Source organism: Pyrgilauda ruficollis, unplaced genomic scaffold, assembly GCF_017590135.1.
Source record: "Pyrgilauda ruficollis isolate IOZ18807 unplaced genomic scaffold, ASM1759013v1 scaffold10, whole genome shotgun sequence".
Taxonomy (NCBI): Eukaryota; Metazoa; Chordata; class Aves; order Passeriformes; family Passeridae; genus Pyrgilauda; species Pyrgilauda ruficollis.
Window position 1 is genome coordinate 4,980,831 of NW_024508101.1, and position 288,358 is coordinate 5,269,188.

Genomic DNA, 288,358 nt, shown 5'->3' on the forward strand with positions numbered 1-288,358 from the left:
GAGCAATTCTAGCCTTAAAGCTTTTCTTCCAACAACCAAAAAGTGCCAAAAACAAGCAAGCATAGCTAAGCATTTCATCTTGGAAGCAGCTTATTGAATTAATAAGACAAGTCAATTAATGTAATGCTCTGTTGCTTCAGGATAAAACATGAAAAGGAAAAATATGGAGCTGTTTACTGTAGTGAGATCAAGCAACCATGAAGTCTGCAAAGTTAAAGTTGTTAATTTCTCTAAAACCTAAGGAAATGATCAGCACAGCTATTGTATAGACTCACTCTATATGTAAGTCTTGAGTGAGATGTGGATCTTCTGCTGTCCAGACAGGGTTTTAATACCAATTTCCTCCTGCTAGGAGTCTGGTTTGCCTCTCTGCTGCATAAGCTTGAAACTGAATTGCCGGCTCATTCACACTGGCAAACATTGGAACAGCCTGCCAGGGAACTGCTGGAATCACCAGCTCTGGAAGTGCATCATCCCTGGATGTGACACTCAGGGACATGGTTTAGTGGTGGGTCTGGCAGTGTTGGGTGAATGGTTGGACTTGATGATTGTAGAGGCCTCTTCCAACCCTAATGATTCTGTGATTCTCTATGGATTATGTTTGATGGGCTCCCCTGAGCCCATCTGAGGGTTTTCCAGTGCTAACTGCTGAGGGAAGGTACCTCGGAGGTGTGCAGGGTGTTTTCAACAGCATTTCTGCATTGTAGAGCAGAGAAGAAAACCAAGAGCTGCAAGTAGAAACTCTCTGTATTTCAGCAGAGCAGCCTGTGTTTAAATCACGGCAAGGTCTTGATAAATTGAAAGTTAAGGCTGGTAATCTTTGCTTTCAGGTCAGTTCCTCAGTTCTCATTTAACTTAATGCTAGGCTTGTATGTGCTCAGAAATCCTGACTGCAGGTGTCTGAAAAAGTGTCTGAGAAGGATGGAGTCAATTAATGGTGAACAGCTGGTTTTCCTGTGTAATAGATCCTTTCTTCCCAGAAATCCTCATTATGCAAACTTTGGGTTTGATTTGAAAAAAATTATAATAATCCTGATCAAGAACTTTACCAGTTGTGAAATCCTATTTTTCAAGTCTTCTGCCCAAACCACTGCCTTTGATTGCGAAGGACTAATTAGATCAATTTGAACAGGCTGCTGGGGGTTGAGGAGGACTACAGAAATGCCTGGCTGTCGGTAGGGATGAGTGCCTCAGTTATTCAGGCACAAGATGACTTTCATGACTGACAGCAATTTGGGAAGAGCAACTTTCTCATGGCCATTCTGGTAAAATTCTGTTGGGTGTGAAGGGCAGCAGGTGAAAGGGAGACAGCAACACACTGACCAGTTCTACACTCATTTCTGTGAGGTTGGATTTTGGGGCTCCTTTCCAATTTTCAAGGCTTCAAATGGTAGAGCTGCAGAAGGTGCTTAAAGGTGGAGCTGCTGTAGTCTGCAAGAAGGTATTAAAGGAAGATCATGAGGACTAGAAATCAATGACAACTCTGTGGTAAACCAGTTTTACTTATAGTGCTAAACCATTCTAGCAGCTTTAGGCTGCTCTTTCTAATTTTGCCACCAGGTCTTCAACAGCACTGACTGTAAGAAATCTTTTCACTCTTATTTTCCTTTGCAGCTTTTTTCCATGCTGGAAAAAGGGATGTATTGTGGTCCCACTGGAAGTTTTTTTTTGTAGATTGCTGCTGGATGCACAGTGGAGATGATAGTGTTGAGAAAAGCCATTGTGACATTTTTAACTCCAGGATCTCACAGATCATGTGCAATGAGCAGTCACAAAAGTCAACATTAAATTAGTATGGAGGGGAAAAAATATTTTTAAGTCAGCAGTGGGGCTACAAAGCAACATTATGAACCAGCAAACACTGTGAGTCAGACCCAGTGATGAGGGAAACTGAGGTACCTGCAGAAAGCAGGTATTGACCCTTACTATCCAGTTTTTTGGGGTGAATTCTGGAACTTCAGCTTAGAAAATCCTCCTAGGCAGCAGGTACAATGTGTGTGGGTAGTGGGTAACTCTCTCCTGTTTTGATCCTGTCCCATTTGTTCTCCTTGCCTTGCTGGGCATTGGTGAAATTTTTTTGCCATGCTCTCCTTGAGGTCAGTGCCTAAATGATAAAGACTAGCAAAAATACAAAACAATCTACATGCATTTTAATTTGTCCAATATATGAATACCTGGAGTATCATTTCAGAGTTGGCTGTTTCAATTTTTGTTGCCCAAGGCTGGTAATGACTGTAACAAGGCACTGCTGGAAGGAGCATTTTAAGGTGGGAGTCCCAGATTAAATGGATACAACATCTGTAAGGGAAAATGGTACACTGTTTTGAAAACTGCATTCAATTCTGCTCAAATCAGAGAAATAGACACAGGTTACATGAGCTAGAGCTGTAAACAAATCAAAGGGGTCTGATGAAAATAAAAAGAAAAATTGATATAAAAAAGGTGTTTCAGTTATGGGAGAAGATTGGAATACTTTTTATAATCCAACAGTGAAGCAAATGATGAGATGAGTTTTGCTAAATAAAACCAACAAGCTCTTATCCCCTGTCTTGTTTTCTGTGCCAAGTAAAAGAACAGGCTTCTGTGTAAGCAAAATATAATTTTTTTCTGCCTCAGACAGAGTAGAGATGAGGTGAATGGAAGATAGGCTATAATAACATTTAGGAATCAGGTGCTGAGAGAGTATAAAAGCTAACTGAGAATGTGATATCCTTATAATAATCACATCTCAGCACAGATGAGCAGAAAATATCACTTCAGGCTTGTAAGAGTCTTACAGCTCTGGGTGCCAGAATTTCCCTGTCCTTGCGTTTACAAGTCTTCTCTCTCCTATTTCAGATGAGGTGAAAGCAGTTCTAGGACATATCAACAACTGCTATGAATTGTTTTGCTTTGTTTTCCATCCAGTCACTGTTCTCTTTTGAGACTGTAAGTGTTTGGGAGTCAAAGTCAGAAGAAAATGAAGCCAGATGAGTGAAGTGCTCGTGGAAGCTGCCTCTGGCAGGTGCACATCCAGATGTGATATTTCTTTGTTGCACTGGCTGCTGCTACTTAGCTGATGTGTCTTTGAGAGTCTGGTGGCCAAACAGGATGGGGAGATATAGCCAAGCTGCTGAGGAAAAACACTGCAGCCTGGTTGTTCCTCTGGAGCAGCTTTGAACACACATGCCACCAAACCCTGCTCAAAGAACAGGTCATTCAGCTGAGGTGGAAATGCCTTCCTCAGTAGGAAAGCTTCATTTGGGCTGCAGTGCCGTGTTGTGAAGACAGAAGTGCTGTTATCACACACACTCATCAGTCAAATCCAGACCAGACTAAGAGCAGGGGAAGTTGATGGAATACAAATCTGCTTACTGTGGGTCCAGTGCTGAATGATAAATTTGCCTGTGGCAGAATTAAAGGAAAGCTGCAGAGTGCCTGGAGGTAGCACTGCAAGGCAGTGACGTCTTTGTGACAGGTCTCCCTCCCTGCTTACGTTCATTACTGAGATTTAAGTGGGTCTCAGTGTGACCTATCAGTTCCTATTGGAGAAGTAAAGCTGGTGGAAGATTTGCTTAAGGGCTTGAATTCAAGCTCCAAGTGTATTTTTTATTTTAAGACATTTTTAGCTGATCTTCAGCATTAATTCAGTACTGAGGTTCTTCAGGTTGCAAAATGCTTGAAAGGCTGTTTAATTTCAAAATTACTTTCAGGGAGTATTCTCTTCAATCAGAGAAGGACACAGAGACCATTGTCTTTAGACTGTAACATTTCCTAAGTGCTTCTCTGCTCTATATCAGTGTCTGTGAGACACCAGGAGGGCTTTAGGGACTTTGGGTCAGATCTGTAAAAACTCTGGACCATTCTACATGGGACATCATGAAGGCTCTACTAATCTAGATAGCAGAGTCTATCAGAGAGAAAATGTAATTGAAAGAGGGGGAAAAGCTCAGAAAAAGCATTGGCACAGGCTTCCCAGAGATGTGGTGGAACCACTACCCCTGGAAATGCTCCAAAACCATGCAGATGTGGTGCTCAAAGACATGGTTTAGTGCTGGACTTGACAGTTCTGGGTTAATGACTGGACTTAATGATCTTAGAGGTCCTCTCCAAACTCAAAGATTGCATGCCTTGGATCTCACACTGTGCATTTCACAGCGGCTTGGCCAGTTCTTCACTGTCCATTTCAAGTCCAAAAAAAGCCTGGTCAAGTCAATAGTGATAAATTTCCCTCCTGCAGAGGCTTAAACTGGTGGCAAGCCCCCAACAGTTGGTGTGCTGAGCTCTCAGATCTGGTCAAGGCAGAGGAGACCTTGGGAAAAGCAACAAACAGAACAGGTTCAGGGGAGGTGAGGAGCTGACACTTAACTCCTCTGCTGCAAATCAAGTGGCAGCAGCACCTGCTTTGTACCCAGGGCACACCTGAGAGGGATCCTGTGGCCCTGAGCTGGGGATTGCTGGTCTGGGCAGGGAAATACAGGGAGCTGCTGGCACAGATTGGCATCTCACCTTCCAAAGTACACAGGAAAAAGGAAAAGAGTGAAGATCACATAAATCACTGCTGCTGTGGGGGACAGCTCCCTGAAAGGGTCTCTTCTTTAGTCCGTGGGGCAGTAGTGGTGATAAAAGGCTAATAGAGATGGATGAATGTAATTGAGTGATGTGAAAGAGAGGGGATGGGATGAAATGAAAGTGAAATGAAATAGGAAATGAAGAGGAATGGCAGGTGGGAGGAAGAAATTACATATTCCCCTGAGCAATATTTTAGGTTATGGGTAGTTTGCTTTGTATCTAGATGGGCCCCTAGCCCTCACTTCTAACTGAATCAAGAACAGCAATCTGAGAAATAAAACAGATGAGAAATAATGGGAAACAGGTTAGTAACTTGATGCTCAAACATGTGTTTTCTGGTCAGACAAATTTGGTCATATTGCTTCATGGTGGGGGAAAAAAAAAAAAACCCAGCCATGAGTGTTGGATGACAAGATGCCATATCCAGGTCTTTTATGTGGGAAAGGCCTCTGCACATTTCTGAATTAGGAATTAGAGGTACAAGTCACACAAAGGTAAAAGTTTTAGCAAAGATCTGGAAAATGTGCCCACACAGGAATATTTGTCAAAAATAAGGGTTTTTTCCATGACTTAGCTGCTGTGCACAGTATCCTCTCCCATGGCAGTGGTGCTCACACTCCCAGGTGAGACCAAGTTATTTGTGCTCCTCATTGGCTAGTTCACCATTTTTCTGGTGGAAGGCAATGTGGGCTTTCTCCCCTCAAAGTCAGCTTTTACATGAAAACCATTCTCTCATATGGATGTCTCCAAAAAAACCGTGAAGTCCAAAAGAAGAACTGTTGGTCATTTTTTTCAGCCTGACAGGGTTAAGCAGGACCATTTTCCATCTCTGCTCTCATCTGAAAGGCTCAGAGCAGCTTCTACTATGGAGCCATGAAACCAAAGTAAGGCAGGACTGTGTCCCTGTGGAGCAAAAGTTGTTGGAGTAGACCTGGGGGTGATCTTCCAAGCATCAGCAGTAAGAAAATCCCAGCTGAAGGAAGATGCACAAGCTCTGGTCATTTTGTGCTGGCACATGATTGTCCACACTTTCCTGCAGGTCCCCTAATTCTGCTCTCTGTGACTCAAGCTCAAAGCCTGGGTCTGCTCTCAGCAAGATTTCACTCATGTGAATCACAGATGAACCATCCTCAGTGATGACCTGAAAGCCAGGAGCCCTCAGCTCTACTGCCAGGTCTGCTGCAGGTTTTTAGCTTCACCTTGGGCAAGTCTCAGCTCTTCTGAGTTTCAGTTTCCTGCCTGCAAAGCAGAGGATTCAGTTCCTTTCCTCAGAGCAGCATGGTTTTATAAAGTACAAATATTTGTGAAGTTAAGTGCTTTGACTGTGTGAGCCTCTGAGAGAAGAAACCATAAATATGTGTCAGGCCTATGATCTGAATTCAAACCAGTGAACTAGAAAAAGTGTTGACAGCCTGAAACCAACTGCCCTGTACACACATCTCCTTCTGCCTACCTGAAAGATTATTTGTGGAATGTGTTTCTATTTTTCTCTGACAAAAAAATAGAATACCAAGCAAAGAAGCATGACCCAGTTCTTTGTCAGGCAAGCTCTAAACCCTGCTTACTGGGATGTGACTGAGGTATTGATAAAAGAGAAGCTCATTTTAGGCCACAGTATTCATCCTGCCCTTGAGGAAGAAACAAAGCCTGCCACCTTCAGATGAAATGGATTTGACTTGCTTCAGATGAAATTTGACTTGCTTTCCAAGTCAAAGTATGTTTATCTCCTCCACAACTTCTCTATGATCTGTAATTATATTTGGAGCAGCCAGTGAAATAGGTGAGTGGCAAATGAGGAGAGTCAGGAATGTAACTAATCATTTTATAACAGGAAAACATCCAAGCAGTACACCACTGACAGTACCTGCAAACTCTGCTAATAGTCAATCAATAGGTCTGATAAAAGCATCACTCATCACAAACTGCTTCACCTTCAGCAATCTTTCATGGTCCTTTCTCTGTCTAGTGCCAAACATGGGTGCACATCATGCTGTTCCTGATGCTGGTCATAGGAATGGACTTCCTTCAAGGTTTTGCTTTGGGGTTTTTTTATATAGCATATAGTATATTCAAAACAATGTCAAGTCATACCACACTGAGCTTTTTATTACCAGAGATTTTTGGACAGAAGTACATAATCTAAGTTTTCTGAATTAATAGGCAGATGGTAGCTAATTTTTTTTTTTTTGGTTTTTTTTTCCAACTTGTACATTTTAGATTTACAGAACTTGATTTCACACATCTGAAGAAACACTGACATAAATCTAAATTTATCTTTGATGCATTTACAAATATTCTTTTTCTTTTTATTTTTTTCATTTCCTGAAGTGTCTCTGTCTAGACTTCTGCCAAAAAGCAGAAACTTTCATTTTCTCCTCTATTAACATAAATACCTTTTAACATTATGCAGAGAATGGCATGACTGTCAGTTTCCCATGAGGATATGTGGACCATTCCATCCACCACAGAAACACATCTGCTCTCCATCGGCCAGGATAAGTAGCTCTGACATCTTCCTGCTACACACTGTGCTACTGTGAATATCCCTGAAATGCAGAATTTTTTTGACTCTAGGCTTCTTGAATTCTTTTTTATTATTTTCAGCTTGGTACCCTGAAACAATGAAGGTTAGTTGCATCTGACTCTTAATTGGACTTCACGTTCTATCAGTCATTATTTTTGCAAAGGCCTTAATTGCCCTCTAAAACATTTTAATTAAAACAGCAATTTCTCGATGCCGCACTTCACGAGCAGATTTTTGCGGCAACTTCAAAGAGACGCAGATGTTTACTGAATTTGGTGGGGTGGCATTTGAGGCTGCCTACTGGCAAAGAAAAATTCATAAACATCTCAAAGAAACTTTCCTGTGGTAATGACAACATTTCCTTCTGACATTTTAGCAAGTCTAATATTTCCCAATCTCAACAGGCATATTTCCTAGGCACGGCACAGCATTATCTGCTCACAGGATAAGCCATGGCAGCAGCTCTGCTGTGGGGTAAAAACCTGCCAGTGGTGACACCTTGGGCTTTGGCAAAGGGTACCAGAGGCCACACGTGGCTTTGTTTGTGGGGCTTCTCTAACGGGGTATCAGCAGACTGGGAATAAGGAAACCAAAGTTCCGTTTCTGCTGGATTTTCCACAGCTCCCCAGTGTGATTGTGGGAGGCTGTGTTTAGCTTTGTGTGCCTCAGTTCCAGATGTTAAAAGGCTGGTAACATGTCCTGGCTTTGGGTGCATTTACCTGCTGGTCTATCTCCTAGTGCACCAAGGGGTGCTTGAGGGGGTCTTGGAGTTTATAAAGAGCTGTTTCAGTAAAATTCAGAAATGCTAGGGGTTTACTTTGGAGGAGTTTCTCTTTACTAGCGGCAGCTGAGCTTGGAGCTGACCTTATAATCCATTTGGGGGTAGGTGTTCCCCTCTGAACTGAGATGATGGTACTGGACACATGGCCATGGCAGCCTACATCTAAAATACAGAGTAGGGTCCAGGTATCTTCTGTGGTTTGGGCAGGGGGCTGTCCCCAGAAAATACCCAGCCTGTCCAGCTGAGCCATCAAGGAGGTTGGTCTCCATGTGCAAGGATCACCATCACTCACAAGTGATGGTGAGGCTCACGCTCATTTCTGTGCACAGAACCAAAATTCTTAATGCTGGAAATGACCTCTAAAATCATCAAGTCCAACTGTCAACCTCACACTGCCATCTTCACCACTAAACCATGTCCCCAAGTGCCACATTGAGGCCTTTTCTGGACCATTCCAGAGACAGTGATTCTACCATTTTCTGGGTCGTCTGTTTCTTCCCTGCGTACTCTTCACTCATATTTTTGAAGGGGAATATTAGAAGTATTTGGAAACAGCTTATCCATTCCCACTGTGAGCACTGGGAAAAGATCAGCATGGAAAGCCAGCATGGAATGTGGCGTGACACGTCAGGTAGCTGCTTTAATCTACACTGTAATTACAGTGACAATTTCTGCCTCTTGAAGCATCGGGATTGAAGTGGTTACCCTGAAGGAGAAAGAAGCTCAGTGGGAGAATTTCAACCAAATCTAGGATGGGAAGTGCAGCACTTCCTCTGCATTGGATTAGAAGTGATCAGCATGGCCAAAGGCATCCTGTGAGAGACAGGTAAGCAGGCTGAAAAGAAATTGGAAATATTTAAGGAATGAAGCTGGACTGAACAGAACTAGTTTTACAATTCCCTATTCCTCCTTGATTTGGTAGCATTAGGCAGACTGAAGGGTAGATTGTGCAGACTTATGCGTGACAGCAAGACACTTTTCCACACCAATAAACCCCCTGAAATTAATTGGACCGCTCACAAAAGTGCCTGGGAATGTGAACTAGGCTCGCACATTGCAGCCCTCAGATTTGATCTTTCTTCAGCAATGCCAGGGCCAGACTGCCTGGTGAACAGCTACAGCTCAGCCAGAAATGGCAGTTCAGCAGTGACTGGGTCAAGGTCTCTGTGGACACATCCTTGCTGAGGAGCATCTCAGCTCACCACAGCAAGAAACAGACTGAAAATAAACTGAAGGGAACTATTCTGAAAGTGAAGGGATCAGCCACAAGTTTGTGCTTGCCACAAACTGCTGGGCATTTGCTATTGCCATGGAATTGCTTATTGTGAATGCTTTTAGCTGGTGGCAAATGCTCTAATGAGAATTAGCCTGGCCTGCAATGAGGGAAACTTAAATTTAGGTAGTTCTTCCATGTGTGCTGTAGCACACAGCCAGGTGTCCACAGAGGCATGCTTAAGCTGAGGTGCCTGTTCACCAATTGCAAATGGGCTCCTGAAACACCAAACCATATGAAAAACTCCCCTCACATGCCAGTCTGGAAAGAAGTAGCTTTGTTGTTGTTTCAAAGAATTAGTGAGCCAACAATGCAAAGCTTTGGAGGTGGTTACTGGGTTTTTACTGGAGTCTCTAGGAGCTATACAAAGTCTGAAGACATTGTACGTACAGTACATCTTTAATAAGAAGGGAGCTCACAGTCTACCAAACTCTGCCAAATAAACTTTTAATACATACTGTACTTCACTCAGTAGTTGTCCATCTCTTCTTCATGGAATATCTAACAGCTCTAAAAATATTTTCTTGGAGGAGGATAGAATTATCATTGTTATATATCAATCAAGTATGGTTAATGAAGCAAAGCCAGCATGCTAGTATTGCACAAGGGGAAAAGCCTCCAGAACACAAAGTGGAACAACAAATGCCCTCAGAATTCTGCCAAAGGGAACAGGAAGCTCTGGATGCTGCATCGGTAGGATTCGTGTAGCTCTTAGGCGTCCTTGTACCACAGCAGGTTTGCTTTGCCTCTTCACTGCCACATTTCTCTCTCAAACAGGTAGGGAACTTCCAGACCATTGCAAAAAAGGAAAAAAAAATACAGCAGCTGCAGCAAAGTGTGGTACTATTCAATTTCTTGAAGAGTGAGGCTTTTATTTCAAAATATCATATATTAATATATATATATTTCTATATATATATATACTTTAACTGGTATAAAGTAAATTGTAGATCCAAACTTATACTGTTGCCTGTACTTTGCAATCTCAGAAACTTTAGCAAAGGAACCACTTTCTTCATTTTTTATTTTCAGCTGTCAAAAATCAGGGCCGTTATTTCCACCGAATCCTTTCTTTCACAGAGTAAAGCCACTGTTGTTTTCTGGTAAACAGTCAAAGTGCAAATAAGAAATCCATTTGGCTTGTAAATGCTGAGATGGTTTTAAACTTTCAATACTTTGTCCTCATAAATCAGCAGGGCTTTCACTGTCTCCGTGCAGACGTGGGCGCTCTGTTAAGTCCTTGGGTGGATCTGCAGTGAGAAAATGGGAAAGAGTCAGTTATGCATAATATGTTAGTTTTTAAATATAGTCTTTTGGAAAAGAAAGACCCAGGCTCTGTGGGATACAGCTGATTGATATAGCTGAGTTTGAATGCAATACTAGAGGGGTGTGTGTCTTTTAGCGCTGCAGGGGTGTAAAAATATGCAAGAGACAGATCCTGAGCAAGATCCTGCCTCTGCCTTGAGAGATTTTAAATGTGCATTAACCACCTGGGCTGGTGGTGCTGGACATCACAGAATGTCTTGGTTTGGCAGGGATACCTTTCACTACCCACGTTGCTCCAAGCTCCATCCAACCTGGCCTTGGACACTTCCAGGGGTGAGGCAGCCACAGCTTCTCTGGGCACCCTGTGCCAGGGCCTCACCACCCTTACAGGGAAGAATTCATTCCTAATATCCAATGTAAACCTCCTGTCTGTCAGTCTGAAGGATTGTCCCTGGTGCTGTCCCCTAATGCCCTTATAAAGAGTCTCTCTCCATCTTCCTTGTAGGAGCCCTTCAAGCAAGAAGGACAAGCCAGGATAGCTTTGGGCCTGGGGCTGTGCTCACCCTCCCCTTCCCAGAGTGATTCCAGTGACATCCGCTGGACAAGACAGCCATAAAAATGGTAGACATCAGTTTAAACCAGTTCAAACCAAGGGATTAAATTAACATTGAAACTGCTCCAAAAATTGAAAGACAATATTTCCTTCCAGTGTTTGTCACCTGCCTGACCGTCAATAGAAAACAAATCAATTTAAGGAAGCTGTGAGCTTTAAAACTTTGGCTTTAAAAACTTAATTAGTGAGTTACACTAAAGGGCTAAACACAGAAATAAATGCATGAAAAGGAAGCAATGAAGAATATGCTGGTAAAGACTTCACTGAGTCTGTTGTCCACCTCTTTCTGACACTGATCAATATTAATCACATGTGAGACCCAACTGAAGATATGCACTAGCATTAGAAAATGATATATGGTATATATTGAAAATGGTATATATTGTCCATGATATATATCCATGTATTCATAAAGAAATAAATAAATAAATATATAAAACATACACATATGCAATATGTGTGATTTACTGTGGGTGTACTAATGGGTATCTTAATCCCAAGAGTCATAAATGGGAATGTTTTCCTTGGCAGGACAGCAGCTAACGTAAATGTATTTAGTGTAAGGAAAAGCCTTCATTAAAACAGTTTACAGTTTACAGCCTATGGAGACTGGCTGTAGCCTTCTGCCTAATCACCACAGAGAGAGCTGGAATGATGACTGATTTGTCTTATTTCTTCTGCTTTCTTAACTTTAACTACCCAAATTAGACACACATGGCCCAGTCTTGGAACCTGGATTGTGGTCAGGGCGGATTACATTGTAATCTTGTTCTCTGCTGCTGTCTGGAAAAATGGCAAAACAAAGAAAAAAAGTGAAAAAAAAAAAGCCTGTTTCGGGATCTGATTGCTTCCATTATTTTATATTTATGTTGCTAGAGTTGACACAGTGGTACGGATTGGAGCAAAGTTCCAGGGACTAAGAAGTAGAATTTCTTCTCAGAAAATGCAAGAGACAGTTGCTGAGCACATCATGTCACGTTGCCTTTGTCAATTGGGTTCTGTAATGATATTTTAAAGCAACAAAGCAAAATTCTACTGGAAGCAGCACCATAAGGTACTCCCCTCACAAGCTAATTAAAATAACTCCTGTGGGTAAATGAAGAAATATTTTTTCAGTTATGAGCACTCACTCTGCAAGTATTTAATTCAAATGAAATACAATAATGCATACTGAATAGATTGGACCATACATCTGCATATTAATGAAGCTCCTAAATTTCTAGCAATCACTTCTATCGCCTTAAACTAGTTTATATGATGAGGACTGGGGGAGTTAAGAGAAGGACAGCTTCACTGAGGAAAGAAAATGCAATTCCTCAATTATATAACTTGTAGACAGATTGCAGAAGGGCTGAATTATTGTATAAGATACTTCATGTTGCTTCTCAGTTCTTCTACATCACTTTCTTCCATTTTAACCCCCAACTTTCCTCACTGGAAAGGACACGTAGCGAGTTTGTGGTCTGGGATTTTTAATTTCACTGCAAGGCACGTTTATTAGCAAACAGCCTTCCAGTGGTGCTGCAGGGGAAGAGATCAGTGTGGGCACAGAGAGATTTGCAGAACAGCACCATGGAAAGAAACTGAGTCAGGGAACCCCAGTTCCCTCAATCCTTCCTCCTTTTCTCTGGGAGGTGACAAAGAGATCATATGGATCTTGTTTTTGGGGGCCACTTACTGCTTCCTACAAAGAAAACCTCCTAAGGTTTTCTCAGTAGGTCTCCTGATCATTTAATGTGTTGGTGTGGCAGAAGGCTCTGCTCCAGAAATGAGGGCTGGAATTCAAATAATTCATCCCGGGGTAGGTCCTATGGAGGGAAAGAAAGGATTCAGGTGCCAGGGGGATTAATTAGGGTAAAATCTCCTCCTTCAACAGGAGGCCTAGAAGACATGAAAAATGACTGGTGTTAGGATTGGAGAGAAAGTAAAAAGTCAGGAAATTACAACACTGTGCTGCACATTCCTGTGAATTAGCAGCTGGACATGAGTATGTAGAATTTCTTATCAAACAGGAAAAAAAATCTTGAAAAGTTGCTCTTTTTAATTTAGCAGGTTTCAAAAGCCATTTTCCAATTCACAGAAAACTGAAAATCTATATATTTAAAAAAGCATTTTGAGTTGACAACCATGTAATTTTCTCAGAAAAAAATTCAATTGTGATATGAAAATTAGTTAATTAAAATTTTTGAATACAGGTGTAGGTGACAGTTTAAAGACAATGATTGTGAAACAATCACACAATGCAAGAGAAAAGCTAGAGTCTACTTCTGAGAAACACTTTTATTCCCAAGGTAATCTCATAGTGGCAGTTTAGGCAGCTCATTCACATCCTCTCTCTGCCTTTTCCTGCCCAGTGTGGTGAAAGCTGTTTTCACCTCTTGGCCTGTGCTACCTGAACCTGCAGCATCTCAAGAGCCTGGCACTAATGAGATCATGGGGTGGAGCTGCTCTGAAGTGAGACCTGCAGTGCAAACAGAGAGCTGAGTCCTCTGCTGCAAAGCACTTGTACAGCTGCTAATCCAGATGTGGCCAGGAACAGCCAGGAATGTATCCAGGAATGGATACAGGATCCAGCAGACCCCTCTGAGCTAATGTTCTTCCCTTTAGCCACCAGAAAGGGACTCAGTGATGTGCATTAGGGGTATTTTGAGGTGACAGTCTCTGTAGGAAAGTGACCTGGCCATTCAGCAGCTCCAACCTGCTGATTACCAAGCCTGGACCCAGCTGACCAGCCTGATCCATCTGAATTTTCACCCAGTTATGGCCAGAAGCACTGGGTGATCAGGACAGTGGTCTTTAGGACTTTTACAGCAGGCATGATGATGGAAAAGACATGGGTGAGCAGTCATTAGTGATTCCCTTTCCTGTTAAGACCTCCTGGGTGCAGACAGAAAGGAGACTTACTCTGGTGGTCTTGATTTTATTGCCAGTTGCACACATCCATCCAGAATTATCAGGCAATGTCTTACATTCCTCTCCTTCTAGGCAGGGCTCCATCTCGCACCACCATTTCCCAATCACTATAGAAGCTAAAAGAGAAAAGACAACGTTCACAACTATGTTACAATGACCAAATCTAATTAAATGATATCTCAAGGGTCTAACACTACAGTTAAAAGGCAGAGTGCCCATTCAACTGGAGTTCAGCTGTAAGGATTTCATATTTAATTACTTGTTTGGCATCCTATATTGCCTAAGACAGTGCACTGCTTGCCACAGCCTCCTCACACAGGAGATCTTGTCTGCTCCCATGATGTGGCTGCAGGGAATGCTGTGATGGCAGCAGTTCTGCTGCAGACTAAAGGAGCATCCATCCTAACAGCCCCTCTCCCTCAGTGCCCATCTGATTTTCACAGACGTGTACAAGAACAAGGCAAGTCTGAAGAGATTGTCCTCAGAATATTCTCCAGGTCTTCAGGACTTCTGGTTCAGTGTACTCCACATAAAATTATGTCTGCTTTGCTTTCAGGACCTACAGCTGGATTTTTTTTTTACTACAAATCTGTCCAGAATTATTTGAACCCATGGAGAATTTTGGCTTTCCCCATATGCCATCACAGGGAGCACCACAACTAGAAACAAAGGGTAAGGTAACCCTGAAGAGCAGCAGAAGCTGTTTGTTGAAACACAATTATTAATTTTATAGAAACCATATTATCTCTAAAAGTAACTTTTAATTTCCAAATATTTAACACTGTAAATAATAGCAGTGTTTGGACCCAGTTGTTTGAATTTAATTGGCACATATGTTTACAACCTTGAATGTACCTTAATGAAGTTTCTTGCCTGGGAATTGGTATCGGACTATATCCTTAGCTGTATCTTAATGACATTTTTTGTCTGGGGATTTTGATAAACTTTAGCTAACCTTGCAAGTGTGACGAGCTGGCTCATGAGTGGCTCTTTCTGTGGCTTGCTTTCTCTGGCAAGAATTAATTTCATGGTTGCACTCAGGAAGCCTGTCAAAGCTTTCTGCACAGTCACTAAAAGAGAGATGCTTAACCCATTCATATCATACCTCACAAAATACCTTTGAAGCAGCTGTCTACCTTATACATATATAAATTAATATATATACACATCAGCTGACTGCCATTCAGATTTGGAAAATGCCCTGTTGTGCATGCATTGATTTCAGGACATTACAGAGCTTATAATTAAATTCTTGAATATAAAATTGAATAGTTCAGTTTGAGGGGCCCTACAATGATCATATAGCTCTCAGTGTTGTCTTTCCTGGTTCTTCCCACAGCTTATATCTGATTTTTATCATATAATATATCATGTCTCCATATATACAAGACACAAAAAAGCCTTTTACACCTGTGCTGGCAAGGCAGTTTAATGATGCTGTTCACACACCTGTTCCAGAAGGGTATCATTAATGCTGCTAACAGCAGAGAAAAAAGATCTCTCTCTTTGCTATGCATGAAAAGGCAAGAGAGCTGAATCTGTCTCTAATAATAGACTGTGCAGTGGGCAAACTGAAAAACCATATCCTGCTAAATACTGGCCTTCACAGCAATCATCGGAGCAGAGCATCCTCAGGATGCGTGAGAAGAATCCTGTGACACGGAATCAAAAGTGATGATCATGATTATTTACTAGGAGCAGTACTGTAGCATTAAATAACCACAGAGAAGGATCCTACAGTGCAAGGTACTAAAACCCACAACCTGAACGCCCTGGCCTGGAGAGTTTACCATGTAAAACAGAGATTTGAGGTGAATCCAGACTGAGAGGCAGCCTGGAGAAGCAATGCTGCTCATAGCAATTTAAATGATCTCACTACTTTTTAATGTTGTTAAATACAGCCCAAGCATTCAGATCTTGACCTTGAAGAATAATCAAATGCAAAGTCAGTGCAGAACTTGAATGGCAACGGACTCATGTAGTGATGTATTGGTTTTGGTATATAGATACATGTTATTATTGATTTATGATCACAGTGCAATTACAGCCAAGTGCCCATCAGTGAGCACCTTCACCCGGACTGAAGACCAGGCTCCTTTTATAACAGGGGAAACTAATAGGAGAAATTTGCAGATGAAAAGCTCCTCTTTGCTTCTAATTTGTATGCAGGCAAAATCCTTTGTAAGTCTGAAGCACTTCAAAGCTCACTGTGGTCTAGTCCTCAGCCCCTTACCATGGCAGGGGCATCCAAAACCCAAAAAAATTACTTTCTTTGAATCTTGTGTTTATAGGTTTTCTCTTCTATTAAGAGCCCTTTTATCCTTAGTACCAGTTGTCTTTCTTGGGTACTGCTGATCCTTTGAGTTCTCCGTGATTTCAAAGTTTTACACCTCCAGCTCTGTTCAAAGAGGGAGGAAAACCCTTTAAAATGGATCACAGATTGCAGCATTTGAGATTGGGCCCACCTGTAGGATGGAGCTTCTCTATGTTTAGGTTATGTCACTTCGAGATGAGCTGAAGCAGTTGGTCAAATTGCTCAAATTAAGATGCTCCCCCCCCAGGATGGTTTTTATTCAAGAACTCCCAGATCCAGAGGAACCTGAGCTTCTCAGCGAGCCAAACCACTCATCCTGGGTGAGAATTAGAGATCCCTGTTAATCACCAGGCAGCACAGGCTGTGAGTGCTCACATCATGCTGAATTAGGCACCTGCAGCATTCTGGAGTGCTTCTCTTTGTGCTCTTCTCCCTGTCTGGGGAATACACGAAGCACAGGAGCTTCTCCATGCAAGGCAGAATTGACTGAAACAGATCCCTCTGCCATGGGGAAAGGAAAAGGACATGAACAGAAGAGTTTTGACTGCTCCTGTTTTGCTTGTGTTTTGTTTCAATGCTTTTTTTTTTTTTTCATTTTATTTTTCTTCTCATCACCTTCTAGGTTAAATAAGGGATTGTTTATATCTCAACTATTTTCTAGAAAAATAGTTAATATAAATAGAAAGTTAAATATTCTTTTTAAAGAATATTTAACTCTTAACATGTCACCAATGGAGCTGGGGAAAAAAGGCAACTTTATTCAGGAAATTCTCGAGGTTTATTTTTCAGCCTAAATCACGCTTTTCTAAAATCTTTGTTTGCAAAGCCATGGAATAATTTTTATCAAAATATTTAACTTTTGATGTATTTAGTCTGCATGGATTAATACACACAAAAAGCATTTGGTTGAAATGGCATTTGCAAATCATGGGCTCCAAACAAATAAACTACAAATAAGAAATCTGAAGATGAGATAGAATACAGGGGAAAAGCAATAGAATAGCTTATATTTTCTCATGTTTACACAATTTTATTGCATTTTAAAATACAATTGTTCCCAAACATAATGCACAAAGCCTTAGGTGGCTGCAGGGCACTGCCAGATGAGCTTGGATTCAGTGGGATTCTGCCTTCAAAGTTCACGAGAACCTTTGGAGGTTGCACAAGGGTAGTGACCGTGCTCTGATTTGCTCCTGTGCATCATCTGGAGCACAAAGTTTTGATGCATGAAGGCAGCTGGCTGGGGAAAAGTTTCCCCTTGAATTTCAGCATCAAAGTATTCTATTAAGGAGCAGTGGAAATGCGGTGAACACCTTCATATACCTTCACCTAAAAGATCAAATCAACATGGAAACATTAATTGTTCAATCATCCTCCTCTTGAGTCAAACAAAGTTTGGAAAAAATACACAATCCAATTGATTAAAGATGCCTGTTGAAACTCCTGAATTTATTACGTTTCACATTTCTCAGTCTTCAAGTTCTTGCATTAAACTGAAGCTACTCAGTTCCTCAAAACCATTTCACAGGTGATTAACAGGACATGGAGAGAGAAAATGTGCACACACAGCCCAGACACTCACAGGCAATTGCTACTGTCGTTTTTACTACTCCTGTCTGTAGAGAAAATGCAAATTCTTTCTGTTTTGTTTTGCAGATAAAATTCTCCTTAACTTTTCTGCATCTATATTTAGGAAATGGCTTTAACAATATGACAGAGTCTATATGGCAAAAAGTATAAAGACATTATATTTAACAATGTAACAATAAGACCATCCTCACAGAGCAACAGATAACTTTAATTCATGTTTATGGAATACCCTGAAATATGAAAACAGAGCAAAGTATCATCATGCATTTTTCAACAGTTTAAAGGGAACATGCTATGTATTAAAATGTTCCAAGATTGCTTCTGCAGTTGCCATTATAAAGCCACAGCAGCTCTCATTTTGCCTGTGATAAAGTGGGCACGTTTTGTTTATATAGAAATAGAATACAAAGGAATGCAGATAGTAGATTGTGGTTCCTCCTGGTCATGGGTATCATGTTACTGCAAGGAATAAGAAGCTCATTTTCAAAGCCAGTATGACACTCATTGCAGGATGGGAAAGTTTTCCCTGTAAGTACAGAGCATCCCGTTTTAATCTCGTTTCCACCAGTGAAGATTGATATAAATAAAATTTAAATAGAGAACACGTTTCACAGATGTCAGAAGTGAAAAAGACTTTGTCAGCTTAATGAAAAGATATCAATTTTCTCCACTTTATTCAATATATTGTGAGTCATTTTCTAAATGGATTAGATTAAAGGAAAGTTCAAACTCCCTGTGAGAGATTCTTGCACTGATGGAGATTTTGGCAATAGCAACAGCACAGAGGTGGGTAAAAATCTTTCAAGTAGTTTGTCTTTTTTTTTTTTTTTTTTCAGAAAAGATGTAAACTAGAATGGGAAAAACTGTAACCCTGTGCTCACCTATTCCTTATACAACAAAATCTCAGAGAATTGAATGAGACATGCAGTTTCTCTTAGTTTATTGGGATGTCATGGGGAGCAGAATGAATTACAGGGGTGGGAACACACTTTCTGGGAGGATAAGAAAACTGGACTGAAAGAAAGTGTCATCTGAAGGGTTATGTATTTCATAAACAGACTGAGATAGCAGCCACTCTGGGAGCCGTAGAGAAGAAATCTGATAAGTTATAGAATACCAATCCAAAACAAAAGATTTCAGGTTGAATATTGCTATCTGGGAGAAAAGCAGGATGTTTCCTACAGGGAGTCCAAACTATCAAACTCTCTGCTTTAATTCAATCTTACTCAATTTTAGAAGTATCAGTCTAATGCTCCTGCAGTGCAATGCTTCACAGACTTTGATAACAGACCTCTCATAGCTCTGGGAAAATGGACATTTCTCCTGTTTAAAATACAAGCACAGTGCAATCAGTCTAGCAAGTGGTGTCTCACAACTCTAATTGCCTCAAATTCAGTCTTGCTGAGTTAATTTAATATTTTTTAATTGCAGTAAGCATTAAAAAGACATCAGCATCCTAAACTTATTCTTTTTCTTTTTTTTTTTTTTGAACATGCTGATCTTTGTGATATTCCCATTCAGTTTAAAAAGTGTTCTATCAATTCACTGATAGAATTGAAGAATTGAAGTTTTAATTTTTTTTTCCATTCAGAATTCCTGATTCTCCATTGCAAAATATTCAGCAGCTAGAATAAGATATTTAAGAGTAAGAGATAAGTAAGAGTGTGTTGCATGTCTGAACAATGCTGTGGGCTGCACCATTAAATATGAAAGGGCAGATTAGATGCAAAGAATCCATGAACAATTTCCTTTTAAAATCTGCATAAGCCAGCAAATAAGGGTGCTAATTTGACAGCATGGGAAGACTCACTAGTAAAAAACCACTTACATTGCCATCTCCTAGCAGCCAACACACTGCTATTAAATTAGGAAATTAGGAAAAAATGACATCAACATGTTTTGTGCTTCCCTTGTAACAATGTGACCAACAGAGGTGGTGGTGGCTAATGGCCTGAGGAGCAGAAACTCTCAAGGTTTGTTTAATCCCATCTTTGATTCTCACTTTCTCTATTCCTACAGGTAAATCATCTCCTTGCAATACCAGTTTGCCATTTGCAATTTTATTTACTTAGAGGATGAGTTATTCTTGCTGTGTTTCCTTGGATGTTGCCCTCTGTCTGTTCTGCCCTGCTGAACTTTAACACTGAATTGCAGCAGTTTGGGAGTGACATTTTTTCTCCAATTGTACAACTGGAAGAATGGGTTTCTCAGTTACCATGAAAATAAACTGTAACATTAAAATTACGTGAAGTGCTGCCAGAAAGTCCTTAAGCACATTCCTGCCTTTCAGCTGAATGGAGATGGTCTGTTAAGGAGCAAATTTCACACAAAAAAGCTTCGATTTTGCCAAGGAATTTCTTGCCCCCAATGCTGTTCAGGTTGGGAGCATCAACTGCTGCAGCTTTGTCATTTTTCCATGTCCTTTTCTTTGCACCTCTGGAAAAAACTGCTGCTTGGACATGTGGCCGAGGGGCTTCCATAGCTGAAGTGGGACCAGGATTCCTCATGGGCAGCACCTTCATGGCAAGTCAATGTGCATCTTCACTTCCCTGAGTCCAGGGACAGCAGCCACGTCCTCTGGGCACCTGTAAAGTGTGCCCAGCTGTCCAGAGGTAAAACACTGATTTCTTAGCTAGGCACACACATAAAGCACCCAGAGTTTAAGGAGAACTGTAGAATTTGCATAACCATTTGCTGAGTTGGGAAGTCTCAGCAGCAATGACAAGGAAAAAAAATCAAAATGTTCCTCAGCCACTCACGGTTCAACTAGTGAGATCTTTTCCAAGTCTGGGATTTTAGGAAATACAAAAATGAAGCCAGCAAGAAGCTGTCAGCTGGGAGGCCTCTTGTGGCACTCCTTCAGGAGATGCCAGCGGGTCCCAGGCCAGTTGTGCTGGCAGCTGGCTCTCAACCCTGTTCCCATTTGATAATCCTGCACTCAAAACGTGTGGTAGGCTTTTTTAAGCTGTAATTATTCCACATTCCACTGAACTCAGACATGATTAAAGCTTGACACTTTTACTCTGAAAGTCATGGATCATAGTTGATATTCTAACAGAAGCCTCAGCACATTATCTATCAGTAAACTTGATTTCTGCAAAGGAAAGGCAGAGCAAGCCTCAACAAAACAGATTTTTGCAGATATCTGTGGCAGAGAGAAAGGACATGAAATGATAAAATAAATCATGTATGATAAACTTGTCTCCCCAAAAGTGCATAGTTATTCTATGACCTTCCAGAGTGCTAGAACACACTCATATTTTTTCTTGGAATTTCCTAAATTGTTGCAAGCAACATACATCCAAGGCAAGCATCAAGATGCCAACTTTGTTCCTAGTTTTAGGTGTGTGAGTTTATTGGTGATTGGCATGACATAACCTCTCTGCAAAGTGAGTGGGGCATTTGAGAGCAGCCTGCTGGCATTAATGAGTGCTAATGAGGCTGATGAGAACATGAAATCCAGCATTCAGGGAGCTGATGGGAATGCAGGTGACTGAGGACCCCCTCCCAACCTGTCTGGGGTTCTTTCGTAGGTTAGGGAATATTGCTGCTATTTATTGCTAAAGTTTGGAACTGAATCCACTCTTCCCTACAGAACAGGCTGACAGCAGGCTGCTAAAGTATTTGTGCAATGAAGCAATGTTATTTATACCCTCTTTGAATGGCTTCAGATAACCCAGTGAGAGTTTAATCTTATTGTTCTGTATTTAATGAAATGCCAATGAAATGCAACATATTTATACATATTTGGAAAGACAATAAGAAACTACCTATAAATATGCACAGACATGTTTCTGACCAGAGCTGAGGACTGGTGTGCCATCAAAGAATTATCTTTCCATGCAATGGTAATTTTTCAGGAATAATAATTCATTAATAAAGTAAAATGAGCAAGCTGAAATGCACAGAGAGAAGTGCCAGGCAGTGAGATGAAGATTAGGTGGGTGCACGAAGGTTTGTGGGTGGCACTGGAGTTCTAGTCCTCCAGTGGCTGCTGGGACCCTAAATCACACACACACACACATATATATATATATGTATATATGTAAATCAACAATCTGTGTTTAGTGTGTGATCCAACAGTTACTGGAGAAGCAGGGGAAAAAACCCTCAGTTTTTGCAGAATTCAGCCCAAATCTGGTGTCTGTAAAAGCTGCCATTTGCTCAAACATGAGCTCCTGTGCTGCTGGTGTTGGGTTTGGGGATGTGGAAGGGAAAAGCTGCGAAATGGGCTCGGGAGGGTGAAAGTCTATTGTGAAATTTTGACTGAATGAGGTGCCAGAATCACAGCCTAGCAGCAAAGCACTCTATGAAAGAACACTGAAAATGAATAAATTATATAACTGTAATGCATTTATAAGGCATAACAAAGCATGCATAATATATTGGAGGGTTATCAGCTATGAAGTTAAATTCTGGTGTACCACTTGGGTATAAATTGTGTTTTACCAAACACACATTACCAGAGAAACTCTTGTTAACAGAGAAGATTCCTGTAAATATAAATATATATAGAAAATTCCTCCATCAAATCTACAGAAATTAATAGGGTATAATGTGATTACGTGTCATTAGCCAATGAAAAGCACCTTTTTTTGTTAGGTTGTTTGGTTGTTTTTGGGGTTTTTTTTGTGTATGTTTTCCAGTGAAAAATGATTTTTGTCTTGGCTTTCTTTTTGAAATGCAAGCTATTATATTGTCCCTGTCTTCCTCTGTGAAAAATACTAAGTACTCTGTGTTTTAAAAGCCCTGCACAGGGTGCCCAGAGCAGCTGTGGCTGCCCCTGGATCCCTGGAAGTGTCCAAGGCCAGGATGGACAGAGCTTGGAGCACCCTGGGAGAGTGGAAGATATCCCTGCCCATGGCAGGGGGTGGAGTGAGATGGGCTTTAAAGGTCCCCTCCAAACCAAACCAAACCAAACCATTCTATGATTCTATATTTCTCTTAAAATCTGGACGTCAAAGAGTTTTTGGGAAAAGAGACTGCTAAGAGGTGTGAAGTACATGAAGCCATCTGCTATTGTCCCCTTAAAAAGGATGGAAAGAGGAAAATAATCAGACCTGGAAGATTCCTGGAGCAAAATCCCAGGGCAGGGTGGGAGCAGCCCTTTGCTGGTGTCTGTACCCACCAGATATTTCAGTCCAGCTACAGAAATTTGTTTATTCAGCTCTCCACCAACCCAAGCCCACCCTGCACGGGGTCAGGTGCTCTCATTGCAGGGATGATTCCAAGTGAAAGGAAAACCAAGGGAGGTTTTATTGTTCTGATGATGGCACTCTGAACTTGCTGCTGGTGTTTGCTGCTTTATGCACAGTGGTACTGGAAAGCAGAGCCTACAAAATTCCTGAGGAAGTGGATTAGTTAACTTGCAATTATCCCTGCTGGGAAAAGACAATAAGGTCCAAATTCTCTTCCATGAACTGGGAATTGCTGTGGAATTAATAACACACCTTTAGAGCACCATATCTCTACAGTCCAGAAGAGCACATTTTAAAATCTGTGTGTTTTCAAAGGTCAAGTTAAATGAGCCAGCTGGAACTACACAAGGTAATTACTGATTTATTAAAGGTGTTGTATTCATTCAGCTATCTTTGTTCTGTGATGTAAGACAAGTCTAATTTTGTTTCAGAGATTAAAGGAACATTTGTTTTTTGTAAACAAATCCCTAGCTGCTATTACAAATTACATCATGCATAATCTTGACATGATAGATTGGGAGATATTTCAGTGCAACAATGCCAGTGCAACTGGAACAAGAACTGTGAGAATGAACAAAAATTGATGAATTGAGTACATGATATTTTGTATTTCATATCATAGGTTGATTACTGCTTCAATATGCATGGAATAAGAAAAGTAACTCAATTATAAAAGCTTATCAGCAAGACTCACAAACAGTGAAATTCAAGTCTGGATATTAAACTGACCTTAACTGACAAGCTTTCCTTTGAAATTATGTCTTCCTTCAGTGCTCATAATGCTTATTTACTCTGAGACTTTTACAGAGCTGAGAACTCTTTTAATGGGCACTTGAAATTTCATGGCCATGCTGCTATTGGCACAGCTCATGTCTTTTTGCCTCTGTTCAATTTAACTCTGTGTTGTATTATTTTAAAAGATTAAAACTCACTACCATTCACAGTGATATTTTTCCTCTCTTTTTTTTTACCCTGGAAGAGACCCTGGATTTCACTTCTTCTAGGTAACTCTTTGCTATTAATAATTTATGCAATGACCTTACCCTGTTGACCTTAGAGTGAATAATCCCCAATTTATACAAAGATCCTTATTTCCATTGTAATGCACAAGATGTGCTCCTGAAAAATTAAGAGGGGGGGAAGAACTGTGAGCCTCAGACACCAGGTACTCCAGGAATCTCGTGCCCACTCTGCTCAGGTGATTCTCAGCTATGAAGCCCTAAGCTCTGTTCTCATCATTACAAAAGGGAGTTTGTTTTTCACAAACATCTGTCCTTGTTCTACTTGATCTCATTAATGCTCATACAAAATGAATGTACGTGCAGCCTGAGCGTGTCCAGCGCAAGCTCTTCGCAATTAGGAGCACGAATTAGTGGAAAAGGTTTTGCAGAATGTGTTCAGCTTTGCCAGTTGCAAAATGTATGCAAGCAGGAGCCCTGTAAAGACAAATAGCTAAACAAAGACACTGGGAATTGCTATAGTTACCAGAAAAGGGAATAGAAAGCTTTAGATGAAATTTTATTATTTTATATTTTTTTTATCTTTACAATACTCCCTTCCTGCATAATTTTAAAGCACTTTAAAACAGAACAAGGTTGAAATAGCTGGGTTTTCTTTAGAAATATTGATCTTCAAGAATACCTGATCAAATAGGAAAGATAATTGCCTAGTGAGCCTCCTAATTCTGGGCATTATGATGGAGCCCTTGGACTTCATATTTATAATTTTCTGCTTTAACAGTAATCATCAACAGAAGAGAAGGTAGATGAATGAAACAGGTCAGTGGAAAAGTGCTGGGAAAGTTATTAAGACTGGTTGTGTGCAACTGATCTGAGCTGTCATTGCTCAGAGAGCTGAGCCCATCTCTGCAAGTGCTCTGGGTTTATCAACCATCACCTCAGACACTCTGAGGCCTGACAACAGGAGCATCTCCTGCTCCATCCTGCATGACCACAAACTGACTGAACCAAACTGTCATGGGATCCACGTGCCCACCTGGGGAGGCTCCTCAAACACAGCACAATGAAGAAAGAAGCACAGGGTGAAGGGGTTCATCACCAGACATCTCTTTCTATTTAATCAATTTAATTATCCATTACCTACATTCTGCAGAAGCACTTCTGTCCTGGCACCTGCCATTTATAATGTGCAATGTCACTGACAGCCAGACATCACACAGAGAATGGAACCCAAAAATGGGAATGTCCACAAAGTGACTCTTACCCACCAGCACTGCAAAACTGAGAACTCCAATAGGAGGCTTTCTTCCATCCAGAAAATAATTCCCAGAAAAGTTTACCCAGAGAAGTTTCTGCTATTCTTCTGCTGCCTTTTTGAATATAATTTTATTTTTTCCATTTCATTTCAGGTAAGAAGTCCCTTTGCACTGCTCAGGCTGATCTGCCACACTCTCAGGGTTGATATTCCTTCCAGCACTACTTACAGTATCTGACTTCTCATTTGATCAATCGATCTGTGCGAGTGATTTCTCCTTTCACTTGCTTCACCTGCCTCTCCTTAGCACCACTCCTTCCCCTTCTGTCAGTGATTCAGTCTCCACACCTGTGATCCCAAGGCTGAGGCTGGAAACTGATGGCTCCCCCAAAAAACACTGAGCACAGCTAAAGGAATGGTCCCATACTTGAATGCCACATTTAGTACAAATGTTGTTATCTCACTTTGACCTTTAGGTGCTGATTTTATGTTTTTTGCTGCTACTTAGACAAATTTCTTCAATCCCAGACTTTGTGATGACAGGCAGCTGAAAAGACTTTCTCACAAAAAGCAATCATCAGAGTTCTTTAATTTAGCTTTCAATGAAGGCAGAATATAATAATTTATTATGAGCGCTTTTTGCATGGGCTTCCTCAAATATTTATAAATTCATCTAAATAATTAATACAGGAGTTTTAATAAACTGTTCCTATTCACAAAAGGAATGTAATTTGCAGAAAGGACAGTTCAGGTGCTAGGAAACATGGGTAGACCACATAAATTAAAAATAATGGTTTGCATCAAAAGTTTGTATGACCTTTTTACAAGTTGTCTAAGGTTGTGTTCCTGGGATGAAAAAATGGTCTATTGATCTGGATAAGCTGTGCACTACACAGGGTATTTTAGGGAGGGAAAAAGAGCAACTTTCTATTAACTTGGGGATTGTCAAGATCTAAGTTTATCCAAAGAAACAAAATATATTATGTTAACTATGACAGCATAAGTCTCATTTTCTTTCCCGTTTTCTTTTTTTTTTTTTTTTTTTATGCTTGACTTCTGCCCTACGACCTCACAGCACCACAAAAAAACCAAAAAGGATTATTACATTCCATCCTTTAACTTATAAGTAATGGCTGTTGCTGGCCCAAGGCAGGTCTCTCAGTATGTGTGGGGGATGCACCTTACAGCACCACAAAAAAAAAAAAAAAGGGATTATTACATTCCATCCTTTAACAGATAAGTAATGGCTGTTGCTGGCCCAAGGCAGGTCTCTCAGTATGTGTGGGGGATGTGCCTTTCATCCTGGCATCATTTATCCTCTTCAAGGTCACCTTTAAACTTCGCATGCTGAGTGCAAGGGGCTGGACTCAGCCCTTTGTGAAGCAGGTCCACCAGCTCCTCCTGTTCTGGCTCTCCCTTATTCCCTTCTCCCTCTCAGATACCAACTGCTTTCATGCTCCAGGCAGCACCAACTCAGTCACATGAACACGAACTTTTCACACAGAAATAGGAGGAGGAAAGAAGGCAGACTTTTCCCCCCTCACCTCATCTGTGTAAGCACTAAAAACCCCCCCACACCACCACATTTAGAAAGGCAATCACAGCTATTTCAAATACCAAACAAACCCAAGCTTATCTTGTAACTTCTGCTACTTAAAACTCAGGGGTGCTATGTTCTGCAAACACCTCCTCTTTGCATAAAGCACCAGCAATCTCCAGCTCCAGCCCTGGAGAGAGCACTGGCAACTAAACCAAGGCACATAGCAGGGAAGGAGAGCAAAGTATGCAAATTTCACTGGGCACACTATAATTACTAATTCATAGCAGAACTGATCACAGTATTTCACGCTTATCCCATGTAATTCAGTCACAGCAGTATTCATTTTACTATTAATTTTAATAGGATAATTACCTTTATAAAGAAGAAAGAAACTACTGTTAGAGGGTCAGATCCTCAGGTGGGGAAGATATGGTGATTTATGCTAGCTTGATGAATTTTGTAATCTTCCTTTTCCCTTCCTTTGAAAGGAATTCAGTAATTGACTAGTTGCCAGACTTACCAAGATAATCTATGCTAAATGAAGCAAAATAAGAAGAAATGGGGAAGCAAAAAGGTGCAAACATTTAATGGTAAAATTTACATATCTGCATTTCAGTGTTTATGTGTGTGCCTGCCTGGCAGACACACACACAGAGACACAGACAGTTAATTCCCAAAAGAGCCAGTTCCCAGTTCATTCCCAAACAGTCAGTTCCCAGTTCATTCCAAAACAGCCAGTTCCCAGCTCACTGCCAAACCAGCCAGTTCATTCCCAAACAGCCAGTTCATTCCCAAAACAGCCAGTTCCCAGTTCATTCCCCAAGCAGCCAGTTCCCAGTTCATTCCCATTCTGTCTGGCAGCAGAAACAGTTCCCATAGTGACACACAGTGCTGAATTTATAATGCTTTGTGTCCAGATTCTCCTCTGCAAAATGGCAACAAGGTTGGGATTCCAAGAACATCCTGTTTGAATATTAGCAGACAGAAGGGTTTAGAGTATGAGCTGTATTAAAGACCTACAAAATAAGGAGCAGCCAGCTATATTATTATCTCAAGAATTGAGAGAGATATGCAAATCACTTAAAAATTTTGCTCTTGGTCACCAGAAAGTTTTGACAGGAATACTTCATAACCTGCAGCTGCCATAGTTCATGTATTTTTGAGAATAAGCTTAGACCTCACCCCCCTGCCACTTGCTGCCCTCAAAGAGATTCTGTCTTTTCTCCTGTTTTTCCAGACAATTTTGTTTCCTTGTCCTTTGTCTTCATTATCCTGGGTCATAGTAGAATGCCTAATCTGCCTTTAGTCTGGAATGGTGTGTCAGAGAGGAAGCAGAAGTTAGAACTTGCCACCAGGAGCTGCGGGGCAGCTTCTGCATCTGCCTCTGGCCATTAAGCATCTTCAGGTGCTGTAATTTAGATACTTCAAGGTGCTGCATTATATTATAATGAATTGCTTTATGAATTACTACTGAGATTAATTGAATTTATGGCTCCATCCTGGAGAATGTGTCCTCTTGTTGTGATTAAGATAATGCATTGCTTGAAACAGAAGTTAAAACACATGTCAATTTTGTCAGTCAGCAGTGCTGTCATTTAAGTTTTTTACCTCCAAAAAAAAAAAAAAATAGGAAAGAATTTCAAGATAATTGTTTCCTTTCTCTCTGCTAGGGTTTTAAACTCGAGTATTTTATTTCAGGGTTCTGTTTAAATTGAAACTACTGCAGCATTATATGCAAAGAGAAACCAATCTCAGAGGGGGAAAAAAAGAAGAACCAAATATAGATTAAAAAGCTGCCTCTCCAAAGGTTTTGAAATATGAGAAGCCTGGCTCTGCATGTAAGATTAATGACAGCTACGTGTGTGATGAATAGTTCAGCTCAAATCAGGGGAAGTTTTTGCCCTAAGTATCTGCTGTTCCAAATGCTGAAACCCTGATATCACCCAGCCCTGCAGCAGCAGCACTCTGCATCCCGACTGTCCTGCTCTGCACAGACAGGTGAACAACAGAGAGAAATAACACCTATGCTTATAATCAACTCACATCACTTCATTACAAAAAACATAATTTCTCTCCCTGGATATCTCTTTTTCATTATTTTTATATGTGGTAATACATCAGCTTTGTTGGCTTATTAAGAAAAGGCAGATAGCGGCAGTGGTGGCAGAGGCTTTGCTCACATCGTGGCTCATGAATGGAGCTATTCTTGTACTTTAAATTGTCACTATTTTCCTAAAGAATAGACAAAATGAATATTCAGTTACTGTGCATTCAGGGCCTCCATTTGTGGCCAGGGAGCATTCAAGGCTTTAGTTCTGTGTTGGGAGCTCATGGGGAGATCTTCAGTTCTGCCTCGCAGGGAACAGCAGCCCTGGACAGGGAAATGCAGAAGAGCTTCTGCAAGGAAGAGTCTTTAGTGGCTGATGTGCTTCAAGATTTTCTATTTTAATATAAATGAATAATTCAAACACTATCAGATTTTTTCTACTAAAAAGCAGGTGGAAATAGTTAAATCAGGACAGCTTTTGGCCTCCAAAGGCTTCTGTAGTAATGGGGAGGCTCATCCTGCAGCCAAGTTCGTCTCTCATCATACCAGAGCATCTTCCTGTGCCTTTTCAACACTACTACTGCAAGGATCTCAAAGCACTTTTCAGGCCCTACATTGACATTGTGAAATCCTGCCAAGGTAGAAGGGAAAGCATATTCTCATCCTTGGATCACTGTGGATTGTACAAGCTGCTCTGCAGGACATGGGGGAAAATGGTAAAAATATCCCTGATCCTTCAGTGAAAATATTGGGTTGTATTTGTGTTCTCTGCCAGAGAGAGAAGCAATCCTTCCCATTTTCTGTGGGCAGTGGAATAGAAAGGAGCTCATGAGTTCCTGAAGAAAGGCCATAAGCTTTTATCCTGTTAAGAATAATACTAAAAAAGTCTGACCCCACAGAAATCTCTTAATGTACACATGTACATTTCTTATTACTGTTTGGGAGGAAATTCTTCAAAAGCTAACAAGTTATATAAATATACTTTTTACACTCATTGTATTTGGTCCTAATTTCAAATGGAATAAATATGAGAAAATGAATTGTATACATAGTGCTCTTTTGGTTTAAATTGTAATTTTTAATTTAGAAAACCACAGAGGGCAAGTTGTTTAGGTGGCCAAACACAGATTTTAGGTAACTCACTGGAAGCCCTCAGTCTTTGAAAGGGAGTTCTAGAAGACCATTTTGCACTAAGGGGAGAGAGGGAGGAGCATGCTGTGTCTGCAGCTTCAGCAGTGCAGCAGAGCTGTGTTTGTGCTCCTCAGCAGCCTGCAGCACCCACCAAAGCATCACTCAGCATCATGCCAAACGGCTCCCCTGATGTAGACCTGGAAAAACTACACAGGATGGGAAAGAAGAACATCTAGACAAAGCTGTGAAAAGGATTACACACCAATATATATCTACATCTACATATCTACTTCTGTGTTTTCTTTTTTCCAGGGTGCTGAAAGGGATGGGCAACAGGGACACACCTTTACAGCATCCTCCCCTCATGCAGAGATGCTGGGAGATATCAAATCCCTGCAGCATTTCAACAAGAGCCTGCTAAACTCTAGTGAAGCAAGAGAGTCAGATCAGCACAAAGCCAATAGAACTGTCTATTTAATATCCCTAAGGGGTTGCCTGGCACTGGTCTCTCAGCAGACCACACTGCATTACATTTGTATTCTGCAAGGGGACAGTAACAAATGGAACCATCAGAAAGGGCCATGGATGCCTCCTCTGTCATTTTAAGGAAAACTAGAACTGTAAGAAGTCAGCCACACTGTGTGCAAAGGAGGGTCTAAATGTACTGGAGTAAGATTGAAGAGTTGACATTTAAATTGCAAGGCTGACATTTTTCTGCATTTTTACATGCATGCTCTCATGGCTCTGTGGGTAGATGGAGGGTAGGAATGGGGAGGTGATGCCATCACCTCCTGAAGATGGCTTGCAAAGGCAAAAAGAGAAATTGTTATTTATGGCAGTGCAGAACCTATCTTTCTAAAATGCTTGTCATTCAGGACAAAGATGGGGAAATCTTGTTTTGCTGGAACTCTTGGAAAATATGTGCAAATACATAGCAAGGTTTCACACCTATTTCCAGTGATGCCATATATTGTCCTTTCCATTGTCAACTGTTGTACAGTCTTCTTGCAGCCGTATTTAGTTCTGCTGGACATGGGATAATGGCAAAATTGCTTCCAGAAACTGAAGCTTCCCTTCAGCTCCCCTTCAGCAGAGTCCACAGGTCTTACACCTGCCAGCACTGATGTTTTGAAAAACTCCAAAGTGCCACCAAAACACTCTCTAGACTGAATGACAAGACAAGAGTTGAAAACAGTTTATGCATAGAGTCAATGCACTGAGTTTGAACAGTCATGCAAAGAAAATATTATTGCCTGAAACTCCCAAAACTACCTTGCAAAACCTCCGAAGAGCTGTATGTTTTTGGCAGGTTACTGTTTTTCTTTCTTTTGGGTTTTGGGGCATTGTTGTTGTGTGGAGATTTTGGATCACAACTAGAGTTACTGCCTGGTACAACTTAGTACTGCAAACAGCACGCACAAAAAAAATCCTACTTTCCAAAATGTCTTGTCTGACTATTTCTCAGGAAAGCAAGGGGTGAGCAGTGGATAACTTTCTGGGGATAAAAATGGTGCAAATACGCTTCTGGATTTAGGGATCAGTAGAAAACCTCACAGCTCCAATCCTGATCCTTTTACAAACACATCAGAGAATAGAGAGTGCAGCAACAATTGCAGTGCCCATCCTAACAATGATGTGAATTGCATATTACCACAGGCAGACTTCTGCCAAGGCTCAGCTATAAAAACCTCCAGCACTTCTCAAAAAACAAAAACTCACTGCCCTGATTGAACTAGAAGGTGATGACTGCAAATATGCTTTACAAATGTGCATGACAAATAAGGGTAGAATTGAACATCAAATCCACCAACATTTCATAACTCAGAACTTCTTCCCAACCAGAAATGCAATCTGTTAGCTTGCTAATTTTGATCCTGTCTTTTTCTATCTTCTTTGTTTTAGTGGTGAGTAGATCTGATTGAGAATTAGTTTGCTCCATTTAATCCTAATTCATGTGTGTCTCTGAGACTTCCTACCTTGTCTGCCTGTCCTGCTGTGGGTACCTAAAATGCAATAATCTACGGTTCACAAAGTTTTTATGATGACAACAAGTCAGAGAAGGAGTTTCAACTGCACCAAACTATCCTTGTAATCAACCTTAACATAAATGTTGTCTCATTATGCAGCTCTCTTCTCCAGCAGGGCAGAGTTGTTCCTGTAGAGATTTCCATGGCTGTGGGCAGCAGTTTTTCCAGCCTACCATGTGTGTTAGCTTTCATCTGCACCAGTAGATCATGGAAGAAGGAACAAAGATAATGTGTTAGTCTGGAAGCAAAGCACGAGGGATATCACAGACAGATTAATCTGGCGCCTCAAAGACAGCATAATTCATTTGGATGAAAAGGGGATTCTCCTCAGTGAGACAGAGAAAAATCTCCTTTTATCTTTTTCTTGGCAGAAGAGTGAAACACGAGGAGAAGGTCCTGATGGGAAATGGGAATGCCATTATAGCTGCTGACACCCTCCTGGCCAGGGGCACTCAATTAGCCCCATGTCCAATTTCCTCTTTGGCCACTGGCTTCCATGGGCGCCTGTGCTTTGTGTTCAGTCCCTAAATACACAACAGGCACAACATCCTCTCTTCTGGTCTTCTCTTCACATCACCTCTGCCAGTGATGTGATGGACACCAGTGGAATAGCCAAAACAGGAGAATTTCAGCCTCTCTGTGGAGCTGGGACTGCAAACCTTCCACAATTCCTGCTGGTCTGTAACACAGACAAACAAATCTTCCCTCTGCAAAGGTGAAGTCCAGGCCAGTGATGGTCACAGGACATCACTGCAGGTGGTACAGCTTCAGCACTGTCAAACTCTGCCCTCCAGCCTTCCCTTGGAAAATATATTATTGTAAGCACAGGTAATTTCTTGTAACTGTCAAGAGGCTTTATTTTTGCCTTCTTTGCTGTGATGAATTCCCTGTTAACCAGAATAATGTGACAAGGAATAATTGTCAAAGAGGTAAATTCATACTCAGCTCTTTTGATGATTTGCAGTTTTTGAATTTGCACAGGCAGCAAGCAATGTTTTTTTAAATATATAGGACTTGAATAAAAACAAATGTGGTCCCAGTACAATACCCATTATACACATTTTATAATAGAAAGAGTTGTGGACAGATGTAGATCAAGATTTCAGAGCGAGGATCACTCACTGTCACTCTATTTTGAGGTGGGTAACTTGCCACTCCCTGAAGATACTTGGTTTTCAGAACAAGTATGGGTCAACTCTCTTAGAAAATGAGACTTCTATGAAGGTCTGTTCATTTGGTGCACCATTATGCTCCACTTCATAAAACCTCAAGTAGACTCCTCTCAACTCTAACTGCTATTTCTGCTGTGAAGATGAGCAAAAGGGGCTATACTCATTTCTCATCAGGAACCTGAATCAGCACTCCTGGAAAACTCCCATTAGCTTGAATGTGAATTGCCTCATGCCAATACAAAGTTATAAATATGGAGCAGCACCACTGGCACAGAACTGACACTGTTGTAAAATATTCAGGTGTGATCACCTTGGCCTGTTTTATTCTGAGTGCTGCTCCAGTAATACAGCTTCTGAGGCCCACCAAAATTTGCAGTAATTCCCTAATTTGCATCAGAGGTCTATCCTCCATTCCATGGCTGCTTAATGTCCCTGTAATTCCACAGGGCAGTGACACTGGGCACGTGGCTTTGGCATGGGGCCACCTGAACCATGGTGTTCCCTCTGCAGCATTTTATTAGCTAAAGGCCAGGTGATGGAAAGAGTGCTCAAAGAGGTGTAAAAATAATAATAGCACTGAGATATTGATTTAAGGGACTGGGTTTAGATTACAGCAGGATAAGCAATACTGAAATTCAACAGCAAGTTAAAAAAGGTATCTAAAATATTACTATAGAGGGAAATGTGAGACAGAGGGAGTAAAAAACTTAGGTTGGAGAGGAGAACAAAATGTATTATCAGCACAAGGAGTCCAGCAAGAAAGTGCAACACTTCAGCTTGACACCAGCCTTTGGCAAAGACAATTGTTTACATTGGTGCTTTTCAGGCAGGAAAATAAGAGAAATGAGCAACTTGCCCAAACAAGCTGGGATAAGAACCAAGAAGAAAGCCAAGACCAAGGCTACAGTCTTCATTTCTGCTGGCTGCAGCACCGCCTTTCCCTGGAAAAGGAAATTATATTGAGAGGCACTGGCCTGAGAACCCTCCCCTGAAAACACTCAGGGTGTGCATGGCTGGAGATGGGAATAGACACTGGAGAGATCCTCCAGGGAAACAAAGACCAAAGGGGCAGCTAAGCCAAAACACACTGCGTCATTAAATCATGTTTCTTTCTTGAAGGGATGAAGATTAATCAAAACAGAACTAAAAGTGAGTCTTTGATAAAATGTTTAAGTGGCCACTCTTGAACTACAAATTATTTGCATCAACTAGAAGATGAAACATTAGTTTTCCATTATGCTGCAGGAAATAGCAGCTTGCTAAATAACTCTTTTAACTTTCCTCTGGCACCTATTGATTATATCCAATAGAAATTAAGAGTAGAAGGCAATTAAGTTCAAAATTTAATGGTGTTCTGCTCCTGTTAATTTACTGCCTGACCTGATCAATACATTACACTGGATAACAATCTATTCCACTGAGGCTTGGTTTCTCCAATGTCCCTTCCGCTAAAATTACAGTAATGACAAACAACTAAATTTTCAGCAAATAATACTCAACCCCCCCACCCCCCCCCAAAAAAAAAAAAACATAAAAATAATTAAAAATTGGATTATTCACTGTAGTTGTGAAAACAACAGCTTAAAACTAAATTGTCTTTTACAGCACAGAGCTTGGACTTCATGAAAATATTAGATAAGCTACAACCTCAGCCAACAGAACCCTCTGGAAATTGAAATCTCAAGCAAGTTTTAAATATCTCACATACACAGCAGTACAAAAAAACCCCCCTTAATCTAGAAGGCAAAATTGAAGTGGGAAATTAAAGATCAATGGTAGTGAAAGCAACAATATTGTGCTGTTGTTGTTCTTTTTTCTACATAATAGTTTAGGTCTCCAGGTGAATACACACAGCACAGACTTTATGTATAACCAGCTCCATCAAAACCTACAAGCACAAAGTTAATTTGCATTAGGTTGCTGGGTTTTTTTGGTCCTTTCTCCAAAACCTTGTAAGCACTTTTTAAAATAAATGAACTGTTTCCTAAAGGAAACAAGGACATGGTGACATTTCTCACCTCCTTCTGTTCTCAGAGGTGGCACCTGCTGGGTCCCTCGGTGCCACCCAACCTTGGGTGGTCTTGGAGACCACAGAGATGCTCCAGCAATCCTGTCCTGCAGGCAGAGTCCTTGGGGTGGACAATCCAGGAGCACACGGTGGCCAGCAGGCCAGCATTTCTCTCTCTGGAGCATTTCTCTGGAGAGGCATCTCCTACCAGAGAATCCCCGTGGGACTGACTCTCCCCGTGTGTGTCTGAGGGCTCTCACTCTTGCCTGTACAACTGGCTGAATTGCATCACTGTTTTTGGCAAAATTCAACATGTCAGCATAAAGTCAAAACAAAACATGATGAGGTTTTCTGAAAATATCCTCTTTGCTGATCAGCTGCATCCCTACTGGTATTCAGTGTGTAGCCAGCACACCATTAATCACTATGAAACATTTTCATTTATTTTGACACCAAAGAGAAATTGGAAGGAAGGATATTTTTGGATGGGAATGAAAAGCAGGCTGTAGGAATATCTCCTTTTACCTCAGTGCTTCCCCAGACTTACTGTCAACCACGACCCTGTGGAACTGCTCCCCGTGCTCTGTTCTTATCTCATCCTTCACAGGTACAGTAACACTGATCTGAACATTGTGCATCTTTAATCTATTTATTGTACATTCTTTCAGGTTTCAAAAATAAGAAAACAAATCCAAATATTTGAGGTTATTTACTGCATCCAGTATTATCTACACAGCAAGTCTGCTGACACTGCAGTGTGGCTTCTCTTCACTCCTGTCCTGCCCACAGCCCAATTTTTCTTCTCACTACATGAAGCCTCTGCTCCTACCCTTGCTGGATGCCTGCCTTGTTTTGCAGCATAAAATAGTAGATTGTTTTTTTGTTTTTTTTTTGCTAGATTTCAGAGTGCAAATATAGCCCTCTTGGTCTCTGCAAAACTCCTGGGAAGAACCTCTCAACATCTGTGGTGTTGTTTTCTTAGTGAAAAAACCCCAAACCAAAATAATACGGTAATAATTCCAGGCACCTGTCGTTTTTAGCTGAAAAATTATATAGGAAGCAGCAGCATCTGCATTCTTTGACCTATTGTACCGTGTCATAAAGTGAGCAAATACAAGGGCAGACATAACCAAAAGATGTTGTACAAGCAGGACACTACACCAACATGGCTGATTTGTATTCCACAACAAGATACATGGAGCAAGACCTAATATTTCAGGAAAAGCTGGCAGAACAAGTGCATGATCCATACCCTGAGCACAGGGATACTGCAGTAAGCCTTGCCCATAATTCTGCCCAAAACCTGTGGACTCAGCAGAACCAGGAAGGGCTCTGGCTGGCCCTCCTGCTGCTTCTGACCTGGCAGCACTGCTGATGTCCCTGGCTACACATTTCCTCTGGGTCCCTCACTATCAGACACTCATATTTAGGAAGGGAAAGTAAAAAATGTAAGAATACCAGAGCAAAAATGTAACAGAATTCAAGAAAATAACATGAATACTTCCTAAAATGGCATAGGTTCCCAGCAAAAGCACAGAGCTGAACTCACAGTGGTGGTGAAGATGCAGGTCATTAAGATGCAGGTGATCCTTACAGGGTTTCTCTACTAATGATGCTGTATTGAAATTGAAAGAGCACATTTATCACTTTGCACTTTTAACAGCATTTAGTAATAGAGACCAGTGCATTATATTTGCTTCTTATCTCATACTATGCAAAGCAGAGCCCAGCAAATGCTTCACAGCTAGCAATTTATTTGATTTAGGACTGTATTTTGTGTCCATGAACAATCTGCTAGTTGAGTGTGGTGATTACACTTTGGTTATTTTAGAACTATTTGGTGAAAAAAAAAGTGAAACAGGGGACAGTTTGCTCTCTAGCTACTGCAGTAACATTTCAGTCATGCACCACTGAGAGTTTATTAGCTGGCTTGAAACCCTCCAGTCTAAACCAGCAAATTTATTCCTGGAACACTGCTTCCTCACAGGTCACCATCAGTATGGATTAGACCTGAGACCTGGAGGTTGTTTAGAGAAATGAATTTATATGGCTGTTTCTATTAGTTTAATAGTAATCCAACAATAAATTATTCTAATCCCATTTTTGTTTTAAAATGCCAGACTATTTTTCTTTCCAAACACAGACAGGAAAGGAAAAAAAATCTGAAAAAACCCAACTAATTAAAGAACGTTAGATCAGCAGGGCAAAGTTCCTTACAAGGTTTAATATATGAAAAAATTCACAGATAATTTTTTTCTCTATACAGAATATACTTATTTTAAGAATTAGCCTGCAATATTTTTGTCATTTCTGCCCTAGACTTCAACACTGAGTCAGAGCAGCATTTTCACACCGCCTCTACTGCCCTTTGTGGGGCTGGGCTTCCTTTCTCTCTGATGCCCAGGAAAAAGCCACGCTTGGTGCAGGCTGGGAGGAGGGAAAGGCAGCCTGGAAATTTACCCTTGGGCTGCCCAGACTCTGCTCAGCCAGAACAGCCCGGGGGTGCCAAAGCAGCCCGGGGGTACCAAACCAGCCCCGAGGAGCTGCTCCCATCAGACCAGGGCTGGGCTCAGTCGGTGCAGAGCAGTGGGAATCTGCCAACACTAACTTCCTAAAGGTTAATACTTACAACTACATTTTGGCTGATATTTCCAAAGCTGCCTAGAGGGAATGGATGCCCAGTGCCCATTAATTTTAATAGGAGCTGGGCAGGCACAGTCCTTGTGAGGGTAGGACTATTTCAGCCTATTACTGGTGGTGACATGAGGTTTGATATTGCAGGAGCCTGATTACCTGCTGGGAGCACTGAAGCTAATGCAGCTCCTGTATTTTGGCTGGAAAATTGAATATGCAAAATGCATGAAGTGTGTGGCTATGCTTACCATAAATAATGAGTTTAAAATGAGAGTGGTTCAGATGGAAAGGGTCTAACCCAAATGAGTGCTCCTGATGATTTGAGAAATACACTGATAGGATTCAGGATTTCACTGAAGACCTGTGAATAAGGGTTGTTACATTCAGAGCTCAAGCTTCTTGTCAATTTATTCCTTCTATTAGGAATTGTATCAGCTTTCAAAAGGTGCCATGAAACACTAAACCACAGACCTGCGTGATTTGCAATTAGGTTTGAATTTTAGGAATTTCAAAACCTCCCCCATTCATTCTATTTATCCAGCCTGACTACACAAAACACATTTAGACCACATCTATTGTAATCACAGATCATTTCTGATCACAGTTTCCATCAGGCCATGTGTTAATGAGCAGCTCAGCTGGGAAAACTGCAAACTCAAATGGATACATTTTGCTAGAATCCCCACTTGTGGACACCAGGGATCATTGGTAGAGTGCAAGCCAGGTAGCAAAGCCATAATTTACTTGATTTGTGTTTGCAAATGCTGTGGGGTCTTTTTTCTGCAATGATCACACAGAATTTACAAGGGCTGTTTCAGAGGAGTAGTAGAAAAGGATTCTGCAATGCTGCCTCATTATTGCTCATCCAGGGAAGTCCAGGATTGCCATCTCTGACAAACAGAATAGATTAAAAATACCTAAGTCAATGTTTACAATGGAGAATTAATTGGTTCCACTGCTAAAGCTGATTTATCAGCAGGTTATTGCAAATAAATGAATAAGAGACACCAATGTTGGTCAACCAAACAATAAAAAATGATTGTATCAAATAAAGCCAAACTGTAACTAAAGACATCAAGAGGGGTTTTTTTGGCCTCTAACATAAAAATGAATTTTATGAGTCTGCTGTACAGCATTTTGTCTTGGCTTTTATGTCTGTGATCCACCTATTGCTCACCAGTATGCTGCTGTGTTATTTGATCAAATAATACCAATTACTTTGCATTTTGTGGGTGAGACAAAAGACACTGGAAGTATTCAAAACCAGCTGTCATCCCTGGTGGGAAGCTGGTGTCAACCCCCTCTTAGAGCTAGTAGTACTCTTCTAATTTCCAAGCTGCATTTAATGATGGGGAGTTTATATCAATTAAACCCCCACTGCTTTTTTAGTCTTTCTCTGCCCAAAAGGATAATGATTTTCTGCTCTGCTGCCCTGCTCCTGTGCTCTGTGGTGTAAAGCAGTGGTCACTGTCCTGCTGCCCATCCTGCTCAGAGCAAGAGGTACTTGTGTCCTTGGAAAACCAATATATATACATATATATTATTATATTTATATTATATATTGGATATACAGGTGTTCACTGCACTAATGAACTTGGGGTTTTATATATCACAGGTGCTCTTGTTTTAAAAAGTGTTCATCCAGTTGGCAATTTTCAAGAGGAGGAAAGGAAACTTCTAAAGGAAATAGAGTTCATTTGTTATTTGCATAACTATATTACACACAACCACATTTGATGGTATTTCGTGGAGGAGTCTGGAGAAAAAGGAGAGGGCATTTTGTAATAAGAAAACCAATAGAGAGAGTTGTTTTCTACTCTCATTTGAGTTAATGGGAGATTTGCCTTTGTCCTCAGTTAAGACAGTGTCATTTGCTTCTCCATTTCATTCCTGAGTGATGGTTTGTGCTGATGTTTCACCTTACTGTTCCTGAGTTCTGGGCACATTTGGAGGATAAAAAACCCGTACTGACCATGCACATGCATCTTGAAAACTCTGCTGTATGGCTGCTACCCAGGAATTGTAATCAAAAGGAAATGATTACACAAACCCACATATTAAAAGCAATCCATCTGCCTGCAAAATAGTTTTTATGTACTAATGCCATAGGGCAGAACGCTTAAATTGTGGAGCACAGCTCCTCTCCCCACCACTGTCTTTTGCATGATGGTTTCAAAAGGGAGAGGCAGCACTTTTGAAATAATATCGAAATTTGCCATCCTCCATCTTGCTTAACCTTGAGCAGTTATTGTGACAAACTGAATGGTCTTTGAAAACAGCTCCCAAAGAGTAATAATGCTTTCCTTCATACACAGGATTAGTAAACTGCTCTTTGACACCTGCATATGGAGACCTGTTCCAAACTCTGAAGGCTGTTTGCATGCTGAGTGGCACACTTCCTCAGCAAAAAGTCTAAGATTTGATAGAAATCCCTTTGATTCCTAAACTTAAGACAATTCTGCAATATTAATGCATAAAAATCTCTCAAAGCAAACTACAGACTGACAGACTGCTGAGGGGCTTGGGTCCTACAGTAACCTGGCTGTATTCTGAGAGGAGGAACTGTAAATGTGTCTCTCATCAATTGTATGGATAATTGATCCTCTGAAATCAATTAAACACTTGTTGATTTGCCTGCTTCCAGATGCAGTTGCCAGATTAATTCACATAGTTCAACACAACAGACAGTCTCAGTGCTAAATTAGTGACTGCTATCTGAACTCTCTTCATCAGTAAAAGGATAAATGATGTGTTTGCTTCCTTCAAAGATCTGGTCACTGCCTCTTTAAAATTTCAGTGTGTAATAGCTTCAAGTTCTTGTTTATTAATTTAAAGAGAGCTCACTGTGGAGGAGCATTTTTCATTCTTACTTAATCATCCACTTCTTTTGTGTTCAAACCCTAATCCTACAGACCACAATCAAGTCTTGTGAACTAGCTCCATGTTTATAGATGGAAGGTAGCTTTGAAAGAAAATAAAAAGAGGCTTCCTGCCCTGCAATACTCCAATCAGGTATTTTCTATAGTGTATCAGAGACACCTGTAGGCATGCAGCATTTCACAGTGCACCAAAACCACAGCATCTGATGCAGAAAAGATGTGTGGTGTGAGTTTATGCAGAATTAGCCACTTAATAATATGGTCTTCCCTGGCAGAGATGAACTATCATGAGAATTCCTTTCAGGATTTGGTGTCAGAGCATACAGCACAGATGCTAACCCAACCCTAATGTTTCCCTAAGCTCCCCTTGGCCATGGATTAGCTGGACCCTGGTCCAACACATTCCCTGAGGACTGTGAGCAAGGATTAACAGCCAGTCACCATCCTGTTCATTTTCCTAAACCCTACAAACTGTGCCCTCATTTGGCACAAAGCAGAAATTCTCTCAGGATTTCAAGAGCCAGTTTACACCAGCTGAAAATCTGGGTGTCAAATCACTTCCTGAGAGCATTTTGGATGCTGCACTTGGGCTGTGCATGTGGACTCTGCCACACAAGGGAAAGATGAAGCCAGTGCTTGTTTAAAGGCAGGGTGTAAAGGTTTCACCCTCCTGCTCCTAAGATGTCCCACATCCTCCATCAGCTGGATCACCTCTCCACACAGGTGCAGTAAATGGTAGCAGAACTCTTTCTGCTCCTGCCATGCAGGGCAGATCCACATCAGACTGTACCTTCTGATGTTTGGAAATCTCTCCCACAGCACTGCTGGGTGAAGGGTTGTTGTGAGAAGCCTTCCTTAGCACTGCTGCAGCTGTTTTTGCCCCTAGATCTGCCATCTGTGTACTTGCACATGGGTCCCAGGGGGCTGAGTCTCCTGTTCTAGGCTCACCAAAGCAGTGAAACTCCTTGTCCTGGTTTTCTCTGTGCTCCCCAGGCAGCCTGACCAGTCCTCAACCTGAACCCATGGTCCTGCCTGTGGCTTCACCCCTGCAAGGGAATTCTCTCTAGGCTCTCTTTTCCCTTCCAGCTCGTGCCTCTTTTCCCCGTGGTGCCAGGCACACACTGGCACGGCTGGCTGCCCTCCCTGCCTCCAACCCCTCTTCCCAGGCTCTTCCAGTGCTGTGATTAACACTTAATGCCATCTATCAGAGGAGAAATCCCCTACTGTTTTTCCATTTAGCCTCTAGTGGGTTTATTGCAAGTATTTGAGCGAAAGGTTACTTTCCTCTGTATGGAGGTGAAGTAATTACAGGTTCCTGTGTGTCTTCACACTGCTCCAGAGCCATGCCATTCCCTAATTTCACCATGGGGATGCTGTTTGTGCACCTTGGTTGGCTGTGAGGGCTCTGCTCCCTCTGAAATCTGCCAGCTGGAACCTGGGAAAGCGACCACCCCTCACACAATGAAGACAGTGCCATGACTTACAGCTTTTTTTACCCCTCTGAAGTAGAAAAAGAATTTTTTTTCCTGCTGAAATTGGGATTTAAGTGAGCTCTCTGTACTTCATCAGGGGTGGATTAGTCAGCTGTTCTATGAGCTTGTTATTAAAAAGGGTGGTTGCTTTGCTGTGCAGGAAACCACAACGTCCCTGGAAAAAGAAAGAAATATAAAACATACGTGGGGAGACAAATGATAACTGCAAGAGGTCCTCACACAAACCCACAGTCAGAGGCTCTCATTAGCTGCACCATCCTCTCACCAGGAAGACAGGAGCATCCATTCCCCTTTCCCCAGCTCCTGCATGCAGCAGGAACAGCACAGCCCTGGCTGGGAGGTGGGGGAGCACCTACCTGGGAAGCCCTGAGTGCAGCCTGGCTCAGCTGAGCTCCTTGAATGTCCTGCCTGTGTGCACCTGAGCCACATAAAACCATCCCTGTGTGTCTGAGCAGCTCTGGGTGCTGTAAGGCACCACCCATGGCAGGGTGGCTCTGCAGCGTGTGCACAGAAATACACATATACACACACACATACATACATACATATCTGCATAGATATGGCTCCATATGCCCACACAGAGATTTGTTTGCACATCCACTTGCTCAGGGAGAAGCAGAGCCTCTCTGCTCTCCCCAGGCTGCTCACTGATGCTCTGGGTTCAGGAGATGAGGCTGTGCCCTGACACAAAATCTCACCCAGCACTGGCAGGGTCAGGCACACACCTCCCCTCTGCTCCCTTCAGCCTCTGCCCTGCAATGGGAAGGCAAATTGGTAATGAGAGCCTCTGTGCCTGGGTAAATGAATTAATTACTCTGCATGGCTGCTGCCAGCTTTGCTTTTGCTCCCTCTGAAGTCAGCACCTCTCAGGATCTGGCTGTGATTTCAGAGTGGCTGCAAGGGCGTTTCAAGAAGACAAGATCTGGACAAAACAAAAGCCTAAAGTATTTCAGTGAAGTTAAGACTTCTCTCCCCCCTTCTCCTATTTTTTTAAAAGCATATGAGATATTCTGTGACTTTTTCTGAACTTGCTAAATGGATGTCAATGGGGAAGAGAGACATTTTTTTCCTCCTTACAAATGAAGCAATCTGAATTCACCAAATAAAAATAAATATGAGCTTACTGCTTGGTTCCAGTGGTGCTGCAGAAGGACAGGGCTATAGATTTTCCCAGGAGTGTGGAATAATTCACCAAGGCTGCTCGTTATTCATATAGACAGTGAATTAATAATATGGGACCCTGAGATCTCTTCTTATCTAGGCCGAAGCACAGCTAGAGGGATGAGAAGCTGACTCCTTGGATTTCAAAAAGCATTTTTCCCTCTTTCTTCAAGAAATAAGAATTGATTGAAAGTATTTTCACAGAGTGGGAAAAAAAAAAAGGCTTTCTGGTGATACCACCTAAAGTACACATTAGATAAATAGAAAACTATTGGCTTTGTGACTGTGAACTGTTCTCACTTGATGTAAGCGCTGATAGATACAGGATTATCTCTAACAAAGCATTTACTAAGGACCTGACCCAAAGTCAATAGGAGTCTTTCATTTGACTCTACAAGGCTTGAATCCTGCTTTCACTGCAGGCAGAGCCAGGAAGTGTCTGTGCACCCATTCCCACCTCTCAGCTGCTGCAAGCTGGGGCAGCCCCAGAGCTGTGGGAGGATGCTGAGGCTGAGCACCAGCACAGACTGCACCTCTGTCCTGAAGGAACACTCCTGAACTACGGATGCTTGCTCCACAATTGGTGTCTTATCCATAATTTAAAAATAAAAATAAATGAACTGATGTCAACAGGGTGGCTGCACTTACTGTCTGCCCAGGGAGAGACAGACCAGTTGGGACCTTTTTGTTTGTGGGTCCTGGGTGGGAGAAAGCAGGGCAAACACAGCAAATGGAATGTGTGCTGTGAATGCTGTCCTCTCTCTGCTCCAACTATTGCACATGTAAAAATAAGGATGAGCAGCACGTCTGGGGAGGTGTGAGGTGCTAGCCCAGAGAGGATTAAAGGTCAGGCTGCTCCCACTGGTCAGAAACCTCAATTTTGGCTTGGTAGCGCTGCCCTGATGAAGTGTGATGTAAATTCACAGGACCACATGGTGGCTAGTGATCCTCAGACTAACAGAAATCTGAAGTATGTACATGTGTGCTAATATTTCAGACCCTGTGGAATGATCTGAAACTTGAGGTGATACAAAATCAATCTGATTCTGAAGAATAAAAATACTGGCTTGATTTTATTTTTCTGTATCAGTGAATGACTTGTCTTTCCCCTGATGCATGACTGGTATAAAACAGGACAAGAGCAAACCATGGAGACTAAACCACTAATCCTGCTGCCTGAGAGTTAATGCTTCAAATCCTGTGTTGCAGAAAGCGTGGAATGGGTTCACCTCACATGTCTGCAGAGGCCTTTCTTACAGGTGCAATTTAGAGGGAGAGATACTGCTAAGAATTTTAGTAGCACCTTCCTTTTTGCTCATTGGTTTTCTCCAGTGTTAAACCCACCTCATTTCCTAAAAGCACTGAAAATATGCACAACCTGCATGAAAGTTCCTTTGTGGCTGATTTCAAAAGCCAGTGCAGGTGCTTTTCTGTTATTCCATACTCTGTGGTCCAACAAATTTCACAGATAATTATGCAAGAAATATGAGGTTGCCTGTGAAAGAGTTTAAAATAGCCTGGAAGAAGATTGAAGGGAAGGGAACAGAAAAATGAAACATTAAAAAATATGTGTGTCTGAGAGCACTGACTGTAACACAGTAAACTCCAGTATAGATGAACAAATTATATATTATTCACAAGCCTTGAAGAACACACAAACATAACCACCTACTGACTGTACAGGATGCTTCAATACCACTTTAAAAGGATATGGTACAAACCATGATATCCCCAGTATAAAAGTGGCAGTATTACAATTACAAGTATCTTTTTTTTTTACAGTAATGATATGACAAAGGAATGAAACCTCAGCTCACAGGAGAAATTGCACCAGTGACAGCAATTTCTGCTGAGGCACCTGAGGGCCTTCATGTGCCCACGGGAAATGCTGGGCATTGCTTTCCCCAGAAAAAGGGACTTGCTCTGGAGAGGTATTTGGGCAAATGAAGAAAATAATAATATCCATGGCAGAGAGCTGAGCAGCCTGATGCCCATGGTATATGCTGTGGCCAAGTGGCAGGCAAGATAAATTGTAGAGAGGAAAGGGAGCATTTCAAACCATCCTTCAAACCAAAAAGACCTTGAAGTAGTGAAGGGAATCATGAACGTAAATGTGCAACAAAATAGGCAAAGAAACAGAAACTGGTGTCTGTGTTTCATGGCAAGGTTTGGCTTTTGTTTTGCTCCCACTGTTGCTACTGCACAATTCACTGGTGATGGAGGCAGCTTTTAGGACAGAGTCTATTGAATGAGCCACAAAGAATCATTTATGACTTCTGAGGCTGCCATGGCCTGGCCTCACCATACTTTAATAAGATGAGACCCCAAAGAAAAAGTTTGCTGGACCTGGCAGGAAGTGATGCTTGGGACTACACATCAACTTCATGCCCTTCACAGTACAAACAACCTTAGCCTGAATTTTGTTCTATGCAGGGAGGACTGCATAACAGCCCTGAGTACTGGGATGGTGTGCTACCCATGATCAGATCTCACAACAAAAGGGACAAAGGACCATTCATCAGCCCTGACATTTATTAAAAATGTTAAGATGGCTCCTACAAATAATTGTGTTCTCTGAAAGAGAAAACAAAGCCAGCTCTCCACACAGCCCAGCTGTGTCCCAGAGCAATAGCTGGTAGGAGTAGAAGGCAATGCAATCTTTCCTCTGCAACATGGACTCAAACTGCCAAAGCAGCAGCCTTGATGAGGTGTTCTCTGATGAAATTTAACTGGGAAGCACCAAAAGCTTGATCCCAATACCATTAAGTCACGGTGTGGCAGGGCAACACTGAGGTTCAGCCTGCTTTATACACACTAATACGTAGCCATGGGGTGGAGATGGCACAAGGTGATCATCAGCCAACAGCCAAACTGCTCACAGGGGTCTCCCAGTCCTTGCCACCTCTCAGAAGTTATGTCTTTGTTTGGGTGTGAATATATGGGTTCACCTGAACACCTGGGGATATTTAGGACTCAAGCAAGATTTCTTAGTGACACATTATGGCTTGAAATTATATACATTTACACACTGTAAATAAAACCCAGTGTGAGATTAACTGGCCTGAAACCTTTCAATATGGTTAACAAAGAAGGTAGAAAGTTGCAGGTGACCTTTTGAAATGTTCTCATGCACAAAATAAACAGCAAATCCCAAATCTTTGTGTGAGTTTAAGCACTGACGTCAGTGGGACTCCCATGGGAAGTTTTGGGAGTTTGTCTTTACAAGAACAGAACCACCAAATTGGTAAAAGTTTTGACTTAAACCAGGTCAGTATGTCAAAAGCCACAAAGCAAAGTCTGGGATAAAACAAAGGCCGAAGCAAATGTCCCTTGGATTAATTTTTACCAGCAGCATATTGGGCTTTTGAACTGTTCTCCAACCATCTACAAAAGCAGCTATGGGCTGGCTACAACCAAACTTGAAAGGGGAAGACATTCCTTTGTAGTTCACGTTTGCTGGCTTTGAAGTCACAGTGAGTCTTACCAGTGACTTCAATGGGACTTGCCTTACACTTTCATATTAGCCATTGTTTTATCCTAACGCCTTTCAAAATTCCAGACAATAACATTTCTCTTTATTGTAATCCTGACAGAGCAATTAGGCTCCAGTCCACACCTGCACCTGACTTTTTTCTTCACACAGCACTCTTTGAGCTTCTCTTCTCTGAACAGAGTTATGAGGGCTGAATTAATGGTGTCTCTGTGCTTTATCTGCTGCCTCTGTATTTCATGACCTGATGAAGAACATGAAATTCTTCAAGGCTTGTACAGATGATCTTTGGTTACAACCAGCTGTAGTTTTCACCTACAGTTTTATGAGTGTGCTTAGCAGAAAAAGAAAAGCTTCTTTTTATCAGGGTAATTAGGCAATAACAGAATGACAGGTTGTGGACTAAAGCATAATCATTCACAGGTGCATTCATAGCATGGTTTTAATCATGAGTTCAGAAGCTGAATTGCACTCCCAGTGTAACAAGCTATGAAATACTGCTTCATAATTTAAAAATTTGAATGTGTTTTTTAAATAATAAAACATTTCCTTTCATATCTTTAATATATAAACCAGATATCCACATGCCAGAAATACCTGCTGAGGAAACACGAGGTTCTCATTCCTCTAAGGCAGCCCCTAATCTTTCACCTTCTTGTCAAATCTGCAAGAATGATCTTTGTCTGCACAATATTCCATTCCACAACACCCACCAATATTCCTGTCTAACTACAACTCCTGTCTGAGCTACACTGGACCACTCCCTGCTCCATTCTAATGCCTTGGCAGCCTGATATTGAGGAAAGGTACCCAGAAGAGAACATTTTTCCCAGTATTTGCTGGCAGAGCTCCCCACTCTCGCCTGGGGTGAAGCTGATTGCCAAACACAGACCCAAAGAGGAAACTGTGGGTGCTCCCAAAACTGGCAGAGACACCATTACCCATGGGATTCCAGCATGGAAAGAGTGAGGAGAGCCCAGCACAGAGCCTACAGTGCTGCACAAAACCATCCTGTGGCTCTCTGAAGCACCTGTGGGCTCTACAAACAACACAACGTTCACCAAAAAGAACAGCGAGGGATTTTAACAAGATACTCCATTCCACAAAGCTGCTGCACTGAGGGATTCTGCAGCACAGAGCAGCTTGTTTGGGAAGGGTAACTAATGGGATTAGTACCACTTACTCCCCATCTTCTTATGAGATTTGTATTTTGCTAAGCACTTCCCAGCCGTGGCTCTCTCCCTGACTGCTGTGTGATTTCACCTTGCAGTGCTGGCAGGGGAGCTCAAGAGGAAAACACCCTGTGGAGCTAAACCTCATATGAAACCCAGACACAAATAACAGAGTGCTTTTCTTTCAGAAAAAAAAAAATTAAAAAACCAAATCCCCATGACAAGCAACAGCAGCAGTGATTTTAAAAGACAAAGATTTTTTTCCTGCTTTCTGTAATGTTTGTTTCAGGACTAGAATACAAAATTCATTTATTTATGTTATCTTGCCATTGACTTTCCAAATGACTAATTAAATCAAAATGAAGAGCAGTTGTCCTTTGAAATATTTATGAATCAAAACTAATGTGGCACCGAAGCGGCCCCATGAAGTGACTCAAGGGATAATTTTATCCAGGTATTTATCAATAATAAATCCCTCATACTCATCAAAGCATCCATACTGGGCAATATTCTTACAGTTTTCAGGTAAATCTTAACATCATCCATGTGCACAGAACTATGCACTGAAGTAGCAAGAAAGTGGTCTAAATATATACTTATAGATTTTTCTATTTCATTAAATAAAGAACACAACAAAATTCCTATGCACAATCTGTGGACTTACAGCTTTCTAGCTGTAATGGATGGTACACAAACAGAAACATATACACAGGAGGAGCTACTTGCCATCAACACAGGAAGGTCTGTTTCTTGTAGTCCCAGCCACTTTCCCAGGTAGACAGGAGCATTTTACTGTTTGTGATCTTTCCTCAATTCGATTCTTATTACAGCATCTGTGTGCTGCTATAACTTCACACGTTCCTCCTTCTGGCAAAAAAAAAAAAAAAGAAAAAAGGAAAAAAAAAAAGAAAAAGAGAATATTGACACTCTGATTAGGAAGAGCAGCAGTGGCTAATCAAAGCACCCAGGCGTGCTCCTGTCTGTGCCTCTGCCCAGCTTCTGTACAGATGGGATTACAGTTTTATTTCTGTCTTTTTGTGTGCTCCCAAACAAGCCAGGTACTATTACACTACATTTTTAACAGAAAATGTAGATAAGTTCCCTTGCCTTTCTTATATTAGAAGTCTCTGTGACACCCACATAATTTTTGGCCTAAAAGTAATGTTGTCGATGTCTGGGCCTGAAGAAATATAGGTAAAATACTACAGAAAATGTGCAGCCACTGTTGGCTGGTTTTATGCTTGTAATATAGGAGGCCTCTCCCCTAATATTTTTTCATACAAGGACAGAGACTAAGGGAATCCATCTAGAAATAAGATTTTTCTCCAAATATTTGATTCTGTGCTAGTACTCAGCCCTTAGGGAATGACAGTCTCCCCAGACTACAGGGTGGCTCAACAGCACTTCCCTTTGCTCCCCCACTCACTAGATTATCAGATTTAAGGCAGGAAACATTTCCATTGTGAGTGAGATCATCAGGTTTATTTTATCTCCTCCCTAATTGCTCTTTCTGAGCATTTGCAATAGTTTTATTAGAAGGAGAGCACAGGGGAGTGATCAACAGATCCACGGTGGCTTTGGACTTATGAAGGCTTGGTGTTTGTGCCATATGCTGAGCACAGAAATGAAGTGCCAGGTGTGCCATTCCCCTTCACCTCTGCTCTGCAAGGAGACAAACACCACGGTGGGCTAATGCCCTGCCCAGGTAATTTCTCCATTCCTCAGTTCAGATTGCATTCAGCTCACAATCACTGACTGTTTAATGGTGTCAGGCTGTTCCCCACAGATACCTGACTGCTTTCTGAAATTGCAGCACAAATTTGGCAGGGTTTGCTTCAGCTTAGTACAAAACCTCATGTGCTGCCCACTGAAGGGCAGGATGTGTGAGATTTTCTAGAAGAGCTTTATTTCTTCATGCCATTAAGAATTGCTAAGTGCATGCTGCTTTTACTACAGCATAAACCACATTACTCCTATCTTTGGATTTCACTCTTTTTGAAAGAATATTGAGAGCTTTTGACACTGTGTGCTGTGTGGCCAGGTAGGAGAATAAGAAGTGTGGAGATGCTGATCCACATCTGGCTGTCAACAAGGGGTTTTGGTAGAGGTCTGGCAGTCCAGTGGCATTTCCCTTCCAGGAGTGAATCCTGGGGTTTCTACAAATGTGGCATTTTTAATGAAGCACTGGGCAGATAGGCAGGAAGGATTCTGCCTTGCCTGATGTTGGTAATATGGGGGAGTTTGCAAGCATGAGATGAACTCTGTAGTAAACACTGAAGTCATCTGGAGAGACATGCTGCTGCACCTCTTAGTTATTAGGTGTGTTTGGGCTGCTGACACAAGCTTTGTGAAAGCCAATAGGTGTCAAAAAAAGAGAGATCCCAACAATTCAGAGAGCCATCCTCTGACAAATGGGCTTTGGAGTGTATCTCAGGAGGAAGAGGAATTGTGATAATCAACTCAGCCCCAAATGCTTGCATTTTCTATGAAGTAATCCTTCACACAAACTCCCTGTTCCCCTATCCAAATCATATTGAAAGCAATGAAAAGATTCTCATTGGTTTAATCCATCTTATGGTCATGCCCTAGGAGAAGAGAGATTTGTGATTATATTGATTGCAACTTCAACAATAAAGATAATGTACACAGTAATAAGCATTTCTAATTTTAGACTACACAGACTGTGTGGTAAATATTTGTGCATAACCTAAATGTTTAATTTTCTGTATAAATTTGCTGTATGAGTACTAAGAACCACATGACCTAGTCTTGCTTATTTGGTTATCTATTCAAAATAATGGGTTGTGGTGGAAAAGCTTTATAACACCTTTTAATTGTTATGTGGAAGCTCAAGTTGCTGGAGCAGTAATGAATTTAGCTCAAATTCTGTAGTTGTTTAGGAGGGGCAAAACATAATGACACTATAAAAGCAATGAAAAACCATTTTTTTAAACTGCTAGAACATTAAATACATTAATTGGAAGTTTTATCTACATAGTCTATAAAAGTATGCAAATATTAATAATTATAATAATAGAAAGACCCCTTCCAGTGCTGATAGAGAAGAAAAAACTCCACCTCACATGGAGAAAATTCTGGAGGTTATACAGCCTGTTTTCCTGAAAAATCTGTTCAGTGGGATCAGAAATTTGCATTAAAGCATGTTTAGTCTACGGTAACATTGCATGCAATGTGTTTTCTTGTATGGATTTTACCAACCATGCATGTACATGTGAGACTTTTAAAAATCCAGATACAAAATGGCAATAGAGACAGATATAAATGGGCACAGTGAGAATAGGAAAAAAAAAACTAATTGAAAAAGCATACTCCTTACTACATCATTCACAGAAACATATATACCATGAATATACTGAGGGTGGGAGGTTCTATTTAAATCTACTTCAGCTGCATAAATGAGGAAATTAATTGAGTGGGGAGAGAAACACAAATCCATCTTCAGTTTCCACTGAAAACCACTCAATGTGTTCAGATGGATATGTGAAATACCTTTGCATTCTGTGATTTTTATTTTTTATTTCCAACATCTTTTGGGGGAGGGAGGGGGCTGGAGAGCACCAAAAATACTCTATTTCAATATGTGATGAATTTCCTGAGCCATTTTTTTTCCCTTAATGGTTCACCTGGATTATGGGAAGATTGGGCAAGATATTACATGGCTGGGAGTTCTGAAAAAAAATGGGAATTATTGACTTGATAGGCTGTGAGTGCAGCAAAAGTTTGAATCCTTGTCATAAACCCCACAAATGTCTCTGTTTTTTGAAGTTTATGGTCTATTGAGCTACAGTAGCTTCTGGCTTTGATTCCACAACAATAGTCTCATCCAACTCATTCAAGTCAATAGGGGATTTGCCATTGAATTTAAAAGGAGAGGAAAGGGGCCTAAAAATCCTCAAAGTAAATGTCTTCTGAATGTTATGTTGACAGTTACATTTCATGAAGTGGCTGTTTTATCCACCTGCCTTTTTTTTTTTTTTAAATAATTTCTTTCTGCACCAAGAAAACCAGAAGATCAGAAATGGAATTGGAACTTGCAGACCAGGAAGAGCATTGATCTTCCTTCAAGAAGCTTCAGAGGTGAATGAAAATATCCTGTTCTGACTTATACCTTCTTCACACCAAACATCAGCAGGATTTGATAGTGAGAACAGCTGATCCTTTCTGAGCACTCAGTTCACAGGAGGGCTCAGCTTTGCATGGAGGAAATGTGACCAAAGCCAGAGGGACAGAACTGCCTGCCAGGGAGGATCCTGGCATGTAGAAGATGGCAACTCTCTGTGTCATTGCAACTCTGCCCATATTCCCCAGCCTTCCAGAAACCCTTGTTCTGCACCAACTTCAAACAGAAAACTGTAGAATTAATGGATCATTCTTGCTGTAAAACAGAGACAACTGTGTGTTACCCCTGCAAATGGTTTTGTTCTAATTGGAGGACACTAACTCCTGAAATAATGCTCATTTTTGTCTCTGTTATAAAGCCACCTTGAGTTTACACACAACAGAGTGAAATATTTTATCATCTGTATGAGTCTGCTGTGGGAGGCTGTGATTTAAAATGTCTAATCACCTATAAGGTCTGAGTGCATGCCTGGCAGAAGCCAAAAAGCCATCTTCTAGTCATCTCTGTTTTTTATACCTCCAGCTAGGAGGTAATAATAAAAGCATATTTTGCACTTCAAAATTATAACTTGCCTCTGCATTCCAGCCAAGCCTGAACTTATCAGTAAACAAACATAAAAAAGGCAAACAGCACTACTGATTTGTGTTATACATTGTGGAAGTCATTAACTATGACTCAGGTAGCAAAACTTATACGTTCTCTCTTTGACAGTGATGACAATTTAATAGTATTTGACTCTGCTGAGTTACATGGAGTGTCCTGCAGCAATGAGAGTGGTTGTTTATCAAAATGATAAACATGTTTTCATTTCCTCCTTGGCTGCATGTATGTGATCAGAAGTCTAAGGCCATCAAGAATTCACTTATTCTGGCCACCAGACAGACATTAAGCTATTCAGGACCATCTGTGCTTGAAATGAGTTCCACTTAATGGACCTTCCTAGGGCAGGTCAATCATAATGAATGCATGTGTGCATGAATGCATGAGCAGAGCAGAGCTTTGGTGAGACTTCTTGGGCTGTTTGGCACTGGCAGAGCCTGCTGACAGATAAGATGTGCCTTTCTTCTCAGGGTCACACACCCAGTGATTTTAGAATTCAGATCCTCTGTTACATTTGCTTCTAGCTCATTGCAAATGCACCTCACAGCCTAATCCAGAGGAAGGTTGTTGTAAGAATCTGCTCCTGCTACTTGCAAAAAAATAATGGTGCCCAAAACACATCATGGGCTTTGCTGGCCAAATTCTGCCTCTGTTACACCACTGGTGAATCACCAGTGGGAATATGAGCAAAAGAAATCATATGGACCAATTTTATCAACATTTCCAGACAGTTCATTAGGACTATAGCTGGTTTGTGGTAGCTCTATTTATTTGTAACAGCTTCAAGTATCCAGTCTTAGTGCCAGTGCTATCATCCTGCTAAGGTCGGAGACCCATATGTTATTCTGAAAATGCTTAAGTATGTGCAGATGCTGCTGCTAGATCTAGGAGAACAGAGGAAATTTAGGAGAGAATTTAAGTTCTATAGACTCCAAGCAGATGTTTAACAACATGACAGCAAAAATTCTTCAGACACTTGTAGACTTGCTGAAAAATTGCTCCCAGAAACAAATGGATATAAAAATTTGCACACTCTCCACCCCATGTCTTTATACAACAAAGGAAAGAAAGGAAAAAGAACCCTGTGACAGCCATTTTTTTTTTTTTTTTACATTTACTATAAAGAATTCAGGTTTGGGGGCTGCAGTTTAAAGAGTTTTCAGTTTGAATAAGCTTTGGAAACTTCCCAGGTGTAATTAATAGATTCATAAGCTTTAATCAAAATGTTTATGCCAGCTAATGTGCCAGAACTGCAGACTACACTGTGCACAGGGGAAAATACTATACTTTACTTTAAGAAATAATAAGCCACTACTATGGAACTTAGAAAGCAGCATTTTTGCTTCTGACAGGAATATGTAACAGATGGAAAAACAAAGTCCCATGCTATACCATGAGCCACTTCACAAGTGAACAAATAAAAGACTCCTCATAGTCACAGAGCAATTACACTCCAATTTTTCTTTTACATACAATCCTCTGACATTGTGTATCTGATCCAGAAGGAAAAGGATCAAGCTTATAGGATGCATTTCAGAGCAATCAGAGAAGGCTTAGGGTTTTCACTCATTTTCACAAGGTCAAGGTTAACTTGACCATCAATGAAGTCACAAAACAGCTGAACTTGGCTCATAAACCTGATGTAACAAAGGCACCATCAAAAAATTGACCTAAGTATAACCCATCAGCATTACTCCTTACTTAACCACTTTCCATTATGATAACAGACACAAATAAACTGATGAGTTATTCTTTAGACGTGGAATTACCATAACCATGAGAATTTGGAATGTTCCACACATGCTCTGCAAGTCCCCTCATATACAGTAGATTTTTTTTTTAGTCCAGTGGATCAGAATAAACTGCACTGGTCTGTTCCCTAAATTACTATTTATATTTTGATTAATATTCAGTATTTTGTTGTTCATTATGCAAGATCTATATTATAATTTTCATTTTGGGAAGATTCCATGCAACAGCAGCAACATAAGTGACTCCCACTGTGGGTCATTAAATTTTGGGTTGGGATATTATTTTCTCAAATGCTGCTGCTGCTGTGAAAGGGTTCTGGAGACACAGAGTACCCCCTCAAGAAACTGCTGCTTCTCTACAGCAAAACAGAACAAGAAGACCATGGCTAGTGAATGAAATTTGTTTTCCCTTGGAAATGCACCTCGTGTTAAACTTTAAAACCCTACAGAGATTCTTCTGATGTCCAGGTCACTTAAAGAGCACTCCTGGAGGTCCCAGCTCTGAGAGCCCACAGGACAGAGCCCATGGGATGCTGCAACATTCCTGCAGGTTGAGGCCCCAGTTCCTGTGTGATGGCACGACATTCCCATTTTGAGCAAGGCAAATAATGAGATTGTCTTGCTTTCTGCTGGCTCATGGTCAGAATTTGGAGAAGAGCTGCTGGACCAAGCAAGTCAGGTACCTGTGAAAATCCATTTCACACTCAGCCAAAGGTCTGATAGATTCTGGAGTGAGAATTCCTGCGCTAAGAGGGGCAATGTGCATTCTCACAGGCATCTCTGGTTATTTATCTTAGAAACTCTTAAGTTTCTGAGAGTAATCTTGACAGATAAGGCCGTTTTCATGAAATAAAACTTTTCTGCAAAAATGAAAACCAAAAGAACTTCTAGAGGAAAATAAAATCTTTAAAATATTTTGTTCAGCAGAATGTCAATATTTCAATTTAATATTAACTTTTTTTTTCCATTTGTATTTTATTTCCCATTCAGTATAATAGGGGAAGCAGGGATATGCAAAGCTTTAATTAGCACAAGGATTTGTAGTCTTTTTCAATTTTCTGCTAATGCTCTTTGCCATCAGCCACAGGAGGCTTCTATCTGAGAGAGTAACAGATTCTTATACTTACACCCAGAACAGATTAGACTCTGATCCTCACAAACTGGTTTATTCACAGAAATTAAAAATACGTATTTTCTGTAAAGGAGAAATGGTATGGATTCTGCTCTTGAACTCACAAGGAAAACCCAGAGCACACCAGCATGTGAGCTGTGCTTGGATCTTGGGCTGGCTTATGGATTTCCATATCAAACCAATACACACACCAGAGAATAGGTTTTTCTACTAAAGAGCCTTGCAAATTGATCTCCTGAGAAATTTGCGCAGGACCTTATTCTTATACATATAAAAAAATAATTTAAAAAGCCTCTTACAGATGAATCAAAGTGAAAATGGTCTCCAGAACAACAAGGCAGGCTTCTAGCAGCTCCTGCCTCTGGCACACTGCAGCTCCAAAGGCAGAGGAATAACCAGCAAGGCTGGGAAGGCGAGGCGGCGACAGGGCAAGGCTGGCTGGAGAGGAATGATGATGAGGAATCTGCTCCCAATTTTATTTAAGCAAGCTTATGAGTAGTTTTAATTAGCATTTTTCATGCCTGTGTAAAATATACTCCCAAAAGGACAGAATCTATGAGAAAATCCCACCTCTTGTGCATGGAGCTGTCCCTGCCAGGGCCACAGCCACTCCCCACAGGACTGGTTGCTTTTTTGTCACAGGGAATTGTGATAAGGACTATCAGCACTCCTGTATTGATGAACTACAAAACCCAGACGTGTAACTCACGAGGCAGGCAAGAATTCAATGTTCTCTTAGTGGGGATCTTCAGTCTTTTAATGAGATTTTTTTTTACTTCAAAGGGAGGCCGACTTACAGCAACTTTGAGAAATGGAGGTTAGAAATTAGAAGTCTTGGTGGAATTTACAGCTCTGGAATGCCATTGAGAGACGTGTGTGAAGAGGCAGGACTTAATTCAGAAAGAGAAGAATGTTACTTTTGAGAAATAACTGAAGTTCCATATCAAAAAGTAATAAGCATTATGACTTTAAATTTCATTGACTTTCAGTGAGATATGACACTCCTAGAAGTCTATATCACTTGTAAATAGGATGTCTTGGTCTAAATGATGTATGCCAGTAAGGCTGAGCATAAAATCTTGTAAGTACCTTTAAAAAAAAATTCATGCTCTTAGTCACTTGGGTGGTTTGGAAAATTTAATATTTGATATGTCAGAGAGGATAAAAAACACGAATTTGGACAAAATAGATGTAATGTGCCTGCATTGAAGCAGTGCTCCTCCTATAAGTTAAATTGCAGGCAGCAGTATAAACTAGAGATTAAAAAGACCTGCTGTGCTGTTCTGATCATTGCTTTGCAGCTGCACAATTCTTGCCCAGAACAAATTTTCTAGGTATCAAAGCTGTGGAGAAATGCAGATCTCTGCTGCTGAACAGAAATGGGCATTTCCAATACTGACATCTCTAGTTCCTTGCCAGAGAAGAGTGAAAATCCAAAGTGGAATTAGGCCTGAAAATACCCTCACAATAAAATTTGAGTGAATCACAGAACATTGTTCTTGGAACCTCACAATGTTGTTCTAAATGCTGCCAGCAAAAGACATCCAAAGAATCAGTGTTAAGTTTCAGGAAAAACACACAATGAAAAAGACAGGACTATTCTCTTTTTGGATGGCATAATTAAGTTGATAAGAAATAAGTAATTCAGTCACAGCTGCTGATGAGAAATGAATACAGAAATGTGCATGAGAAGTGGTTACTAAGAAAGGATTTAGAAATTATTCTATGTCAACTATGCAAGTACAGCTTGGTCCTGACAGTGTCTCACTTATGCCCAACAGGCTTTCCCCAAGCACCAAATCTCTAAAACTGCCTAATACATTTATTGAATACCTTCATCTCCAAACTTCTCCAAACTGGAAAACCATCTTAATTTTCTCTTCAGCCTTAAAAGAGACTCAAAAGTTCTTATTATGCTCATGATGCGTCCTTTGAATTTTTCATATGGTACATGAAAATGTCACACTTTCAGGATTTAAAAAAAAATATTTATAAAACAATCCACCGATTACAAAGCAGCTCCTGAAAAACCAACTTTCTAACTCAGGCTTTGAGTCATCACAAAATGATTCAAGGATCTTAAATCCTTGTGGAAAAGCAAAACAATATTGCTCTATAAAGTTCATCTTTTGATGTGATGGTTGCAGATAAATTCATCCCCAGATAATTTTATCCACTAAGGTGATTAGCCTATGGAGAGCCTATGATGTGTTTACTGAGCACAGTGGCATAGTTTATGGTAATGCTCTTGTCATGCTTTATAAATGTGTGAGATGCTTTTATGAAGTAGTTAGATAAGGAGTGGTGAAAGTAATGTGATCCATAAAGAATGCACAGTGATGAAGAGCTGGGATTGCACAGATACTACAGACAGACTGATAGAGAGAATTATAACCAGTGCAGTGGCTGCATTAATCTTCCAGTGAGTGGCAATAAATAAAGTAATAGGAAGGAATGGGTCTAAACAAATTTGGCCAATGTGTAAAACTGAGAAGTCAGTGTGGGATCAAAGTGTTTTTAATGGGATCTCTTATGGATGAATTGACTAGCCATGGTGGCAACAACATTTTCATCTATGGGGTTGACCACGTCCTACAAGATCCATGAGAAGGAACACAAAGACTGCAAGTTACAGCATGTGCAAGCCAAAGTCACTGTAAGGAGCTGTGTGTGATGAGCAGCAGCAGTAAATCCCGTCCTCTGCAGCAGCTGAGCAATGCCAAGCAATCACTTCCCAGGCATTTTTCAGAGGACAACTGTGCCCATTATCCCACCCCATATATTTCTAGAATTATTCATACCGTGACCGCCAGCAGCTGGTCCTGCATTTGAGCAAAAAACCATTCCTTTGCCAGGAACTGGCTGCACAGTGGAGCAGAAGGACAAGGGACAGGATCAAAGGCTCAGAAGCAATCAGTTGTTTTAGCATGGAAAGCATTTTACACTGCATTCATTATCCGTAGCAGAAGAACCTGGTAGTCTCCAGCCTAAGGAATTTGCAGCACACTCATTTCTGAACCTTATTTAGCTTCAAGCACAGTCAAGCACTTCAGTAAATGTTAGGAACTGGGTATGTGAGCAGCAATATTTTAACTTTCAGGCTACTATACTTCAGTTATGAATTAACAAGTCAAAGAATTCTCCCTCAAAATAACATATTTTAACTTTCAGGGTACTCTACTGTGGTTATGAATTAACAAGTTTAAAAATTCCCTCTCACAATGATCTATTCCCTCCAGACTGAAGCATGATTGAGCTGTTTTACTTCTGGTCAGGACCAAACTATGGCTGAGGAAGAGGAGGAAGCAGAGGATGAAGTGGACTCAGACCGTATTTTTCTCAAAATTGACCTCATCTGCAGTCACTTCTGTGGGAAGCCTCAGTGGGAGGGCAGTTGCCTCCTCCTCACTGAGGGTACTCTACTGTGGTTATGAATTAGCAAGTTTAAAAGGAGAGGACAATGGCAATATTTTATTTAATGATAGCTTTTGGGACCTCTTATTTTTTTCATTTGGTTTTGTTCTGGTGAAGTTCATCTCAAACAAAGCAAGTCTGACTGATTTCCTTTTTCCATAGTACTTTAATCACTTCCCAAACCTCTGTTCTCCTACATTTTTCCACAGTCACTATCCTGAGCTGCTTTTTTTTTGCACGAGTCTCTGTGTTTGGATGTCTTTCTCCTCCCTGTTTCTGTTGATGAGCAATATTTTATTTCCTGCCACCATGATTTGCTCTGTCTTTCCACTCCAGCTCTCTGCATACAATTGTAACCCTGATTTATTCTGGTTCTCCACTCTCTCTCTCTCTCCCCCTCTTTACCTTTTTTTAAAAACTGCATTGAATGTTTCTCTCTCTGACAATTTCTTTCTCTTTTCTCTGGAAGCTCCTGATGAACAACACAATGCAGTGCTGCCTCCTAATAATTGATCACCTGGCTGCTGTTCAGATTTGTACTGCTCCTTTGAATACATGTGCAATCCAGTGCACTCTGTTCCTTTATAATGTGAATAAAAAGGGCTGCATACTCCAGTGGAAATACGGGAAGTCTAGTGAGCAAATAATTTCCTAATTTGAAAGCAACATGTGACATTACAACATTGGCTTGAAATGAATATTAGTTTATTTTTTAATAGTTAAACAGTAGCTGTATGCAGGGAGCTCTGCAGTTAGTGGAACCTAAGAGGCCAGGCAGAAAACACATTTATTCTTCTCTCCCCTGTTTACTCTTGGTGATGATCAGGATTCATCCAAACACTATCTAAGAGAATTTGGAATGCAATTTTTCAATTAAAAGTTGCTTTTTAAACAGATTTATTTAAAAACGAAAATATTTTTGATGAAAAACATTGACATTTCACAGGCCAATGTCAATAAATTTCAACTCAAGATAAAATCCCTGTCTCAGCGTGTGTTATAATTCACATAACTCAACTGCTTTTAGTCATTTCCTATGTAGCACTGCAGCCAATAGACTATACCACACTCACATCATCACCAGAAAGGGGAAAATGTCATGAAAGCTGACGTCCAGACAAAGAAGGAAGTAAGGAATTATTTTAGCTATGTCTCTTACGGTCACAAAGAAACCATTTTGCATTAAGATAAAAAAGAAATTCAACTTTTGCTCCAAAATAATCCAAGTGATCTATTCCAGGGAAATTATGCAAAAAGAAAAAAGATACATGCACGTGTCCTGTGCAGGTGCTGCAGCTTCCTGAGGAGAAGCAGCCCCCCTGATGTGCTGCTAATTCTGTGATTCTGTGCTAATTCCAGCACTGCCTCCAAAGTGTCCCTCTTCCCTTGGCTTTAGACTTGTCCTGATTCATGTCCAGCTTGGTCCACTTTTGAGCTAGCTGGAAAAACCCCATTTCACTCAAACCCCAAGGTTTTGCTTCAGAGAGCTCAGGTTTAAGGGCTCATGAGGATCCAGCTCCAGGTGAGCCCCACCAGAGAAACGACCCCAGTGCTCTGACCCCTCAGTTCAGCTGCTGCATTTCCATCCACTCTTAAAAGTTTTGGACAATGTTGGCTATAAACTGGGCTTTCATTAGGGAAAAAAAAGAAGAAAAAAAAGAGAAAGGCCTGTAAACTGAAATAAGACAGCTCTGCCAACTCTCCTTAATGGTGTGGTGGTTAATTAGAAGCAGAAGAGGTCATCTTGCCCAATTCTTTCCCAATATCAAAATGTTGCCCTCCACACACTCATGAGCATCTTGCCCAATTTATTTTCTCATTATTTAAGCAATTGGACTTCTGCTGGTACAACAGGGGATTCTTTGAAGATGCCATTCTAGTGTTTAATGGGATCTGCCATTGGGCTGAGCAGAAAAAGAATGTTCTGTTTTCTTTTGCTCAGTTTTCCTCATTAACACTAATTGTGATGCTATGACCAACTGAACACAGCTATTCCCTGTTCCACATTTACAGATGTCAGATATGTTTCAGATGGTCATCACATCCCCCATCATCATTATCACCACTTAGACAAGCTGTGCCTTTGCTGCTTCACTTCACCTTTCTTCAAGAGCCTGTCCCCATCACCTTACTGATGTCCACCGCTCTTCTCAGCATCACTGACATCACTGATGTTTTTAAAATTCCACTATATAACAATTACATTATTATTAAAAGTGATAGAAATGCTGTGCTGTAAATTGGATGAGTATTATTATCTCCATTCAAGAGAGAAAATCTGCCCTATTTTCCCAATCCAGCATTTATCTCTAGTCAGCTCTTCAGTACTATTAACTAAAACACAGACAACCAGCACAAGTTAATAAAGTTTCAAGAATATTTGATCACCAGTGTATAAACTACCAGATACATTGGTATTTATTACTGCCTGGGCACGTCAGCACTGTGGAGATGGACAATGAATAAAAAACAGGGTGTAGAAAGAGAGGCAGATGCTCTGTAATAGAATCCAACAAAAATAGAAAGCCAACAGTCTGAGATGGGAGAGGAATGCCATATCTAATTGAAATGGTGCTCTGTGCTTCCCAGCAGTGTTCTCAACAAGGAAAGACACTATTACCTCCTGCTCTAGGAGAAAATGCCATCACTTTCCTATTTTTTCCATCCCCATTGTAGTAGCTGGCAATTTTCCAGCATTACTGCTTGAATACTTCTTTTCCCCACGTATATTAGTTCACTTTTCCCCCCTAGATACACTCACATTATTTCCTGGGCCTTCAGATTTTTCTGATCCTTTGTATTATGAGCCTTGTACTTCAGTGATACGTGTTGTAACACATATTTTACTGTCACTGGTAAACTGGCAGAGGCCCCGTTTCCTGTGGATAAAGCCATCCCCAAATGTTTCTTTTAAAACCTAAAAGATGCTTTTTTGCTTGGCAGAAAACTAAACTAGCACTTGCAATAGCCATGGCCCTAAATGGAGTAAAAGGAAGAGATTTTCAAGCCCAACCTACCAAGTTATCCAGCACTGCAAACGTGGGTTCCCTCTTGCTCCAGTGGGAATTGTTCCCTCTTGCTCTCCTATCAAACTGCTCACTAACAAAGAAGGAATTTAACCCTGCAGCCAGAGAAACCACTGGCCTTCCACTGAACAAACAAAAATGTAATATCAGCAATACCTTTAAGGCAGCCTTGGTTGACAAACAGGTGCTCCCTCTGTAAGACAGTTTTCTTATTGATCTGTGCTAACGTCTTGCAGAAGTGAACAATCTCATTGCCATGTCAAAGGCTAACCATCTGTGAACAAGTAATGCAGCCAGAAAATCCTTGTTGCTACAATAATAGCTTTAGGACGTGGGTTTTGTTTCAATCACCACAAAAAGAAACCCTCAGGAAACTTCACAGAAATTCTTTTCCTGATAAGTTAACGTACCTAGAAAAATACTCTTGCTTACATAAATTTCATCTAAATAAATTACAATAATTTACATACTATTGAGTGAGTAAGGTTACTAAAATAATTTGAAAGTTCATTTTTTTCCCTTCTCCTCCATTGATATTGCAATCACCTCACAGTCTCACGCATCACAGCCCTTCTCTTATTTAAAAATCATAATTCTCTCTGTGGGACAAATCACCTCTTCAATACCTGAATATATATGTTAATACTTTCAGGATCAGATTTTTTTTTCCACATCAATAAACAGAATTCAGCCATGCTGGAACCACAATTTTAGACTAAAAGACCATTCTAAGAGATGGAGGTGCAAGCACAGTGTCCTACTGAGAGACAGAATAGTGAATTAATGATTCTGGAACAAAAATCTAATGGCAGGACTTTCTGAGACCAGGAGACAATCTTGTGAGAAACTTTCTAATCCAGTGAGATAGCATCAGGTCCTAAATAATTGTCATGTCAGAGAATATTGAGGTCCCCTGGCATAAATTTTGACTAAGGATTTTATAACCTGACTGTTCCCTTAGAAATGTGAACCAGGAGCTCCCTTATATCAAGGTAATGAATTATTATTATTGCCATCATCATCACTAATTACTGCCTTTGATAAGTTACTGGACATTCTTGAGTCTAAGTGTCAAATGCATAGCTTTATCACTGAAAAAAATCTAGATTTCTGGCTAGATCTGGAAGGCCTTAACTTTGTCCTCCTGCTCACTGGTTATGCCCAAGGAACAGCTTCATGGAATACCAGCAGGGTGGCATCCAGAAACAACCATGGTTCCCAAATGCTGATGGGGACCTGGTTTCACTACAGCAGTCTCAGGTCTGTCATCCCTGGCAGATGTAGGTAAGCTGTCTGAGGGCTCTGTTATCTTTGTGCATAAATATCCCACCTGGGCACTTGTGGGCTCCTCCCCACTATCCCTGTTTTATTGACTTGTTTCAGCTGAAAATTTGCACAAATTGAAGTATTGGTTGCAATTATTTTATAATAGAATTGTTCAGAATTGTCAATTATTAGTCTGGATAAAGAAAGTATCAACAGGAAATAGGAACCACAGCACTGTCAGTAATTCAGTGAAGTCATGGTTCTCTGTTCTTCGGTTTTTTCAACCCAAAACATCAGAGACAACAGACTGGAACTTCTTGATGTATATTTGCATATTTGTTTACTTTTCAAACTAATTAGCTTTTAAAGTATTACCAGGAGCTGAACAAATGTACCGTATAGCTCCAAAAACAATACAAGAGCAACTGTTTGCATTGGAATGAATTTACTTTGCTGGTACCATGGATGTGTCAGCCCAGTGAACACTTAATGTTGAACATTAATTATACAAACAAAAGAAATGGCACAAAGCTGTTGTCTCTGTCAGTTTTCTTCCAGGACTCAGCCATGTTTATATTGGAGGTTTTGTGTCCTAAAGAAATTCCTGACTGCTTCAAACAGGATGATGATTCAGATGATTGAAAATATGCACTGATCAATGCCCGAGACAAACAAGCTCTCAGCTGCTGTTCCTCACTCACTGACCCTCACTCAGTTAGAAATTCTTTTTATTCTGCTGTGAATTTCATCAGCTGGTCATCAGCATGATGGACTGATGGTGGCTCTGCTACCTCTGGCCAGTTTCTGACACACAGCTTCCCAGTCAACTGCTCATGGGTTTATGGCTTTGCTTCTGTTCCTCAGGACAGGGAGAATAAGCACTTGGGCATCAGAACAAAGTGAAAAAAAAAAGAGAAGTGCAAAACTGCACTGAAACTTCTTGGAGAAATTTAGATTCAAAGTGAACATTTGGACTAAATTTAGGTTTAAGCTAACCACCCCACCCCTCCCGATAGTTTTGGCTGTCAATTTAAAAAATCTAAACCAATAATGAAGCCAATTAATATCTGTTAACAGAACTCAATAAATAGAAATATAAAGTGAATGGAAGAGGACAAAAAAAAACCAAAAAAAACCAAAAAAAAACACCCCAAACTGCAACTTGTTGATACCCAACAGTAAAAAATAAATTTTAATTTGATAGTGAACTAATGTCAGTTAGGAACAAAATTTAAATGTTTCTAACCAACATAAGAGTGAATTTTTGAAGAAGAATATTACTGGGAGTGATGAACAAGAGAGGTGGTTGGAATGATGAATAATGAGAGGTGTCAGGAAAATACAAATTTTCACTGTGTCTTCCAATGTCAAATCCAGGAGTTAAGACAGAACATTAAGTTGAAGATTCAAAAAAATAATGGAAAAAATCTCACACAAGGCACATGAGCTGAAAGTTTTCCAAGAGCTCGCAAAGCAGTTAGAAAAGCAAATTCTTTTAGGGGTTATTAAACACAAACCCTGCATCACAAACTGCTGAAAACTGGAAAGGTCTAGAGGGAAATTCTCCTTGTTGGTTTATCACTCCTGTGCTCTGCCTTAGCATGTGCTGCAACTGCTACTGGAAACAAGATTGGATTCCTGACCTGACCCAGTATGGCTGTTTTTAAATTCCCAGAGATGGTCCCAACGTCCCAGAGGTCATTCTTCAAGTCATCTGAAAATAGTAACCCACTGTAAAGTATCACCAAGCTATTTAGGACACATATTCCTAACATAAATCATATATTGGGACTTTCATATCCCTTTGCAGGTCTTGCATTTCCTTTTTTTTCCCTGCTCTTATCCAGGGCAAATCTCCATCTCCTGTATTCTCTTTATATTCAAATCACATCAGCTTTGACGTTCCTTCTCCAACCCGTGCTATGAAATGCCATCACAAGCAGCACCCTAAACTTTTATTTATTTCCTCACCATCTGACAGCCTGCCTTGCAGAGCCTTGTCCAGAGCCACTGCTACAGGACAGAACAAGGCAGGAAATGTCAAAGTTGTCATGCACATTCCCCAGCTCTTTGATTTCTGCTGCCAGCCACACCTTCTCCAAAACTTCTTTGTTCTTGGGCTTCAAGCTAAGGATGAATCTCCCACTTGCCTGAGAAATCCTCAGATTTCCAAATGTCCCAGATTCACTGCTAAATGGCCCTTAAACATGTACAAACCTGGAACACAAATACTGCCAAACTAGATCAGAAGAGTTGTCCATCATCTCTTCTGCACTCTGTGTGACAGATGAAACACACAGGGCTTCAAAGGAACATTAAAGGAGCCCATAAATGGGACAACTGCAATATAAGCTGGCTACACACGTATTTTCTGGGAAATGGGAACTCCTATTCCTTTGGAAGCTTTTTTTAATCCTAGAGAAATTCATAATGTTCAAATGATCCAGAAAAATACACATATTATTATATACCCATATTATTACATGCCCCTATTACTACTGGTGTGCCATACCTTTCACATACATTATGAACTGTATCAATAAATACTTTAAACCTGGTTCCCTGCATCAATTTTACAAATTTCTGGGGTATCTGCATTCATTCATCAAAAGGACTGCAAATATAACAGTTATTCTGTATTCCATTTTGTGCCTCTTCGGAAGTTTTTCTCTATTGTATATGGTCACCTATGTGTCAATTTTTGCTCATATAAAGCTATTTCCTTGTCTCTCAAACACACCATATGGCTCCTATTTTAGATTTCACTGGTGCTTGAAAATTGATGATAAAAGGTGCAATGTGAATCTGTCAGTAGACACATCTTAAATCCTCATAATGACATTCAAGAGTTCAGTATTCAATACAATATTTTCCATTTTTATCCTGCTGTGCAGGAGCAAGCATTTCAGTAGTCACCAGTTTGGGCACACCTATTTCACCCTGACATTGACATTTTTTTTCCCAATAACCAATGTTTTTGCAATAAATCACCCTCTGCAGTTTCACCAGATAGGTGATTTTCCCTCACCACTCCAAGGGCAGGAGGTGGCTCACCCCTGGGACTCCTCTAGCTCTGCTTTCAAATCATTCTCCATTTTCTTGCTATCCTCTTGGGCCTCAGCTCCTTTTGTGCTGCTCTGCAGTCTCTGCTCATCCCTAGGAACAATTCAGCACATGTTCCCCTGGGTGCTCTTGTCTCTTTACCGTTTACATGCTGACAACATCACCTTCCCTCGTTCCTCCCTTCCAGGATCCCTCACAGATCCATTATTCATTTCCAGAGCACAGCCTTGTGAACCATGTCGCAGGTTCAATTCACAGTGTTGTGAACCAGATGTTCTGCTCAGGAGAAAAAATTGGGGCTTTGAATCCAGTGGTTAGGATTTAATTAGAGCCCTGTGCTGAGGGACATGCACAAGGACTGCCTGTAGCCCAGATATGATCCTGTAAGTGGCCCCTTGAAGAGGCACATCTCCCTCCATTGAATACAAAGGCAGAATAATGCCCCAAGGCTAAAATTATCCTTAGTGATTTTCTTTCTGTGTAAACATTTGTTTTGTTTTTCCTGCTTTTATCAACTTTTTTCAGATCATGTGCACTTACACTACTACCTTTTCACCTAGTTTTCATCTCACCATGTGGGAGTCTTTGGTATGTTCTCTATCACCCCAGATTGTAGTTTTTGGTATGTTCTCTATCACCCAAGATTGCAGTTTTTGGTATGCTCTCTCTCACCCAAGATTGTATCAGTCTGTCTAAATCAAATCTCTACATATGCTTCATAAAATTTTTTTATTCCCCACTTCTCCAGAGGTGCCAGATAACTGCCCAAACATTTTGTACATCTAACTCACGGTAAACGTCATCTTTGTACAAATTAATTAGCATTAAAAATATGACATAACTATAACAAACATTCTTGCACATGTTTGGAAGTGCTTTAAAAGAGTGCTAGCACACTAAAGGCATTACTGATGGTAGTTCCATTATTTGCACACACATCCCCACATGTACACACAGTTACACGAGCATTATTTAAGTTCACTTTGTCTTGGCTCCCTAAAGATAAGGAGATTTTAATTTTAATCTTGGTTTGCATGCAGTGAGAGAGAATTTTAGATTACAGCAGGGGCCATGAACTACATGCACTTTTTAGCAGTGGCTGTGCACATCAGCATGTGAAAATTCTGGATGCACATGCCCAGGGTGGGCAATTGTGCACATCAGCATCCATCCATGTCTGCAACTGTGCTGAGCATGCCAGACTTTGGTCTGTGTGCAGATATAAAGTGTTTTCCATGTTATAGGCACAGGGCCTATTACAGAAAATCATTCATTTCAGATGAGCAGTACATTCTTCTGCATTTTTTCCAATCATTAAAATATGTTTCATATATTTTTAGCTCAGTTCATTAAAGGCACACACAAACTTACCCACATATCTGTAATTCCACTAGGCTACTCCTAGCAGTTTTGTTCAGTAACAATAAACTGTGTACAGCAGACTTTGTGTTTTACTACTACTGCCATGAGCTTTGCAAACTTAATTGCCAGAGTGACAATATTTCAGACAGAGCTGTGAATTGAGGCTGCTGTTGGAAGGCTGTGTGTCACAGCTGAGGTGGTGGAGGGCAGACACTGGATTTAAGCTGTTTTGTGTGCAAGTGTTACAATTTTATTCATGGAAAGCCTATTTTTGTGGATGCCAGCCGTGTCTGCAAGGTGTTGGAAGCCACTAAAGGATGTGTCAAGGTCTTTCTGCCACCCCGCCTGATCCTTGATGGCAATCACCAAAGAGCAACTGGAGAAAAGGCAGAACGTTATCGCCCTTGTGAACAGCTTTTAAAACCTGCTTTAGACTGTGGGTAAGAGATGCTGATTCCCTTTCTCAAATATGGCAACAGGTTAATGACCTTATACTTGAATTCTTTTCACAAACAAGCTTCTGTCCACTGGGATTTTTCCTTGGATTGCAGAGGGTCACACCCAGCTCAGTTTAACTGAACAGCAACACCAATAAACACCCGCAGCTCAACTCATCTTCGGCTTCTCCAGCTCAGAATAAGGGTTGCAGATTAAGGGAGGAGGCTTTTCTTCACCTTACACCCACTATTATCAAAATAATTATTGCACGTCTAAACATAATTCACAAGAAAAGCAAAAGGAAAAAGTCTTCTCTTTGTTAATACAGTAGAATCAATAACAATAATTAACTAATGAGATGATAATAACATAGAGAAGTGGAATTGAGGAAAAATGTAAAGCTGAAGTACAAACATTGGAGCATCAGGAATTTGAATGAAATAGACATTAGTACTGTGGCTCACTTTGAATTTCCACAGCTATTATAACAAAATCCACTAAAGCACCTTTGTAAGAAGCTTCACAGGAATTAACATAGCTGAGAAGAAACCTATCTCATAAGGACAGCTCAAGAGTGCAAGAGTTGACAGGAGATTAGGTCCCTGTATGGCACGTAAAATCTCAAGGCAAAATCCTGGTTCCACAGAAGAAACTGGCAAAAATGGACAGGGTTTCACACTGTCTGCTTCATTATTCAAACTGAAAACTGCTTTGTTTATGGGATGTGGACTGCATGAAATTTGAGTTGCCTTCATTTTATCTCTGCAGCCTATCTCTAGACTATGGTGAAGGATTCCAACCTCTGAATAAAAGAGGATAAGTGCAATTTAAAAGTTAATTTTGTTGACTGGCTCCTCTCCCCCCTGCTCTGGGCTGTACGTGTTTCAATTATTAGGACATCATGAAAAACTCTCTGAAGTTTATCCACCACACCCCCAGAAATCCAGATGTTTCTTAGTTAATTTTGTCACACAGAAATATCTTTCTGTATGTGTTAACCTCCAGGGTTAGGTGGGTTTATTGTTTACATTTTCTAGCAAAATTGTTCAAAGAAGAGAAACAAAGGATGAATTTAAATATTCAAAGAAACACATCAACACCCCTTACTGTGGAAGGGATCCAGACAAAAAAAGCTACTCTAATAAGGGCAGTGTTGTGTGGTTTTTCTAAGAAAATTCATAGGCATCAGGTATAAAATGTTGAAACCCTTGGTTCTACGTGATCTATTTATATAGTTGGACAGAATTATCCAACTATAATTCCAAAGGTTCTTTTGAGTAACATCAGGAACACCAGAAACATTTCTCTTTAGACCTCTCACATCTAATTTTCATTACAAACAATGTTGTGTAAACATGTAGGGTTTACAATTGGAGAATTGTACTCATCCCTACACAAAGAACTCCATCACATCTCTCAGGGCCACAAGTGGTGATCAGTCTTTGGAAAAAGCACTTTTAGCAGTTGGATACCACACTAACCCAACACTAACTGCTCTATGAACAGCTCTATCACCTCTCCCTAGTGATCTATTGTGGACAAGATAGCGCAAAGAAACTCCCTGTTCTATGCTTAAATTCAGTGTATTTGCTTCAAGGAGAGGGTCTTTGGCTGGCTGGAGTCAGTTTTCTACCTGGGTGAGTTAATAAATAATAGTGCATCAATTTATTTGAAATTTATTTGAGAAAGATTATTGCTACAATAAGAATTGCTGGAAGTTACTTGGCAGCTTTTTTTTATTTTTGGAAAGGATACAGACTTTCAGAAAGTGTTTGATTCTTGGATTCCTGCACTTAAGCTTGGATGACAGATTTTTCCCCTTTATTTTTTTACTACAAGAGTTGGGCAGTAATGCAAAATGTTTTAAAAAAACTGGATATTTTTTAGTTGTTTCCACTGCTTGCCAGATATAGAAATTGACTTTCAAAGCTCATGTAGAACATGCCCAAAAATACTCTTTGTTAAAGTCATCATTATATTGCAACCAAGAGTAACAAGAACCTCTTGCAGGGCTCCCCATTTATTTTCAGCCCAGATGAAGATCTCTGCCTCACTGAAGGATGCCCTGCATCACCTGGAAGGTGTCCTGCAAACTCCAAAGGTCTCTGCAGGACCTTTCCCTGCCAGGGTGGGACCCTCTTTAGCTGTTTGTGTTTTCCATTAGGGCTGAGCTGCTTCCATCAAGCAATTCCACTGCTTCCCAATGCCCAAAAACTCCCTGTGAGCACCTTCTGAAAATGTCCAGGGGGGCAAGAGATGTTCATCAAAATACAGAGATCCTTAATGGCAGCATTGGCACAACTAGTACAGTCCCATTCCCAGCAACTCCATCACATTATCCTGTATAATCACCAATTAGCTATCTTTCATCCATCAGCATAATTTCCAGGGTGTCAGCCACTGTAGAGCCTATTCACCAAATAAAATCAGAATCAGCCCTTTTGTTTGTGGTTGGATTTTTCTGGTGTGTTTTATTCTTTTTTCCCAGATGGACACAACATTTGGGTATCAAATGGGGGTATTTGGGTATTCTTCCCATGATGGGTGGCAATCCCATTTGCTGACTATGCCTCTCATTACTTATTTGCTGTTTTCTTGCTGTTCCTCTAATAATTTTTCAATCTTTGCACTATCCTACAATTGCTTCTGAATCTGGTGTTTTCTAAAGTCTTTGTCCCTACAAAATCCAGACAATACTACAAGTAGCTGCTATAAATGCAAACTAAAATACCTATAAATAAATAAATAGAATAAAAACGTATCTAAATACTAACAAAAATCCCAGCTGTTCTAAAGCTGAGGAAACCCATTTCCAGTCACCAAACAACAATTACTATTATGACTTTCATGCAACAGTAGGCAGTATTATGTTTGCTCAAAAGACCAAGTAATAGATAATAAAAGGGTCATCAATTAATGTTAAATTACATTATCTATTTTCATCTATAAAATCAGAGACTGAGTGTGACTTCACTCCTACAACACACTTTGAAAAAGGCAAATAAAGGAGAATGAGAGAAATGTTATGAATTGACTTTGAAGCAGAGCATATGCTGTACTTAAATGGAGATTATAATGTCAGTTAAGGATGTATTTGCACATACTCAGAGTGAATATCTCCAAAATCTCTGTGCATGTCTACAAGCACATACTCAGTCTTAAACATATATACCCATAAAGGTTCAGCTGGCTCAGAATTTAAAATTCAGTTGTGTTTTCCTCAGGAGTCTCTGACTATCTTGAAAGATATGTGCAGTTAGCAGATAGCTGGAGGTACATTCCCACAACTGCTCTGCCTTTACCTGCTGTTATTTTCAGAACACAAGAGGAAAGTGAGTGATGTCTTCTACTCTCCATCTAAAAGCACCACAAGCACTCAGTAAGTGTTTTAAACCATCTTTGCCTGAATAAGTTTCTTAATGTCATCTGGCATATTCTGACATTTGCTAGCTATTTGCAAGTTAGGTTAAAAAAATACATATACAGATCATTTTCTAAAATGAAATGTCACACTTTGGTGATAACCCAAGGAATCCTGATTTCACATACATCCAGATAGTAGAACTGATCTATTGTGGTAATTAAGTTTATCAGAGTAAATAAATGACTTCATTATTTTTCTGTTTTCTACTTTTTGAAAATACCAAAATTAAAATCCTGAAATGAAAGCATAACAGATGTGGATCATCACAGCTATTATTGTTTGATCTGTCTACTTGATCTGGCTTTAATATTTTTAAATTTGGTTTCCAAAACTAACATTGCCATAAACTAAACGCATCAACTCCTGAAAAACAATTCCCTTTTCTAACACTATTTGGCATTTCTCTTATTTATTGGTGTCTTTTAGGCCTTTGTCTTAGTGTGTCAATATACATAAAACTTAGGCAGCTTATTTGGTTGTCACATATTATCTACATGGCTTTATCAATATTTTTGAGCATCTGCTGCCTGGCAGCAGTGTTCTGTGCATTAGATCATGCAAAGCTTTTCACTGCAGGGAGATATTTGAGCTCAGGTGTAAACTTTTGTATGTTAGCCTTCAAACCAGTGTGAAATGAGTGCCCCTTTCCTGGCCATAATGGGTATATTTGTGCAACTCTTAAATATCTAGACTGAATTCTTCTTATTTTCCTGGTTTGGATGCCATGGAAAATTCAGACTAAGCACACATTAATACTTGCACTCCTGGCACAGGTTGTGATTTTCCTTTTTTCAGTCTGTTGCACAGTCCTGAGTCATGATTGCCTATTCCTGGTCTTCAGTTCTCTTGTTTCTCTGTTTGATCAAAGCCCAGCTGTGTCATCTACAAACTGATTATGACATTCACATGCAGGAAATACTGTTTTTCAAAGATATTTTGGATAAAGTAATCATTTTCAGTGATGCAAAGACTCTGCCTGCCTCAGTGTTCCAGTCTAATCTTTGATCTTGCTGCTCCATGTGTGTGCTATTATACAATTACCACCCATGTAATTCTCATGTATTTATACAAATACTCCCTCTTTCCCTCAGGAAAACACATATTTGCACAAGTTCCCTCTGTAGAAGCAGCACTGCTTTGTGTGCTACCCCCCTACCATCTCCTCTGATGTTTAGACATGATCAATAATAGAGAAATTGCATCCATCTCCTGCCTGCATGTCTGGGGCTAAGGAGCAGACACACACACAGCTCTCAGCCTTAAAGGCCTCATTATGCATAATTACAAGGCATATTTCCTTGTATTACAATAAATAAAGGGATCCATATTTACACTGTTATGCTATCAGGGTGGATAAAATCCTGCAGCCTCACTAAGAAGATAAACTCAATGGGATTTCTACTCAGTAAGAACTAAAAACATGAAGAATTTGTCAGATATTATTAAGAGATTATTATTCTGGATTACAGATGAAGTGCATTATATTACCCATTGTTTGCAATCCCAGCATATTTTACATTTTATTATATAGTCATATTACACTGCAAACTCTTTAGAAGTTCCTATTTAGCAGCTCTTACCTCTTTCAGATGGGAGCAATTGGATTCAGGCTGTGTGAAAATCTTGGAGGTGTTATTAAGGATATAAAGAATTTGAGGGGTTTTTGGAACAAATTAATTCCTTGTCTTTGCTTACCATATAGGCAAATGCTTACTTTTGTTTTCATTTCCTGAGGCAGGCTCCAAAAATATATTAATTACTTAGGAGTAAGATAATACTTATCCCAGCCTTTGCATGTTTTAGAACAGCAAAAGAAAGAGGTGCCAAGGAAACCCTTGCACATCCATGTACAGAGGTACATGGGCGCAGATAAATAGAGGCACTGCTATCTAAAATCTTCAGTTAGCTGGAAAATTCATCCTTCAGCCCTAAATCACTCCTGAAATCTGGAGACATCAGATTTCAGATTAATATTTTATATTACATCTTAAAGGCTCTTCACTACAAGAAGTAAAATAATTGTAATTAAATTCTCAGCAGATTACAAGGCATCTCCAGCACACAGTGCAAAGGAGGGATTGGGTCTTTGTGGTGCACCACTCACTGTGTGCTGGAGAAGTGGATTTTGCTTTTTGAAGGATATTTGCCTCCAGCATAATACCAATAATGGAAATAATATCACATCATATAAAGTTGAAGCTTTTATTCTCTGTAGAACTGAGGAATGATGAGAGAAGTACTCTGGGAATTTTACCCTTTAGATTAAATATTTGAGTCATGAGTGTCTGAGACAATCAGTTTCAGTTCTGAAATTACCTTGCTATCTCAAGCATAGGAAGAAGAAAAGATACTTTCTGTATTACAATTAAGACATGGAAAATCTTATTTTTAACAAGATTTTATGCTTAACACAAGAGAAGAAAGTTTTTAAAAATAGTGCTGAGCCTTGATGTCAGCTTTTCCAGCATAAGCTGAACTCAGCCTGTGAGTTCATGGAACGGTCTGGTCCTCCCTGCAGCCCACTCCACAGACAGTCCTCTCTAGACAGTCTCTATCCCAGAGAGTTTGCCAAGGTTTGTTCCCAGAAAATTATACAAATAAGCCCGGACCACACATACAAAGTAACACTTCCATAACAAAGAAAAAAAATGTAAGTTAGAATTTTCTCCACCATGCAGATTTGCTCATGGACCACACATACAAAGCAACACTTCCATAACAAAGAAAAAAAAAATGTAAGTTAGAATTTTCTCCACCATGCAGATTTGCTCTGTAAAGCTTTTATGAAGTTTCTGTCTTCAGAAACTACTGTCTAAACTGAATTCATTATAGATGTAGAGATGATCAAGAAGGAGGGGTTACAGATGTTTGCAGATCTAACACTATTTGTTCAGGGACACTTTAGCAAGTAGGGAAAGCAGCATGAGATAAATGTGTGTGAGCACACCTGTATTCAGAGGACTGTGTCATATGTATTTTCTTCTCTGTAAAGAAACCATTGGATTGTGTTCCAAAGAAGTGCCATGATCTCTCTGTATTTAAATACTTTTCTACATAAAGAGATTGGCATTTTGAGTAAAAATGGAACAGGACAGAAGGGATTTGACAGGTTGAGAGGGGCAGGATCAGTTCATGTCTTCAGTTCATTGACTTCTGCCTCAGTAAATATGCTTATTCAACAGAGTTTACAAGGCTCAGCACTGAAACAGCTGGATGAAATCCTGTGACCTTTGCTACACAGGAGAATGGAATTCTAGAGGCACTTTCTGACCTTAAACATCTTTGAGACAATGGAATAACTATAAAAAAGGAGAAATTTCATACATCTTTGAAACGCTGATTCTGTGGACTTTCAAAGAATTAATTCTATGTATTCCCTTTTTTAGCTTATTTCCTTTTCCCCCATTGTTCATCTACACTCGAGATAATATCTAAAATCCAGTGTAATTATATTGCCACCTCATTCACTAATGTATAAAACAAGAAAAAAACTCCAAAATACCATCAACTGTGCACATTAAAATGGAATAGCAGAGACCACTTACTATGAAAAACTGGAGAGGTGTTCAACATTTTTGGCACAGCTGGGAAAAAATCTTTTTTTTCCACAGTCTCACCAGAGTTACATGTATGAAATGTTGGTGTAGGCACACAGTAGTGCCAAAGGGTGATGATTTCACAGCTCAGCTCCAGGCACAATGCACTGAAAAGGCCTAAAAAGGCAAATAAAAATACCCCAAAGGCCTTCAGAGCTACAAGGAGATGGTGTGAGCTTATGGAAGGTACAATATCCATGGAGCTCTCCAAGGTGCTGTCTGCAGGGTCACAAGGAAAAATCTATAGTCATGAACAAATGCAGGAACCTGACTGTTATTTGTATAAATTATTCTTCTTCAAAAGAACTGTTTGGAAAAGGTTGTAAATAGAAAAAGCAGAGAATTGCAGTCGGAGAAGCAATAAAATATGTGTCACTTGGGGACTGGGCTGTTCTGTGCTGAGACTGAAGGTGTGGAGCATTCTCCAAAGGCTCTGCAAGAGGAAAGAATTTCCACTCACACAATTAAGCAAACTCCAAGAAAGAGAACCTTAAATCTAGTGGAACCTGAACAGAGACTAATACAGCTTGACAGAAAAAATCTAAGTGATTAGAGGAGTAGCCTAGTGCTCTTTAGAGGCATAATGAGCTTAGGTAGGAAGGCCAAAGACTTTCATGCAGCACTTCTTTTCAGCCACTGGTTGATTGGAATTATGCAAATAGAGGAATGTGTAAACTTGATTTATATACAGACCTCAAGTAATGAATAAATAAATTGGACCCATCCTAGTACAGTTAGTGGAAAGAAAATAAAGTTTCTGACTTCAAGATAGCAATTTTTACTTAATTCTTTTTAACAGAAAGCAAGCTACAGGTAATAATTTCAGTACTACTAGGCTTCAGTACATGGTTAAATTATTTTAATTTTTAAAATCATTTTCCAGAACTAGGTACAGTCTAAGTTGAAATTTGGGTAATTGTGGATCAAGAGAGTTGCTGCCAAATTTGATCCAGATCTGTACTGTTAGGTGCTGCCAGGAGTTTTAAGAGATCTCTGCTTTGGAGTTTGGTCATTTTGCTCATAAAAGCTAATTACCAAGAAGTCTACAGCTTTCACTGCTGGTGAGAAACACATGTACAGCTTCAAAAGTTCTGTTTGAGGAACAAGCTTCCAGAACAGGACTGGAGTGCAGGGGAAATAGCTCTCCAGAATATCCCAGCATTTTCCACATTCCTTCTGAGTTTACTTTTCACATACATTTATTTATCAGGGATTTACTTGCATGAATTTCAGCTTAAAGCTCTCAGTACCTTACAGAACTTTTCCCTGTTATTCTGTGCCATCTTAATTCTTTTGCAGGTGCTGTATGACAAAGAGAACTGTCCAAACAAGTCCAACAATACAAAATCTGTTTTTCTAGACCACTTTCCTGCTATTAACTGCCATGTCTGAGCTACTGTAGATGTAGTTAAAAAGAAAAGAGAGAGAGAAGTAACGTTTTTATGGTTTCCCTAATATTTAATTATATTTCTGAATTGGATGAGAAGCAGGGAAATTACTAAGGATTTATTTTTCTTTCAAGTATTTTCCATCTAGTTTTATATATTTTAGATATTCTCAAACAAATGCATGCCATAGGCAAAAAAAAAAAAAAAAAAAAAAAGAGAGAGAGACAAGAAAAGGAGAAGAAAAGGTGAATGCTTTGCTTAAGTACAAAGTGCACAGGTCACTTATAGATGATTACAAGTTAATAAAAATTTGGATTTTATAATGTTGTTGAAAGTTCTGGGTGTCTGAATTAGCCTCACTGTGGGCAGCTTGCTTAGGCAGGATTAAACACCAATTAGTTCTATGGCAGTGGGAAGTGCTGCTTTTAGCAGACAAACAGAGTAAAGCATATATGCATAATATATGAGGACAGAGGAAATTCCACATCTCATTTTGCATGTGAACAGTTTAACTGAAATCTTCAGTACAAATATAAAAGACAATAAAATTATGAGCAATTCCTGCTGGATCTGATCTCCCACCCAAGCAGAGAAAGGGAGACACTGTGGGGAACAGCTGCACAAAACACCCCACAACGGGTCCCTGACAAGCAAAAAAAGCTGATAGCTCTCCCTGCTCTCCCCAGCTGTGTGGAACGATCCAGTTGTGTGTGAAAAGCTACTGAGTTTTGGAAGCAAAGATCAAACAGCCAAGCTTCATAAAATCATGTCAACCATGTCAGCAGGCGTGATTTATCTGAACGGGGAAGCTCTGTAACTCTGAGTTTCACTGTGTGTTAACACACAATGACATTAGGGCCTGATGTGGATATTTGAGAGGCTCTCTTTTTGTCTGGGTAGAGACAAATGTATCTCAGTGTTGAGCCAATTATTCACAAAGACACCAGGGGACTCACATCAACAACTAGTTAAGCTTCCAAGTTTGCCAGTGAAAGCGGAAGATGCACGTCAGCTGTTTGTCTACAAATATTCAGCAATTATCCAGATACCAACACACCCAGTAGTACTCAGTAGTCATGGCAACCTGCTTTTGCCTTATTTGAAATTGAAGATCAAAGTGTTATTTGACTGGAGTAGAGTATGCCATTTTTTAATTCATTATTGATTTAGGAACAAGATTTTTAAACTTCTGTCCTATGCAGTGAAGATGTCATTATGAGTATTCCATCCTGCCTGGACTGTTCCCACTTTGCTACTCTCAATTCTCTATTTATATGTCATTTTCATTTTTCCTTTGGATCTGATGGAAATGTACTAATGAACTGGGCCCTTCCACCTGTCAACCCTTAGTTTTCCTTCCACATCAATCAACAATGACAGCTATAATGATTTAAATAATATTATAAAAGCTGGGTCCTGTGAAAAACACAGCATTGCTTTAAGTTTGGCTGAAACAAAAACAGCTCAGAAGTATTTTGAATCCTGAAAATTCTTGGCCAGTTTTTTATTGTATTTTCAGGCTTGAAACCACTCATCTCAGACAAACCTGGTCATACTTACTTCTGCTTTCTTTGTATAAAGCAAACAATATCCTCAGATATTCTCTATTGCCTAGAGAATATCTGAGGATTTTATCCTGTCTTGCTCTGAAGGATCAGTGGGGAGCCATGCTGTGAAGAGGAGCTGCTGGGACTAAGGAAGGAGGTGGCACAGAGAACATCCATTCCCAGGCTCTGCCTCCCAAGCTTTCCCCATTCACCAGGTTTTGGGCTGGGAGTGACTTTTTTCTCCCCTCTGTGGCAGATCTGCAAGATTTGCAGGACGCTTGTGCCTTTCTCTTTAGCAAAGGTGAGATTTCCTTGTTGGGATCATTCTCCCACTCCAGAAAGTGCCTGGATTCCCAACCCTCCCTGTCCTCTGCCCACCACGCCCCTGTTACTGCCCTGAATGCTCTGCAATCTCAGCGTGGGATATCTGGACAAAACCAAGTTCATAGTGTTTAAGAGCAGTCAAAGTAGAGGAACCAGTCATCTTTTTTATCCTCACAATCTCAGAAACTGCCAGGCTGCAAAGGTAGACAGGCTAGCAGTGACTTTTCTGCATACAAGAAGAATTAGAACAACTGTGAAGGAATAGTTGAATAAACCTGCAAGGCAAAAAGCCAGATAGCTTTGCTAAGATCATTTCCAGGCAATGTTCCATTCCCAGTGGAGGTTTCTATTGATCACTAGTTATTTTTGCTTGCAATCAGCCACAGACTTGAAAAAAACACCCCAACCAACCTCTGCTTAACACAGCATCATCATAAAGTGTATCAAAACTAGAAAGGGCCTTTGATTACAGCGTACATCCACTTGTTGCTTTTATTTTCTCTGCCTTCTGTTTGTTTATTACTATTCTCTTTTCCCATCACTTAGAGTCAGCAGTGCCACAATCAAATGCCTTATTTTTGGCATTTATAGCAGTATGAGGGTGCAGGAGCTGCTGCAGGCTAGAGAGTGTCTGTCCTCACCATCTCTGCCAGTGCACACTGCTGGGATGAGGATTTCGGGAACTGGGTTTTCAGCTGACTTTGTGCTAAAATAGCACTTTGAATGCCTCTGTCTTCTGACAGCTTGGAGCAGCCTGGGAGTACACATGCCACTAGCAAAGGCAGAGTTTATTTTGCAGGAGACTCCACACCCAGCTAATGTTTGCATCTGTAAGTCCTTTTTTGTGCTGTTGTGTTCCATTACAAGAATAATATTGTCTGTGTGAAACAAATATGTATTTGGCTTTAACCACCCTTAATGTAGATCTTTGTGAATGCTGGTTACTATAGTTACACCGGCATTGTGGGTAATTCTTTCATTATAACTGTTGCATGTTTGTATATAAACAGCTGAGCTGTATTTTTCTTGCTTTAATCTAAGAAGCCACAGGAAGTGCTTTGATTTAAAATTTGCTGATCCAGCCTGCAAAGTTAAAAATATGTGAGATCAGGGTGAAATCAGCACAATTCACTGCACTATTACCTTAAAACTTAAGGGAAAATGTACTTCAGAAAGCTGAAAAACTGTTAAAATGGTATACATGAGTGGGTCCACAATCCATTATGATTAAACATGCACTTAACCATTTCACAGATTTCAATTTTAATGCCAAACAATAGGGCTTGTTAAGCAGACCATGAATGTAAAGGCTTGCTCTATGCCCAGGCTTCTGTGATACATCCAGATCTATTAAAAAGGATATCTTCATTCTCAAATTCACCTCTTCAGGGTTATTTTGTTAATTTATTTTTTTTTTCTTTTATGGTGTCACCAATCAGATCAGGTCAGTCAAGCAGGACCTGCTGTTCCTAAACTCCTGCTGGCTGGGTCTGATCCCTGGTTGTCTCATAAGTGCTGTGGGATGGCACTCAAGAGTGTGCTCTCAAAAGCAGGGCAGGAAAAGGAGGGTGGCATTCCTACTTAATTCTTGTAGAATTAAGTAGGAATGAACATATTGACTCTTACCAGAGTGAAGTTCACTAAACAGGGGGACACGGCTCATTGTCCTTAAGCTCTGCCTTCTGGGTTAATTAAAAATTAAAGCACTGTGGGTTTGTACCTCAGATTCCAGCACCTCAGTAATTGCTGCTAAGGAATGGAGTTAAGTGGAAAATAATTGCAAACTGAAGATCTATCCCCAAGCAATCCAGAACAGTTCCTGCTCACCTGCTCCAAGATGTCACCTAAAGGAGCAGCTCTGCCAATGTCAAGATCCAGCAAGATTTTCAGGTACTTTTAGAACTGCAGCTGAAGAGAAACCATGCTCCTCATCTGTGCTCGCTTTTGCTGTATATAAATGGAGTAGTTGACACTTTCAAGTCTTTTTAGAGTTTTTGCCCTAAATCAACCCACCAACCTCTCAAAAGCTGAGTTCAGGCTGCTTCTGACAGAGCCACCAAACTCATTGACAGCAAGTGTGCAAAGGCTTAAATGAGCATCTTCAAAACAAAAAGTTAGAGAAAATTTTTGGAGGATTTTACCCCTATCTTCCAGCCACAGCTGTTCCTACTAATTCTGCTCCTTGCATCTTATACGATCTTAGATACTGCATCCATATCTTAAAATCTCCTTCAGTTTTCTTCTAATTTAGCCCTTTTACTCTAATTTCTGTCTTCTGCATTTATAGCCTCTGACTTTATTCATGGCAGGTACGACTGCTTATTTAAAATAATACATTTTTAATATATGCATTAATGCTGTTTTAGGAACAGAATAGTCTCTATTTGGTCAGATTAGTGTATCTCTCATTTAATTACAACTCAAAAGGTTAGAAAGTTTCATCATGCACGCATATTCTCTGGGAATTATCTGACTCTAAAATATAATTAATCATCCTCTGTCATGCTTTTATTATACCCACTGCTCTCTGGAGTCATTCTTTTATTTCCTCTTCATTCATATTCCTCTGACCTTCTTCTTCACTCTGTTCCCACAGACCTCAGGTGAATTTTAGCCAACTGCTCAGAAAGGAGTGGATATTGTTAAACCCATTTGTCAACCACATTACCAACTCACAAACATGAGATCTCTGAATATGTTTAGCATTTTCCATATATAGCAGCCCAACTATTAACATGGATGGCATCTGTCAATGTTGACTAAAATTAAATTTTGGAACTCCTGTAAATAATAAAGCAGTCATATAAAGATTATTTCTCTAGAGCATAAGCTACCAGTAAACATGATTTGCATACTGTGCTTACAGCTGTTTCAACATGAACTGTTTGCCGTGGTTCATTAAAATGATTTTATTTGTCAGATTCCAGGATAGTTACAAGTCTACGTACACCAGGCTGGATGAATGTGGTGACAATTCAGGTTTTCAGAACTGTGCACATGTGTACTGGATTAGTGACCTGAATTGAATAATAAAGCCTAAAAAGAGATCATTAATAACATGTCTCTGACGAGAGAAATGAAAGAGGGAGGACCTCTGGGAGATGTTCCTAAGAAACAAAGAGTACAAATAGCAAAGCAATGTCCCCAGTGAAAAGAAAAGCACTTTTATAGACCTACATCTCACTTCTTTTCAACACACTGCAATCTCTTCTATTGACTTAGCAGAAGTTAAACTGGAATTTGGACACAAAACTTAAATGTATTTCCATATAATACTCTTGATCTAGATAATAACATCCATACATCTATGAAATGTTTTACTCTAACTTACACTAAGTTCACACAAATCTTTTTCTTTCCTCTCATGAAAATTATCTATCTCCTTCCCCCATAATACCACAAAAAATCTAGATTTTTCTCTCCTCCTTTTTCCTCCCTATACTCACAGCCTCAGCAGAGCAGCAAAGAAGAGTCAGAAATTTGATTTCAGCTATGGAGCTGTCTCTTCCCAAACAGAAAAATGGCAAGATGGCACAAAGACTGAATGGAAAGGAAATCTGTGCTGTGAGGACACGTGAATGCCCAGGTAAGACTCACCACAGGCACAGTGTGTTTGCTCACAGCTGCATTTCAGAGTTCAGCTGAGCCAGAGAAGAGCAGCAGAGACAGGAACACTGACACCCCTTAGGGTTTTGGGGCTGATTCCTGTTCCTGTCAGACCCCCTGAGCCTGGTGGGGCTGGCTGGGGGCTGGACCCCAGGTGACTCCAGCTTCTCCTCATCACGTCCCCCAGTGCACTCAGTCCCAGGGCAGGTGGGAAATTAAAAGGTAAATGTAATTTGGCCAGTAATTAGGCCAGCAGCAGCTGCCTGCTTTTTGGTTATCCAGCCTTCCTTTCTACCTCTTGCTCTCAGCCATCACAAGAGTACCTTAAGAGGTGCCTGTTGGATGTCCATTTTTTTTCTCCTCCATTTTCAGAGCATGCAAGTTACACAGCGCAAACAAAGCAACAGATGTGACAGCCACTTGAACAGCTGTGTCCTAAGCAAACCATTCCATTCTGCCTTCTCTCCTCATCCGACTCCTTGCTCTTCACAGTCCTGAAGGATTTTTTGACATTATTGAAAGAGCTACTAGAGTGAGAGATAAGATTACCATGGTGTGGCACTATATTTTTATAGGTTTGGACATCCCTGAGAGCATCAGTGCAGCTTTTAGAGATCCATTTTCCAACCAGGAGCCATCCTAGCTGGAAAAAACATGGATGTGATTGCAGGGGTCCTGCACCAATTCTGTTTAACCAGTGCCAGGCTTTGGTGGTTTGCAAATGCACATAAATCAATTCCTGAGTCTGTAGTCCTAATGCAAAGGATGTTTCCACTGCTCACAGAATATTACAGGAATTTAACTCCTACATTTGCCATGATAATCAAAGCTTTAAAAAAGTACACATGGAATAATTGCACATTGAGTGCATGTTCAAGGAAAGTGTTCTGCAAAGTTATTTTGCAGCAAAAGTCTAGTCTCACAAAGAACAGATGTGAAAAATACTTCAGCAGAAGAAATTCAGTTTCTAATCATAGGTAAATAGATTTGCTTCCAGGAAAGCCTGTCCACACTCAAAGAGTCTGCCAAGAAAATGTAGGACTTCAAGAATGCTGGAACAGGGAGAAGAAAAGAGGCAAAATAGCTTTTCCAGTGTCCCAGCCAATTCTGGGCTTGAGAAGGAAACTGGTTTAGGTCAAAATATATATGCTATAACAACAACAAGAAAACAACCACATTTAACACAGGCACAATTGAAAATGCTTCATTTAACCTAAAAAAAAAAACAAAACAAAAAAAGCTATTTTACTATGTTTTCAGTTTATATAACTCCTGAACAAAGCATTGTTTCATTTTTTAGTATGTAGAGCTTTTTCCTTTCTTTAATACACTAAAAATGCTGATTTGAAGCAAAAAGTTCAGAAGTTGGATCATTAAAATGCTGAAAAGAAACATTTTGGCATTTCCCATGAACTGGTTTTGAATTCTCTCTTGTTCCTATATTTTTCATCAGGAGCTATTTATAAGATTTGACCCAAATTCTTTTCTCCCCAGCTAGCTCCTCTTTTTCAGATAATTTATTAGTTGTCCAGTGAAGTAGGGGCCAGGACCAAAAGGCAGCATCAGTTCAGTTAGTTAATGCAAGCAGTAAAAAGCCTCTTAACACCTCAAAATTGGAGAGCATGGAAAGAGAATGCTGTCCCTACCACACTTTTATTATTCAAAATATTTCCCATGAAGGGGCCCACAGAATAGGCAAATTATGCATTAAGTGTGTAGTTTCTCTTATTTATGACAAATTACCCTGTGGCTGCCTGCAGGGACAGTTTTTATGCCTTGTGTATGTGCTGGAGCCCAACTGTTTGTTATGAAATCATATTATTGCTCCTGCTCTGCCCTGCTGCAGACCCTGATGCTGGGATTTGGAGCTGTGCATCCTCCCTGGCAGACTGTGGGTTGAAGCCCACAGAATTTCTGTGGGTTGAAGCCGCAGTTTCTCATGGGCTGGGTGAGGAGTTGGGAGGGAATGAACATATTTAAATGGCAAAAGACACAGGGGTTTGGGATAAAAAAACAAACACAGAGCTTTGTCCTAGTAGGTATGACAACTGAACCAGATATTCCAGGTGCAAACTGGATTTTGGTCAGGAGTTGTACTAGAAGCTGCAGAGTAGTTATTATTAAGTTACGTTTGCTCAGATTTTGTACTATTTTCTATCCCTGCCACTCTTCCATGCTCATGTTCTGGTTCTCAATTCAAAGCAATTATTGGAGCTCTCACCCAGATCCTGACACCAAATAGCACTCCAGAAGTCCCCACAAAGATTACTTGTGGGCAGGTGCTAAACTGGCAGGAACAGGGTCTTTTATTTTAGCAAGCAGAAAGGTTTGGATATAGTTCAAATTACATAATCACATTTTCTTCTAGCAGAAGAAAGACAGACCTTATTGAAGTGAGAATCAAACCTCCTTACTCCTTACAAATTTACTTAAAAGGTCCAAAAAGTTAAAAATCTAAAACTTTAGTAGCTTAAAAAGGAGAATCATAAGAGAACCAGCTATCCCATTAATTTTCTAGGTCTCTCTGAAGAATCTGGTTTGAGGAGAGTTTTTTATCTTCTAAAATTTTTAAGAAGATTGAAGAAAAGAAACTATCCACAAAGAGGAAAAGCAAACGGACAACCCTTTTAATTCTGCAGTGAAACAAAGGAAAAATAATCTCAGTTTGAGGTGCGAGTTATGAAAAATCATTGTAATTTTTACTAACTAATTTTTACCCATTTATTATCAAAGATTGCTGTCTGCACCAGATTACTGATGGTGGCTTTGAGGTGGCTGGGAATAAAACCCCACCCACCTTCTCACGGAGATAGATTTAGAGTCACAGAATGAAGGTGCTGCACTGCCAGTCAAGTAGGTAGAACAAGGGATCATATTTTGTCCTGCTGCAGGAAAATATGCAAGGACCTTGATAGAGCACTGACTGCTGCAGACAGACAGCCACAAATCTCAGGTGTCTAAAACTTGGTCACAAATCAGCCTGGCAGCAGCTCATGAGCAGGCTGGCAATGACCTCAGCACTGTCACACACACTCTTATCTGCTAAATTGCTTTGTGGTAACCTCACGTCATGTCCTTGACCACACTTTTACAAATATTTCTCTCTTGCTTTCCAAAGAGCTGACAGTGGGGCTTCTGAACATCAGCAGGGTTTTTAAAATTATTATTTATTAAGTACTTTTTCTTTTGTGTTTGTAGATGTAGTCCATTCCTCCTTATTGATACATAACAAGAGCCAAAGCAACTTTGGGATATGGTATTCATTTATCCAATAAACAGCTACAGCTTTAATTAGCCAATGGCAAATAAAAGAATTTCCTATGGCAGTGCATGAAATGGGACAGTTTCAAAGGATGCTCTAAGAAAGTCTAGTTTTTCAAAGAGGAATAATTAAAAACCCAATAGAAAACCTCAATATAAGCCTTTGTTTGTCTTTTGAATGTAGGTGCTTTACCAAAGTTGCAGGACAAATTCGATTTTTCAAAAACGTACTGAATATTCCTGCATGAAATGAACAGGACATTGCAGGGGATTAACTAGAAGACCTAAGACTGCTGCTGGGGAAAATATTTTTCCTGAATCTTCATTAAGGAACATCACTCAGATGTGCTTGGAAATCCCTAGGAAAAACCCACTATCCCAATGCATAAAATGCTGTGGCCTTTTTCAGTCCTTCCTCTCCTTTCTATTGCAAGTGTCTCTTCTCATGTCTCTACAGTTTTCTGGGAGAGAAATAATTGACTGTAACATTTGTCTCTATTTAGCATTTTTTCCCCTTCTGTTTGCATGTTCTACCCTGTCCTGCCTTTTCTGTTTATACAGCAAACTTTCTGAAGCAGAAATGTTCTCCTGTTCTGTCTCCACTGTGTCCCAAACCACGGTGTCCCATCACTGCTCAGTCTGTTGGCGCAACAATTATAGACTTGATCATTATTATTGGGCCGTGCTATTAAAGTTACATCAGTGACATGAATGTGCAAAAACATCAAGCTGCTGGGACAAATATCTGCAAATTTCTTAGCAGATGTTGTGTGTGTGTGTGTGTGTGTGAGAAGCTGTTTTTAGGAGCTAAACAAGTACAGATCTGTTTATAAAATTATGAAAAAGCTCAGAAAGGATGGAATTAGTTGGCACAGCACAAAATGGAGGTATTATGGTGCTGGACACTCACTTCACCTATCCTTGTTTTACATCAGGGGTCATACTCCATTACCTTTTGCTCCAAGCTCCAAATCAAATTTGATTAGGGACTAATCTGATTCCACATAATGAGAATACTATTTAGGATGCATGCTTTAAATGTGGCTTTTAGTCCACAGTTTGTTAGGTTAATGAATTTAACAATTGAGATGATTTGTACATTCCATGGATGATTTGGCACAGAAGGCATTTGTAAAATGTGCAAAACTGGCTAAAAATGGCTTTTCAAGGAACACAAGTGCAATACCAGTCATAAAGTGGGAGAGGAGTGAGGAGATGGACGACAGGGAGAAAAATGGGTGTGTACCTCCCTTCTCCAGAGTATGTCACAGAAACCACACTGTTAATTCTCCAAACTTCTGTCCTTGAGATACCTCCTCTTATTGATCTGATGATACAAGGATGCTATCTAGTCTAACATTTATAGAAATAAGCTGGCAAGACTATACTAATATTAGCATTTAGGAGAATGTCTCTGGTTGAGTTAGCTTTGGACACATGTACATTCTGTTGAAAAAGCACACCAGAGGATCTTCAACAAAAAATAATCATTTCAGGGAGCACAATACCAAAAGCAAGGCCTGTTGATTCCTGGATGCTGACCAATGCAACAACTCTGTTTTACATGGACATTTAAATGTTTCTATTGCTCTTATCTTCTTCATGGTCTGCTTAATACTGACCTTCCAAATGCAGCTACTCGTAATAACCAGAGTAATTTGCCAAAGGTAACAACAGTAACAAGTAACAACTGTGCTTAGGCTTAGCTCCCATATTGCCACAACAATATAACAGAATTAGCATCTGATGGCAGGAAAGATTTCCAGTCCCAGCACAGTGAGATAAATGTTACTAAATGTTAGACTACTGTGAAAGATTCAACCAAACATAATTACCATGATTATAGGCTATAAAAAGTAACATTACAGAAGAGCTCACTTAATACAAAGGAGAGGAGGAACGAAAAATAGATTTCCGTCTAGAGGTCCCTTTTACACAATTACAGAACATTTCAGCAGTCGATACAAAAAGCCAGGTGGTTGTACCCAGAGAAGCGGAGAGAATTGGTTTTTCATTAAAGCCATGGTTTAATGAAACTCACTTCCCTCCCTCCACCTGCTTGTACCAGTTTTGTTCTGATGAGAGTCACTTTGACCAACCTGTCACCCCACAAAGTCACTGAGGCCATGTTCCACATAAGGAGTTCCATCCACAGGGGCACACTGAAGGAAAGAGACTCTGAATGGGTCCAAAGCAAACACAGAGACACGTGGGAAAACCACATGAATATAAACTTTCTGCTATGAACTATATAGAAATATTCCTTCTTCTGGGAGGCATGAAGAAACCATTGGGTTTTCTGCAATCACACCAGTGCACTGTCCCTACACAGATCATACACAACATCTTGTACAGAACAGTCATGAGTGGATCTGCGTTCAGTTCCACTGTGGACAATATTCATCCCAGAATATGCACATCCTGGTCTGTCACTTGAGTGACCATCCCTTTTTTCCTCTCCACAGTGTCCTCCATGTTAGGTTATTTCCACATTTGACTCACTCATAAATGAATCTGGAGGACCTGGCACAAGTGAATGTTTACCAAAATCTCTCAGATTGCCAGTGATTCTCCTCTTGTTACTTTGCACAGATATTTTCTTTCTCTTTCCAGTGGAAAAGCAAGCAGACAAAGGTATTTCTTACTAGCAAGGATTGCACAGATATTTTCTTTCTTTCTCTTTCCAGTGGAAAAGCAAGCAGACAAAGGTATTTCTTACTAGCAAGGAAGCTTGTTAAAAATATTCTAATGACAGATAAAGCCAAAATGTCTTTTTTTTTTTTTTTTTTTTTTGGTCTCAGGCATTCTTATCAATTACCTTTTTCCTCACTGAGCTGGCTTTGCTTCAGCCAGAATTAAAAACATGACCCAGAAATTCCTTACACAGAAAAAAAATTATTACTAAAATAATTTAAAGTTTTAACTAATGATTCTCTTGGGTAACTTGTGCTCAGGTCACCATATTCTTGTTCTAGGTAACTTGTTATTTTTCTGCTATGGAGAGACTGCTCTCAGCTAGATCAATAATGTTCTGCCCTGCCATTTTAAAAAACCTGAAGCATGAAAAAAAAAGTTTTGAAAAACGTTTTGAGCCCTCTTTTGTGCTTCAGAGACCTCAGATTTGCTTGTGTGCTGTAAGAGCACAGATCTGTTGTGCCATTCACTGAGTGCAAGCAGTTTGAATTCAGTGGTGGTCATTAAAGGAATGCGTGCAAAGGACGTGGCATTGTCGAAGGGAGAAGGTTTGGGTAAGAAATTGAGTCTGTTTTGTGCATTATGAAAGGCAGAGGAGAAGGATGGAGTAGCAACCTAAGGTCCAGCCAGTACATGTGGGTTCATTTCAGCTTCTGCTCTTGCCAGAGCCTTGATGGAGTGAGGCACAGAGTGATGCTCTCAGAAGCACTTGCCTGCATCTTTAGCTACCTAAAAATGTAAGGAATCTTAGTCATCAACATCAAAACATCCCATTGTATTTACAGGCACTGCAGGCAGCATTCCTATTAAATCCATGCCAGGTATTGAACAAAAGAGAAAAGCAGAAATGAAACCAGTGTTTACTTTCTTTGCCTAGTCCATTCTCTGAGGGGCATTTACACAGCATGAGGAATGTCCCAAAACCAGCCTCATTAGCGGTCTCCCACCTCCTCTGGCAGCAGTTTAAGGAAGACTTCAGTCATGTCAGGCTCTCAAAGTGCCGAGAACAGAAGACAGGAGTGGCTCAGTACCCCGTGGCCCTCCTGCGAACAGCCCCGGAGCGATGGATGCACAGCACTCCTGACAGCACCTGCCCCACGTCCCAGTCCCTCTGGAAATAACTGCACTCAGAATATCTGTTTTACCCTCTTCCACCTTCAGACCCACCCAGATTTCACTCTTTGTGTCTGTGCTGAAAATGCAGTTCCAGCAGCTTCCATATCACCTTCCCACTCTTCCTTCCAAACTGGCAAACCACCAGAACATTTTTTTTTTTTTTCCTCCCCTAAACTATAGCCAGCAACAGGAAAAGCAGAGAGATGGCGCTGGGTGCTGGGCAAGGCCAGTTTTGGAGGGGTCTGGGCTAGCAGAGCCAGCAGAGCCATCTCCCCCTCCACTTTATAGGGAGGAGTATCTGATGAGTATAACCAGTGTAACCCTGATGAGTTCAGGATGGGGAAGGGGGTGTTGTGCTGCAGGCACGACTTGGTTCCCTCTGCTGTTGTCCAGGTGCCAGGTCTGCCCACTCTGCAAACTTTTTTTGAGGCTTAATTATTTATTGTTTTTTTGCCCAGCCACAAGCACTGGGATTTGGACTCGGTGGGAATCTTTCACGTGTACAGAAGCATTTGAACTTCAGCTTTGCTCAGGATCGCTGTACATGATTTGCCAATCACTAAACATGACTAATGATCAAATAAGATGTAAATGTTTTGTGGTAAAATTAATAAAAATCAATGAAAAAAGTCTTAGTCATTCCAATTATTTCCCAAATTCAGTTCATAGGTGACAAATTAATATTTAAGCACATTGGGGGAGAATGTGCCCTTTATTTAAACAGCAATATAGATATCAATTAAAGGACAAATTAGTTATACCTTTTGACTTATGTGCAAGGAAGAGAATTGCTATAGTATGAGAGTTTTTAACTAGTGGGTAGTTTGGTAATTAGGGAGTTGTCAGAGCTTGTTATGTTATCTTGCAGCAGTTGGTGTTCAAAATACTTCTTGCCACTCATGATCTGCGTGGGAAGCTGTTAATATGCAGCTAGAGTCTACACGAGTTCAAAGGGTAGAATTTAATTATGATACTGTAAATTCTTAATTTTCAATTACTATGGCACTAGGGATCTGCCCTTGAGAAAGGTCAGATAAAAGACATTTTGGCATTTACAAATGTATGAATAAATAGGAAGGCAAAAAAGAAATAATATTTGCAGGATTGTTACATTTGCAAGTTCTCCAATTGCTTTTTTAATTTATTTTTGCTGTATTAGATTGCAAAACAGTTTTCCAGTGTCAACAGTTACAATGCATCATTTGCAGATATTATCTCACTCCAGGCTGCAGTTTCAAGGCCAGCAGAAATAATACTTTGATCTGCAGTGTACTGTAAGCCCACGCACAGCTGATGGTCACAAGAGTTATGTACAGCAAATAACTGCCTATTCTAGGAAAAACCCTTGCTCAGAATCAAACACCCAGCTACCTTGCAGGTCTCCTTTATTCTTGAAATTCACAGGACCAACTTGGCCAGTGTTATGCAAATATTTGGGAGGAAGCTTTTCCAGTTTTATCACAGTTCACCAGCGACCTCACCACCAAACACAGCAGCACAGAAACAATCCTGCTCCACCAGCAGCCAAGTTCCACCCACAGGCTATGGACCATGCTGGCAATGATGGATCACAGTATCCTAGTTCCAAGCTGATGCTCCATTACTAACTGCAGTTAAGTCTATAGACAGCCCCAGCACATGTGAACACTTTTGTATCAAAGATCATAAATTCATTAGAAGGGGTACAAGGGAACATCCTGAAGTCAACATTAATGAGGAGAGCAGAAAAGCAGACAGAAGAAAAGTTGCCAAGGTAAAATAATCACGTTTAAAATGCAAGAAAGTTTTGCCCCATAGCAGCACTTCAGCCCTGTTTATGGGGGACAACACTGAGCACTGGCCTCTTACACAGGAGAGCATCATCCTTGAACTGCCCTTCCAGACCTGCTGCAGGGCTTCACTCCTGATATTCCTGCAGTTCTGAACACCAGAGATGACAGATCCACAGCTCCCAGTAAAGCTGAGCAAGATCAAACTCATGGAAAACTCTGTGTTCCTCTCTGAAGCTACAGTGGTTTTATTTTATGATGATCTTTATGCCACATTTCAAAATTGCTATCTAGGGGACTGCAGCAAAAATCATGTTTGTGGGTGCTTCCCACCAAACCTGCAAAACAAGAATGAATGCTCCAAGACCAAATATCTACAGAAACCTTTTATTCAAGCTGAATAAATAGTTGTAATTGAGTCCCATGTAGCAGACTGTCATTGGTGGGGGAAGGGCTAAACAGCCATAACCTAAAGTTTACATAGTGTGAGACACTGCAGCGGGAAACTGTGCTATTAAAGTATTTTTCCTGAAGTATTTTTAAAACATTTATAATTTATATAAAAACACCAGGTGGTACCTTTGAAGTTATTTAGCATGGAAGTCCAATAAAAAGCTCCTTAGGTTTTAACAGCGTGATACAATAGCTCACACAGTATGTGTAGTTAGCCAGCTTGTATTCAGTAGGTAGGGAACAAAAGCACAATACTTAGTGATCTCTGTCAAATCAAGAAAGTGTCATTTCACCACTTATGGTGATTTACATGCATAGCAAGTTGGCCCAAAATGCAGGTCCTTTTTCCAAGAACGGAGAGGAAGCACAAAAGGTCAGAAACATCATCACAAGCACTTAATACAAAGCAGTTTCATTAGGTTTCCACAGATACGTGATGCTCAAGGAAATCCCAGCTGAAGCATGTCCTTCAAGTAGCACACATGTAGCACTACCCTAATTTGCTCAGTTATTCAGCAGTGGAGATCATGTCAGCTTGCTAATTAGGCAATTAGCGTCTGAGACATCAACACAAAGAAGAAGGAAAACAACCTATTTTCAAGGTGTAGGTGCACAGAAATAATTTCTTTGGGGACTCGAATTTCCCATTCTGAGCTCTGACTAGTCCCTTGTCTAGTTTTTCTTTTTCAGAATGAAAAATAAAACCAAGGCAAAACCTCTGGTTTCAGGTCCCACTGTACAATCTCACTCCAAGTCAGTTGGAGTTTAGAGATACAGCCATGGGCAGATTTCATCTCTGTGCCAGTGATTAGTGATTGAGGAGCTGAGAAAACAAAGAAAAGAAAAATAGAAACAAAACTCATTTGATGTAGGATTGCTGCTTTTTCATGCTCTAGGCCACTGCATACTATGGCTGTAACTTTGGCATGGATCAGTTCTGAAAAGGCAAACAATAAATAGCAATCATGATTACATCAGCACCCATGGTGCAGGCAAATGTACATCTCAATATTTGTTCTAAGATTTGTTCTGTTACAACAGCAACAAAATCTCAGCCCTTTTCCCCCTAATACAAATTCTAACATCTGCATGTGGTCCAAGACCTGCATTTCCAGAGGTCAGGGAGGGGATGTACTGTGACATTTTGGGTGACAACTTGCAGGCCAGTTGAAGACTGTTGGCAAATGGGGAAGAATGGCATCCTACCAATGCAGGCTGTACAAACCAAGGCCTTGCAGGGCCATGCATGCACAAACCTGTTTTGCAGCTGGTGACATCACAACATTATTCTGATTGTTTTGATTTGTCCAGTGCACAAACCCCAAATATATTCGGTGGGACTGGAAGGGAGCACTTGTTTTCTCCATTCTGATAGTCAGTTTTTTCCAAGCTGACTTCCACAAAAACAATTTAAAAGTGTTGCAAGGAGGTCTGTCAATAGCCTCAAGTGTTCATAGATTATTTGGTAGACTCCAACACTAATCCAGACAAGCATCATGAATTGGCTGAGGAGAAACCCAATAGTTGTCAATAAACAACTGAGCCATTACCATCCATTCCTTCAGCTTGATTAATGGGGAGGACTCGAGTGAGAGTATAATGGCAGTTTCTTTTTGATATGGAAGTTACTATCATATTTATACTCACTGTCAAAGGAAATAAAAATCACAGAATCAATTTTTACACTTACAGAATTCTGCTTTGTAATCCTGGGGGGAATAAAGCTTGAATCTGCTCCCAGATCAGAGCAGATAAAGCAGCTTTGGTCATCCTCAGACATCAAACTCCTGCCCTGGTGCCTTGTCATGAGCTGAGCATGACCATGAACCAGGAGTTTGCAAGCTCCTACCACTGGATAGATCTGCTGAGGGCACTTTGCCCAAGTGCAGGCTGAAATTGCTCAGAGCAAACTTCTTGGTCTGTCTCAGGATATTCCTGCTGGAGGATGGCAGGAGTCTGAGCAGGAGGGTTCACAGCTCAACCCTGGCCATAACCTGCCAAGTTAAGGCACGTGTACCCCAGGCAATAACCTACAAGTGAGCAAGTGCAGCTTATCCACCGAAGGTACACACAGTGAACTCGTGTCAACTGCAGGGAATTTGCCAGAACTGCTTTTCGAAGGTTTGAGCTTATGTGCTGACTCAGTGACGAGGAGAAAGACAAGTAATGACTCTAAGTGAGTGAGCTCAAAGAACAAATAGGGGTTTTTATTTTTTTTCCCCGTGCTGCACCCCTACTTTGCTTTAGAGGTAACAGCTGAAGAGCTAAGTGCATTTTACTGTAAATACACCAAAATGGAAATGTTCCTCTATAATGGAATAGTTCATCACCTAGGCCAGCTTCTCCATTGATTTACATTCCACGTAGCCTCAGGAGCACTGCAAGGGCTGTAAATCAGTGAAGAATAGCATCCTTTGAGTCTAAATCTCCCCAGCCATTCAGAAGTCATGTTAATATGTAGCTAGAGCTGTGGTGTACACGAGGGACTGTCAGTGGGAGCAGCTCCAATCAATGGCATTGAAAGGGAGCGCTGTGGTTAACGCCTGCATCGATCACGCTGAAGAGTGATAAACAATTACAACCATCAGCCCAGGATCACTGCCTGGCACACTGCATGAAAGATTTCCATGTCTTTAAGGCTGTGTTTTTTAGAGTTGACTGTATTGTTGTTCAAACTACCCAGTTTTATAAGCCTGTTTTTCTCCTTTCTGTAAATGATGAAGTAGTAGGATCTGGAGGACAAATATCCTTTAAACCAGTAAGTTGAAGATGCACTTGGAAGAATGACTGTAAAAACATGCCTTGCCAAGTGGCAAATTTTCTTCCATTGGGTATCTCTGACCCAATGAGTTGGATGCTAGGTTAATTTTTTCTTTAACCAGTACAAGAGCAGGATGGACACTACTGTGAGCTCATGCCTGGGACATGCCTGGTGACAGTGGAACAAAAACACAACTCCAGGGACTCAGGAAACCACATCCTGATGTAATTTGACAAAATCAGGATTGGAGGTGAAAGCAGCTCATTTCCGTGGATGTGCCTGATACAACTTTACCAGAATAGAACACATTTCAAAGTTTTACTATGAAATAAATACAATTCCAAGTATCTATAGGAAACTGAGTCATTAGAAACATGTGCTTCCTTTTCTCACAGACACACTTTCCATGCTAATTTACACCCCTGAGCAACTAGGAAATTCCACATCTTACCAAAATCCAGACAAAATCCACTTCAGAGTAGAGATGGAAAAATCAGTGTTGACTTGTAGGCTTTATACTGACATGTGTAAAGAGAAGAGAAAGGAATTTTCTCCCACTCTTTCCTTTATTTTTTGCATTTCACATGGATAGCTCTGAAATTTGGCTTTCCCAGTCCCTAAAAAACAGCCCACCAGTATCTCAACTGATGAACAGGATTGCTGTAAGGACCTGTTCATTCTGATTCCCTGTGCTGGTGTTCAGCTGTGCACACTGGGAGTAGTTTTCAGACACTCCAGTTATGAGAGGTTTTCCATTTCATCTTTTGAGAAGGAACAACTGGAGAAAAATGGCTTCCTCCCATTAATGGGGGAAAAAACCCCAAAAGTACCCAAAACCAAACACCAAAAAAATACCTAAAATTAGCAGCTAGAAGAGTAAACCAAATGAAGAGACCAGCAGAAGTGCTCAGGGTAATAAATCTAGAAATAAAAATGGGTACACCTGCCCCAAGAACAGCTCTCCCACTATCAGCAGCCATTTATGGTGTGTTCAAAACCTGTCCCTGGTTTAGTTTCACCCACAAGCTTATTCTGTAAAACACTTTAAACTAAATTCCAAAAATCTCTTCCGTTTCTGAAGCAATCATGGGGCAGCTGAGAGCCTTTCATACTTTCTTTAATTAATGAAATTAACTATGAGCACACCTGAATTTGCCTTCTGACCACATCTCCAACCAGGCTAAAAGAAAGAAGACTCTGCTCTGCAATGTCTGTCTGTTACTTTAACGATGTTTGTGGGGTCTCCTGAGCAAAACCATACCTGTAATCATTTTTCTGAGGGGTTTAAGAGCAGTTTTACTCCTCCATCAGTAATTATTCATGTGTGATTCATGGGAGCTACTGCTGCCATGGTAGGGGTGGGAGAGAGACTTTGCATTTTCAAAATGTGAGATTCCTTCCTTCCATAGTTATAATGGAACTGCTGACTGAATAAATAGGCACTGGGCCTCTCAGGCTCCTGCATTTACAAGTGGCCATGTAATGTGTATATTTGCCCATTGGGGGGTAAGCACTGTGTGGGAGCCTTGTGCACAAATCTTATTTAAAAACTTGTGGAATACACAGAAAAAGCCTCTGCACCTCTTTAAATAAACTAGCATGAACGTTTATTTACCATTTTCATTTCTCTGTCAATCAGCTTTGGGGAAAGGGAAAAAAAAAGTAAATTGTTGGTATTCATAATGCCTCAGTGCAGGAACACTGAGTATGGGGTTGTTGTCTCCAGCATGTTTCCATGCATTTTTTTATAAAATTTGTTGGCTTATCCATTTACACAGCATTAAGGGTCTATTACATATGAATCAAATGCAAATGTTGGCAAAAAATGGTCCAAAATTCCTCTGTACTGCAGTGTTAGAAACCAACAAACAGAAGCACTAACCCAAACAAAACCAACTTCTGGACCATTTTGGAAGGCAGGCTGATTTTCATGACCTCATTAAAACAACTCCCAGTTAGGCATAAAACAGAAGAGCCAAGATGAATTTTCTAAGGAAAGAAGGAGAATCTCCATCCTCATGCCTGATTGATGCTGTGATTTGAAATGCTTTAAAAATAAAACTCTGCACCACCCTCCCTCACCCCCATTTTAAAATAGTGCTTTCCAAGGCAATCAGGAATATCTCCTGGAAGAGCCAAATCAAACTACATCTTGTCCTTGAGAATATTAGCTGAGGAATGATTTTTGCAAGCTCCACTCTAAGGCACACATTGATCTGATGACAGCTTTGGAATCTTTTAGATAGACTTGAAAAATAAGGGTTTTTTTTCATAATGGCGCATGCCTGTCTCCATGAAAGCCCACAGAGTCACAGTTCTTTTGGCCAAAACTAGAGAAATAAACCATGGATAATCTTTTACTATTTCATTTCACTATTCCCACTTCTCATGCAAGTTTGGGGGATTGCTCCTGATTTCTTTCTCCTGCCGTGCCGTAAGATCATGTAAGCACATGATTTTAAGAGATGTTAGTAACTAGGCTGATTGAGTTTTTCAATTTGCTGGATTTTTAGTGATTTTTTTAAAGGACAAGAAAAATTTTCTTCAGTTTTCTTATCCCAGGACAACTGACAGTATTATCTTCATGCCTCAGTGTGGGCACATGCTAGTTCAAAACTGCATATAGAACAGAAGAAAGGTAATTTATTGCCTAAAAAACTTATTTTCATTTACAAGATAAAGGTGGAATATTTATGATAAGAAAGTAAAAATCCTTTAGGGGTTGAACATGGAAACTTCATGTTTTCCAGCCACTTGTAAGAACCAAGGCTGCTGTGAGCACCCCACTTGCCATTTCCACAGAGTTTATATCCTGTAACTGAGAACTTCTCCATAGCTCCTACATGGCTCCCAGCAGCTTCCACTGGCTGGGAATTCTGTATCTATAGAAATCTAACAAGGCATTAAAAATAATAATTCACTGCTGGGAAATCAGTGGGATGCCAGCAAGAAGACAAGATAAAGTAACTGTTAAATATGTAGATAATTCCCAGGGAATGGAAAATTTCAGTGCTCAGCCCCTCCATCAAAGCTTGCTGAAGTCAATTAGAAGACTTCACTTCAGCTGAGGTCTGTACCTTAGCATGTGGGGAAGGCTCAAAGAAAATGGCCAAGTTGGCTAAAACCTGCTTTTTCTCTCATTCCCCAGCACCTTTGTAGTTCAGGTACAAAAATCAAAGGGATCTATGCTAAGAAAGCTAAAAATACAGCCCAGGAGAAGGTGTTCCTTCACTCTTGCACCTGTCAGGCAGATTCCACAGGACTTTACCAGTGAAATCCAGAAGGATGCTTCTGGAATCCATACAGCACTCAGCAGTTGAGGTAAAAGAATATCTATGGCACAATTTCTCTTAAATACATCTCACATCTGTCAAAGCCCACTGCAATCAATACTTTTATGACTGTAGCTGCAAGTTGCTGAAGAAACACAGCAGCTATCTTTTAAACTGGTATCAGCAAGATATAATGGGATATCGGAATTAACGTTAGCTCAGTCAAGCATGACAGCTTGGTGTAATGACTAAGTGTCAGCTACTTTGAAAGTTTACATCTCTTTTAATTACCACAATTACCCAGCTGACTGGTTTTCAGCTCATACAGCTCCTGGAGGCTCCTGGAATGAGCAGCAAACTGCAAGGCACAGAAATGTCAGCAAAGTTTTCCACAGCACTGTAAGGATCAGATGTTGATCCATATCAAACTGCTGTCCCCTGCTAAGAAGCACACTGCAGAACACACTACCACTGCTTGGGGTGGAGAGATATTTCCTATTTTTGTTCTCTCACTCAACAAAACAGCTTTTCTAGGAGGTGGCAGTGATGGAAACTCAGTAGATCAAGGAATTTCTTTACTGCAAGGCCTTCTTATATCTTGTACAGGGTGGCTGCAAACCTGCTTGTTTTATGGCTTCCCTCTTTTGTCTCCAAGCTACTACAGCTCTTCAAACCAAACCCTGTGGGTTACACACGAGGCACAAGAACTGTTTTTCCCCTGTGTGCATGGCCAGGTTGGAAACACAAACCTGACTTTTAATGAGTTCTGTTTCCAGCTAAACCACCTTTCACTTTGTCACCTCAGAACCCCCAGAAGGGAGTGTGTGTGAGGGAGCTCCAGGTAAGCACACGCCTGCACAAAAGTCCTTTAACTGGCACTCCTGTACTGGGCCTGGATAAGGCACAGGAGACCACTGGGACTCTCCAAGTGCTGATTCCAGAGAGGACAAAGGAAACTTCTGGCTGGTGAATGCTAAATTAGACCTTTTCTGAGATGGCATTTTGCAGTGGAATTCAGTCAGGGAGGGACATCTCTTCACCACCTCTGCTGTCCATAAATGTACTTTTGCACTCCTACCCTTCACCCCCGACATTCTGTGGACTGCATGAGTGGTGTGCTCCCCCTTAATACATTTCTAAGCAAGGATTTCAAGAGATATGAGGAGATATTTTCATAATGAGGGTAATTACCATTGCATTTTAATGTAATGTAATACAGAGACATGGTTCAGCAGCTTTACTTTAGAACAAGTGTTAAAATAGAGAGCTTTAGATCTATCACAAAATACATCTGTAACTAACCTTTGCTGACTCATGCCAGGATTTTCTCCTACTAAACACTAATAAGGTGTGCTCTGGCCTGCCTGCTACAAGTGGATGAGGTTCCTCTAATGAATCTGTAACTACAAAAAAAAAAAAAAAAAAAAGGAAATAACTACCTAGTCACTTTGGCCTCATTTTATTAATAGTGCCATCTAATAATTCTAATTGTGACAGAACATTGCCTCCTGGAGATTGATATCACTAGATTACAAAATAAAGAATCAAATCAGAGTGCAAGAAAGGACAGGGAAGCTCAGAAAAAAAAATAAGATTAGCCAGAGATAGGGCCAACTACCAGAACCATAATAGTGTTATAAATCCCATTCCTTTCAATATATCTGACATAGTATACACAGTTAGAAAATAGCAGTAAAATACCACATACAGGTTCATTATTTTCCTTGCCACACACTGCTTCTTGGATAGTTTTGTGAGAAGTCAAGGAAAGGGGAAGAGGTTGTTCTAGGGATGGTGAGGGAGCATTCACTCATCTCTTTTTCAATGAGAAAAGTGCTTATTTTGGACATGCACAGGAAGGCTCTCAGAGGAGAGATGAAGCCACTGACAGAAGCCCTCAGGTACTACTGGCAGCTGTTCCAAAGTCTGTGAACTCAGCCAAGCCCTGAAAATCCTTCTCCAGCCTGTCAAGGCCCAGAGAAGGCAGCTGAGCCTTGTTAGCAGAGCAGCCAGGCAGAATAGGGAAACTCCAATTCTCCCAAAAAGCCATTTTAGAGCACTATGAAGGGATGCTCAGCTGCCTGTTAACAGGAGGGAGATTGGCAGCCTTGGCTTGGGAGGCAGGGGCCAAGGTAGCCAAGCTGATTGCCAAGGCTGGGTGGGCACAGGATGCTCTTTGGGGCTCTGTGACAAAACAAGGCTCAGGATGGGGAATGCTGTTAATGGAACCCTGCAAACAAAGCCCAGCCTGAGCAGAGCTCTCCCTGCAACACCCAGGCCCTGGGTGAGCTGTGCATTCTGCTGTGCTGGCCTGAGCCTGCCAGCAATCCCCATGTGCCCATGGCACAGAACCTCCTGCTCAGGCCTGTGCTTCTCTTGAAAAGAAGCTTTTGTGCATAAATAAGTGAAGGGAATCTGGAACTGAACTTCCGTGAGTGAGATGTAACTCTGCCAACAAAGCCTCTGAAAAGTCCCAATGGGAAGGAGTTTAATAATTGGCATCAGAGCTGGTGGGGGCAGCAAATGAGAGAAAGCAGCAGAAGGTGTAAATTGAGAGGCCTTTTGGAGGAGAATGAGTAAGAAATCTCCTATATTCCACCTCTTACCTATTGTGATTTCCCCTGCAGGGAAAAAAAAAAAAAAAGGCGTTTTCCAAATGGAGAAGCCATCAGTGCAAGCTGAATTTTATGTTGGTACAAAATGACTCTCTTATTAACCTTTCATCTGAGAATCACCATCAGGTTCTTCCTGCACAGTGTCACATCCCTCCCAAACAAGAAGGTCTCCTCTTTTATAAAAAAATCACACTGTTGTTCAGTGGCATTTTCCAAAGCACGAACCTGGCAGCCTCCTTTGTTTCCCACAGGAGCCCCAACCTCACCTCAATCAATCACTTTCCTAAGAAAACTTTCCTATCCCTCCGTGTCTCAAGCCAGCTGGAGCTGGCTGCTGTGAGGAAGGCACAGGCACAAGAAACCTGTAAAAAAAAGGGGGCTTTACAACTAGGAAATGTTAAGTATTATTAATGCATTAGAGAGCCAACACAGTAGCTGTTGTTGCTGTCAAATGCTTCAGTAATACACTAATCTCACCATCCACATAATTCTGAGTGACTCCCCAGAGAAGGCAGGATTACTGCATTGGCCATATAAAGGTAAATGTTGCTTTTCCCATTATGATTCTACCCACAACTTCCAGCACTGCCTGATTAAAATAACTTGGCCCTGACTTTCACAGTATTTTGAAGGTGACAACATTTTTAGACATGACATCCTTCTCCAACAGAGAGTGCAGTTACAGGAGCTTTTTAATGGCTTTTGCAAAGCAATAACTCTGCAACTTGAAGAAAAAAAAAAACAAAAAACCAAGCAACAAAAGACAGCCTAAATATGAAAAGGCTGCTTTTATTAATATCGTCTTTTTCATTAATATTTGTGTTTTAGAGCTGAATATCATTCTATGAATATCCATGGTAAAGAACTAAGTACTGTAGCACTGAAAGCTTATTTTCCTAATGATTTATTTTACAGGAAGTACTCTTCATTTTATTTAAGATTATTTTAAAAAAAGAAAAATAAAAAAGAGACAAAGGCCATTTTGATGTGTGCTTTTTTTTTTCTCATACTCAGGTGTGAGATGTCTCTGGCAAAGATAATCTGTCAGTGTTTAGAGACAGAATAATCTCCATCAGAAACCTGGATGCTTCTTCTTGAATATGCTGGGGAATTCTATCAAGAGACCTGGGAGCCCTATCCAAAAGCAGATTTCTGGAGATCAGAAAGAGATGTTTGTTTGGAGGTTTCCCTGCTCCCAAAGCTGCTCTTTGTGCAGCTTGTGCTGGGACCATCTCGAGCACAGCTGACAAAGCTCCCCAGTGGCCTCCTGCACCTTCCTCAGTGTTCTGCTATGATTACATTTTGTTAAACTAGATCAAAGACCTGAAGCTCCTCACAAGTCATAAAAACACAAACACAGTCACAATAAAAGTACTCACCAGGTATCTCAGGTATGGTGGACACCAGGCTCAAGGACTTATTTTTCCTTTCATCTGTGAAACTTTCTTCTTAAGGACCCTGGGAGTACAATTTACAAAAGACTTCTGATTCAATTCCCTTTAACTCCAGGTTTATCCTTGACTCTCCTAGCAAGATTTTCTTCCCATAATTTTAAAATTTCAAATCACCAGCCCTGCTTCCACAGCTGCTCAAGTGCAACTCTTCTTTTGGCCAGAATCCTTCACAGGTGAGTTTAAGTGTCCCAAATGTCAGCAAATGAGCTGCAAAGGGGCATCCTATTACCCACTTTATTTCACTGAAGTAAGGACAACAAATTCTCACTATTTTATTTATTTTTTTAATTAATGTGGTATTTGCAGATATCAACTTTATTTAGAAGAGCCCTGTGGCTAATTTTTATAAGCATTTGTTCAATAAATGCATCTTCCCAAAGTCCCAAGATTAGTATTTGTCTCCTCAACACTGCAGCTCAAGTATTTTTTTTGACAGAAATATTTACAGCTGAACTTAAGCTTTTGACAGAAATCTTCCAAGAATATCAGCACATCAAGGATCTCCATTTGAATTAAGTGAAGCTACCACTTTTTTCCCCCTCTGCTTCATATGAAAAAAGATTCCTTTAGAATATCCTAAGGAAACTTTTGCAGTATCGTGACTAAATTTTCATACAATTTGTAACTACTCAGTTGTAATGAAGTCTGGGGACAGCAGTACCCACTCACATAAATTAGGCTGTTGGGGACTAGCAGATATTGCTGAGCAGAGACAGATGTACTGGTGAAGCAGGATTGTATTTAAAGAGTTTCTTCCCACTCACTGCAACCCCTAACAGAGCACATCTGGATGGAATACGGTCCTGGCTGAGAACAATGTGTGTAATGGGTAGAAATATCCATTTTCCCAGCTCCCAGGCAGCTGGGAGTGTATGAGGCCACAGAGGAACTGGGGGCAACCTGGAGCCACCTCCTCAGATGCTGTGGTTGAAGTCAGGGCAGGAGCAGATGGGTTTGTGTGGCTGAGACCTGGAATGGGTTCCCTGGTGCCCCTCCTCTGCACTGAGCGCATCTTGAACCTCGGCCAATGTACACTGAGCTCAGAAGGGGGCTTGAAGCAGCTTAATTAGGGAGAAGCTTTACAAAAGCTGCTCTCGTACAAAATAAGTCATTTGCTAGCACAGAGTATAGAAACAATTCAATTGCTTTCTACATTTCGACGTCCAACACACTCTGTAGAGCAAAGGAGCTCCCTTATAGCTTCTTAAGAAATAATAACAATGGAAATTATTTTAAAAGAGCCTGAGACACCAAAAATCCAGCAATTAAAAGCACCTAATATCATATTCATGCTCTCATGTATCAGATGCTCCCAAACTGTTCTTGCTGCATGCCTGCATTCATTACAATATGTAAAACTGGGAGTGATAGTCACGGTCTTAAGTCAAATTATCCCACATCAAAAATCAGTTTCTGCTCTTCTACCTCAATCTTGTCATGCTGCTGTGGCTCCAAACTTGGCCACTTCCCTTAATATAATCCTTATCTTTAATGCTCCCCTCCCTTCACCCTCCCTGCTCTTAAAAATTGCTTTGTACTGCAAAATGCAGCAAAGGATTTTTCAGAAGAAGGGGAAAACCTCCCTGCAGTAATTTCACCTCATATCCAACTGCCAATTTAGAGCTTCAAGGTGTCAAAACCCTCCCAAGTGGCATTTTTGCTCCCATATGTTTTTAAATGTTCCCTTCCCAGAGGTGACCCTTCTGAGATGCCACATCCCTGGCAGGAGCACTCCACCTCCAAATCCATCTGCTGGGACCTGACACTTTAATTAGCTGGGGGTGAGGGGACAGGCACCCACCCTGCTGGTGGGGAATGAGGCCAAAGTCTGTGCTCAGGGGTGACCCAGCACCCTTCTCATCTCAGCTGCTGCGAACAGAAACCACCAGGATTTCCCTCATACGCTTTGGGAATGCCAAGTGGCAGAAAAAGAAATCATCCAAGCTAATTACTGAAAGAGTGGGATCAGTAAATGAGTCACAGCAACAGAAATCTCAGCAAATGCTTGTCCTCTCACACATTAAAACTTGCTCTTTCTCTTGGTAAAAATCAAAATAATTTTCCTTTAATATTAATAAAAATCATGTCAGAAACACCAGCACAGGCTTACAGAAATGTGACTAAATTTTAGATATGTGGCTTCTTTGGAAAGCTATTCAAACATTCTAAATAATCTTTAATCAATGGGATGCTTGGCACTTGATTTTTTGCATGAAGTGTTTTAAGATAAGAGAGGCTTTTAAAGAACTTTCAGGTTCATTCCAGTCCTATGATACCTCTTCAAAGTTCAGAGCCATGGCTATGCATTCAAGTGCTGCATTACTGAGAAATGCATATCAGCTGGAAAATCAAAATATTATCACAGGACATTATCTGGAAATGAAGACCGAGTAAAAATTTTGAACACGTACAATAAATATTAGGGAAGGATATTATTGTAAATGAACTGGAGAGTTAAACAGTACTATTACAATAGAGAGAAACATATTTATTTTTATTCCAAGAAAGAATAGGTGCAATTTCTAGGCAGTGGGTAGGCTGAGATCCTTCCCATTGCATTTGATGACAGACTGCAAGAGGTGCAAACTCAGACAAACAAAATTGTTACTTTGAAAAGCAGCAGTTTTCCTGTCTTGAGAGTTAAAAGATCCAAATCTCTCAGTGATCATTTTTCTGTGGAAATTCTTGGAAATTTAACTGTTCCAGCACATGTAGGAATCTGCATCTCTGAATCAAGAGATGGTTTCAGTGACAAACCTAAATCAGGTGAGGTTTATCAATGTGCAGATGTCTGCTCCTGGAGGAAAGATGGGCTGTGCAGTTTTAGGGATAATTCTTTGCAGAGGATGCATTGTTTAAGCACTTTGCTCAGGCACCCAAATGACTCCTGAGCTTCCCCTCATGGTGGAAAGAAACTGGCATTTCTTGAAGGTGGTTCAGCCCATAGAGATGAGGTTCCTACTCGGGACATTCAAACTGGCTGCCCACATTTCTGCATGGTAGTTTCTTATCCCTGAGTTATTCCACTGCCCTAACAGGATGTGCTGATCATTGTCAAAACCCAGGAGTTTTCACCAAGGGCAGGTAGTGCCCAAACAAGTGTTTTGATACAGCTGCAGAAACAATGAGCAAATTATGTAATAGGCATCGTATAATTACACAGATCCCATCAAGAGGCTCTGCCTTCTATCAGGCTGACTTATTATCCCACAATATGTGACAAATTTCTACTCAGATGAAAAAAAGTAAAGTTTTTCAGTAGAACTGCAGCAAGCCATTAAACCCTGCAGTCGGTGATGGTTTGCAATGTGTCTAACACAATACCAAGGGTATTGCAGGTCTCACTTCATGTCACATCAAGTCATTATTTTTTTTTATTGATGCATTACATTCTTGGGTTTGGGACAGCAGAAGTTGCAGGGAGGTCTCTGAGGTGCAGGTCTGGGTAAAACAGAGCATCAGGTCATGAGATATTTATCAAGTGATAATGGGAACGACCAAAAAAGAGATGAGGTGGGGACAAAGGCTTTTCCAGCTGGGAAGTTATCGAACACTTGGAGCCCAGAACAGAGAGCTCAGTGGCAGCTGGCTGCCCTGACTCCCTGAAAAATTAATCACTGCAGATAAATGCATAAAAAGACAGCACCTCAATCTGTTTTCCACTGAAGCTGGTGGCTGAATTCCCATGTCTTGCTTCTATCCACCCTCCAGTCTGTGCCACAAGGCCCAGATGTGCTCACAGCAGTCCTGTTGTTGTGACAGAATAACACCAGTGGATTTGTGTGTGCTGCCTGTGGGTAAAATCCACAGGACCTTGTCCCACCACTGCTCTCCTCTTGCTCCTTCTGCACTGTGCAGAATGAGCTCCCAGCTTTTGAGCCTTTGCAGTATCAAAATTCCAGGCTTGGCTACTACAGGAAACTCACCTAGAGGAATTCACTGCTATTCCTCTGGATACAGAACCTGATTTATGGTATATCCACTAAAGGTGCCGGAGCTGTTGCACAAAGAGCTTTACCATCAGCATTTCCTGGTGTTAGCAGATACATTTGGAGCCCTGAGACACTTCTAACACTGGAGCAACATTTTTCACTAATCTGCCACTGTTTTCAGTGGCATTTTTAAAACCAAGGATTTCCTACACACAATGCAAGAGCACTTAATGATTTCAGAGTAAGTACTTGAGCAAGTACCAGAGTCAACCTTGCAAATATGCCTTGGTCTAGAAAGAGACAGTCAATGAATATTTTAATTGATAAAACCATATTGTAGAAATGTTCATAGAAAATTAACACAAGTGGAGCACAGAATAGCCAAAGGAAATTAATTTACAAGTGTGATAGCATGAAAATTCCCAGGAGACACTGAGCAATTGAACTAACCCTAGTTATATGAGCTCTCTCTGTGCTTTCAACATCAGCACTGCACTTGGAAGGAAAATTCTTCTATCTGCAGCAGAGCAGCAGATGCATAAAAGGCTGATAATGAAGACCAGCTAGCAATCTTTCTATGCTGCCTTGCACTTGCAGCATAAATACCAAACCTGTGGGAAATGGCAGCAAGTTCCCACTCAAGGATGAGTTCACATCAGAAAGTACCTGCTGTAAGTACCTTTACAGTCTAAATAGGACAATGCCACTTGTGTTGTGAAAAAGAACATTTAACAGTGTGCAGCTATGTAATTATGGGCTGCCAGCAGCTGATACAACTCTCTGCTGGCATAACTACTGTGCAGACTTCACGTGTACTGAGCCAGCTTTTCGGTTTAAGAAAATTGGTTGTAAAGACAACACCTGACAGAAGCATGGGGATCCCTGGGGAAAAGCAGGGTGGGATGCTACAACTGATAGGGCTGTGCTGAAGGTTTTCCTAGCCCTTGCCCTGAGCTCTCCATAGCCCCCCACTCCCCTCCCTCCCTCCCAGCCCCATCGTGTCAAACACAGGTAACACCCATGAGCAAGAAGGTTTTCTGGATGTGCAGCCATCCTGGAAAGGGAGCTGCCTTACAGCAGCAATGAGCTCTTTGGAGGCACAAGTTTGGTGGAGACCTTTTCTCATGCAAGAGTATTGTTAAGGAGGTGAATATTGTTTTTGTGCTAATGGGAGTGAAATGGGTTGAATTAAGTTGGAAAACAGCCACTATATGCAATTATCAGGTAAAAATCTGAGTTCAGGAGGCACAATTGTACATGTAGCAGCACCTTGTGAAGTAAGGGAAGCTTTGCCACCGGCTCAGCAAGCCAGGGTTCCCCTCTGTGCATACACCACAAGACCATAAACATTTCATAAATGATTGCAATCAGATCCAAATAAATGTATTTAATAGACCAATCTTCTCAAGATTGATTCTGAAGAAGCTCTGTAAAATGATACGTGCCTGTACATATAAAACACAGTGATAAAAGGGCCCCTTTCCTTTATGTTTTAAATTACTGAATACTCCAGACTGCTTCCTTTGATTTTAATCTAAAAGGCTGAATTTTTAGATTGCCTAAAGATAAATGAATATTCGTCATCTGTACCACTAACATTTTTCTAAGATATTGCTTCTCCTTTTGGCAAACCTGCTAAGATTTGCTTCTCGTTTTTATCTTCTGTTGTAAAACCGAATTTGTTTTGAATGACAAATAATTCATTACAGAATTCATTTTTAAACTTTTCTTGCCTGAGACGTCTTTTTGATGGTTTCAGGGCATTGTTCTAGCCAAAGTATCAAATCCACTCTTCTATTTATTCCACTGTGCAGTTTTGTGTTTTGCTCTGGCAAGCTTCCAGCTGAATTAATTTGACATTCACTGATCAATCAAACTGTCTCATTACTACCTTCTGCCCGCCTTGTCATCACGGTCCGGTGTTGACAGGAGTAAGGAATGAACATCCACAGGGTCACCTTCAGAAAATCTTTTATTTAATTGTTGCAGACCTACTGCCAAGCCCTGAGGTTATCTGCAATGTTCCTGTGTGTCTCTTTTTCTCTTTACAAGTGTAGTGAATAATTTTACGTGGGCTCATGCCGTTCACAGATGGAGCCACTCCAGCAGAGTTATTTAAGCAGTGGCCTCAGTAATTACCCTGAGTGCTTGCATGAGGAGGGTTGTTTTATCTCAAAAGTCACATGAGTGACACGCCAAGTAGACCATTCAGAGAAAAGGGTTCAGAAAGTGGTCCTGAGAAAGACTGACAAAACCCTCACTATGGTATTTATACTCATTATGCAAGAAAGCCACTTGCCTTGTTTCCTTGTTATACAGTAGATTCTTCCAATTAATTACTATTTACTATTTGTATTTTTATTATTATTTATGAGTGCCAAGTGATATGCCCAAAACACTAGCATGGCTTACTAGAACAGGTACTCTACCAGAAGATCTGCAATTTCTGTTTTCATTTGTCTGAACTGGCACCTGTAGCATTCATTGTTATGAACTTCTTGTGAAATTAAAACCTATGTGTCTTGTGCAGGAGTTAGAACATTTGGAAGGCGCAATCTGCTTTATTCCTTTTTTTTTTTTTTAATGGGTTTAAATTTCTCATAGGAAGACACATGTTTAAACACTCTATGATATTTTTTCATGGAAATATTTTCCATAAATAATGGAAAATATTATTTTATAATAATAAAATAATTTATTTTATTTTATAATATAAAAAGAAAATAAATATTTTATTTTACATGGATCACCAGGGCATTCCTACACATTGCTGGAAAGGGAACTGCACTCCTTTATTCTCCTGAAACCATCACAGCACAGGTTTGATTTTCTTTACTTACACATATTCATGGATTCTTTTGGCTTAGGAACATCCTGTCATCCATTGCTGCCCCAGATCACATAGCACTGAGCCTTATACACCATTAGGTTTCCTAGGCAGCACAATTCTACCAGATTATGAATCTGATATTTCAGATTGCTTTTGTCTGGAAAACACATAAATTCCTCAGGCTTATTGTAAGATTTGGGCTGCTGTGGTGGAAAAGAAAGCATGATCTGATGGAGAGGATTCATTTACTTCAATACATTACATTTTATGTTGAATAACTTATCCTCTTTTCCTCCTATTTCTTAGAATTTTTCAATGAGAAAGTATTATCCATGACACATATAATGACTTTTTCCTTAATAAAACTTTTGTCTGAGTTAGGAGCCCATGTTTGGAGTTCAGTGTCCACACAGCAGCAAACACATCTCAACACTGCAGATGTGCAAATTGTTAATTAATAATGACACAGAAACCCCATCACTGCCACAAACTAGGCAGGGATGCTTTAATATGAGAGAAGCTGTGCAAGGAATGGGGTGGATGTTTCAACAAGTCAAAGTCATAAGACACCTTGGGACCAATTTACTGCATACTTAGAAACCAAAGGGTGTCATTAACTTTAAGAGGAAAGCTCACTCTGCAGTAAAACAGAAGCCATCAAACTGGAGATGGGAGAGTTAAAGGAGTTATTAAAAGGATGGGAAGTCCTTTGGCTCCTGCTGCACTCCCCAAGTGCCAGGGGGAGTTGAGGTTTTGCTGCTCCAGTCCCAGAGAAGTTGCTGACCCACCAAGAATTTGTGGGAACGTATGGTTAGGTCTGCACAAGGGGTGTCTGAAGCAGAAATAATAATCTGCAAAACCATGAGACTAGCAGAGACAAAGCTGGGAGAAAAAGGAAAAGTTGGGCCAACAAAAGGTATTTTTGACATGCAGGTGGGAAAAAAACCCCAACTTTGTTTCTTTGCCATTCTGCCTGATACAAAAAATGTTTTCTGAATCTAAAAAAAGCGTTTAAAGGAGGTATTTTGAGTAAAGAAGATAATTTTGTCTTAAAATGAGCAAATGTTTACAGGTTTTCTACCTGTCACGCAATCACTTCCTGAAATCCCTATCCCTATGTTTGCAAATTCATAAAAAGTTTAAAAAATTGCCAAAATAACCTGCTGAATTCATCACAGGAGACATCTACCGAACCCAGCATTAATGTCCCAGCCCAAGCAAGGGCCACCCACCAAACCCTTTCCACCACACTCACGATGGACCAGCCCCATGCGCCTCTGCCAGACAGCAGGGGAGCCCCTAGGAAACAGAACCAACATAGAGAGGAGGAAAAAAATCTCTATACATCTCTATAAACCACTTTTAGTAACATTTAATGCCATTTTTAATCAGTTTATGTAAATTTAGAGGCTTGCAGCTTTTCTGCGCAATTTCCTCTTGGCCAACTGATCAGGCCTTTGCCAGAACAGAAAAAGCTTGTGAGAATATCAGTCCCACAGGACATGGAAATAAACTTATGAATCACTTGCTAAAAAATCAAAGAAAAGGGGTCATGGAATACTTAAAATTGGCTTACACATTAAGGAAAAGAGGACTTGAGCATCTTTTCATTATTGTCATGGTACTTTTCTGAAAATAGGCTGTAGCTTTGAGAAGCAGTGACTCTCATTTCTTTTTTAATCTGGTGTGGATGAACTTCGTTGTCACATCTCCTGATTTTGAGCTGTAGGACAGGCAGTTAGGCAGGCATGATAGAGAAAGGAGAGCATGCCAGAGATTTTACTTTGAAGTGTGATTCAGGACCTTGCTCTGACGCAACTTCTTAGGAAAGTGCAGAAGATTTCTCCTAGTTTTGGTAGTCTAAAAAGACATCCCATTTCCAAATAAGAAGTTATGGTCTTAGTCTAGCTGATCAGAAATTATTGATTTGTTCCAAGGAATCTTTAATCAGCAATGCAAAGGGACATTTCATAGAAGCATAGAGTGGTTTGGGTTGGAAGGGAACCAAAAGTTTCAACCCCCAATTTGCGGCCTTCACCTCCACAATTTTTACTGCATATTTTTCTAGCTGCTGCCACTCCTGTTAGGGGCTCTTGTGTCATCTGCCAAAGGTGTTTCAAAGGTCTGTTTGCCCGCAGTAAAATCTTGCCAGCCCTGAATTGCAGGTTCCAGGACTCAGGCTCTCAGCCCTGCACCTTGAACACCAAGCCCAAACTCATTAATTCAAGCAGAAGTGCAGGAGTACAATCCTGTTTCCACTGGGTGCCAAGAAAGATATTTGTTGACATCAGGGGAATGCTTGAATTTTGTTTTCTACAGTTAAAGCTATAACAAACTGAGAATCCTTTTATTTTCCTTCTTATTTACAGTACAGAGTTGCAAGACAGATGGTAAGAACCCATCTAGCATAAAAAACAGGGTAGCTTTAATTGGCATTTCTGTTAAAAGGATTACTGTTTGATAAAGGCTTGTATTTTCCCCTGCTAAAGGGAGGAAATTAGATCTTTGATGGAGGCTTAGAATTGTGACTGAAGAAAGTATATCTATCATTTTTGGGGATGGATGGTTTATTTACAGCTGGCTCTGTAGCATTAGCTTATCAATTACCTCTCAAAATGTGATTTACCTATCTGGAGAAAAAAAACAAACATTGTTTTTATTGTCTCTAATGACCAGTTCTCACAGTTCTTGTTATTCTCAGCTGCAATAAAATAGTTCTAATGACAGAAGTTGCAATATATTCTGCCAAACTTTTACTGCTGTCAGCACAGAGTCAGCACGTAACTCTCCATCCTTCATTTTGTGTGATACTTCTTTCAGAGTGCACTTATATTCATTATGATGAGAGAAATGTTGGGGTTTTTTTCCCAACTGGTTAATCTACATAGCTTTATAAATGTATATGTTTATATAAAAAACAAAAAAAAAACCCCAAGGAACTGTCAAGAGGACTGAACATGTCTCACTGAAATTGAAGACAATCTGTCATCCAAAGCTCACACAGGAAAAATCCACAAAACACCCATTAGACAGACAAGAGGAGACAAAACAGATCCCAACCACTTTCTATCACTGAAACCTCTTAAGGATTCAGAAATCTCTCAGAAGCAACTGTTTGTGCACAAATCTCACACACTGTGTGAAATATTTCCACTGGGTGATTTTAAGCCGATCAAATCTGGTCTCAATCCACCATATTTCCTTCCTTCCCTTTGCTCACCAAAGCCCTGAACTCAAACCCACAGTTCTAACACCATCAGTAAGTAATGTCACTTACTGAGGGACAGATTTTCCCACCTAGCTATGTCAAACAGAAAGATAATTTTAGGGAATTTCCTCCATTTTCTTTGATTGGTGACAACCTCAACTCCACGAAGGAGAAGGCTGGCTCTTACTTTTTTCACTGTCTTCATGGTAATTTGCATTTTTATTTGCATGTGGGAAACAGTTGGGACTGTTCTGAACGAACCTAAAATACTAGAATTCAATATACTGATGCCACAAGATTGACCACTTACCATAAAGGGAAGAGTAAGCAAGGTTTTGTTCTTATCAGTGACAAATCCAAATGGAAATAGCCACATTTTGGCATAGCATCAGTAAGCATCAATAAGTGGGGCCATTTCAGTAATCTTTGAAGTGTAAAACTTTTTACCTGGGAGTGATACCTCAGTGTCTTCCCTATTTTCTCTTTCTTCAGCTGTTTACTGTTCAAGTGTTGGTAAATGAATTCCTCCACATAGCAAAGGTTGTAAGCATGTGACTAACATTAAAATGGCCTGCCAGCAGTCTCCAGTGGATTTCATCTTAGGGCTACTGAGGTGCTCAATGTTCAGCATGAATTAATTGCTCTGCCAGCTTAGAAGGTCTGTTTGCCATGTTGTGCCTATATTACTGCTGTAAGTTAAATTACCACAGTCTATAAAACACCTTGTAGTCCATTTCTTCTGGATGAAAGGAGCTATGAAGAATAAATCGCAGTTTCTGAAACACAGACACCCACCTGAAATGATTATAGGAAAATGGTTGTGGATATATTTCTGTTACACTTTAGTGTTGCAAAATTTGCTGCATTCTCTGTATCAGATGATTCCATCTTGCTAATTTTCAAGTGTCACAATCACCAATTACAAGGAAAATGTCAAAATAACAGGAAGATAAGGCACCAGAGGTATCATTTGTATATCAATAAGCTGTCTCTGTTCATAACTAAATATAAAATACAGCTCAGATACTGCATGTCAAATCAAGGTAAAAATTTTTCAAACACTCTATGAGAAACCTGATTCAGACTAATTTTAGAACACATTAGCTATACATTTAAAGAAAGAGATGGAGCAAATATGTTTGTGCTAATATGGTCTTCAATCCCACATTTCAAGGGGCATAAAAGCATGTCAAGCTCTTCCATCCTCTTTTGGCTCGCCTGCAAGGAAACTGCATTAGTAAGTGGCATAAAATCATTCCATTTGGAGCAGTAACCTGACCCTTTGTTTTCAGTGGTGTCACAACTGAGAGCTCAAAGGGACAATGGGAAAAGATGGCACCCTAGAGACAGACAGATCACACATTTTTCCTATCAATCAAATCATCTTTGTGCTCAGGTGGACTGAACTTAAGAGCGTGGCCTGAATTATACTTGCTGTCATAAATTTAACTTGTTTGATGCAGCAGCTACACATGAATTGCAGAATTAAGAGTTTCTCAGTAATGTGGTGAATGTGATACGTTGCTCTTTGGATCATCCAAAATAGCTTAGAATTAAGCAGAAAAAATTGACTCTGAACCTGCAGACTGGTTACTGATGTGCTCTGAGGTACTCTTAGGTGAGATATATATATAAACATCCCATAATATGTTGTAACCTTGCTCAGAAATAATGCAGGTGGAGTTGTACATGTGCATGAAGGTCCTGGGCAGGCCAGGCAGTAACACCCACAGAAGGAAAGGCTGAGATGCTCAGCCATTAGTGGCTGTGTTTATCCTATTTGGCAGCTGAAAATATTTAGAGACTTGTGTTTGACTGATGCCATCTTGTAATCAATTAAACTGACACTATCTGCTTTACTTGGCAATTTGGGAAAAATTATGTGGAAATTATTTGCTGTCTATAATTCAGGACAACCAAGGGAACTGGATGAAAATGTAGTTTTCTTTTCATGTACCTAAAGAAAGCAGCAGAATAACTGAAAAGCCATCTGTGACACAGAGCTTGCAGTGATGCTGAGAGGACCCACAGTGCTGAGCTGCCCAGCAGACAGTGGCTGAAGTTAACAGGACCATGAGCCAGACAGAGCACTGTAAATCAGTGAACAGGGCAGTGTTCAAGCACTGAACGGGCTGTCCAGGGAAGTGGAGGAGTCACCATCCTTGGGAGTGTAAAAAAAATGTGTGGATGTGGCACATGGTTTAATGGTGAACATGGTGTGGTGCTGAGTTGAGGGTTGGACTTAACAATCTTTGAGGTCTTTTCTAACCTCAGTGATCTTGTGGCTGTCCTTGGTGTTCATGGTGCCTCCAGTCTGGGGCTGGAACTCGCCTCCCAAAGCACAGTCTACAGGTGAAGAGTCCAACTACAAAATCAACACTGAAAATGTGGCTGCAGAGGGGTGAGAAATGAGGAGTTATGGGCAACGGGAAGGTATTTATGGCTGGTACTTGAAAATAAATGGAGATTATTGCAGTACAGATACAAGCACAGGTTATTCCTGAGGGCTGGGACTGCAAAGAGGACAGAACTCAAACCTCAGCTGTGTTGGGTTGGGAATTGGGAAGAAGTTTCTGGAAAAATCAAGAGATGAGTCCATGAGAAGGTTTGCAAACCTTAATCTGCTGGAAAGTGTCATAGACAGTCACTGGATATTCTGTTTTTTTGGCTGTATTGTCTGATCCGCTTCCCTGAGCAATGAACTGAATAAAGATAAAATGAGATGACATTCAATGTGCAGTGACATGCCTCATGGTGGGTAGGTGGGAATTTGTCATTAATTTCTCATTTTGATTATATATAATAAAGAATATATATATGTAAAATATAGCTAGATAGATACATAAAGTCTTTGCACCTGGTCCGTGGGAGCATTGCAAACTTGTAAATATCATTTAGTGATATTTAACAAACCAGCTAGGGTTTGATAAAAATAAACAGCACCAGTGTGAAAGAAAGCAAGAATTTTCATTAAACAACATCTTACAAAATGAGTTATATTTAACTTCTTTATACCAGCAAAAACTCCAGTGCCTTGGCACACAAACTGTGGTATTTTTCTTGGCACACTCTATAGGTTATGTCTTGTGCAAGCAGGAAAAACTTTAGTTTTTCATTTAAGAAGTATGATTTAGCATGAACTAAATGTTTTAATATACAATTAAACATATAACATATAAACACAAATATTGATCTGTGGTTACATAAATCTATATTAAAAAAGCTTCAGAACACACATACACACATTTCAAATGTGCACATCTGTACGTACACATGTGGATAAGCTTGATATTCAAGCCTGTTCTCTAGCTATCACAGAAACAGAATTCTGCTATATTTTCAAAGCTGGGACTCCTATCACAAGCTTTTCTCCTGGGATCTTGTAAAAAGTAATAATTTCAAAGTACTGGAACTAGGTTTTCAGTCTTTAGCTGTGGAAAATCAGCATAGTTCTGTATTGACTACAATATGAAAGTCACAAACAGGCAGGCCAATGCATTTAAAGCCTAAAAACAATAGCTTAGCACACACCAGTTCATGCAGGGTGATATTTGTGAAGAGTCCCTGGTCACTGACCTGGAGAGGGCTCTGGTATCACCCCTATTTTTGCTACAGGTGAAAAGTAACAACTTAGAAGTGCTGCAGACTTAGCTGGTGACAAAAACCATCTATACCACAGATGCTGTACTACTGCTTCTGGGCATCCTGATAATATTAACTGAGCCATTCAAATATATTATAAATATATATATATATCTCACATATGTCAAAACAAGTGTCTTCAGCAAAATAAAACACAGACAAAAGCCATAACCATGTTCATCACGACTAAGTCAGACAGTTAGAAGGTGAAATGCTCAAACTAAAAGCCAGGCTGGCATCTCCCAAGAGTCCCACTCAGTCTCAATAGCAATAACCCCTCACTTGAAATAATCCCTTCTCTACTCCCTCTCCTATTTCCACTATCAGTCTAGAGATTTAGGAAATTAGATTCAATGCCTTGGTTGGAAAACTCCCATTCCATGCAGACGGGTAGAAGGCAGGTCAAACTCCCCTCATGCTCTTTTTCTCTCCAGAAGTGCTATGTAATTGTCATTATGCTAATGAAGTCAAGTTGTGTGAATGCTCTCCTATTTTTTTTCATAAAACACATATAACAAAGAAGCAAATTTCAACAGTGATTGATTGACAGCTGTCAAGTAGCACACAGAGCAGTTCAGGTACCAGGAATTGCTGCTGTTTGTCTGGGCATTATAAAAACCTATTGCAATAGCTGATGTTTTTTGAAATGATCTTCTGAAGCAAGAGTCTGGCAAAAAATTATTTTTGTCATTTCATTCGCTTTCCCCTGGTTTCCATGAGCAAGTGAAGGTGAGCAAGGCAGGGCTGTTCTGATCTGAGATTTATGTAAAGAAAATGTAATACCAGTCTGCAGTGTAGGGTGATTTCTTCAGCAAAATCTTCATGCTAAGCAGTCACTTCCAGACTCTTACAAACAAACACTAACTGTGCTTTGCAATGTTCTCGTGACTGTTTCTTCAAGTATTTAATAAATTTCAACGCAGCTCTATACATGGCAATAATCAGCACTTCACTTCAAACCACTTCATAGTAGTGAATAATTTACCCTAAATAAAGCATCCTATTTTCCCTCTTTGTGAATCATTCACAAGGAGGTTATAATTTAAAAAAGTATATTTTTTGTGCACAATTATTTACCATATATTTTCTGTAAATAATTAGTGTTCTTAATTTTATTTTTAAGTGATCAGATCGAAGTTCAGAACAGCACAAGCTGGGGGTATGGTTAGCACATGCCCAGTGGGAGCTAGATAAATCTCATACCAGGGTTATGGGAATTCCTGTCCTATTCTTCTACTGCTCTATATTATTTATTAAAATGTTCTATTAAGTTATAGTTTCAGTTATGAATTTGATTATGAAATAAATAAAGTATGCCTATATATAGATAAATCTGTAAGCCAAAGCAATATTTAATTAAAAAGGAATATTTTATGAAAAAAAACCAACTTCTCAATTAACACTTTAAAGGCATGAATCTAAATTAAATCTTTTATTAAATGGATCAGGATCTCAGCTAACCCAAGCACAGATAACAGTAGCTTGGTCAGAGCAGGAATGCTGATTTACTCCAGTTCAGCCTCTCCCTAATGATTCAGAGCTGTTGAACGTGACACTCCCACACCCTTTACTTGTCAAAAGCTCTGATCCAGAAAACATTTTGAGGACAGAAAGTGGAGAGAGGAGTCCCAGCCATGCTGGGGATCTGCCAAGGCAATAGTGGTGTACAGCTGGGAAGACAACCCTTAAAAGATTTAGCATTTGCTAGTCACATTTCAGACTTCTAAGAAATGAATAGTGTAAAGTTATTTTTGGTGCATGCATTCTAATGATGCCACATAAAGTTGGTACCATAGACACAAAATTTTAAATGAACCACAAGAAAAACATGGCATTACTTATTTGTACAGCCTCAAAACAACAAGATTGGTGGTTGCTTCAGCTTTTTACAAGTCTCATTTTTTGTTCTGTATCATGAGAGAGCAGATAACAAAATAAACATGCTGAAAGATATTTTTGCATTTCCTACTTAATAAAAATTTCCACTGCAATTCAGGCATAGGAAGTCATCTCTTTTCCCTCTGTTCTCTGTTCTTGAGAAAGATGCCAAGGTCATTAGGTGCCAAAAGACACATTTAAATGCCTACAGAGGTTGAGCTCCCTGGGAATTTGATGCCTCGCTTAATTACTAGTCTTGAAAATTGCTATCTCTATCTTAAGTTGCTTTTATAACCTTGAAATTTTGGCCTTTAACTGCTGCTGAAAATAAGATTTAGAGACATAACATACTGTTGGCATTTTATCTGGGCTCTCAACACCAAAGAATGGGCTCCTATTATTGAATAATTAAGGAAAACCCATAAATTATTCAGGAGAGCTGTGTTTTCCTTCCCAAAGGAAGCTGTTATATCCCAAACATGAGCCTGCAGACAAACAAGCTTCTGTCCTGCTGAGTTACAGCCACCCCAAGCTGTATGACAGGAATTGCTGCCACTGCTGCACCTCCCCTTGGGCACACATCTCACCATGGCTCAGGCAGCTGCTCCAGGAGGGACCTCAGGGAGAGGCTGCAGCCAAGAAAAGGGGCTTCTGTCCAGTTAAGCCCCTCTCCTGCACTGCTCTCTGAATGGACCTTTCCCTCCTCAATGTCCAGAATGCCTAGAGGCATTAAAAAATGCTTAAGATCTACCTGGGGTTAATTCTGCCTGCAATGACCTTCACTCTGTTGGACAACCTGACACCAACCCCTGCTTCAGAAAGTGTCTGACACCCATTCCAGCTGCAGTCCTGCTGCCTTGATGTGGTTTCAGTTTCTAAAACATCAGTTCAGCTGTTCAGCAGATCAGGGATGGACATCAGGCACCCCAAGGTGACAGCAGCCACCCCAAGGTGACAGCAGCCATTGCAGGATGAGTGCTGTAGGAGAGTCCAAAGTTATCATGGAATCATGGAATGGTTTGGGTTGAAAGGGACCTTAAAGCTCATCTTGTTCCACCCCCTGCCATGGGCAGGGACACCTTCCACTATCCAAGGTAGCTCCAAGCCCCAGTGTCCAACCTGGCCTTGGACATTCCAGGGACTGGGCAGCCACAGCTGCTCTGGGCAACCTGTGCCAGGGCCTCACCACCCTCACAGGGAAGAATTCCCTCCCAAAATCCCATCTAACCATGCCCTCTTGCAGGTTGAAGCCACTCCCCCTTGTCCTGTCCCTCCATCCCTTGCCCCAGTCCCTCTCCAGCTCTCCTGGAGCCCCTTTAGGCCCTGGAGGTCTCCCTAAAGCTTTCTCTGCCTCAGCCCCAACACCTGGTTCTGCTCACATCTCCCTCATCTGCACCAGGTCTTGTCTGAACAGCAATGCAAACCACTTTTCCCACTCCCTTCCTCTGGCAAAGGCAAATATGAAGGTCCTAAATCATGCTGCAAAATAGCAAGCTTTTTCCTCCCCTCACCTACAGGCTTGATGCCTTGTGCAGATATCTAATTAATTAATTAAGGTTAGTTGAGGTCAGGGCCTGGAATCTGAGCAATTAAACTGTTTGCTCCCCTGCTAAAACAAACCCTGTGCACGAGGTGAGCTGCCAAGGCTGGAATTTGTGAAATTTGACTCAGGAAAGGACGTGCCCTGTGCCTGTCCCTTAGGGCTGCCCAGGGCTGTGTCGTGGGCTCAGGGATGGCACAGAGCAGGTAGAAAGCAGTCCTGCTAACTTTTGTTTTAAGTATGACTTTTCCTGTCCTTATCATGAACTTGAATATCTGCTATTTTAATTTTAAAGCCCACCTCTTGAAACGGAGTGATTAGACATAATATCTCACCTTTGACAAGAGAGCCTTTGTGGGTTCAAAGATGAGCTTGAAAATGAAAACTGATTAAAGCCTGAAGGGTCAAAGCCAAGGATGGAAATGAGAGTTACCTGACACGGATTTCTTTTCAAAGATCACAGGCATTTAATCCTGTTGCACGATTCCTGCCTTCTATAATTTAATGGTGCAGGAGCAGAACATGCAGTTTGTGGAGGGACAGAGGTGACCTGGGCTGGGGAGGAGGGGGAGCAGGGATTCTGCTCCAGGGTGATGGAGGTGAGGCCAGCTGCCCCCCTGGCCCCCAGACATTTATCACTACCTGGCCTGCCATAAATACATAAACAGACAGATCACTTGTGCTGTAAATAGCAGAGAGCCACCAGCTGTACTCATCACTTTAAAAATTAATAGTGTTTTATAGTGAGGCTTTTTGGTTTTTTGCAAAACTTCTTTGTATTCTTGAGGAAAATGAAGAAGAGCTGGAGAACAACCTGCTGCTATAAACAGAAAATAAGCATGCAGCCCATGGACATTCTATGGTCACAGCTGGACAAAGCCACTGGCACTTGGATCTGGATGGATCATGCCTATAACTGCTTGGATTTTCTGCCAGTCCCAGGAACCTCTGTATTTTGCCCTTGTTGTTAATGAATCCAAACTGGTTCTTAAGTGATCTAGAAGTTTTTAGAAAGTCCATTCCTTCCAAAACCCTGAGCTTTTCCAAAGGACAATCCTGTAAGTGGCTAGAAAGGTTGTACTCACAGAATTTCATTCCTGTGAAAGCCTTCTAGACTTTCTAAGGTGTAATAGATTAAAGGTCATTTATATAATTACAGTTGATATAAAATTGAAATAGCCTTGATGGTACCTCCCCAGACACACAATTTGAAATACACTTTTTTGAATTAAAAGCTCCAGAATTATTTACCCTAAAAGATTTATGTGACCCACTAACCCCTGCAGTGTCATGTATCTTAACTAATTAACTCTGCTCTTTATTGATCAGAAAAAAACCCCTACCACAACAAAACAAACAAACAGCAGAAAAAAAAACCCAAAGGATTTTCCTAAATAAAACATTTATGAAATGGTTTTGACCAGTTTACAGGAAGAACATGCAGCGCCTCAGTGAACCTGGAGCCCAGAGGTATGCCATGGGAATCTGCCTCCTGGGCAAAACACAGACTTGGAAAAACACTGTCAGAAACTCAGAGTTTCCACCTGATATTTGAAGGGCTTCTGCTCCAATCTGGAGCTGCTCTGCTTTGACAGTGATCCAGTCTTCCTTTTCTCATCTCACTGGGTGGAACGTGGGCAGAAAGAGCTCACTGAAGACACAGGGCTGTTCTTCACACCCTGTGAGGACAGTTTTTGAGGGAGAAGAAAGGAAATGTATTTCTCCCTTCCTGCATTTGACAAACAATGAAAGGAATCTGAGCATCAGGAAGCATTTTTGGAAGCAAAATCTTTTGCTTGCCTTTCAGCTCTTTCATACCTGATGACAATATCTAAGGGTAACACTTCCTCCTGCAATTTTCTCCAGCCCATTTCCTTCCCAGTTTGACTCCCATTCCCCAGGTTTTGATACACAAGGTAGGAAGTGGAGACATGACAGTCAGGGACAGCTCTCTACATAAATACTTGTGAACAGCCTCCATTGGTGTCATGGATGTGCAGAAGGCTGTGACTGTAAAAACCTGCTCCCTGCAGGGAGGAGGATGGTAACAACCCCAAGACAAGCAAACCCACTTAGCAAAGCCATTGAATATAGTCACAGTTCCCTCATGTATTCCTGCTCACCTGACTTTTTACCCCGTAAGTCTTTTATAATCTCTGTGCCCAGAGATAAATGCAGGGAAGATCTGTTTGGTTTGGTTTTTTTTTTTTTTTTAATCAGAGCTTCTTGGGTCTAGCAGGGATCTGATGCCCCTAATTCCTTCTTTACCCATCCTTTATACACAAAAGAGAGGCCTTGATGCAAGAAAACACTTGAGGGGCTGCTTGATTTATTTAGGCATATTCTTGCAATGCTGAGGGAATAGCTGAGCAGACTTGGATTTAAGAATATATTTAAGTATGGGACCAGAATGAGGAATGCAGCTGCAGCAAAACACGGTGAAAACATGGCTAAAACTGTATGGCAGATACACATTACAAACTGGGAAAGCACGATGGCCAAGCTGTCATCCGTGCAGATGGTTTTCCTCAGCCAGAAATCTGCTTTATTCTGACACATAAAAAATTAAAACACCTTGCTAAAGGATCCTCTGGTTTACAAGACAAGCTGTTCTGAAGAGAATATAAATGTGTTGGTTGCTTCATTGGCAGTCTATGCTTCAGATTTATTTTTTTAAGATATAATGTCTGAAGCCATATTTCCCTGGTGATAAAAATCCCGTTAGTAATCCTGACAAAATCCTAAAGGGCTAAAAAGCAATGAAGAGGATTTCTAATGGTAAGTTATAAATCCTTTTAGAGAATATCTTGCTTTAAAATAATTCAGGGGGAAAAAAATGAGAATGTTAGGAAGAAGGCAGTTCTACTAAAAAGTCCTATGGCAAGATCAAGGACACTTAGGAGAAATTCCACTTCCTAAGGCAAGGAGATGACCTGAGCAGCAGCTTTGGCTGGTCACTTGGCCAGTGGGCATTCAGGTACCTGAGGTGGGATAAGAGAAGGAGAGATAATTTGTGCAGTGCTCTTTGTAATCCCATCTTCAGAAAAAATATTGAGTTTTCCCTATTAAGGCAACAAGAAGGTAAATCGAGATCCTGAGTACAAGTGATGTGTGCAGCTGCAGGAAATGGGAACTGCAAAGCCCAGGGATGGAATGAAATAGCAGAATGCATTTGGCTGATTTCTCCTGTAACATGGGCAAGGCTTCTCTTGGTTTAAAGTGGTTTAAACCCTTTTTTTATTTTGTGTTGTGGATGACTTCCACTTACTGCCCCACACACCGGTCAAGACCCAATTTTCAGGATTTTTTTTTTTCATGGATAATTTGTGTCACATAAATATCTGATCTATAATTTTGATTATTATTTTAATCCATAATTTGGAGGTGGATGAATGCACATCTTTACTCACAATGGTAGAACACATGTAGTGAAATTCACGCTTGTGGAATACAAGAGGGTTTTTTGTTGAAAAAAGTATGTATGTTATAAAAAAACCTGAAATAACTTCAGGAAGTCTCACACACGGCAAATATACAGTTCACTCTAAAATCTAAAAAGACAAACAGCATACCTAATATTCTTTCTCTGCTAGATTTATAAAAAAACTCAGTTTTGTGTGGAAGCTGCTCATTGAATAAAATGGGGGCGGCAAGGAATTAATTGGGGTCTCTGCACCTTGTGTCACCAAATGCAGAACAAGAGCCATGATTAAGAATTCATTACATTCAATTACTAATTTATCAAAGAGGCTGCATTCTTCACTCACCTGGGCTTTCACTGGGATGAAATCAATTGGATTCCACAAGAATTGATAAAACTGCTACATTTAAATAAATAATTATACACCTTCTGAAGATTTTTAAGCCCATTTATAGCCTTCTAGGGCAGAAGTGCATCACTGGTTAAATTCTGCAGGCTGCAAAGGAATGATTACTGTACTTTATCAGTGGCAATGGTGCTGCTTTTTACACAGTGAGTAATTAGAAAAGAGAAGCCACTGCTGAACATGCAGCTGACAAGAGGCTGGGAAGTCTCTCAGGGGCAGACTTAGAAAAGCGATCTTGATAAATTGGAGAAACAGACTGAAACAGAGAAAACGGAGCTCATGGAAGACAAATGCAAAGTACTGAGGCGTGGAAGGGAAATCAGACGTGCCAACACCAAGGTGGGACAGAACTGGAGGTACAGGGCAGTGCAGCCTGGCAGTGAGGGGAGGCTGTGCTGGGGTTTGTGGTACCTGCAGTGGGGATGAAGGATGCTCCCCTGGGAGCACAGTGGGGCAGCCCTGCCCTCCTCCTCCTCGAGTGCCTCCTGCTTTCCTCACGTGCTGAATAGCCCAAGCCCACAACTGGATTTAGCCTGAAACACCTGATTCAGCAGATTTGATTTGAACTGCTCAGCCAGGAGTTTTGGGATGGCTCCAGCCCCTGCGTGGGAATAACTTAAACCCTTAAAAAAAAAAGTGCCTGGCCCTAAATATAATCTCAACCTGGAACACTCCTGTACAAGCCAGGGAAGCCCTTTCCAGGTGGAAAGCCACAAGCTAGATGTGCTGCAGGCAGCAGGACAAAACTGAATTTGCTGCAGGGAAGTCAGCGGGTAAGGGAAGACCTCTGACTGACCTTACTTCAGCCTCAGATAAATTAAATCAAATGTGCAGGGGGCTACTGCAGCACTTTCTTGGGCCACTGGGCCAGTATCTAAACAGCATGGTCAGCCTCTCCTGTGCAGCATCATAGATGGGGTTTTCATCTAAAAATAAGGTTCCATTTATTCTCTTTTTACCTGTAGCAACTCCTTGTCAGACATTCCTCATACAGCAATATATGGCACAATGTGTTTTAGAAATGGTTCTCAGTCACACCTTTGCTAATTCAAAATGAGAATGTAATGGTATGGAAAATTAATACTGTTTCTCTGCTATGTCACATAAAACTTGTTCCATATTCATCTAATAGCTCATAACTGATATGATAAAATAATATGGACACTGAAAAGCCATTTGTTTCAGAAGCACTGTGAACATTAAACCTTACAATAACTATAGTGGCTACTAGAACACACAGCAAACACTTAAAAAACCTTGTAGATTCAGGAATCAGCTACTAAATAAATTCCATATTAAATAAAAACAATATCTAGCAAAATAAAATGCTTTGTGATGAAGAGGAAAGGCTCATGGATAGCATGTATCACAGCAAAATAATCAATCAAATAAGTCACCCACTGAAAGATGGTTCAGGACTCATGGATGTCAGAACACATCCTAAGAAGGCAGAATCATTTATGTGAGTCCCGCCTCATCTGGGGAGGTTTGTCCTGCCAGAGGGAGTATTCCCCCTGCCCAGGAGAAAATGGTGACTCCAAGGGCTGTGAAGAGCAGCTCATGAGGCATCTCTCACTTCATTTGGCTTTGGACTAGGTTAGGCTTTGGGTCCTGACTGCATGAGCCAGACACAGCCTTTCTTTTAACCTTCAGCTGCCTGTTACCCACAGACAAACAGGAGGAGTCACTGGTACACGAGGATAACCAGAGTCACTGATCTGAATGCGTATCGGAACAAAATTTTCTTTTGCAAAATTTTAATTTAGAGCCAATTTTATTCTGGAAAGCAAAACCTGGTTCATACAGAATTTCAGTCTCCAAATTTCTGAAAGAGCTACTATCAAGGTGAGGTTACAATGTTATGGAGCTCCTGTTTATATCACAGTGGGAATGGGTACATCTTTATAACACAGACATATCTGTAACCCAGTCAGACACAGTACACTCATCCTACTGTTATACTTAACCAACAAAAGGAATAGCTCCACCCTGCACTTGAAATCTTAAACCATATGGTGTATTATTTGGCCAGAATTTTACTAAAGTCTCTGTCTGTAACGCTTCTCACAGCATATAAAAATATTGCACAGGCAACAAGAAAATCTACTACTCACAGGAGTTGGTATTGGAAGATGTGAGGGACTTGTGGTTGTTGGTTAATAAAGGCTCAGGGGAAAACCATTCATAAATACACAGCCTATTTCAAAGCATCACAAAATGAAGAGTCTGAGACATTCTAGCAAACCTCCAAACTACGTTTTAAACTCTCCAGTTATGAAACAAATTGCTCCATATTGAGTCACTACCAAGAGAAAACTACCTTTAATGCTAGCAGAAAGTGTATTGCAGAAATTCCTCACATCTGCAAAGCACCTCACTTAAATGATAATTATGTTCTATAAAGTGCTGTTACTCTTAGTCACTATTTACTTTATCTATTCTGAGTCATATTAAGTGTGGTGTCTCAGCTGCAGAGAATTTCATTACACCATTTGTTAAAGCATCTTTAATAGGCCAATTTCACCATCCGTCTACTGTATCTCACTAAATGGTTTTTATTTGCTAAATGATACAGTTTAGATGAAACACACTTCAACAAGAAATGCAGTTGTACTACTGCAGATGTCACACTAACAGCCAGAAGACTTTCTCTGAGATTACTGTGAAGTGAGGTTGCAATCAGTGAGATCTATTTTGAATCCTTACACTAGTGAAGCTCCAACTAAACTGCTTGGGACTAGAACCAAAACTTGAAATTAAGCCAGAGTTTGGAGGTTTATTCCTAGGGAATAAAAGTATTTCTTTGATGTTATAATTTTTAATCTGTAATGGAATAAAAACATGTAGATTAAAAGGTGAAATAAATACTTCAGTGACCTTATTGGCAGTTCAGCTTCAGCCAAGTATTTCAGTCATACTTTGTATGGAAGTGAGACACTCAAATAAAACAAATTTACCATGCATTGTAAACAAAAAAGAGTACAGCAAGTCTTGTCAGTATGATTACCTGCTCTGATTCTCAATGTCTCTACTTGTCTGCAGTATAGTGGGGCCCTCTATATTTTCAAAATTACATACTTTAAACATTGTTGGAGGAAAAACTATCAAGTCCAGTTCGCACTAGAACATTTTAGTCCTGTGTATCTGTAGTCAAGCACTGTCACAGAGAGGTAAAGGTCCCAGCTTCAGCCTTGGGGTTTTTTACAGTATTCCTTCAGACCTGTGCCTGCTTTAGCCCAGACTAGACAGGTCTGCTACCAGCAGGCTCCAACCCTCTGTGACTGGTCTTTAATTTACACTCTGTTGATTTTGTCATGGGTTTGATTCCTGCATCTTATCTTCCTTTCCCTTCCTAAAACCCCATACTTCCACACAACTAAATCCAGAACTTCAGAGCCCTTTCAATCTCTATTAGGTGAAGGAAAGAGAAATATCACTCCAGCTGACACCACTCAAGTGATGCTATCAGTTACATTAATGCCTGGAAAGGGTATCTCCACTGAGACCTGCCAGCAAGAAAACATGCCTGGAATTCAACAGGAACCTTCAGGAACTAAGGACAGATAGTTTGGCCAGCCTGGCTGCTTGCAGTTTAATTCTCCAATTTGACACTGTCCTCAACAAACACCTCCTCTCCTGCAGGAGTCTGCATTGGACCAGAGCAGCAAAGTTGTTGGTCCCTTATCTCCTTAAATGTGTGTGATTCTATGCATCCCAGGCAGACTCCTTTGCCCTGATCTTCACAAAATATCACAGAAGTTTCCAGGAAAACAATATGTTAATACAGAGTACCTTTTGTGATTAAAAATTCTTATATTTTTCCTGAAAATCAGTGAAAAATATACAGTGATCAACATTTGCATGGCCTGCCCCTCTCTTGAATGACACGTTTGCCCAAGGTGAAAAACAGACATTTACAGATGAAGGCAAGAAAGACTCACTGCTGCCATGGCTTTTTGGGACTGGCACCTGACAAGATCTGATAAGGAGTGGTCAAGATAAACTCCCACGGTGTCCCTCACCCGGCTTGAGCCTTTCCATCTCTCTGGGGGAAAGTGAGAGGTGCATAAAGCTATGTTTTTAAAGAGGACTGAGGTGAAACCAATGAGAGAAGCAGCTGGAGTGACAGGGACCCTGTGTCAGAGGAGTGAATTAGCCGTGTGTCCATTCCTAGAATCACTGAATCTCCTGAGCTGGAATGTGCCCACAAGAATCACTGACCCCAGGCCACCCCAAAAATCCCACCCTGTGCCCAGAAGTGTTGTCCAAATGCTGCTGGAGCTCCGGCAGCCTTGGGGCTGTGACCATTCCCTGGGCAGTGCCCAGCCACCTCCCCCTGGTAATGGAGATGGAAATTCTGCTGGCTTGCAGCTAATGTGACAGAAAGGTGGCTGCTCTCTGGTGACCTGCCCTGGATTGATCACTGAAAGGCAGCTCAGGTGAGTGGCACAGGGGCTTGCAGCACCTCGAATTCTGTGCCAAGGTGTGCAGTGGTTTCACAGGGTGAGGTCAGCAGCAGCTAACGATGGCAGCCCTGGGTTAAAACAGCCAAAGCAGCAGGAGAGCTGCAAAAAGATACGTGCAATTAACAGCCCAGTGGACTTTGGGTTTGTGGTGGGTTTTTTTCCTCGTTAATTAATTCCCTCAGGTAGTTAAAAGGAATATGAAGCCTCTGCCCAGTTTGGAGAAGTCAGGAAAAGTTTCCTTTTTTCCCCCTAATATTTTAGTGCATCACAGCATGTTTTACAGTTGTTGGCCAGGTACTGACAGTTGCTTTTCATGAAGCACACTGCTTTGCTGACTTTTGATGCTGAACTAAATTATCAGCTATAGCTTATTCAGCTGTATGCATTTCTCTTTAATTAAAGGTGTTGGAGGTCGTTGCAAGTTGCTGAAATCTCTGCAGGGAAAACATTCTGCCTCTGTTCTGGTGCAGTTTGGGTCTTTCACTCCTTTCTTATTCTGAGTGAATTAATGTTTTTGTAAAGGACAGAACTATGAAATGGGAGTTAAGGTGCAAATGAGGGCAGTTTTTGCCAGTATCCTTGCTACTTTTCAACCATCTCTTTATGGTTGAACCCTGCCAAGCACTTAAGCACATGCTTTTCTTAAATAGCTCCACTGAAATCAATGAAACAACTCACATGACAGCAAGACACTGATCAGGGCTTACTCCAATGGATGCTTTATGTCATATGATTAAAAATAATTCCTACTTGGGAGCTGGAAAAGCATTTGCTCAAACCTGCTGTTTACTGGTTTCTTCCCTGAATGTCCTCTTGATTAGCACACAAGCTCCATATGAAGTGTTTGGAGGATATATATTTTCTAGGTATCCAAGCAGTGTTTTTCTCTTAAATTGGATGTGAATGCTGAGGCAACTTTATGCTCCTTTTCTACTCAAATGCTCTGCTGCCACATGTCAATACTGCTCTCTGGCAGGTTCCACAAGAGCTGGAAGTATAAAGCTGCAAGCCACCTGCTGTGGCCATCTCAGTGTTTTCTTTTCAGTTTTTGCTGTGGTTGAAACACAGTTTTTTGATGCTGTTCTCAATGAACTTTATCTTCCTGAACTGATTTGCTGGATTTTCAACTGCATTCAGCTCTTTGCCCAGCACCCTAATCTCAGCAATATTTATTGTTCTCTTTATTTAGCTCCATCTTTTATCACACATGCTCCTTCCATTGTTACGTCTGTTTTTCAGGTAATAAGCTGCAAAAAATAATGTAACTTTTTTGGTGCAGATTCAAAGGAAAAGGTCTCTAATTATGAAGACTGTGCTCAAGAGTGCCCATTTTGCACAGGGATTTCTGCTGCCTCCACTGCCATGAGCAGGAGGGCAGAGACAGGCAGGGCTCAGCCCTTCCCTGGGACATTCAGGAACAAAACCCCCTGGATTTCACTGCAGCACCAGGGCAAGCCCAGGCTGTGCTGGTGCTTTGGCAGAGCTCCTCAGGGTCAAACTGCACCTGAGATGAGTCTGGAGTGACTAATTTTAACTATATGTTTTTATAATTCCAGGATGTCTTTTTCAGAGTGCTGTTATGACAGATTCATTACTGAACTTCCCAGACAGGTTTTAAAGCCACCCCCAGGCTGCAAGGCTGAAGAATGGCTCACATTTAGAAAATTACAATAATAAAATCCACGTACAAGGACTGACTCTATAATAAGACTTTTTCATGTTATTTTGCTGCTGAGTGAGACAATCTGCCAAAACTCCAATAATCAAAGAGGAGGTTTGCTGTCTGTGAGGAGAAGATGCAAATCCTGATTCTATTCTCTGGTGGTGCTGAGAGCAGGAGCCCAGCTCGTGATTGGTATGAATTCAGTTAGTCTTTTAAGGCATTGTAATATGCAACTCAAAAGAACTCATCAACTTGATCTAATCTAAGCTTCTCTACAGAAAACTCAAATAAGCTTGAATTCTTGGATTAGTCAATGTTTGCAGCCACTTGAATTACATTTCATATATACATAAAGTGAGCATGTGAATCTCAGCAGTTAAGTACTCTGCTGTCAATTTCCCTTTTTTTTCCTTAAGAAAAGAGTAAAATATATTTAAACTCATCATGCTGAGAAGTAGTATCTGGCTGTAATCAGATACAATCAACCAAAAAGAAAAGAAATAGCCATATTTGCATCCATAATGTTTTTTATCTAGACACTGAAGGCTAATTGTCATATCAGGAAATGCAGAATGATATACAGTATATGTGCCTGAAGCTACCATGTTTGCAAAATTGCTTAACAGCAGCTACTACTTGCTGTTTTGACAAAGATATACTCTTGCTGTCTGATAGCACATTTCTGTAGGAAATAATTTTGAGTAGGCCCTGTCAAATAAAGTTAGATTTAATGCAGCTACAATGTTAGTAATAAAGAGGAAGCATTGACATTTTCTTCATAATTAGATGTTGCCACTGATATCCAGCAAGAAGACACTGCTGTCCTGAATTGTGATTGTTGCTGGAATGCTCATTGCATTCCCTGAAATCTGTGCTGTCCCTGCGGGTGCTGAGCACACGCACACGAGTCTTGTACTTCTGATTGAACTGTCATAAATCCATCAGAATGTGATACAACTCCACCAGATGAACCCTACCTGAGCATACAGCAAATAAATCCCTTGCTGCCACTGGCTATTTGTATTATATTTCACATTTTAGGGACAATAGGAATGCATTATTCTCTAGGAAAGTGTCCTTTAATGGCCTAAAAATTAATAGGAGCTGAGATTTGCTTTCATACACCACATATGCCTGAGGGTTTTTGGTTTTGTTTTCATCTTTTTCAGGTAATCATTTACCTGAAGTTATCAGGTGGTGCAATGGAAAATAGACAAGTTATTATAAAAATGCTGTGACACCCTAATCAGGAGCAGGGTCCCACTGTGTTATCAACCACAGAATCACAGCATGGTCTGAGCTGGAAGGGACATTAATGACCATCCCATCCACCCCTGCCATAAGCAGGGACATATCCCAGGCTGCTCCAAGCCCTGTCCTTGCAGGGATCCAGGGACAGCCACAGTTGCTCCAGGCACCCTGTCCTCATGGGCATCAGTTTCTTCCCAAATCCCATCTAACCCTGCCCTCTGGCAGTTTGAAGGCATTTAGTTGCTCCGGGCACCCTGTCCTCACGGGCATCAGTTTCTTCCAAATCCCATCTAACCCTGCCCTCTGGCAGTTTGAAGCCATTCCCCCCTGTTCTGCCACTCCAGAACACTGTAAATAGTCCCTTCTCCAGCTTATATATTATTATAAATAATAATTATAAATTATTTATTATATCTTTCAGGGGTGGCCAAAGGAATGAACACTCCGGAGAGGTGAAGACACCTCAATCACTGCTGTGACAAAGAATCCCCACAGTGCCCATTTGGCCCTGGGGCCTGTCCCTGTGAAGTGAAAATAAGGAATAAAGATATTTGCAGTCTCAGTTGCTGAGTGGAACCCCTGGAATCTTTCCTATGGCAGGTGCATCCTCCAGCTCGGGTCCTTGATCCAATTTGTGGTGTTACAATCAGCTCACACAGCCCCATGTAAATAAAGCAAACGAGAGAGGTGGAAACAAAGGCAGGCAGAAACAGAATATAAAATGCCCCTAGAAATATTACAAATCCTGCAGCAACCAGAGAGCTCTTTTTCTCCCAAAAGGTAGAGAGATGGAACTGATTAGTTCTCACTGAGGAAAGGATATTGATGTTTAATACCCTTTTGAAGCTGTTGAGCTCAGTTATTGGATTCAAAGCAGGATACCTGATGGTGCAGCACATAACTCTGTTTCCTTCCCTAACAACTGCGAGTCCACAAGAAAATTACCAGTTTCAGCTCGGAAATGAAGGTGGTCTTTTGCTGGCTGAAAATCCTTTATTTATGAAACAATTTAAAATTATTTGCCATTTGCAAAGCCAGGAAGGAACAGCACATTTGTTCAGCCAAAGTACAGTTATCTCTGCAGTGAGGTTTAGAGTGGTCCTACTGTTTGTCATCATTTAGGCTGAATTTTTATTGGTTTTGCAAGTGTTAATGCATATTCTTAAGCAAGATTTAGCCCAAGCAGATGATGTTAGGAGCAAATATGGTTGGGTTTTTCCCTAAAAAAGCTCCAAAGTCTTTGAGGGGGAAAATAAAAAAAGCATGAAAAACTAATGGCCTGAGAAATGAAGAATTAAAAAGTGAGTAGTTTGCGCATACAATATTGTCTTTCTGGGGTGATGTCCATGAAGACTTTGGGGCTAAAAAGGTATTTGTTTCTCAAAATTTGAAGTGCTCATTTAATATTTTCAAAGTGAAAAGTTTTTATTTTCTTTTTGGTTTTTTTTATTTATTTTTTTAATATTAAAATCTGATTTAGTCATTATACAAAAGCCGGAATATTAACACTAAAAATTAAATATTGAAGGAAGCTTAAAATCCTCAGAAACATGGACCATCATTTTTGTTCAAACCAGTAACCTAAACTGACACTTAATTTTTTTTTGCTAATAGAAAATACTTTCTTCTAGCATGACTAAAATGAAAACAAAACAAAACCCCAAAAAGACATTCTAAAACCCCCGCAAAAGCCAAAAACCCAACAAAACCCCAAACAGACCTATCAATTAATTACACATCTCTGTGAAGAGCTTCTTTAAAGCTCTTTAGTACACCTTTTATTCACAAAATAAGATTTCTAGCTAACTGACATGGTACCTGGCTCCTGTTTTAAACAAGAGGAACAAGCTTTAAGTAAGAGGACAAAGTGATTATATAAATGACAACTCCTAAACATGGCAAAATGCAGCTGATATAGAACGTGAAATTTTGGGAAACACAAATATAACCACCAGTAGTTGCAATATACCAAAAATACATTTTGGACCCAGTGTATTTTGGCCATGCAATGCCTTTCTAACTTCTCCAGGATCTCACAGGCATTTCTGTTAAAAGCAAGTGCCTATGCAGACTTTTTGACATAAGAAATAGCAGCACAATAATTTTCTGTTCATGGCCTCCAATCCTCCAAAGGGAAACTGAAAATAATATAGCCTAATTACAACTCAGAATAAAACAGTTTTATTACTGAATGAACGACTTTAATTCTTTGTTTGCTCTCAAATGATATGTGAAAATTAATATGGGGCAAATTAACACCGTAAAATTCGTGAGTGAAGGATTTTTTTTTTGGTTTGCCTTGCCCTACTTGCAGCGAGGGAATACAATTTCTCTTCTGGATCACAGGCAATAAAGAACACCAGATCTCAGTAATGATAGAAGTTATAAAGCACTGGGCTTGCCTTACAGCATAATTCAGTCATTCAGAAGTCTTCATGCTTACAAATTTATTTTAAATACGTCTCAAAACTGAAATGTTCTGGTTGGCACCAAACTGTACACCTCGGTGGGGACAATGCAGGGAACCATAAAATGTCACCAAGTGTTACAGCCTGGCTTCTGCTCCATCCCATCACCACACCAGGACATTGCTCCTCAGTACAGGACACAACCAGGCACCTGAGGTGCTCCACTGCCCCATAATGAAGTCCAATTAAGATTCATTAACCTCTGGCTTCCATCACTTATTTGATGGACAGTGAGCATCTCACGGAAAAAGCTAAAAGGTGAACTTGAATGAGCTCAGTTCAGCAGATGACATTTTGAGGAGTTAAAGACACCTTAGGTGATAATTTACATCTGAAGCATCAAGGCATGTTGACATATTGATTGATAAATGGAAACATTATATGTGATGGTCATGCTGGCTGAACATTTAGGGTGATTTATGCAGTAACATTTGCTTTTTTATATGTGTACCATTATTTTATGTTAACAATAAAGTGCTGTAAATGCTACATTAGTAATAAAATATGCACTGGCTATGTGCTTTATTGGCTTTATTTGTGTATGAATAAATACCACCACATTCACACAAAAATTATATGGAAATAATATACCTTGAGTAGGCACAGTGACAACCTGTAACTATCCTAAGGTAAATTTGATGTTAAAATCCAAGAATGGAAGTCTGCACAAACTGTGATTCATGTCGGGAGGTACATCTTACTACCATGCTTAAGGAGAAATGTGTCAAAAAAAAGAGAAAGGATGTATCAGAGTTATTAGGAAAGCAGAGCAGATGACTGTGTGCAAAGGACAACACCTAACTGATTTATACCAGTGCTCAGAAACAGTTCAGACTTTTGATGTTCCTGTGAGATTAATGACACCATCACTCTCCATTATAGGTACCCACACATGCAGAATGACTCTGCTGCAATATGAGACACAGCAGACAAGCAATTACAGAAATGTCAGAGTTTTCTCTTTCCCCCCAACAATGAACATTTTATCACCTCCTGCTGACCAGTCCACTTGCAAATTGGGCTGGTTTTCCTTCAGGAAGGGTCTCTGAAATAATGGCCAGCGTGGGGGATCTCCATTGCTGTGGAACCACACAGAATAATGCTCCAAGCAAGATTTCCTGGAAGACCAAGCATCCTGCTCAGTAACCATCAGCCTGTGCATTTCTTGCATACACAGAGGTGCCCCTGGGAGGCATCATTCCTAATGTGTATGTACAACACAGATGCTCTGTGCACGTGCAGTACACCCAGCACTTTCATACATGACTGACTTTCCAGACATGCAAATACATCCAGCTATTTCATGAAATCCAGGGCTTGCTTTATGGTTGAGCAATAAATATACAGAGCATACATCATATTGTCAACATTTAAAGGGTTAGTTTGACTGACTGCCTACCTGCAATGCCCTGGCCTTGACATGTGTCAGCAAGACACACAGGAATTCTGAATATAAGTATTACCATGCAGTTGTATAAAATATTCACTTTGAAAAAATGTATAGGATCAAAAAGGAAAAGAAGCATAGAAAACTTCTGACATGGGGTGCCCAGAAGTATGCACCCAGGAGCGGGGATAGGTGGTAGAATTTGTAAATTCACAATAGCAGCAGTTCTGAGTTAGCAGCAGTGTGCTGTGACTTTCTGCAAGAACTCTTACACTGAGCAACTTTACCCCAGACAGATTTTCAGGCTCAGGCCCAGCCCAATGCTAATAACTTCTCCTGGGCTAGGTAAGGACTCAGGATTCATGGAGAGAAGGATGGCAGTGCAGGAGGGGAAGTGCTGTGGAATTACTGCAGCACATCAGGCTGTGACTGTACAGAGTGCGAAGTGTCAGCTCGGATGCAGGCTGTCAATAGAGCATAAATGATCACAGCATCAAGGGTAGGGGAAGATACTGTGCTGTCCTGAAATCCAGCTAACTTCCTCTGGGATAACAAAGCCCTGACACCGTAGGGAAGCCCTATTTTGTTGACCAAAATAGCCCCCTTTGAGGGGCCAGAAGAGACACAGAGCCTCCCCCAGTGCAAAGGAGAACAGCGTTTTCATGCTGGTGGCTTTCCTAAGGCTCTGGCCACCCCCTCAATGCAGCCTTCACCATTCCTTCCCTGAGCAAATTACAGTTACAGAAGGCAGCAGAAACAGCAGGCACCTTTTATAATCAAAGATCTCAATAGTTACAGAACACCATGTAAAAGCCATTTCCTCAGTTCAGCAAGGACTAAGTGGCAACAAGGGAGAGGATGAAGCAGGGACAACAGCAATTAAAAGCAAAAAGGATATAAAAATATTCCCAAATGCCTCAAAAGTAGCAGGAAGAAAAGACCATTTCAGTCTTAGCTAGCATTAACCTCTTTACATGGAAACTGAGTCTAGAGGTAGAAATGGCAGTACCCAGGGTTTTGTTATTCACAGCATCCAGAGGTGATGAGGATTTGGGGAGGAAGGGGATCTCACAGCACTCAGAGATAACAATTACCCCCCAAACACACAGGCACACGCACATTTATCTCAGACACACACAAACAAGCCTGTTGGCACACATAATGTACTCCACAAGCCCAATTTGTTCTCACTTCATTATTTTCAAATACATAGGGAGAGTTCTGGGAATGCAGGTTGTTGCTATGCCAAATTCTGCAGAATGCAAGGTTCTTTTGGTATTAACAGGAGTCTTTATACCATTTTCTCTCTAATTTTCTACTGCAGCACTGCCAACCACCATTTAGCTTTGCTCGGAAAGTTGAACCTTTTATAGGCAAAGCCCCAGAAACACTTCTCTCTTTTTTTTTTTTTTCTTTACTCCTGTGAGCAGTCACATAAATCCCAGATGTTCTCTATTCTGCAGGAAGTAAATATTGAAATTGTGCTAGGAGATATTAAAATAGAGCTGACGGAGATGTGAGCCTGAGATCCAAAGTGTGCTGAACTTGAAACAGTTCTGTCAGCAATTGCCCACTCTTGACAGTGCTGCATATCTGCTGTCTGCAATCAGTACTGAGGGCCATAGATCTTCCTAATCACCTTTCCCTCCAGTGACAAATATGAGCAAGCTAAAGCTAAGGTCAAATGAAAGGACTAAACACCTTCCATACATCAGGAAAGTTACCCTCACTCAAAATATGAAGCTCAGCATCTGGTGAGCTTGAGTGATGTAAAGCACTTTTGGCAGAAAAACAGCATCCAAGAGCCTGATGCAAACCTCCTTGAGGGTTGGTGAAGGCTGGGGAGAACGGTTCATTCCAGTGAGGCACAATCTGTGAGCACACACATCACACTCAGCCACGAAGCAAAAGGCATTTGTTGTTATTATAAAAGTAATTGTTTGAAAAGGAAACAGAGGGGCAGCCCTGTGGGCTTGTGTGAAGTTTTTACATGTGTAAAAGTTGGGGTTTTTTTTGCCATCAGTGAATGGCCTCGATGGAGCCCAGCCTGGAGGCAGAGAGGATCCCTCATGGCTGAGTCACTACATGCTGGACTTCCAGCAAAGGTGGTGGGACAAGGCATGTCCCACTTTGGGGCAGCTGCCACGGCTTGGAGGATTTCCCTGTGAAGAGACCTGCAGATGTTCCCCACCCCTGCCTCACCTTAGGACATCCTAATTCCTGAGGAAAGCTGGGAAAGGCAGTTGGAAGGCAGACCTCCAGTCCTTTGGAGCACAAGGACATTAAACACTCACACCCTGATGACCTGGAGGTAGGTGACTGCTTCCTTTCTTTTAGGAGAAAATCAAGCTTTTAGTAACTATCCTCAAGAAAAGAAGCAAGATGGAAGGAAAGCCCAAATCTCCAAAACAGCTTGGAACTTAATCCCCTGTCTGAGCATCTCAACGAGATGACAGAATGACTTTAACTTTGAGCAAATGGGCTGGATGTGAAAAATACAACTTTTCCCAGGTACAGCAAGCAGGAACAGGCACAGAGGTATCTGAATGAAAGTTCAAACCTGAACTTTGTGCAAGGCAGTGTGAGTAGTTAGTAATTATTTATAGCTACAGGCCTGTGCCTTCTGAGCACAGGAGAAGCACTAAGCAAGATACCTTTCACCATGAGAGAGGCTCTGGGAATATTTCAGGAGGTTGTGGGAAGAATATCTGTTGAGGGGTCATGGCTCAGGGCAGGAGGCTGCCTGCTACAGTCTGAATTATATTATTTTATTCTGCAACCCCAGAATGTTCTATTTCATCTGTCACAGAAACTGTCAGTCAGGTCTCTAAGTACAGCCTAAGTTTATTTGAATTATTATACAAAGGAAAAATGGCTTTTCCTTTCCCCAAGTGAAGCCCCTAAACTCAGTGTTTCCACAACACAGATTCTAAATTCAAGGAAACTTTATCCAAAAGCAAGGGAAGAGCAGCCCCAAACCCATCAGAGCACTACAGGACCAGAGGCACCTTTTTGTTCCAAGCAGTTCCTGTGAGCCCTTCAGGGGTCTCTGCTGTGCATTCCACCCCTCCTCTCCTCATCCTTGTGCTCCATTGCCTCTTCAAGGGCTTTCCAAAGCTGTTTCAGATTTTTAGCTCCTCATGACAAGCAGACTAAACTCTTCTTCCTGCAAACCCCACATCTGTATGAAATGATGCCATGACTGATATATTGAGGGCTCCAATTTGTCCTGGTAACACCCTTTTCCATATAGGAAACGCAGACATGAGCCAAGAACAGAACTCCTTCTCCTTCTTATCCTATACCTCTCACCCAAGAGAAAGAAAGGAAGAGATCTAGTCTTAAAATTACCAAATTTGCTAAATCAGCAAACACAAATCTTCCCATGGGACTGAGCATTGTACAGCAATTACCAGGAATTCCACCTGCTCCAAGTGCCCCCTCATCCAAAATGGGGAGCACTCAGTGGGATACTCCTGGCTGCACAGAAAATCAATTTTCTCACCCATTACCTGAGAGATGGATTTGGTTTCTGTCTGAGGGCTGTAACCCAGCACAGTGCTCAGCTGTCCCAGCCTGCCAGCAGGTCATTTGCCATGGTCCAAGGGACCATGCAGCCCTGGCACATCCCACACATGGCATCGTGTGGAATTACCCCTCTCCCACATGTTCATCCACAAAACCACAGCTCTATGGAGGAGATCAGACCAAAATTAACTTAGCCTAGCATTATATTTCCATTGTAATTCCAGCTCAGGGATGTTTCTCAGTGCTTTCTAGGAAACTGCTGCTGACATCTCTGTGTGGTGTGCAGCCACTGAGGATATCCTGGCTGTAGCACGCTGCTGGGACTGCCAGGAAAGCCAGGATCCAACCCTCAGCGTCCCAGGGACACATGCTGGGGACACTTGCCACTTGCTGAGTGACACATCTGAGTGCAAGGGGCAGGAAGCAGCTCTGCCCTGGCCTGCTGGGGGATCTGGTGCCCCAGTGCCAGGCACTGCTGCTGTGAGCAGGGCAGCCCCGCCAGCTCAGGCAGCCCAGAAAAAGCCACATTGCCACAGGCAGGCTCAGGTTTTGTCAATGAATTATATCCCTCTCCCCAGATGCAAAGAAGGCCAAAAGTACCCCATTGTGTTACAGGGTAATATAAATGTTGTTTTTGGACTTTGGTGCTCCAGTGCTTGTTTGCCAATTACATGAGGCTCGATTGTTCAGACGAGAATTCCGTGTTGACTAATTGGCAAAAACATATACACAGCTAAGCAGCACACTGTGTCCTACTTCGATGAAATGTGCTACCATTCCATCCTAATTAGAAATACTCATTTGCTCTTTTAATTGCATACCTTTGCATATTTACAGCAATTAATAAATTGCAAAAGTGGAACATACTAAGTCGGTCTAATATTTGCATTTCTGCTTGTTAAGTCCGTTAAGGCTTCTCCTCCACATTAGGCTTTAATTATGTGAGGAATGCAGAACACCTGATGCCATGCTGGAACCCAGAATGATTTTCTTTGGACTCCTCTACCTGGTCACTAACCAAAGCCTACAAAAACTGGCTAAAGATTCCTCACTTCCTGAGGAATTAATGTTGTAATTGTATGCGTTTTTCTATCTGGCTATTATGCCCTTGAAATACTGATACAATCTTAATTACAGAAGTGCAAACAATACCATTTTTGTGAACTGCTTTCTATTTTGTGCCAATTATGCAAGTAATAACCCACATTCAGTGAAAAAATAACACCTTTTAGCAGTGCCCAAGTCTTTTCTATATTTTTAACAATTTTGGGAGCTGTTTATTCTTACTGCTTGAAAATATCCTGCCACAATATATATTCTACAGTAAAAGGCATAAAGAGTTTACTTCTCAAACTTTCCTGTTAAACATGATACATTTTTAGTTGGTTGTGGGCTGAACTGCTCTTTTAGTTTCTTTGAGACTATACCAGTTTACATCAGCTGGGATCTGGCTCACTTTATAATTTTAAAGGATCTGATCCCATTTGGTCTGGAAATTCAGGAGGGGTTTTTTCCCCCCTTAAGAAGTTATTTACCCCAAATGTAGGTAATTAATGTTTTTTAAAGTATATTTGCACACAGTATATCATGCACACAGTACATCAAGTATATCATGCTCACAGATGTAGAGATAAAACATATTTTCTATTTTAGACTGTGATGTGTGTAACAGAGCAGATAAGAACAGGGAGGTTTTACAGACAACAAGCCTAGGACAAGAAATTATGATTTTTTTTCTTAGATCTTCGTACATGCTCACCGCTTTCCAAAATCTCACTAAATCCACTCATGTCACTCTTGTGAGACTCCAGCTTTAAGACTGCTCACAGTCCTCATTTCAGAAAACAAAAGGCAGCTGACATTCCTGCCTGGAACATCTGGCTTTCCACCTGACTCTGGATCAGGGTTTTATCTGGTGGCATTTGACAGGGCTGTGCCAGTGCCAGCAGAGCTCATCTGCTGAGCTGAGCCAAAAGCCTTTCCACGCTGCAGCCTTTACTCCTTCTGCACACAGAAAGACCAGCCCTTAATACAACAGGTCCAGCTCACAGGATTTTGGATGTTGTTCATAGCCCTGGCAAAATAAAGAGCATGGCAGGAAAAGAGCAAATGTGGAGCTGTTACATTTTCACAGGGATTCTCCCAGCCTGCAGATCGCTCTGTGGCAGGGAACGGGGACACAGACCAAGGGTAAATGTTTATGGCTTTTCTATCCATTTCTTACTGGCATGCTGCTGCTAAGGAGAGCAGCCCTGGTGCTGGCAGAATTCCAGCAGAGTCGCTGGTGTGCAGGGGGCTTTCCCAAACTGGGGGAACCTTGGGAGAGGCAGTGCGTGCCTGCAGCTCGTGTGACAGATGCTAGCAGGACCTGGGTGGGACCAGGAGCAGCGGCAGCCAAAGCCTCCCACACCTACAAAAGCAGCCCCTGGGAAGCACTTGGAGACCAGGAATGCTGTCACCAGGGCAATAGCACAGAAGGGCCCTGCCAGCTCCACTGGGAGCTTTGGTGCCCACGTGGCACAAAGCCAGGGACTCTGAGCACTGCACCCTGACAGAGCTGCCCGGGCAGGGCTCACGCTGCCCACCCAGTGTCAGCTGCAGGCTGTGCCCTGCTCATGCTCCAGCTCCATCCAGCAGCAGTGGGCACAGCTCTCCTGGTGGAGGAAATCCTCCCCTTAGTGCCAGAGCTGCAGGAGGAGGTGAGCAGGTTGAGGAATACCAGTGACTGTGAGACAGAGCCCTGGAATCACAGCCTGCCTACCCTGAGACAAACCCAAGAGCAGAAGGATGTGTGCTATGGAAGATTCCCCTCCCTGGGAGTGTCTGAGGCCAGGCTGGGGGGCTTTGAGCAACCTGGCCCTGCTCATGGCTGAGGAGATGCACTGGATGATCTTTAAGGTCCCTTCCAACACAAACCATTCCAGGATCCTGTGGTTCCCCATCCCATTCCCCTGAATGGGGTAAATTTCCCTTTCATCTTCATGTAGCCTTCTCCTCCCCTTTTTCTCTGAAAACAACTGAAATCGGTAAGGAAGAAAGTTGCAGTGCAAACACAATTTGCTTGTTTAGGCTGAAGGCAGAGACTGGAACAATGGGATGAATTAAAAGATGGGGCAATGGAAACAGATTCCTGCCCAGTGCATTCCCTCCAAAAGTGCCCCACGGCTCTAGTCACAATGGGTGTGTAACCAAACAATAACACACATTGCTGGTTGTTTGGTCAGTGGTTTCAGAAGTTGTATTTAGGGCCATTTTCTATTCATTTCATAGTAGAAAGTAAAATCTGAGTTTCCTACCTAAACCAAAAGCACTGCCATCCTCTGAAAGCTATTTTTTGCCCACTTCTCCCCATCTCACAGAGTTCCAAACATTTGAGCCACAGTAACATCTTTAGTACTTTGGCAGAGAGCAGGATTTGATTAACAAATTCTTCAGCTGTTGTATTTTGCAGATAGTGTTCAAAATATCAGGCCTAGGTAGGGCAGAATTCCATCATTTCAGATGCCTTTATGGCACATATTTAGGACTGCAGTTATATTTGCATGCATTCATTCATTAAATACTAAGTCTGACATTTGTAAAAAAACATACAGCTGGTGAATGAGAGAGTTGTCTTATTCTTCAGATGTAGAAATTTCAGATTTTAATGTCAAAAGATAAAAATAACTGTTGGGCTTTTGTTTGGTTTTTTTTTTTTCCTTCACTGTAGGGAGAATTTTTATAAAAGGAGATCTACAATTTCAAACTAAACAAGCAAATTGTGTTTGCACTGCAACTTTCTTCCTTACCGATTTCAGTTGTTTTCAGAGAAAAAGGGGAGGAGAAGGCTACATGAAGATGAAAGGGAAATTTACCCCAATGGTGAGCTTTCAAAAGCTGAAGAGTACAAAGAAAACCTGATCAAAAAGTTATTACCAGAAACTGGAATGACTATATGTGTCTGGGGAGGGGGAGAAATGCAATATCACAAGCAAAGAAAATTCAAATACAATAGAAAATGGTGCTGGATGTCCACTGGGAGATGGAATGATTTCTTCTGAGCTCATGGGAAATTACTGTATGGATATCTGAACATTGGGTCATATCTGGTGTTGAAACCAGACAGACATTTACTGCGTTACATTCAGATACAGGCAGAGTTTAGTTTGTAAACAAACATCAGCAAACTAAATGACATACTTGCTGCTAGAGACACAATCTCAAAACCAAAAAAGACAAACCCCACCAACCCAAATGTGCAGGTATCTGCATTTTTATTTTTTTTAATGTGAAATAGTTTAGAAGTGTAAGACCAATTAAAAAGAAAAATTTAATTTAAAGTTATGCCCTACAGGAAAACATACATGAAGCACTTGATAGTGAACACAAAATGGAGTCATGCTCTCCGTCCTCAGTATTTTTTAGTGAGCCCATCAGAAGTGCACAGCCACAAGAAAAGGGCAGGAATGGTCTCAGAGGCACTGAGGCACAGCCTGAACGTTTGATGTGGTTCCTAAGAGACACAGAGGATCCAGCACTCCCTGCCATGCACAGTGGAGGAAAATGGCTCCTCACATTAACTATACCTGCACAAAACTGGACAGGTGATGTGGGTGATACAGAAGGAAAGCATGCAGGATAAGGGAAATTTGTTCATTTAAATAGGTTTCACCACTTGTTGTTTAATTTTCCTCTGGAAGCTTTCTGATCCTCTGCAAAGTTCCCAGGGGTGAGATCAGAGAAGCCTTATGAGGTTTCTGTAGGGGAGCCAATGTTCCTGGGACTGAAGGCAGCAGAGGAGTGCAAGGCACAGGAGCACATCCCCTGCAGGTGGGAGAGCTGCCCTTCCATGGGAGATGTGAGAACTCAGTCAAGATGAGGACAGTTCAGAAAACACAGGCAAAAAATTCCCCTGTTTAGGTTGATGCAATAACAACACACATCACCACAATTACAGATGTGTTTTTGCCAATTTGGTGCAAACAACTCTTTCATATTGTGTGATTTCTTACTGATAAAATATTCCCAGTAACAGTAGAAAAGTCTCTTACACACTGAACAACAAGGCTATGATTGACTGTCTGCACAGAAATGAGTTATAATGGGATTTGGCACCTCTGAGCTGGGAGGACACAGGGTGCCAGCAATTGTTTGTGTTTCTGGAGGGGTTATCCAGCTTCAGAAGTGTTCAGTGGCATGTTTCAATCAACAGCAGGAAAGTACAGCTATCTCCACTTTGAAGAAGTTTAATCTATGGCTACGATCCAAAAAGACCAAGTGTCCTCTGAATTCAAAGGCAGCCAATCTTCATAGACTCGAGAAGAGATTATCTAGAGATTATGTTGGTAATTAACTGAGGAAATGGAAAGTTGGTCTAAACCCTGTGGATCTGCCTCAAAGTGACATTGCTCTTTTCATTCCATAAAGGATGTGTTGGAGGCTATGGACAGAATTTACAGAGAAGCACAGTGAAATGTGGGTAAAGCAACCAGGAGAGCCTGAATTCAGGTGTCTTAACTAACTGGACAACTGGGTGGCTGAAATAGATCATTTCTATGTGAAATTAAAATGAAAACTAGCAACTGCACACCAATACCCAGCAATCATCATATCAAGGTTAATACATGTTCCTCATTAATAGCATTTATTCTAACTGGTCTTACTACACCTTGGTTACTGCAATTACTCCCAATTAGACAGAGATTGCGAGCACCAGCTTTTATAGCCTGTCACATGCCAGATGAGCTGAAGGACCCCTCTGCTGCAATGCTGTTCAACACAGAGACTTCATTTTCTATTACTCTAGAGACCTTCTCAAGACAAATGCTTCATTCTTATAACATCATATTTTTTCCTCCTATTTGCATGACAGCACTTCAGAGCTCTCCTAAATCTTCGATTACTTAATAACTACTTTTCTTTCTCATCTGATAACTGCAGAGAGTGGAACAAAAGAGTGCTGCATAGTTACAGGCACACAACAGCCCTGCTATTTAGCATTTAGATGGTGCCACAGAAAGAGGGACGATGTACCAGGGAGGCAGAGGGGAGGTGGATGTGAGCAGTGCCAGTTGGCTGGACAGAATGCCCCCTCTCATCTCCCTCCTTGCCAAAACCATTATGCTGTTTGAGGCAGACAGAGGGAACGTGCCTGCTTTCCACCAGTCTGCTCCGAGCAGCGCGTCCCACTCTGCTGGCATTTCCCAGGCTTCAAGCCATTGCTGCTCTGCAGAGTGAAGAATGGCCTGAGACAGCTTCTTGAGACAGCTAGAGCAGGGCAGCAGAACGCACCAGGCAAAGCCCCCTGTGCAGGCTGAGTGTGCAAACAGATGTGAACATGGACATGCCACAGCTCACCTTCACATAACCCCAAACAGCAAATCTCCCAGCACGAGCTTAGCCTCTTAACCCAGGATATTCACAGATGTCTAGGAAGTTTTGGAATCAGTGCTCCATTTAAATGATCCTTTCACTCCTTCCCACATGTATTACTGTTATTTGCATTAACAAATATACTCCATGCCAAATTTCCCACAGGCCTCTTTTCAAATTAGCCATCTGCAGCCATGTGAAGCTTTACATGAACACAAAGTATGTGAAAGGATATCCAAATTCTATCAGCTCTAACAGGTACTTATCCATATTTTATCACATTGCATACACTGGCTATAGACGGTAAAAGCAGTATGGATATGAACTGTGCAACAACATCTCAGCAAACCACATGCACAGCCACACATTCCCAGAAATCCTTTTCCAGTCACCAGTTTCAAGGAGGAGAGAGCTACATAACAGGAGACAGCTCTTAATTTGAAGCATCCCTCCTACTTTAACAAAAAGGTGGTGTTTTTCCATTATTTGCTCCTTAACAACAAAACACTGAAGGTCTTTACTGCCTACTGCAGAGTGTTAATTTTTAATGGGAGAAGCTACACGCTGCTTGATTTCCTTAGTGCATGAAGCAGCCAACCAATCGTGCATCACCTCTAACTCCAGAACAGCAGTTTCAGCAAGGAGCCTTTACAGCTCAGAGCATCCTTGAGGGCTAAAGATGTCAAGCAGTTTAAATGCCAATGAAATCAAGAAGACACCAGGCTCAGATATGTTAGGAAAAAAGGACAGGAAAATGGAGACCTCCACTGAGACCAAAAACTTTTTCTCTGCTCTAAGAATTAAGGGCCCACTCAAGGCACTGCGAAGCGCCCTCCTGGTGAATGGGGAGAGGCAAAAGCAGCACTAATGGCAAAGCATAGAGCAAATTTTATCATGAAAAAGGTGTGAAAAACAGGCTGGAGGACATGGGAGAGAGTCCAAATCTCCCTCTGTACCTGAGACATTACTGAGACATGTCTTGCTTAGCCTGTCTAGCAGGAGCTCTGAGGGTAGAGAAGCTACAATAGCGTTAAGGAATTTGTTCCAAGTCTAAACAGAAAGGTTTTTTCCTCAGTAATTCTCCAGAGCACACAACCTCGGTGTCACTGTGGCCACTGCCAAAGCTGCCAGGCATTCATGTGACACTGGACTTCCCACCCCTCAAAGCTGAAGGCCCCTTGCTAAAATTCCCAGCTCTCACTGCTTTCAGGACATGCTGTGTTTGGACACCACCCCTGTCTGCAAAGCCCTTCCTTGGTGGGACATGGCCCTGCTAAGGAGGAGCACGTGGCTCCAGCCCCTGCCCAAAAGACAGTGCAGAGAGTTCTGCATCTCAGCAGCTCCTTCTGAAACTGGAAAACAACCCTCAAAATGTAGCAGCTCACGTTCAACAGACCAAGATTTCAGTGAACAATTCAAGCTATATTGATGCAAAGGCTTTTTTTTTTTTTAAGCAGTAATTTTCAGCAGTTTTTTCAACTTTCCAGTGTGCTGTGCAGCAGGATTGAAAGTTAATATCCGTTTAAGCCATCGCCAGAATAAGAATATTTCTGCTCTTGTATCTTTAAAAATATCTTGTGGAGTGAAACGATGGATGCCAAGTTTCAAGGTTGAATGGATTTTTATAGCAAAATTATAAATCCCTGAAAATGAAGGATAAAATGGAGAGTATTTAATAAACCTGAACTGAAACAGTGCTATCAGATGTCCCTTTAATAATTTTGATAGAAATGGATCTTCCCTCACATTTTCCTATCTGTGAGTAGAGCATTCAGCACTGGCATCATTCTGCTGCTGGCCAGTGTTTAAAAGCAGAATATTTGGATTATACCAGACAGTGCCTGAGACCATGCAATGGCACAGTGGCTTTTCCAAGCAGAAAGATGATGAGAACCAAGCTGGGCTGATGAATTTGCTTCAAGCCCACTTCCACACCACTGTGGCTGCTGAGAACTTAGCACTGCCTTGGGAGACAAATCTTTTCCTACTGTTAGGTGGGTGCTGGATGCTGTAGAAAAGAATCCATGGCCAAGCCTCCTGCAGCCTTGGTGCTGATGCTGCACCCCGTGAGCATCTCTCTAGTCCCACCTGAGGGTATAATCAAGTTAAGGTTCCAGTGAGAGAAGAGGGTACTAACATTGGTATTAAGCAGGTAAGCTCTGAGTAGCACCCTGGGAGGAGGAGGAGAGTTTATCCTCGTCATGTGCCCTTTAATCTCTTTTAAATTACACTCTTTTCTAGAGGAAATGGTAAGTGCCAATCCAAAACCATGAAAGATGTGTTTTGCAATTTTCCACACTGACTTCAGAAGTATTTATGGTTGGATACAGTCCAGTTCCTCACCAGAATTTACAAGGATTCAGGTTGATTTTGTAATGACACCATCACACTGGCACATGTGTGAATTCCTGGACTTCAAAGGTAACAAAACCTGTCTTGATGGTCAGAAGTATTGAAAAAGAACAGCAACAGGTACAGATCAAGGGTTTCAGCCCAAGCAAGCCCTTGCAGAAGCCATAATTTGGCAATGACAATACGACACTTTCTCCTAAACATGGCTCCTTGCTGCTACTCTACCTACAGCTATTTCAAAGATTGGTCCTTCTTTCAGGTGCCTGGGAATGCCATCAGATGGCATTCCAGAACTATTGAGAGCTCTTAGTTTGCTACTCTTACAGTGCAGAAAGACATCTTCCCTGCAGAAGGATCAATCCTTCTCAATTTTTGGCAGTTCTGCTCATTTTTCCACACTAGGTGCAAGTATATATATATATATATATATTTTTTTTTTTTTTTTACTGTTCTGATATGGCTGAGCATGTGTGAGTGCTGTCTTTTAACATTTACTCACACCAGTTTTCCTGTATTCCCTCTCTGCTCAAGCCATCTTCAGATTAGTCCTCCCCAACCCCACAGACATGATATGCTTATTTGAGGAAAAAAACCTCAAGCTTTTTTGGTCTGTCCCCACTTTAGCTTTGGGCCATGAGCAAGTGAAAGCAGATCCTGACACCAGTGTAATATGTAAGACAGAACAACTTCAGCCAAGACTCCTTAATGGAAATGGCAACTGCTATTGATTTCCTGAACACAGAGGTTGTGCCCCTCACCTCCATGACAAATCAGTTAGTAAAGACTGGGGACTCAGGGGAAACTCCTCCTCATCTAAACATGAACTTGTGGTTTATATTAACACAATATATTCTACAACTTCTTTCATGGTGAAGTCCAGGAAAATACAGGAGGAGTCTGGAAGTGGCCACCAAAGATATTCACAGCAAAAAAATAAATCACTGATACAAGTGCAATTGAATTGAATTGAAACAGGCAAAGGAAAGAGCAGGCACATAAGAGTACAGAGAAACTATGGAAGTCTTTGGATTACCTTTAAATTTATGATCAAAATGAAAAATAGAAAGGCAAAGCCAAACAGATTGATTCTTAGTTGCAATACAATACATACAGTGATTAATAAAAATAACTGTTATTTATCTGCTGGTAACAGTAAATTGTCCTTAATGCTACTAAAGTTGGTGTAAGAACTCAGTCTGACAAGGACAAACATCTTCATCATTAATGGCTGTCATGGTAGAAGAGACAAATATTTTTCCAAACCATAAAATATAGTTAAGAAGCTCCTCACTATTTGGTAATACAATTTGTATTTTGAATCCAAGAAATCTCCCATTTAGGAGCAGAGCAACGTGCCCCTGAAGCACACTTCCTCCATAATCAGGGTTTTCACAGCCATTACCAAGGACAAGGAATACAGACATCACCAAAGATGACTACAGCCCCCCTTCTCTCACTGCTAACAGTAAAAGCAGTATAAATAAACCCACTCACTGGCCTGGCTGCACCAGCAGGAAGATCAGACAGACAGCTGAGATGAATAACACTGAGAATAGAATAACTTATTTCGTCCTTGAAGCAAAAGCAACTTCCTTACACCCCTTAAGTTAATAACGCTTTATTTTGTCCCCAGCTGTTAAGTTTATAGAAATTAAAAGTCATGACTATTTGTCTTTTGCCAGCATGAATTTAAAAGTGCCTTTAAAAAATCTCATTATCATTGTGGCTTTTTTTTTTTTTCCCAAGCTGATTCAATACAAAGCAGATTACATCCTGCCTGCACTAGTAAAGTGCACATAAATTTTTCACAAACCAATTTATCTTAAAAATTTCTCTCTCCTCATTTTGATTCTGGACACAGTACAGAGTAGAAAGGCACTCCAAGTATTTTTTAGATAACACAATTCTAGCCATAGTGCGTTAGTGTTTCTGAGGTATTTCTGTTCTATAACATTATTTCCAGACCATCAGAACACACCTTTTATGAAGTGGAATGATCTCATATGAAACAATTACATTATCATTAAGTTTTAGTCTGATGTTCAACCTGAAGTTGAAGACTTAGAACTACAGGATTCATTCACAAGTGACAGAAGAGGATAAAAATAATTTCCTTGGGTAAGGAAATTTGGAAATATCCATCAAATAACCTGGAAAGGGGCTGCATGGGTCTCCTGTACAATCATCTGGGAAACCAGCGTCCTGCAACAACCACACATGGGACCACCACTGGCACCCCACTCCTGTACCAGCAATAACCAACAGTGCAATTACTCCATTCCAGATGGGCAAACCATCCTTTCTGAGGCACTGGGAGAGCAGGGCGACCATAATTCTAACCATAAATTTTTAGAAGTGTTGGGAAGAGACCAAAGCCCTCCAGGTCTGGGAGAAAGTGTTTGCATGGAGAACAACCCTTCCCCTGCAGAGCCCTGACTCTTCAATGCTCGGGGACGGTCAGGAGACACGGATTGAGCAAACACTCCCAGAGAAGAACTACACTCCACTTGGAGCCAGCAGAGATATTTATAGCCAGGTTTGTTTGAATGGCCGTAATAGCTGAGCTACAGCTTCTGTTCTCCAGACAGCTCCAAAAAAAAAAATCAAGGCAACGACTCTGGTGGAGCAGGAAAAGCTCCACTGTCGCTTTTCATGCGGCACTTGTCTCTCCCTGGCACTGATGACAGCCTTTTCACAAGTACCCCAGGCACCTTACAGAAAGAAGAAGGCATGAGTATGTCATGGCATGAGTGCAAAAAAACCGGAATAAAAGTTACCTTATACAAGTCTGAGTCACTTGCTGTTAAGGCAGAACAAAATCCTGAATGTCTCCTGTTCTTTCATTTGCTTTCACTCCTGCCTAAGGAAGGGTTTTGATCACACTTTCATTTTAGCTAATAAAGTGTTCACAAGTAAGATATTTACAAGAAATAGTAACACTGCTCCTTTGAGAGAGACTGTCTAGCAACAGACAGTGAATAACCAGGCCCAGTAAATGGGAAAGAAGAAATTTCTTAGGGTTTTGGGTGGATTCTAAATATGTGATCTTATTCCTGCATGTTTGCTAGTCTTGGAGCAGAAGTGATCAGAAACAAGAGGATGTCACAGTCTTTTGCAAAAATCTCAGAAAAAGACTGAGTCAAGAAACAACCCCAAGCAGAAAGCAGCACAGAGAGGAACAAGTTCTTCACCCTCAGCCGCTCCTGCTGCAGGAATGCAACCCTGACACTTCTGCTTGTGCCTGAGCTAGGCAAAAGACTTTGGAAGCCTGGTGGTACCAGGGTAACCCATAACACCTTCAGAACAAAGCTGCTGACCAGACTTTCCTCTTTTGGCCAGGGTGCTTAGCTGGTCGGAAAGCATGAGGAAAAAGAAGTTAAAAAAATCACTCTATAACAAAACATAATTCCATCTGCTTCCCAGTAAGAGTTTCTAGGAAAAACAAAACAAAACAAAACAAAAAAAAAAACCAACAAAAAAAACCCCTCCATCTAAGCATGGCTGAAATTGCTGCCTTGGGGGAAAAAATCTTGCATGTTCCCTTCCTTCCAGCAGACAGCCAATGTGAAGGCAACATTACAGTCCTTCAGGAGTGCCTTCAGGGATACACCAGAGAAAACTTCCAATATTCTTTTCCACATTAATTTGCACTAAGCTGACATTTTTAGTGATGGGCATTTTGCAGACTTGGGAAGAAATATATTTTTCTTTGGAAAGTAATTTGTGAGAAAATTTCTACCACCTCAACTATTTCAGATTCCTCCTTTATCTTTGGAAGTGCTGCCTTTTGAAATGCAGGCATGAGAAGCCACTTATGACATCTCTGTAGGCACACAGGCTTTACTATGATCACATTTCTGTGCATTGTAGCACATTCTTTAGAAAACAACCAGTTGGAAAAGCAGATATAAATCTCAGCTTCAGGATGTTAAACCATTCTTTAAGACCTCAGGGAGAGGACACTGTCTAGAAGGAATGAAAGGCTGAGATAATTGAGCTGTTCAGCCTGGAAAAGAGAAGGCTTTGGGGTGACCTGATTGTGGCTTTCCAATACCTGAAGAGGGCCTGCAAGAAAGATGGAGAGGAACAATTCACCAGGGCCTGGAGTGGCAGGACAAGGGGGAATGGCTTCAAATTGGCAGACAGTAGGTTTAGATTAGATATTAGGAAGAAATGTTTTATTGTGAGGGTGGTGAGGCCCTGGCACAGGGTACCCAGAGAAGCTGTGGCTGCTCCACCCCTGGAAGTGTTCAAGACCAGGTTGGATGGAGCTTGGAGCAACCTGGGGTAGTGGAAGGTGTCCCTGCATGGGTTGGAGTGAGATGGGCTTTAAGGTCCTTCCCAAGCCAGACAATTCTGTGACTCTAAGAGCCAAAAACCAAAGCAGTTCCTTCCACCCTCTCCTCAGACTGGATGCAGTCAGCTCCTTCCAGCAATATTTTGGTGAGGATCCTCTCTTCTGCATCTCCACACTCTAAACCAGGAGCGAGCATCCCACGGGAGCCCCGGGAGGCCACCTGACTCAGAGACACATCTCTGAATCACCAGCACCTACTCCCCGTGGGAGGGAGAGGGTACTGAGCTACTGCTGGCCTGGAGCAGGGCTGAATTCTTCCCTCCCAACATGCAGGTGCTGGCTCAGCTATTTTGACCCAGCGTGTGGGAGGGCTGAGCCAAGGTGTTACCCAGCCCTGGGAGCTGCCCACCCTCTGCTGGGCTCTCACTGGGAGCGGAGGCTCAGCAAGCTGCAGAACGTTGGCAGGTTTATATCCCCTCTTCCCACCTTCTCCAGACAGCTGAAGCCACAAACCAATTAAACTATAAACTATCCCACACTTCTTTGCAAATTAGAGCTGTGTTTAATACACAGCCATTGTGGGCTTTGCACTGTGAGCTCCGCTCTGGAAAGCCTTTCAGAAAGAAGCAAGAGATTGGTAAGCTGAAAGTTAGCAAAAAGCTAACGTCTTGTAACATCCTGATACTGTTTATAACATATTGTTTGAAAATACTGTTTAAAAAAGAGAAAATAATTTTCTTTCTGTACCCCTTGGACTTTTATTGTTGCCAGAAAGGATCGTATTTCTGTCCTTATTCAAGACAAACCAAGTTTAGGATAATTGTCCTTAAAATTAACTGCGGAAACCAAACACTGACTGACTTCTTGTATTGTGCATGGAGCAATTCCATGGCCTGGATAAGCCTTCATCAGTGAAGTGCTTGAGTGGAGTTCAGCCATAAAAGACATGAGGTATAAGGACAAATGTTCAATGTAGAAAGAACTAGTTATATAAACAAGCATTAAGGTTATAAACTTAAGTTCATTAATTCAGTGTGCTTAGAAATCAGCAGCAAAAGTAAATGACAATGGTACCTAGCAATAGCAATGATGAGCATTAACAGGAGTGTTTTAATGGCAGCAAACTCCAGAAACAGACACATTTTTCTAAGCCAAGAAAACTCAATTTCCACTTGGCACAAAAGAATCAATTAGATATGGCACTTACTGGTCAGCTGAGAGTTGGAAACACCTCTCCTCTCTTCTAACACTTCACTCTCTACAAATCAATGATCAAAGCAAATGCAGCCATACAACTCTGTGAGTCTGTAATAAAGCCATTTATTTCTGAAGCCTGTTTCTGTGTGTGGAATTTTCTTATAAAGATAGGTGCTGTCATAACCAGCATCCATTTCTTGGCAGAGGGAAAAGGAGCAGAAAAATCAATGCGTTTGCAAACTCAGAACTAACGGAGCCATTGCCAACACTGCGTGAAATGCAGCAAGACAAGGACCCATTTAAGGACTGAGATGTTTTATCTCAAATCCAGGTACCTATGTGGCTTGGAAGAGCCTCCCATTTAAAGGAAACTTCAAGTGAAGAGTGTAGGCAGAGATGAAGGCTAAACCTTGTTTCCTCACACAGTAAAGTAGGTAAGATGTCAGTAGTGCTAAGAACTCTGAAGTCCAGTGAAAGCCAAACTTTGGAGGAGATTTTACCTGAGTGTAAAATAGAAAATAACCCTAAGTGGATCCGGCTAAAGCGCAAGGCCTGGTAAATGAACCAACTTGTGGGACATGGGCATCTCATTTTCCACACAAATCCTGTTATTACACAGAAGGAGGACTTTGAAATGACTCAACCAACACATTAATTTAGTGGAACTATGCTTCATCTGTTCTATACTTCATTGGAAAGCACAGCTTGAACAAAGTGACTGCAAAATGTAGCCTAGTGTTAACATTTTCCTGCATTTCAATTGTTCTTCAATATCTAACTTCAATACAGTCAGTAGAACAGAATCACAAAACAGCCAAGTTGCCATGTTAACTCAGGTTTCTGAACAGAATTCCCTAGTATACAAGGCCATCCTCAATCTGATGCACAGAAAACTCCTACCCACCTTTTCTCATCTCCCAGCCCTCTCCCCAAAAATGGCAGTTCATTCTTCTTTTCCCCTTGCTTGCTCCTTCAGTTAGCTGCAAAGCTCTTAATGGGCATACCAGAGAAAGAGAAGAAAAATGCAATTAACTTTTTCATCTGTTATTAGACTCCAGCACAAGAAGAGCACATGAGTACTTTGATTGTTCCCATGCAAATGTTCCTGCCTTTGGACACTTCAACACTTGCACAGATGTCAAAACAGACATAATCGGATTATTCTTTCCTGTGTTTTTTTTTTTTTTTCCAAGTTATTTACAACATAAATCTTTAATTCCTTCTAATTGAGGGCATCTGTCCTGATATCTGCCTCTTCCATCTGAGGAGCCCGTGTCATCTTATGCAAGTCCTCCTATTCAGGTTCCAATTCATCTTCTTGCTTGACATTTTCCTAGCTGGAAACTGTTTCTGTAAAGCACCTCCAGAAATGGAGGTGTGATGCTTGGTAGAACTTAATATCCTAGATAGGCTGAACAATATTTAGCCTGCTCTTACAATAACCATCACTGTGCTGTTAAATGATGCCAAGCCACAAAGTACCTCATCTGAACGATGGGATTAGTCAATTTTGTGACAAATATTATAACTGCAAAAGCATCTATCACAAAATCTCATAAGGCTAGAAAATATTTCCTGACATAATGTCATCATACACCGACTGATCACAGAAACTTCTGAAATGCGGAACTAACACCCTTCCCCCCCAGCCTGCAACAGAAACTTCACATATTCCTAAAAATGTCAAAATCTATGGAAAGGATTGACTCTATTTTTGTCCCAGGACCTATATTACAGGGCAGAGGAACAACTTTCTGTCAGGCAGGAAGAATATTCTAATAAGCTACAGATTGGAAGACTTTCCTGACCAAAAACAATTAATTGAAAATAGAATATGCAAGTTAAAGTTGTTTCCAGGAATGATCCTCAATCCACCAAGAGGTTCTTAAAGGAAAAGAGATTTTTCTCAAGAAATACAATACCTTTGATTCCGGGATGGGAACTACAACATTTGTAACCTCAGGTAAGCAAGCCTACATCTCTCCTGGACTCAATAACCTTATCCCGTTTAGTTACTATGCTATTTAACTTCAGTGGTGTGGCTTCTTTTATGTCTGTCACAGTGTTATTAAATGGGAATAACCATTTGAGGAAAAGTAGAGGGGACAAGGGAAACAAAACTCTGTTCAAGGAGAAAGTAACGACAGGAAGAAGGTCCCTGACTGTGGTACTCTGTCAGAGACAAGAGGCAGCTAACAGAGAGCAGGAACAGGCTGAGACCAGCACTGAGAGGGGATCAGAGCACGTCTGCTGGCCTGATGGAAAGGTTTGTGTTTCCCTAAGCAGCTCACAGCTAATGGGCTCATCACTCTTCACTGTGCTCCCATACAAACAGCAGCCACGGAGCAGCGTTCCCAGGGTTGCAGGCAGCAACTGAAGCTCTCTCTGTCACTTCTGTCACTTCCTTTTCCATCTTTATTAATAGCAAAGTTATGATAATTCCCTATGGAGCCAGAGTTTGCCCCAGACCTGCTGAAGGCACAAGATTCTGCCATAAAAACATTTTTTACCTGATAATAATAGGCCAAATGAGAAATGCTGGAAGAAGGAAAAAGTCATATTTGGGGTACGGTTGGATTCTCAGTGCTCTACTTGCGCTTTCTCCAAAATCCACTGAACCAAGCACTGGTTCCATGGCTAATAAATCTACTTGGTTTTTTGTTTAATTCAAATGGAAGGAATATCCAGCAGCAGCAGAGAAGGAACAGGCTGTGAATATTAAACACATATTTGTGCAAAATAAAATGCTTATTTCACAAGTGTGTTCCCAAGTCAGAAGATAACATCTCCAAGAGATTGGACTGGAAGTTAAAAAGTAAAGGTACTGTATTCAGGCAGAGCTGAACAACATCCATCACCACTGGAGCATGGAAATACAGAGTAAGGGCTTCAGCAGCTCACATCCCTGGAATCAGTTATCTAATGATTCATCTTTGCCACAATAACTGCTGCAAAAATCGATTCTACAGCTTTCCTCCAGTCTTGGGCTTTGCATGGAAAAGCAATTGTTTAAATTAATTATTTAGTGAGTACTTTCAGAAGTTAAAAATGTAGCACCTAGCCATGCTCTCTGTTTATTTCACTATCATTTAATTTTTTTTTTTAATATCAGCATCTCAGATACACAGATATGTGATTAAAAACAAACAGTTGTAAGGAATGTCAATATAAATAGCAGGCAATGAAAGACAGCGTTTCAGTTCATTAATATCTGTATCTTAGGTGACTGCAGGTGCACCTTAATGAATTACATAACTAGTAAAATACAATTAAATGCAGCTGCGTATGTTTACAAAACTGCAGAACCAAATTACAGGTATCAGTAGCACCCATAATTCATCCATAATTGACAATTTTCATATTACTGAAATAAGGAATCAAGTCATGCAGATGATTACTGCATTTGCCTTTGAGCTCTATAGACCCAGATTCATTTCCTATGCAGCACCATAAATGAAACAAATTACATACTTGCAGGTTAAGGCAGACCTGAAAGCAAATGCCCCCCTGAATGACAGCCAAAAGCTCAAATCATTCAGGTTCTATTTAGCTGTCAATAAAGGTTCATGAATGGCTGATAGCTGACATAACTTAAACATATTGTTAATAAAGTATTATTCTTTACAGAAGAGTCATCACATGTCTGCTGCAGAAGTGGGTTCTGACCCCAGTTATCCATAGGGTGGATTTCCAGGCTTCAAGGACATGACAAGAACATAACAAAGAACAGAATTTGTGCTGAAGATTTTGGTTTTCTTTGGTTTATACTTCTGGCACAGTGATCATCTCTCTTTTTCTTTTGCCAGGATCTTTTCTATGGCAGTAACTCCTGTCTACATTTAAATTTCATTTCACCCACAAACCTTGTTAGGAGCTCGTGCTGAGTGTGTCATTCAGACCTTGCCTGGAGAGGCTCCTGAGCAGCCTGCTCTGAGCAGGGGTTTAACCAGAAGGTGCCCAGAGGCAGCACACCCAGGCTGGACGATGCTGTCCAGTTGACAAGAGCTCATGTTCCCATCCCTGCTTCTCTAATTGTTTGTAACACCCTCACAGCATTGTATTTTGGGCTGTGAATTACCCAGTCAACAGCCAGAGAGACAAGGAGCAGCTGGATTCCAGCACTGATCTCCTCAGCTGCAGGTAGAGCTATTGGGGGGGAAATATCTTTGTGTGTGGTGTGGACAGTGCCTGGAGACAAAGACAGACCTCCTGCAATCCCCCATCATTCTGTACCCTGCCAGTGGCCAGAGAAACAAACACCGGCATCGGCAACATGCTAAGGCAGAATTTTGGAGAGCTGCATCAAATTATTGTATTGAAGACTGAAAAAACCCAAACAAATAATAAACACGAAAAAACAATTATTAAAACTGCAGATCATCAGCTTAGATTGATCCTATCATGTCTACACAAACAATAATCTTCCTGACAAATGCCTCATGAAAAAGAGCCCAGTTAAAGGGCCACCACTGATACTGAAGTAAAACCAGTCACAGTTTCTTCTCCCTTCTAAAACATATTCATTGTAGACAGTACTCTTGGAATGTAGAAAAATTGAAAATAATTAAATGCAGTAGTCTTTATTGTTGGTTCCATTTTGCTTTTAAATGGATGATTTTAAATGGATGGCCCGTTCACCTTTTTAAGAGCAAGGAAGAAGAGAACTTGAGTGGAGAATTCGCTCAGAGGCAGTGTGACAACCATAGATGCCAAAGATGCAAAAACCCTGCAATTAATCCAGCTACTCTGGATGCATGACTCTGTCTTTGTAAAACAAGAGTCTAAACACAGAAGAATGAAAGGAGAAGGAAGAGTAAAGGAAAGAATAAAGAGGAGACAAGCTACCACAGAGAAGATGTATCAGCTGTATCTTCCAGCTAGGGACTTAACTGATTGACAATTTATCCTTTAGGAAATGTGACTTCACCAAAAAAAAGAGTTGTTCATTTGATGACTCTTTCAATATTTCTCTTACCAACTGGAAAATTTTAGGTGGCTGTGCTGCATGCAGGAACAGCACCCAGAGAAACACTGCTATGATTTCCCCCTGCAAAATTATTGTGGAGGAAATGCAACAAGTCTAAATTTCCAAAGAGAAAGATAAAAAACAATTTCCTCAGATCATCTGTTGGAAAGTCTCTTTGTTGCCTTTAAAGTATAAGCTATCAGTAGGATTTTATTTTAAAAGAACGGAAGGACAATTTTACAAATTTATACTGACAAGTAGGTGTTTGTTATCACTTAGATTTTGTAAAATGCCATAGTTTTATTTTTGGCTGTTTTATGAGTTCTATTACTGAAAGAAGTCATGGCCATTTCTTGACATGACCACATGAATGACCTCTTCTGTTTTTCAGGTGGGGATCTTGAGATCATGGAATGTCAACTCCTGTAAAGGTGCTCAACTCTTTAAGCTCTTTTGTTACTTGTTAGAATTTGAGATGAAGAATGAGGGGCTGAGGAACATGTAAATCTCAGTTCAAGATATCTGGAGAGCTTCCATGGTGTTGAATTAACTGTGCCCATTTGGTACGAGCATGCCCTACTGTTTCCAACCACAGGGCAAGGCTATTGCAATGTTATTAGCAGCAAAAATTCCTTCTCAGTCTAAACCCACTTTCTTTTTTTTTTTTTTTTTTTTTTAATGCTTAACACCATTAATCCTTAGCAGCATTAAGTCCAATCTAACACATCTTCAAATACTTTCAACAGTCACAGATGTGAAGACTGGAGGTTTCCACTCTTGGCTCAACCAGGATTTCTGCAATGCTTTTGCCAAAACAGCAGTTTGTACCACGTATCACTGCACAGAGATGCTGCGTGATGTTCTGTGCCATCAACATCCCTTTATTGCCTACTCATGGCAGAAAACCTGCCCCTGGTGTGGGCAGCTGGCCCTGTGTGTGCCATGGTCTTGGTCCCAGCAGTGCCCAAATGGTGCCAAGGTCACCATGGTCACTTGATAACAACAGTGTTCATCAGAGCTTGTCATCCTGAGAGTCAGGGAATCACACAATGGTTCAGGTGTCATCTACTTCCAGCCCCCCTGTCATGGGCAGGGACAACTTCCACTAGACCAGGGTGCTCCAAACCCCATCCAACCCAGCCCAGGAAATCCCAGAACACCAACTGAAACCATTTTGAAGATTAGGAGAAGAAAAAATTATGACTGGGCAAGAAGAAGCCTGCTGTGAGCCAAAGGGTCACCATCTTTAGGACAATGTAATGTTGAGGAGATGTTTTGAGGGGACATGGTCCTTTCTGCAGCCATGCCACCAGAGGAGATATGGGCCACATGACAGCCTGGTATTTCCATGTACACAGACTCCCTCTGAGGTCAGTTAGTGTCCCCCTTGGCATCCCCAGGTCAGACTGGTTTGCAAGTGCCTCACAGAGAGCAAGAAGAGTCCAGACCTATCCCCTATGGGACAGAGGAGGGATCTTTGTATAGATGTTGCCCCAGAAGATCCACACCAGCATTTCAAGACTCGGTGGGGAGGTGATTGAAAGCTATTGTGAGCCTCTATCCACACAATCCTCCCACTGCTCTGCCCCCCAAAGAAAGACAGCCCTGTAATACATCCCAGCCTTAGCAGGAGCTACTTATATCCTGTAGTAGGAGGCTTTACCAGCTTCGCTGAGTTTGGAAGTGATATAACACAAATCTGTCACCACAGATGGTCTCGCCGATAGCATCTGTGGCTGAAGTGCCGAGAAAGGAAGCCATACTTCTTACCACTGTGTATAAAAAGAAAACTCTCCTGCAGTAATATTTCACTGCTGACAGCATAGCACATCGGTTAAAAAAAAAAAAAAAAAGCTCATGTATTCTAATATTCTGCCTTTCTAAATAATAAAATCCATCTCTGTGTTAGCAGCCTGTCTAGTCAATATTTCCCCTATAAAGCTAACTTATATTCCATTTCTATGGCCAGGATAATCTTTAATGGTACAATAATGAACACATTACAGAGCCTTGATTTTCTGCATGTTACAAAAATTCCTGTGTCTTCATTAACTAAAAAGAGTACAGCTCACAGGACTATTTTTCAACTCTGACTTCAGAGCATACACTAATCCTTTCACTGTTATTTTGTCAAGATTTATTTTGCACACACAGATACACGTAGAATTCACATCATGGATTTCTCTTCCATATCTATAATCACAGCCATCTGATTTAGCCCACATCCACAACTACACACCCTGCCTGCTAATGTATTTCCCTGGGATTTATTTCAGTGCACCAACAGGACTGTATCTCTTCCTCAGCATGTTCAAATGGTCAATTCTAGGAAGGAAAGAAGTCCCTGAAGTTATCGAAACACTGTATTTCCATTTTCAGTAAATGTGGAATGCCTCTTCACCAATTAATTTTATCTAAACCGCAGGAGTGGCTGGGCATTGCTCATGGTCAGTAAAAGCTTTTCTGGAGTACAAATGTCTCAGTGTAAAAGTCCATTACCTCACATCCCTTGTAAGATATAAGCAAAGGCTCTCTGCTTCAGAAAAGTCTGCACAAGCATAAATTCAGTGTAACTTGAAACTCCAGCCCAGCAAATCAAATTTCTTTACACTTATATCTCAAAAGCATGAGTCTGCAAGATTAATGCCATGACTCCTTTTGCATTCTAATAGATCCTGAAAATTAAGATCAGTCTTAACTGCTTAATAGGTGACAGAATTTAACTTATATGCTACTAAATCTAGGCACAGGATACAGATATAAAAAATGAAAAGCCAAATGTAGACAGCAGACTACATAGTTGCATTGTAATGGAGGTTAAACAAACATACCTTGAGAAAAACATTAAGCTGTAATCTGCTCATACACCTTCCAGAAATGGAATTTGACAGGAAAAAGTGTTAACTTTACCACATTTAGGAGGCATTTTTAAGTTTAGAGGATATTAACACTCATAAAGCTCTCCTTTCCTCTTTTTTTGGTTTATTTCTTTTAAAGACTTAAAATTGTAAGCTGGACTGAGTTTCTTCCATCTAGTCTGATGCCCTGGTGTCATTAATTTGTAATAAGAGCAGGAAGAGAAGAGACCTAATTCCTGGTTTGCTACATAGTGATTTTGACAACAAGATGACCTGGTATGGTACAAAACCAGCTTCAGCCACCTACTTTATGATATCCCTTGCTGTTGAACAGCTGACAGAGACACATGTACCATATTATGACAAGATGACCTTTAAAGGTCCCTTCCAACACCAACTATTCTGTGATTCTATGATATTATCTTAATACCACCTTTCAGGTAGATGTATGTTTCAAATATGAACAGCTTAGATAGGGGAGCAGATAAAACTAACCAGAAACCTGGTGCATATTGTTATCTGAGAGACAGGCAGGGATGACAACCTTTCCTCTTTTGGCCTCTAGCCATGGATATTATGTCCTTCTCTCTTTCTCCCCTGTGCCCAGTTCTGATCTGACGCACAATCCTTTCTTCAGCATTTGGATACCCACACCCTAGGGGCAGCTGAAATCAGGAAGAGTAATTCCCATAATACTGTGGGACATCCGGTCACATTTGGATGGAAAACGTTTTGATTAGAAGGATTTATGTTAGCCAAGTTGCTGGAAGGTGTCTAAAGATATTATTTCATAATTAAAAGGGCTGAGATGAGTACAAAGTTAAAAAAGCCTTAGAAAGCACTATCCAAGCTGCTGTCAGGTCTAAACATCTGACATTAATCCTGTGCACAAGCTGTCCATAATTCCATGTTAAAGGGCTGAGATGAGTGCTAAAGCTACAAAATTAAAAAAGCCTTAGAAAGCACTATCCGAGCTGCTGTTAGGTCTACACATCTGACATTAATCCTGTGCACAAGCTGTCCATAATTCCATGTCCCCTGCTCCTGAGGACCTGCCCAGACCAGTGTAGCTCAGCCAGTGATGCAGACTGCAACACCGACCCTTCCCTTCAGCATTCATGTGCTGCATGCTTTGCTCAAAATCCAAATGCAGCAATACATGAAACAATAAACTTGCTGAATTCCCCACAAAAGAATACTTTATTCACTATCCTACTTACACAGGCAAAGAGATGGGTGTCCTGAGGAAAATACAAGCACTGAGGAGCCCTGCCTCAGGGAGAGCAGCGAGCTCAGGAGACTCATGGAGAAGATGTCACTTTGTCTAAAATCTGCATGAGACAGACAAATGGGATAAATGGATGTTTTAAGACTTAGCTGTAATGAAAAACATCACTATCAATCATTTTATTGCTGTTGCAGAAAGGTTTCTCTCTTGGCAATGCAGGGAAGCCGATTCTTGCTGAAATGTGTTGCCCATGGAAATTCTGCAATGTCAGCAACAGCATTCCATGGTCCACAAGGATCCCACCAGCAAGGATCCCATGTGCTGTCCCACCTGTCCCTGGTGATCCACAGGACACCAATATTCATTTCAAAGTATTCATTTCACATTGGTTCACAGAACCACATTAAGCCATTAAGGTTTGCATTCTCGTTATTATTATTAAAAGCTTAGCATTAAGGTGAGTGTTGCAAGAACCCTCTGTAATTTTTGGGCTGTTTTGACCAAAAGACTTGTACAACCACTGAAGAAATGTACCATATCACACCCATTTTCACCCATAGATTTAACATATGAAATCACTAATCAGAGAGTGCTTGGAGAATTTAGAAACTTCTCAATTAAAAAGTCCAATTTTCTGTGATATATATAAACTATTGTTTATTTTTTAGCCTCCCTGTGGAGTGATATCTATCATTTTCAGCAGGAAGCCAGGGCTATTTGCTTTTCAAAGATAGCTCTTTGGAATTAATTACTCTGGTATTGGACTAAGTGACAAAACAGGTAGTGCAGAACCGAGGGTAAGAAGGAATTTTGTCTTGCAGCTTTTTAGAGTAAAATTATTCTCCTAACCTGACTGACAGCAAACCATTAATCACTATTTAACAATTATTACAGCCAAGACATACTAAAAAACAACCCTAAATTTCTCACTGCTAGTTATGCTTATTTCATTTTCTAATTGCTGGCTTAATTTTTTAAATGTCAACAAAAGACAATTAAATCCTTGTTGTAACTGTTCAAGCCAAACATAGATAATGAAAACTTAATGGATGCATCCTCTTTAAGATGCTGTTGGAGTTTCTTCCATCTTGTGGCACCGTATCAAACATGACAGCTGCTCTCCAGGGCCTGATGTCCAGCCCACCTGAGGTACCTCTGCTCCCTCCAGTGAGTTTGGGTGTTGTTTTGGTGCTCCTCAGAAATGGCAGACAGTTAAAATCTCCACTCCCAAGGTTAATTATTGAGCTGTTTCCCAAGATGTCAGAGCCAAGATGGCAATTGCAAAATGGCTGTCAACATTTTGACTGAAAAACCACTGGTTAAGATTATTTACCACCCTCTCTGCTGTGATGGTCAGAAAACAGCACCAGGCAATGTTTTATATGCACCTGTGGACTAGGGGATGCTGCCTGATGAGTCCTCTTTTTGACACTGAGAGTTGCAAAGAAAAGAACAAAACTGAGCAGCACCTGCTGACTTGCACGAGTGGTGTGGCTCAGGGTACAGGGATAAATCAGGTTAAATGAGAAAGCTGGTTTATTATGTTCTCATCCTCCAGCAAACTCTTCCTAGCTTCTGCCACAATTTGTTGCCATCTTAATTCTGCAGGTAAAACTCTTTATTGGGTCATAATATAGTCTGGATCTCTAAAAGCAACGTGCTTTTAGATGGAGGGTGGGAGCAGCACATAACCACAGGGTGAGCGGGTACAGAAGGTAAAACTCAGAGACAGTGCCAGTCACAAAATCATTAAGGTGGAAAAGACCTCTAAGATCACCTGAGTCCAACAGTTAACCCAGCACTGCCATGTTCACCTCCAAACCAAATCCCCCAGTGCCAAATTCACACACCTTTTGAACCAGTCAGCCTGGTTGTGTTATAAAAACTGAAAAAAATCAGCTGTGGTTGATGATCATCGTAAGAGCAGCGAGTTTGAAATCAGACATAAGCTGCAAAAAGTTTCAGAGACAACTTTAGAAAAGATAAAACAGCTCTCAGAGGGGTGTAACCCTGCTGAAGCCAATCAGATCACATGTTCTGTGTGCCACATTATGAGGGATTTCAGCTGAAACACAGGTAACATGGCTGTCTGTCTATCTATCTATCTATCTATCTATCTATCTATCCGGCTGTCTATCTATCTATCTATCTATATATATATACATATATATATTTTATGTATATATCTCAGTTTAAGAAAACCACAGGTCAAAATCTGCCACCAAGACTGTCAGTCAGGAGTGTAGCAAAAATCATATCACCAGGGCAGGTAAATTTCCATATTTATGAGGTCAGCACAAAGGAGAGAAGGAGAGGGACCCCATTTTATCCTATTAGCTTTTAAAATCTGTCACACCATAAGGAGCTGAACACAAAATATGACATCCAGCATCCAACAATCACTCAACATTTGGAAATGAATCAAGAGAAAAAACCTTTCTAAAGGATATGTTGTTTCAGAAGACAGTGACCTCCAAAAGCAGAAAACTAGAAAGAGACACTCCCTTGCTCTTGGAGTTTTATTAGAGAGCACAGTCGCCATACAAAAAAGAAAACAGAAAATAAGTTTAAAGTAAATGGATGCTTTTTCCTGACTATTGCATTGCTAACAACAGATTGTGTTTTCTAGTCTCTGGCAAAACATTAGAGAATTTCCTGGTTCAGGAATAGGACTGCACATAGAGGCACCACCAATGACCGAGCTGAGTCCAGTCAGAAAGAGAATACCCAGCCACAGAATGTTTTTGCTCCCTCTGCTTTATAGCAAGAGGCTACAAACCAATAGGTCCTGACCTTCAGCTGAGCCTTCTGACATGAATACAACTGTGGGACTGGAGCAGGGGTACAGTTAACTGCCAGACTGAAAGCAGACTGTGGCTGGAAAATAGAGGAAGAAGAAAGTTTGTGTTAAGAAACTGCCAAGGTGGATGTGGGATGATTGATCAAGTCAGTGTCACAATGTCTCAGAGGCTCAGGAAGGGGATGGGGAAAGGCAAGGTAGTGAATTTATTTTTAATTGCTGTAAGTTTTTTGTTTTTTTCTTTTTTACCCCTAGGACAGAGAAAAGGTGGGGATGTGCATGGAATAAAGGGCTTTTTGGGCAAAACTCCATATGCTTCTGCTTGTGCCCGATTCTTTTTCTGTTTCTCTTTTTAGGGTGAAAAAATTTAAAACATACATCTTAATAAGTCTTTTTTTAAAAATAGGTGAAGATACAAGACTTTCTTGAAGCAGTTGCCATGGAGAAGCTGTTCAAGTGAAGAATAATTACTAGGGCAAAATCACATACAATATGGGGACTGATCCTTCAGATTTTACCCAGGCAGAACTCCCACAGAAGTCAACTTGTTATCACATATTTTTAGCAAGCCAGGAAAAGAAAAAGAACTCATACTTCACTCCTTCTAAATGAAAAAAAAAAAAATCATTTGTTTGCATAACAGAGCACAGAGAATAGGCTTTTTCAGCAAAAGTCTTTTTTCTAAAGACTCTGCAAGCCACCTTGTAGCACAGGTGGGCTGTTTTCACTTTTAGGATCAAAGAAGTTAATTACTGAGCAGTAATTTGTAAGTGCACGGTGTGCTCTTTCCCACAGTATCAAAAATATTGCAGAATGTGTACTTAAAACAAAATGAGGTCCCTCTTTTTTATTTAATCAAAAATAATTGAAAATCCAAAGAGAAACATTTTTATACAAGTTCCAGCTGGCTATTGATGCTGACTTGCAGAAAGAACCAACATTTCTTTGTCCTGAACACACATAACTCCAAAATTAGAGCTTTGTCTCTTCAAACAACAGTGGTTACACAAGGACTCCTAAGGCTTCAAACACCATCTTGCACAGAACTTCCAGCAAATTAATTCCCCCCTCACCTGCATTGCCTCCTCTACTCTTCTCCTCACCCAGCCCCAAAGCAAAGCTCTGGAGTGTTCCCCTCCCAGCCCTGAAGGCATTGTTCACTGGGAATGTGCCTCCTGCACCCCTCAAAAGAGTCCCATGGCACCCTTTTGGGGTGGTTTGATGCTCCCCTGATATCACCTTGCTGAAAGCACATGGTGCTCTTTTCAGAATCTGTGCTACCAAAAAAAGACACACCCCTGGCAGCCAGCTCCTTTCTGCCACCCTGCAGAAAAAGGGATAACAGCTACCACAGAGCTGGCTGGAGCACAGCCTGTGGACAAAATAGTCCCTCTGGGCCACGCAGCACAGCCCTCCTTATTCTACCACATGCTGGGACATAAATCCACATGGCTGTGGGGACAGCAGGGGATGGAAAGGCCCTGGCACAGCCTGAACTCCACCACTCTGGTAGGAGAGATCATCCCTGCCAAAGTTTGCTGCCTTTTCCCCAAAATATGTCACCATGGAAGCATGATAAACAAAAATAAAGGAACCCTCATTCTGCGGAACATGGGGTATTGATGCTGGTACAGTCAGAGGTGTGTAATTGCACAGGTGTAATTACACCAGTTAACTAGCCCATGCAGAAAAGCCTTGAAGCCCCTTGGCTTCAGTCAAAATATCCACAAACTCTCAATGGCCCGTTCCCAAAACAGCAATTACCATTCATGAAATGTCTCTGGAAAACAGCGACAATACTTAGAGGTGTGATGATCTTCAAATGGATCTTTCTGTTGTATTTTCATCTGCTGAGCAAACTACAAAGTTTGGTTTGTGGTGCACACCCTGTGACCATAACATATCCAATGGGCCTATTTTCTCTTGTCCAACGTCCATTTCAGAGAAACAATAAAGTAATTAAAAACTGGGATCAGCCTAACAAGACCTGTGGCCCTCGTGCTGCAGTTTAATCCTAAAAGGGCTGTGAATAAATGGGTTGCCAGTAGTGGACTGAAGTCCAGCATTAGCAGCTGCAGGCCTATTATAATGGAAGCCAGGCCTGACCCACATCACCCAGGATTCTTAGCATCTTCCCTGTGCTGTATTTGGCAGAAACTTGCCCACAATCTTAAGCAATTTAGTGTTTTGGGTATTATATTGAGGAAAACCTTAAAAAAAACAAACTCCACAACCCAGTAAAAAGAACAAAACGATTTTTTTCTTGAATTATCCCAATTAAGTCACCAGTTATCACTCCTACAGCAGTAAAAAGAGAACACAATTAGAAAATTTAATTAATTAAGCTGAAGGCAAGAATACCTATTTTAAACCCCTCAATGAATGCAGTAAGATCAGCAGAGCAGATCACTGAAGCAGTGAGTGTTTAGTGCTGGAGGACGCATCCAGCCTGTCCACGAGATTCTGCAAGCAGGGGCCTGGCTGGGCTGATCCATCCCTCTCCAAACCACCACCTGTCCTAGAGCTGTCTTTATATCCTCCTCACAACCAGAATTAAAGACAAAACAATGGTTGTCCTCTACATCAGACTGAGGGATGTGAGAAGCAACCCTCAAACACCTTCTCAAGCTACAAAAAAAACCAAAGCTGAATCGGGGGTACAAATGTATCTTTTATCAGTACAAATAAAGGCATTGTGTTCCATTGACAGTCATAAATGTCAGGAAAATCAGACTGATAAAAAGGGTAAAGACCTGTTTTTTGACAGAGTTAAGCCCTCTGCAGTTTCCAGAAACTCAGGAAGACTCTATTAGCAGTAGGACACCAAAGTTAAAAATAAATAAACAGTAGATGGTATCTAAGCTGAAAACTCAACGATAAGACCTAAAAAAAAAAAAAAAATAACTACAGCCTTAATGAGCTATGCCTAAAATACAGGCAATGAAACCCCAGCGAGGAGGAACTAACAGAATTATTCACTGCTATTTTCATGAAATGCTGTAATGTTTGCACAGATGCTGAGGAAGCCAGCCCTGCTCGGGCACACAAATTGAGGTGGAAAAGTTGGGTCAGGAGAAGGGTGACCCAATTAACATCCATGAGAGAACTGCCCTGCCAATTCCACACTCTTCCTAGAAGAGGGAAATTGTGAGAAAGCCAAGCTGAAAATCCACCATGTACAAATTCTGTCCACTCAGAGGGAGAAGGTCCAAATGGTGCAAACTCCATTTAGAGACAGAAGGGAAAAGGTGTGGTGAGACCAGAGCAGATGCTTGGGGTGGAAGGGAAATGCCTCTTTCACCTGAAAACAACCTGGGGGCAGAAGCAGTGGATAATGGAGAGGCTGTGGTTGAAACACAGCCCTCAGATCCTGTCCTCAACCTCCCACATCTCCTTATCCATAAAACAGCAGGGATCAGTCAGCAGAACACCTTGGGTGGTTTCTTCAACATGGTAAAAAAAAAAAAAAATTCTTTTCTGTGCTGTTTCACCACGGCAGAGTGTAAGAACAATTTTGATGTAAACTGAAACAAGCTGCTAGGAACAAAAATAACTGCACATTCATTTTATCTGGTTTGGGTAAATTGGTGTAAACCTGTTTGCCAGCCACTGCCCGGGAAAGAAACTGGAGTGCCAGGAAAAAGGAGGAGATGAGGAGGGTGGTTATACCTGGGACAGCAACCACGGACACAGGGAGAGCCAGGGTGAAACAGGAGGATTTGCCTTTGAGAGGGCAAGAAGAGATGTGAAAAAGGGAGAAACAACAGCAAGGTGTGAGTAATGAAATGTTTTTGAAGAGTAAGATAAATAAACGAGACAAAGGATGGGAAGAACAAAGCCTGGATCAGCCCTTGTGCTCTGTGCTGTGATTTTGGGGGATCACCACAGGGGAGGAGGCAATTTGAGGGTTTTACACTGGGGCTGTTCAACAACAGGGATGGGCTTCTAAGGTGCAGAGGACAGATAAAGACCTCACAGGAGTTCCCTTAAAATCTGGGGGGAAAAGCCCAAAGCAGGAATAAGGCGGGGAACAGTAGCCGATGACTTTTTGGAAATGGCAGCAGCAAATACTCTCACTGGCACAACTGAGAGTGCCAGAGACATGGCATTACAATTCCAGCAAGACTGCATTTAGAAAAGCACTTTTCTATTGATAACAGAGCTTTCCAATAAATAAACACAATGAAAATAAAGCACATATGTGCATTTAGTGTTGTGGAAATAAGATTGAGAAATACCCATGGAAATGAACAGATGATTTACACACAAATAGAGATTTTCTGATTTTCCCTCTCCCATGATTTTTTGCTGATAAGTCTATAAAAACAATAGACAAATAAACTTGAAATACTGCTGACGAATTCCCAGAAACCCAAAGAGCACATTTTTCAGAGCTGCTATCTAACTTAATAGAGAGAGAGAAAAAAAAAAGGCAATTAAGTAAGAAAAAAAAGCAAGCAACTCATTCCTCAAATGACTCATTTCTCACTTAAAAGGAGTCTCTTTCCTCTGCCTTCACTGCCCTTTAATAGCTCCTTCATGCCATCACCACTTCAGGTCACGGAAGGATAACAAGTCTTAGTTCTTTCCAGGATCATTTCCTGCCTGTTATCCCATGCAGGGAGCTTGGTGTCACCTTTTGCTGTACAAAGCTGATTCCTCATCCAACCTGAGCTTTTGATTGCCTCCACCTCCCCAGGGACTATTTTTGACATCTTTTATCCAGGATTTTTTCTGTCAAAGAGCACTTGTTGACACTCCTGCCTAACTGCTCTTCCATTAGAACACAGAGCCATCTCAGGTTAATTTGCAGATGGCCCCTTGTTTTTTGGGAAAGCCAAGGTTCCCAAGGCTTGGCATTGGGACAGATTCCCAATTTGGCATTTTCTGTGCCTAAAACACGATTGCTGTACTTGCTGTCCCTAATGCACACAGCAGCATTTGGTTTTGTACTTATGCCTCCCCAAGGAGCTGTAATGCTTCACAGATAATTAACCTATGAACCTTTTGACATTATTTGCAGCAGAAATGGGTTTTAGATGTCCACATAGGCTCTGTGGGCATAACAAGTGAGAGATGGCCCATTCTTGTAGCTGATGGACACAGGAAAATGAGTTTCCATGGCTGCTCCCACAGAACAGACCCTCTCACTCCCAGTGAAGAGCTGAGGGCTCCTACAGTGGCGCTTGAGGTCTTTGTTTCAGATCCTATTTGGAAACACATTTCCAGGTCCCACTGTCACTGGATAAAGGAGCATTCCATTGCTTCTGAGCACAGTGTTTTTTTTCTCTGGGTATCCGGAAATAGAGGGAGCTGGGTACCAATAATTAATTATGGATGCCTCTTCCTGGAAGGGTAAAAAAATCAGGGGAATAGAAACTTCAGTTTTCCCATTTAGATGAGGCATCTCCATCATTGGTAAAAGTGTCTTATTTGCTGATTATAGAGAGCAGAGAGAAAAATATTGTAAAATGCTGATTTTACTGTTCTTCCAGATAACACAATAGGAAGAATAACTCAGATGTCAATCTGTACTCTCCCTCTTTTCATTCCAGGAGAATGTGTTACTAAGAACTGGCACAAGCAAGCAATTTAGTGCTTAATAAGCACCTAAGAGAATTAGGATCCTAATGACTACAACTGAACTACTCAACAGCCCCTAAAATCCAATGAAAGCATGGCAATAAACTGACAGAGAAGCTGGATTATGTGCTTCAAAACTCTCCCCCTTTTTTCCTTTAAATTAGGTTTAAAAACCTGCTTTGTTAATTACTTATATACCCATGTATTGTGTTTTTGAAAAACAAATTGAACCTTGCCCCTGGCTTTCTGCCAACCATGGAATTTTGGTTAGGTGGATTTAATAGCCAATGTAACAAACTGTGTAAGAGATTTTGGGGGGTTTATTGTTTTTATTGTTGTTTTGGGCTGGGTTTTCTTGAGCTTTTCAGCACTGAATAGCTGTCCTTCACTTATCTTTTTGTTTAGGTGTCAGAACAGGGTAACAGGGGCTACTTGTGGGGGGCTGCAGGGTGGGGGCCAAGGACAAGGGCCACTCGGCAGTGCTGTCCACCCCAGTAATCCTCAGAGTACTTTGGGATCTGCCAGTCACAGCAAACAATTTTTTTTCTCCCAGAGGGCTTCCCAAATAGATAAACACTAATGTTATCAACATTTCACCAAGACAATTATAATCATCTGGTTTTCTCAAACTCCCCTCCTTGCCCTTGCAGTATTTTAATAATTTATGTGAGGAGTTGTGAAGTTAAGAGACTTTATCCTGAATGTTCTTTCATAGCAAAGTATTGTAGCCCATAGCACTGAGAATAAAATTAGACACAAACATATATATATACACTTAATTTAATTCATGGTCTCCATATCAAAATAGTGCTGCAAAACTGCAAAAATATGATTATTGTGAGTAATAGAAGAGGTTTTTTGTTTGGTTTTTTTGGGGGGGTTTTTTTGGGTTTTTTTGGGTTTTTTTTTTTTTTTGTTTTTTTTTTTTTTTTTTTTTTTTTTTTTTTTTTTTTTTTTTAAGAATATCATGGAACTCACACTTATGTGAATTTATTTCAGCAATACTTTGTCCTCAATTTATCGAGATCTTACTGAATCCTGCTGCGGTGGCTATTAAGGAGAATTCTTGAGTTTTCACTAAATACAGTCAGGTTCAGCTTCAGCTATGGGATCTATGAAAAAACTGCCCAAGGCCTCTTGGAACTCCAGGCTGCACATGCAAACCCATCCTGTTAATGTGACATGATTGAACTAATGGAAGACAAAAAACCATATGGCATTCTTCTAGTTCAGAAAAATAAAACCAGATTAATTACTTAATAAATAAGTAATGATGACATGAAATGCAAATGAAAGTAAAGAAAGGCTTCCCAGAGCCTTGTTATCAGCAGGGCTAATTTCTGTCCTGGGGAATTTTGAGGAGCACAGAGTGACAATCATCTGCTGGAGCCCAGATCCCTAAGGAGACAAGGTTTGAGGTGCCAGGTACAGGAATGCAGCACTGTGCATGTTGGGAAGTGTTTTACACGGCTCTAAAAACATCTGTGAGAAAACCCATAGCAGATATGACCAGAGGACTGCAAGAGGGTGATCTCAGGGGGGGGTTCTGGCCCTCACCTCACTGAGTTGTGGTTTTGAAGTGGTTTGGGACTTATTCAAAAGGAGAGGAGGATGGCAAGAAGGTTTCATACCTTCCCAATGGACCAGACAGGCTTCAAAGACAGGAATTTCCAGCACTTGCTTCTGTGTATTTAATGCCAAAAGGCAAGTGGTTCCCTGGTTTCTGTATCCCGACACGCACTCCACAAAAAAAAAAAAAAAAAAGAGCTGAAATTATCTTATTGAGAAAATAGTTATTATATTTTCAATTGAGAAAGAAAAGAAAAAGAAATAAATTTGTTGAGATCTAAAGGCCATTAAACAGCAGCAAAGTATCAGGAAAGCTGAAGTCAGATGTTCCACAGACCCGAGCAGTAAGTGCTGATCTAATTAAATACCCAACCAGACTCTCACAGCTATCAAATGCTGCTTATTAAATTAAATAAACAAAAGCTGATTAATAAGACACTTGGTGTTAAATGGTTAGCCTCCTGCTTGCTCTGCAATGTTCATTCTATAACAATAAATGAAAAATCATCATGCCTAAGCATGTCTAAATCTGGGCTATAAGGATTCTTAATAAATTCCTGCAGTGAGGCAGACCAAACAAAGAATAACTGGCATGAAAGAATGATACAGCATATAGTGAAAAAGGAAAATCTGAAGCACTGTCACAATTAATATGAGGTCTAGATGACTCTCAGTGAGGAAATAATGAAATTGGTTGGACCAATTTCCTTTGTGACCAAAATGAAATAGGATTCAGTGGTCCTGCTGTCTGGAAAAGAGTTCCATGGTATTGCAGACTCAAGGCTACAAGTGTCTGCACACACAGAGGCTGCTCCCTGTCCCCCTCAGTGGTGCAGAGGATGACTTCAGTTCAAACCTTGTCAGGTCTGCATGTGGTGCCAAGGTCCTGGCCAGCAAGATCTGTTCAGAGAAAACCCAACCTGCACAGAAAGCTGCAATAAGCCCTTCAGCTTTTACTGTAGGTATATCAGATTAATCTTCTGTTTTCTAACACCAACATTCCCCAAAGATTCAAACTCCTTCTTGAATCCCAGCTGACCTCAGGGTGTGAAGCTGTAGCGCCCAGTGCCCACCAGACCATTTAGATTAGAGGGTAAATACTTTTATCACTATGGTGCTATGACTGTTTTCTCCCAATAACCAGAAAAAACAGCAAAATGGCACAGCTGTGGAGCCTTGGAGAGCCCACCCAGCAGGCAGTTAACACCCCAGCACTGCTCTCTCCTGACACAGCCCCGCTCCAGCACTCCTGCAGCCCAGCTGAGGCCAAGGTGTCTGTAGATCACAATCTGTGTTTGAGGATTTCGTTGTTTGGAAATCAAAAAAATGTTCTAAGGAATGTCAGGCCCACATAGGGGGATGCTGAGCTTCCTTTGACACAGGAATTACAGACCCTTCCACATCTCCTGTTCAAAACCATTCACTTGAGCAGAACAAACTCAGGGAAATGTTCCTATTGCATGAGTCAACCAAAAAACCACCTGGGAACACTGCAGCTCACACTTCCCTTTCCAAGGAGGAACAGGTGAGAAGAAAAACACACACCAAATATTAACTCTGCTGTATAACACACACTGAAAAGTGTTCAGGTGCAGCTGTGCATTTGTGGCTCCAAAAACCTGCAGAGAACAGGGAGAACAAGGTGGATGCAGTCAACCCTGAGACCAGGTCCTTTGCTTGTTGGATAATCAAATGAAGTTTCCAAGACCTTCAGCTGAAAAATAATTGTTTTAGAGCTTTTCGCTTGCAGGAAAATTACTGAGAAGCAAATTATTAATGTAGCCTTGCTCAGCTACTTTATAACAACTCTGAGAACATCCAGGGCACAGAAAGCATAGGGCAGAATATTAAACTTACTAAATCATAAAAATAAAGAAAGTCAACTGGTGTAAGAGTTTTCAGATACAAAAACAAGGGGTAAAAAGAGCAATGAGATTTTGCACAGCAAACTACTCCCATCAGTGTTAAATAATGAGGCTGTGGTAGTGACTTAGTTATTGGAATGAAAGATTATTTAAATAGTCAGGTAGCTTATCACTTCTGAAAAAAAGTAAAAAGTACCCAGCAAAGGGCAAGTTGTGGGGTTTTTTTCTTTTTTCCAAGCAGTGCTTTAATTCAAATAATTGGTTCTTGTTATGCCCAGCAAAGGGATTTTTTAAATGTTAGTTTTTATAAGCCATTATTTGTCTGATTAGTAAGAGGGAAGAAGAAAAAAAAACTGTAAGGCAGAGTAACAATTACCCAAGAGTTATCTGACAAACTTTCTGTGCCAATTACAGCTGGTGGTGGTCAGTGCTTTGCCTGCCCAGGAACAGTGCAGGATGCAAGGAGGCGTCTCCTAAAAGCTTCTGCCTTGCACTGAAGCAAAACTAACCCAAAACATGGCATAGTTAAAGGCACTAAATAGAGCAGCAGCAAAGGAGTGAGCCACAAATGCATGACCCCATTCCCCAGTGGGATGGAGCCAAGACCTCCACACTGTACTAATGAGGGAGGTTAACGAGCTCCTGCAGAGGGGAAATGGACAGCACAGCCAGGATGGGAAAAATTGGATCTGATGAAAGGGGAATTGAGGGCCAGTCAGTTATTCATTCTCCACATGCACTGAACAGAGCAATCACCAGCTGGATCTGGTATTTCCTGGGCATAAACATGGCAAAATACTCCTGTCCTGAGAAGGAAGTTTTCTGTGAAAAATGCCAGCAGCAGCGTCACAGGAGTGATGTGCTGAGCCCTGAGTGAGATGCCACGTGCAGCCTGTGTCCTCCACGTGCCATGGTTCAGCTGTGAATCCTGCAGTCAGAACCAGAGGACACAGTCTCAAGCTGTGCCAAGGGAAATACAGGTTGGATATTAGGAAAAAGTGTTTTACAGAAAGAGTGATAAAGCTCTGGAATGGCTGCCCAGGGAGGTGGTGCAGTCACCATCCCTGGGTGTGTTTAACAAAGCCTGGATGTGGCACTGGGGGCCAGGGTTTAGTTGAGGTGTTGGGCCTGGGTTGGACGCAATGATCTTGAAGGTCTCTTCCAATCCAGTCACTCTGTGATTCTGTGAAACATCTCTGCTGGGTTATGGCTGCATGGCCTGGATTGTTACTGCTCATCTAAAACTACTTTTTCATTTTTTCACATAAATACAGCACCAGAAGAGGTGTCCTTCCTGCATTAAAAGTAGTTCACATCCAATTAATAACTGGTCCTCTAAGGGAGTTTCAAATCAGGGCTTGGACTTGATTTGATATCCCAGGCACTATATCAAGAGGCTGAGGAACAACTTGTTCTCATTCTGCGTGAGTCACATCCTCTCGGCATCCATGCACTCAGGCATTCCTCTAAAGAGGAAAAAACCCTATGCTAATTTCCAGGCATATGATCCTCCTCTGGGGTTTTTTTTGCTCTCTTTAAGATTAAGCTTTTAGAGTTATAATGGATATTGCATCATCAGGCTAGCTTTAATATGTAAAAGAAAGGCTAATTATATGCTGTTTGGTGGTGGTAACAAAAATATAAAAATCAAAGCAGTTTTCTTTATCTTGTTTTCCCTTTGAATCCTCATGGCTCAGGGAAAGCAAGGAGCTGACAGCCTTGGGCTATGAAGAAAGGCAGGGTGAAATTGGCCCCTGTGCAGACCACAGGCAATAGGATTGTGCACAACTTTCTTAGGATTGATATGCTCCTGCAAGTTTAATTTTCATCCTTTAGAAGCAGACAGGGGCTGCAGAGGCAACAGAACCCAGCTTTCCCTGCCAGGGAGAGCAGTTCAGCCCAGCCCTCACTGCTTTCCTTGCAAGTGCCTGTGCAATGCTAAGCAGAAGTAGCTGACATTGGAAATGTTTGAAAATTCCACTTGCCCTGGGGCAGAGGGCTGTGCCCTGACCACTGCTCCCCAGTTTTTGGGAAGAAACCATGGACAACACAAAGCCTGGGATCTGCTCAGCACGAGAAGGCATCTGACACATCTTCAGAGCCTGGCTCTGGTTGAGCCACCATGAAGGTATGGACTGGAAAAGCTCTTGCAACCCAACAGGCTTTGTCACAGTCTGGAAAGCAAACAGGATTTGATTTTTAAGGGTTTGTTCCAATAGATTAAAAGCTAGTGCCCATTATTTTTCATGTTTTCCTGAGTTCCAAAGAAATTTCAAGACTCTGCCAGCGTCCTGGGGGTTTTATTTAGAGTGCTCAGGAATCAAACTGGGCAGGCAGTGGGAGTTCAGCACTGTGGGGGAAACTCCTCTCATCTCCATGCCAGTGTTTTCTAAACAAGAGCCAAAGGCAGAGCACTTAGCTGTGCATCCACCAAATACCACTGAATCGAAATATTTATCCTCTAGTTAATCACTAACACAATGGATTGGGATGTTCATAATGGTAATATAATGACTGAGTAGGTAAATCATCCTGGCTGGATGGGGACTGCACATCCATACAGAATTCCTTTCTTCAAAATATTCTCTGTACTTCCAAAATATCCATACAAATGCACCATACCGTTTATGAACTACATAAATGGGATCTACATTTAAGACATAGCTGGATGAAGAAAATAACACAGCTCCATCACATTTATGCATAAACTCACACCTCAGTAGCTTCAGCATCCTTTCCTACATTTGATATGATGAATAAAGAAACAGTTGTAGGGAAACTGAAAGCGAACAATGCAAAAAATAAATCTTTCTTAGATAAGGAACACAAACACACATTGTTTTGGCAGCGGTCTCTCTAAATGTAGTTTGTGTTTGTTTTGTATATTGATTTTGTAATTCCCTTACAACTCTCTATCCTAAGGTAGACAGCAAAAGTTACTTTATAAGAAAGATTTAAATGAATGAATGGAGTTGCTGGGGAAACAGAGGTATCACGCAGTTCACCAGCAAGTGCTTGCAAGCAAAGACAGGCTGAGGGAAATCAGCAGCTTCTGCTGTGCCATAAAATAAAGGTACAGACAAACCTCCTCAGAGCTGAACTAAACTACCCCCACAAAAAATGATTCCAGCCTCCCAGGGGAGCAAGACATAACCGCAGCAAGCGTCCTAAGTGCCTATTCGTGTAAAAGGATGACAGAGCAGGGCTGTGTAAATCCTGCTCACCTGCTTGCTCCTCATTTAGCGGGTGATTTACTGGAGCAAACTGCGCTGTGCCTACCTGAGCTCCCCGTGCCCATGGGTGTTTAATGTCCCTGTGCCAGCCTGGGGTCAGCTTTGTCATTCACGTCGGGCACCCAGGCTAATTCAGGTGCATCCCACATCCTCCCTGAGGCACTCATTTGCCTCCTTTCACCATGTGAATGCTTTATGCACCGCAAACTAATTATTCTGCTGTCTATCTGCCTCTCCCCAGCCCTCTAAATCGCCCAGGATTGTAAAGAGGGAATAAACAACCTCATTTCAAAGCAAGGAAAAAAAATCCAAGTTACTCTTGCTTTGAGCTTCCATGTCACAAGTTAGTGATTTCCAGGCAGTCTGAGAAACCTCTCAAATTCAAACTCCCAAAACTCAAATTGTGGGTTGAAATACACCCCAAGTGCTTGGCTTCTCTTACAGCACCAGTATTAAATTGATTGCCCTTCCTAATATCCCTGTAATCCTGTCTGCTCCAGGCATGCTTGTTTGGAGTGATTAGACTGTGGGAAGCATTTCTGTCCTGTTCCTGATAGATGTACAGCAAAGGACAGATCTCGATTTCAGCTGCATAAACTGATTTTGTGACCAGCTTCAGCAAATGCCACCCAGAATTCATCCCAGGAGTAGAAATGCTGTGTCACTCTTCCACTGCAATTTTTTCCCAAAAACCACTCTCTTTTTTAAATTAAGCAAAACTTCCAGAACCTTTTAACATCAGATCCTTGTTGCTCATTTTTTAAACTAAATATTCAGACACTGTATGAGCAACAGATTTTATTGCTTTTTAGAGATCAGATTATTTAGGAAACTGTACTGTTGATGTCCACACACACAGTTATGAGACATTTTTGTGCTGTTGGCTTTGTGACTGAAGAAAAGGTGGAAGTTGACTTAAACTGCCAGATACAAGGAAAAAATAACATAGTTTAACTCATCATTTGACTGACTGGAAGCAAATTAGCAGGAGGTTAAGATGGCAGCTTTGATATTGTCTTCTAGCAGGAAAAGAACCATGAAAAGGAAGGTTTCCCAGCCAAACACTGATGCCAGCAGCTGACATTTCTAATCAGCACCGTCAGGAGGAGGATTTTTAATGCAAGTGCACATAATCTGTATTATTCTGAGAGAAGCAAGTGATGAACTGAGCAGGAATGTGAAATTCATGGAGCTTTAGTGTGGCTGACTCTTACAGAGAGCCCCATTCTCCTGAGGTGCCTTTCCACACCCCAGGCACAGCACAGATAATTTCACCACAGCAGCTCAGCAACAGCCCAGCAACAAAAAAAGAGAAAAAGAGAAAAAAAAACCAACTCTGGATTCTGAAGGGACAGATGGTCTCATCCCTGAGTTACAAGAGGGGAAATATTTGAAGGTGTTCATGTCACAGCTTTCCTTTTCAGGAAAAGGAAAAGTTTTTCTTCCTGTTTCTCCTTTTCCATACCAACACTGAGTCTTCCTTGAAGCCTCATTTCTATTTTTTGGCCCAGTCATTATTCCAGGTGTAATACTTTATAGCAATTTAATTTCAGTTCTTATGTCTCTGCCTCTAGGGTGCTATGTCTTCTTTTCTCAATGTGTTAGTTTGATTTATTTTGCTTTTCTTCCCACTATGATTCTTTTAGCTTTTTCTTAGCCACATCCCATTCCTCTACCACTCTTTCCATACCCCATGCCCACTTAAAGGTGCACTTGTCTGGGCAGTGCAGATGGACCTGAGCTCTCCCAGTGTGGACCAGTTCTTACCTGGTCCATAGAACCAGAGGTACTAAAGCTCCTATGAATTATTAAACCAGCAATAATACATGACAAAAATCTTGAAACTTATCAGGGCTCAGCCAAATACATGCAAATTGATTCTATTCAACCTGAACAAAGTTTACACAGCAGCACAATGAATGCACACTTACACATTTTAATTATTTAATTATTTTAAGTTATTGCCACCAGTCAGGTTCATTCATCACTTTTCTTGCCACCAAACACTTTCAGTGTGCAGAATACATTCATTTAAAGATATTGGGTTAAAGTGAAGCAAATCCTACTAGAGTAATGCATTTTATATTCAACACACTGGTGCCAATTACAGTGAGTTCATCTGACGTTTGTTTGAAAATTTCCAAATGTTTAGTTTTGACAAAAGGCATTTCAAAGAGAAGCTGTGTCTTAAAAGAAAGATCATTCTCACTACAAGCACATGAACTACAAATCCAAAGTGAGAAGAAACTATGAAAGGACACATCACTTAATAGCTTTAAAGTCACTTTTTACACCTTGCATTATTTTTGTTTTAACATGACTGGTGAGACATTGGTGGTTGCCTAAATTCACCTCCTACACTGACACAATGAGTGAATGAATGTCCTCAGTCCTCCTCCAACTGTTAGCTCTTTGAAACACCATTTGTTCTGCTCACCATTTTTTGTGCTTATGCCTGAATTAGCAAATAGCTATGGAGAGAATGAAGCACCTACAGACAAATTCTGAGATGTTAATGGTGAGCACTGTATCCGTGCAATACTTTGTGGTGGTGTAAATATTTAATTGGCACTCATTGGGCATATCTCCAGTGCAGACAGGAAACTCCCAAGGAACTTGTGAATGTCATCCAAATGTCTACAGATTCCTTGGAGTGCTTAATCCACACTAATACTTCAACATGGAAAAAATTCAGTGTGTTTATATTTAACTGTGGTAATTTTCTCTTTTGCTTCAATTAAATATCTGCTCTAAATTACTACCAGGTGTATACTGGTGCTCTCTTGAACAATATCATAAAATGATTTTGCAATAAACTTCCCATACTCCAGGGGTTTATTTTCAGAGTAGGGGTCATGGACTCTTTGGGGCTTAGTGGAATGATTTCTCATTCTGAAAAAGAGGGAATCCGTTTCCATCTGCTAATCCAGCAGAGCCAGGGGATGCTGCATCTCAGCCCTCCAGCAGATCCAAGAGTGAATCCAGGAACATCTGATCTTGCACCTCTGGTCAGACTGGAGCCATCCTTCTGCACTGACAGAGGAACCAGGGAATTTTTCCTGGGAACCTGCACCTAAATATGCCAGCTTGGGTAAAGGAGGCTGAGACCATCCAGTATTATGGCACAACAAATAACTGTGTACAGACTGAGAGGTGACCAAAATCCTACATTTTGGTACCATGCATTAATTGGCATTGCAAATTCTGCAGAAATATATTTTAATACACAACTAATACCCACGGAAATATTTCTGCATCAGATTAAAGAAGTAGATCTACCTATCAAATTTACATATACATAAATTCTGGTTTATACCCATACCCAGATATCCTATTATCAACATGTTACTATAATGGAAGCAAAGATCAGAATCACCGAGTAATATACATGAAAATTAATCTTCAAGCAAGTGCTGGAGGAGCTCTAGCCATCTTTGTGGTTTCATTCCCACATCAGGCAATTGTGAGTTCAGCAGGCATGAAGGGAATAGTTGTTAGATTTCTAGCATGTACAAAGGCACTAAGCGACCACAATTTGAGAGCATGTAAAAGCTTTCATGAGATTTTTAATTCCAGATAGTAGACATGAAAAGCTGCTGTTATTAACCATTTTTCATGATTAAAGGTCTCTTCATCCCTGAGTGAGCAAGTGGCACTGACAGTTGTGCATTAGTCTCAAATGACAACAAGCCCATCAATCTTGCAGGGCTCCAAAGAAGAAAACACGTCAAGATTGGCAGGAAATAATTCACAGCATCAAAAATAAAATAGTAATAGAATAGAATAAAAACAAAAATAATAGTATCTTCCAAGGAGAAAACACAATTCAGAAATTTAACTCAAAACAATAACACAAAACCAGGTTATTTTAAATGGGGCTTGGAAAGGCTGAGGGAAGAGCCAAGGTCCAAGAGCCAGATTTGAAACAATAAAATATTTATCAACAGAGTGACACATCCAGTGAGATTTTGGTTAACATCTTTCTGTATCTTTATGTACCCACATATATATGTCTGTAGGTGTGACCCTGCTTCCAGTTTCCTCAGAAGATGTAGAAGTTCGGCAGGTGCTGATGGAGAGTTGTGGGACAGAGATCATCATCTCAGTGTCCTGATTTTTAGCCTTTCTCCATGGGTTTTCACTCCTAAAATTAACCTTAATATATACTTATGCCACCTTTAGAGCCAGTCCTCTAAAGCGCTGAACATAACGTGACACGCTCAGCATTTTCAGCTCCCAGGAGAAAAAGGCCATTATTTTATTACTCCATAAAATAAAACCAAAATCATTCTTGCAGAGTGTGGTTCTTCATCAGTTAACTGATAACTGAATTGTGGGAGACAGCTCAAAACCAGCAGGATGGTCTTTGTGACCTGCTCTTTCCTCTGGACTAGATCTAAGAATACAGAATATGCCAGCCAAGATGAGGTTTTCATGTTCTCACAAAACTCTGCCAAGCATTCATCTCTCTCCTAATACAGCAAATGCAGACAAAAGCACAGTCTATCTGGAAATGGACAGAATTAGGAGTTTCCACCAGCCTCAAACTAAAGGACCAGATTCTTTGAACAAAATGGGATTGTTTTGAGGAGTTTGTTTCACAGGTTGGGATTCAGCCTTCACGTAATTCTGATTCAAACCTTATACCACAACAGGTACAAGAAAAAAAAAAAAAAGTTTTGCACCCTAAAATCTGCATTCCTTGCAGAAAACTTGGACACAGGATATTGGGAGAAACTCAAAGCTGAAAAGATTAATCTTTTATATTAGACAATCTGAGATTAAGTGGCTCTGGAAACAAGCTAAACCTGTTGCAAACCAATCTCAGAAGGATTTGTCAATGTGACTGAAATTCCATTCAATTCAATTGTTCTGTCACCAGAACAACCAGAGCTTATCTGTGTGCTTGTTGGCACAAACCACATTTGGTTATACAAACCTACAGCCCTTCCCTGGCCACAGTCAAAAACAAAAATGTTCTTTAAAATCAGTGTCCTGCTCATAACTCCAATTTTCCAGGATGTGATAAACAGCTCCACATTGCCAATCACAAAAGATGAGTTGCCTTGGCAAGGCAGGTCCATGTCCCCCTCAATCTTCTCTCCAAACTGAGGGGTCCCAACCCAGTTGCCGCATTTGGTCCTCTCTCTGGGGGAACGCTTCTTAGCAAAATAAATGTCATCTCTGACTGATTACTGTCAGTCCCAAAAATATTCACAGGAATAATTCATTTAAATCTATTTAGGCTGACATCTACCACACACTTCCTTAGGATATAAGGACTTGGTTGTGTCTTGGATTTCAGAGCCTCATGAAAGGGCTTTAGGAAAGAGCAGCTCTTCCTTCCCTCTCTCCCCCATAGAGGCTGATTGAGAAAGAGCTGGCAAGAATAGAAAGTGTGTTTAGCATCAGTCTTAGGGAGTTTCTGATAAGGACCTGATTGTCTTGAGGGGCCTTTCCCCCCCTCCAGGATACACTTTGTTTATATGGTCTTGGATCCAGTGGTATTTGCTAAAAAAATAAATTTCTACTAATTCTACTGATTCGATACAAACTTCAATGAAGATATTGTGGAATGAAATGTATTCCTATTAGGCATTTTTAAAAATTAAATTAGGGGTTTATAAGCGTAGTATTAAAATATTGTGAGGTGTTTTACAATTTACATGGTTCTTGTTCTCACCTTTTCCAACACAATGGCAGAAACATCCTGCACTCCTTTCCCATGGCCATGATTTTGGTACATGTGTCAAACCCTTCACTGCAGCTCAAAGCTGACACTGCTCTGATAAAGGCAGCTGGGATCTGCTCAGTGCAAGGCAAGCGTGATTCTCAAAACAACATGGGAGAAGATACAAAAGATGAGGTGATGAAATACTGAACCACTGCTCGTAAAAAATTACTACGAAGTTGAAAAGTAGAATATAAAAAATAGAGAAAAACCTTGAAAGCTCACATTTTAACCAGCTCAAATTCTGATATAATTTTGTAGACTGTCTCACTTCCCAGGACACAGCCAAATTTTCCGTCTAAATCACCAGCTGGTCTAAGCTTTGATTCCTTTAACTTTATCACAACAGTCACTGCAACTACACAAGATAAAATAAAATGCAAACTAACAATGCACCAGGTTACAAAGGAATTGGCATTTCTGCAGAGAGTCATGCAGCAGTAAAGGAAATTTTGCTGGTTCCCTTTTGTGCTGTAATAGCACCACTCTCAGACACTGCCAAGAGGATCGCGGGGGTCATCAGAGTGGAACTTGTGACAAACACTGCAAATGGAACAAGAGCAAACACGTTGTAACAGCAGAAAAAAAGTGAGCAGGACTGTTTCACTCGGAGATGAGGTAAAAGGAGCCATTTATCTGGTGTTTGGAGTGTGACCCACACTTTGCTTGCAGGAGTGCAAGGGATGCTGAACTGGAAAATAAAACTGAATGCTCAGTTTGGTTCTCCCCCCTCCAGCTAGAAACTGTAGAAAATGGAGGAAAACTGCAGGGAAGGAGAATGAATTTTAAAAGACATTACCTGCTCTCTATTGAGCTATTGATAAAAGAGGTCACGCCAATTATGAAAAAGCACAGGTGAAATTTTGCATGTTGTATATGTTTTTGTCAAATGGAAGTGCCAAGTCTGACAACACTGAGGGAAAAAAGAGGCAGCCAGAATAAATGTTCTCCCTGCCTCTGCATGGCTGCTAAGGGGTGGAAGGCAGAAAGAAGCACTCCATGTGCTCTGAGGAGATACAGATGATGTGATGTGTGCTCCTTCTCTCCTAGCAAAGGGCAGGAAAACCAAGGTTAAGTCATCTTGCAGTCCCTGGCAGGGCATTCAGCAACAAAATGCACCCAGGAAACAGCAGTGGGGCTGGTCATACATTTATAGGGTTCAGGCCCTGCCTGGGACAGTATATTTTCACATCTCCTAGTCTAAGCAGAGTCTGTGTCTTAAAATGGTTAAAACCTTTTTGCTGGCCTATAAATACCATATTGTTTAAAAAATATTAAAACATGACTGCTGCCAGAGAACCAGTAATAATGCCTCTTGAGATTTATGCAATACTAAAACACCAAAAACATCCCAGATAAAAACCCAAACCCCATCTCTTACTAAGGAAACACATACAAGAGGAAATTGTGTCTTTCTTGCCAGAAACAGGACATGAACTGGACTAGACTTCTGGTTAGAAGGTTACTTAATTTATTTAGCATATTCGCTGCAATACTAAGGTGTGTTTAAAATTCCCATTTGCAGCCCACAATACTACACAGCTGTTCTTCCTTCCACGTGGCCCTGAACTGCACTGTAAATTATGGTCATCCCTTCTCCCTGCTCCCAAAATTAATTATCTGATAAATAGAGTTAATACACATGGCTGCTCTGCAACAATCTCTGTGATAGATTTGTGTTTGGGGCACTGCAGAGGACCTTGCCAAGACACAGACACCATAAACATTTTGATTTTGTGACTGGATGAGTCACAAAGAAACCCCTGCAAGGGGCAGGAGCAGAAGGGCTCTCCACTGCTCCTGCTGGGTCTGAGGATGGACAGCCTCACATCTCCAAGCCATGAAGCAAACTGACAGTGCAGCTCCAAGTGTAAATACCAGCTCCAGCAGCCAAAGTATTGCCTCTCAACAGCACTAGAGCCAAAGGTGTCAGGAAGAAATGTGCATGTGCATCAGTGCACAGGCACTTTTCCTTTTTGATGGCCTGGCACAGGCAGCTGCTTCCAGATGCTTTGGATGGCAGAGGACAGAAAGGAAAAAAAAGGTGTGTGTTTTTACCAGGAAATTAGCATGTGAGGAAAAAGCAACAGCAATCAATAAGAGAGCCAGTAGCCCAAAATAAAGTGTCTGAACAACCATGAGTTTTCTCAGTATTTCAAATTATGCCAAGTAATTAATGCTGAAAACAGCCTCTGGTGGGCTCTCCTCATTTCAAAAAAGGAATGAGAAGCAAAAAGGTAAAACAAGTGAGAGTTCAATGCTAGAGAGAGACCAAATTCAGGTAGCAAGGCTTCTGTTCTCAACAAGAAAAGACTGTCCTGTGATGCATTTACAGCTAACTTAACAACGAAAAAAGAGATTTTTTTTTTCTCTCCCTCTATTTAAATCTTGCGCTGGTGTGTGGACATGGAGGTATTCAGTACAAAGCCCAAGTCTGAGTGGAGAAAACAAAATGACATTGCGATTGCCAGTTCCCCAGTGATAAAACCACAGCTTGTTCCTTCACCATGGCCAGGGAACTGAGCTGTGTCCTGTCTCACAAAAATAACCAAAGCCAAAACTTCACCCCTTTAAATTCCTGCTCCCATTCCATTTTCCCCCTGAAGCTGTTCCTAGGGAAGCTGAAAATGTAAATGCAGCCCTGAAGCAGCAAAGCCAAGCAGCAGAAGGAGTCCAAGCTCCATCCCAGCGCTGCCTGCCAGGCACTGACAGCAGGACAGATCCCTTATCTGCAGCAGGAAATGAACAGTGCCCCCAATAACCTGAGGGGTCTCTTGCAGTAGATGACAGTGACAATCTAGCAGTTTGTTATGGCAAGTCTTGCAGCATTTAATTGCATTTAGACAGACAAATTGGAGGAGCTTCCTCACTGCACTGAGCAGTGTTTCTTATGGACACTCTTAACAACTCCCTGTTTATTTGCAAATAGGTTTTGCTTCAAGCAGCTGGATGAAAGTAAAACCTTTTCTGAGGCAGTCAGGGCTCTGGGTTTATCTGCAGATCTAATGGAATTAGGATATAACAATGCAGAGAGACAAAACATTGCTGTTTATTGTGTAAAAGGAATAAAATCATTCCAAGGTATTTGACTCTCCAACCTTTGGAAAAAAAAAACAAACCTGAGTAACCAATACAGACCAGAGCCTGTCCAATCCAAAATAACCATACAAGCCAAGAGTTAATAATTCACAATTCCTTTCAGTCAGTAGGACAAGTTACAGTCACCCTTCAGATGTCTGAAGAAACCAAAGGACACAAGAGTGAGAGTGCTCTGCATTCAGAGGATTTAGGACCATGGGAAACAAAATTGCTCCTGCTGCAAAATAGCCAGGAGCCTGACTGACATTTCTGCCATCCCCAGACCCATGGGTGATGTGCAATATCTTCTGCATCTCAGACTTTTGACCTTTTGTCACAGATCAAAGACATTCAAGATATTTTTTTCTGAACTCAGGCCACTGGCAGTTAACCCAGCATTACCATGTCCACCAATAAACCACACCCTCACATTTTGGACACTTCAGGGACGGTGACCCCAGCACTTCCCTGGGCAGCCCACTCCAGTGCTTGACAACCCTTACAGTGGGAAAGGTTTTCCTAAAATCCAATCTAGACCTCCCCTGGCACAACCTGAGGCCATTTTCTGTGCTCCTGTCACTTGTTACTTGGGAGAAGAGACCCAGCCCCACCTGGCTACAACCTCCTTTTAGGAGCTGTAGGAGATCTCCTGAGCCTCCTTTCCTCCAGGCTGAACACCCACAACCACTCCTCATGCGATTTGTGCTTTAGTCCCTTCATCACCTTTGTTACTCTTCTATAAAAACAATCTTTTATTGCTTCCTATGAAGTTCATGATAAGAAAAAAAAAATGCACATCTGGGTTTTGGAAGCACTGAAATGTCACCTATAGTTGAAGTGACTGACATGAAATTTTGTGTTATTACTTTACTCCTCCAGCTGTACAGTAGAGGGCAAATGCTATGATGGCACCTGCATAATGCAGACACACAAAATATGTCACAGTGAATCAAAAACCTTAAAGGAAACCTTTTTTCAGGGTCAAATGTGTTTGAGTATCTCTAATGTAGAACAGAAGAATGTAAACAGGCATGAACTGTTATATTTCTGAAGGGTTTTTTTCATTTAGTTCTCTTTGCATTGTGGGCATCAATCCCAGAACATAAAAAATAACTAGAACAAAGGAAAAATAGCCCAACGAAAAAAGGGAGCTTCAAAGGGACAATATGCTTCACATTCAGCTGCAAAATACATCACTGTTGGCAGATCAATATTACCAATTTCCATTTGCACTCCCATTCCAGACAAAAGAACTCTTCTAAAAGTTGCCCTTAACAAGAAAGTCAAAGATCTAACTCTGCAACATTCAGTAACTCTTGTAACATTAAGACAAAAAAAAATGAGAGATACCTATTGCTCACTAAGGCCTGTCCTGAGAAGGCAGTGGCAGGATGACACACAAGGATCCTCTACTCATCCAGTAGTTGGGATGATGTGGGACATCATGCCACCATTCAGATACAAACCTAGTCTTGCCCAAAATCCTCCATATTCTTGGCCTGTGTTTTTAACTTGCTGAGGGAGAAAACAGACACCCCAGCCTGATCAATCACATGGGTAGAAGTCTGGGCATGTTGAGCTGCTGAGATAGATACTCATAACCTCAGAACTGAAAATACAGACCCAAATATCTTTACTGTTGGTTGAATTAAAAAGCTTATGGGTAATTTATAATTAGGTAAGTATTCAGGGTCTGTGGTATTCACATACCCTCTGAACAGAGAGAAGCAGAGAAAAGAATGATTAAAACAATTCTCATTTCATGCTGCTCCTGTGTTTCAGAATATGTAGAATGTGTTAGAAGATTATTTACCTAAAAGAATTTAGTAATTGGATTCTGGTGATAGTATTTTGATTCATTAACCAATTGGATTCATATGTGTGTCCTGACTGTCAACTGACAGTCACAAGTTTTCCAGTAGTAGTTAGTTAGAAGTTAGTAAGTATGATACAGTATAGTATGTACCTCTTTAATATAGTATAATAAAGTAATTAATTAACCTTCTGATATCATGAAGTTCTACACATCGTTCTTCCCTGCATTTAGGTTTCTCATAAATACAATAAGGGTTTTATAAAACAATAGCCATAAAGCTCAAACCTTAAACACAGACCTCCCACCCTGGAGATGAGCTGACTGACAATCTCTGAAGCAGAGTTTTCAGCTTCGTGTCTCTGCTCTGCACCTGAGAGTTGTGCCAAGCAGCCATGTGCAGCAAAACTGAGTCAGGAGCTCTTTCCAGGAAAAGCACACACAACTTGAGGACAAAGGCAAATCCAAAATGTTGGAGTTCAGCTGGTGCTCAAGCAATACCAGGCCTTTGTCCCTGCACACCCTGTCTGCTGTGCACCCTCCTTCTCAGAAGCTCATAAGGAAATACCAGATGTCAAGCAGGATTTATTACAGACTCTCTATATGATTAAGTTCCTTCTCAGCTTCAGGCAAGGCAAAATTAATTTGACTTTAAAACAAAGCAAATGTTAGTCTAATATGCGCATGTTTTCTGCTCTTTCCTTAGAGAGCAGAGCCTGTGTCTCACAAGCAGCTGAGATTCCTTCTGAAACCAATAGGCATTGATTGATTAATCACTAAGGATTTATTGCTCAGTGAACAAATGATGACACATTATCTAAAAGAAATGGAGCAAGTGGTGCCTGTGGAGATGCATCTGATGGCCAAACAACAAAGATGGGACTTACATTCCTGCAAAAGGGTACCTATTATTTTAGCAATATTATTTAGACAGGGATTCAAGTAGAAGAAAACTGTTTTCATGTGATTATTATTCATTTTTGAAGTTTTGTAGGTGTAACCAAACTTACTAATTCAGCACAAGTTCAAAGCTGCATTCAAATTTTCAGTAAGCAGTGCCCAGAAATAGAAATGCTTGAAAAGACACAGCAAAAATGGCCAGTTCTTAATCACTGTGAACTCAAGGAATTAGTTCATTGGATTTTTGTGCTGCATTGATCATGTAACCCTAATTACAGCCTTGATTTAGAACGTCAGTTTCTTGGTTATATGAGTTAGCAGCTAATTATTATTTAAGTGTTAATTATCCTAAGCCTATACACATTTACTAAAGTCATCAGGCTCTCTTCCTGCAGATCTAAAGAAAGCATTTTGTCCTGAAGTGTTAGCTCTCTATTTTAGCTGTACTTTGCCAGCCATTTAAGATGGGAAATTGGAGCTCAGATCCTTCAAAGAGGCAACACATCTCCCTGGGAAAGGTGAGGACAGAGAGCAGGTTTCCACTCACAGACTGGCCCCACTGCAGCAGGGAGGAACACAAGCATGTCCTGCAACATTAAAAAGGGGAAAAGATGAAATACAGAGAGCAAGAGGCAGCAGCAGCTGGAGGGCCCAAGCTGTGTCTGTGTCTGCTGGGCTTGGTCTCCCCTGGGGCTCACCTGAGACCTCCCAGCACTGCACAGAGCCCTTTGGTGCTGCAAACAAACCCAGAGGGATGGCACGTGGGTTTTGCACTTCTCTGCACTTCTCGGTCTCCCTGGGGCTCACCTGAGACCTCCCAGCACTGCACAGAGCCCTTTGGTGCTGACACACTGCAAACAAACCCAGAGGGATGGCACGTGGGTTTTGCACTTCTCTGCACTTCTTTGAAGCTCACTGTGATCCAGTGAGGAATGGCAGAGCAACCCAAACTCCCCCCAGCCCTCATCAGCCCAGGTGATCATGCCAGGACATGGATTCATCTATTTGTAACACAACTTGAGAAAAAATTGAAACACCTCCGCTCATCCTTATTACAGTAATTTTTCTAATAACAAATAATTTTAATGACAAAATTATATAATGGTCTCAAGTGGAACAGAACACTTTTCAGCTATAAAACTACAGGGCAATGAAACGTTTTCCACAGCATTAATGGGCTTTCTTGGACAACTTATGTTTCAATGAAATATTAATTCTTGATCATTTGTCATGTGTTAATTAGGAGAATAAGCTCTAGGAAGTCTCGATTACCATGCAAATGTTAATTAGGTCATAATTTATGTTAAGCATTTCTAAGTATAGGAGCACCAGAACCACATATAGCAGCAGATGAACTTAAGGAAAAAAAAAACCCACAAAAAAACCCTGCATTTACAAGTTATTTTTCTATTTAAATATGACAGTTACTATGCCTTAATAAACACCAAAGAACCTGTATTTATTTAACTTGCATTTGCAAGTTATTTTTCTATTTAAATATGAGAGTTACTATGCCTTAATAAACACCAAAGAACCTGTATTTATTTAACTGCCCAAAGTCTTCCCTTTCTACCCAGATTCACACCTGGCTCTGGCCAGGTATGATGAGAACCTGGAGTAGATGGTGAGGTCACTTTGCAATGCAACAACTCAAGTGCCATGGAAGTCCTAGAAAAAATAATGTTTTTTATTTATACTGGAGCCAAAACACACAGCCCTGCAAAAGCAGGAATTCTGGTTCATCAGGGGCTGCTGGAGCTCTCCCCTCTACAGTCAACAACAACAGCAACACTCCTGCAGTCACCTCTTGTTTCACAAGTGACTCAGTGTGGCACTTTCCCCGTGAGAGGGAGAAGACAGCTGAGAAATCCAGGGGAATCCTCCTCAGCCTTTGTCCCACTGCTCCCTTCAGAAATGGGGACACAGGGAAAAAAAATTACAAGATGTGGTTTTCAAATCAGAGAGGAAAGAGCATCCTCCAACCTCCAGCTCCTCCTCAGAGGGTTTTCACTTTTTTTTTGCTGTGCACAGGCACAGCTCCTGCAGCAGGATTTTGTTTTCTGGTGAAGAAGCAGGACCTGCCTCTGTCCAAGGCACATGGGCAGCATTCAGGCTCACTGGTCCTTGCTGGCCCATCACCTGAAAACACCCCAGTGCTGCAGCCAGCTTGAGGCAGCAGAGAAATCAGCTCTGCTCTGGCATTTTCTGTGGAACAACCACTGAAATAAACAGCTGCAATGACACACTGTAGTGGGATGAAGATAAATTTATTTTGCTGTTTCCACACTCCCACAATTTTTACACCTCCCCACACAAATCTGCCCAAGCTGCTTCCACTTTGTTGGTATTATCAAAGGAAGAAAAATAGCACTAGGCTCTGGAGGGAATACCAGCATTAACTCCCCCTGCTTCACTTTGAAGGCCAACATTAACTGTTATTTTCATTTGTTGAACTGCATTTCGATTGACTTTTTCAGTTGTTTTTGTAGTTTGATTTTTTTTTTCTTTTTAAAGGCGAAAATCATTAAATGATACAAGATTTAACAAAACAGATGCAATTCCACTTCAAGTCATATGTCAGCTCTACCTTCTCCAAGCTACTTCTAAAGTAAACAATGTCAGGTTGGAAAAAAAAAAAAGATAGTTCAGCCATAACATATGACACTTTGGGAGCTAGAAACATAATAGTTTTGAAAGAAGATAGTACAGAAGGAATATATTTAAGTTTTGCTCTTTTTTAATATGATGTAAGATACTCACCCTAAAAAAGATAAAGTGGGAAAAAGAGAGAGAGCAGCAAAAGCAGCAAGGGGAATCAAGGGCACTTAACTAATTTAAACACTGAATTTCCAGAAGGGACAAATAAAGGGGAGGGACACAGGAAAGCACAAAATTAGCAGATGACTTATTTAATTGCCCAAAATCACTTAATTACCATTCTTCATAATGCAAAACTGGTGAAAAGCATTAAAGACATCACACGTCAAACTGATTTAGATGGGCAACTTTTGGGTTGGTGTAATTGCTATATGGCACAATTACTGGCATTTTACACCAGTAAATATATGTACTTTAATGCACAGCAATTACTTGGTTCCAGGTCACTACACAAGCTTGAGCTATGTCAACAAGAGGTGTAGAAAACTGGAGGGGAAGCAGCACCCTGTATCCTAGTGCTGCAGAGGAAATAAGTCATGGTGTGGCCTCTGAATCCAAGAGCAGGTCCCAGATCCATGGCAGCAGCAGGGTCTGAAGCCCAGAAGCTGCTGGCTCTGCACCTGCCCTAAATCACTTGGGCCGGTGAGCAGGGATAAGGGACACCCTGTGAACATTACAGATAAACCAGCAGCTGAGCTACTCCAGAGGGGTCAGGAAACTCCTGGCCCTGCCCAGAGCACCCCAACAATGCCACCCTGTGCCCAGGAGCATTGTCCAAACCCTCCTGGAGCTCTGGCAGCCTCGGGGCTGTGCCCATTCCCTGGGGAGCCTGGGCAGTGCCAGCTCCCTCTGGGGAGAGCCTTTCCCTGATCCCAGCCCCAACTCCCCTGGCACAGCTCCAGCTGCTCCCTGGCTCCTGTCCCTGATCAGAGAGCAGAGTTCAGTGCCTGACCCTCCACTTTTTCCCTCGTGAGGAAGTTTTTAGACCGCTTTGAGGTCTCCTATCAACATCGTCTTCCTCAGGCTGAAAAAGTCCCATGACCTCAGCTGCTGCTCTGAACTGATGGCATAATGTGTGCTATTCACTGGAGCAATTTAAACCCTTCAGCTCTGAGGAAAATCCCTGCTTCACATTTACTTCCTTAAAAACAGAGCACAGTTAATAATTATTATTTCAGTGGAGATGCGCACAGCACAGAGGGCACTCTGAAATATCACATTTAAATCACCCTGTACACAGTGACAGTGTTGATCTCACAGCCCCTCAGGCTAAAATAGCTTTATTTCACACTGCCTATACATTTTTCAGGGCAGAGATGCAATCAATACACACAAAGGAGTCCAAGGAACCCAAGAGGAACAAGAATAGTTTTTGTGGAATTGATGTTGCCGTGCATCCATTAGCCCCACTCAGTAATTAGGAAATTAAAAGTGTCTCATTGCTCCCCTCTACTGAAGGTCACCCTTGAGGCCCTAAAGTTGGGTTTAGATACTAATTAAGAGTTTGCTGACTGCTGCCAGGGCATGGGCTACAAATGCCAGCAGAAATCCTGTTCTAAGTCCCTGAGTTATTATAAACAAATTCATGTCCTTCTCCACAGGGGATATTTTCAGGAGTACCTAAGCCTCAGGTTTATCACCACCGTTTGCAGGGCAATAGCCTGGCTGTGCACATGTATTTCACTTTAATAACATCTTCTTTCTTTCAGAGAGTAAAATTTGGTTCAGATTAATAAACCAGGGCACTCCATATTATGCACACCCACAGGCATAAGTGAGTCAATCAATATCAAATTTTAGCTACACCTTCTAACAATTTTTGCTGATAATTTAGTTCATTAACAAAATCTGAGGAACATAGCATGAACACAAATGTGTGCAATTAAGATAACACTTAAAATACTTAAAATTTTGGTCTTATGAGCCCCTAGGATGATATAATAGCTTAAAAATAGGCTATTCTGAACACCTGAGGGCAGAAAGCAGATTTGCAATCAAAACATGTGATACTGAAGCAACACAAAGTAAGCCTGGGCAGCAGGGTACCAAATCAACACAGTGAGTGTGTCCTGAAACACCTGTGCTGGTTCTGGGGCTGGTGCAGGCTCCAGCCAGGCTCTGTGTCCTTTGCACTGTGTGGACATGCCTAGAATCATTTTATGAGAGGGGGATACTCAGGGGGAAATGAATCAGAGGTAACTTTTAAACTAAGTAACTGAGGTAACTTTTAAACTAAGTGCCTGAAAGCCAGAGAAAGCACAAACCTGCATTTGGGTACCTAAACCCCTCTGTCCCAGGAGATGTCTCTGGAGATCAGATAAAGTCACCTGAGTTTAAGATTAATTTTTTTATCCTAAGTACAGGCTTTTGAAGATAGACTTTCTTTAGATAATCTTTCTTTCTGCAGTAATAGGTAAGTTATTACAGAATATCGGACCAATTGCTACACCTAATCCCCTGATGCCAAAGGGGCTTTGTGCTTGGAAAGAGTACAGAAAGTGCTGTGGGAATGAGCAACATGAAAACCTGCCCAGTGCAAGGCACACAGGAAAGCAACATAACAAATGGGAAATAAATCTGCTGGGAACAGACAAAAATACTATTAAAAATTAAACAAAGTAGTTTAAAACTGAAGGAATGGAAAATGGGATACCAGGACAGAGGGAAGACAAGGCACAGGCTAAGACAATCAGACACCAGCACAGTGTAACAAAACTTACAAAATGTGGAAATAATCAGAACATGAAACAAGAACCTTAATAAGACTTCTGGCTGCACATATAAACTTCAACAGCTGCATCTCAGATGGCTCATGCAGCATGATTCAGACACAGCCAGGATGACACAAGCTGAAGAAGATACTCAAGTTACAGGCAGGGTGAATTTATTTACAGTGGACAACACTGAAAACTGAGATTTGACACAACGATAAGCTTGCTACAGCTGTGACAAGAGAAGAACTTTGTTCTGACTGTATTGCAGCAGACTAAAAAGCCAGATATCATGGACATCAGGGAGACAGGTGCACATTTTAGTGCAGGCATAAGCAGGATTTGCATTAGAGATACTAAGATTTGAATAGCTAGATTACACTGATAAATGAAGATAATAATCTAAAAAATGATCCAAATACATCTTAGTTGTCTGGGTCCCTAATTTGTTTTTTGAATCCCACCACATGTTGATGTGTGAAGAGTCTGGCACATTGCAAAGTGGTTCTGTAGCTCTGGCCTCTTTATTTAAGATCACTGCATCCTTCTTCCCTTTTGACCACCCAAACACTTCCTTGCCACCTGCAGACCCAGTCACACACCCCACTCCCTCCTGAGGACCTGAACAAAAGCTGCTATGACAAATTTTCTCCCTCTGTGAAAGAGATTCACTTTGCCCTGGTTAAGGTGAAATCCTGATTAAGGATTCACTCCTCTCTCTGATGGGTCACTTGGCTCATCTGAAATCCCTCCCAAGAGCCAGCAGTGAAATTCATTTGGCAGAGGGTCTAAAGCTGCTTTTCTATATAACCCTTGAGTCTTGTGGGCAATGCTGGTAAAGTGTCACTGAATCAGCATGGTCTAACTTGGTGCCTACCTCGTGCTGATGGAGTAAGAGGATGAAAGCTCAACCAAGATCCTGCTTGTTTTGGAAAGATTTTCTTCTATACAAGATAATCAACTTCTTTCATCCCCATTTTCTTGGCAGTTTTGTGAATCTGAGTTGCAGTATTTGCATCAGCTCATCGTTCCATGAGCTTCTAAAAACACTTCCTGCTGTCCTTGGGTCATATTTTCATACCGATAGTACAGGTTCTGAGACTCAAATAAACAGAAAAACTTACAAGAAACACTAATAATACTATGCTAAAAAATTACAAAGAAAAATGCAGATGATGGTCAAACCCACTCAAAAAAAAAAAAAGTATCATAGTATTTCACTTGAAAAATTTCAACTACAATTGATTATCTGAGTAACTATTTCTTATTTGCATTTTCTGTAAGTATTTTCAAGTACATTTTTTTCCTCAAACGGAAGCCTAACAAGGCAAGTCTGAACTGATTTAAGAAGATGTACTTTCATTAGCAGGTGATTTACTACAGCAGACTGTATGTTAGATCCAGCAGTAAAGGCAAATTAATTGAACCAAAAATACTTTAGGAAGAAGCAATCTGAGTTATCAGGTGTTAGTAATCAAAAAAAGATTAATACAGGGATATTCATGACCTCTGCTTGTAAATAAACATCAAGAAAATATTTCTCCCTTCAGAAAATGAATTCAAGAGCACCTCGGAAACTGTAATTAGTATTAATTTAGTTGATTGTACACTTAGATAAGATGAGCATAAAATAGTTTCAGACTTTAAGGGAGACAGACAGCTACATACACCAATTAACAGATTTTTAAAAGACCTGGAGATAAGTAATTAATTAGAGGAACACTGGCAATAAAGGGATTCTGAGAAATTGGTGGCTCTGCAGCCAGGAGCCAAGGAATCACTAGAAAGGGATTGTGGAAGGGCAGGAGGGGGAAGATCCCCTCTCTGCAGCCCTGTGCCAGCTCCAAGAGCAGCAGGGACCAGCCCACCCTCACTGAAATGAGTACAGGCACTGAGATAATTGGGATTTTTCTGGGGGAATGTTTGTGTATCCTGGCAGCACACATTCTGTCCAGCTGAAACGCTCTGAGGTGGACCCACTTGGGGTTTTGATGGCAAAGAGTTTCTGAGAAACAAGGCAGGTTTTGGTCAAAGGCACAGACAGCAGAGCCCTGGCCCAAGAGCAGCAAAAAAACCTCTTAATTCAGGCCAGGACAAAACTGTGAATTCCCCATGCCCAACCTCACTGCACCACCTGCACTCCCCGACCTCGAGGCCCTTCAACAATAGGTGGATCTTCATTTTGTTGCATTCTCCAACAAAAACTCTGAAAGCTGCCTTTCATCTTGCTTTGAAGTAGATATTTTTAATGAACTGTTTACCAGCCAAGTCTAATTGCGCAGCATAACTAGTGCAACTTGAAACAGCGCTCAGAACTGCTCTAGAGATGGGAAATGACTACAAGCCAAAAGTTGCAAGGGGGAAAAAATGAAAAAGTTCTTTTTAAAAAGGCTCCTGATGTCAGCGAATCTGTCATTCCTCCTACTTTACAAAGTGCATCTTTGTTCATCATGAAATTTCTTTGCATTTACCAGCCCAAAACAGCTTTGCTTTCTATTCAAACAGCCAAAGACCTGTCTGGGCTGCAGCTACCAACGGGTGTCATAATGACACAAAAATGTAATGTAACAGTTGTAACAAAACTAAATCTACGGAATGGCAGGGTTTTAATATTTCAATAAGGTTAAAGCACGAGTGCTAAATTATTTAGGTTCAGGAATAAGATATAAGCACTAGAGCAATATCACATCCATACTCATATTTCTTTACACATGTAGAGGTGATATCTATGTGATAAATTGCTGGAGTGTGAGGTAAATTAATTTACTATGCACTTTGATCACAATACCCTCTCCTGGCCTACTAATCCATTTCCCAGCAGACTTGCCCTAACATCCCAAATCACAGAACACTTTCACTGCTGCCATTAAGAACAATGTTTCATAGTCTACCTCTCTTTTTCTCCTCACAGGTGGGGAAGTTTCCCTCCTTGAAAAAATAGGAAGTATAAATTAAGTTATGGGAAAGCATACAGATGAAATCTTTACATCCTCCACTTTTTCATATTGTGTACCTATATAAGAGACTTACAAGGAGAAAACATCTTCATATACTGACAGCTGGGCAAGATGCTGTGATGTTGGCATGATTCTGGTGGAAAGGGAAAAATTAATAAAATCCAGATATTTAACTCTTCAGCTGGAATTATTTATACTGTCAATAAAGAAATAATGTATATCTATATGCAGAAAAGCACTAAGGTTAAATGTGATCTACAGATGTGCTCACAATTTGATATTTTAGGGCTACAGACTATTACATGATAAAAATGATAATTAATATACCTATAACTGCCAGAAGTGTGATGGAAGCAAAATGTTTGGCAAGTGAAGAAAGCCTGGTACTTCCTTAAATCCCCAGTCACAGCTAGCAGGAGCAAGGAATCCCTGGAGCACCTTCTCTGTGCCAGGCTCTGAGCATCCCACACAGGTGAGGTGCTGCCAGGCTGGAGGCTCCCAAGGGGAGCAGATTTACCCCTCTGCCCACCAGGCTGGCAAACAGCTCTAAATCCAAATTATGATCTATCACAAAGCTGAACAAGCCATAAACTCAGGTGTTATTTCCTGGAAGATCACCAAGTAGATTGATTTCATGGATTTGCAGCTTCTGGATCTTGCCACACATACAGAAAGATGTAATGCCTGAAACCTCCATGAAAAAATCCATGTGCTTGTGGGGAATGCAAAGCAAGAATTGAGCTGGATTACAGTAAAGCTGTGGATGCAAAGCTGGGGTATGGACATCCAAGTATTATCTTCCCCCAGTTTGCCATGGCTTTGTTTACAGCATGAGCTGCACTTAGCCAAATATGAAATATTGACAGAAAGAGTCATGGCAGACTTAAATACACTTTGAGCATTCTCTGCACTTGAGTTGATGGATATGCTTTAGAATTTGTTACAGGAATCATAGTTCAAAATGTAATAAGAAAAATATTTCTAGAGAACAACAAAGGCAGGGTGAATTGTACTGGTTTCAGGTTTCATACACTTATCCTTTATGATTTTAAGTACTTCATTTAGAAAACCTATCCTTGTGAGCACTGAGGTCTGCCCAGCTTTGGCCACCAGAACACAGAATGTAAAATAAAAATATTAGAAGTATATCATTCTTTATTGGGCAGGGTACACAGACAACAAAACAACAAAAAATCAGGGAATTTGAGTGAGTGATTTTACCTAAAGAATGACAGAAGCCCTGTGCCTGCAGTGGCACCTCTTCAACCCCCAGGTCAGCTGGGGCTTGGCCTTTGCCTTGTGGAGGCAGAGACATGGACAGTGTTTGTCCCACTGGGGCCACAGCCCAGCACAGCACTGCCAGCACTCAGAGCTGTGCTCCAGGACAGACAAATCCACCCTGCCCTGGGGGCACAGGGAGGAGGAACATGGAAAACCTGGGGCAGCTCTGACACACCTTGTCCCTGCAGATGCAGAGAAACCTTCTCTGCTGCCAGGGCAGCAGAAATTCTCTCAGGGACTGGGGGAGAAATCTGAAGAAGGCACCAGCATCCATTTCCCATGCAGCACAGGGATTTTCTGCTGTCCCTCCGGGTGCTGTTCCCACTGCTTTGGGCCATGACGAGCCATGGTCCCAGGGGAAACATCTTGTTCCAGACTGGCACTTGGACAATGAGGAAAGATGCTCTCAGCAACAGCAGGACTGAAAACATTTCAGTCTTCATCAAAACCAGCAGGAATGCAGCCAGACCCCAAACCCTTGTGAGTATTTGAATAACAGAGGGCAAGACCTGCTCAGCCAAAGGGAAACTTTTAGCACTGAGTTCCCCATGAGGGGAACTCCCCTTGCTGCTCTGAACATCCCACTATGGGCTGTACTGAGAGGACAAGAAATTAGGAAGAGCAAAGGATAATTATGTGAAGATTCCAGCAGCCATAAATCAGGAGTCTTCGCAGCAGAACAGAATTAAACCTCATTTTCTCAGAGCATCTTTCCCAAACTTCCCATTTACAGAAGGAGAATTTACAGACAAAGGAGGGCGTCTAAAACACAGAGGATTTTTGTAATTATAATGTTTAAATAAATAAGAAGAAAGGTAGGCAGAGTGTTATATAATCCAGCATAAAACTTCACAATTTTATGTTTAAAAAAATAAATAAATTAACACCTTTGCCTCAAGGTTTACTGTCCAGAAAATGTTTAGCAGCCTTTTTTATAGAACAGCATCATTATCTTGTGCACATATAATACACAGGATGCTTCTCCAAATTATATCACAAAGTATTTGTGCATTCACAGTATCCAGTAACTGCCTCCATAATTTATGAGCACCATCCTATGCAAATCATTGGAAAGAAAATGACAGATCTCAGGGCCTGTTTGTTGTTTAATCTCACTTTGTCATGATTCAAAAAAGAACGACGTGAAAATACAAGGAAAGTCATGCATAATGGTGAAAAAAGATGCTTGGATGGTCTTCGTTGTTTTCTAAGAAACATAAATAATCAGCTCTTTGTCAGCTATGAAATGAACCTACATTTTCTATTCCATATGAAGGGCCATCAAAATCTAAAGTGTTTCACACCCTATTCTATTTCTGCTGGCAGAAAGTTGGTGCTCTAAGATTTGACAGCAAGAGATCATCCAATGAGATGGGAAACAGCACAAAAAGATATCACAAAACAGGGCTGGGACTTCGACAGGCATCACAAAGCTTTGGAAAGAGGTAAAAAAATAGAAAAAACCAAATAAAAATAAAAAACCACAAACCCTTGGTGTGGTGGGGTGACCCTGGCTGGATGCCAGGTGCCCACCAAAGCTCTTCCATCCCTGCTCTTCTCAGCTGGACAGGGCAGGGAAAGGCCTCTGTACTGTCACAGGCAAAGGAGACTTCGCTTGGGGAAATCACTTTAATCGATTGCCAAATCAGAGCAGAATGATGAGAAATAAAAACAAGTCTCAAAAATACCTTCTCTCCCATGCCTCCCCTCTTCCCAGGCTGAGTTTCAGTCCCAAATTCCCTCCCTCCTTCCCAAACCCCCATGTTATTGTCCGTGCCTCCTTCTCTGATTGTCTTGGCCTTGGCCAGCAGAGCCATCCTGGAGCCTCTGGCATTGGCTCTGCCAGACAAGGAGAAGCGTCTGGCAGCTTCTCACTGCTCCACTCCTGGAGCCCCCCTCCAGCCACCAAACCTGGCCAAACACAATACATCAGATCTCAACCTCTCTCTCAATTTTACTCAAATTTGGAACCTGCTGCAAGTGGTATGTTCCTACCAGAAGTGTGTGAGGTCTTGGGTTTTTTTTCCACAAGTCTACATTTCATTAAACATCTCCTGGCACATAACTCATTTACTGCCAGTCCTACTACTTTAAAACAAATATGTCCACATAGGAATACCACCACAATCTCCTGCACCCTCCCTGCAAGGAGAAAGGCACAATTAGGGAGAGTTCTCACTACTGCTGGATTCAGTGACTGCTATTAGATCACACAGAGCTCCACTGCTTTCTCCAGAAGAGGGGAACAGTGGTGCTGTGCAAGGCAGAGCTGAGTTTCCATAAAAATGACACAAGCATATACTACTGAGATAAACAAACACATTTTTAATACTAAAACTTTGCTAAAAAAAACCACCAAAACCCAAAACTCTAAAAGCATCTCTCAAAGTAATATTTCAGCCCGAGTTTCTTCAAGGACAGCAGAATAACTGCTGCAGATGTGTGCTAAAGGAGGAGCACTGGTGTCTGACATGGGTAACTGTCACACTGACAAGTGAAATGTGCTCATTAAATTAGCAGAGGTCTTCAGATGAGTGAAGTCAGCAAAACAGAACAGCACTGCAGACAAACAGGGGTTTGTCAAAGCTTTGCCTTCCCTCCCTCTGCGCTTCTGCTTCTTCCTGAATGGATCAGCAGAGGCCACAGGCAGGGCTGGTGCAGCCTTGGCCTCCCCCAAAACTCAGAGAGAAGCTACAGGTCAAGCCTTGAGTTCAAACACAGCAGAGCAGCAGAAAGTCTTTGTCTTTCACACTGCTGTGAGAGTTAGGGGGCAGGGACTCAACCTTCTCCTGAAAGAAAGAAAAAAAAAATCTGCCAAAGTGTTCTCAGTCCAGAGGGCAAACTTTGGAACAAACTGTTCTTGTGATATGCATCTTTTCTAGTTAAAACTTCCTTTTCACATATATTAAGTTGTGAATGACCAGAAACTGCCCCCACCAGCTTAGAGCAAAGCCACATACTGATTTCAGGTCCATCTCCTCCCTTTCTGGCAGGGTTAGGGGCTGTCTCAAAGCCCATCCAAACTTCCACAGAACACTGCCTTACCCATGGAGACTGACAGAAATGGACTGGGGTTTTATTGCTGTCTCATAAAAAGTGAGACAGAAAAATCCTGGTATCTCATCTCTCCTCTCTTATTTATTTATTCAAGATGTAAAATTGAAGAGCTATTGGAAGGCACTCTCCCTTCCAGCCATATCTTAACACCACAGCTCTACTTTAGGGAGAAAGATGAAGAGTCAGCCCCTAAAGCAGAACACGATTCTGATTAGAGACACTGTGAAATGAATCTATTTAAGGAAAGAAGCAATACCATCCCTGGTGGTTTTTATTCATCTGGCCATTTCCTCACTCTTCTTTCAGTGTCTAGAAATTTGTCAAATTGTTTCAGGTTTTGTTTTCTATTTCTCTTTTCCACTTAGTCACAAAAACAATGGAGTGGTTCTAAACTAATTTCAAAATGTAAATACTGCACCAAACCAACACTTGATGTCTTGCTTTGGCTGTCATATATAAAAAAAATTCAATTATTTACACTGCTTTAGTCACACAACAAAAGCAACACTGCTTTTCAAAATGTAGACTGTTACCCTGTACTCCCTCAAACTAAAAGATAAACAATTGTCACAACAAAAATTTACTACAATTACTCAAGCACATGATAGCTTATCACCACAAGAGATTCAATGAGCAATTTTTACATTAATTCCCAGTAGAGAGGGTATCAAGTCTTAGTTTGATACTCAAAGCCTAATGAGAGCCTCCAGACACTTTCTGCAAGCCAGGCCAAGGGCAGCAGCTCAGTCCCTTTTCACTGTATGAGAGGAGAAGGATCCTCTGGAAAAGGATCCTTTGCAGGGACTGGACTCCCCAGTCCAAAGAGGTGACTCCAATCTAAAGTGGGACAAACAATTCATTCTATGACAGCAAAAAGTGCCAAAAACGTCCTGACATTAAACAAAAATGCTGATAAAGATTTACAGAACCTCCAAGCTTTTGTGTTGCCAAAACAGAGATAAATCATGGAGAAGACCTTTCTCCAGCTTGGAGGTTTTCTAGGTTCCAACAAATCAGAAGCAAAACTTTGGCAATCAACCTCAAGAGCCAGAGCCCAGAAGTGGCCATCAGTGGGGAAGGACACACAGGACTTTAACAGCATCCTGCCCCTACCAAGTGTGTGCACACCTTTGGCTGGGCCAAACAAGACAACACTCACGGGTGATTTTCCACCCAGGACTGCCAGAGCACAGTCCTCTTTTGGGACAGATCTTCTGGGGCTTTCCCCAGAGTAATCTGTAGTTTTGGAATCAAACAAGAGATTAAGGTTTTGGGGTTTTTTCCACTTATAACAAAACAGATAGTCTGAGGTTTTTTTTCTCCTTTATAAGACATTTATCTTGACACAAGTTTCCACGCTGCTGTAGCTGGCCTGCAAGAATTGTCTACTGAGTAACAGTGGGCAGGTAATATTTGCAAGTCAGACACATTTCAAAAAATACCCTGAGTTATACACAATCCATTTTAGCATGCCTGGGAAAGGCTGGAAGCACTGCACTAAACTCAGGTGGGAAGTGTAGGTTTTGAGTGAGAAACATGGCTAAAGAGAAAGCCTTTCTGTCCTAAGACAAGCCCAATCTTCTCCCCTCTCTAAGGAAGCAGTTAAGTAAAAAGTGGGAAGCTCCACACTTGAAGCAAAGCTGGCACTGCCCCTCTGCAGCTCAGCTGAGAGTCTGGACATTCCCTGGGCAGGGAAACACTCCCTGGACAGGGACACACTCCCTGACATGGCACAACTTGTTTGTCAGCTGAGCACCAGGAACACGAGGGCTCTTTACACCTCTCAGCTGGGGCAGTCTGAGCCATTACAGCTTAACCACCATGGAAGTTTAAGCCAGCGTCAAGTTGGCTTAAGGCAAAGCCCTTGATTCCATGAAAAGAGGGAGTTGAGAGGCTCCTGATCCATCCCTCTGCCCAGAGCAGCCATGCCAAGGACACAGCATGAGGGAGGGGATCCCGCCCTGGGTACTGTGAGAAACAATACTTCCAAAAATTTAAAAGGTTTATTAAAACCTTATCAAAACTACAACAGAAAACTGAATAGAGAAAATATTACAGCACCGGGAGCACAGGATTTTTTTTTCCCACCACATGCTCACCCACACAATGGGGATTTTGCCTTTTAACCTTTAGCCCCTCCCAAAGTTCTGTCCATGGCTCCTTCTTCACTGTCCAGTGCTGGAAATTACTTCCTGATACCTTGATTGGAGGTCAGATGTTGCCATAGTGACAGGCTGATGTCCCTCCCAGATGTCCCAAACCCAGGGCATCCCCTGATAACAACACAAAGCAGGGTAAAACATAACTATAAGTCTATAAAACTTCTCTTAACACATATACATGACATTTGCCTTTTAATTGTGAAAGTCAACCATCTCATTACTCATCACAGCTGCAGGACAGAGTCTGGCAGCCACCAGAGGAGGCTGTGAGCAGCAGAGTAACAAAACCTCACTTGTTTCCATGCCAGCTCCCAGAAATGTGCTCCTGGGGGAGAGCTGTTCCCTCTGATGGCCAGTTCCACTGCTGGATGCTGCACAGGCTGTCCCTGGGCTGGCCATAAAGAGAAAAAGCCAAACAGGCAGTGCTTGAGTCCCTGTAAAACTAGGCTGCCTTTTTTTTTAATACCCAATGAGATTCTGAGACCTTTATGTGCTATCAAAATATGGAATAATCCCTCCTGACAAAGGTATATTTAAGTTTTGTTCATATCTTTGCCTCTTATGTGAAATCTGGACATTAAAGCACTTGGAAAGCAGACAGGACACAGCTCAGAGTAAGATATCTGGAACTTAAGATACTAACTTAAATAATGCATGATACAAAGCAAATTATTTTACCACAGTTAAACTTAAAAACAGGTTTGCATTCTAAACTCTGCATGAATTTCTCCTCCAGATTTTGATTTTTAGATTCTGTCAGGATTAAGAGATAATCTCTTCTCACCTGGTAAACAGCACGGCCCCTCAGATCTAGGGAGCAGCATATTAAAGACACACAATCCTCATCAGAAGGACTTCAGTTCAAACCTGATACTTCTTTGTACCTTGGTTCCATCTCTAGACACTACAGATAGGTTAAAATCCAAGAATGGAAGGTAAAAAATAATTCATTTCACCTAAGAACAGGGTTTAGGGGGGACTTGCATAGCCTAAACCTCAGAGGACTGACTGCTACAAAGGACTGCTCGATGCCACACTGCTTGTAGAAGGTACCAATCAAAACGTGTGGGGTGTGTGGACACGTGAAACCACTACAAAATCTTTCCCCCTGGAAGATTCTGATCAACAGAAATAGTTTTTCCTATGGGTAGAAGATGATTTATATTTTATATGTATCTATATAATTTTACACATATATAAATATATATATAAAATATACATATAATATTATATTTTCCCAGTTTTCATTATAAAACACTTAATCTATCCTACCAATATCAGAAAGTGGGAAATTCTAGCATTTCAAGTTTTTTTTTTATCAAATAGCTCCATTTTGATCCTTTTTTAAAAATAAAACTGTTTAAAACTATTTAGTTTATTAAGATATCACTGGTGTCTGAACTGGGATGAAATCAAATGGAATTTTGTTGCTCAAACACCACATCAAGGTGCATTAACTAAGAGAAGGAAGTTCAGAAAGCCTTTTCCAAAAGTGAGAGCCTCAGGAGCTTACATAAAGGAAGAATTAGAGAAAACAGAGGAAATTGGTTTAGAGGAAGTGAGAGGGAAAATAAAGACTTAAACAGGATAAAAACCTACAGAAAACTGCTGCTAATTTTGGACTTTGCGATAAATGACAGCCTCTGTGTCTGGTGACCTACCTGGGGTGGTTTTTGAGGGTTAGAAATAAAATGTGCCCTGGATGCTCACTGCTCACCCCCCTGATCCCAGTCCGGGCATCTCAAAATTCCCCTTCCTCCAACTGTGCTTCAGCTCTTCCTCCCTCCATCCTTTGAGCAAGGAACTCCAGAGCTCACATTTACCTCTCAGGACTCAGAAGAGACCAACCAGGCTCATAATGGAACTGGAGTAACCAGGACAAGAATGAGATAAATATCTCATAACCACTCAACTCATTCAATTCAGCGTGTTATCAACAGCAGGAATCAGCATTAAACAATTACCCAATTCTACCCTCGGGGAAAGAAGGAAATGCAAAATATTTCAAAAGAAGTCATTGAAGAGGACACATCCAACCTCAACAGATTTCCCTGTCCTGCCTGGCAGCTCTCCTGACTCCCAGTGTGCTGTGGCAAGCTGGCATACAGAAGGTTGGAGGATCATTAATGTTTTTTCTCTACTTTTGCCCACCTGTGAGACCCATCCTCCACATCTGCTGGGGATACAGATGGCTTTTAATGGATAGAGGGAAGATCCTGATGTGTCCATACTCCTGGGAAAGGCAGGAGCTGCCACAGACACTTCCCCATTTCACAGGCTTCACTGTGAATTTCCCTAATGTATTAATATTTCAGTGGAGGACAAATGTCAAGGGAGGGCACAGAAGTGTTGCTCTGCTCTTAGGCATTGAACAATCTCATTTAGGGACAGCTATCAGTGCTGCTTTGGCCTTGTTAATTTTCTCTTCCTAAGTCAGTGTTCAGACATTCACAGCTTTTGTCTACTGCTGTTATCAAGGCATTTGCATGCACTAATCCATGACAAATGGTTTCATTTAATGCACATCTGATTTCCTTGCCTGCCAACTAGAAAGAGATAATAGAAATACCAAGAGAAACTAAATTACAGCTAAAGGAGTCATCTATTTGTTGGAGAAACTCAAAACAAGGTTAGGATAAACACCACCTAGGCAGCTGAATTAATGGAGAAAGCACTCAGATGTCAGCTGAGGAAACACAGTTTCTAATTACCTGAAGGGGAAAAAACCATGCTGCATTCTAAACCTTCACAAAAAGATACTGCTAAAGAAATAATGATACCACAGATGCGGGAGCCGGCTGAGACACAGTCATTCTCTGTCAGATCCTGCCCCAGCACACTGAAAACAGTTAGGAACTTAAAAACCTCTGAGTTCAGCTCATCCCTTGGGTTCCCCTGTTTCACACAGCAGTGACATCTGGCTGGCTGACCACCCAAATCTGAACACACTCCATGCAAGTAACCAAAAAGAGGAATTTAATGTGTTCATGAAAGCCACAGTAAATTGTGTTAGCTTAGCCATGAGAGCTTATGATTAAAAGCAAGGTTTCCCCCCAGATTTCTGCTGTTTAATGAAGACTGTATCTTTTCCTTAAAAGGGGCAACTTCTGAAAACACCAGACCTACTTTAATTTCAGTGTTGCTCTAAACCAAAACAAGAGCTGGTACCAGCCAGGACACACAAGACCTTCCTCACGTTCACCCTGGTATTGAATTTGAACTCTCTGTGGTCTTGATTCCTCTTGGGAAAGAGGCAGCCACTGGCAGATCTGAATTTCTGCTTCCAGACAGGATTTATGCCTTTATCAGCATGATAGCTTGGTTTGGGTACCTGCTGATACCCGCACAGATATTTTTTTTTTCCCTCACAAGGCAGAAATAAAGAAGGCACAAAGACATTGAATCACTTCTTAAAGTTTCAACGTAGGAAAGTGATTCCTAAAAACAAACAAATGCCCCAATTATTAAATCCTCAAAATTTCCCACTCAGTCCCAATGTTGGCTATAATACATGAAACAGGCTGGTGTTCAAAGGTTTCTGAACTGTAAAATTAGCCAATTTTTAAAGACATGATGGAAAGCATAGGAATTACTACATTATAAAAATAAAATAATGGAGTTTTTTATTAATGTAATTACAGGAAGTACCTATATCTAGTCATATTTCAGTATATTTTACCATACCTTCCTTATCCTCAGCACCTTTAGTCCAGAAGTGAAGCTAAGGTCTTCTCTAAAATGTGATTTTTTTTCAAAATGCAGTGTTCTGAACATGACCTTAATGATAGTTTCAGTGTTATTTGATCTCATTTCTGTCTGGATTTTGGTTTTATTTAAATTCTGAATGATTCAGAATGTGAACACTTACTTTTTAATGTATCTATATAGACAAATATATGAGCTACAGATACTTTTAAACTCTTGAACACGTTCAGTCACCACTGTGTTATTTGGATTCCTGGGCAGCATGTAGGAAAGAGGTGCTAACCAATAGGTTCCCTTCATTTCTGCATGTTCTTGTAAGAAACAAACATATAAATCAATGAAACCAATTTTCCAAATAAAATGTCCTTGCTTGCTCTCAACCACTTAATTAAACACCATTAACTCTAGTTTGTTTTGGCAACCAATTAATGTCATGATCAAATATAAATAGACTCTGCAAGAAAAGATTATAATTAATAAATTCTGAACAACACAGTACAATTGGACTGAAGCCTTGCTTGCCAGCAATATTTAGCAGCAGTTTTGGAGAGCATTAATGAGGACAGTAAAAATAAAGTTTTAACAGGGGGTGCAGATTAGATCCTGAGGCTTTTGCCTGTACCCAGGCTGATCTGTAGAGCCTTTGGTTGCTGACATTATTTACAACACAGAAAAATCACAGTCCCAGGTTCCTCACTTTGCAACACACTGATATGTACATGCACAGGAGTCTTTAATCAAGTTCTCCACAGATATCATTCTCACTTGTACACAGTTTAATTGACTGTGTATTTTATTTTGCTCCCTGTGTTTTGGTAGGTTGAAAATGAGGGTTCTTGATTCAGATTTGTCAACTACAGAAAACTAAATTAATCCAGCAGATCTTTGGATCATGCACGAGGAGGGATTAAAACCATTCTTTAATCTGAACCAACAGCTCTCCTGATAATCAAGAGATAAGGATCACTGTTTAAGCTGGTTTTTAGCTGCCTATTCATTTAGTAACAGTTAAGGTACATAGTATACAAATAAAACTTGGTAGAAATATTTGTGCCCAATTCCAAAAATCTCCCAGCACGTGTGGCTGGCTGGGAGCTGCTCATGGAGAGCAGGTTATTCCCTGGGTTACCTGGAACTCAGAGACACTGCACCTCAACAAGGGTACCCATCCCAACAGATTGTTTATGTACTTCACTCACTGATTCTCAAGGAATCCCTTTCACATCATCCAAAAACGAGTAAAATTTTATATTCCTGCCATCATTTCAGTTCCCAAGCCAAGCTGTTTTCTCAAAGTAAGGATTACAGTGGAACAGTAGGACACAGTTATCGATTATCATGATAGCAACAGTGATCCTGCACGCTGCTGTCACTGATGTGACCTTTCAAGAAGGGCAGGAGTGTTTTCTTTACTCACTGTGAAGGAAAAGGGGCAAACTGGTATTCCAGAAGAAATATAGAAGGCAAGAGAGAGATGTCAAAAACCAATCTAAATAGAGCGTAGAAATGTGAGTCACAGAAACATTGGGCTGTGTAACTTCATTCAGCTTAATTTACACCCCCGATTCCCCATTGTGCATCACTGCCTGAGTCTCATAAATTTAGACTCCAACTGTGCTGCAGTCCTCGTGGTCCCTTCCCAGGGCACGATGAACAGAAAGCTCCAGCATCACTCCCATGCAAAGGAGTAAGATCAGCTGGAGAAAACTGTTCTGTATAGGGCATCTGAAAACAGCAAAAAATGCTGAGTTCCACCAGGAAAAAAAAAATCTTGCTCACAGCACAGGTTGGTTTCACAGAGTGGAAAGAAAAACAAAAACATTCAGAAGGAAACACAAAGATTACAGACAGTACAGGGTAAAATAATATCAAACTTAAAGGGGAAAACACATCAATCTTGTGAAGCAATGCACTTGAATATTACTTTCTAAAATATAAATGAGCCTTGGACTAAAGCAGGCTAATCATTAAAGGCATGTTTCTGATGTTATCAGCAGAAATACTTCAGTGCAGAGCAATGTAGTTTGCCTCTGGGGTTTATATTTGTAGGTGCCAAATTTTCCTTGGGACTTCACCACCACAGAATGAATTCCCACAGCCTTTAAAGCCATGACAGCGAGCTACAAATAGTGGTGTGCACTGAAAGGTCCCTGCATGACTCACAGAGCCCCGAGGCTGCACTTGGAGAGGGAGGCTCAGCACAGGGCTGGGAGCAGGAGATGCTGCTGGGGCCAGCACAGCAAGAGGAGGTTTTTGGTCCCTGCCTCCCCAGGGCAGCTCCTGCCCAAGTGTGTGCCTGCAGAGAGGCCTCAGGGAGAGCTGAAGTGGCACTGGACGGGGACAGGAGCGTGGCCAGGAGAAAGGGGAACTAAACCAGGGCACAGAGAGAGCCAATGCAAAGCACCCACACAGGAGGTATCACCCCATGGTCCCTCTGGGAGCACTTTGCCATTGCTGCTTTGCACAAGGTGTGCAGTGGGGGTGACCCCAGGAGTGCACCCACAGGAAAGATGGCACCCAAAGTGGGGAAAGGTGGCACCCAACCAGGGGAAAGGTGGCATGTGGTAGCAGGGCCCTAGCCAGGTAATAATTAGCATTGACTCTGATCTAGAAGGCATGAAAAGACACCTTATTATTAGAAATCTACAGTGCTTATAGAAACAATGGTGGACCTAAGACCTGTCTGGTCTCAAAGTGAAAACTTCTCATATGCTATTGTTGGTTATCAATAACACAGTCTAGAGAATATAAACAATGGTTACAGAAAGAGAGATAATAATTGTTTGAATTCTTTTCCTCTAAGTTTCTCACAGCTTCTACACAGCTTTCCAGGATTTTTCTGGGAAAGTTTGTGCCCGTTTTCTGTGGCCAGAGAGCCACTGCCACAGCAGCACCCAACGGGGAAAGGTGGCACCCCACAGTGGGGGAAAGGTGATACCCCACAGGGAATGCAGCCACACTTCCAGCAGCTCCTGAGGAGCCCCCCATGGCTGCTCAGGGCCTCAGTGCACACCCTGGCCATGCTGCTCCTCACAGCCCATGGAGCTGACACGCCTGCTCCATCTCCCTGGATCAGCAGTAACAGCATCACTTTCAGCAGTGTCACTGGTGACAGCTCTGCTCCACCTGCACCAAGCTGTGAGGGTCCCAGCTGCCCTCCTGCTCCTGCCACTGACCAGCCAGGGAGGGCAGCCTGATCGCTGGCAATGTCCACCTATCCCTTCCCCTTTGCTTCCCCTGTGTCCCAGGCAACAGACCCCAAAAACTCCCATGGCTAACCCAAGCACACCCCGGAGCCATGCTAGTTTTGTTTCAGAGGTTTGATTTTCAGGAAAAAAATCAAAAAAACCAAAATCAAAGGGTGCAATACTTCTGATCAAGTCTGCTGCTGTAAACAAGCCCATCACACAAGCACAGCAGGCAGTTCATTGCCATCATGCTGCTAGAAACCCTACCTCATGCTTAAGTGTTGATTTTGTCACATCAGTTCTCTTCCTAAACAAAGTACGTGTCCACGTACATCCAAATGTATTTTGTATGTGACCAGGAACACAGTAGGTACTTACAACCTGGATTTCTTCACTTAGCAGTTGGTAATTTCACATTTTCAAGAGCAGCCTGTCAAGGCCAGGTATGTATAACAAAGGTATCACAAGGAGAGATCTTTCCAGTGAGGGGCTGGAACAGCTCCTTGTGAGCAGGATTTTCTGACTGTGAACAAACCAGGGCACTGTGCTGCTTCCTGTGCATTTGCTGGTGTAAATGAAAACTGAGTTAGAACTTAAAAACGTGCTCATTTTAATTAACACAGCAAGAAACAATAGCTGTCACCTTTCATGGCCATGGCTGGCTGTGTTCCTGCCTGGCAATTTGAACGTTGTATACTGAAGGCAACAGTTTGCATTCACACCATGTGATTAATGAAACACAATTCCTGCTAATCACAGAAACTTTTATACATTAACTGCCTAGTGCCACACTTGCTTCTGTCAACAGCAAGAGCAAAAATCCTGCTGAACTCACCTTCCAAATCTCAATTGTTCCACAAAGTACAGACACATTGTATTTATACTTTCCTGAGGAACTAGATTCAAAACCCTGCCTGTTTTGAACTGAATAGCCACATATACGGGGCATATGAAAATAGCAGACCTTTTGAAATGTGAAAATATGCAGTTTACCCTAGGGCTATAAAAAAAATCAGTGGGAAGGCCAAGATCAGAACTAAGACATTTTTTGCTCACAGCCACAGACTACAGTTTCTGCAAAATGCTGTCTACTGAGAAACATGCTCACAGCATCCTTAGGTTGATGTTCCTTGTTAGTTGTGCAGAATTGCTTTGAGACTGATTTTTCCATCTCGTAATATGTAGTACAGAGAATCACTTCTTGAGAAGATTTTTTAATAGGCACATCATTAACTACTGTCACAATAAAAGGTACTTCATGTTTAGCATCATAAAATTCCAGCCTTGATTCAGTCCATGATTTCTTCCTCTGAACAGGCCTATTTTTAATTAGCATATTTGCAAATGTCAGCAGTGCTACAGTGGGTACTTTTTTCTGCTTGTGTCTGCCTTCCATCTTTACACTGCATACAAGACTAACTTGATGTGTACCTAATTCATTTGCACAAACTTACAGGTGAATCCTATGTCCTTCCAAGTTAACACATGGCCAGTGGTGTCACCTATGATAAGCTGAAAGATCCAACACCTTTTTATGGAACAAAGTCAGAATTTTGCAAAGAATTGCATGATTGAAAGGGTGATGGCTGCTTTTTAATTTTTTTTTCAACTTGAATCCTTTGCTAATATCTTGTGTCACCAAATCCCAGCATCTACTTCCTGCTGCTGGGAGGATCAATGCTGTCAATCAGATGATCAATGAACTATCACAGGCATTCAGATAACTGCAAATCAACACGTCCACTCTAACCCCTCATGCCAATTCCACAGCCCTACAACTGTGTGTATCTTAGAGACCAAAACAACCAGCATGGAATTCTTTTCATTACCACTATTTCTTCTTAAATCACACAGAAATGACAAGCTTGCAAAGAAGATGGAGATTTGTTTCCACATAAAGTTATTTCCTGTGAATGCTTTCACACATCCTTTGCCTAACATGATTTTCACAAAAATGAAATACAGTCATAAAAAACCCTGCAGAAAGCCACGAATATTGCCCAAGGGGAATTACACTGCAGTGGGGTTCTGCAGGTTTACTCCCATGTCTCCTCTTCCTCACCTACCCAAGTCAAAAGGAACAGGCACCAATATTTAAAGGCTCTAAAGAGCAGCACTCAAACTTCTCACTGTGTTAATGAGACAAGAAAGAACTAATGAACAGACACAAATAATATAGCATCATTCATCTTACAAGCAAGCAGTATTTACTATGGCCTTACTACCTGGGCCCACCTGTCAACATTTCACAGAAAATAAAGCTACAGTCAGTCACAAATACTGTCATGTAGAGCAGTTTATCACATTTGTTTTCAGGTTCATATCTTCTGCTAAGTCATCTAACTGAATAAAGAAGTACTGAATTATAAAAATAAAAAATTATACTGTACTGGAAAGAGGCTTTAAGCTTCTGTGATTGCACAGTGTGTTAAAATCTATTCAGCCCATTCAGATACTTGCTTAAGAAAGTTTCTGGTAGAAAAAAAAAAATTATCAAGCTCAGAAATCTCTGATGATAAACTAACCTTTTAATATATTGCTCTTGATTTCCAGGGTTTCAAAACTGGATTAACTGCTGTGGTCCAGATGGATATATTCACTGTGCTAATCCACTGTGTTCAGTTCAAGTTTATTATGCTAAATACACTCCAGGAGGATTTTATCTTTTACCTGCACCTTCCTGTGCTCAGTGAGACTCTTCTATTCATCAAGAATGAGAAGCACAAGATGCGGTGGAACCTCCCTTTTTAATTATCTTGTACCAAAGTGGCCCCATGATGGAGATGAACTGGTCAAACTCTCTTATTTTAGAGCAGCTCATTATCTATGCATGATCACAAACTGAAGGAAAAGGTATGCTGAGCATGCTATTGATTACAGCTCTATCTGCCATGACTCAATAAGTTGAAATTACATATACCAAGTATTAAATTACTGAAATTATGCTTTGGCTCATCTGCATCCATTTTTTATTCACTTTTATTTGGCTGAACATTTTAATCTTACTTACACAGTTTCTAACTAAAAGTAAACTACGCATTCCTAATAATATAAATATGAAAAATAGGGTGTGCTCAGGGACTGCAGTTGAATACATTAAAATCACTCAGTTTGCTAGTTAACATATTTCCATCCTTTTTATGTACAACCTTTCACATTCAGTTGGCAGACTGTAAATTCACGGCCTTATAAAAAAAACACTGTCTTGATTTTCTGTTGTGACAGCAGAAATTGTCCAAAATATCTAAGAGTTTCCCTAAAGGACACTCACTGGCTGGTACTTCCCAGGTGCAGCACAATCTGAATTTGAGGTGAACATCATGTCAAATTCCACTCATCTGTCAATGTAGTGGATTATTTCTTGAGAGACTGAAATTGGCTGCCTGGGATCAGAACACCATCAATCTTATTCATGTAGGGTGCAGAGAAGCTGCCTGAGCCAGGCTCGCAGGAGGCAAAGCTTGGCTGCTTCTAAGTAGGTGATGAGGCAGCTGTAAAACCTTCACTCTATCTGTAGCACATCCCTGAGTGAAAGATTTTGTCATTTTTCACATTTCCCCAACATTTGGTATGCATTCAGTGTCTTGCTGTTCTTGCTTCATAAAAAAGGTGATTTTTCAAGCTTAGGCAAATGTTGCAGAGCTCTGGATCTGCCCAGCTCTCATTTTTTCTCATAATGTCACTTGTTTCAACTGATTCCATAAAACGATATTACGTTTTCCTTTTACATACCTGTGCAGCTGGGCTCTTTTTTCCCCTTTCCTTCACTAGGGACATACTCAACCTAATTGCACTGTAATAAATCTCTGCAAGTCCCAAGTAAGTCCCTCCCCCCTGAAACTTCAAGCACTCCCAGATTTCCAGTGCCAGGGGGTAAAGGTGACACCCTTGGTTAATCTGATGCTCTAACATGGGCACTGAGACCTAGCCTAGCAAGGAGTTTGGTCTATTCCTCTATAACATTTATGTTTTATTAGAACAAACCAAGACAATGCCAATACCTGTGATTTCTAGGCAAGAAACATACCTGGGAAAACTTTGAGTTTTAAAGTTGCTAAAGACCTGTGTTCAAGACCATCTGTCTTTGAAGGGACGTCATTAGATTAAAAAAACATTAAAATATTAATTGCCACATAGTAAAATGACTCATCACTTGAGTTAACACTTTCCAGCTTTCATTTCTACAACTCTTAAAGCCCCTCCCATCTTTTTTAGATTCAAATTTGGTTAAGTGACATTCTTGGTCCATCTAATTTTAATCAGATGAAAACACTGTGCTAGAAAATGCCACCACCTCAATTTTTAGCATAGTACATTTTTCAGTGTGCAATTAGCAGCTGAAGGAGTTATGTGATCCATTTCTATTAATAAAAACACAATAAAACCACTGCTGTGCTGTCCCTGCAGACCAGCAGTCCAAGTGAGCTGTGTTCTCCACTGCTAACCTGTGGGATTGATTCTGCATTTACAGGCACTGTGCTCTTCACAGTCCCAAATTCTCCTCCAGGCCACACTTTTGCAGCCCCATCAATTTCAGAGGTAAACTTGAGAGCCTCAGAATGAGTGTGCCTCCCTTAACCCAAAGCAAACTCCAAACCTGCAGCACACGTGGGTGACTGAGGGAGATTTGGTGGTTTAAAGAACAAACCTGAACCCAGTTTGGGTCAGGTAAGTACAAAGTTCCACAAACCTGTGCTCTCACAGTGTCCAAGTTCTACAGAAATTCCAGAACTTCACCAAATGGGAAGAAGGAGAGAGAGAAACAAGGACACAGAAACTGAACCGTCACCCGCAACGGGATTTTTATGTTGGGCAATTGTTAGAAAATGACATTAAACATGACTATTCCCACACTGGATTGGCAAAGCACAACACACATTAGACTCGCCAAAAAACAGATGCTGTGCAATACAAAGGCAAACAACTCATAAAACTTAAATGATAAAGAGAATTTTGATTAGTCAATCATTTATCAAGACAGACAGGAGCACGGGCAGAGAGCCTGCAAGCCCAGAGCTGAGCTCAGTCCTACCTGGTCTGTGCAGGTGATGCTGCTGGAAAGTGTGATGGAGGGACCCCTGACAGAGCAGCATTGCACAGGCACTTATCCACAAATACAGGACCCAGGACATTGCAGAGACCACTGCCATTCTCTAAACAAAATATTAGACACACATTGTTATCCAATGCCTTACAGCACACACAATAGTCAGCTTCCATTACAACAGTGGTTTTAATATTTTTCTTTTTCACTCCTTTTGCTAAATGGCTTTTGATTATTATTCGCCCCTGCAGGATGCAATTGTTGTACAACAAAGGTCATGCCCAGAAAGGACAGCTGAGGTAAAGAGACATCAACACAGGAGCCTGGATAACTTTAATAATTCAGTGGTAAAAATCAAACTGTAATAATCTGAGGACTAAAAAAAACCACAATATAAATAGAAGCTGGGAAATATTCTCACACAGATCCATAGCTCAATTTACAGGGAAGTTAAAAATATTAACCAAATTGTAAAAAGTCACAACACCAGCTGGAAAAAACCAACATGATGTCCAGACAGTATCAAAGCTGCTTTAAATACATTGCAGAAAGTATGCCCAAGACATAATGCCAAAATACTCCATCCTCAAAACTAAAAAAGCTATTACTGACCCAGAAGATAACAGTACATTGTTTGGTTTTTTGCTTTTGCAAGCATTAATTATTAACGATGCTTCTGTCTACCAAACAAAGTAATTGTTTCTCAGAATTATGTTCTAATCCCCAGATGAAATCAGCTTCCTTTTGTTCGACCTGTGCATGCACAAGGACTGGAGTATGGCCAGACTGAATGTCAGATGTGCTCTACAGAAGATGTGATGTTTCCACAAAGCAGATTGTGTCAAAATTTAAGAAATATTCCCTTTGCAAAGGGAAAAGGCAATTTCTTTGTCTGCTGGTGCTGGTGCACCTGGCCATCCAGTGCAGACAACTCTTTTTCCATACTTGCGCTCATGGCTGTACTAAGTGGCTGAATTTCCCTCTGACTTGTTAACTTCAGCAGCTCTTTCTCGGTGCCTGCAAGGATCTGGAGGTTTGCAAGGCTCAGCTACGCTACACATCGTCCAGTTCCCTTAACAGCACCTTCTGCTGCATTTCAGATGGGCAAATTAATCAAACTTCAGGCACTCTCCTCACTCAGCCAATGACGGGATGCTGCTCTCTATCTAATAATCCAATCAGCTGAACATCATTTTCAGAGCAAGAAAGACTTTGAAAGATTCAATCTCTCACATGGAAAAAAATCATGTCTTTACAAAAAAAAAAAAATCTGCATGCAATATCAGGGGATTTCTACAGTAAGAAGATGAACAATATTAAAATAGTGAAATGCTGTGGTAATAAAATATATGCACATAAATCCATTTCTTCGTCCTGATTTTAAAGCAGCAGAGTCTTTGGGAAGCTTTTTAAGTCTAATTAGTTGAAATGAACCACATAAACTGACAAGTATAATTAATAGAGAATACCAAAACATTATTTTGATCAGCATGAGGCTCTTCCTTTCTCTGTACTGAGTGCTTGATGCACTGCTTGGTGTGTAATTAATTTCATTTCCAACTGTTTGCTTTGCAGTATACAATGCACTTTTTCTCCTCTCTTTTTTAGACCCATTTATCTTACAAAATAGATTCAATCTCCTCAGATCAGGGAGCTCCCGGGAGGCTTCCCGTGTTCTTCAGGAATTAACACCTTCTTAGCATAATTGGTGCTCCCGTGCTTTTTATACCACAAGGCAAAGGGAAAGGTGAGTCTGACGCAGGGGAATTTCAGGTATTCAGGTTATTTAAACTGAACTTTAAAAATCCCAGTCAAAGAGCGAAACTTCCACAACCTGCTAAATGCTCCTGTGTCTTTCCCCCGGAATCATGTTCTTCACACATGGACAGCAGACTTACTTCACCCACTCAGGTATTATTATTAGTTTTTGTGGGTTTTTAAAATATAAAAACCCTCTCTCAAGCATTCGCTATTTCAAACTACCTTTGCTCAAACCCAGCATTTCTTACAAACATTTCTTCATGCACTCGTTCGCCAGCAAACTGTCACACACACAATTTCACCCAGATATCATCTTATCATTAATACAGAAACACAGAAAGAAGAAAACAGTGAATATTTTCCACTTATTATCTGGTGAGTTGCAGATCTGCTTTCTGAATCTTAAATCCTGAGGAAGCTCCTTACCTGAGTAATCCAACCAAGAGCAGAGCACTCTAGTAGTGTTCATCGGAAAGATCTAATACTTTTTTAAATCCATCTGTACCACAATAAGGGATTTCTTTTATAGCTTCCCAATAATCTTCTTTATCAGGATTAAAAGTAGAAAAAAAAAAGAAAAAAAAATCCCTTTTTCGTTACAAATCCTGTTTCCAGAGTAAAGAAGACATCTGAGCTCTCAGACTGCCGTCAGAAAAGTGGCCAAGGTTTGAGGGGTGGAGACCTTCTCATTTTCACCTTTAAATCATTTCCTAGCCTTTAAATTTCACCTTTAAATCATCCCCTCGTGCCGGAGCAGCCCTTTGGAGGGATCTGGCGGTGAGGTGCAGCTCGCAGCACACGCGAGGCCGAGGAGCAGCTGGCGTGCGCGGGCAGCGCGGCCGCGGCTCCGCACGGGCGGCACAAGGCGGCGGCTCCCGGGCGCTGGACCTGCCCGAGTCTATTTCAACACATCCCTGCTCGGGAGAGTATCACATGTGCCTTAAAGCGACACAGCCCTCGCTCAGCCGGAGATTGGAGCTGCGTTTAAATAGCGGCAGCACAGCCCGCACGGCGCAGGGGAGCGGCCGCTCCGGCTGAGGGAGGCAGGCGGGGATGGGCGGCGGGAGCGCCGGGGGCTGCGCGGCCACCGAGGGGCCTGGGACGGGCTAATTCCGCCAGCACAGCCTTTATCCCCCAGCCTTCATTCCCCAGCCTTCTTCTGGCACCTGTTCACGAGAGGAGAGCGAGACTTAAGGGAGTCTCTTGCCTTGCACATGCCTGGGAAGGGAAGGGAGGTGCAGGGAAAGGGTGAGGAGACACACGGGAGAGCCGGAGAGTCCTGCGCGCTCCCACGGGCTTTCAGCACCTTGCCACAACTCTGAGGGGAATCTTTCCGTCCAACTCCATTTCCGAGGCTTCTCTGCAGACAATGGGGAAAGAGCTCTGATTTACTCCCAAATGCTAAAGCTCAACTATGCCAGATTATTTACTGCAGTTATTTATTCTCCACATCTTAAGTGGCCATTTACAGGAATGGAGTGGTTTCCTCTCCCTCTTGTACCATATGTAATTATTTTTTTTAAAGAGCCATTGTATAGACTTAGTACATACCATTCACTTGGTATTACAGCTCTTATGTCTGCCTACAAAAGAAAAAGGGCTTGGAGACAAAAGAGAAACTTCCATTTTAAGAGCTCAGGGTGTGTGCTACAGCACAATGTGGGATTATTTGTTTTCCCCCTGGATAACCTGTGGTAGAAGAGTGTGCCACCTTCACTAAATGCTCACCAGCACAAGACACCAAACAATAATAAATAATAACAGCAATAAGTACCCTTACACTGAAGTACCTCCACCTCAGCATCTGAGGGCGTCTATCTCAGTGCAGACTCGCTGAGAGGTGCAGTGAGTTCACTTGACAGATCACCTGCTCCTTTGGAGCTGCTGTATTTCATTGGGTAATACACACCAAGTATTTGGTCCTGCAGACCAGCAGAGATGTTATACTGGTCTCTGCCACAATGCTCAGAGCAGGTCTCTATTACAGCCTTAACACACTGAAGCAATTGGTGGCAGGTGGGTGTGACAAAGTGGCACAGGAGATCACTGGCCATGGACCCTCCCATCGGGTCCCTGAGCAGAGCTGGGGACAAGAGAGTGGCCCAGGCCAAGCCTCACATGACCAGAGATGCTTTCAAGGGGTCAGCATTTTCTTTTCAGGTTTGCTTTGTTTGAAAACACGTTGTGGTTGGGGATATAATGATATGTTTAATAAGGGTTTTCTTGTTTTCCTGAAGAATTTCCTTAGACACTGAAAGTCAGCAAAGAACTGAGGTAGTTATTACTTTCTGGCCTCAGAAGGGTCTAGAAGGTTCATAAAATTGGATGAGAGGCAACAGAACACCATGAAGTACTGATGAGCAGTGTGGGTACCTTGTAGCTACCCAGGATCAGGTTCAGCCCAGAGCAGGAGTCAGCAGGAGGAAGCTGCTGGAGTTTGCTACCAAAGCCACAGGGAGGCTCAAGGAATTCAATCCCATAGGAATACAGAGAGATTTCTGCACCTCCTGTAAGGGGCAGGTGATGGGGATTTATTTGAAAATAAACACCTGTTTAAGATACATCCATTGTAGGTCTTTGTGGGAAAGATACAAGTGAAAGTGTATGGAGTGGGGAGGTGTGAAGAAAGATGAAGGAAAAGGGTCTCAAGCAAATATCTTCTAAGAAACTCAAAAGCCTGGTGGACAGCAGGAAGAATCCAACAAATTGTGACCACACACCTTGGCAGAGGAGGAAGAGACAGATTTATGCAAGATACAGATTTATGTAAGGTACAGCAGAACTGTCACTCTGCCAAGCACTGCTAACTCCCAGCTCCATGAGGCTAATGCCACCATAACCCCTGACAGATGCTGCTATTGCTCAGGACAAGCTCTGCAGAAACAGGGGACATGTTGCTTCTGCAGGGCAGGGGGGAGATCAGAGGGACAGAGAGAATATTAAACAGGCTGTGCTTGCAGCCTCTCCCTGCCCTGGCTCCCAGCATCAGACAGGAGCACAGGAGTCCTTGGCAAATCTTGCAGAAGCATCCTCACACCTGCTTTGATGTCTTTGCTGCCAGTTTTAAATTTCAGTGGACCAACAAGACATCAGATATCAAGCATTTTCCTCTTGCCCTCTTTGCTAAGCACAGAGCCATATACACCTGGTGGTTTGGGGCTTTACTTCAGCCTCCTCACCTGGCTCTGACAGAGAGGGGATAATGCTTTACAAGCACCTCTGGGCCCATGTTGATTGTGGGGCTACTGACACTGACATTCTGGGAAGAGAAAATAGGAAGGAAAAAAAACCCACGAGTGAGCAGTCTGCACATTTCGAAATGGTTTCTCATGAAAAGGGAAGGCTGAAATTAATTTGTCTCTAGACAAGAGGAAGATGGGACTGAAGGTGGTGTCCTGTGGAATGGCAGCTCCTGGCAGTGCTGGGGTATGATGAATCCATGAACACCCTTTGGGTTATGTGGTCTGTCTGACTGCTGGGAGGTAAAGTGTCAGGAGGAGCTCCTTCCACCCTACTCTGACACCTGATGGGACACAGGAGAGGACGGAGACCAGCACCTGAGCTGTCCCAGCTGGAGAGGATGGAAACTGCCTATCCACAGCTCTGACTGAAGGACTCCACGGGACTGCTGGCACAGACCATTACAGTGGATGGTATCTCCAAGGTGAAGGTAGGTTGCAAGGGGTCAGCAGGAATCCAGCTGTCTTTGAGAATCTGCCCTGCACCCAGGGCTGCATGCACAAGGAGAACAGCCTCTCCCTCCTGCTTCCACCATTCATCTAGAGATGCCAAGTGAATGACAAAAATAGGCAAATAAAAATAAATGCTCTTCCCTGCCTGGACTTCTATTTATCACAATTTTCTGGGCACACAGAAAAGGACAGCATATGCAACTCAGGCAGGCTCATGCAGACAGCAGATTGGTGCTTGCACCCAAACAGGGGCCTCTGGCCTCTGCTTTCTGCATTCTGCCTCCCTCTCCTCCTCCCCCACAGGTGCCTTTTCCCCACGAAGAGGTTTAACATGACACATCCAGGCTCATATTTCACAGGGTCTGGAGAAGGCTCACCACCTTGGAAATGCAAAGTTCCTCAGTTCCAGTGTTCCTGGGACAAGGAAGCTTTGCTTTTCACAGATTGCATTCTCCACCCCTCCCAGATGCTTCCACCCACCCTACAAAGCTCCTTCCCATATCCCAGACTCCCCCCTGGCTGCTGCCTGGGCAACAGGCACTGCACCCTGCAGCTCCTCCCTACCTAAATGTTCCTACCCAGGTGAGCCAAGTGTAGTCTCACAGCAAGTTTTATTTCAGTTCCACCAAAAGCCAGATTTCTGACACTCATCCTAGGTTCACAACATGCGTGGAAGCTTTTTAAAAAATCTGGCAGAGCAGTTTTGCTTGGCCCCCTCACCTCCTCACAGAGTTTTTCCTCCACTGGGAACCATCCCACATGGATAACCAGCAGCTGAGCATGTGAAGATTGAGCTGCCTACACGTGATTGCCTGAGCAGCAATGCTGTGAAGCCCAGAGTGAAACCAGCCAAGAAATCCTCATCCAGGGCCCTGAGCCTCCCTGTGTTTCTTGCTCTTGGTTGTTTTCCTTTCCCCTAGTGGAACACAAAGCACAAAGAGGATTCCTTTGGTACAGGGAGAGCACAGGTTTACCATTTCCCTGGACACAGCTTGGCCCAGACAAGCTCTCACCACCCACATTCAATGCATGAGTGCAGCAATGTTTGATCTGCATGCACATCCCCTCTGCTCAGCCAGGAGTTCCACCTCATGTCTAAAACTTTTGATAGGTACATTCCCAGGAAAACCTTCCTCATCCTGAGACTTCCTTTTCTCAGTCCTCACCACTTTTCTCCCTCTCTTACAGGACAGGTAATCCAATATCAATGACCAAACTGAATCTATTTCCTTTCTTGCCCTTCCTATGTCTTCAATGACAACATGAAATCCATTTGTCTGTATTGTAAGGTTTTCTCCTCCTACAGCTTTTTCCAGTGACAAGAGAAGGTGCAATGTTTTTACTGGAGGCAAACAAGAAAAGCTGAGCTAGAAAGATATAACATTTTTTCATGAAGGGAATAAACACCAAGGATTTGTCTGGCTGTGACCACAGCCTGCACTGACCAACACAAAGACCACACACACCAAGAGCCTGAGAGAGCAGAGCTGAACAACATGAGCAGAGAAGCCCCTTCCCGTGGGATCATCCCAGGGGCTGGTGCAGACAGATTTTGTCCCACCTCAAGCACAGGATGTTGGGAGATGTGCTGTGTTTCCAGCAGGTGCAGACACATGCATATGGAGGATCAGCCAAGGCAGCAGCACAGCACACTCAGAGGAGATGCTCCACCTGCTGCTCTTGGCCCCTTTCCACCCTCTCAGCTCATGGCACATCCCTGCTCTGCCTCAGCCACACCACACTTGCTTGGCAGAAGCAGCAGTTTTGTCAACCATCCCCAAGTACACAGGGAAGATCCAAGCAGGAAGATGACATAACCACAAGGCAAAAAGAAACCAATCAAAAAAACCCCAACCAAACAAAACCCCACAACAACCACAGGAGCACAATAAGTAGCTTGCACTGGAAAACAACAATTACAAAAAAAACCAACGAGTTTGATTGTTGACAAAAGCAGGGAGAAGTGAGAACAGAACACAAAAGGAAGGATTCTCACAATTGTTTCTCCCAGCCTACCTTAAACATGTGGCTACTCCTTGTCAAAGGGATGTCTGATCTTCCCAATTACTGTGTTTGGGAGGCAGGGATTCTGCTTTTTACGGTTTTCCAAAGCCTAAGAGGGGAGAGAAAGAAAAAAGAACACATCTATATTTGTCAGGGAAGTTTATGTCACAAAAGTTTGTGTCCTAGTTATTTTTCAAGTATGTAGGACAACGCACACAAAAATTCCCAACCCTTATCTAGAACTTGCCATTAGCTGACAAGATCAGTACTTGCTGAGGATTAACAAGATGAATTGTCTGTGCAGTACATTATCATCATGAAAAAAAATTAATAGCACTCAATGCATTTAAAATATAACCAGTAAAACGTGACTGTGCTCAGGATATCATGGCAGGTAAACATAACCATCATGTAATGGAGATGAGTTATCCATTTAGCTGCAGTTCAGAGATACCATAAAGCAAAGAAATCTTAGTTAAAACAGCCCATGAACTGATGGCGGTTCATGGCTTCTTGTGATACTATTATCCTTTATCTATAGCTGGAGAGATCATCCTGATCTGAAAATCCAGAATCTTCTCATGGGTTCCCAAATTCATCCCAGCACCAACTCAGCACCTCCAGCTGACTCTTAAATGAGCCAGCTTGAACCCATTACATAAAATGCTATTGGAATAGTCCCAGTTTGAAAACAAACTATTACTTTTGTCAGGCTGCAGCTGCTTTTCCAGACCAGCTAAAATCACATTACAGGCAAGATTCTCCTACTGTGGGCAAATCATGGGTCAGAGGCTGCATGAGCTGAAAATTAGTGTATCTATAGCCAGAGGGGACATTCAGCATTTGATATATCACTTTCATTATGTCAACTATCCTAATATCACAGGTTTAGCATCTGCTTTTGCTGCTGAAAAGTCAACTTTTACATGAAGGTGCAAGTGTTTTTAATAGTTACAACGTAAATAAAATAAATCCAAGAAAAGCAAAAGCATTCAGAAACTTTGGGAAGCAAATTCCCTGTGGTGAGATCAGATATGGTCACTGGGTTATATTCACTCCCTCTACACTTGCTATGTTCCTAAATTTCAATTAAACTTAATAAAAACATAGGTCTCCATTATTATTTCAGCAGCTTTAGAAGCAGGGTTGAACTAGATGGTTTTCAGAGGCCCCTTCCAACCCCAGCCATTCTGTGATTCTGTCATTATCCCAAAGCAATAAAACAAAGAAGGCTTCAACAGCAGTTAAAAAAAGCCTGCTCTGTCAAATTTGACATATTTCAGACATCAGCAGAGAAACAAGACTATCCAGGAAACAAATTTCCCCCTAAAATATTGCAGCAAGTCAGTCCCAGCTTGATAGCCCCTCTCTCTCCTCTTGGCAGACTCCTCCTGCCCAGCCAGCCTTCCACCTTCTCCTGGCGTAGGAACAACTGTAGGAAAAGCTGCCAAATCCATACAAAAAGTTGTTACGCAGACCAAAGCTCAAAAATACATCGACTCTTTTCCAGTCCCATCAGAAGCAAAAATTTCCCCAACAAACCATGAAAGCTCAGAACACAACCAGGAAACCACTCCACAACCCCCAGAATTCTATTTCCCAAAGACTCACCTTAAGAAAAACTACCCAAAAACCAGCTCTGAAGTCAGAGGCGGGTTTAGCTATTGTTTCTGTTTGCCTCTACCTTAGAATACTTTCTTTTTTCCCCTCTAAGTCCTTTTGGGCTGCTTCCCCAGCTTCAAATGCAGCAAACCCCACAACCCTCCTCTTCCTCTCAGTGATTATTCCCCTGCCAAAGGGAGCTTTTATAAACTTAAACCACCTGAACACAGGGAGGAACTGGTTTGAAGGCTCAAAACACCATCAGGTGCAAAGTGTTGTTTTGGTTAGAGCAAATCCCAATGCTCAGGCACACCCAGGCTGATGTGGGGAAGGTGCCAGGAGCTCAGGGCCTCTCCTGGCTGGGAAATGTTTCAGACACCCAGGTCTGCCCCAGTGCACATCCAAAGCACATTCTGGCATAGCCCAGCACCTCTTTTGGGAAGGAAGCCATGGTTGGTGCCAAAGGACAATTCAGGAGGCCAGATCAGCTCTGCAATGTTGCACTTCTGGTCTTTTTAATTCCAGGTGCTACCCTGAAAATAGCGCTTTAAAGTTTTCTAGCTCTGCCTTGGCCTCAGCTGCAGAGCAAATCTCTGCTCTTACATTACACCAGGGGACTGACCAAATAGTTGATTTGCAAACCCATGTATTGGCTTCCACTTTATGATAAATACAGGCAGTGGTGGGGAAAAAAAAACCCAAAACATAAACAAATTGAGAGGTTTCTGTGCTACTGATCCCCTGCAGTGTGGAATCTTACAATGGAATCACTCTGTGATATTAAATTATATTTCGGTTTATTACTTCTAAAATGGCCTGGATTGTGCAGGAGCACAGTGTGGCTTCCACACACCTATTTTAGCATGCTTGGACATCCCCAGACTAGAGGTGCTACATGAGGAAATGTGGTTATGGATGAAATGCACTGCTGTGCAATACTATAGCCTAGGGTTCCTAGGAAAATCCTTGAAAAGATAAAGCAGGCAGACAGCAACAATTTTTGCCTTCAGCTATGTTCATGAAAAAACCCACCCCCCAGCCAACCAAAAATTATCATAAAGCAACACAGAAGACACTCTTAAAGAGGGTGGAAGTGAGTTTGGGGGAAAGATCTCCCACTGGAACAAAAAAAAAGTGAGAATTATCATGAATATGTGGCATACAGCAGGCAATATTCCCTGCTGCCATTGCTTAAACAATTAGGATTTAATTCCTTGTCACACCTTTGGGCTTGTCATTAAGAAAACCAGTCTAAGGACTCTGTTCAACCTCTTCTCCCTGTTTGCTGTACCAGGCAGGGAGCTGCAGCCAGAGCCCGGAGTGCTGTGCTGGTGCTGGAAATGGTGATTTTCTGAGTAGGGAATTAGTGCATGAAATGAGCAGAATAAAAAAAATCATATACTGTTCTGCCTTTGCTTCAAAACAGGTTGGTTGATTGACAGCAAACCCTATATAATAGTTCCTTCCAGGCAGATGGCAAGATCATGATTTGCTCTTCAGTCACAGTTTTCTGCTGCCTCTCACAACCCAACCCATCTCCACAATCTACCAATAAAGAGGGGCCTGGGCTGCTTTATATGTGTTTTACAAGGCTCACATCAAAGCTTAGGGATTAATATTGTGACTGGTTATCATATTCCATTTTGTAAAAATTTGCCTCGAATTTGCCTCCAACATCTCCTGGCTGATCCTGTGCAGATAATAGCTGCAGAAATCCACACAAAAGCAGCTCGTAAATTCCTGAGCCTCCCCTGACAGACAATACTCTTCAGAACGCTTGTGTAGGTGGTGAAAATCTTGCCATACATCTCCAGCTCTCTCAGCACATATTGTTTTTAGGCTGCCATCTGCTAATGCACAGTCCCACCCTAAGAGAGATGCAGCAATGAATGCTCCAGTCTCCAGGCTGTTCTGATTTCAGATTTTTATTTCTTCCAACTCCCAACCCTCAGACCCTGTCATTCTTAACCCTGAGTGTAGCTGCAAAGTTCAACAGACCTGCTCACACCACTGCTAATTTTCAGTGGTAAAGAGCATTTATCGAGCACTGCTTTAATGAAGCAAAGCAGTGATTCAGACAATGTGTCCCTGCAAGCAGATTCATTTGTCTTTGTGTCAGCTGCACCTAGAGAGCTGCTGGGACAATCAGGAACTCTGGAAATACTAATTTCCCATGCATGTGTGTTAAAAGGATGTGTATTAAGTGGGTGGCAAGGGAAGAAGACAGCTCCTAAAGGCACAAAATGGGCAACATCTTGAACAAAGCAAGCCATGCCCATCACAGTGCAGAATGTCAGCTTCAAATTATCCCAGTAAATAAGGAATGATGAACATTACCCTTGACTGATTTTCTTCTTCACTGGAATTGTCAGCAGTATTCTTTTTCTTACTGCTGATTCTGCTTCACTACCATGCACATTAGCAAAATTTATAAGATTATATTTAATTTTTTTTCTTGTTAGAAAACAAATTTATAATAGCTAATTTACATTAAGTTTCCTATGCAGAATCCATCACTAAAATACATTGGAAGCTACAAATTTAATGCTAGGAAACTGAAAAGTATATTATCACTTGCCAACTGAAATTTATCTGTTTTGATCCTTTTTTTATATGCCTCTTCTCCCACACATCCCTTTTACTACCCCACCTTCTTCTCAGGTTTTCAAAGATTTTGTTGTCATTTAGTCCTGAATAAAATCCAAGAATCTGCTGCAGGCTCTGTACATCAAACTGTGGTTCATGTCACACCCTGACTTCTGTGCACCAAGCAGGGAAGTCAGAATAAAGACTCATACACAATACATTAGAATTGCTTCTTGTATTCCTTGAAAAGAAAAAGGTGAATAAAGGAGGACCAAGAAAGCAAAATAGGGATGGGAAAATGAAACTATGAAGGGCTCTGTGTTTAAAGGAGGTACAACTGGTAGTTTTGCTTTCTTTCCAGCTTGTACAGCAATCCTCTCTTTCATTCCCTAAATGCTACAAAAATGGTTTGATAGACTGAAGTTATGTTTTCCTTGATTTCAGTAATCAAGGCAAGTCAGGACAATCTTTTCCATTGAAAGTAGAATTCTTTTTACATTTAAGCAACAGTAGTAGTTTTTGTTTCATCTAACTGCTCCAGCAGAAGATTGCAACTGCCTTTTTGCAAGCTTTTGGTTGCCAGAAATATAAACACCCTCTTCAGAGCATGGCAGATGAATTCTCCTGCAATGAAATAGAATACCTTTCAGAGAGCTTGAAAGCAACTAATAGATTTTCAGGAAAATGCTGAAAATTGGCTTAATGTTGCATAAATAAAGATATTTATGCAACCTGGAATGCAGCTGTACCACAAGCAGAAGGCTGGGCCCTACTTTTGATACCAAATCATTCTTTTGCCAGTCTGCACAGATCTTTAATGGACATGGGGTCATTTGCTACCCTTCTGAAGCTCCCCTGACACAGTAACCATTGTTAAATTTTAAATATGAATCATATTCCAGGCAATATCCAGTTGGCTCCTCCTTCCATTTTCCCACAGGGGGCTGAAAAGATGTTAAATTGTTCTCTTCACAATTAAATTCATGAAACACTTAAATTCTATGGCAGTCAGACACCAAGGAACAGGAAAATCATTTCATCTCATAATGTTTTAGAGCCCCTAGGCAAATGTAAACACTGTATGTGATAGAGGAAGGATTTATTGCTGCTGCTGAACAGAGATTCTGCAGATTTATTTGTATATACAGCAGATTTTTGAGGATAATTTATTTATTACAGAATTTTGGTAAAATGATTATTTAGGAAGTTTGAACACACCAGACTCATTTGTGTGGAGATGTATTTTAACCAAAAAGATACAGAACCAAATCAATCTGTATTGAACACTGGCCTGTAATAGTGAGTCATTGCTGCACTCACTCTCCTGCCAGAGCATAAAAGGGTTTGAGGTCTCACATTTCCCAAGTTCTGGAGGCCAAGAGACATTTGGTAAGTGACCACTGCAAGTGGTGCTGGAGACACATTAAACTTAGGCAGGGAAGTATCTAAGTCGTTCTTATAGTCTTGTAAATATTTTACCCAAGAATAATTTCCTTAATTTTGCTGAGAAAAACATCAATAAACTCTGCTTCCAAATGTTGTTTTAACTATTCATTTTTATATAACTAAGAATGCCAAAGGGCATCAGTCTGAGTCAGTACATCTCTGTTCGGATATCAAATTCATAGAAACATTGGTAAATATAGGACTTTATGTCACGTCGCTTATTTTTACAGTAAGCACTTGGCTCTACTGGAGCCTCCTCTGCCTCAGCAGTACCAGGCAGCCTGGGGAGCTGCTTGGGAAACTGAAGGAGGATAACTCCAGTATCATGGCAGAGGTTGAGACATGAGCTTCCAACAGCAGCCAGCAGTGGACTGTGCTTGTAGGAGCAGCCACCCACATACTCATGTGGATATCCCAGCTCCAGTCATCATCCTGGTCCTGCCCAACACGCTGACTCTCACTGAAATTTTTGGGAAGAAGCCACCTCTTCTTTCACAGTTCCATCTATGAGACCCAGCAGAGCTGGCTGAGCTCTGACCATGGCCTGTGGCCTTGCCCCAGCACAGCTAAAGAAGATCACAGAGAGCCTGAACCTGAGCATCACCTCCTGACGCCTCATCACACATCTCTGCTGAAGGGTGCCTGCATAGAACAAAGGAATTAAAAATCCTTTTTGTTCCCTTCTTACTCTCCGTGCTCCTTTCCAAGAGGAGACAGGAGACTCCTTTAAACAAAAGCATAATTGCTGAATTTCTCCTCAAAGATGCCACAGAAATCACTCTGGAGCATCTGTCAAGCTGGCATTCCCCAGAGAGTGCTTCAGCTCTTTGCTCTGGCTAACTTGAAGTGAGAACTTGAACCATATCTCAGATAACTGCTGTAGAGAATCAATTTTCAATTTCCTGCTGAACTTCAGATATATATTTAAATACTCAGTACTTCTGGCATCTGGAAAGAAACCAACAATAAAATCAAATGGTCAAGCTGCTCATCCGATAAGGGGAAAATCTGCAATGAATCAAACCAATGAGATCCTCAGACAGGGGCCTGAAGGGGAAATTTTCTCAGGATCAGTGTAAAATCAGTGCCATGATCTTAAAGACTTTTAAACAAAAAATACCCAGTTACTCAGTGACAAATTTGTCTAAACCAGAATATTTCTGTAGAATTCACAGTTCATTTTAAAGAAGTCTAATTTTTAGTGGAGGGGAAAAAATAGATGAAGTTCACTGTGAAGTTACTTAATTAGAAACAAGGTTTAGCCAAAGAAGGAGAACCTCTGTTCTCAACAGAGAGACACTGGAGGAATGCTGATCTTCCTGAAGGGAATGAGTGTTTTGTCACTTTTCATGATCAGACTTTTACCCTAATCACAGTCTCTACACCTCAGTGTACGCTGTGATTGGGATATGGGTCTCTCAGCTCAGCAGTCTGCAGCTTTGCCTTTATTTTTCTCAATCTTCAATGTCCTTAGTAATAAGTAAATAAGTTAGTACAACAGCCCCCAAAGAAAATTCGTGCTTTAAACAAGGCCATTGGAAAGATTAATATAAAAAACCCTAGAGCAATTTTGGCTGAAGTTTTATTTGAACAAAATTTTAACAAATAGACCAATGTTTTCCAAGAACATTAAAGTTTTATTGAGTGGGAAACAATGTTCCCTGGCTCAGCTTCCAGACAGAGCAGCAAACGCATTTTTTGCATTTGGAAGGCAAAATGTTAACTGTGATCATGGAAAATCTCAGTTGTGAGGATGTATTAAACTGGATTACACAAACCAGGAAGGGAGATAAAAAACCTCCCAGCACCTATAACTGTCCTGCAGTTTTGCAGGGTGTTGCTGGTTTAAGGCAATCAGAACAATAAAATGCCTCCCTCCCCTTTACCAGTTGTTGTAAGGTTGTTTCTGAGAGTAATGGTGAGAAGGAACAAACACTTTTCTCTACAAAGCTCTGAAGGTAGGGACTTGTAAAAAACTTCTCTGAAGTCAGAGTGATTGCAAACTGAAGAGGGAAAGCCATGCAAACAGTATTAAACCAGTGTCTCCTGGAGGTTTTATTTCTAGCTCTGCTGCTCCCTTGGTTTGTCCAGACAGATGATGTGCTGGGAGCCTTCTCCAGTCTACAACCAACCATCAGCACCCTGCAAACAGGAATAAAGGGAAATGACAGCAAGGTCTCAAGAATAAGCTTATCTTGATTCCCCTCTGTGGGAGGGAATCAGGAAACAAAATAATAGGCATAATAAGCAGGCTGGTGACAAGTGCAGAATTTCTTGGGTTTAAGAGGTGTGAGAATAGAATTGGGAAAAATTAATTGGGTTCCAATTCTAGCCTCACTCTGTGAAAATGCATGAGCAACTATGGGCAAAAATGCCAATATTACTAATAGCAATTGTAATAATAAATATGACAGGAATTGCCTGAAAAATATTAATTTGCAGGTTAGGGCTTTTCAAAACTCCTACTCTGAGAGACGTTCAGAGGCTGTTTCTTGCAGAATGACAGAACATCCATTTTAGAAGGATTTAGATGCAGCCTCCTGAGTGGTACCCCTGCCTGGCAGCCCAGCAAGGCTCCATCCTGTTGTGGATCTGAAGGAAAGAGGAGCTGTGTCCAAGGAAAAGCAGTGTCTGTGCTGTAGTTCCTTCCCTCCAGCTCTGTGTGCCTGCCCATTGCTCCCCCTGACACTTCAGATGGTGCCAGTGTGAATACAGGGAAAGGAGTGAGATAAAAAGGAGGATCCCACCAGTGCTGCAGCTCAGCTCAACTTAGCCCTCATGGCACCATGGCCAGGTGGAACTGGGCTTTGAGCAACCTGGTCTAGTGGAAGGTGTCCCTGCCCGTGGCAGGAGGGTTGGAACAAGATGATGTTTATGATGGTGTCCTTCCAATCCAAGCTATTCTATGATTCAATGATTCCTGAATCTTGAAATACAGTCTGCATGTTTTGCACAGAAGGGTCTTGGAAAGCTGTACTCTAATTCTACTCTCATGGAAATCAGTAGTAGATTTCCCATTGTTTCAAAGAGCTGGATCTATAGCAGTGGTTTTCAAAATGCCTCCCTGCTGTTGCAGTGTCCTCATCTGCCTTGAAAAGTGTGTCATACACCTGAGTCAAAAATGTCCTTGTTCATTGAGGAGTGGCAGCATTGACAAAGGAGGAATCTCTTTGCTGGCCACCAGCTGAACATGGGAGTGGGTGAACTCAGCTGCCTCTTCGCGTGGAGAAATGCACAGTCTGTGCAGCATGGCATGAGGGGAGCAGTAAGGCTGTAAGTGGGTGGCCAAATATCCCCCCAGCAAAGACCTTTCTTCTGGTGCATTAGTTCCACAGGTACTGGTGACACATCAGGATTTGATGTAGTTAAGAGGAGAAATCTAACTCAAAGTCATTTGGCTCTAAGGGCGATTGAACCATCCTGGTATTGCTGAGTGATTATGTGTATTTGAAAGAGGGAAAAGCAAATACCCAAAGGCTTCTTGTTGACGATGTTGCAGTTTCAAGCAGTGTCTCTGTGACAGAATGGGGTGCTGATAACACAGGAGATAAGGCAGGTGCTAGTGCTATCAGCACCTGAGGAGCAAGAACCTATCTGCTTCATATTTACCAAACCTACCCAGCACTCATATTGTGTTTGCCTAATGATTAAATGAAATTACTTTCTTTTAATCAGGATGTCAGCTTGAGCAGCACAATGGAATTAGTCAGGGGAGAACACAGAATTCTGAGCCAAAAGGGACATTTCAATCACAACTTGTGAAATCTGTAACTTTGCTGTTTCCTCGGTGGGCCACTGTGAGATGCTGGGTTCCTTGCTTAAACATAATATATCCAAAATCAAAGCAAATGCCCACTTCCTGTAATTTATTGTAGCTACTCTAATAGCCTGCAAGTTCATCCAAGTCTCAGACAAGGATTTTTTTTTTTTCCCTTAAGATACATTTATTAATAATTTTTTCATGTCACATGGATGACATCTAACAGTTTATCCCAGTTATCATTAATAACTATTAATGACTGCTATTACAATGAAGCTGCATCAGCTCATAGGCTCACTTGCATTCATCTCATTTTTCATTTAATTAAGAAATTCCGAATACATCTCTTAACAGGCGAGCTCTCTTACTTAAAAGGGCAGGGATCTGTGCATTTGATTGCTTTTTGAAAAATGGTAGATTACACTATTTAGCTACCGTTATTGAGGTATGGAATATGTTATGTTTCCTTAATCCTCAAATACAAGTTATTGTCACTCCTAGGGAAGCTACAGCATATGGAAGTTTTAGATGCAAACAAATCCAAATTGAATGAAGTAATGTTTTTTTCAATGCTCAGAAGGTTTAACAAATTCATGTAGACACTAATGAGTATTACTGGGCTTATGGAAGGTCATGGAAAATTAGACTGGCTTTTTAAGCCATTATTACAGATTTTCTCATTGTTACATGCTAAGCTCTCTACTATTAATACAGCTTGCTCTTGCTTTTGGCCATTGGACGAGGTCTGAGCCTCAATGGCGTGGCTATCTCTTCATACTCTTTGTTTCTTTGGTAACCATATATTTTCCCCAACTTTAAGGATTTGGCAGGATTTAATTTCTAACTTTAACTTACTGGCTTCTTCCAGAAATTTGCCTTGTATCTGTTCTGCAAACAAAATTGTCATGCAACATACAGTGTTTATTTACCTCATTTCTCATCAGTGCTTGGTGGAATGTTGTAAAAAACATCTGTAATGAGAAAAACATCAGTTTCTTGAAGATACAATGCTGAGTTTGGGCCTGGTGAAGTACCAGTGGAGTCAGTTGTTATCAGTGTGGTAATTTGCATGTAGAGTCAGCAGGTTAGGGCTTTTCAAACACATACCACATGTCTTTCATTCATCAAGGCTATCATCCTGTGTTTCAGCACAGTACAATGAAACTGCCAGTACCCACAACTTGCTGAAGGGTGAGGAGCTGAGCTGTGGAGGACACATTTCACCCACTGCAGTTTCTTGACATTAGAGGGCTCCATATTCCACAGAGTATGGCAAAAGCAAATCTCATTTTGAGGTCAATAGGGATGATATTGGAAAGAAAATTATCAGCTCCTCTTGGAGCTGAGGTTTGATGGTGCTGCAACTTCAGCTATTGAACCTTCTTAAGTCAAAAGCTGAAAATTTCTGGGTTATATTTTGGAAGGTCTGATGAACTAGAACATCTTTTCTGTCTCCTTTTGCTGCCAGCAATGAGAAGAAAAGTGGAGCTGCCATGGCCCATGTCCAGTGGCTGTGGTGCCTCTAGGCAGAGGCTGCACAGGTACAGCTGCAGGTGGGTGCCGCTCCCATGACACAGTGTGGAGGGCACAACAGGCAGCAGGTCCTGCTCCCTGTCTTGCAGAAATCATGTTTCCTTCTCTTGTCCTGCTGAGGAAGAAATTTCCATGACCATCACAGAATGTCCCAGAGCAGAGTTTGGTGGCCCTTCAGGAAGCTGCTATCCTTGTGTAGAAGCTGGGCACAGCTCTAAAGAGCTCAAAGCTCCAGAAGGAGCTTTTACATGTAATGACTTAGCCTTGAGAAAGTGCAACTTGTCTGTGTTGCACTTCAAAAAGTCTACTCCTAAAGATATCTTCCTAAGGAATAAATATGCTCGTGAGGTGAGCTAACCCCCTTCTAAGGAAGATAAAGGAGCCTCTCCAGGTGGAACAATTCCAAGCCTGCAAAAGTGAACTAGCTTTTTTATGGAGGCAACCACGTAGAGAGAGGCTTCATCTCTCAAGCCATGTACCCACACTCACACTCAACCCCAGCAGCCCTTCCTTCCTGACCACCAATATCCTGAACAAGTGGCTGCTGCAGGGCCAAACAGGTCCTTTGACTTCTCAGAGGCTACAAAAGAAATCAAAATTTTGGAGGGAATTAAAACTCCCTTTGTCCTGTGCTCATACATGGTTTTCAACAACTAATGACTGATATATTGGTATAGCTTTCCTGGTAAATATTGAAAGAGAGTTGGATTCTTTTGGTAGGGATGGACAGATTGTAATGTTACAAACACTTTGATTTCCTAAATTAAGCAGAGCTAGCCAAAGAAAATATCATTCTGTTAATTTTTGGCTTTGTCCTGACACATTGACCATGTTTCAAATGCTGCAGGCATAATTTGGTCACATATTTCTGAAAAATGTCTGTACAAATAATCATTTTAATAGCCTACAACAAAGACAGTAGAAACAGGGAGAAAAGTACTGTACAGCCAGCAGTAAAGCATTGAAAATCTGAGTGTCTCTTTCAAAGTTGCAGAGCTGGACACTCCAACTTCAGCACCTGCAAACTGTGCATACCCAAGATAGCAGGAAAATTCCCACTGTGAAAGGCAGCGTCTGCTTTTGAAGCAAATGTGTGAAATTTACACCAGCTGAAGATCCGGTACTTGTTGTTGAATTTATTGAGCTCCGACCAAATCCCACTGTAACCAATGGGGGAGAAAAAAGAAAGGAATAAGAAAAAAGAACCTCCTTCCCTTCAGCACCTCCCAGCCCAGGCTGGCTGTGTGAGGAACCCTCTGGGCCCTGTGCACGGATATCAGCAGCTCTCAAAGCATGACCAGCTGATTATTCAAGGATACTGACTCATTCTTGGTTTACTGAAAAATCCCAGAAGTAATATAAGTGGCATAGATTTGGTCACAAAACTGCTGTGAAAAGCTTGCAGATTTATATATCTGAAACTAAGTACCCTCTGAAAAATTTGGGGGTGAGAGGGTGTAAATTGTCTCTTTCACATCTGTGTCTACAGGGTATTGAGCCTGGTACTCAAATCACAGATCAATAATATTCTGGCAAGATGATTTCTCATTGTGCTTCATTTTGAGATAAATTCATGTAACATGGAGAGGCAGCTGCAGGAGGAGAACAAATAAAACCTCAGTATGTCCTTATGGCTGTTGAATTTTTTTCTGAATTTCTAATTTGGTGTCTGCATTTGATGGGTCACTGATTTAAATAAATTAAAGACATAAATCACATAAAAACTGTAAGTGAGGGACTACTTTTTCACTTTATGTTTATAAAGTATATTTATTTCACAGTGGTTTATGGCCTCAGCTGTTGTTGTACTAAAATAGTTTCTACCTTGGGATTTCTCACTGCGTGATTCCCAGATACAAAGGCTACCCATTTCCATAGGTTAGGGGATCCTTTCTAGCTGGAATTAGGGTGACTCTCCTGCCCAAATTCCACCCAATGCCCTGAAGCACCTCCACCTGACAAGAAATACCCTTCCTGTGAAATTCCAGACATCCCAGGGGCTGCAGACCCGCATCCTTCTGATTTTGGCAGCCAGTCTCATCACTGGCTTTAGGAGAGCACAGCTGGGACTGAGACCAAAGTGGTGCAGCATTAGGGATGCTTGGTACCATGGCAAACACTGGGAAAAATCTGGGATAAACACAGTCAAAGCTTGCAGAGGCCATCAGTGGCTGGAAAAGTGAGTTTCCCCAATGCTCTGCAAGAGGTCAGTGAGGACCTGAGGTACCTGGAGCAGACTGATGGGGGGAGCTGACTGCAGAGCCCTGAGCTGCAGGAGCTGCCCAGATCTCCTGCACAGCCCCAGCCCAGCCACACTGGCCCCAGCAGCCAAGGGAGGAGTGTCAGACTGGGTGGAAAAGGCTCAGAATTAAATATTCTGAAAATGCAGATGTGACTCGAGCTTGCCACGCAGCCCAGTGGAGAAAGCAAACTGTCAATGCCACATCTGCTCACACTTCTCCATTTATTACATTTGAAACAAAATTTTGACAACGATAAAACAGAAGGAGCAGTTGTGTGTTTGTATTAAAACATCATTTGGGTAAGCAGCACCAGTGACTGGTGTAAAGGAACATCTGTGATATTATCCTGCTATTTTTGCCTGAGTGCTGTCAATGGGAAAGGCAAAAAAAAAAAAAAAAAAAGGAAAAAAAAAGAAATTATCACACGTGATGTTTCAAATTTAGCATCGTGAAAGACACATTCCTTTTGATTTCCAGTGCAATTCCCATAGAGTTAAGATAAAGACAACTATCTTTTCTATGGAATCAAATAAACATTCTACTATTTTGGTTTGATTGTGAATCATGCTTCTACAACATTTTTGTTGTTTAATTTTTAATCCCAAATTGATAAATTCCAGCTCACACAATGATGTTAACTTTAAGATCCAAGCCTCCCTGAGCCCTTAATCTGGATCTCCCTTGTTACTACTAATGGAGTTTATTTTGTCTATGAGAAAAGTAATTAACTATAGCAGAAAACAAGGCTGAGATGAAACAGACAAAAGAAAAGATAGGATTTTTATAGATAAAACTTGTTAGCCTTTTGTTAGGTAATAACAAAGCCACTTTGGTTATTAGTCTCCACTATAGAAACACTGAGGAAATTTATTCTAGCCACAGAAAAAGCACTTCCATTGCTTTATAAAATCAAATGTTTTCTTCATCTGCACTGGGAGGGTGGAGGGGGAACCACTTAAAAGCATTTGTAGGATTTTCAGCTCATTGCAGTTTATGTCAGGCAAGAAAGTGATAAAAGTTGTTGATTTTATTAATAATTTATATCAATCAGTATTTATAGCCTGCTTGGTGTGTGGCAAATGGGTGGTCCACAGTAATAAACAACTCATTAAAACACCCAGCATTCTGATTGTTTAAATGTACAGAAGTTCACAACCACATGCACACCATTAAACCCCTGTGAAGGAATATATGTGCATTTTATGGGTATCTCTTCCTCCTGGATAGAACACCCATTTTATCACTTCCTTCTTGTCTCCTGGGGCACACTGGCTGCTCTGCTATTCCTGCTCCCAAAGGGAATTTGCCACTGGGAATGATGATCCCTGGGGAGCAGTGGGAAGCTGAGCAGTGTGTGATACAAAATGCTTCAACTTGACCCCCGCAGTTCACTGTCCACATGTTACTTCAGATTTCTTTTAAAATAAATGATTTGTGATAATTTGAAAAAAAAATAATTGATGTTAGTAAGGAGGGAGCAATGGGTTTACACTTTTGATCTTAATTCAATATTCCAATTCTTATTCCAGCAATATTCCTTAGCAGGAATTTGTGTGGTGAGCTAAAGAAAAAAGTTCTGAGGTGTGGACTCTCCAGCATAACTCACCTCTGCTGTGTCCCAATTGCTGTTTGTCTGTAACACATTGCAAACATTTCTGTCAAATGCTTCGGGTGGAGCTTTTTCAGTGCTTTCCCTGCTATTTTTGCAATATTAAATCATTGTCATGGGGCTGGAAGCTAGGGCCAGAATCTAGTTCAGTCCCCAACTTCCCCTGGAAAATCATTCAGGCCACTTACTTTGTTATGTGTTTTCTTAGCTGACAGTGATTTATGAAGATAACGTTTCCTACATGATAAAACTCTGAAAAGATCAGATATTGAAGTAATCTTAAAGTTATCTAAAGGGTAAGCTGAAACAATTAATTTAAGGCCTAATGCTCACATTGATCAAATTTTTACTACTGCCTGTATTAAAAAGCTCCTTGATTTTGTGTGTTGGTGATTATTATTAAAAGACTGACTTTAAAAAAACCTCCTCTGCACACATTAGATCAATAACTTGTCCAAGAAGCAAGGAGCTGTGGAAATGAGTTATAGAGAGAACTGTGAGGATAAATTATACAGAATAATTAAATAAAAACCCACTGTGTGTGATTGACAGGAAGAAGACATTTTTTGTGAGTATCTAGTCAACATTTTACTGCATTTTTTCATTCTTAAAAGATGGAGAAAAATTCAAATTAGGCCTTTACATTACTGTGGGTTTGGTACCTTTCTTAATTAAATATAATCTCAAGGGGAGGACTTGTTTATGATTCTATACTTCGTGATGCAGGACTGCTCAAAGAGCAGAAAGAAGCCTCAGCAAAGATGTGAGAAAGGCACCAGCACACTGCACTCTCCTGGTGCAAAGGGAGCAGGAAAGAGGTGCCAGGGGTTTATGAGGAAGGTGTAGCACATGGCAGGGGCTAGAGAAGAAGAGGAGCAGTCAAAGGCTGGAGCCAAATTCTCTGAACAGCCACAGGTCTGGTCCCACCACCCAGCGTGGGCAGCCAGACCTAAAGTTGGCGCCTCTCAATAATCCAAAATGACAACTCCTCAAGTTACTGATTGATGGAAAATGGAACAAATGCACCTTTTCAAATGTCACATTTATCCTGTCCGTTAGAAAGTCCAGCCTTCTGCTATCTGTGCCTTATAGAAGAGACTCCAGAATGATAAAGAAATACTTTTACAAGGGTAGGTTGGCATGGCTGTAATTGTGTTATTTTGTTACTTAATGGACTAGAACTGAGGGCACACTGCATATCTCCAGTTTACTTTTCTGACACAGCAATTGATAATATAAGTTAACATGGTATATGCTTTTTATTCATTTATGGGAAGCCAAAAGTGATGAAATCACACAGTCTGGGTTTCATAGGCACAACAGTCATATTTATTTAGTGTGCTCTATTTACAGTGGATTTTTAAAAGCTGCAATCCACATGAGTGCCATCATATTAGGATACAAGAAATTGTTCAGATTGTTTCCTATTCCCAGCTTCTGTACTGGGAATAAACTGCTGTGTTAAAGATGTGTAGTGTGAATAATGTGTGTGGTCATTCATATCAACAATTATTTTTATTGTATAAATGAATTTATTATAGAGCAGTGGAAAATGCCACAATTTGACATATTCTGTATTTAAATATGCATGCTTTGTATCTAGCAGAGATTTATAGACAATATGTTTGTACTAGTGTATCTAATAGGTTGGAGGGGTTTATTAATCTTGGAATTACTGTGATAGTAAAAGCATTATTTCTTTAGCCCTTCTATTGTTTAATAGAAATGACAAGTAGTTCAGACATTTGGAGATGAATGAAGCACCACCAAGAGCAGTTCCCTTGGAAAAAAACTCAATAAACATCTAAAGTTGTAAATCTAACCACTTTTCTTGGCAAAACAACATTGAAGAACTGTTACAGAATTATAAAATGTTGTAAAGTGGCCTTTTCAGGATTGAACAAGAATTTTGCACTGTTCTATTAGGGAATGATGGCTGATCACAAACCAGTTTCTCCTTTGCACTTTCCAACGGAATTACTTGAAATACTGGCAACTTCTACCACTAACCACTAATCTTATGCTAAGTCACATTTTACCTGGAGGCTGATGAGTCCAGTGCAGTGGGTTGGCCAGGGCTGGATGTCACCTCTCCTCCTTCTCCCCCTTCTTCACTGACCTGGGCATCTGCAGAGCTCTTTCCCATATTCTCCCTCAGCTGCAGTTTCCATTGCCCAGATCTATTTCTCCTTTCCTTAAATACACTGTGCCAGAGGCTCTGTCACTGTGAGGCTCAGCCTTGGCTGGTGTTGGCTCCATCAGAGATGGGAGAAGCCTCTGGCAGCCCCCCACTCCCGAAAGCTGGCCAGACAGACCCAACATACCCAGTAAGAGCTGGCTGCACTGGTGCAAACTCCTGCATTCAACAAGGCAGAGAGTTGGGATCCTTCCCAGGAGATGAAGCCAAGTAGGAAGGTACTGTAGGCTTCTGTTAGGGGGTCTATTATTTCCAGATCAGGTGCACTACACTTGCTCCTAATACACTCTTCCATCAATGCCCAGTCTGCCAAAACCATGAATGGAAGTGACTGATCTACAATTTGCATTCTCTTTTCAGTCCATCAGCATAACATTAAAACCATTGAGGCAAAAGCCATTAGAACAGCACTCACGTATGAAACAATGCACAGGTCTGCTTGTTCCCATTTTTATGCACTGCTATAGGATATAAATATTCATCGTAATGTAACTGAAAATTATTGAAGTGAGAAAAAAGAGAAACAGGGAAGCCATTTGCTTCAATTCATAAACAGCATCTGTTGGGAAGTTATTCATAGATTGCTTCAGGGCCTGCTGAGCAGCAAGCCCATGGAAAAGGATGCCATTGCAAGCAAATTGGCCAAAACTGCAATGGAGATGCTATTAAACATGATTCACTGACAGCCAGGGAGCATGATCAGGCACTGGGTTGTTTTATGTCTCCTTTTATCACTGGGACACAGAAGTAGCCTCCAGCCAAAGTCTCACACAGTTCAAATTAGAAGAGCAACCTTCTAAGTATATTAAGGCCTAACTAGTGGCAAGAGAAAGTTGCATGGAGTGATATTACAGTGAATTCAGTTGTTTGTTTGTCCGTACCCGAGGCACATGGAAAATCCCCTTGTGAATCAGGGTGGCTACAACTTTTCCTACTGGGTATTTTTGGTCAAAAGGTGTTTGAATATCTTCTTGTAAAAAGATGAAATTGCAGCCTGATGGATAAGTGAAAAGCAATTAATAACTCAATAAATATCCTTTAGCCTCTCATTAAATTTCAAAATACAGTTTGGCAGAAAAGTAACATAATGCCAAAGAAAAGTGTATCTGTGCAAATCCACAGGAGAGAGCACATGCATTCCCAGGTATAGTTTATTATTGAGAATAAAATATTCAGCTGCCAAATTCTGTTTGCTGATTTACAGAGCAGACTTACAGAAAGGCAAAACTGTCCAGCAGCTCTGAATTCAGTTCAAATGATGCTGAGTTTGCAGTTAACGATCTGGCCCAAATTTTTTCGCCACCCATGGAAAAAAAAAATCAGATCATGGGGAACTGGAAATATACACTTGCAATCAATACATGGACAAATAATTTTCCTAGCCCTATTCATCCTCTTGTTGCAAATTATTTATACTTTTAATTAACTCCAGCAATTCACTGACTGTAAGTAACTGGAAGTGCATCCCTTTCATAACAGGGAGGCTGCACAGGCCCATAGCTCACAAGGTGAAGGGTTTTCTTATAAATCTGCTTCATTTTCCTCAGCTGAAACTCAAACAGACAGCAAGAGATAAGGAGCCCTTTGAATGAACTTTTTTGGCTACTTTTAAATATCCCCATGAGCTGTTTTCTCTTTTCACAAAAATGTGGGGAAAGATGGGTTCTTCATCTGCCTGACCTACACAAGGTGCATGACCTTTGTGTGACTGATAAGCTTTAAATCAAGCACATGAAAATGCTTGATTCTGCAAGCAAACAATGATATTTTCTCCTAAGAAAAACATTAATCATTTGTCATTTGGTTTTTACATTTTGTTGTGGAAATAGATGCCTGTGACTCAAGTGAGTGAAGGCTCTTCACACATAAAAATATATTTGACTTTTTTTGGATATTTTGAGCAAATGTATTTCCAAAAATTAGGACTGTTTCATGCTAGGGGGAAAAAAGATAATTTATTCATCAAGTACCCTGGAATGTGATAACTAGCGGGCACCAGTTACATCTATTCAGTAAACTCCTTCTCAGGAAAGTTAACTTAGCTTTAAATTATTCATTTAGAGGTTGATACACTCTCCAGGAACAGTAGGAGCTGTGGTGGGTGTGTTACATTTAAGGGGTAACAAATGCTCAAGCACAGAGAAACCTCCACTCAACCTTTAAATTGAAGAAAAAAAAACATTTTAAGAAGCTTCATTCAAATTTTCTTTATATTTTCTTTTGCCATAATATGCCTTTTTCCTGTTCATTTGAGGGAAATGGTTGCTAGAATAATTGTGATTTTATTAATAAGAGATGCTACTGAGAATATATAAATATCTGTTGACAATAATTACACATCTGTACACCTACAAAATGTGATGTGCAGCTTCAGCACTGTCCTGTTCAAGATGAAGAACTACAACTCATTATTAATGACACATAATTAATACCACACCTTGAAAGCTCAGATCAGGCAAAACTCTCTCAATGTGTGTGATATCATCACATCCTGGTAAGGCTAAATGAGAAAATCAATGTTTGACAAGTAAAACCAGATCATAACTTCATAGATTAATTATCTGTTGTATATAACTCTCTTGCCCTTTCATCCTTCCACACCCAAATTGTGTAATTCAATTAATTCCATGGACACCCTGATTTTACATGTGAGGATGTGGTCTGGCATCTCCATCTGGAGTGTAAATGGGGATTTTCCAGCTCAGGGGTATAGAGTAAATCCTGTTACTATCCCTTCTTTGTTAAGTCAAGTCATAAAATTCAGGGCTCAAGTTCTTTCAGGCTTAGGTGCTACATTCTCCAAGGAACTGCATTTTGGGCTCTATTTTGCTTGTCCTCTGACATGTCCAGCACAAACCAGAAATTTGAAAAAAACACTTTTACAGCTCTCTGCTCATAACTTCCCTACTCCCCAAGTGAAGCTTCAGGGACAGTTCAACTGGAATTGGCATAAATTTAGACAAATTAAAATCATTTTAAAGATGATCCAAAACTCCATTCTTGTTTATTGCAGAAGATAATTAATTTTCAAAAAATGCTACTGTATATATTAGAGCCACCAGGAGCAGCTCTAATTTCTGCTGAGACCATTTATGGAGATTTAAATTCCTTTATTTATTCCTTTATTAAATAAGGGAGATGCCATAGCAACCCCTGTCACACACTTCCATTCATGTATTGATTCAGCATTATTCAATCTGTATGTAGTTTCATTATTCATTATTCAACTTAATGTAGGTTTTAATGTGCCCATTGTCTCACATTATGCTGTAGACTCTCAAAATCAAACCCATTCACTGCAATCCTCCTGCAGTTTGTGTTTCTGAATAACTTGGGACAGAAAAACAACCACTCTTGGGAGCTGGCTTGGGTCTAATTCTTTATCTATGAAGACTTTTCCCAAATCTTTTCCACTCAACTCCCATTTTGGATCATTTCCACCTAAAATACCAACCGGCCCAAAGCCCAGTCATTCATCTGAATTAAGCAAATTTATAGTGAAGTCAAATCAATCACTTTGGGACAGTGTTGCTCTGGCACATTTCCAGCAAAATCCTGTGCTTTTCATAGCACACTCATCTTCTCAGCACAAATTGTTTTATAAAAGTAATGTTTCTCAGTATAATTTCATTTTTTTTTCCCCATAGTAAACGTTTTCAGCCATTCACCAAAATGGGGTTAGTCCCTTTGGTTATACAATTCATACCCTAAAACCATAAAACATGGATCATAACAGCTTTCCTATAAAGGCCAGAAGTGGCTAGTGGGATGGCAATAATTTTGCTCGTGAATATCAGAAAGAGCCTCTACAACAGTCCATCACACCATTTAATTACACAATTCCACAGCATCCCTGATGGCACCAGAACCAAGTGTGAGCTTAAAACACAGGAGCAGCTCAGTACCTGAAGCCCAGGCTGGAAGCCTCCCACCCAAACATGACATCCAACCAGCACATCAATTATCTGTGCAGCTGCTCTTAGGCTGTTGTGCAGCTTTCTGCTCCTTCCTGAGCTCTCCTGGAGCCACTCCTCCTGGAATTCAGTGGTACCAAGGGTTTATTCCTGCAAGCCCTGCCTTTGCTCTGTGGGGAGCTTGCTCTTCATGCATGCCAAGCCATTCCAGATGCTCCATGACCACGTTAGCCAGTCTCCAAAGCTGCCTTAGGAAAAGCAGAGTAAATTAGTTCAGACTTGGATGTGCATTAGAGTGATCCCAGAGTTAGAGCAGCCGAGGCTGTGGGCACAGCAACCTCTCAGATAGACAGACTTGAAAGGGCCACAATCATCCAGTGCTGAGACACTCTGGGAAGTTTTCCTTTGAGTTCTTACCTCCCCTAGGAGCTCACTCTTTTTGCCTGTTAAGGCTTTGATGCAAAAGGCTTTCTGCAATGTGACAGAAAGTTGGATAACCCCTTTTAATGGAATGTGGCATGTGCATCTGCTAAGGCTAGGGCACATCACACATCTGTTTTCTGGCACTAGCCTGGGAGCAGAGCTGCTCTGAGCTGCTATCAACACCATCAGCTCCCTTCCTAAACATCAGCTCCCTTCCTGAACACCCAGGGATGGCTCTCCCAGGAAGGGAGCAGGGGGTGAGCTCCAATCCTGAGCCACAGCAGCAGGAATCTTACCAGCACACAGATTTGATGGGGCGTCAGCAGGACACCACAGAGAGCAGTTTGCCCACACAGATGTCCACTCACTACACATGCAGGAAATAGAAGACAAAAGAATGAAAGGAAAAAGGAAAAAAGAATGAAAGGAAGAACAATCCTCTTGTAAAAGCTTTGTTTACATCAAATGTTGTTGAGCCTGACCCAAACTCTTCTCCCCAAACAAGCAGTGGTGACATTGACCGTATTGGTTTGGTGTTCTGGTCATGCTCTGAATCTTAACAGATCTGAATCTTAAAATCCCAGATCTGTGTCTGCCTTGTGAGGTGCCTCAGCAGGCAGCTGTATCCTTAGTTTTAATGAAGACTAAAAAACTTAAAGGTTTCTTTCCTTAATATTCATTATCCTTCCAGGATGGAGACTTGAAAGGCACAGGACCAGGCAGTGATTAATTATTAGGAAAAGCCTACTGAGATAACACCTAAATTTAAGTAATTTCATTAGTTTCCTCCTTTGGGAGTAAATCTTTCTTGTGTGTTATGTCAGCTGAGGAAAACTATGGAACCAGAAGTTTCTCCACCAAAAATAATTTACCAGGTTTAAAGGATCGTTAGAATAGTAATTTTACTAATCTAATTGTATTTCTAGTCCAAAAGATTACATAAATAGGAACAAAAATGAGAGTTTCATATAGACTGAAATACTGCTCACTCTCCAAAAAAATGCAATCAATATCTTTGGGGTAGTTCAGAGAGTGAACATACAATCATAAAATACAGGAACAGAATGTGTTAGCAGGGACTGAAAAAAACCAGAACAAATGACATGGCTTCAGCACGTAACCCAGGAAACAAAAATACCTCATTCAGCTGGCATTTTTCAAAGTGATATATGTCAATACTGCTGTTCCCTTGTAGGTTAACTAAATCTATCAAAAATGGATACAGTCTAAGACTTGGTAGAGCAGTCTCTCTTTACAGCTTGCTTTCTTGACAAAGTTCCATTTCTATTACAGGAGGCCAGCAGTTAAAGAGAGTCACATATCTCTAGCTTGCTATTGTCTGCCTGCCTTTGATTTTTATAAATTTTTACCATAGTATAATCAGAGCTTTCAACACTGAAAACATGCATTCCCTTTTGTTAACACTTTAAAATTTGAAAACTTAGCAGCAGGAGGTTAAATCAAAAATCGCTTGCCCTTATTTTCTCATTCAGTGGAGGAAAAAGTAACAATAAAAAGCCTTTTGTCAGAGAAAGCAAGAGTTTTAGTCACCACAAACAGCACCAGCACAAGGGATTGTTAAACAACAGCCTGACAATTGCTGATCCTGAAAGGGGAAAAATGGCACAAGTTTGAAGAAAAGGGATGCAACTGCTTCTTCTTTTCTGCTTGCAAAGAGAATATGGAGCATCAGAAAGCTTTGTAGCACTTATACATAAATATGAAACACAACATCATGTGGCTTTCTGTGATTGTGGATATAAAAAATCTGGACATGTGGCACAAGGCTGCCCTGCACACAGGACTGGGTGGAGGGTGTGCCAAGGCTCATGGATGAGTGTTTCCAGCCCTGCAGGTGGAAATCTCTGGGTTTGCAGGAAGGTTCTTCTTGCAGTCTGACAACTCCTTGGTACAGTCTGTTGGTGTGACAGGCCAGGGTGAGCACGTTGTGCATTAATTGTGCTTCTATCCTGCAGCTCCAGGAGTCCTCATGAGCTAAGTGGCACAAGGAGATTTGCAATGTTAAATAACAGCCACAATACAATGTACTCAAGAGAACACTGTGCCTATCCTAACAAATTTCCTCTTTCACTTTGTACCACTCAAGGATACTCAGCTTTTTCATGGAGGGATAAACTACCTCAAATCTTCCTGGACTATCCCCCTTTTTGATACTGTGCCAATTCACAGTCATCTCTTTGTCCTCCAAGAACATTAATTGCAATCTGTGGGTCCAGTGAGCTTTCTGAAGTAACTTAAAAAAACAACAACAAAAAAAAAAACCAAACCAAAAACCAAAAGAAAACAGTAGAGGAAAGAGGTTGTGAAGGACAAGCAGCATTAGCCTTTACAGCTGCCCAGCTCTGTGGCACCCCAAACCCTCTGCTGGCTCCAGCACCCAGCAAGTGGCTGGGTAAGACTCCAGGCAAAAAGCCACCCCTAAGCTCTGTGCTGTCATGTAACAAATCCAAGGCTTGTTAGTTTAATGCTGCCTTTGGTGTGTCTCCACTCCATAACATTCACAGCAGCAACTGCAGTGCAGACTCACCCAGGGAGAGGCCAACAGATGTGGCGAGCTGTGCTCACAGCTAGAAGTGCAAAGTGTTTGATCAGCTGCGTGTAGATAATTAGTTCTATAATTTAAAAAGTTTCTGTTATTCCTTAACATCCACGCTAAGCTGCAGCTACAGAAATGCTGCTCTAAATACCAACTGTCGGAATAAATTTCCATTCCCCAGAACTTTATTTTTAATTCAAGGAAGAACTGAAAGCAAAATAAATTTATAAGAATGATCACACGACTCACAGGCCAACCTTATATTATTTCTGTAAGTTTTAATTAAAAAAAAAGGTTGATTCCCAAATATTATTCAAATGATTTGTTAAGAAGTAAAGTGCTAGATATTAAGTGAGGTGATCTTCCAAAACAAATATCTACATCCTTCTGTTGGAAAATTATTTAGACCACAACAGCTCTAAACTTTGATAGCAGCAAGCATGTAAAAGCCACATTGCCTGATCACACTTGTCTTATTTTTGCATAGCACAATGAATTTTAATATTAATTCTAGCCAGTTCTTTTCACTGGTCAGCTGTGGGTGGACTACTATTGTGTTTTTCTAGCTGAAATCAATTAATATCCAGAGGATAACTTGCTCACAGCTCCCTCACACCATCTCAGAGAGAATTTTGTGTGTGAGAACAAAAGAGTGCCCATTACAACCCAAACTGTGGTTCCAGCTGGAAAGGAACCTGCAAGAACAGCACCTTTTCCTGTGCCCTATGTCCTTTTCAGACACCACTCACCTTATCCTGCTGAGTATTATGACAGAAATTATTTTAATCCTTCTCAGCTCCTGAGTGCCAAGTCAGAGGTAAGAGGGGAATGTAAGTTGCTTCCTTTGTATCAGAATCTTAAAAGCTGTTAAATGAGTTTTAGTCTTGGGCAGGTGCATTAAAATCTGAAGGTGCTGAGGCATTGATTAGGCCCTAATTTGACATTGAATCTTCGTCTTTATTGTCAATGCCTGTGATAGAAAATAGGCACTTTGACTTCCAGAGTACAGGCTGGAAAAGTAACACAACATATTTCTAATAATGGACTTAAAAGGTTTTATACTGGGTCCTTGAGTGACAAACACAAAACTTTATAAATATCATATTTATGGCCGTTCACTGGAGCAGAACAGCAATGTTGAAAACTTACATTTCTGATATTGAACATTTCTGAGCCCTTCATAGCTTTGCTGTACAAAACCCTGAAAATGTTTGAATGAGGCCTCTGATATTTCTTTACATCCTTTTGGTGATGTTACTACTGTCTTCTTTTTTATTTCTCCAGAGCTTTTAAATTAAGGTATGCATCTCTTTGGGGAATATATGAAAAAAAAATATTAAAGCACTGCCCAGTGCAGTGTTTCTGTAATTTAATTAACATTTACCCATTGTACTAGTTCTCAATACCCACAGCCAGATAAGGACTATTTTCAGTGCATGAAAATGCACCTATGCTTTAAAAAAGAGGCAGTACTGAATTTCTTCTGAATTGCACCACTTAGTGTCCAGCAGAAAACCTGGTGATATGAACTAGAAGGTACTAGTTCTGTGCATTTATGTGGAAGAGAACTTTAAAAGAAGTTATATTATCAACTCATTTGTGCAAATGAGAACGGTGTTTTCCAAGACAACAGCAGCCAAGTGCTGTAGAGCAGAGTTCATGCTGCAGGTGAGAAATGGCCACCAAGGGCTCTGGGGTTATCTGCTCACAGGCTCTCCCTCTCCAGGGTTTAGTGGGGGTGCCTGGGCATTTGCAGAACCATGACTGGTCTCAGCCATGTAAAATAATGATCAGGAGGTTTGCTCAAATATGAAGGGGTTAGACTTGATCAATCATCACCACTGCTGCTCTGTCCTTCAGTATTCTCCCTTTAGATAAAAGGCCAAAGGGACTGTAGCCTTTGCTATAACCTGTTAATCACCTCTTTGATGGGAATTGAGCTCCTGGCTAAAGGAAATCAGTAGGTTTGGGGCTGATTTAAGGTGTGAACACCAGACACCAGTGTAGTAGTGCTCTCCCTCACTTTTGGAGAGAGGGGTGGCTGGGGATATGGAAACACCTGGAGGCTCATGTAAAGATTAACTTGGAATTTAAAGGGGAAAAAAATTATGGGCTGATTTTCTCTCAGCGAGGGAAAGGATGCTCTGTGGAGCATGTGATTGCTTTGTGCTGCCAAGTAACCTGCAGATACACTTCAGAAGCAGGGGATTAACAGTGCTGTTTGTTTTGTGTTTCTTGATAGATTACCTATGATAAGGACCTTGAGATTCAGATTTGGAAGGCTTATTTTAAAAGTTTCCTTTGTATATACAGTGTCCTATGTGTATAGAGCAAAAAATACATTCAACCTTGATAACCTTGTTTAATAATGTAGAATGTTCCTGTTCGTTTTGTATTGGTTTCTTAATTAAGACATCAGGCGTCTTTGTTACAGAAATATAATAAATGAACTTCTGCCTTCAAACTACTCTCATACAGAGCAGGTTTTGCTGTGAGGGAGATGCATTGAAGTGGCTGCTGTGTCAGCAGTGCTCCTTCATCACACTGTGCTGTGTCACTACAGAGAAGTATGACCAAAGAGAGCTCCTTCCCATCCTTCCACGAAGTTCTATTAGCCTGTGAGGGAAAGGATATTCCAAAATAACCCAAGGAAAATTGCTTTCAAAGCAAATCCACAATTTTTTTTTTCTGAATATGTAGACAGAAATATTAGCAATAGCAAATCCTTTCCTTACTACCATTCTTGAACTGCACTCTGGCAACTTTTTATTTAACAGTAGGTAAATTAAAAAAAAAAAAAAAAAAAAAAAAAGTAGGTACCAGTCCTCAGCAACTGGTGTGCAGTTAAATGCTCTTCTTTGCATCTGCAAAATGCATATGAAAGTTTAATAAACATATCAGATGACAGAGTTTTTAAGGCTTTAACCTTGTTGCCAACTAATAGTAGTTCTCTTACCTAATGTTCATGAGTGTTCAGAAGGACTATTGTTTTTAAATCATTAATGACACCCCAAGGCTACTGCAGCAGCCACCCTATATATTAATATAAATGTTTTAAGGAACCTAAGCACAGTCAAGCTCTCTTAAAACCAAAAGATTGACTTCATTTGAACTTAAACATATGCTTAGAGCTATGCATACATTGAAGTGTTCTGCTGAGTGGCATTTTTCTTCAAAGAACAGCCCTGTTAACTTCAATAAGACAATTTATATGATCATGTTCTTCTAGTCTTAAAGTATAAATTTACAATCCATTAATCGCAAGCCCAAACCTATGAAATATCATTATAATGAACTTATTCAATAAAGTTCACCTTTACTCACTTTTAAATCTGACATTATATCTGGAAGGAATCTCAAGAACATGGGATTGCAATACTAAAGGGCACTGAGTACAGAATTTTAGAAGCCACATCCATGAACTGTTTTTTTTCCCTTTTTGTTGGTCAGGGCATTTAAAGGAAGTCTTGATGGCACTTCAAATAAGCTTTTACATCCAAACAAAGGCACTTGTGACTAACACATCAATATTTGCTGCTACTCAAACAATGTTAAGGAACAATCTAGAAATGCTGAAGCACTTTCCATCCTTTTTATAAAACACAAAAAGCAAGTTGTGTATCAAAGCTTTCTCTGAATTATGCTAAAAAAGACAATTTTATTAATATTAAATAGGCCATACCACACCTTTTGATTAAGCAAAGACTTTTACTTTAGACTCTCACATGAGTGAGAGCATCTGTTTATTCTCACTCTCTGCTGCAAGACCCTTTGAAAGGGCATTACCTTTGCCAAATGTCCATTTTGGGATCAGGAACATCGTTCCTCATCAACTGAGCAACTAAGGCTGACCAGAGAGAGGTTTCAGGAATCCATCAGGTGGTGAGCAGCAGGCTGCAGGGAGCCTGAAGCACACACAGAGACCAAAATTACTGGAGCAGGCAGCCAGGGCTGCAGAGCTGCAGCAGGGACACACAGGGGACCAGGAAGGAGAGACAGCAACTTCTGCAGCTCAGAAAGTCACTTACCAGGTTTGTATGGGTGCAAAGAGTCACCAAAGGTATGGTGCAAGTGGAAAGGAGGAGTTGTTATTAATATTTCATCTGGTGTAGTCACCTTCAGGTTTATTTATGCACCAAGTGAGCATGTCTCCTGAAATGAAACAGCAAAAAAATGTGTAAATCGAGTTGCAGCTCAGAGCTCACATGCCACATTTTGCACCAAACCTGAGGGGTGCACACTGGAGTAGGGGAGAGGGGCCTCACCTGGCTGGGACTGTGCATCCCCTAGAGAAGGGGTGGTTCCCCTGCAGCACAACTCAGAGCAGATCTGGAAAACAATGGACATCCACCATGATGGATTTTCTGCTGTACAAAAAATTAAGAAAACAACAAAGTGAAGACTCTGAGAAATCCACCTTTTGTCCTGGACTTCAGGCTGGAAAAAAAAAAAAAAAACTAACAAACCAGCCCCATCTCCTCCTTTCCATTTATTTTCCTTAATTAGAAAAGGGAAAAGAATGTTTTTCCCGTTCAGTGAGAAAATTCCTCATTTCCTACTTTGTGGCCCAGCCTTCAGTGGTTCTTGGTAATATCAGTGAGATTTGGATAGACATCTGGAAGGCTTGGGGGGAATCAGGTGACTTTAGGAACTAGAGACAGAGCAAGAGGGAGAGGAGACAGATGGGTGTGGGCTGGGGGCAGAACCTCCTCGAGCAGCACAGATGCTCCAGAAGAGAATGTGTGTCTGCAGCCTTACACCAGTTGTGGGCAGTCAGATCAGGCATGAATGGGAAACATTTGTAGTGGGAGTGGAAGGAGGAATCATGGATATGGGCATCTGAATCTCTTAAATTATTTCAGCAGTCCTTGGCTAAATTCTGCTCTCAGTGCCATGGGGTCACATCTGTAAACAGATTCACAGGCCCACCCAAACCAGCTGTGTGCTGCAATGACATTGCCTGTGACTGATCTGAGCTTTTCAAAGGCATTCAGGCACTTGATTTGTTTGAATGTATAGGTACTGGCACTCTAAGAAGTTCTGCCAGAGATTTCCAGGGTGACAGGTTTTCATCTATGGTTTCACAGCTATTGTCATAACAGAGTACTGCTCTTATGGGTCTGGGAATAACAGTTTTCTTGGTTTATATCTAAATAATAAATAATGGTTTATATCTAAATAACCTGTAAAATTAGTTATTAATGATGTTAAGAAGTTAATTCTTTCAGGATAATACATCACATACTGTTAACCTCTAAGTGAGATTAAAGGAGAGAAAGATGTGGTGGTTAAACAGCAAGAGCATCAGCAGCTTTTCAGATACTTTTCTCCTGCTAAAAGTGATATTGATACTCATCCTCTCAAGCTGTACTGAGTTAAAATGTAGAAGAGAGCAGGGAAGTTCTTAGGTCAAAATATTACTGAGTAGCTAAGCACAGAAAAGAAGAGAAAAAGAAGTCTCTCAAGAAAACTCAGAACAAGGAACAAAGGCCTAGCAATTTACAAGCCTGCTGCTAAAAACAGACACTGTAATATGTTTTCATTGCAATTTCAGCAACATTCCCTACTTTTCATTGAAAAATGAGGAAAAGAATGTTTGGCTATTGCATCTATCAGCAGTGCTTGCAATATTAATCTACTTGACCTGGCATTGGGAGAAAGAGAAATGAATTAAAGTGCTGGTTGGAAAGGAGGGTAGGAATATTTGAGTGGGTATTGTGCTTTGCTAGAAGCAGGGAGATGTTCATGTTGCATTTTGGGTTTGTAGTTTGAAATAATTGACAGGATGCTCAGAGCAGTAGATGTTTATTTCTAATTTCTTCTATTCTGGTCTAATAAATAAAGTAAAGAATGCACTCAACCTTTGGTCCTTAGATTGGCTTTGGTTTTCTTACTTGTGTACTACCTGCAGCTTTAAATATTTGCCTAGTTTGGGTTTTTAATGAGTTGCTAATTTCATTGCTGGCTGTAAGCATGACAGAAATCATTACATCATGCCTTATATGAAGAAATCTCCTTTAATTTCAACATGCTTCAGTGACTATATTCAGGCTATTGTGTGGCATAATCATCTCTTACTACCACACACTGCACTTCAGAACTGGCAAAGAAGAAGTGCCCTTTAAATTGAAATCAAGTTCTTCTTTAACTGTTTGCACCATCTGAGGCAAGGCTGCTTTTAGTCTGATTTTCTTTCTCAAGACTGCCTCTCTTGCTGTGAGTATCACTCAGTTGAACAGCTCCATCCTTAGACTTCACAGAAAGGCCTGCAGGAGCATCTGGGCAGGGCTCAGCACCATGTGCCTCTGAGACAAGGAGTGAAAAATGTCACGGGCTGCATCCCAGGCTGCTGACAGCAGCAGGGGGAGGCAAACAGGAGCAGTTCAGGGGTGGATACAGTCCCCAAAGTGATGTATTCTGAAGTTAGACAGAAAGGAAAAAGCCATCAGGAAATGTGTTTGCTAACACTATTCCAAGTCCTCATGAGAAAAGGAAATCTCTCCTTTAATTTATAGCAGTGAGAAGTGTTATCCCCGTTTGGCTGTCAGAGTCTATTAAGAGCGCTGCTTGCTAAATGGCTTATCTAAATTGCTCAAGGTGCTTTTTGAGGCTGATATGACTGGGGCCATTAAAAGGACTGCTGAACTGAGGTCCAGAGAAGCACCTCTTCTAAGCTTGCAGCCCCTGGATCCTGCACAAACCAACTTCTGGAAGTGATCCTGTTGTGTCTGCGCTGCGAGATGAGTTCCGGTTGGGAGCGGATTTGGGCAAACTCCTCCACAGGATTGTTATGATTCTATCACAGGTAAGTTGAAGATGTCTGTGTTCATCTCAGGAAGAAATGGGTTTGAAACCTGAAGGAGGCTGGACTTGAGTTTTCTGGTGTTCCTTCCAGACAGACCATGAAAATGAATAAAGGTGAGATCCCTCTCACAGTGGGACCATCAGTGAGGATGGACAAGTCTGGCCTTGAGAGTGGGGTTGAACCTTGTATAGACAGATAATAAAGCACCTCAAAAAATGTTCCCTTAGAAGGAGAAAAAAAGCCTTTTTAATTAGATTTGTCCTATATAAAACATAGGCCTGCCTTTCAAGGCACAGAGTTTCATGGGCAGACAGAAGGGTGACCACGGAAGCAGACATTTCCATTAGATGGAGAAATAGCACATTATGCTGCTCTGGTTTAGTCTACTGCTCCTGAATTTTCTCTCTTTAAATGGCTGTATAAATCTAGTGGCAAAAGCAGGCAGTTTGTCAATGAGTGACTAACACCAGAGCAGTGCACTGTCTCACCATCCTCTGGCAGCTATTACACCTGAGCAGTATTTTCTGGGAGAAACTTGCAAATATGTGTAGGCTGGAGCTTTCAAAATAGACTAAGGGAAGCTTTACCCTTTCATTTCTAAACTGACAAACTAACTTTCAACACAGCTTTTTCAAAGGTTAATGATTTTAATTTAGAAAAAAACTCTCTATGTTGAAACTCAGTGTTAATCAAACAACCAAAAATTTCTCTGAATTCCTGGATGTACTATTGCTTCCTGCTCAGGGAGAACTTCTGGAAGTATCATGGAAGTGAAGAAGCCCAGCCTAAACAGCCCATTGTTGTAGGCTACTTGTAGGATCCAAAAAGCGTTTCTATGTGACTACTCTGAAGTTTTCTTCCAAATTTTAATGCTGCAACCTAAAAAAAAAAAAAAAAAGAGTACAAAATAAACACTTAAAGCTTTTGTTTCATGTATTTCCCACCTTCACAGACCATATGACAGAAGACAATCTTTGCCATCACAGGAGGTCATGATGACCTCTCTGGAAACCAAACAACAAAATGTGTCCATCTGGAAGATTAGAGAGTAAAGGGGGGTTTTTTCAACTATGCATCATCCCATATCCAGCTTTGGTTTCACAAATTAACTAGAAGCCCTAAATATTTTTTCACTAATAAGAAAGGAAGGCTGGGGTCCCAAAAATGATTGCTCTCAGCAGTGTTTTTCTGAGATACCCAAGGCAGCCTCAGGTTAGTGGTGTGATGAACCCTTTGTCACACAGCATAGAAGAACCATTTTGTAAAGGAACAGAAGGAAATCTTTGCCCAAACTGGTGTGCAGCCCTTGTCCTGAGGCTTTAAACCATTCTGACAGCAGCAGGTTGGTTCTCAGCAGCACAGACCTTCCTCACTATGTACAGAGAGCTGGCTTCCTGCTGCATTGTTAAAGATAAATTGCAATACAGCAGTTATTACCAGGGAGACTGTGCATTGAATACAGCACTCTATAAAGACCTGGCACTTTAGTAGAAGAACAGATATTTGAAAACAATATCAGCTTAATTTCCCTTTCTTCTCCATGCAAAAAAAGCTATAAAGTGTTAGGTCTTTCCTGTAATTTGCTTAATTGATTAACTTGATTGATGTAGAGACTGAACAAAGGGTAAGGCAATGAAAAACAGGCCATTATCTTCATTTGTTAGCACAGTTCGATTTTGTGTAAATATATTGTTTCAAATTTATTCAGATTCTTACGCTGGAGAGCATTTTTCAAAAGCAAACAATTTTTACTAGCAAAAGATTTGTCACCAGAAATTTCACTCCCCAAAGGTAAAGAGAAACTGATTTAATCAGCTACATATTGGAGGAATCAAAGTGCAATCATGAGAAAGGGTGACTGCAAAATGAGCAATGTGATGGACAGTGCTGCTGCTCCTGCTCCCAGAAGCTGAGAAGCCACTGCTCTCCGTTTGGACTGACACCTTTTCCAGCATGTCAAATAGAAAATTAATGCTCTGTTTGTTGAGCTGATCCTTGGTGGCTGCATTTTACTGAAGTACAAGATCCACTTTGTAAAGCAGTTGTTCTTTTGGTAATTGTGCTGTGCTTCATTTAGGAAACATTCAGAACAGAGTGATTTGTGCCTACAGTGAGAACAGGCATTTGGCTTTCAGATTTTGATTGTGCCATTAAAAAATGGGGAAAGATTGTCACTCAGAAATCAGATCTTGATAAATAATATGCTGGAAGACTTGGAAGCAGTGTGGGGAAAAGCACAACCACACCAATTGCCTTAATTATTGACTGAAGAAAAACACTTTTGTCCCAGGAATATCAGTACAGAAGGAGGATGGCTCTGAAGTAAATGTATGTTCTTTCCTGTTCATTGTGGCATTGCTTTAATTTCACAACTCAGTAGCCCAGGGCTCACCTGAGTTCCCAAAGAATTGAATAATTGATCCATAATTAATGGGTGCACAAAGCAGGCAAACAGGAGCAGGATACTGGTTAATACAAGAGTCAACTATGGGGAATGAGGCCGTGTACTTGTCCAGCTTTTGGAAATTGTTTTATTAAATTCTATTAGATCTACCTGGCCATATGCAGAAAGACACTTTTAAAAGCACAAGGCATTTGGAAAAATGCTGTGTCCCTATGCCAAATTACTTTCTGTGAAGAATAGTCTTAGAAATTCAGTAAAGGCACACAGAGTTGTGTGCAGGATGATTCAAATTCACTTCATAGCCACAGTGATCATGAGCTTTTCTTTGTACAGATGGAATGAACTTGTGGTACTTTCACATTGAATCACACACAAGGCATCTCAAAGTTTATACAAAAAATAAAATTTCAGCACAGAGGCTTCACCCTGCCCTTATCTTTCCCCCAAAGTTCAGTCCACGTTGTGAAACAAAGCAGACTATTTGTTACCTGGCCTCTGGGCACGTGGTAGTACTCAAGTAACCCTCCTTGCTTCCTGGGGCTGTGGAGGAGATGACCTCCTTGCTTTCAACCCCTCCACTGCTGCAAGGAAGATCCATCCAAAGGCTTCCCATATTCTGGATTGTCCCTGTGCCATCCTCGTGCCAGCGCTGTGCACCCACATGCATCTGTGCTCCCTGAGCATGGGCATGTACTCTGCAATTAGCTCAAGTTTGAGCACTCAGGTTACCATAACACCCAGCTCTCAGCTACCAACAGATGGCATTTATAAATGCACAGAGACTGGAAGGTGATCCTCTACAGCAAGTTTATTTCTGTAAGCCTTTCAGAGTAATATGAAAATTATAGAGGGTATTAATCCATTGATCTGCTGAGCAAGAGGAACAGCAAACTGGCTTGTTAGCTCTTATTGGGATTTTTTAGCAAATGAAAACCAATATAGGTTGGCAACTAAGCCTACACTGCTTGTTTTAGAACACTGACTGTGACCTGATGGCTGTAATTCAGTCTTGTCTCATCTCTTATTTCTCTGAGATTATTAAAATATTCCCAAGCAGAGGAATCCCAGAGAGCTGCATGGGCATCTCCCCACCCTGCAAGGCACCAAACACCTCCTGCATGATTGATGTACACTTTGGATATAAGCCAGCAATGTGCAATTAGAGAGCAAAAATGAATTAAGAGGCAAAGATTCATAGAATAGAATCTTAGAATGCATGATTCCAGGCTGAAAACAGAGAACAGACTGAAAACAAGGGTCCTGTCCAGCTCTAAGCACTGCCAGTCTCTGAGAGCCTCGAGCTGACAGCAGTTTGGATTCTAAAATAAAGACTCCATTTTCCCATGTACAGCAGATGGAACTAAATGACAGAACGTGGATAAATATAGGAGACTAAAAAATATAATATCTATTTGAAGCAAATAAATCACCAGGCTTGTTACAAAGGCACCCAGAAGGAGCTGACCAGCACCAGCCGAGCTCTCCCTGTGTTCATGCTGCCTCCTCAGAGAAACATGCAAGGGGACAGGCACTTGCCAGGGACCTGCAAGTGGAACAACTCCTAAGGTACCTGCACTGTGGTTAGGAGTGATAGGATCACACACATGAACATGAGACAACTTCAGCCAGGCAGCCATTCTGATCACTGACTTCTGATAAAGCTGGGTCACATGTGTGTGTAACATGAGAGCTATTTAGAAAAGAGTGTGAAATTCTATATCAAATTTCAGCTTAGCAGCTTTGAAAACTGCTGGGTTAAGTTTGGATTTTCTTACTTCATGCTTTTTTGTTGATGCTAGAATTCACCAGTAGGTAGAATCTAAATGCAGTCTAACATCAGAATCTGCCTCATTTAAAAGAATGTGCCAGAACTCGTTCGTTCAACTGAAGCATAAAAATTCCAAATAATTAACATAAACACAAGTATCATCTACCTTATGGAGATGGATTCCTGTCAGGTGGGTGTTCACTGTTTCAGTGTGCATAGCCAGATGCTCTAGTCATTCTTTTAAAGGACCTAGAACATTTATAATGATTAATCACATTTCTAAAGCAGTAATGTATGCTACCATCTGTTTAATTAAATCTCACACTTCCAGACATACGCCAGTCAGCTCACAGGGGTCAAACACTATTTTTCCCCTTTTTACATAAGGGAGCAATTGGTTTACACCATTATACTTTTTCTGCAGTCCTTCTGGTCTTAGGTACCAGCCACCACTCGAGAGATGACTGACAGCATGACAGGAGACAAAGCTATTTTAAAAGGCAGGGATCTGACCTCTGCTCTTGCCTTCTCTGTAATTACTCTGTGTTTTTTTAGCACCTGTTACTTTGTACCTGAGACAGCTGTGAGTATCTTATGCTAAAGTGAGCTAAGAGAACAAACTCAACAGGTCATGAAGAAACTAAACTCCTCCAGAAATGTTTTCTCGCTTCTTCACATGCTTGAGTTCACACGCCCAGAGACTCATTTAAGTCAGTGTAAAAAAGGATTGTGACAGGGCTGCCTGTATCATCTGATCCTGTCCATTGCAGGAGATTTGTCACTATGATTTTTGGGCTGTTTTATACATGCCTAAAGCCTTTCTTACCCATTTTCTTGTACTGATTAAGGTCCTGGTTGAAATTGCTCAAAAAAAAAAAAAAAAAAAAAGCAGCCTTAGGGATTTTAAAGATTATTATCTCCTACTTTCATTTTGTAGCAATACTAAAGTATCTGAGTTTGAAATTTTGCATTTAATGTAAACTGCTGAAGCGTGCTTTAGATTTCAGCTTGAACTTTACGTACCACAACTTGCACAGATTTCCACTTTATTTGCATTGTTATTATGGTTTTCCCCTTTGATTATTTGTTTAAATAAAGGAATTGCTGAACTGACAAAATCTTCCATGATGCAGTATCTCTGGAGAACTCCTGACCTCCAAACTGTACAAGCTGTTTGAACCCCACCTGCTGCCTTCTACCAGGGATGTGCCAGCCCTCCTGCCCAGGTAGAAAGAATAAATATTTCTGTTGCACTGATTCTTCTTCAAAGTGAGACAAATTGTTCTAAAACATAACTATTTATTCAAATAATGTCCTGAAGCCTGTGTCAGGTTCCTTACACGGAGTAGCTGCTGGAACTGCTGTAGACACAACTGAGGAGCTATTTCAATATATCAGGGTACATCCATTCCTAATCAGATAGCACTCCCAGAAAATGGCTTGGTTGCCCAAAGGAAAATTACTGCATTGACAAACTTGATGGCTGGTTTATGTTAGAGTGAGATTAAGCAGATTTATTACCTAGCTAGTTTAGTAAATCTTTACCTGTCCAGTACTTGGCCATTTTGGTAAATTAAATTTAAAACTTAAATTCAAACTGTTTCTTGAAGGAGCATGACAACCTATGACAGCCTCTAGTGAGGAGATTACTGGCAAATATTACACCTGGAATAATCTTGTCTTTGGCAGACTGTCTCAAACAAGGATAAAATAAAAGCATCCTGCTCACTAAAGCACCAAGGCTGATGATTGCTACAGCTGAAATGCAGGTCTAGACTGAACACAACATCATCAACTAAGGCAATGTGTGTTCTGAACTGAAGGGTTTTATTAAAGAGGCCCAAAATAAGCAGGTAATTTTTAGAACTAATTTCAGAAACATTGCAAGCTGAAGTCAGATGAAAATCTGCTTTCAACTTCCCTGGAAGATTTCACCTCCAGTGTCCAATCAGTCTCGAGTTTCTCACTTATAACACCTGTAGCTGGGCATTCTGACTACAAACAGTAACTAGTATAGACATACATTAAATGAAAACAAATAGATTTATCATAATGTGAAATTTTGGAACATTACATGGCATTAATGTCTCTGACACATCTGAGCTATTTCTTCTTGAACAGATGGTGACATTACAGTTACCACAAACACTGAAGAAAAATTGAAAGAAAATATAGTTTTACACACAAAATTTAGAGTTTGTGTGATGAAAAACATTGTTAATGCAGTCTAACACTCCATTTTGAAGCCTGTCCATATTTAAAACCTAAATCATGAGCAGAGAACACAGCTTTGAAGTCTAATAATCCATGCACCAATGAGTTATTGGAAGCAGGTGAAAGCAAAAAATCTCTTAAAAGTTTTGCTGAAAGATCTGTCTTCATCATTGGTTTTCTAACATTTAGTGACTTTTAGAGCTCTACAAAGGAGAGATTAAAAATGCATCTGTATGAGACTAGAGCCAGGTCCTCTTATTGTCCTCAAATCTCTGCCAGAACAGGATCTGGAGTATGAAAACTTCTCCACAATCTCACGTAGAACCACAGAGATAAAACCCTTCAGAATAAAACTGATCTCAACCCATGACTTGGAGATAATTCCTTGCGGATTGCAGGTTTGGATGTTTGTATACAGGGATGCTCAGGTTCCCAAACCACCAGTGTAAACCATGGGACTGTGCCCCACACAGCAGGATGGGTTCTGTCTTATCAAGAGGCCACTGCCCAGCTTCTCACCTGTCACATGGATGTAATGTCACCACGGTGGGGATGACTGGAGACCAGACTTACTTGTTTTCTCTTTGGTCTGTTACATAACCTGAGACTGGTTCACTTAGTGCACTTGGAAATGAATGAGTTTAGCAACCATTCATAAATTGTTCTGCTATCCCTGCAAAGAGAAGGAAAAGATGTCATTCAGGATCAGATAAAGAGCTGGAAGGTCTAGGTGCACTTGCAATCCAAATTTAATCCCTCAGATGACTGGGGAAGCCTTTAGTGACTGTTTTGGACTTGTCCATACACAAACCTGTGTCTGCCTAGGTTGCCTTACCCGTTGAAAAAAGACTCAAGATTGGCAGCTGCAGCTTAGCTGAGCTCTGAAGCTGAACAGATATTTGCTCGTGGTTTTCCCCACAGCTATTCCAATTGGATTTAGCTGTCAGAGATGATATTACTGTCCCCAGCCATGCCTTGACTGGGCAGGTGGACTTGGTGAGCCCTTACAGCTTGGATACAGCCAGTCATGGGCTCATTTCCAAACATTCTCCTAGCTATTAGGCTTGAATCTTCTGTGGCACAGGTCAAAGGAAAAGATTTAGCACAGAAAACCTGCTATTAGACAAAGTAGCAATCCTGCTCTGCACCACATCAAGGCTGAAATTCATGTGGCTAAAATAATTGCAGTATTTTTAAGATCAAGTACCATTGAAAACAACAGAGATCATCATAATGGGAAATGCATAATAGGGAAGTAATAGGGAATGCAAGTAAATGATATAAAATGCCTTTGGGCTGAAAAGCAGTAAGAGAAAATCTGAGGTAGACCATTACAGCATCAGATTAAAATACACAGTTGATCAGGTGATTGCCAGAAAAAGAAGTGCTATGTAAGAAAAAGCCCCATTTATAACTGTTAGACAGCTAAAGCAGTGCTTTCATCCCACAATAACATCTTAAAACAATTGCTAGAAGAGTTCTCTGCAGCTGGGAGGATTATCTGACTCTCACACAATTCCTGTTACTCAGGTTCATTTCTGAGAGATGTGGTTCATAAACTTAAAGTGATTGGTAGTATTTTTGGGATTGCTTTAATGTAAAATTCACTGCTAACATGATTACAATCTGATAATCTGCTAAAGGAAAGTCTGAGCTACCCAACAAAAGTACAGTGTGCTCCTGGCTGAAGGCTCCAAGGGAGCTTGTGGTAGCTATTGGACCTGGAGGGAATTAGATGCATTTACCAGCTTTGGAAAGCTTCCAGCCTTTATCACTGAAGGCTGTTGGAAATGCTCCTAAGAGCATCTGGAATATATAACAATATTTTCCAAGGGTTTGTTGTAGTTCATGCTTCTTGGGCAATTTCCAAAGAACCTGGGCAATTTTACAGCTATTAGAAAGCGATGCAATAGCCAGTGGCTGAAATTCATTCCCATTAAATTGCAGGATTAAAATTCTCAATAAAGAGTCAAAGGAGGATGAACTTGGCATGCAAGAAAATTGAGAGGCTCACCTGTGAGCTGCTGTGGCTGTGCTTCAAACAAAGCCAGCCCTGTTGGAGGGAGGTGGCCCCGTCAGTAGCACAGTGACTCGAGTGGCACTCACCTGCCTCCTCAGCTGTCCTCCACCGTGGCATTTTGGGGGGTGTTTCACGTTCTACTCATGGCAAATAACAGGAGAAAATCCTATTTAATTACACATTTTAAGAACTTGCATGCAATATCTTGAAATCAATAGAATGGCAGTGGCTTAGCAGCCCTCAGGACACACTCTGAAGCTATTAGCACAAACTGTGGGGTTTTATTTCAGTTCCACTTGGCCAGATAGCAATCATACCTATTTCATGCTATAAAAATACACTATTTATGTGTGATATTTAAGTCAGGGATGATTTAGATGGACAGGGGAGCAGGATAAAGTGACATAAATAACATGCTAGCTCACCTAACAAAAAAACTAGCCAGAAACCTCTGCTTACCATGGCATTTTAAAAGAGAAGAGCTTCAAAATAAATGGGGAAAAAAGAAATATTCAGGTTTTGAGATTCATATTACCAAATACCCTGGATGTCTAGTGGTGGAAACTGAGGTGGAACACAACACTATACTTAGAATCAGTTTTTCAAATACTCACAGATCCCTGAGTAACTTAAATCTGATATAATCCAGTAGCAGGGTATAACCTGTATCTTAGTATTGACACAATACCCATTCATGGGTAAGCTCAAAAGAATTGATGCAAAGTGCTGCTCTAAATAATTATTCTCCTGGCTGCACCTGTAGGTAAGAGTTTTGCAAAGGTTAGTCAGATGGGTGGATGCAAACAGTTACCCACAAAGTGACCAGAAATTTCTGCAGATATAAAAATTGAGTGCCAGGAAACATACCTAAGATAGATGCATGCTTCCTCCCTTAAATCTGTGGTTCTGATGTTTCCCTGTGTGGGCAAGACTGAGAATTTCTGGCTTATCCCATCTGAAGCATCTCTACTTGGGATAAAAATCCTCCTCCAAATTAGCATCTTAGATATCTCACTCATAGTGCCCCTTTCTCCTTGAAAAGGCAAGCTTAGAACTGAAAGAACTGAAAGAAACACTGCCCTCTTCCTACACTTGGGAAAGCAGGCTCTGCTCCTCTGCAAGCTGCAGGGAATGCTTTATATCATCTCTTACTTACCTGGGAGCAGGGGCTAAACAAGGAGAGAAGGTCTTAGGAGCATGATCAATTTACAGACGCCTTCCAACTAGAATATAAACTGTTATCCTGAAAGAAAAGCACGAATCTTGGTTTATTTTTCATACAAGAATGACTGCAGCAGTAGGAACAGTGGTTATTTCAGTTACTGTATCTGTTTCGCTCTTCCCAAGTAGAAAGGTCACAACACTGAACCTCTTCAAACCATTCTGCAGTATTCTCTTTTCTGTGTGACCAGATGATTTCCGACCATGTAAGTTCCTTTGTGCTGAGAGACTGAGAGTGACATGTTTGCATCTCAGCTGCCTGGAATCTGTTCAAATTCAGCTCACAGATGTTCTTCCTTTCTGTATTCAGTCCCAACACCCCAACCTGTCATAGCCTTGTCTTCCATTTTTCTTCACTGTCCCTGTGAGCTACAGTTGACAACTTGCTTATTCAAGCTTTGAGTAATATAGAAAAGCAATAAATTCACTAGAAATTGTATCTTTTTTTTTTTTTTTTCCTGTCTGGCTCAAATATCTGGGTGGCAGATCTGCAAAAAGTCTGCTTAACAATTTCCCTCCTTGCTTTCCATTTCCAGAAAGATTTTAGAAATGTTGTACCAAAGCGTCCAATTTCTACTCTGTCTTACCTGCCACATCTCCACTCCACAGAAAGCACTGAAGGTGTTTGCTGCTGTAGATCTTCACTTTACTTTTCAGAGGCATCTTTCTGTTAGATCTCTGATAGCTGTCAGAATGTATTGCTTTCCTGCCTGACATTTGCATGGGTCTTCCATCAAACATTGCCATCCACAGCAATCCACCTGTCCAGATAAGTGAAAATCTCCTTTTCTCAGCTCTTTTCCTGTAAACATTACTCTTCCATCTTTCTATATTCCTCCTACCTTCATCAGCTTTGATTTGGAGCTACACACACAGACTGTAGACACAAATACAAAGATGCTCTAGGAACAGCTGAAGAAATTGAGGTGTCTCTCAAAACAATCATTCAGAGTTAGACTGGGAAATGTAATGTCTAATTTATCATTGCTGGTTTATGCATCATTGGTAATGTCAGCAGTGGATGTGCCTCTTCAAGAAGAAGGAAATGCCAAGTTTTTTGAATGCAGGATTGTCCCAGAAATGCCATCACATATGTTTCACAAGTAATACAAGACTGCAGCAAACTGGTGAACATGCAAAAAACATTCACTAGTTTTCTTTTTAAGGATGTACATTTTAACGCTCATAACTTCACCAGAACACAGTACATCTGGCTCTATCCCCTATCAAGTGAACTGAATGCTCTCTGTAAGGTTGGATAATAAATACAGTGATGTGCCATCAGTATAAATTGGTAAACTGTGGCTGATATCCTTCATTCCCATTTAGTCAGGAAATTTTGTCTTGTAGTTATAAACATCCAGAAAAATTAAGGACTTTAGAGATACTCATTCTAATCTTCTAGCTTTAACTCTATGTGAGCTAAACTGTTTAGGATATCAGTTCTTATGTCAAATTTCACAAGAAAGGAGAATTTAAGTATTCAGATATTTGTTCAAATCCAGAGAGTATCCACTTGCCTGGATGAAAAAAGATTACTATGTCCAAACTTGATAAGCCAGTCTCAACCAGACTAAACAGAAACAGCAAAACATTCAACCAAATATCAGAAAAAGTATTTCCCAGCAAGAGTTCAATTTCAGAGTCATTACTCCTTCCCAGGTATTGTTTTTTTGCCAAGTGCCAATGTACTGGCATAGATGATCCTTGTTTGACTGACAACTCACTCTTCTGGTAAGAGAGGGGAAACAGCCCTGAAGGAAAGTGGTAAATGTGTGCCAAGGAATATCTGGGCAGGGAAAAGCCACTCTTGTGCTTCCCTTCTGTCTGAAGAGGGCATGGGGAGGTAAATTAAAGTGAGGGCACGGGAGATGAGGGTGTGCAGGGGATGGCAGCAATGCACACACACCTGCCTTGCTCACCACCCCATGCACAGGGGACTCAGGCAGCTGCTCCTGAAAGAAGTGAATTTCAGAAGCTTCAAACTGTTTCCTCTAACAAATGGCAAGCTGTCTCAGGGAAAGCCATCTGCAGTTTGCTCCTGGTGAAATTTCACTGTGCTCACATAGAAAAATTGTCTTTGCTCGCCGTTGCTTGCACAATAAATTCATGGATCCTTTGCAAACATGTCAAGATTTGCAGGAAACTGCTAATGAAAGAAAGAGTGGGTCATTTCACTGTGTTCAAATCCAGTGAGAGGGAGTGATGTTTGAAACCAGAAATTGAGGATTAAATAAATAAAAGGAAATTTTTTGCAAACAGCTTAAGAAACCCAGTCTGAAAACAGCCAAAGAGCATAGATCACAGCAAACTAAATATGAGCTATAAATACATAATATAAATACAAACATATTTGATTTTGAGATTTTCAGATACAAACCCTGAACTTCCTCCCCTCCGTCTACTGCAGTTTGTTTGTTTTGCAAAACAAAATTATTTTGGCTTGTCCATTAAAACATTCTGCAATTTCTCTCCTCCAGAAACCCCCACTTTTAAGTGCAGTGACATTAGCTCTGGGAAGACACATGGCTTATTTCAGCTGAGAACTGCTCTGATCTGCAGGAACTAATTAGAGCATTTTCTCAAGCTCATCCCTTTCTTCTCATTACTGGTGACCAAAGACAACTGCTGAGACATGATTATTACAGAACTGTCTGCTAGTGTATGCATTATCTTTACAGAAATAAATCAGCAAATACTACCAGAATAAGGGGTAAGGAACGCTTAGGAAAACTGCCAGTGGCAGAAAGCAGCACCCACAAGAGTCACCCTAAGGCCAACCAAACCCTAAGGCCAGAAATAGCTTCAGAAAGAAACGCTCTTGGGGAAAAAGAACATAGAGGAAATTGAGTCTGTGCAGGGGGATATGAATTTATTCATAAAATTATCAGAAAGTTGGAACATACTTCCTATGAGGAAAGGCTGAGAGAGTTGGGGTTGTTTAGCCTGGAGAACACTCCTGGGAGACCTTATTGAAGCCTTTCCATGCTTTCAGGGGGCTTTTATGAAAGATTGGGGCAGACTTTTAATGGGGTTTGTAGCAATAGGACAAGGGGCATCAGTCTAAAACAAAAGAGGGTAGATTAAGACTAGATATAAAGAAGCAATTTTTTACAGTGATGGTGGTGAAATTCTGGCATGGGTGTGGTGGACATTTAAGGCCAAGTTGGAGGGGGCTCCGATGAACCTGAGTTAGCTAGATTGAACCTGAGTTAGCTAGTTGAAGACTCAATTAGCTAGCTGAAGACTCAATTAGCTAGTTGAAGACACCCTTGGTCATTGCAGGGGGTTGGACTAGACGGCCTCTCAATGTCCCTTCCAACCCAAACTGTTCTATGACTGTGATTTCTCAGTGTGGTCTGAGGTTGTTAAAGAGATGGGTATTTCAACCAGTGCTTTGAGGCATGTCATGTCTTCTGAAAGGCTGAACAGCTTCAGCCAGAGAGTTCTTGAGCTCAGTAAATTAGCTTTATTTATAAATTAGTTTATACATTTGTATGTTCATGTGTTTATTTCTTTATATGCTTATGTGCTTATATGTTTGGGGGCATTCCTTAGCACCATACTCTACAGTTAGTGATTATATTTCACCCAAAGTGAAGTCTGCTTCATCTGCCAGTCCTTAATTGCTGCACAAAAATGAGCAATAACTACATAAAAAGCAAGGAAAACTGCAGGAATAAGCTGTTCACCCATTCTAAATGTGGATCTGTACCAAAGGTATAGCATTTCTGCATTTGTGGTGCTTTTCCACATTCCTGCGTGTTATGCCTTTTATTATTGTCTGGCTACATGAACTTTAAAAACCTGAACTAAATTGTCATGGAATCATACTCTGACTGGACTGAATGTCCCATGGAGTCAGCTGATATGTCAGCACATTACAAAGACAGAATAAGATGGATGTGAGGGAAGTGCTGGGAGCTATTCACAGTGTTGGCACCTCCGTGCCCCTCAGAAGTGCAAAGGTGGCTCTGGCTGTTCTGACAGCCCTGCCTGACTCTGTTTCACACACAGAGTGGGTTGCTTTGCTGAAGGGTGTTAATAAGACATGCCAGATCTTAACAGACCCAGTCAATATGACAAATCCTGGAGTCTGAAAGAAATGGTCAGGGCAGAATTTAGTTTCAAAGAGCAACCCCAACACCAGAACTGACTCGAGTGATTATAAAATCTACTGTTCTGCACAAGCACACTCCACAAAGACTATTTTAAGTTTCCCAGTCCTTCAAACTCCCATTTTTTTCCTACTTCCAGAGTGCAGTGGGACTTAAAATGCAAAAGTTTTTATAAGTGACAGACTTAAATCCATGCCAAAATAACAACAGGAAAACAGGAAAACATCACACTGGGTTTATGAGGGAGAAAATCAAATGGCATTTTTACATGCAAATGATGAATATCACAGGGAAAGAATTCAATATGATGAATGTGATGTTTCCTCTCTGCTATTAAACAAGCTTCTGTGATACATTTGTCTATCCCAGCCTTATAATTCCATAGTAAATAGCACAGGTTTCTCATGAAAACTTACAGCCGCCGTAAAGGGGGGCACAAGGTTGTGACTGGTTGACCCATCAATCCAACAAAACTGATGGATTATTTTTCACCACCAAGGAAGGAAAATGAAAAGAAGAAAGACCCTTTCTAGGTGTTTCTGTGGATTTTGTTTGGTTGTCGGGTTGGTTTTATTTTTCATTTTTAACATGTAGTTACTGCTATCACTGTTTTCCTTTTCAGGAAGAACAGAGTCTATCACAGTCATGCACTGAGTTCTCAACACACCATTAATTTCCCACAGTGCCTAAACTTGGTCTCATTGTGTCTATCAGGCCTGGAAAAAAAATTTACATAACTCAGGAACTGCCCCCTGAAGAGTTTAGTTTCTACCATCAGTAGTTATGTGCCAGCAGGGAAAACTATTTTCAGCAATATAAGCAGTGCACACCATCCCTTCACCAGGGGTTTCTACACCAGGACTGCAGCACAGTGTTCTTCCCAATTGCACCTGGTGACCTGCTCTTGTTTAAATTTTCTTATTTAAAATATCAAATATAGAGGGAAAACCAAATAATTTTATCAGTTTCACAGGCAAATGATTGCTTTCTGATTTTTAGCACTTGGAAGCCAACACTCAAAGTCACCATCTTGCAGTCCCCAAACACACAGAATTTTCCCAGCAGCAAGTGAAGGCTTTGCCAGGAAAGGCTGTAACAGCAAACCAAACACACTGAACCTTATTGTCATAAGGAAAGACAAAGTGAAAATTAAATGAGTTAACCATAAACGTTCTTCTTGAAATGACACTTAAACTTTATGGTGGTGCTAGAAACAAAGGGTCAGATTTCTAATGCAGAAATGTTACAGTTGTTGTGTGTCCATGTTGAAGAGAAAGAAAACTTTCCTCACCACTGGAGAAGGCTCCTTGATTAGAGGAAAAAAAAAAAAAAGGAAGAAACAAATAATGACAGCCAATTTCCAGTGCTTTTAGGCTATTTCATATCAAACAGTGTGATGAATGTAGCAATATCACTTTTGGCTATAGCACAAAAAATATTATCCTCTATAGACGCTGCAGCATAAAACAAAAATGCTTTTATTACCACTAGCAATGATGTGACATGCCTGATAAATGCCACTTTAAGACTCCTTTGGGTCCCAGCATCCCTTCACACTTATTATCAAGTTACTAATAGATTCTGTAGGTTTGACTGGCCATCATTTAGGAGTGTCATTTACTCTAAAATGACAGAAAAGTAAAATGTTCTAAAATGCTCAATTTTTCTCTTTTCCCTGACTGAGTGACTAATGAGAAAGAATAATAACTTTTATTCATGTTGTCTAGGTGATAAAATGGCCATTGTAGAATGATGAATATCAAGTAAAGATGTTTTCATTTAACACAGGCAGGGAAAAAAAAACCATGAACCTTTAAGTCTTAAAAATATGAAAGAGAGCAGGCAGCTATTTAAGTATTCACTTCTCCTCTATGACAACTGAGTCTGTTTCCCTTTGTTATTAGCTTTCCTCTGGAATGCAGAGAAGCATTGAAAACAACAAGGTCAGACATGTTACAGATTAAATTCTTCCTTGCAGGATAATTCTGTCCAGAAGCCTCCCTGAGATTAACACCCCTTTTTTCTGGGTAATGTATAGACATACCATAAAGGTTAATTCCTGCAGTGAAGTGTAGAAGTTATGTAAACTAGAGGCAGAAGATCAGAGGGATGGAAAAATAAAAGGGAAAATAGTTGTGTAGTAGATTCCTGGCAGAACTCACAGGGTATTATATTTAGATTAAAGATGATACCTTGGTTGCAGACACTTCAGAAAGGCCTTTGCAAATCATAACCATAACACCCAGCAGAAGATAATTTTCACCCACAGTCGGTTTCTGTGCTGTACTAGAGAACCAACAGGAAAATAAAAGAATATAATCCACATCTTTCTGCAAATTTAATTAGTTGAAGCTGAGTCCCTAATTCTCTAAAGCCACTTAAAAACCCAGCATAAATTCTTGTCTGTACGAGAGGATCTGATTCCACCATGACAAAGATGCAATAAGTAATTCTATATTAGCCAACGCAAAGTAAATGTTCTTCTGACCCTCTGTTCATCATGCTCAGTCCTTTATTTCAAACCCAACTCCCCCACTTCTTTTCAACCCAATTGTGTGTTGGCCAATACAGGGGGTTTTAACTTTTTTTTTTTTTTTAATTACCTTTCCCTAAGGCAGCTTTGCCTATTCAGTGAGTTTATTTGTGGATGAAGGGTACAAACCAATACTGTGTCTGTATAAATGTGTCAGCAAGAAATCATATTCTATAGTTATTTAAAGTAAAGGGTTAATTAAGATCAGACATGGCAGCAATTCCATTAAGTTCAGTACTGATTTGCACAAATTATGTCCTGATCCAGTTTCATTGACTTCAGTATTGATTTTCATCTGGATGAGTCCACCATCCCAGATCTTTAGCTTTTCAGTTCTCAGGGTGATTGAAATGTCACTGGAGAGCCAGTCCTACCAAAAAGGGATTAAGTGAGCCAACTCTGAGCAAGTGTCTTTAGCTGTTCTCCTTGAGATGAAGAAATTGCATCATGAAAAGGGCCTGAAGGACAAAGGGTTTTATGGTGAAGGGGATGAATGACCAGCACTCCAATTGACTCACCAGGCAGAGCAGACTAAAAACTGTGAGAGATTAAAGCATCCACTGTCATGGCCTCAGAAAAGGAGTCAACTCTGCAGCTCCTCCAGGAATAGTGCCACAGCCTCGGATACACTCTGGGAGGATCAGGGTGTCCCTGCCACTGTGCTTCGTGTTCATTAGACAGACCTGGAAACACCAGCTCTGCTCACACAGTGGTCAGTCCTGATCATAACAACTTCCCTGGCCAAGAGGAGAAAAAGCCCCAACTGTATGATCAGAAAGATCACAGGATGCTGCTGTGGCTGTATTGCAGGCTGTGTAATGTAAACTCTATCAAATAAACACTCCCAGATATTTTCCTACTCTCCCATTACTGCACTAGAAATGCTCAATAATGTTCAACAAATGTACGAAAACAGCATATGTCAATCCAGCATTTTCTTCAAACTGTTCTATTTTCAGCCCCCGTTTTGTTCAATTAACACTGCTATCACTGACTCACTCTCATTACAGCTCTTCAGGAGAACAGAAGGAGTTTTCCTTAGCACTGAAAATCTACAGTTCACAGACTACTCGGAGTTGGATGGGACCCACAAGGTTCATCAAAGTCCATGTCTTGGCTCTGCACAGGACATCCCAAGAATCCCACCCTGTGCCTGAGAGTGATGTCCAAACACTTCCTGAGCTCTGTCAGGCTGGTCTGTGACCTGCCCTGGGGATTGCTCATTGCCCAGGCACCTTTTCCTGATACCCACTCTAAACCCCTCCTGGCACAACTTCAGGCCATTCCCTCGGGTCCTGCCTGGGCACCAAGAGCAGAGATTGGTGCTGGCCCTCGTGAAGATGTTGGAGACCCCAGTGAGGTCTCTCCTCCTTCTCCTCTCCTCCAGGCTGAACTAACCAAGTGCCATCAGCTGCTCCTCATTTGGCTTCCCCTCCAGACCATCCTTGTGGCCTCCTTTGGATGTTCCCTAATACCTTAATGTCTTTTTTTATATCATGGTGCCCAAAACCTCAGGCTGAGGCTGTGCCAGGGCAGAGTAGGTTGGGATTGTGTGCTAGAAATCATTTGTAAAATTATTTTTTCAGTCCTAAAGACAAATTCATTTTATACCAGCCTAGAAGACTCTCTTGCTATTAAATCATCATCACTGAAAACATCACTGAAAGGTCATTTTGTCAGTGTTCTCATTCTATATTGCCAGATCCAAATTTCCCTGTGCCTGCCTGGATCTCTCTGCCTGAGGCACTTTCTTTCCCTGTTGCTCAGGTGAAGGCAGCTGCTATGTGGATATACTTTACAATGTGTTTTGAAATTATTCTCTAAATAAAAATTGGGTTCTGTAGGCTGCAATAGGCAAGTATAAATAAAGAACGTGTCTGGTTTAAATAGAGTGAGTAAAATACACATCCCTAACACAGAGTAAAAAACATTTCTGGATAGAGGCAGGAAGGTAAACCACTATGTTCTAAGAAGAAACATTTCTGTTTCTTACTGTTTCTTCCTGATAGAGGCAGGAAGGTAAACCACTATGTTCTAAGAAAAAGCTAATGCTAGTGAGCACTTCTAAGATAGATTTGTATTAAAATTATCCTGAGAAGATTTTAAAAACAGGTATATTAAAATGTTCATGTAAAATTGTTACAAATTTTTGTCTGAGGAGAAAGTTGTCTTAAAGGTTCCATTTTCTATCACAGAATTGTATTCACTCTATGAAATATTTTGCATTATATTTTAATTAAAGTTATAATTACAGAACTAAATATAATTAGCTTCTTTCTTCAAAAGAAATTGGAAGTGAACTTACTTTATTAAATTTTCAATTTGTTTCCTGCAGTGTTACATAGTTTATTCTAATTAATTGAATGAGATCTCATAAATATTTTATCAACATAGGGATGTGATTAACAGCTCGAGTTTTGTGTGGTTTTCTTTTTTCTTTCCAGCTTTCTTCTTCTCTGCATTACCATTTCCCCAGTTTTCATGTTCACTCTCCTGCCTTCGGTGATAATTTAAGTATGGGAGCCCTGCCAGAACACCCCTCTTCCACAGTGAAATGTTGCATTTTTGCAGTCTGGGCTGTAAGAAGCCATTTTTACCTTCTCTTTGGGAGTGTTTGTTATCTAAGGAAACCCTCATATAACACAGGCCACGGAAGTGACACTCATTTCTTGGGTGATTTATGGCTTCCACACCGAGCAGCTTCCTGCAGAATCCTCTCTGCTTTCGGGGTGCGTGTGCAGCACGTTTGTGCATTCCCTGAGCAGATAAAGCAGAAAGGAGTAAAAGAGACTGTAACTCCCCATTAGCACACCCTGCTCCAGAGATTACAAAACGAGGCAGAAGGTGCATTTCACACAGCTCCCTGGTGCCTGTTGTGCTGCAAAGGGCTCAATTTTCACGCGGCATCAGCGCGGTTTCGACCGGGGAGCTGAAGGGAGGAATTGAGGTTGGAGGCTCTGCCCCACCTGCTCAGCCTCCTGTCTGCATGGGCACATCCAGCAGGACAGAAACACCCACACAGTGCCCTGAGGCCCCAGGGTCAGAGCTGCCATCGGGGGAAACCACACCGAGGGCTTCACACCGAGGCAATCAGTGCTTCAGAGCGTGTCAAAGCAGATAAAAAAGGGCAGGAGGACATGGAGGGGAAGTGACCTGCCTGTAGTCACACACTGCACCACCACAATTCACTTTCCCATCCCCAGCCCAATGCTTCCTCCCTCCCCACCACTGCTGGAATGGGGTGATGACAGCTCGTGTTGGAAATGCTGCTCTGCAGCCAGAGTGAGAGTAGATAGACTTATCAGTATGGAGAGCTAAGGAAATAAACTGCATGGTGATCATATCAAACAGAAAAATATGTCAGTACAGCTGTAAATAACATGGATAGTCAGGAAGGAAGAAAATAATCATTATAGTTCTTGATCAGATTAAAGCTGTCAGCCCCTAGTTTAAGGGGGAAAGAACTGCTGTCAGAGAGCAGTTCCAGATTAATTTAATTAAGCACTACTTTAATAATAACAAAAGAAAGATTCAGCTGTTACCATGACCTTTACCATGCAGCATTATCAAAGGTATGGGATAAATGGAGCAAAAAGATATCCATACATATTTTAACCATTTAACCATTTTAACCAGAAATTGTGTCACTTGCCCATCTTGCATTGTTGACAGCAACAGGCTGAGTATCTTTTAATATCTAAACAACAAATTGTTTTCTTGCAAGCATATTTCAAAAGTTTCAGTGACACTAGCTGCAAGTGGACGCATTTCTTCGTGGGAAAAATTTTCCCCTAATTGCTTTTCCTGTCTATGCATTCCTTTTACTACTTATTCTTTAATTTAGGGCAAATTTGGAAGTAGAAAAGTGAATCGGCTTTGTTTCATATTCTATACAAAACCAGGTAGTCTTCATCTGCATGCACAGCAATGCTGCTTTTGAATTGTGAAATAAATGAATGGAAGTCATGTTGACAAGAACCTTTCACTGATGATTCAGTGATTCTGTTGTACTGTTAACGTTGTTTTCTAAAGCCTAACACTATTTGCCAATCAATCCAAATTTTGATTGATAGATGAAGTTAACCCTGATGTTTGCAGGCTCTTCTTGCAGAGGCTGGAGCTGTGACTGTTGATGCCAGACCTGGGTTTGACCTGAGATTTACTCTACATTTATGTCTTGTAATGACTCCAAAGTAGCTTTATTGCACTTGGATCTTCATCTTCTTTTAATTTACTTTGCTTGTCTGAAATCAAGTTGGCTGTTACTTGCACAGCTGCAAAGGCAATAACAACAGCAAATGTAATTTTTATGTGGAGAAAGTCCACATTTCTCAGCTCCTAATACACCAAGAAAGATGAAAAGGCCAGAAAAGTTGTTCTGCTGTTAAAATGACAAGATTATGGATATTTTCTAAAATTATTACAAGACAGGGCTGGGATTCACATGTAATATTTAAAGCACATCCAACATACTTTAGGCAGCACATGATTAATGCCAAGTGAAGTATATTTTCCAAGTATTTATTTACAACTCTCAAGTGTTACAGCTCCAAGTGGGGCTTTCTTTCCTGGCCTGTTTGCAAACACTGTGGCAAACATCTTGCTCCTTCTCAGGGTAATGCAGCCTCCCACTTTCATGATTCAGACTTTCTGGCCTCTCATTGGCTGGGTGTTATCCTGGTCAGAATGACATTTATATGATTATTTGACATTTATATATTATTTAGTATATATAAATATTATTTTATAATATTTATATTATTATTTGATTATATGATTGTTTGAATGCCATATATTTGACATTTATATGATTATTTGCTGTTATTGTGTAATATCAGCACCATCAAAGGCAGCTGGGCCAGGTTCCAAACCCTTCAAATTCCCTTCCCACAATGCTTCAAACACACTGTGGCATCACAGTACTATCACTTTATCTGGTAAAAAAAGTATTTTATCTCCTTCTCTTGTTTTAGTTTGCTTTCACAGCAGAGGTCTCATCTTTTACCTTGTAACATAACTTCAGTTACTTGTTACCAGATTCTTCATTGCCTGCTGCAGATTTTTTCTCAACATATGTGGGAAACAGTTTTCACACTTTCCTTTCCATTCCACATCCCTGACACGACGGGTAGTTTGAACAGTTTGCATATGTACACACAACAGAGGGGGATCTGTGCTCACCGTGATGGATGCTTCAAGCAATTTGTTGAAATAAATTTTAGAGAAGGTTCTACTTATTTTTGTAAGGTTTGGACGTGATTTGTCCAGATAATATTAATGTGTTCATGAAGATAACTCTCAACCATTGCCAACACTGTCATATTTCTTTTCTTGCTTTTCAGCCACTCACGAGTGAAGAACCAGCAGAGATCTCCGTGTTTGGCATGGGGCAGGCAGGTGCTGAGCTCCCTCTGTGGCTGAGGCTCCCAGCTCTGCGGGCTCAGGTGATCCCTCTACACACAGCACAGGGTCACAGAAGCTCTGTGGAGATACAAAGCCACACTGAAAAGAGAATTACTGGTTCAGGGAGCTGCCACAGGGCACACCACACCAACCCTGCTGCATCCTAAAGAGATGTTGAATTATGAGATGGAGAATAATTCATGTCGTACTTTTTGCTACCCATTTGTCAGGAATAGTTTCTATTTCATATCTCCCTTCTTTTTTTCTTTTTTTTTTCTTTTTTTTTTTTTTTTTTTTTTTTTTTTTTTCCCAGCAAATTTATCTATGATAGAAATACTACAAGCTGGGCTATGCCAAGTTGGAATATTCTAATAACAAAGAGTCCTTGGAACAACTGCAAGGACTTTGAAGATGCAATAAAACTAGTTCTGAATGTTTCCAGGTGGTGAGCACTTTTGTAAGAGAGGACAAGTGAACAGATATTTTGATGCTGGAACTTAGATGAATATCATTTTTAACTCTAGCTGTAACCAAACCACAGTCTGGATTTTTCAGCCTTTGGGGTTTTGCCCCAGCATTCATGTGGCATTTGTACCACAGTATCTTGATCAGCAGGTAGCATCTGTCTTGAGTTTTGTTCCATTTAATGTGATAAAAGTGGACCTCACGCAAAGACAACTAATTGGGGAGCTGAATACAAAACCTACCACCCACCATGTGTCGTTACTGGAAATAACTCTACAAAGAAACCACATTTGGTGCTGAAAAGCTAAGACAGATTTAACTTCTGAAAGCATTCTCTGTTTCATTATCTCTCCATGACTTGGGATGCTTTTTTTGTGACACAACCCCCTGTAACCCCCATACACCCACCCCCTGTGCAGCAGAAACTGGTCCCAGAGACATTTTGAGTCAGGGAACACGGAAATCCTGTAACTGCCATAACCCTGGCTGTACACTGGCTTCAAGAGTGGGAAGATTGGCAGCAAGATGCAGTCAGAGCAAAAATAGTCTTTATTGTATTTGTGGGGACACTCATAGCAGGAAGGAATGATGAATCTGACTCCATGTTCTCAGAAGGCTAATTTATTATTTTATGATACTATAATATATTAAAGAATGCTATACTAAACTATACTAAAGAATACAGAAAGGATACTTACAGAATGCTAAAAAGATAATAATGAAAACTCGTGACTCTCTCCAGAGTCCTGACACAGCTTGGCACTGACTGGCCAAAGAGTCAAAACAACTCACAGCAGAATCCAATGGAACAACAACCTGTTGGTAAACAATCTCCAAACACATTCCAAAGGAGCAAAACACAGGAGAAGCAAATGAAATAATATTGTTTTCCTTTTTCTCTGAGGCTTCTCAGCTTCCAAGGAGAGAAAACCTGGGTGAAGGGATTTTTCAGAAAATGTGAATACCACAAGCCTTCCTCTGTATCATTTGGTGACACCAAGATGATTATTGGACCAAAAATTTGGTGAAGAGAGCCCCCTGGTCTGATAGTACACAAACACTGTTTAATGCACACAGCAATTCCTGTGCTAGGGCTTCCCTTTGTGGGACAAAAGACAGACATGACACTGGGGCAGCAGCAGATAAATAAACACAGAAAGGACCTGATGGCTGCAGGGTCACCTCTTATCTTGGAGAATGATAGAGGAAGACCCTTGTAACTGCTCCAAGCCAAGTTCCTTTCAAAGTGCTGGGGAAAATATTGGCTGGCCTTGTCCATCCTCCTCGGCCATCACAGACTTCTCTCACACCTGGGCAGGGCACGGCATGACCCAGCAGGTTTCACTACAAGGAAAACACCAGGTCATTACGGCACTCCTGAGAGAAATAAAAGGAAAAAGAATCCATATCTGGCTTTTTCAAAAAGCCTCTGCACCAGAGTGTGTCTGTGCTCATCCAGGGCAGAGCAGTTCAGAGGGGCACTTAGATAACCTGGGGCAGTCATCCCACCACAGTGGCACACCTGTGGCTTTAAACAAGCTGCCAGGACCAGCCAATACTCTGTGCATCCATCCTGACTTTTCACCCAGGCTCTCCTGAAGTCCTTACTTTGTAGCTGTAATTCAGGTCATGCCCTAGTTCAGTGTCTTTTTCCCAAACCAATTAATCTGAACAGTTCTGTCTCCACAAAGACACTCTCAGTGTGTTATTTCATGTTGTGTTTCTCAGTGGGATCAGTGTGGCAGTTTCAGAGCAATGCCTTATTTTACGGTCACCTAGAGAGTGCCACATCTCTTCTCCCACTTCTGATTTACAAAAACCAACATGGGATAAGTGGAAACGGTATAGTTTTTATTTTAGAGGCACTAAAATGCCTTTAGAAGTTTCCAGAACAATAAGATGCCATCCATTTCTTTTGGTTTTATAACTTCCCAGTTACAGAGCTAAAAGCTGTGGGTGAAGCCAATGCAAAAGAATATCCTTTTCTCTGCAGAGATTTGCTTCACTGAGGATCAGCCCCTCTGGCCTTCCACACTTTGAATCATCAGTGATCTACTGCTGAACTTCTAGACCCAGAAATAACCAGAATCACTCCAAAAATGACATTCATTCTTCAGTGGATTATGTCCTTGACTCTTCACTGCCCACTCAAATTCTTGTAACTTTGTGTTTAGACATATCTCAGGTGTCATATTGATTTTAATAAAGAACTTCCTGAAAATTAAAAATATCTGCATATTTTTTCACTGTTACCATGGAGATCTTGAATGACCTGCTATGAATACAGGCTAGTTAGGCAGGAATTTCCATTCTTCACATTACTTACACATTTGATCCAATTATTTTGTCTCTTGGAAGTTTCCCTAACTCTTAACATATTTTGCTCATTTGATGCAATTAGAATTCAACATAGGTCTCAGAAAGCAAGACAATAAAATCACATCTTGCTGTAACTTTAAAGCTGTCACAGAAGCTCAAATTCTTTCCCAAAATCTTTCTTTTTCTCCAATTAACTATGATATATTTACTGCTTATTTTCCAACATTAAATGCTTCAGTTCAAAAATGCACTAAGCAAATAAGTAATGTGCAAAGCTTTTTAGCATAACTCAAAGGAAATCCTGAGAACCTGTAACACACTATTTCTCAGTAAGAAGAAAAACAGACAATTGTGGATAATTTAAATAAGACCACTTTGTAGATTTTTGAACACCACAATTCTAATTCTGTAGCCATAATTTTCACTTTACAATGTACTTTCCAGAAGCCAAAATGAAATTTTTAAGGGTTTTGAATACACGTGGGTGTGAAAATGCTATCAAGGGAAGCATAAACTTTTTACTGATTTCTAGAAGCTGTACTCCCATATCAAAGAGTTGGATTTTTCCATCAACTTGCTTTCACCAAGCAGCTGAAAGCATGAAGCAAAAAGAAATGGAGGAGAGTAGTTCTGTGATCAAGCAAATTATGTGGGAATGTGTAACTTCAAAAATGGACTTGATTATTTCACAATTAGTTGGTGTTAGACACAGAGACATTCATTTCAATGACCATTGTGAAAATCCAGTGTGACCAGTGGCCTTCAATGCTTTGTGGGAAAGTGTTTGCAGTAGCTTTTAATTCCTTTTCTTTTGGATGTTTTGAGAAACCATATGATGTAACATTTTTTTATTGGCAAATGTCAGTTATGCAATATGAAAGAGTTCACAAGACAGGGTTAGTTTCGATATATTTCCCTCCACACATTTCTGACTCACACAAAACACCGAAATTAGCAAATGCCTTGTTTGCCAAGAAGTTTCATTTCCTGGTCTAATAGATTGTCAGTGTTTTCAGAATTATTGAAACAAGGAGCTCAAGGGAGACAGCATGATCAAGTCACTTTGGATTTTTTCCATTTTCAATTTTACCCTACTTTAAAATTATTATTTCTAAAATTTTACGAACTCCTGCAGACGGGGAAACCCATTTCCCACCTGGGAGCAGGGTCAGGTACTTCTGCCTCCATCCAGGTGTTCCTGCAGAGGGACATGTGTCTGATTCTGCTGCACACTCTTATTTGGAAAGGATTACAAACTGCTTGATGCTTTCTTCCTCCTGGAAAATGGTGATTATTTAGCACTGGACATTCAGGTTCTTGTGGGCCTGTTTTACCCATGCAGGTGTAATCCAGGGCTGAGGCATCAGGGAACAGAGTTAGAAGAAAAATGTTATATTCTGCCCAGGGTTTGATGGATATGACTCTAATGGACTCAGATATAACTTTGATATGAAAAAAGCAAGTGATTGTACAAAGTTTAGGTAAAGTTATTACCACTTTACCATCCCTGATAAATCTGAGCCTGTGCTGTACTTGCTCACTTGCATCTCTCTTGACAGTGTGAGCTCTGACCTCCCAGAAACAATCTGCTATATATTGAGCACCTGAGAGCCAAAGATATTTCACAACAGCACAAAGTGAATAAGCACAAAGTAAATATACAATGGTAGCACTATTTCTGCTGGGAGGAATGGAGATGGAACTAGGGACACCACAGATCTATGAACACCTTTCAGGGACCTCTTACATTTTTATCATTTTGGAAAGGGGATAATTTCCAGAAAACCCCAGGAGACTCTGAGGACTATTAGCAACCCTATATCAGCTAGCAGCAATCAAAAATGAACATCAGATATTGTGATCTGGAATTCCAGCTCATCTTTGTTGAGGACAAAGCCCCAGAACCATACCTGTCCTTTCTTCTCCCCACCTACAACTTTTCCTGGGACTTTGCAATCAAAGGAAACAGAAGTGGATTTTCCCCTGCAAGGAGCAAAACTGGACAGGGTAGAGCCTTGCAGAGCATATTTCCTTACTAGTTTCTTTTTACATGCAGGCTGGAGAGCTCTTTAGTGAGCACTCAGAGTAGCATCTCACTAGACATGCTCACCAGAACAGATCTTATTCTGGGGCTGGGGGCGGGAGCAGGAAGTTGGAGGCTCCTGCCAAGAGATGGAAGAGCAACCCCAAACCTGCTCTGAGCCATGCCCAGGAAATTTTTCTCATGCTGTCAGCTCCATCCTGCCTTGAGGGGAGGCTGAACATGGCACTAAGGAAGCGCATGGCTTAGGAGTTTGCAGAGGGAATTGGAAGAGAGAGCTTGCTGAGTTCACATGAAGCACACTAGGAACATCATTCAAACATTCATAACAGCTGCTGGAAATTTGGAAGAGCCAGACAATTGAAAAATGCCCTGTGCATCTGCCCTTCTGTAACCATGTACCCAAGACATATTCTGTCTCTGCCAGGAGCAGAATTCCCTCTGCAAGGCAGCACAGTTGGCACAAGTACATCCCTTGATCAGAGCTGGTGTGTACTGCTGCTCTTCTGTGCTCCCAAACCTCACCACACACACTGAAACCCCCTCAGCACTGCCAGAGCACAGCCTGGGGGACAAGAGAAGGTGGGTTATTATTCCCTCCTCTCTGGACAGAATAACACAAGGGACTGAAGAGTTCTTACTATTTTTCTAGCACTCCTGGCTACAGATGGAACTATGCAAGTGTAAATGAAATGTTCCAGAGAATTCAGCCCCCTAGCAGCTCCTGCATTTTTCTCCTGCAGGTAGTGCAAAGATAAAGTTGTCCAAGTAAGGGCCATCAGCTCTTTGAACGGATTAGCCCTCTTTTGTTGAACCAGCTGGCTCAGGGAGCAAAAATGTGGCAGTCAGAAAAGCACCATCCATCTCAGTGGATCTGGCACTGAGCTAGAAATGAACCCTGTTCTTGGGGGCTGCAGTGTGTCTCAGCACAGATGCTCTAAAGCTGCCTTAGATAAACTGATAAACTCTGCAATCATGGCAACATAGACACACTTGGGGAGTAGAGCCATACAGAAGAGTTCACTGGCAGGAGGAGGGAGAGAAGGGTACCAGAGCAAGAGTAATAACTGTGTTATCTGTCCAGGGTGTTATGTCTGTCTGCTATCCACTATCACTGTGGTTACCTAGTTTGTTGCTTGTTCAGAACTCAAAGTTCTGAAGGAAATTCTCAATTTCAGCTCCACCTTACAGTTTTGGGAGACCTCAATTGTTCCAAAAAGTTTGTAAGTGAAGCCTATCAGACAGATAAAAGAAGACAAGGGAACTGTTGGGCAATGGTCACTGGCAGTGGAAGGCAGAAAGTGCCAAAAACACTGGAATTAATGTACATTTCTTGAACCTTAGTCATAAAAATCATTCTTCCTGTCCTCTCTTCATCTCTGAGCACTCTAAGTTGGGTTAATGACCCTACAGCAGCAGACTCAGAACTGAAATCTCCTGGATGATCTTTCATTTGTATTTCTTTTATTGACACATAATTCTAAGAGTATCCATATGTATTAATCACAGCTATCACAGTTCTCTTGAATGACTGGAGTTTTTCAAAGAGAAAGCAGTACAGTGAGGAACTTTTCCACTTAAAAGCATTCTGCTCCAAAGAACATAGCTGTCATTTCAAAGCTATTTGTTGTGTTAACAACATTTTTCCAGGAGAATGTTTCATTTAGTAATTTGGAATGTAAGGACAATTGTGGGAAATAAAAACCCATGAAAGTCATATGATCAAAAATCCACAGAGATTTCAGAACATTTGAAAAGAAATATATTTAAAAAAACCCAGACATGCAAAATAGAAGATTCATATTAAATTCTCATAGCCGTAGGGCTTTTGCTTGCTATTCATGAGAGCTACAGAATTTGCTTCTACTTGACATCAGAAATGCAGAATTCAGTGAATACATTTAAGACAAAATTGAAATCTTATCTTTTTAGGCTGGTTCTTCCAGCCTTAAATGCAGCTCAGTTTTTAAGCTCCTAGATATTATTTTATGTGAAGCTATTTGAGATCCTTTGTATTTTCAGCACTATATACTTTTATTTTACTTAGTTTGCGTGCATTACAACATAGCGTGATTAGTTGAAAAATGACAGACCAGGTAATGGGAAAGGCAAAGTAGTCACTTGCTAATGCAAAAGGATAAGTACAACAGAAATGGAAGACCTCTAAACTGTGTTCTTAAATATGAAGAAATACTTAATGAAGATTACTACATTTCCTATTTCTTTAGCTGCCATGCACCTTACTAAGGACAGATGCAGGCTGAAACAAGAATGCCAGCTGCCCCATGTTCCCCATCCCTGTCCCTGAGGAAGGTGGGTTTCCCAGGAGCACACGTTCATCACTGACTGCTGTGGTGCAGAGAGCAGCACCAGGGCCAGCCTCTGCTGCCATGATGTCCTGAGGAACAGCTCCTGTGTCCCCTCTTTACTGGTAAAGGCAGAGATGCACCACAAATTGGTGCATGCACCACAGAGAAGGCAGACACGCACCACAAAGTGTAGCCAGAGAAACCTGCTGGAGGCTTCTTTGCTCACAGTGCTCATTTCCCCTCCTCCTAATTCCATTAAAAAACTGCTGCAGAAGAGAAAGAAAAAAAAAATCATATGAGATCTTTTCATGATGCTACATGCTGCAGTTAAAGATTCGTGGGCTGGAAGTTGTCCCTGCACTCCTGAGCAGCAAACCCACAGGTCCAGGTACATGTTCTCATGTCAGCTGTACATACATGGAAGGATCACTGTCTTTTCACTAAAATAAGAAGATGTAATACCTTCTGACAATGTATTTACAATACACTCCATGTTTTCTCTTTTGGAAAAACACTTCCTCTGAGTCTGCATTTGCAACAGTCCATCAGTTCCTATCAGCTCCCTTTGGGGGTGCAGGACCACTGAACAGGCTGCATTGCCACTAAGAAATGACAGCAATGAGAGTCTTAAATTGGAAAAAAAGGCATCTTTTCTAGATGAAGGCTTTGGAAAGGGAGAAATGAAGTCAGAAAATGACAGTGGCACTAGCAATAATAATAATTAAAAATAATTTCTAATAAAATATTATATAAAAATATTTAATATAGAATATATACTTAAAATAACACTTATATTATTATTCTATTAATTATATAAGCATATGTCTATTATAATAAATTGTTATATAAAATTATTTATTAAAATAAAAATTATTTTCTAGGGGAAATAGACATTGTTTCAGGTATTTTATTTTAATCGGCCTCTTCTAACACGGAATTTGGATTACAATTTATATAAAGCCCCAAAATATTCTGATATTTATAACTGATTTTGGTACAGATTCATCAAAGGAATGCAGAACAAAACTTGAACAACTTCCTTAAAACCATTAGCAGAGATAAACTGTATCATGAATATGAAAAAAAAGCATAGCACACAGGCAGCAGAAAATGAAAGGCAGCTGGGAACAGTAAGGAGAGAGATCAAGGTGCAAAAATATCAGTTCAAGTATTTCAAACATGACTTTAATATTCATCAACTTGTTCTTCTATATTTTACAGTTCATTCATCTGTGACTTAGGGGTCACATGATAGGAGGCATGGATTGAATTAGGAAACCCATCTTTTCCAGCTTTAGACTTGGCCTTGAATGAGAATAGGTAAGCAGAATTTCCTCTTTTTCTGGGTTTCCCAAGGTATGCAACAGAAATAATGATATTTATCTCTGGTTTGAAGATGCCTTGAGATCTGTGGTGAAGAAGTGCTCTGTCAGAGCTTAGACAATGCAATGTTGCAGGCAACTTTCTCCTTATTTGGCTCCATTTTTCTTTCCAAACTCTGTTAGGCACCCTTTTGAAACTTGTGGTTCTTTTAAAAGGCTTCAGGTTGTTTTCAAGTCTGTGTCCTTTTCTTCACTCCTTGCACAGGTGACTCTGGGCACGTTCCCATGCAGTCACACTGTTCTTCTGCCACTGAACTGCTCACACTCTTTACCATAATGCTCTTCACACACTTTTTTAGGGCAAGCCTTACCTTGAAATCAATGACAATGACCCAAGCTGTGCCAGCAGACTGGGAAATGTATTAGGTTTGTGTTTCACATTTGGTTTTGGAGTGGCTGAATCACAGGCACTGCAAGGACTGGAACCAGACAGTTTCCGGAGCAACCCAATTCTGACAATATCCTCTTTAAGCCAGGTAAACATCATTCAGGTTTGCTGGAGTCTGTGCACAGCCTGCCCACACTTGCATGGGCCTGAAACATAGTAAAGGTCATTCCCACTGGCACCCTCCAGTGTGGGCCACCTTCTGTTCTTGGCACACTTAATAACAATTTCCACTGCATCCTTATCAGTTTGTTCTTTCAGGAAATGCATTTTATTTTCCATTAAGTCCTTTTTGCATAAAGCAATTCTTACATCAAGCAGTCTGCCAGGCTTCCTTTATCCTTGACTGACCTTTTCTAGGGTAGTTTGGCTAATGCCTTGCCTACCAGTTCCATTATTCCCAGCCTGACTGTTCATATTGAGGGCAGTGCTTTCCAGGAATTACAGATACAGCATTGCAAGCAGCCACTTCCCCAGCTGATATTGTGATGAGATCTATGCAGGGACAAAATCTTCAGGTTTCAACTTAATAAGAAGCCACTTGCATATTTCTGTCCATGTGCAACAATTCAGTTTTTAAGTCAGATTCTCAGCCTAGGCATAGATCTGCCTCACTATGCCAAAATTACTTGACTCACTCGGGTCTGTGAAGGGCCTGTGGCACTACTCAGTATGGGAAAAGTCATCTGGATCCAGCCCTAAGGAAGTGCATGCAAAGTTTAAAAGCTCTGCTGGTGGATGAATTAACTGGAACCTCACATGCTCCAAACAAAGATCAGAAAGGTTTCTTCTTTCGGCCAAGAAAAAGAACCAATTTCATCATCACTGTAGAATCTAAAAGATCCTGTCCAAAAGCCTTCAGAATTTTATCCAGCCATTCAAGTCCTGAGGCCATTACTGTAATTATGATGAAGGGTTAATATCCAAGCTGGCAATAGGCACTTCCAGTTTTACTGTTTTGCAATAAAAACAATGCAAAGACATCTAAAAGAATGTAAATTGCACCGCTGCTGCGAATCCGATAAGCAAAGTGATGATTTCTTGTCTTTGATCTGCCTTGTTGCGCATTATTATATTTCTGAGCTGACAGAAAAGATGTTCATTTCAAGGCACCAAAATGTCTGAACCATTTAGGAATTGTCGCCTTGAATCAATTCTGGTTCCCTACACTGCATCTTTGTGAGCATTATTTCTTCCAGATCAATTCCATATCCAAACTAATTGTTTAAAAGCTGTGACTTTAAGGGAATAACTGGGCAGTCCTAATTAAAACAAAAATATTTCCAGTAGGGCACACAATTTACACAAAGGTATTGACAGCAGTAAATGTTTCCAAATGCAGATCTTTCGCCTTGGCACATACAAAGGAGCTTTTTAAAGGCTGAAGGGCCTATATTAGAAAAACATACAGTACCTACTTCAACAAGAGGATCAGACATCATTTATAATTCATGTAAGTATATTGAAGCTTTCCACTGCCATCCAAGAGAGATGGTTTCAAATCTATGGAGTGCAATAAGCCAATATTCTGTGTTGCAACTCCTATATATCTCACATAGATTTTACTCAGGAGATCATTTCTATACTAAGGTCTTCACATCTACAATCAAACCCACATCTTCACATCAAACCCTCACTATCTCTGCATATCTATCAGCATTAATATGTCAGCTTCTACCCCATGCTATTTCATAAAAGCTTTAGGGACATAGATTTGTTGAACAGATAGATGATAGAGTTAAATGTAATCTGAGAATAATCAGAAGCAAGAGGAATAGTTACCTCAATATACAACTTTTTATTTTTTTTTTTTCTATATCCAGTATAAAAAAAATTGAAAGAAATGAATGATAGTTCTGGTCAGTTCCTTCTGCATTGATGAGCTGATGCAAAACTGCTGCACATAATCCAGCCATTTTCTACAACCATACAATTTAAATGCCCAACAAGTGAGCAGCTGAGCTAAGGAAAGTTTATTACAATTCAACCACAAACAGTTCAGTTCCGTTCAAAGACTTAGATTCTATTTTCTAGCGAGAGAAATTTGCACTATGACTGCCTGCAAGGAATCTCACCTATCCAAGACTTCTTCTGATCACAAGGGCAATTCCATTGTCAGCTCTGTCTCTTAATTCCCTAAAGCTTGTAGTCTCTTAAATAATCCTCTGAAAGTTTAAGACTTACATTAAATGATCATGTATAATGTATAAAATCCCTTTTTACAGTTTGGCAAAAAGTCCCAGTGAATCTGATTTCTAATAAATTTTTTTTCCATCTCTGCAGCTCACAGTAGTATTTAGCAGAGAGCAGAGATAATGCATCACAAACGACTTTATCAGCTGCCATAGCTTAAAACAGCTTTGTTCTGCACTGATTGGTTTGTGAGGCAGTTTATTCAGATATTGAAGCTGCTGGTTCTGCATGATTATTAAAACCAAACACAAGCAAGTATCCATTATTACCTAAAAATAACGAGTGTGGAAGAGGCAGGCACTTGGGACCCAGGGAGGTGACATTAATGTTCAACGTTTTGAAAACAGCAGCGTTTCAAATTATCAATGCAGAGCATTTGACGATGGTCTTTAAAAGGCAGGGACAGAGGCTGTCTAGACATGATCAGATATCAAAGTCTATGGGTTTGGCAATCTGATCATCTATTTTTCCCTTTTACAAAGGTGAAGAGGCGCCTGTCAGTATCTGACAGACTGCAGACACAATGATTATAACAACAATAAAAACTCCTCTCTGTAGTGCTATTTTCCTCTGAATAACTTTGTTGGAGGAGCAAAGACTTAGATTCTATTTTCTAGCGAGAGAAATTTGCACTATGACTGCCTGCAAGGAATCTCACCTATCCAAGACTTCTTCTGATCACAAGGGCAATTCCATTGTCAGCTCTGTCTCTTAATTCCCTAAAGCTTGCAGTCTCTTAAATAATCCTCTGAAAGTTTAAGACTTACATTAAATGATCATGTATAATGTATAAAATCCCTTTTTACAGTTTGGCAAAAAGTCCCAGTGAATCTGATTTCTAATAAATTTTTTTTCCATCTCTGCAGCTCACAGTAGTATTTAGCAGAGAGCAGAGATAATGCATCACAAACGACTTTATCAGCTGCCATAGCTTAAAACAGCTTTGTTCTGCACTGATTGGTTTGTGAGGCAGTTTATTCAGATATTGAAGCTGCTGGTTCTGCATGATTATTAAAACCAAACACAAGCAAGTATCCATTATTACCTAAAAATAACGAGTGTGGAAGAGGCAGGCACTTGGGACCCAGGGAGGTGACATTAATGTTCAACGTTTTGAAAACAGCGTTTCAAATTATCGATGCAGAGCATTTGACGATGGTCTTTAAAAGGCAGGGACAGAGGCTGTCTAGACATGATCAGATATCAAAGTCTATGGGTTTGGCAATCTGATCATCTATTTTTCCCTTTTACAAAGGTGAAGAGGCGCCTGTCAGTATCTGACAGACTGCAGACACAATGATTATAACAACAATAAGAACTCCTCTCTGTAGTGCTATTATCCTCTGAATAACTTTGTTGGAGGAGCGCTCTTCCAGTTTGTTTATTTGTTTGTTTGGTGGCTTGGTTGGTTTTTATTTCTGATGCAGGGTAATTTCTGTATATTGTGACCTTTGCTGTAGCTCCCACTAGACAGGGGTTTAGATACAGATCCCAAATTGATCTCAAACCATTGTGGAGAGACTAAGTGGAATCATTTCTAGAAGGTGAATTGGAGTATGTTCCAGGAAAGGCAAGTTGTTCTTTTTTAAATTGGACTTAGGGAGTAAAATCTGATTTAACTCTTCACATACACTAGAAAGTTTCTCCAAGCTCCTCATCTCATGATTATTTATCAGGCCACAGGCACAAGAATAACAATTGCTGCTCTCTTTAGTAGCAGCCTATAATAACAGATTTTCGAGTGGTACACCATGTATTTAACATAACAGCAATTTTAGGAATTGATGTGTGCTTGTTTAATAATTGTTGCTTTTCTCCCTCAGACCTCATGACTGTGCTTTTGTCAACAGAAAATGGCAATGCTTTTCTCTAAGGGAACATTCTGGGTCAAATGAATGTTGAGATAGAAAGCAGATAGTAGCAGAAACTGTGATTGGGGCATTTGGTTTAGTCTTTTCTTTGTACCAGAATGAATAGGCAGTCCCTGCTAAGACATACCTAAGATCAAATTCCCAACTCAATACTAGTGCTGGATTTGATGCAGACAATGATGCTGATGTCATTTGGGTGGTTATGGGACATGACGTGATTCCATGTGAAATGTCCCAAATGCAGGTGCAAGAGTTATAACATGTTCTGATTGCTGAAACTGTTGAAACCATACTCCATAATTTTATTTTCTATTATTTTTATGTCTCTTAAGTAGTAACACCAAGTGATGCTGAATTATGGCATTTAAGCCTTGGGGTTAAAACACCAAGTCTGTCATCGTGTCACGCTGTCTCATCCTCTGGGGTTAAGTCACATACAGAGATTTTCAAAGGCTTTAAATCCAGACTGCTATTTATCATCACTAGGAAATGGATTTTTAAGCCACACCTCTCTGAAGGCTGATCATCAGAAGAGTGAATCAATTTCCAAATTGCAAAAATACAACTGTTGCTTGTTATCAAGAGGATTTTAGACAACTGGTCAGTAACCATTTTTCGTAGCAGTCAGTCCAAACTCCAAACAGAAAATCAGAAAATTAAGAGGAACAGGCTTGTCACATCTCACCTATAGGAAGTATTTCCCATTTCTTGGCTTCAGAAGACTCTGGAGGTTAACAAGACAGTTTGTGCTTTGCTTTTGAAAATCAGCATCCTGTTGTGTTGAGCATTGCATGCACATACAGTAGGAAAACGTTCTTGTCCTTACAAAGCAACTACATAGATAGATCAGAAAACATCTTATTGTCCCATTTCAGAGCAGAGAAATCAAGGCCATTGTCTGAAAACTGCAGCAGAAGCATGAAGCGAATCTGTGACTCCTAAATGTGCACAAATCATCTTTCTTTTGCATGAAGACAACAGTGAAGAAACAATGGGGGAAAGTTCTGAAGACTGCAATTATTCAGGCAACTGGGGCAGCATTGAGGATCAGAGCAGGTGCCCTGTAAGCAGTCTCAGCACTCAGACCAAGGGCTGCATCTCCTAATCCCCAGGGATGGAGGGCTTGGAACTGAAGCTGGCTGCTGGGACTGTGAAATAGGATGTGTTCAGAGCTCCTGTGGTGCTGGTGAGCTGAATTCCTAAATTTCACAGCTGGCACTTGTCTGTGCAGAGGGCCCAGACAGATGTTGAAGTGTTCAAAGGTGCAGGATCTGTGTCTGACCGAGGACAGCGATGAAACCCTGCCTTGCCCACAGTTCCTGCACCATGGCCTGGTGCACACAGAAGCACAGGGGTCAAAGGGGCTCCAGCCCTGCTGGGAATTGAGAGATGGAAGCAGCAAAGCACAAGAGCAATGGGAAGGTCCAGGGAAGCAGAGTGAATCCAGTCCTGAGCGATGCCTCACCACAGAGCGCGGTGCAGGGGCCACAGCACCACCTGTCCTGATCCATTGCTCCTCTCCCTCTGTGTTCTGTACAGTTCATCCAGCTTTTGGCTGCACATCCAAACGCTCAGATGCTCTTGATTTCTGCCCCTAAAGTGCAGTGCTGTTTGCCCAGCCTTCAGGTAGCTGGGGTTGCTGTTTAACCCCAGGTCAGCCATGTCAGCGCCTGATCTGCTTCTTCTCTTCTCACTCCACAGACTGCATTCACTATGGATTTTGGGTATCTCCTGAACTCTTGATCTGGATTATGAATAATGACAGATAAGCAGATAAGATTACCTAGCTGCCTTACATCCATCTCCAGAATCTGGTGGATTTTTACTTACGTTAGTAGAAATACTTAATAGAAAAAATACTTTGTGCCTGTGGAAGTCTTCATCTATTAACAAATTTTTACTAAAAAATGCA

At 41.0% G+C, this 288,358-nt stretch overlaps 1 protein-coding gene across 1 annotated transcript; it reads right to left on the reverse strand.

Moving 5' to 3' along the window:
* Positions 1–9,512: 9,512 nt before the first annotated feature.
* TAFA1 (TAFA chemokine like family member 1) lies at positions 9,513–215,867 on the reverse strand. Its single transcript, XM_041464144.1, has 5 exons — positions 215,856–215,867; positions 213,657–213,777; positions 48,718–48,858; positions 13,913–14,037; positions 9,513–10,379 (listed from the first exon to the last, which is right to left on the reverse strand). Exons 2-5 carry the CDS (start codon positions 213,772–213,774, stop codon positions 10,362–10,364), a joined length of 402 nt encoding a protein of 133 aa, XP_041320078.1. The 5' UTR covers positions 213,775–213,777; positions 215,856–215,867; the 3' UTR covers positions 9,513–10,361.
* Positions 215,868–288,358: the final 72,491 nt, after the last annotated feature.

Excerpts from the sequence above, each read along its gene's own strand:
- TAFA1 (XM_041464144.1), bottom strand. The coding sequence starts at position 213,774 with ATGGCAGTGGTCTCTGCAATGTCCTGGGTCCTGTATTTGTGGATAAGT. Across the intron at positions 48,859-213,656 it reads GCATCACCTGCACAGACCAG|AAGGAGGAACGTGTGAAGTT; the intron begins GTAGGACTGAGC and ends TTTTTTTGCCAG. Across the intron at positions 14,038-48,717 it reads CAGACCTTCCTGTGTTGATG|CTTCTATAGTGATTGGGAAA; the intron begins GCAAGTAGCTCC and ends TTTCTCTTTTAG.